This window comes from Oncorhynchus nerka, linkage group LG4 (assembly GCF_034236695.1).
Source record: "Oncorhynchus nerka isolate Pitt River linkage group LG4, Oner_Uvic_2.0, whole genome shotgun sequence".
NCBI classification, from domain to species: domain Eukaryota; kingdom Metazoa; phylum Chordata; class Actinopteri; order Salmoniformes; family Salmonidae; genus Oncorhynchus; species Oncorhynchus nerka.
In genome coordinates, this window is record NC_088399.1 from 87155241 (window position 1) to 87417661 (window position 262421).

A 262421-nucleotide genomic window follows, 5' to 3' on the forward strand; every position below is an offset into this window, starting at 1 on the left:
TATGCCTCGCTCTGTAACATGTCAACATGTCTCATCTTAGATGTAAGCCGCACAAGTGTAGAAGTTGGACAAGATGGTGAGTTTACGTCGTTCTGTATTCACAATAAAACTACTGAATGAATATTGGTAAACAAAAATGAAGAATGAAGCAATAAACCTAATTGTGTGGATATCTAAAGTATCAGTTTATAATTTGTTTCCCGACAGCTTCTAAACCTAACGGGGTGACTGGACCTGGTAGGTGTCTTTTTGATATGTGTTGGTATATAACACCTATATCGGATTCATTTAGTAAACATGTACGGCTATGAGAAGAAACAAATCAAATATGAATGTGATTAAATTCCTTGACGTGATTGTTTCTTTTTCCAATAGGTGGCACGACAAACAGTGTTGAGGACCGTGAAGGTAAAAGACTAAAATCCAAAACACACACATGCACACACCTTGTCAATACAAAGCACAAATATCTCAGTTGTATCATTCTAGATATTAAAAGTGGATTTAAAAAAAAAACGGTGCATGACAAACCAGTCAAATGTGTGTAAAGTTCCACAATGAAGTTTCACATGACCTATTTTTCAGAGGATGAGAGCTCCGATGAAGGTGTGAGAATCGTTCCTCCACCTCCTCCTCCTGCTGCTCCACAACAGAAGTCACAAAAGTTAGTTGGGCCAGCAGGTGGTAACCGAAGAAAGGCAGCAGCACCAAAACAGAAGAGGAGATCACGGCCCTCTCGTCGTCAACCCTGAAACGCCACAAACACACACAAAGGCAAACATTCCATTTAGTGATTACGTAGAAAAAAAACATGTTGTATCTTATTACTGTGTATGCCATAACATGGACGTGTACAGAACCGTTCACACATGATGAAGCTGTTTTCTGTATCTTGGGCTGTAAAACAAAGTCAGCATGACATGGCATATTGTTTACTTTAACACCTGTGGAACAACTCAGTGGTAGGTTCAACACAAACTTATGGGGCCTTTCTCTGTGAATAAAATGTACCATTGCATTTACCATTTAATGTGATGACATGACAACAGGCCCAAAAACACCAGTCTGAGACCAGTTCACGCATCCATTGAAATCCAGGATGAGGCTTTTTGCAGCATCGTGACTTGACACTGACCTTGAGAGCCAATGAAATTGCTCTAAATTCACCAACCTGTTTCAAAATAGAAAGGATGTCCCTCACATGAAAATAAACTCAGCAACAAAAAAAACATCCTCTCACTGTCAACTGCGTTTATTTTCAGCAAACTTAACATGTGTAAATATGTGCATGAACATAACAAGATTCAATAACTGAGACATGAACTGAACAAGTTCCACAGACATGTGACTAACATAAATGGAATAATGTGTCCCTGGACATAGGGGGGTCAAAAACAAAAGTAACAGTCAGTATCTGGTGTGGACACCAGCTGCATTAAGTACTGAAGTGCATCTCCTCCTCATGGACTGCACCAGATTTGCCAGTTCTTGCTGTGAGATGTTACCCTACTCTTCCACCAAGGCACCTGCAAGTTCCCAGACATTTCTGGGGGGAAGGGCCCTAGCCCTCACCCTCTGATCCAACAGGTCCCAGACCTGCTCAATGGAATTGAGATCTTGGCTCTTCGCTGGCCATGGCAGAACACTGACATTCCTGTCTTGCAGGAAATCACGCACAGAACGAGCAGTATGGCTGGTGGCATTGTCATGCTGGAGGGTCATGTCAGGATGAGCTTGCAGGAAGGGTACCACATGAGGGAGGAGGATGTCTTCCCTGTAAGGCACAGCGTTGTCATGCTGGAGGGTCATGTCAGGATGAGCCTGCAGGAAGGGTACCACATGAGGGAGGAGGATGTCTTCCCTGTAACGCACAGCATTGAGATTGCCTGCAATGACAACAAGCTCAGTCCGATGATGCTGTGACACACTACCCCAGACCATGACGGACCCTCCACCTCCAAATCAATCCTGCTCCAGAGTACAGGCCTTGGTGTAACGCTCATTCCTTCGACGATAAACGCGAACCCGACCATCACCCCTGGTGAGACAAAACCGCGACTCGTCAGTGAAGAGCACTTTTTGCCAGTCCTGTCTGGTCCAGTGACGGTGGGTTTGTGCCCATGGGTGACGTTGTTGACGGTGATGTCTGGTCAAGACCTGACTTACAACATGACTACAAGCCCTCAGTCCAGCTTCTCTCAACCTATTGTGGACAGTCTGAGCACTGATGGAGGGATTGTGCGTTCCTGGTATAACTCGGGTAGTTGTTGTCATCCTGTACCTGTCCCTCAGGTGTGATGTTCGGATGTATTGATCCTGTGCAGGTGTTGTTACATGTGGTCTGCCACTGCGAGGACGATCAGCTGTCCGCCCTGTCTCGCTGTCTTAGGCATCTCACAGTACAGACATTGCAATGTATTTCCCTTGCCACATCTGCAGTTCTCATTTCTCCTTGCAGCATGCCTAAGCCACGTTCACGCAGATGAGCAGGGACCCTGGGCATCTTTATTTTTGTGTTTTTCAGTGTCAGTAGAAAGGCCTCTTTAGTGTCCTAAGTGTTCATAACTGTGACCTTAGTTGCCTACCGTCTGTAAGCTGTTTGTGTCTTAACGACCGTTCCACAGGTGCATTTTCATTAATTGTTTATGGTTCATTGAACAAGCTTGGGAAACAGTTTTTAAACCCTTTACAATGAAGATCTGTGAAGTTATTTGGATTTTTACAAATTATCTTCCAAAGACTGGGTCCTGAAAAAGGCATGTTTCTTTTTTTGCTGAGTTTACCTCCATTTCTAAGGGAGCGCACACACTGCACTGAATGTCATGTGCCATTCATCTGCTGTTCGTTTACTGCTCGTTCACCGCGCGTTTGACTGCCAACATTTCTACATGTAGAATCGGTTTGCACTCGGTTAGCAAATTACGGCTGGTGGTCAGAGGTGCTAAGTACTCTCGGCGGTCAAACGCTACCGGTCTGTCTATACTAGACTCTTGCTATTTTGATTATTAGCCAGTTGGTGGAAATATGGAGTTACGAACTAAGACAAATAACTGTACTTAGCTAAGGTGAAAAGACTAGATATAATTTATGAACTATATTTTTCATCATCCTTTACAGAAAAGTGTTAAAGAAATCACAGAATCTCTCTCAGAGTTGAGGACAATACAGTACATTTGACTGATGCCGCCTACCAGAAGGCTGTTAAACTGTACTCAGTCTTGGCATAGATTTAGTGGATAGCCTAAAAAATAACCCTGCTCTCCAACACAAAGCCAGTGTTTCAATCCAAAGTGTTTCTTAGTTTTATACACACAGTATTTGACACATTTTGTATTAAACATGTTTGATGAATATACATAGCAAAACATGTTTGAGTGTAAAAATAAACTTCTTTTTCTGTGATTTCCATTCTTCAACCATGTCTGATTGTTCAAAATCTCTAAATAAACAGGATTAAAAATTTTTTGTATTTCTAACAAACAGGATTAAAAATGAATCAAATGATTTCCATTCTTCAACCATGTCTGATTGTTAAAAATGAATCAAATTGAGATTGTATTCCTACATAACAAACAGGATTAAAAAATGAATCAAATTGAGATTGTATTCCTACATAACAAACAGGATTAAAAATGAATCAAATTGAGATTGTATTCCTACATAACAAACAGGATTAAAAAATGAATCAAATTGAGATTGTATTCCTACATAACAAACAGGATTAAAAAATGGTGCTCTATTTACAGTAAATGTCCTTGATTGCATTTCAAAATGCTCTTCTTATTCTGGTTAACATGTAACATCTTGATAGAACACCCCCATGTTCTACTTTAAACCATTTCTAACTGTTTCAAGGCAGGGTATCTGGAAATGGAAATTAGACATGCAAATATGAGGATGAAAGTAGACCCAAGTACAATGCTAATAATATTTAATTAATTTTATTACCATTTTCCATCTTATTATATACTGTAAGTGGTCTTTTTGGTACAGTTCATACAATTAAGTGCAACCATATTTTGTTTACAATGGGGGTGTGCACACTGCTCTCTGTTTCTGACCTGAAGCTTCCTGTGTTCTGAATACCAATCCTGGAGTCACTGCTCTGTTTCTGACCTGAAGCTTCCTGTGTTCTGAATACCAATCCTGGAGTCACTGCTCTGTTTCTGACCTGAAGCTTCCTGTGTTCTGAATACCAATCCTGGAGTCACTGCTCTGTTTCTGACCTGAAGCTTCCTGTGTTCTGAATACCAATCCTGGAGTCTGCCAATATGAGCCTTGTGCTTTTCTCCAGCGTAGTATTACTCTGGCATGCACTGTTTTAACATTTCTAAACTACCTAGTGTATATATTTGACATTAGTGACCCCATTACCTGTGTGACTGCACAGAAAGTGGGTAACCCTACTCGAGGTTGCTTCTAGTGTAATGGGATTTTTCAGCAACCTGAAATATAGTCCGACTTTTAATCCCCACACTGAGCCATCAGAGTTATGAACCACCAATACAACAACAGCATTACCTGTTCTATTTCCTCCATAAAGGTCAAGCCATTCTCAGTCACACACTGAAGCTGATACTCACCCGCTACTGGACACCCCTGACTGTTTCCCTGTGACGTCTGCAGTCCGATACGTTCAACTTCTGGTGCCGGCATGAGCCCTTTTCGGATGGATAAGCCCCTGGATCCGGCCCCTCCTCAGAGAGGGGCAACCAGGGTCTACTTTCTCTCTCAGCCGAATCCCACACCACCATGCAAGAAGGTTTAAGAGGACAAGCCTCCAAGCCTATCTTATGAGACATTAAGACTACCTCCACTCCCCATCCTTCACTCCATCCTCCCAGATCTTATATTTTCTTTGAGGGGTTTGACTTCTAAAGTGACACACAAACACACACCGGCAGGACAAAACAACACTCAGCCCGGTTCCTCCAGATTCTGTCGACCTTTTATGGGTCACTGGTCTCCGGTGTCACCTTCCTTTGCTGGGTTTCCCCCCGCTTCGCTGCGTCCACAAAACGGCCTGTGTTGCAGGTATATCTCAGTGAGGAGAAGGCTCTATGTTTATCTCTCTGTACCACCTCAGTGTGCTTCTTGGTTGTGTTAGAATGTTTCATGAAAGGTTGTAAAGGTTTGCAATATTTGAAAGAGGTTAACGACAAACCTATCCTGCCTTATACAGTGCATTTGGAAAATATTCAGACCCCTTGGTTTTTTCCCACATTTTGTTATGTTACATCCTTATTCTAAAATGGATTAAATAAAAAATGTTCGTCATCAATCTAAACATAATACCCCATAATGGCACAGCGAAAACAGTATTTTTGAAATTCTTGCAAATGTATTAAAAATTTAAAACAGAAGTAATTAATTTACCTAAGTATTCAGACCCTTTAGCTATGAGACTCGAAATTGAGCTCAGGTGCATCCTGTTTCCATTGATCGTCCTTGAGATGTTTCTACAACTTCATTTGAGTCCACCTGTGGTAAATTAAACTGATTGGACATGATTTGGAAAGGCACACACACCTGTCTATATAAGTTCCCACGTTTGACAGTGCATGTCAGAGCAAAAACCAAGCCATGAGGTCGAAGGAATTGTCCGCAGAGTGAGACAGGATTGTGTTGAAGTACAGGTCTAGGGAAGGGTACCAACACATTTCTGCAGCATTGAAGGTCCCCAAGAACACAGTGGCCTCCATAATTCTTAAATGGAAGAAGTTTGGAACCACCAAGACTCTTCCAAAGCTGGCCACCCTGCCAAACGAAGCAATCGTCGGAGAAGGGCCTTGGTCAGGGAGGTAACCAAGAACCCGATGGTCACTCTGACAGAGCTCCAGAGTACCTCTGTGGAGATGGGAGAACTTTTCAGAAGGACAACCATCTCCGCAGCACTCCACCAATCAGGCCTTTATGGTAGAGTGGCCAGAAGCCACTCCTCAGTAAAAGGCACATGATAGCCCGCTTGGAGTTTGCCAAAAGGCACCTAAAGGACTCAGACCATGAGAAACAAGATTCTCTGGTCTGATGAAACCAAGATTAAACTCTTTCGCCTGAATGCCAAGCGTCACTTCTGGAGGAAATCTGGCACCATCTTGTTTTTCAGCCGCAGGGACTGGGAGACTAGTCAGGATCAAGAGAAAGAAGAAATGAGCAAAGAACAGAGGGATCCTTGATGAAAACCTGCTCCAGTGCTCAGGACCTCAGACTGGGGCGAAGATTCACCTTCCAACAGGACAAAGCACACAGCCAAGAAAATGCAGGAGTGGCTTCTCGACAAGTCTCTGAATGGCCTTGAGTGGCCCAGACAGAGCCCGGACTTGAACCCGATCGAACATCTCTGGAGAGACCTGAAAATAGCTGTGCAGCGACGTTCCCAATCCAACCTGACAGAGCTTGATCGGATCTGCAGAGAAGATTAGGAGAAACTCCTCAAATACAGGTGTGCCAAACTTGTACCAAAGAAGACTTGAGGCTGTAATTTCTGCCAAAGGTGCATCAACAAAGTATTTATTTCGCAAAAAAACAAACACCAAAAAAATATTTGGCTTTATTATTATGGGGTATTGTGTGTAGGTTGATGAGGAAAAACAACATTTTAATCAATTTTAGAACAAGGCTGTAACGTAACAAAATGTGGAAAAAGTCACAGGGTCTGAATACTTTCAGAATGCACTGTACACTCCCTTAGAGTTGTGCAAAGGAGCTCTAGCCCAACAGCAGCCTGTGTGGAATGGTATAGCGGTTTTAAAAAATGGTGGGTAAACTCTAATCGCCGGTCTCTGTGAAAAAAGTAACGCTTCCTCTACTTTCAATGCATTTTTCTGCAAAAGGTGGGTAAACTGTTGGGCAAAACAAAAAGTGGGTAAACTGTGTTTACTTGCATTTACCCTCCACGACACCCCTGCCTGTGTTCCCTTTGTGCCCATTGACAAACTCCTCACGTCGGCCGTTTAGATTGGCGGTCCTTCATAGAATCTCTTCCTCTGTACATACAGTTTATGTGACAAAGGAAATCTGAGAAGAGCTCCCAAATCAATATAGGAAACAATTCAACTTTCTATTGTTGCTATGACTTGGATTAATACGTTACATCCTAAAACAGCTTTAAAGGTGAACTGACTAGCTAAAGTTACAGCAGCATCAATTAAACTCAGCACAGACTCTGAACACAACAACTTTAAAGCAGTTTAAAGCTCCATCTCTCCTTTCTCTGATGTGCTGTCATTCAAAAACCTTCCTAACATGCACTAGGTGGTAGAAAGACAAATATGCTCTGTTGCTCTAGTCTTTCACTTAACTCACATGAAAAAGGATCAAATGAAAAAGTATATGTTAAACATGAACATGCTCCCTGAAGTATCACATGTCAAACTGACACAGGATCATAGAAATATCTCCTGCATGTTTGTATTTTGTCCAGGTCTTTGTAGGGACCCAATTCTGAACTGAATTCAGAAAAGGATGTAGCTACTATAAAGTTCAGCTAGTATGTCCCATATGAAGTTTGAGTAAGCCCATCCGTGCACAGTTCATCAGGTGGGGGCATCACTGCTGCCCCCTGCTGCTCCTGGGAAGTATTGCTGACAAGTAAGATAAAGTGATTCCATTGATTCTTTCCACTGAATTTAGTAAGACGGCATTTGTTGTCCTAACTTTTCACAAGACAAACCACAGTGAATACAAATTAAACAAGGGTGAAGAACTAATATCATAATCACACATAATAAATCAAATGAAGAACTACTGTTTTTATTTTTGTATTAGGCCTTCTTAGAGACCAGGCCAAACACAAACTTCAGAAAAGTTTATTGCTCACTGAGGGCTGTAAAATATGAAAAGGCAAACCAGTTTCTCTCTGCGTGACTTCACCATCATTAAACACGGACACTGAGGTAGTTACGATTAGTGCCTGGGAGGGGGGCATTAGTCAGAACTAACTGGTAACTTATTTTCTCTCAGGCTGGAGGCATACCTCAACCACCCAACACGGTTGCTATGGACACCCAACAACAAGAACAGGGGTAAGGTGTAGTATAGTAGTGGGATTTCGACCATGTCCCAGTCAGTTAGGCCTATAGAGAAAGAGGTGGGACTCTTGTTAACCAATACCATTTATTATGTTAACTCTTCTGCGGGATCTGGGGTTTCCAAGTCCTGAGTAATCTCTCTTACTCTCATTAAGAGCAGTTTGCATGCATACCACTGGCTTCCAACTGTGAAGAAAACAGTTGAGGAAACCGAGCAATGAAAAGAGTTTGGCTGGCTAGCTTGTGCTTTCACTGAATGTTCTCCATCTTCTAACAGAGGTGTCTGTCTTCGAGATTTACCTTTCTCTTTTTTAGTGGATCTCTCATTTAACCTCACTTTGTTGTTGTCTATTTCCAGGCCTGTGACTGTAGCTTTATAGGGCATGGCTACTGAAGGGTATGGCGTGCAAGCAGTCAGCTAAAGGAACAAGCCTTTCCTTATGACACTGCACATTCACAGGCAAGGACTCTGTTTCCCAAGAGGGATTAGCTATACAGGACTGGTTTTCAAAAGAGGGATTTCAACAGCTCACGTATATATGTACATTTATCATTTGTTCCTGGTCTCAGCCATGATTACAGAGAGAACCATGACAATACATAATGAATTCCATAAAAACAGCCACCCTCCATAGGCCACAGTGTTATTTTTAAATGTGATCAAATATTTGGTATGGCCCTTCCAAATGGGCACAAACAATGTTCTTTCCAAGTCTTTTCAACAAAGAAAAAAATGTATGTTTTTCATTCTTAGGACATTGAAACAACATGGAAAATATCATAATTATCGTAAAGGATGTTTTTGCATTTTTGTTTTTTATTCACCCAACTTTGAACCGAAATCCAATGACATGGTTCACATGTTGGTCGATTTCACTTTGAATATACTTTAGTTGACAACTCAATCAAATTGACGTCTGTCAATACATTATTAATACAAAGTAAATATATTGAATTCAATGCAAAAAGGTATGCTTCAACAGTATTGATGCTTAAGTAAATACACTGCATTCATTGCAAAGAGCTATACTTCAAGAGTGCTGACTCATACGTCAATACTTTGCATTCAATGCAAAATAGGTGGTGATAAAGCTGCAATGAGTAAATGCGTTTCCTTTTTGATGACATTACAACAATATATTTGAAAATGTCACAAAATAGATACAATCTGGCATGTTCCTCTCTATTTCCAGTCAACACTTGCCTAACCAGGAAGTCCCTTGACATAGTCAATTATTGTCTGACAGAGATGTGGCAAACACAGCCGCTAACATTACAATGGCTTGCGAAAGTATTCACCCCCCTTGTCATTTTTCCTATTTTGTTGCTTTATCAGTATGCTTAGGGTCATTGTCCTGCTGGAAGGTGAACCTCCGTCCCAGTCTCAAATCTCTTGAAGACTGAAACAGGTTTCCCTCAAGAATTTCCCTGTATTTAGCGCCATCCATCACTCCTTCAATTCTGACCAGTTTTCCAGTCCCTGCCGATGAAAAACATACCTACAGCATGATGCTGCCACCAAGCTTTTCTCAGGGTGATGAGAGGTGTTGGGTTTGCGCCAGACATAGAGTTTTACTTGATGGCCAAAAAGCTCCATTTTAGTCTCATCTAACCAGAGTACCTTCTTCCATATGTTTGGGGAGTCTCCCACAAGCTTTCTGGTGAATACCAAACGTGTTTGCTTATTTTTTTCTTTAAGCAATGGCTTTTTTTCTGGCCACTCTTCTGTGAAGCCCAACTCTGTGGAGTGTACTGCTTAAAGTGATCCTATGGACAGATACTCCAATCTCCGCTGTGGAGCTTTGCAGCTCCTTCAGGGTTATCGTTGGTCTCTTTGTTGCCTCTGATTAAGGGGGCTGAGAAAGCACCCTTGTGAGGCCCCAGTGTTGAGGATCAGCGGGGTGATGTTGTTTCCTACCCTCACCACCTGGTGGCGGCCCGTCAGGAAGTCCAGGACCCAGTTGCACAGAGCGGGGTCGAGACCCAGGGTCTCGAGATTAATGACGAGTTTGGAAGGTACTATGGTGTTGAATGCTGAGCTGTAGTCGATGAACAGCATTCTTACATATGTATTCCTCTTGTCCAGATGGGTTAGGGCAGTGTGCAGTGTTATTGCGTCGTCTGTCGACCTACTGGGGTGGTAAGCAAATTGGAGTGTGTCTAGGGTGTCAGGTAGGGTGGGGGTGTCATAATGTTCCTTGACTAGTCTCTAAAAGCACTTCATGATGACAAAAGTGAGTGCTACGGGGTGATAGTCATTTAGCTCAGTTACCTTAGCTTTCTTGGGAACAAGAACAATGATGGCCCTCTTGAAGCATGTGGGAACAGCAGACTGGGATAAGGATTAATTGAATATGTACGTAAACACACCAGCCAGCTGGTCTGCGCATGCTCTGAGGACGCGGCTGAGGATGCCGTCTGGGCCCGGCAGCCTTGCTAGGGTTAACACGTTTAAATGTTTTACTCACGTTAGCTGCAGTGAAGGAGAGCCCGCAGGTTTTGGTAGCGGGGCGTGTCAGTGGCACTGTATTGTCCTCAAAGTGAGCAAAGAAGTTGTTTAGTTTGTCTGGGAGCAAGACATCGTGGTCCGCGACGGGGCTGGTTTTCTTTTTGTAGTCCGTAATTGAATGTAGACCCTGCCACATACCTCTCATGTCTGAGCCGTAGAATTGTGACTCTACTTTGTCTCTATACTGACGCTTAGCTTGTTTGATTGCCTTGCGGAGGGAATAGCTACTGTTTGTTTTCGGTCATGATTCCGGTCACCTTGCCCTGATTAAAAGCAGTGGTTTGCACTTTCAGTTTTGCCCAAATGCTGCCATCAATCAACGGTTTCTGGTTGGGGAAGGTTTTAATAGAGGCTGTGGGTACAACATCACCGATGCACTTGCTAATAAACTCGCTCACCGAATCAGCGTATTCATCAATGTCTGACGCTATCCGGAACATATCCCAGTCCACGTGATAGAAGCAATCTTGAAGCGTGGAATCTGATTGGTCGGACCAGCGTTGAACAGACCTGAGCACGGGCGCTTCCTGTTTCAGTTTCTGGGAGCAACAAATTGGAGTCGTGGTCAGATTTTCCGAAAGGAGGGTGGGGGAGGGCTTTGTATGCGTTGCGGAAGTTAGAATAACAATGATCCAGGGTTTTGCCAGCCCGGGTCGCGCATTCGATATGCTGATACAATTTAGGGAGCCTTGTTTTCAGATTAGCCTTGTTAAAATCCCCAGATACAATAAATGCACCTTCAGGATATATGGTTTCCAGTTTAGATAGAGTCAAATGAAGTTCTTTCAGGGCCGTCGAGGTGTTTGCTTGGGGGGGGATATACACGACTGTGATTATGATCGAAGAGAAGTCTCTTGGCAGATAATGCGGTCGGCATTTGATTGTAAGGAATTCTAGGTCAGGTGAACAAAAGGACTTGAGATCCTGTATGTTGTTATGATCACACCATGTCTCGTTAATCATAAGGCATACACCCCCATAACTATAGGACTGACAAGATCAGGGTCAAAGATCAAGCACTGATCTCTATCTCTCTAGCCAAGTTGAAAAACTTGGATCTTGAATCTGCATTAACACATTTGTCAGTATGTTTAAACTGGAAGGTTGTTGAAATCGTGTAAGGTCATACCTCACACTTGATAGTCCACACCCATGTTGGGAAGTTATCTGTTATTTCAAATTGTATTGTTGAGGACCTTTCAAAAGCCAACTAGTGAACTACTGAATATGGATAAATATGTCATCTGACACCATTGATATTGAAACCCAATTTAATCCATTCTACCACAATATCTTCATTGCTCTGTTTTGTCTAATCACAAGAGTCCAACAGACTCTATGTCGTCATTATACAACAGCATCCCTCCTCAACAGATCAGCTTGTTCTATCAAAACTGAACATTAAACAAAGACGTTTCACTGGGTCTGCTACCTCCCTTATTTACAGTTAAGCTTTGTTCCCGAGAGATTTCAATAGATTGAATTGTAATACGATGCAATTCGTTTGAAATGCCAAGCAAGCAACCTGGTAAGCAAAAACCTGAGTTCACTCCCATGTTCATTCACTGAAATGTTGTGTGACTGAAAATAACAAGGAATGAGGACTATTGAGCTGTTCTGAGAAATCTCCCGGGGGTTTCCAGGCATCGAGAATCAGGAAGAAGCAAAGGAGAAAGAGAAAGATATCAAATGCTTATTTGTTACACAGGCTAACTAATTGACTGTGTCGAAAAGCTTAGTCCTACCGCCCATTATAAGGTGGAAAAGCCCCTTCTGAAAGATAGCATCTGTACCAAGCTTATTAATGGTACTGAGTCATTACTGAGACAACCTGACTATAGCTCTTTTGAATTGTCTGCAATTTAGGCCCACTAGTATAGGATGGAAAGACCCTTCTTAGTCAGATATGGAGGACTCATTGTGGGCCGTTGCCAACACAATGCTAAACTGAAGACCCAATGAAGCTAACAGCAGGGGTTTAATATCAGTGGAAGCTAGCTAATAATCTATTATTCTGTTAAACCAGTAATCTATTATCTTTATCTCAGTGATCACCTATTCACCTATTTACCATACAAACGGTTAGCATTAGCATCAGATTAGCATCTGAAACAGTCAATCCCCAATCCTCAAAAGAGTTTAATCTGACTAGACAAGACCCATTATAATCCTGCCAGTGTCTCTTGCATGTGAAAATGTCTTATTAGACTGTTTTCATCAGGTTAGTAGAAGAGTTTTTTAGTTGTAACAAATAAACGTTCTGACAAGAATGCAAGAACAGTTTCGGTTGGTTCGTTCTCTTCAAATGCGGCTTATAAAAGTTGCCTCAGAGTGTGAGTGTAAGTCTCTGATGCAACTTGTTTGGTGTGAAATGATTAGGTTGATAATGTAACAACTGTTTGTCCATAAGGATAATACTAAAGCGCTCCGTGTTTATCTTTATATCAAAGTCTTAAAACGTAGCACGCTGAATCATAATCATCACCATCTATCTTCAGAGCTCGTGCTGCTAGGCGACCTAAACTGGAACATGCTTAACACCCCAGCCATCCTACAATCTAAACTTGATGCCCTCAATCTCACACAAATTATCAATGAACCTACCAGGTACCCCCCCAAAGCCTTAAACACGGGCACCCTCATAGATATCATCCTAACCAACTTCCCCTCTAAATACACCTCTGCTGTCTTCAACCAAGATCTCAGCGATCACTGCCTCATTGCCTGCATCCGTAATGGGTCAGCGGTCAAACGACCTCCACTCATCACTGTAAAACGCTCCCTGAAACACTTCAGCGAGCAGGCCTTTCTAATCGACCTGGCCGGGGTGTCCTGGAAGGATATTGATCTCATCCCGTCAGTAGAGGATGCCTGGATATTTTTAAAAATGCCTTCCTAACAATCTTAAATAAACATGCCCCATTCAAGAAAATTAGAACCAGGAACAGATATAGCCCTTGGTTCTCCCCAGACCTGACTGCCCTTAACCAACACAAAAACATCCTATGGCGTTCTGCATTAGCATCGAACAGCCCCGTGATATGCAGCTGTTCAGGGAAGCTAGAAACCGTTATACACAGGCAGTTAGAAAAGCCAAGGCTAGCTTTTTCAAGCAGAAATTTGCTTCCTGCAACACTAACTCAAAAAAGTTCTGGGACACTGTAAAGTCCATGGAGAATAAGAACACCTCCTCCCAGCTGCCCACTGCACTGAAGATAGGAAACACTGTCACCACTGATAAATCCACCATAATTGAGAATTTCAATAAGCATTTTTCTACGGCTGGCCATGCTTTCCACCTGGCAACTCCTACCCCGGTCAACAGCACTGCACCCCCAACAGCAACTCGCCCAAGCCTTCCCCATTTCTCCTTCTCCCAAATCCATTCAGCTGAAGTTCTGAAAGAGCTGAAAAATCTGGACCCCTACAAATCAGCCGGGCTAGACAATCTGGACCCTTTCTTTCTAAAATTATCTGCCGAAATTGTTGCCACCCCTATTACTAGCCTGTTCAACCTCTCTTTCGTGTCATCTGAGATTCCCAAAGATTGGAAAGCAGCTGCGGTCATCCCCCTCTTCAAGGGGGGACACTCTTGACCCAAACTGTTACAGACCTATATCTATCCTACCATGCCTTTCTAAGGTCTTGAAAGCCAAGTCAACAAACAGATTACCGACCATTTCGAATCTCACCATACCTTCTCTGCTATGCAATCTGGTTTCAGAGCTGGTCATGGGTGCACCTCAGCCACGCTCAAGGTCTAAACGATATCTTAACCGCCATCGATAAGAAACATTACTGTGCAGCCGTATTCATTGATCTGGCCAAGGCTTTCGACTCTGTCAACCACCGCATCTTCATCGGCAGACTCGACAGCCTTGGTTTCTCAAATGATTGCCTCGCCTGGTTCACCAACTACTTCTCTGATAGAGTTCAGTGTGTCAAATCGGAGGGTCTGCTGTCCGGACCTCTGGCAGTCTCTATGGGGGTGCCACAGGGTTCAATTCTTGGACCGACTCTCTTCTCTGTATACATCAATGAGGTCGCTCTTGCTGCTGGTGAGTCTCTGATCCACCTCTACGCAGACGACACCATTCTGTATACTTCCGGCCCTTCTTTGGACACTGTGTTAACAACCCTCCAGGCAAGCTTCAATGCCATACAACTCTCCTTCCGTGGCCTCCAATTGCTCTTAAATACAAGTAAAACTAAATGCATGCTCTTCAACCGATCGCTACCTGCACCTACCTGCCTGTCCAACATCACTACTCTGGACGGCTCTGACTTAGAATACGTGGACAACTACAAATACTTAGGTGTCTGGTTAGACTGTAAACTCTCCTTCCAGACCCATATCAAACATCTCAATCCAAAGTTAAATCTAGAATTGGCTTCCTATTTCGCAACAAAGCATCCTTCACTCATGCTGCCAAACATACCCTTGTAAAATTGACCATCCTACCAATCCTCGACTTTGGCGATGTCATTTACAAAATAGCCTCCAATACCCTACTCAACAAATTGGATGCAGTCTATCACAGTGCAATCCGTTTTGTCACCAAATCCCCATATACTACCCACCATTGCGACCTGTACGCTCTCGTTGGCTGGCCCTCGCTTCATACTCGTCGCCAAACCCACTGGCTCCATGTCATCTACAAGACCCTGCTAGGTAAAGTCCCCCTTATCTCAGCTCGCTGGTCACCATAGCATCTCCCACCTGTAGCACACGCTCCAGCAGGTATATCTCTCTAGTCACCCCCAAAACCAATTCTTTCTTTGGCCGCCTCTCCTTCCAGTTCTCTGCTGCCAATGACTGGAACGAACTACAAAAATCTCTTAAATTGGAAACACTTATCTCCCTCACTAGCTTTAAGCACCAACTGTCAGAGCATCTTACAGATTACTGCACCTGTACATAGCCCACCTATAATTTAGCCCAAACAACTACCTCTTTCCCAACTGTATTTAATTTATTTATTTATTTTGCTCCTTTGCACCCCATTATTTTTATTTCTACTTTGCACATTCTTCCATTGCAAAACTACCATTCCAGTGTTTTACTTGCTATATTGTATTTACTTTGCCACCATGGCCTTTTTTGCCTTTACCTCCCTTCTCACCTAATTTGCTCACATTGTATATAGACTTGTTTTTTTTTACTGTATTATTGACTGTATGTTTGTTTTACTCCATGTGTAACTCTGTGTCGTTGTATGTGTCGAACTGCTTTGCTTTATCTTGGCCAGGTCGCAATTGTAAATGAGAACTTGTTCTCAACTTGCTTACCTGGTTAAATAAAGGTGAAATAAAAAAAAAAAATAAAAAATGAAGTGAGATTTGAGTGGGGGGAATAAAGTCACTATCACAGAGGAGCATAACGACTGTTAGAAGTCTTCATTAAAACCTTACAAAGCTTTAAATATGTTACAAAGCTCGTAAACATGGAAACATCAAGGCACACTATATGCCTTGATGTCTGTGTCATGTTCTCTGTTTCAACCATTATAAACCTCATGAACAGATTCTCTCTACTGCTTTAGGAAAACGAAGAAAGACTGAAGGTTTCTCAACAATATCATTTTCCCAACACAGGATTTGAGGAAGTCTTTTTTGTTGTTGTTGAAGCAACCCGTTCAACACAAACACTGAGTATACAAACATTAAGAACACATGTTCTTTCCATGACATAGACTGACCAGGTAAATCCAGGTGAAAGCTATGATCCCTTATTGATGTCACTTGTTAAATCCACTTCAATCAGTGTAGATGAAGGGGAGGAGACAAGTTAAAGAAGGATTTTTAATTCTTTAAACAATTGAGAATTGGATTGTAACTTCCGTGACGCATATAAGGCCCTGCCCCGCCCTCCTTTCGGAAAAGCTGACCACGACTCCATTTTGTTGATCCCTGCCTACAGACAGAAACTAAAACAAGAAGCTCCCGCGCTGAGGTCTGTTCAACGCTGGTCCGACCAATCTGATTCCACACTCCAAGACTGCTTCCATCACGTGGACTGGGATATGTTTCGTATTGCGTCAGACAACAACATTGACGAATACGCTGATTCGGTGAGCGAGTTCATTAGAACATGCGTTGAAGATGTCGTTCCCATAGCAACGATTAAAACATTCCCCAACCAGAAACCGTGGATTGATGGCAGCATTCGCTTGAAACTGAAAGCCCGAACCACTGCTTTTAATCAGGGCAAGGTGACCGGTAACATGACCGAATACAAACAGTGTAACTATTCCCTCCGCAAGGCAATCAAACAAGCTAAGCGTCAGTATAGAGACAAAGTAGAATCTCAATTCAACGGCTCAGACACAAGAGGTATGTGGCAGGGTCTACAGTCAATCACTGATTACAAAAAGAAAACCAGCCCAGTCACGGACCAGGATGTCTTGCTCCCAGGCAGACTAAATAACTTTTTTGCCCGCTTTGAGGACAATACAGTGCCACTGACACGGCCCGCAACTAAAACATGCGGACTCTCCTTCACTGCAGCCGACGTGAGGAAAACATTTAAACGTGTCAACCCTCGCAAGGCTGCAGGCCCAGACGGCATCCCCAGCCACGCCCTCAAAGCATGCGCAGACCAGCTGGCTGGTGTGTTTACGGACATATTCAATCAATCCCTATCCCAGTCTGTTGTTCCCACATGCTTCAAGAGGGCCACCATTGTTCCTGTTCCCAAGAAAGCTAAGGTAACTGAGCTAAACGACTACCGCCCCGTAGCACTCACTTCCGTCATCATGAAGTGCTTTGAGAGACTAGTCAAGGACCATATCACCTCCACCCTACCTGACACCCCAGACCCACTCCAATTTGCTTACCGCCCAAATAGGTCCACAGACGATGCAATCTCAACCACACTGCACACTGCCCTAACCCATCTGGACAAGAGGAATACCTATGTGAGAATGCTGTTCATCGACTACAGCTCGGCATTTAACACCATAGTGCCCTCCAAGCTCGTCTTCAAGCTCGAGACCCTGGGTCTCGACCCCGCCCTGTGCAACTGGGTACTGGACTTCCTGACGGGCCGCCCCCAGGTGGTGAGGGTAGGCAACAACATTTCCACCCCGCTGATCCTCAACACTGGGGCCCCACAAGCGTGCGTTCTGAGCCCTCTCCTGTACTCCCTGTTCACCCACGACTGCGTGGCCACGCACGCCCCCAACTCAATCATCAAGTTTGCGGACGACACAACAGTGGTAGGCTTGATTACCAACAGCGACGAGACTGCCTACAGGGAGGAGGTGAGGGCCCTCGGAGTTTGGTGTCAGGAAAATAACCTCACACTCAACGTCAACAAAACTAAGGAGATGATTGTGGACTTCAGGAAACAGCAGAGGGAACACCCCCCTATCCACATTGATGGGACAGTAGTGGAGAGGGTAGTAAGTTTTAAGTTCCTCGGCGTACACATCACAGACAAACTGAATTGGTCCACCCACACAGACAGCATCATGAAGAAGGCGCAGCAGCGCCTCTTCAACCTCAGGAGGCTGAAGAAATTCGGCTTGTCACCAAAAGCACTCACAAACTTCTACAGATGCACAATCGAGAGCATCCTGTCGGGCTGTATCGCCGCCTGGTACGGCAACTGCTCCGCCCACAACCGTAAGGCTCTCCAGAGGGTAGTGAGGTCTGCACAACGCATCACCGGGGGCAAACTACCTGCCCTCCAGGACACCTACACCAACCGATGTCACAGGAAGGCCATAAAGATCATCAAGGACAACAACCACCCGAGCCACTGCCTGTTCACCCCGCTATCATCCAGAAGGCGAGGTCAGTACAGGTGCATCAAAGCTGGGACCGAGAGACTGAAAAACAGCTTCTATCTCAAGGCCATTAGACTGTTAAACAGCCACCACTAACATTGAGTGGCTGCTGCCAACACACTGACTCAACTCCAGCCACTTTAATAATGGGAATTGATGGGAAATGATGTAAAATATATCACTAGCCACTTTAAACAATGCTACCTAATATAATGTTTACATACCCTACATTATTCATCTCATATGTATATACTGTACTCTATATCATCTACTGCATCTTTATGTAATACATGTATCACTAGCCACTTTAACTATGCCACTTTGTTTACATACTCATCTCATATGTATATACTGCACTCAATACCATCTACTGTATCTTGCCTATGCCGCTCTGTACCATCACTCACTCATATATCTTTATGTACATATTCTTATCCCATTACACTTGTGTCTATAAGGTAGTAGTTTTGGAATTGTTAGCTAGATTACTTGTTGGTTATTACTGCATTGTCGGAACTAGAAGCACAAGCATTTCGCTACACTCGCATTAACATCTGCTAACCATGTGTATGTGACAAATAAAATTAGATTTGATTTGATTTGTGTATGTGTGCCATTTAGAGGGCGAATGGGCAAGACCAAACATGTAAGAGCATTTGAATGGGGTATTGTAGTAGGTGCCAGGCGCACCGGCTTGTATCAAGAACTTCACGCTCAATAGTTTTCCATGTGTATCAAGAATGGTCCACTACCCAATGGACATCCAGCCAACTTGACACAACTGTGGGATGCATTGGAGTCAACATGGGCCAGTAACCCTTTGGAACACTTTCGACACCTTGTTGAGTCCATGCCCCAACGAATTGAGGCTGTTCTGAGGGCAAAAGGAGGTGCAACTCAATATTAGGAAGGTGTTCCTAATGTTTGGTATTCTCCATGTATATTAAATTAAAGTCATGAATCCTGTGCCATTGTTCGTTCCATAAACTTCATAAATAGCCTGTTCCTCTACTGCTATGAACTCTCAGATCAGAGGGGGACAGGGTTAGTGTGTAAGCTATGAGTGTGTGTGAGGGGCTGTTATAACGATGTGCAAATAGTTTGAAAGATAAAATAAATAAACATAAATATGGGTTGTATTTACATTGGTGTTTGTTCTTCACTTCTTGCTCTTTTCTTGTGGCAACAGATCACAAATCTGCTGCCGTGATGCACACTGGTATTTCACCCAGTAGATATGAGAGTTTATCAATATTTTATTTAATTTGTATTATTCTTCTTTGTGGGTCTGTGTAATCTGGGTGAAATATGTGTGTCACGGCTGGCTGAAGGACGGGACCAAGGTGCAGCATGGTAAGCGTACATTTCCTCTTTATTAAAAATGACGCCGACAAAACAAAGAACAAAACCAAACCTTGAAGCTTTGGGCTATGTGCCCTGAACAAAGTTAAAGTTAACTTCCCACAAAACAGGTGGGGGAAAAGGGTACCTAAGTATGGTTCTCAATCAGAGACAACGATAGACAGCTGTCCCTGATTGAGAACTACACCCGGCCAAACACATAGAAATAGAAAATCATATAACATAGAACATAGACTGCCCACCCAAATCACACCCTGACCAAATGAAAATAGAGACATAAAATGCTCTCTACGGTCAGGGTGTGACAATGTGTCTCTAATATGGTCGTACATTTTCCAGGAGGTTAGAAAGTGCAGCTTGGTTTCCATCTCATTTTGTGGGCAGTGTGCACATGGCCTGTCTTCTCTTGAGAGCCAGGTCTGCCTACGGCGACCTCTCTCAATAGCAAGGCCACACTCACTGAGTCTGTAAATAGTCAAAGCTTTTCCTAATTTTGGGTCAGTCACAGTGGTCAGGTATTCTGCTACTGTGTACTTTCTGTTTAGGGCCAACTAGCATTCCAGTGTGTTCTCTGTCTGTCAGTGTGTATCTGTGGCTCACAGGCTCTGCCCCCTAGGAGCAGAGGGGGTCGTGAAAGTATAAAACCTCTTGGGCTCCCTCCAGCCAGACTGTAGACCTACTGGAAACTATAGAGACACCTGAGTTTCGCCCCACTGGCTAAACTATCCCGTCACAATGCTGTCACGGTAAGTGAGCACTAACACAAGGGTGGCTTGCATTGGGTATTTGGTTTTGACTTACGTGTGTGTACTGGAACTTTTAAAATGACACAATCTATTTGGCATATTTGGACAGCTGTATTCTTGGGGGAAGTGTATTTGTTAGTCTACCTGTAGAAGGAAACTTGAGACGTTTAGACCTGCTGAGGGTATTTCAATGAGAGAGAGAGGCGAACCGTTTAATTCATTGTTTTTGTGGGATCCCAATAGCTTGGCAATGTGTGTGTCATTTTTGTTATTTCAGACTTCCTTTTTTCTTGTTCAATCCTAATCTTCAATAACAATAACTTTACAACTTTACAACTGATATCAATGATGAGAATTTACCTTTAAAGTCAAAATAGTTCACAATAATCCTTTATTTGACTTTTCATGATATTAAAAGATGAAAAGTATATCATGTACCAACATATCATTGATTCCTTTATGAACTTTTCATTGATAATTCATTATCCATAATATATAGTGAACATAAGAACATCCATAAGATACTTGTCATTGCTGCAAGTTACACATATTCTTATTATAATGTAATGAGCAGGAAAAACACAGTTCCTCCTACCTGCTTCCATTCAAATACTCTTTTTCCTTTTCCACTGCCACTATGACCTTAAGATGGCTTCTGGGAGAAGTCATTACATCTGTTTCACTAAAGTATTGTTTTAAAAGTGTACTGACCAGTTCTATCTCTGTGTTCTTCATTCTAACAGAACGTTGTTTGTTACTTTGATCTTTGCTTTGGCTGGTCTTGCTCTCTCAGCCCCCATTACTGGTAAGAAAACATGAAATTAAACCTTCTGTTAAATCTTATAAATGTTGGGGAATTTAGAATATTTCCATCAGTAACTACAGCTTAATAATAATGTACATTTTTTATAATAGGTGAACAAGATGTCTAGAGACGACAGTTTCCATTTTAGTTTAATTTCAGTTTCAACGCAATGACAAAACATGCTTCACCTTTCCAGTTATCCAGTCTGTAAACTACTATAAGCTAATCTAAGCTACACTGCAAACATCAAGTGAGCAAACATATCAACCAAAATGACCATTATGTTTAAGGAGGCCTTTGCAATGTATACGACAACCTCCATCCATCCCATTGAATCACAATGGGAGTCCTCTGCTTCTCCACAACGGTAGTGTAATCAGAACCCAGGTCACTCTGTGGAGACACAAAAGAGGTCTGTTCTCTTGTGCCTGATGTGGGATAGAGAGAGAAGTAGGGTGGGCCTTACATATGGTCTATTCAAATGGAGATAAATCCCCAAACCACTAATCATGCTCCCCTATGCATCTTTCATTTGAAGATGGAACAGAGGGAGATAATGATGGTAACGTGTAATTTGTGTTTTATCATGACGTTCATAATTACCACAACAGTTAGAAAATTACAGGCTAATAATCTTTGTTAATTATAAGTAGTGTATACACATGAATGTATTTGTATTTAGTCAGAAGTAATGTTTATGATGGAACAATGACACCATTCATTGTGCTGTGTTTCAGAGAGAGCTGCTGCTCTGCTAGAGCACCTTAATGTTAAGCACACTGACAAGCCCTCCAGTCAAAGCCTACACACATAGGTCACATATGGATCGCTTCCGATATGTGCTTTGTCTTCTGATTTCATTTACATTCATTTTCAAAACACTGGACTGAAACCAGTGTTGCATGATTGGATACATGAAGATATTGAGTTTTATAGTTTGGTATTGGCTTAGCTGGGTGATCATTGGCAACTGACAAAATGGGTGCTATGATACTTTTCTGGTCTCAGGTGCCAAAGATGGCGAAGGCCCCACTGGCAGCCCGGTAGTTGCAGCAGCAGCTGGAGACTCTGTAGGTTTGTATTGACTCCAATGTATCTCCTACCCAATACCTAGTTAAACACACCCGGTATGTACCATTTCATACCGACGGAAACTAAACAGAAAACCTCTGTTGTTCACAGGGACCACAGATGGGACTGACTCTAGTAAAGAGCTGGCTGGAGGTATGAGTGGCTGGGTTTGGGGACTGGGGGAATCTGTCTTTCTATCAAGGAAGAAGTGTATGACGTAGAATCAACTCAACTCTCAAGGAAACCAACTCTGTAGATTAGAACAATAATTAGGATGGTGATTCCCCCTGAAAGTAAAAACGTTAACTTCACAGTACCAGTGAAGGACGTTCAACATGAGAGAATTAAAAACTGAGCTGTTGATCGTGACACTAATTTGTTTTTAGGTAGCAGACAACATGGGCCTGCTTTGAGACTATCATGGAGACACTTAACTATCCTCTATAGAGGAACTGTAATATTGGACACTCACATAAACCTGTATGTATACACTATAACAACAGTACCCATGAAACATATCTAGACAAATGCTTTCTAGACCAGACATGAGTAAATTGTCATAGTTTCACCTGTCCACGGAGAGCGGCAGAGACCGCCCTAGAGACTATTATGACACTCAGGTGTTTTCTGTTAATAATTATGATTCCCTTTTAAGTGAGGTGTGTTTTCTGTTACCCTTTGCAGAAGCTTGATTTGTTTTCTGTGTGCTTTGTCTCCTTAGTAGTTATCGAGTCTTAGTGTTTGTTGTTTTCCCAGTTACATGGTACCTACTGTTGAATGTTTCCCAGTAAAGTATTTACATTTCTTCTAAACCAAGGGTTCCTCGATTGGTTCTCTTCTCTGCTCCTGGGTCCTACCTCATCATGCCCCATAAATGTGTCAGTCTGACTATTTGCTGTGGGGTCATGCTGAAGGTTTAGACAGATGACAGAATAAACCAAAGGGTTCTCAAATCCAAGCCAAAGTTATATCAATTCCCCAAACCTTTTCATGCCATAAAACATTTTACTTACTGCCTTCTTCAAACACACATTCTATAACATCCACTATAAACACTATTTGAAAGACAGTAAGTCCAATCAAAACCATTTACCAATTAAAAAATATAGTAATATTGATCTTGTCCAGACCACTTTTATTACTGAAGAGTCCATGGCTAAAACAAGTTCAATGGCCAGACGACAAACTCCAACTCACCCAATGTTTTCTTCTTCATTTATCAGATGTGAGTAGCAGTGATACATCCACAGACACAAGCAGTGAGTCACAAATTGATTTGAATGGAAATTAAGCACACTGACTACTGGGGATTTCCTGATAATTACAGTAATGGTGACTTCAATAACAGCATCAAAGTCACCCGTCCTTGTCTTCTAGATGGAGATACCAGCGTGGAAACCACAGGCAGTCCTGATGCCCCTGATGCCCCAGGTGAGGCCTAGGAGTAAAATACACAAAGGTCAAATGTCAAGATAAGGGTTATGGCCAAAGGTCGAAATCATTCAATAAGAATGAGCCGGTTGACGTTTATTGTCATGAGTCTTGTCCTGGAGGAACTGAGAAATTGCCCCTTAGATTGGCAAGCTGCAAAGTCAAAATTGGCTATATTGTAAAAATGAATGGTCTTAATTTCAGGTTAGGGTTATGCATCAGAGTTTTCATTGTGGTTAAGGTTAGGGTTAGAGTTCAAATCAGATTTTATGACTTTGTTGCTGTGCCAGCTAGTGACTATTCTGCAGAGCTGCCTCCAGAACAAGAGTCATCACGAAAAATGCTAACCAGCTGGTCAAAATCTGTGAAAGTCCCTGTTGATGATGATTTGTTATTTCAATTCATGCAGTAAAATATTTTTTGCCCAGGCGAGTGCGGCATGCTGTCACGTGCTGTGCCTTGAAGGGCACATAAAATATATACATTACCGTTCAAAAGTTTGGGGTCACTTAGAAATGTTCTTGTTTTTGGAAGAAAAGCAACAAATGTTGTCCATTAAAATAACATCGAACAAGGACATTTCTAAGTGACCCCAAACTTTTGAACGGTAGTGTATATACTGTATACTTCATCTGCATGTCCACTTTAAAGTCACTCCGAATTAGACAAAGCTGTGAGACACAAACTTTAGCCTCATATCTACTGTCAACAAAAACAATGGCCAAAATGTTGTATAGTTGTATAATCAATAACAAGGTAAGAAATTACACAGTATTTTCAAGCCTTCCAATAACACTAATGTTATTATGTAAAGATGCAGCTGAAGCAGCAGGCAGCCAAGATACAACTGATGCAGCTGGTGAGTGAAGCGATAATGTCATTATGTTAAGATGCAGTTGGTGAGTGAAGCGATAATGTCATTATGTTAAGATGCAGCTGGTGAGTGAAGCGATAATGTCATTATGTTAAGATGCAGCTGGTGAGTGAAGCGATAATGTCATTATGTTAAGATGCAGTTGGTGAGTGAAGCGATAATGTCATTATGTTAAGATGCAGCTGGTGAGGGAAGCGATAATGTCATTATGTTAAGATGCAGCTGATGCAGCTGGTGAGTGAAGCGATAATGTCATTATGTTAAGATGCAGCTGATGCAGCTGGTGAGTGAAGCGATAATGTCATTATGTTAAGATGCAGCTGGTGAGGGAAGCGATAATGTCATTATGTTAAGATGCAGCTGGTGAGGGAAGCGATAATGTCATTATGTTAAGCTGCAGCTGAAGCAGCAGGCAGCCAAGATACAACTGATGCAGCCGGTGAGTGAAGCGATAATGTCATTATGTTAAGATGCAGCTGGTGAGTGTAGCGATAATGTCATTATGTTAACATGCAGCTGGTGAGTGAAGCGATAATGTCATTATGTTAAGATGCAGTTGGTGAGTGAAGCGATAATGTCATTATGTTAAGATGCAGCTGATGCAGCTGGTGAGTGAAGCAATAATGTCATTATGTTAAGATGCAGCTGGTGAGTGAAGCGATAATGGCATTATGTTAAGATGCAGCTGATGCAGCTGGTGAGTGAAGCGATAATGGCATTATGTTAAGATGCAACTGGTGAGGGAAGCGATAATGTCATTATGTTAAGATGCAGCTGGTGAGGAAAGCGATAATGACATTATGTTAAGATGCAGCTGGTGAGTGAAGCGATAATGTCATTATGTTAAGATGCAGCTGGTGAGGGAAGCGATAATGTTGTTATGTTAAGATGCAGCTGGTGAGGGAAGCGATAATGTCATTATGTTAAGATGCAGCTGGTGAGTGAAGCGATAATGTCATTGTGTTAAGATGCAGTTGGTGAGTGAAGCGATAATGTCATTATGTTAAGATGCAGCTGGTGAGTGAAGCGATAATGTCATTATGTTAAGATGCAGCTGGTGAGTGAAGCGATAATGTCATTATGTTAAGATGCAGCTGATGCAGCTGGTGAGTGAAGCGATAATGTCATTATGGTAAGATGCAGCTGGCGAGTGAAGGGATAATGTCATTATGTTAAGATGCAGCTGGTGAGTGAAGCAATAATGTCATTATGTTAAGATGCAGCTGGTGAGGGAAGCGATAATGTCATTATGTTAAGATGCAGCTGATGCAGCTGGTGAGTGAAGCGATAATGTCATTATGTTAAGACGCAGCTGGTGAGGGAAGCGATAATGTCATTATGTTAAGATGCAGCTGGTGAGGGAAGCGATAATGTCATTATGTTAAGATGCAGCTGGTGAGGGAAGCGATACGTTTTGAGAGATGTTCTTGCCACCCAAGGCCACAGCTTCCTCGTTCTTTTGTGTACAACAGCTACTTTTACCCCCAGAAAGTCTAAGCACAGCTGGGTACAACAGCTACTTTAGTCAAAACAAAGATACAAAGTGAAACACAAATTCTTCTAGAGTTATTATACATTGTACAAAATGGTAGTTAGAGGTGACGCTTGGATCCCCAATTCCCCGTTCCCTGATACATGTGTAAATATTGTACTATAAATTGTGCCTTTCAGTATTATACTTAGTGTCTTCAGAAAGTTGTCATACTTATTCCAAATGTTGTTGTGTTACAGCCTGAATTCAAAATTGATTTGTTTTTTGTTTTCTCATCCAGCTACACATAATGACAAAAGTGAAAACATGTTTTTAGAAAATGTAAATTTATTGAAAATGTAATACAGAAATATCTAACTTACATAAGTACTCATACCGAGTCAATACTTTGTAGAAGCTCACCGATTACACCTGTGAGTCTTTTTGGATAAGTCTTTAACCTCTACGGGACGGTTGAGCTAATGTAGACTAATGTGATTAGCATGAGGTTGTAAGTAACAAACAAAAAATCCCGGGACATAGACATGATGACAGTGAGAAGGTGTCAGCAGAGGTTTTGGGTAAGAAATTTTCTCTCTGAATTCCTTGTTCAATAACCAAGCTCTGATTTCACTGATCATCAGAACATAGTATCATTCTAACTGTAACAAACATCATCAGTGTAATAAACATGGCTATAAACATCAACAGGCAGACTTCAAATATATAATAAATCTATGTTGCTTTAAATTATGATTTCAGAATCAGCAGATGTGGATAAGTCTCCAGAAGATGACTCCACAGAGTCTCCAGAAAGTGATTCCACAGAGTCTCCTGACAGTGACTCCACAGAGTCTCCTGACAGTGACTCCACAGGTAAGTGTTAAAAACAGACTGATTCAAAACCAAAATCTGTAAGTTAAAGTACATGGCAGCTGGTGAAGATAAAGACAGATGAAAAACATGCCAAAAATATGAGGACAGTATGATGTGGAAAAGGGCACAGTACCCAACATTAACGTTGGAGATACAAATCTAAGAGTATTTTTCTTTGTCCATCAGATCAGTGTTTCCCAACTCCAGTCCTCAAGTACCCCCAACAGTACACGTTGATTCAACTCATTGAGGTCTTGATGAAACACAAGTTGACATGTTGAATCAGGTGGGCTTGTCTGGGGCTACACCAAAATTGTGTGCTTTGGGGTACTAGAGGACTGGAGTTGGGAAACTGCATTAGATGGCAATAAAGAAGAAAAACAGTCAGATGATGCCTCTGAGGATAAGGGACTAAAGACTTGGATTATGTATCTACAAAAATAAATACTTGGATTCTGACATTAACTAATCATAACATGAGGCAGGTAAACTCCTTGCTGAGAAAGACAAAACATAGTTATCTTCACAGTATTTTCAATAGGAAGCGCTGGCAGTAAAAAAGTTCCTTTGTTTTGGTGGTGAAGAACTAGAATGGTCACAGTGCAGTAGGTCATCCTCTGTCATTCCACAGACAAGGACGACATGGACGATGCAGTAAATACCGCCGTTAATACTGTACGCCCCCACCACCCCTCAAAGCATTGATAAATAGACAATACATGACCCTGTCTAATGAAAACATGATTAGGTGCTCATAATAAAACACACAATGAACTTGGTGTTTCTTTTTAAGATGAAGTGTTGACAGATGTGCAAGCTGACTCTGGTAAGTATGAAGAACAACGTCAAGGTTTTCATCATAATGTTGTACTAGACAGGTTCATTGGCAATACAACGACATCAAATAATAGGTTGCGAAAGTTTGATTACATAAATCATGTGTGATTGTAGACGTGACCAGTGATGACACGGAGCAGGCCATGGAGACAGACAAAGATGACGACAAGAGTGACTCAGGTGTGCTAAATTGACATTTCTGAACTGGATATTCATTGTCTGGGAAACTGTCATTTGAGCCATTCTACCCATCAGTTGGTAATAAACCTGTTATTTTCTTCAGCTCAAGAGGATGCAGATGGGAAGGATACTGCAGGTGAAGAAGAAATGTTAGATAATGACTCTGCAGGTGAGTCTTCTCATTGAAGGTTGTGCATCTCTCACCCACAAAGGGTCATTATAGGGAAGGTCTCTCTACTGTTGTCCCCAAGGGCTCAGTACTATGACCTATTTTGTTCTCACTACTGGTGTCCCCCATGACCTCTCTTGTTCTCAATTGGTTCAGAACTACATATTCTACGTCATATACCATAATAATTCATTACCAGAATGTCTAAACACTGTCACTTTTCTGCAGATGCTGCCACAGACAAAGACGATAGTGATGAAGATAAGGACATTGAACTAGATGGTAAGGCTCCTGCAGAAGAGAAGGACAGCGCAGAAGACACAGAGACAGAGGAAGCGACGGACAGCGACAGCAAACAAGACGACGCAGACTCAGACACTAAGGATGACAAGCCAGACAAAGACGACAAGAAAGACAGCACAGATGACAGCAAAGACAGCGACAGCTCAGACGACCGCAAAGACAGCAGCGAAGAAGAGGCCCAGGTTCCGGAGGAGGAACCAGAGCACCAGGAAATAGAAGAAATGGACAGAGAGAGCCAACAGGACACCTCAGAAGAAAACGACAAGCCAGACAAAGAAGATGAGAAAGACAGCGACAGCTCAGACGAAAACGACAAGCCAGACAAAGAAGATGAGAAAGACAGCGACAGCTCAGACGAAAAAGACAAGCCAGACAAAGAAGATGAGAAAGACAGCGACAGCTCAGATGAAAACGACAAGCCAGACAAAGAAGATGAGAAAGACAGCGACAGCTCAAACGAAAACGACAAGCCAGACAAAGAAGATGAGAAAGACAGCGACAGCTCAGATGAAAACGACAAGCCAGACAAAGAAGATGAGAAAGACAGCGACAGCTCAGACGAAAACGACAGCGACAGCTCAGACGAAAACGACAAGCCAGACAAAGAAGATGAGAAAGACAGCGACAGCTCAGACGAAAACGACAAGCCAGACAAAGAAGATGAGAAAGACAGCGACAGCTCAGATGACAGCAAAGACAGCAGCGAAGCGGATGTCCAGGTCTCGGAGGAGGAACCAAAGCAGCAGGAAATGGACATGAAGGAGAGAGGTGACGTGGGGGAAGAGCAGGCCAGCCCTGAAGACAACATCAAGGAGGGAAGCCCTGTAGGGAGCCAAGACTTTGAGCCTCTACAGGATTCGGAGGAGGAGGCGGAGATGGAGTCAAAGGAGGAGGGGAAGCTGGAGGAGGCGGAGAAGGAGGAGGAGGAGCTGGATGCGGAGATGAACCTAGACACAACACAGTCCGACAGTAAGGAGGACAGTAAGGATGACAGTAAGAATGAGATTAAGGAAGCGAGTGAGGATAAGACTGAGGCTGATGCAGACTCCAACAGTGAAGAGGACACTGATAATAGCATGATGAAGGAGCCCAAAGGTGCGGTTACCACTACTAAACCATAGAAATGTAGCTAATAATTAGGCCATAATGAAATGTACATATGTGATTCCCTGTAAAATGGGCTCCCTAGTGGCCCAGCGGTCTAAGGCACTGCATCTCAGTGCTAGAGATGTCACTACAGACCCTGGTTAGATTCCAGACTGTATCACAACCAGCCGCGATTGGGAGTCCCATAGGACGGCGCACAATTGGCTCAGCGTCGTCCGGGTTTGGCCGGGGTAGGCCATCATTGTAAATAACAATTTGTTCTTAACTGACTTGCCTAGTTAAATAAAGGTTAAATAAAAAAATATAAAAGCACTAAGTACGATATTGTGAGTGGTAATGGTACCATATTGTGATAACTGAAACACCGCTTTCTGATACAGATTCTGATGATGCTGACAAAGATGACAAGGATGCCTCTGGTATGTCAATCTATCTTGCATGTCACTTGATCCCCTTGCTTGTTAATCAGCTGATCCATGCAGCACTGAATCAAAGAGCCTGGAGTAATTTGTATCAAACGTTCCATCATTTCATACTATTTCACGATGTTATGCACATTTTCTTTTCATAGACTCAGAGGATGACAAATCTGAATCTGATGCAGAGCCAGGCACAGATTCACACAAAGGTTTGTTTCCTCTTATCCTGAATCATATCACCTGTGCTTTCAAATGGCTTGGTCTTTAGCTGTTGTAACGTTCTAATTAATTATTGTGGGTCAACATCATGTATATTAATCTGGTCTTTAGATGAGGATGAGACCGACGAGGATTCCCATGATGTGTCAGAGTCCATGGCGAAAGGTTAGTCAAAGCCATACAAACAAACGTTCACATTTGAATAATTGAAATAGTAAAATAAAGTCTGTTTCGTGTTTTTCCCCTCAGATGATGATATGGATGATGATGACATGGATGGGGCAGAAACAATGGCTCCAGATTCAGAAGGTAAGGACCAAAACTGACTTACATCTTTGGGTAGTTACCAATGAAAGGCCCTATCATTCTAAGGCTTCCTCGACCAGGGGAGGAAACAGTGCATGTGTGTGCACCAACCAACTCAGTCAATGTGCCATGAAGTAAACATATCTTTTGTCCCTGTGACTTCTCTGATCAGATGTCTGTTTGTTTGAACAGAGATAATGAAGTCTGATGAGATGGCTGTTTGTTTGAACAGAGATAATGAAGTCTGATGACATGGCTGTTCGTTTGAACAGAGATAATGAAGTCTGATGACATGGCTGTTCGTTTGAACAGAGATAATGAAGTCTGATGAGATGTTTGTTTGTATGAACATAGATGACATCTCACAACATTATGCAGACACAAACACACATGCACACACACACACACACACACACCCACACCACACCACTCTTAGCACTGTGCAGGGAGTTATCTGACTCATTTATCCAAACACATGAGGTACAATGACAAGTATGAGGAAGAGAACAACACAAGAATGAAAGAACGTTAAAAAAATACATATAAACCTGCATACTGGGAGCACTTAACAAAGCTTTACTGGGAACAGTGTGGATTGGAATAAACATCCTTTTCTCCCTCAGCTGTTCCAGCTGACATCCTGGACCAACCAGACCAACAAGATTACATGACACAGGGTGCCTCTCACGGTAATGTCAGCAGAACACTATGACACACCAAGCCACATCAGCACATTAACATATCATATATGCAATTTAGCAGACACTTATTTTCCTCAAATAATCTGTACCCACACACATTGACTCAGTACCCGTACCTCCAGTATTTTTATTTATTTAACTAGGCAAGTCAGTTAAGAACAAATTCTTATTTACAATGACGGCCTACCGGGGAACAGTGGGTTAACTGCCTTGTTCAGGGGCAGAACGGCAGATTTTTACCTTGTCAGCTCTGCGATTCAATCTAGCAACGTTTCGTTACTGGCCCAACGCTCTAACCACTAGGCTACCCTGCCACCCTGTATATAGCCTGGTTATTGTTATTTTATTAGTGTTCTATTAATTTTTACTTTAGTTTATTTAGTAAATATTTTTCTTAACTCTTATTTTTCTTCAAACTGCATTGTTAGTTAAGGGCGTGTAAGTCAGCATTTCACAGAAAGGTCTACACCTGTTGTATTCGGCGCAAATACAATTTGATTTGACTTACAGTCATGTGTGCTAACATTTGACTTGTGTACATGTTGCATCCGTTTCAGGCATATTTAACCCGTCTGTCACTCTCTGACATAGAGAGAGATGGAGGTGATCCATTATACTGTATGATGCTTTCAGATTGTATTCACTTCTATGTACTGTATATCTCATTTTGTTTACAGGCGCTGATGCACCGGCAGCCCAGTCTTAGCCCTGTGGGTTGAGGCCACATAACGCTGTGAATGGAATCAGACAGTTTGATAGGTAGCTAAAGCCATATCCATTGATTTGTACTTACTATAAGAGGAGATGTACATTGTACATTGAATACTTTTTTGACTTCATTCCATCTCTTTTCATTGCAGTCCCATCATGGTGAATCCCACTTAAAACCAACAAGTCCTCCTGTAGTCATGACAACAAACAGCGTAAACGAAACTTACGTTCCTTACGTTCCTTAACCCTCTCTTGCCACTCAAAATGGTGAAGGTGTCTACGGGGATACAATTAAATTATTCTACTGTTTTGGTGTACATTACATTTTTACCCCACTTTTTGACTGCATTGTTGTTTTTTTGGCATCTCAAGGGTAATTTAATATTTGATCATGGAGAATATATATTTTTTCAACTTTGTTTTTTGTTAAAGACAGTTTATTTAAGTTGTGACATCATCATTATACAAGTTACACCCCTGTCTTATCAACTAGCGTGTTGATAAAATGGTCAACATGTTCCCTTACAATGCCCTTGAAAAAAACAGAAGCCTGTTTTTTTAAGATAGCATTCAGTCATTGTAGGTTTGCTAGGTTTCTGCAGGTTGTGGGTTACTACAGTTTTCCTCTTGCTTTCATGTGATGCATTGCTGTCTCAGTCCTTGACAGAAAGCTCAATTGGCACTTTTTCCTTAACCGATAACGGCTGCTACATTTGAAAAATAACTCCTACTGGCTCAGTTCAACATTCATTTTAAAGTTATGAGTAACATAAGGTTCTTTATAAAAAAAAAAAAAGAAGTGTACATACAATGTCTTTGATTAAGTATAATCTACATTGGTTGGACAAATGGTAAAATAACAATTGCATAGACATAATGAGAATTTAATTTCATAAATGTATGCACACAGGGGGAAAATCTAATAAATATTGAGTTGTCAGATCATTTTGGAGGGGCGAGTTTGTTGGGATAAAAAGCAGTATGTGTGTGTTTTTGTGAATGTGTAAAGGATGTGCTGATGAAACAAGAAGCAAGTAAGAAGCCTACTCACTGACTACCAGGACATTACAATAATATCAACTATAAATAATATGATAATACAATGAACAAACAAAATATAATGTCATAATAATAATCATTGGAGTTACATTGTGATACATTGACAATTGAAATACAGACACATGTCAAGTTCAATACTAGCATACAAAGTCCTACATCCAGGGTCTGGGATAATATACCACATTAGTAACCAACACAGCAGATAACCTTTTCAGACATTGTAACACTACAACAACACTGAATAACAACACTGTAATAAAAGAGATTATGCCAATGATGACATGAAGAAGAGGTGTTAAGTACACTGGCCTGGTAGCAAACACTGTATAGCTACAGGTAAGTCAGGGCCTGGTGCCACACATTTCTCCTAAATGGTATCTTGAGATACCACAATCCATCAATTGTTTTTCATGTCTTCCAGTATATGCTGTTCAACACTCCTATTTCTGACAAACCTTTCATTGTGGATGGATGAGTATTTCCAGGTAATGATATTCCTTTGGCCTTCTTTTCTTTCAATCCAACAGTGTCACTGTGACTTTTGTCTTATAAGAAAGCATCATGGCATTGCTTATTTCCTCTTTCTTTGGCCCTGTTGACAAAGCGAGCCCCTTTGTGGTGGTTTCTGAAAGTGGCGCAACTGTCCCAGCATCCCGGTAAGAGGATGGAAATGACCAGTAAGAGACAGATGTACAGAACGCACGTTTATTGCAACACTCAAGACATGCACACACACACACAGCAAACAGGATGTGGACTAGGTGGAAGTGAAAGTGTTGTAGTGTAAGAGATTTACGGTCAAATATGCCCTAAATACCAGTCAGGGAATCCAGAAGAAGCATTGTACATGTGGATGTGAGTTGAGGTAGAGGACAGGAATTTCTTGAGGTTATTTCAACCTGTCCTTGAGACAACAAAAGAGTTCAGGGACCAGGTCAGCTCTGGCAACCTGTTCTCTGGCAACCTGGTCCCTAACACATACTGTAGTTGTGAAGTCGCCTTTCGGCAGCAGGACAATAGACTCAAGGCATCTGCATGCTTCCCAACCGAAGCAATTCGTAGGAGTTTGTGCATATATTACTGATGTCCCCTTTAAGGATGGAGCACCCTTGGTCATGCGCAGTATTGTTCTATGTTATTCTGGTACTAACTAGTTTGAGTAAATGTGAAGCTCCAGTTCAATTGCTTGTATTCAGAGTCTTTCTTTGGACTGAAAATGGAAAGCAACGGCTGGTGATCTGTAACCAGTGTGAAACGCTTGCCATATAGGTATGCGTGGAATTTCTTGACGCCCCACACTAGTGCCAGTGCTTCTTTGTCGATTTGTGAGTAGTTTTTCTCTGCATCATTCAATGTTCGTGACACGGATGCAACTGGCCTCTCTGACCCATCTTTCAGTGTGTGTGAAAGGACGGCCCCTAATCCATAAGGGGACGCATCACAAGCCCACTTCACTGGCATTTCAGGGTCGTAATGCATCAGGACCTGTTCAGATGTTATGAGCCGTTTTGCCTCCAGAAATGCATTTTCACACTGCTCTGTCCACCGCCATGTCCTATTCTTTTCCAGGAGCTGATTTAGAGGCTGGAGTACTGCTGAAAGGTTTGGGAGGAATCTTCTGTAGTAATTGATCAGTCCCGTGAAAGATCTCACTTCTGTGATATTTTGTGGTCGTGGTGCCTGTACCACTGCCTCGATTTTGTCCTGTGTTTTGTGTAATCCATTGCAGTCAATCTCAGGTCCACAGAAGACAATCTTGTCTTTGAAGAACTCACACTTCTTTAAGTTTGCCTGTAGACCATACTCTTTCAGTCCAAAGAAAGGCATTCCGGCAATGACAGCAGCCAGGTTACAGCCATATGCCCTGTTCCTTGCCAGTCATATGTATGACATTGAGTTTAAGCCGTCATCCCTCCACACAAATGCAGATGGATTATCCAGACTGCCGTATACAAGAGAAAGACAAAGGAGGGTGGATGCAGTGGACATGTTCCATACCGCTCAGCTTGAGGCACTACCGCTCACAAGCACAGTTATCAAACATGAGACAAGGAAAGATGTGACCTTGTCAAAAGTGTACACCTACACCATGTCAGGATGGCCAGCTACTGGCAGAAAGGAGCTGACTCCGTATTTCCAGCGGAGAAACGAAATTACAACGTACCAAGGATGCTTGATGTGGGGAATGAGAGTCATGATACCCCAGAAATGCCAACATCTAGTCTTGCAGCAACTACATGAAGGTCATGTTGGAATTGTCAAAATGAAGCTGCTCGCAAGGAGCCACTTCTGGTGGCCAGGTCTGGACCAACAGATAGAAAATATGGCAAAGAACTGTAGTGGATGTTTGGAAACCCTTCACATGCCTGCTCCTGTCCCAGTCCACCCATGGGAATGGCCCGCAGAGCCATGGCAGAGAATTCATGTGGACTACGCTGGTCCCTTTGAAAAGCACATGTTTCTGGTTATAGTTGATGCCCATTCCAAATGGCCAGAGGTGTTTTGCACTGACTCCTCCACCTCAGCTCAGACGATAGAGTGTCTCAGAACAACGTTTGCACGCTTCGGTTTGCCACTGCAGCTGGTAAGTGACAACGCGCAAGCTTTTTGTAAGTGACGAGTTTACAAGATTCATGTCAGTAAATGGAATCAAACACTCAACCTCAGCTCCGTACCACCCTGCCACCAATGGGCTGGCAGAACGCTTTGTGCAAACCCTAAAGCAAGGACTCTGTGCAGCAAAACGAGACGAAGGGACTTTGCAAACAAAACTGGCCAAGTTCCTGGCCTCCTACCGAAACACCCCACATGCCACGACAAATGAAAGCCCAGCCGCACTGATGTTCGGGAGGCCTCTCCGCACACAGCTGGACATCATGAAGCCAAACAGGCGTAATGAAGTGCTGAACAAACAAGCCAAGATGCTCTCCGGTGGCCGGGAGCGTCATCTCCAAACAGGACAGGAAGTGATGGTGCGAGACTACAGAAGAGGAGGGAAATGGACAAGAGGGACCGTACACACACAAACGGGACCCAGAACTTACCAGGTTCAAGTGAGCCCAGACATAATGTGGCGGCGTCACATTAACCAAATGCATTCCACGGAAAACAGCACAACAATCGAGAGAGAACAGGCACAGAGAGCTCCTGAGAGTGACACACAGGGAACTGTAGAGGACGGTGGGGCAGTAGAGAGACCCCAGGCTGAAAGAAGGGAACGTGTTGATGAAGGTGCTGCTATAGCAGACGCTATAATGGAACAAGCACACACTGAGGATGTTCCGGAGCCTCCAGACAATCTGAGGCGCTACCCAGAACGAAGGCACCGTCCACCAGACAGACTAGACTTATAAACAAACAAACAAAAATGAACTGTTCAAGTTCAAATTAAAAGATGCAAAATAACTACAACAAGTTCTGGGAAATGTTTCAGTTGTGGTTTGGTAAAAGTAACTCTGATTGTATAAGAGAAGGAATGTTATGTTCTGTTAATTACTGATGTCCCCTTTAAGGATGGAGCACCCTTGGTCATGCGCAGTATTGTTCTATGTTATTCTGGTACTAACTAGTTTGAGTAAATGTGAAGCTCCAGTTCAATTGCTTGTATTCAGAGTCTTTCTTATTACATAAATAAGTACGAAGTGTTAAGACACGACAAGGACAGTAGACTCAAGGCATCTGCATGCTTCCCAACTGAAGCAATTCGTAGGAGTTTGTGCATATATTATGACGAAGTTGATTTATATTTTTATGATCCCTTTTTTCTCCCCAATTCATAGTTACAGTCTTGTCCCATCACTGCAACTCCCGTGGGGAGTCGGGAGAGCTGAAGGTCGAGAGCCATGCGTCCTCTGAAACACGACCCTGCCAAGCTGCACTGCTTCTTGGCACACTGCTCACTTAACCCAACCGCACCAACGTGTTGCAGGAAACACCGTACAACTGGTGAGCATGTCAGCATGCATGTGCCCGGCCTGCCACAGGAGTCGCTAGAGCACGATGGGACAAGGACATCCAAACCGTTCCCTAACCCGGATGACGCTGGGCCACTTGTGCGCCGCCTCATGGGTCTCCCGGTTGCGGCCGGCTGCGACACAGCCCGGGATCGAATTTGGATCTGTAGTGACACTACAAGTACTGCGATGCAGTACCTTAGACCACTGCGCCAGTCGGGAGGCCCCTATTTTGTGATGTTTTGTCAGTGTTGGACTTCGGTGAGGCTTTTTCAGATGTTTGGGCCCCTGAAACCTGGGGGTCTTCTCACATTACAAATAAACCAAACCTGGTGGTCCAGACAGGACCCAGCCTGCATGGAGACGGAGGAAGAGGAGGAGAAAGAGGAGGTGTCACACACTGATCTGTTTCACCTGTCTTTGTGATTGTCTCCACCCCTCTCCAGGTGTGACCCATCTTCCCCATTACCCCCTGTGTATTTATACCTGTGTTCTCTGTTTGTCTGTTTCCAGTTCATCTTGTTTGTCAAGCTAACCAGCATTTTTGTGTCAGCGCCCGCTTTCCCAAAATCTCTCTTTTCTCATCCTCCTGGTTTTTTACCCTTGCCTGTCCTGACCCTGTACCCACCCACCTGACCACTCTGTCTGCCCCTGACCCTGAGCCTGCCTGCCTTCCTGGACTTTGCCCCACCTCTGGATTACCAACCTCTGCCTGACCTGACCCTGAGCCTGCCTGCCGTCCTGTACCTTTACCCCTGTTGCTTTAATAAACATTGTTACTCTGACACGGTCTGCATCTGGGTCTTACCTTGATACCTGATAGGAAGAGATGGAAGAGGAGGTGAGGGGAAGTGAACCAAAGACAAAAGCCTCCAAACAGCTCAGAACAAAGGGTCTGTTCCCTGCCAGAAGACGAAGTAGAAGGCTACATATTTTCCTCTGTGTGAATGGCTGGTCACCTCTAACCTGAGTGATGGTCTGGTTGATGAAACAGAGAGTGGTGGTGGTACTCGAGCGTACAATGGGGACTACACCTGTAAAGACAGACTACATCTCCACTGGTTAACCTTTGAGGGTGATGCTGGATCAATCCACCAGCCCGTCAGGCCTCTAATCTCGGCCGTTACCCAAGCTTGGCTCCAAGGCCACTTTCAGCCCACAACAGGAACCCATTGTCCCAGCCCAAGGAGCCTAGCGGTCACATGATGTGGGGAGGTGGGACATGGATCTAGCTAAGAGGAATCTTGGCAAAAGGCTGACAGGGTCCATAACATGCTGACCACACCACCTACGTTGCGTGTGTGAACATGGCAAAATAAATGTACACATAGATGTTATTCAATCATTGCATCCACACTCCTTGTGCACGTCAATGAGCGTCTGCGTAGCCAGGCACTAAAATATAACTTTTTTCTGTTTGTGACACATGATGCACTGCAAGATCCGCCTCTCCCATCTACTCATTAGGTTTTAGGAGCATATACCCACGTGGGTGATTGAAAGACAAACTGAGGTCCACACTCCAATCCAGTTTGTGGTGGTAATGCACCTTAAAGTTGGTTTCTAACCGACATATAAAGTCAAAAGAAGAAGAAGAACAGTGAAGGAGAAGAGATTACTAGAAACTAACTCGGTTAACCCTTTTATCTGTGAATTAATTGTTGGATTAGATGATCTTGTGCATTTCAGGTAAAATAACTACCTAATGTTTATATCCCAGGACAAATTAGCTAGCAACAGCAAGCTAGCTAGCTAAATTGCCATAAATGTTTAATGCTTTTCGACCTGTCCACAAATTAATATAGTTGGTTCAGGGTTCGTTTTGATATTTCAACCTGTATGTTCTGATGGTGTCTGGTGCGGTTGGACAAAATCAACATGCACTCGATGGCACACACCCGGTACAGTCAGCATGTAACACTATAATACGGCAGCCTTTCTATATGTTCCCCATCAACCCTGTTATTTTGATATCCAAAGGGAGGAAGGGTCGCATGTCCTGCAGACACACTTCCTCCCAGTACCAGTCAGTCCCAAACGTTCTAAAGAGAATTAGGCCATAGTGCTGGTTCTGTTCAGTTAAATTAGAAAATAGGGTGGCTATTAGGGTGGCTAATAGGGTGGCTGTGCCTTCCACTGTCAGAATTAGAAAAAGTAAAGTCACGGTTGTTGCTAAATCAACATTTCAAGTAACGGGGCGATTGATTTAGAAACGTGTAAAAAAGATATGAATCAATGTATACAGATGAAGTTTCTCTGTGCCACTGAAGTCTATAGAGTTAAAGTTATTGGGTTGATCAAGGGAACATTTGGTCTTATATTTCAGTGGACAACAACAGCGGTCTGTTTTAATGGCAGAGGTAATTACTTTTGTTATGAAAGATATATTTATCCGGTTTATCAGGAAGAATTTATTAAACCAATAAGTCTCTGAGCCTCGAGATATTAATGACAGTGTAAAACAGTCTGTCGGCTGGCGTTGACCTGGGCTGGGACTGATGTGAATTAGCAAGCTCAGCAGGAATGCAATCACCCAATACTGGAGAAGAGGGATGAATTAACAGTGGCTCTCTGGACAACATTGGGTGTAATGTACTATTCTAGTTGGCAGACAGATGAGGGGCTAAACAGCAGTGTGCCCCACCTAAGAACAACCCTTAGCCGTGGTATATTGGCCATATACCGCACCCAATGTGCCTCAGGCTCCCGAGTGGCACAGCGGTCTAAGGCACTGCATCTCTGTGCAAGAGGCGACACTGCAGTCCTTGGTTCAAATCCAGGCGGAATCACTTCCGGTCGTGACTGGGAGTCCCATAGGGCGGTGCACAATTGGCCCAGTGTCGTCCAGGTTTGGCTGTGGTAGACCGCCATTGTAAATAAGAATTTGTTCCTGACTAGTTAAATAAAGGTTAAATAAAAATTGCTTCATTATAAACTGGGTGGTTTGAGCCCTGAATGTTGATTGGCTGAAAGCCCTGGTATATCAGACCATATACCAAGGTCATGACCACAACATTTCTTTTACTGTTCTATTTACGTTGGTAACCATTTTATAATAGCAAAAGGCACATCAGGGGGTTGTGTTATATGGCCAATATACCACGGCTAAGGACTGTTCTTAATAATCCCGTCCTCAGAAACACCACTGCTGCGCTTTTCACCTCTCCTATCTGTCAGCGAACAGGAAATGAGAACAGAATGCAGAAGGCTGCTCTTTTTCATTTCATAAGAAGGGTGGCTGTGCCCTCCACTGTCAGAAGGGCGGCTGTGGTCTCCACTGTCAGAAGGGTGGCTGTGGCCTCCACTGTCAGAAGGGTGGCTGTGGCCTCCACTGTCAGAAGGGTGGCTGTGGCCTCCACTGTCAGAAGGGTGGCTGTGGCCTCCACTGTCAGAAGGGTGGCAGCGCACTCTACTGTCAGAAGGGCGGCTGTGGCCTCCACTGTCAGAAGGGTGGCTGTGGCCTCCACTGTCAGAAGGGCGGCTATGGTCTCCACTGTCAGAAGGGTGGCTGTGGCCTCCACTGTCAGAAGGGTGGCTGTGGCCTCCACTGTCAGAAGGGTGGCTGTGGCCTCCACTGTCAGAAGGGTGGCAGCGCCCTCTACTGTCAGAAGGGCGGCTGTGGCCTCCACTGTCAGAAGGGTGGCAGCGCCCTCTACTGTCAGAAGGGTGGCAGCGCCCTCTACTGTCAGAAGGGTGGCTGTGGCCTCCACTGTCAGAAGGGTGGCAGCGCCCTCTACTGTCAGAAGGGTGGCTGTGGCCTCCACTGTCAGAAGGGTGGCTGTGACCTCCACTGTCAGAAGGGCGGCTGTGGTCTCCACTGTCAGAAGGGTGGCTGTGGCCTCCACTGTCAGAAGGGTGGCAGCGCCCTCTACTGTCAGAAGGGTGGCAGCGCCCTCTACTGTCAGAAGGGCGGCTGTGGCCTCCACTGTCAGAAGGGTGGCAGCGCCCTCTACTGTCAGAAGGGTGGCTGTGGCCTCCACTGTCAGAAGGGTGGCAGCGCCCTCTACTGTCAGAAGGGTGGCTGTGGCTTCCACTGGCAGAAGGGTGGCTGTGGCTTCCACTGGCAGAAGGGTGGCTGTGGCTTCCACTGGCAGAAGGGTGGCTGTGACCTCTACTGTCAGAAGGGTACTCTTAATGTTGATCTCAGTGCTGAGAGGTTAGAGGTATAGAGGTTCCAGCTAATGTCAGGGGGATTCAAGGAAGGCAAGATGGTTGAGCAACCTGGCCTGTTCTCTCCCCTAACTAGGCTTAATCTAGAATATCTGGATGCATATTGAACTTTAAGATTGCTGAAATGCCAATATCTTTTTTTTCCTTCTTTTTTTAACCTTTATAGAACTAGGCAAGTCAGTTAAGAACAAATTCTTATTTTCAATGACGGCATAGGAACAGTGGGTTAACTGCCTGTTCAGGGGCAGAACGACAGATTTGTACCTTGTCAGCTCGGGGATTTGAACTTGCAACCTTTCGGTTACTAGTCCAACACTCTAACCACTAGGCTACCCTGCCGCCCTGTTGGCAATGACAAGGAGTGACAAGGAGTGAAATGTTATCCACAGAGACTGGTACTCAGGATTACTCTTCATCACTGTCCAGATCTGTCCACAGTCTCACTCTCAGCAAGATCCATCAGTTAGAGACTGGTACTCAGGATTACTCTTCATCACTGTCCAGATCTGTCCACAGTCTCACTCTCAGCAAGATCCATCAGTTAGAGACTGGTACTCAGGATTACTCTTCATCACTGTCCAGATCTGTCCACAGTCTCACTCTCAGCAAGATCCATCAGTTAGAGACTGGTACTCAGGATTACTCTTCATCACTGTCCAGATCTGTCCACAGTCTCACTCTCAGCAAGATCCATCAGTTAGAGACTGGTACTCAGGATTACTCTTCATCACTGTCCAGATCTGTCCACAGTCTCACTCTCAGCAAGATCCATCAGTTAGAGACTGGTACTCAGGATTACTCTTCATCACTGTCCAGATCTGTCCACAGTCTCACTCTCAGCAAGATCCATCAGTTAGAGACTGGTACTCAGGATTACTCTTCATCACTGTCCAGATCTGTCCACAGTCTCACTCTCAGCAAGATCCATCAGTTAGAGACTGGTACTCAGGATTACTCTTCATCACTGTCCAGATCTGTCCACAGTCTCACTCTCAGCAAGATCCATCAGTTAGAGACTGGTACTCAGGATTACTCTTCATCACTGTCCAGATCTGTCCACAGTCTCACTCTCAGCAAGATCCATCAGTTAGAGACTGGTACTCAGGATTACTCTTCATCACTGTCCAGATCTGTCCACAGTCTCACTCTCAGCAAGATCCATCAGTTAGAGACTGGTACTCAGGATTACTCTTCATCACTGTCCAGATCTGTCCAGTCTCAGTCCATCAGTTAGAGACTGGTACTCAGGATTACTCTTCATCACTGAGATCCATCAGTTAGTTAGACTGGTACTCAGGATTACTCTTCATCACTGTCCAGATCTGTCCACAGTCTCACTCTCAGCCAGATCCATCAGTTAGAGACTGGTACTCAGGATTACTCTTCATCACTGTCCAGATCTGTCCACAGTCTCACTCTCAGCAAGATCCATCAGTTAGAGACTGGTACTCAGGATTACTCTTCATCACTGTCCAGATCTGGTACAGTCTCACTTACTCTCCATCAGTTAGAGACTGGTACTAGAGACTGGTACTCAGGATTACTCTTCATCACTGTTCTGTCCAGTCTCACTCTCAGCCAGATCCATCAGTTAGTACTCAGGATTACTCTTCATCACTGTTCTGTCCACAGTCTCAGACTGGAGACTGGTACTCACTCTTCATCACTGTCCAGATTACAGTCTTCAGTTAGTTAGAGACTGGTACTCAGGATTACTCTTCATCACTGTTCTGTCCAGTCTCACTCTCAGACCATCAGTTAGTGGTACTCAGGATTACTCTTCATCACTGTTCTGTCCACAGACTCTCAGAGATCCATGTTAGAGACTGGTACTCAGGATTACTCTTCATCACTGTTAGACTCTCAGACCATCAGTTAGAGACTGGTACTCAGGATTACTCTTCATCACTGTTCTGTCCAGTCTCACTCTCAGACCATCAGTTAGAGACTGGTACTCTCTTCATCACTGGATTGTCCACAGTCTCACTCAGTCCATAGTTAGACTGGTACTCAGGATTACTCTTCAGATCTGTCCAGTCTCAGACCATGTTAGTGGTACTCAGGATTACTCTTCATCACTGTTCTGTCCACAGTCTCACTCTCAGATCCATCAGTTAGAGACTGGTACTCAGGATTACTCTTCATCACTGTTCTGTCCAGAGACCATCAGTTAGAGACTGGTACTCAGGTCCAGATTACTCTTCAGTTAGAGACTGGTACTCAGGATTACTCTTCAGTTAGAGACTGGTACTCAGTTACTCTTCATCACTGGATTACAGTCTTCAGTCCATCAGTTAGAGACTGGTACTCAGGATTACTCTTCATCACTGTAGAGACTGGTTACTCATCACTGATTACTCTTCCATCAGTTAGAGACTGGTACTCAGGATTACTCTTCACTGTCCAGATCTGTCCACAGTTAGAGACTGGTACTCAGGATTACTCTTCAGTTAGAGACTGGTACTCAGGATTACTCTCATCCATCAGTTAGAGACTGGTACTCAGGATTACTCTTCAGTTAGAGACTGGTACTCAGGATTACTCTTCCATCAGTTAGAGACTGGTACTCAGGATTACTCTTCAGTTAGAGACTGGTTACTCTTCATCACTGGATTACTCTTCAGTTAGAGACTGGTACTCAGGATTACTCTTCAGTTAGAGACTGGTACTCAGGATTACTCTTCAGTTAGAGACTGGTACTCAGGATTACTCTTCAGTTAGAGACTGGTACTCAGGATTACTCTTCAGTTAGAGACTGGTACTCAGGATTACTCTTCAGTTAGAGACTGGTACAGTTAGAGACTGGTACTCAGGATTACTCTTCAGTTAGAGACTGGTACTCAGGATTACTCTTCAGTTAGAGACTGGTACTCAGGATTACTCTTCAGTTAGAGACTGGTACTCAGGATTACTCTTCAGTTAGAGACTGGTACTCAGGATTACTCTTCAGTTAGAGACTGGTACTCAGGATTACTCTTCAGTTAGAGACTGGTACTCAGGATTACTCTTCAGTTAGAGACTGGTACTCAGGATTACTCTTCAGTTAGAGACTGCCTACTCAGGGTTTGTTTGAATGAATTGAATGCTCATATTGGAATTACCTTTCTTTTTTATTATTCCTGTTTGTATCTCTATATCTAATATTAATGTGTTTTAGTAGTATGTTCACCTGTAAGGAAAGAAACCTAGCTAGGGAGAAGCTGAGCTCAATTGGCAGGGGGTTATCCCACAAGTCCTGCCCCTTGCCAAGAAGGGGGGATGAGAGGGTTTAAAACATATAGCGGTGCCCAGTCAAGCTTAAAGAACTCTAAAACCCCACGTGCTACAGTTACCTGCCATGGTGGTTAATTTCTTTACTATGGAATGAGGAGAGACAAACTTATCACACAAGTCAGAGTTATACTAAACAAAATATTTAATCACTCATTAATAAGGGAGCAGGTCAATACAACTCACACATTTAAAGTGAATCGATTGAGTGCTCTACGATAATGATGGCTGGTCATGGCTGGTCGACAATTCACGCTCAGATGATTCGTTGAGAGCCCCGAGACAAAAGTACAAATGTATTTTATGGCCAAGATACACCCCTTTCAACCGACATGATGAACAACAGATATATAGAATGGGTCACAAGGTCAAGATTTATATGAAAGATACCTATAATCCATAGCAGACAGTATCTGCTGTGTCAACAGTTTTCATTGTGTAGAGACCAGTGTCTGGCCCTGTATAGAACAAAAACATTAACTCATGCTCTGGAATGCTCTTTAGGTTTTATCACCCAAAAATACATCAAATCTCCTGTCAGTGTTATCTCCCAGAGGCCCATCCTCAGTAGAACACACACACAATAGTTAAGAATAGTCTATTCTGTTGCTTAAAACAACCACTTGATGCTTCTGTGTTTCCCACATAGACCATTACAAAACATGTTGCCACGGTGAGTAAACAATGAATAGCTGCAAATGTTGCATATAATGAATCCTGTAATTGGTCATATTGGTAATGAAAGATTGCATATTGATCCAGGCTTATTGTTTTGTTTTGTTCAAAGCATGAGATTAGGCCTTGAATATGATTATTGTTCTGTAATGCTGATGTAATTGATCAATGTATGATTTGCCTCTCTGGGTTGGTATCCATCCACACAATGAACAATTTATAGTAATGCATTGACATTTCATATGATTGAGGTAGTTGGTTTTCAAGCGCTTGAGAAATAATTGATAAAACCTAAATCCATTTTTGCTGTTGGTATTGTTGTTGAAGATGACATCATATCTGATCAAATAGATGACTCTGATTCTCAGTTCTAGTCTTGGCTTTAATGGCTTGATTTGGCCCTCTTTCTTGATTCTTCCTCTTAATGTCATACAATTGATATGATTGCTTTGGAATACTGCGCCCTAGTGACATCTCATATGTATGCAGTGAGGACATAAATATGACATGGATGTACTGTAGGTTTATGGCAAATTTATCAATCCACAATGAAACTTCACTTCCATCTGCAAAACTGTATTTCAATTTAAATCATACACTTCAGATTGGAGAAGGAATATAATTGATCCTTGATATTAAATTGTTGATATACACGTATACATCTCTCCATCTTTTGATATACATCTTCTTTATCTGCAGAAATATTTTAATTACTTCTGTGGTTGTCTTTTTGGCAACAACAATTTCAACTGCTCCCGTGGAAGGTATGGAAGAAGCTCATTGAATTAAAGTTGTATTAGTATTCATTGTGATATTTGAACAGATAATCAACTTAATACCTTCTTTCTTTAGAGAAAAAGCCGGAGAAGATAGAGATTGAGGTAGAGGAGGGTGAAGTGGAACTCTCAGAAGAAGGGGTATGAGATGGGAAGGGAGGGAGGGAGAAGGAGGAGAAGGCAGATAGTTGTGTCAGGATACCACAGGACCAGCCAGTGCTGGTGAGACGAGGATAATGCTATGCTAAATGTGACATTTTAATGCTATTAACAAACTAAAATGGTGTCCTCAATAATCCCAACAACAAACAAAATATAAAAGTTAAAACCTGAATATGATAAAGTTACTAAACAGGACATAAGAGTATATTTAAAGTAAATTATCACATATTCTTGGTAAAAACTGTCATTAATCACATTCCTCTCCAGTAGAGTTTTTTGTTTGTTTTTTAAATTGATAAAGATGTAATCATATGAGTCCCTATGTGGTGAAGGGCTAGCTATGAGTTGTGTTCCCTCATGTACTTTCTGTATTGATTTGTTGTTAATAATAATTTAAAAATATAATAAAAGGGATAATTATGAGCATCTGACCAATCAGAGAATGCGTGATCAGTGCATGGACAGAGTCTGGTTGGCTGAAGCCACGAGCGTGTGGGTGATCGATATCGCTCAGTAAGGAGGGAGGACGTGTAACCGCCTGGTCTCAGTCGCAGCGGTGCCCGACAAGGGTGCAGGGGCTGGAGTATGGACCGTGGTTTGAGTCTTTGACGTGCTATTTGACGTGTCAGATAAGCTTGTTGACCAATCAGAACCTACAAACATTTTTAGTTATTACACATTGATTACACGATCACTCGTATGTCATATGTCACAACGATTAATCGATAGGCATGCTATGATGCTGGTAAAGTTTTGTTTCGCGCACCTGCCCTTCCCCAAGCTCTGGACAGTGCTGGTCATAAACAAAAGCTAGCTAGCTCATGTATGCAAACAATGTTCTTCCCCAAAAACATAGCAAAACGACAATATGTATCAGTAGCTGTAGTTAACTAGCTAGCTAGCTGTCATCATCTAAAACAGTTCTTATTTGATTAATGGTGGTCGGACCCATCTATGTGAAGCTAGCTACAATAAGGATTAGTGGAATTTACCGTTAGCCTTCAGAATAAAAGTCTGTAATTGACAGTGATTCAAATTAATACAAAACATGGAATTATGCCATAATTTAATAGATCATGCTAAATGAGGCTGGAATGTTGTTATATAAAAATACAATAATTTGTTAATTTGACAAAAATTGGTTGAAATCACACTGGATGTACAACACTTAAGAATTGCATTGGTGGCATACTTATTTCACTGTACAGCCTCACCTACGGATTTTGGATCAATGACATGGGGTATCAGTCTACTCAGTGATACCCAGAGAACATTAGCATCGTAGCTCTTATTGCGGGACTCTGAAACCACTGTGAATTGAGCCACATTTATTGTACCAGTCAACCTACTGTATTGAACACTATTCCAGAGGAAAAACAATACAACATGAATGTTTTGGAGACTGATAACTCTGAGGAGGACTTTGGGAAAAAAGTACTTGGGGACTGAGTAGACTGATACCCCATTTAATTCATCCCCAATCCTTAGGTAAAGCTGTGTATTGCAATATGAATGTCAATACGCACAATAGGCTGACTGGGGAGGGGATTTCACACAGTCACAGTCCCGCGATAAGAGCTACAACGATAATACTTGTGTAAACTCTTCACAGTTGTGTTCTATGGGTGTCACCGAGTAGATAGATAAACCATTTCATTGCTCCACATTCCAACCTTGTTTAACATTATCTAGTCTAAATATGGCATGATTACACCAATTGTAACCTTCTGCGTCACTTTCAAATAGGGTCTTTTATTTTGAATGCGAACCGAAAATTCCACCATTGTGGCTAATCCTTATTGTGGCTAGCTTCACAATACATAACCTGGTCCAGTCAAGCTGAACTAGCCAGTTGAAGTTAATTGGCTGATTATAACGTTAGTTTTGATCAACAGCTTTGAGTAGATGACTGGCATAGTTATTTTCATGAATTGAAGTTCAATTTCAATAGGCGAACAGCAAGTGGCTACCTTAGCGAATACTTACTCACATTGATTCCTAAATCATTGCTAAGAATATTCAAAATAACTGCAGTTTATACTGATCATTGTTTTCAGGGTGTTTGCATTGGTGCTAGCTAGGTACCAAGCTAAAGCTAGCTAGCTACCCCAGAAATTGCTAATAACATCAGTATGAAATATATTTTTTTATCCTGCTTGTTTGATCCTGATCTTATATCAAAAGCTTACACCGACGTTTTCCCATTCGGTCGAACAAATAATGGCTTATTACCAACGCGGTATTGTAAACGCATCGTTCGTGGCCGGCGTATGCTTGTTTGCAGACTTTGTACAACTTTGACAGTGCTCCTGATAGTAATGATAGCGCTTAGCTTGCAAGTGCAAATTCAGCACACACAACATTCTATAATAGAATTGTGTTATTTGACGTGCCAAATTAAAAGCGTATTTGACGTGTATCTTTTTTGACACGCAAAGACCCAAAAGGCGTTCCATACTGGAGGCAATGTAGTCACACCCGATGGTCACAGTCACACCTGGCAACGGTGCCAAGCCGAAGACAACCTGATGGAGAGGGCTCCCCTGACAGGAGGAAGACCGGGATCTGGTCTTCTGTTGCATACGTCCAAGAAGACTGTATATTCTGCTCAATATGGGCAACATGAGCTTCCTGTACTCCGTATGACATCTGCGGCAATGTCCACTGCGCAGCAACTCCCTGGTATCCAAACGTATAAGAACAATCCACATGCTGGGTTGTTGGGGATGCAGCCCCATCTGGTGCCGAGTAATATCCCACAGATGGAGGAGAGGGGCCACAGGGTCCATGCTGCATCGTAGGCAGGCGTGGCTCCAGAGAGGGGGTATAATCCACATCGTAGTAGTTCACTGGATACCCCAGAGCCATACTCCACTGCACTGCAGGGGGCAGTGTGGAAAATACCTTGTGTGGTCTCTGTGGGCCTCCATACTGAAGTGGTGTCAGCAAAGTCACAAATGTGTCTCTAAGGACCATGAAAGAGAGCAACCTGGCTCTATGTATTTTCCTGGTTTGTGACTCACTGACACCTAATAATTCCCACCTCAAAGTTGTGTCTCAAACAGACCGTTTCCTCATTGAACATGTTATCATGTTGGCTCATTGGCTGAGCTGGCCAATCAGCAGTCAACTCACATGAATATTTTTACTGACCGGTATGCACCCACACCATTCTATTGTTGGGGAGCGTACGCCCACACTGTTCCAGCACAGAAGAGCTGCTTTTTAACATACTTAATTCAAACAATTTGGAAGGGAAACTATTTCACTTTAAGACATTTTATTTGAGTCTTCCATCAAAAACAGTTCTTACATTGTGAGTTAAACTCACTGCAAAAGTCTGTAATATGTTTCAGTCTTACAATACAGGATATATATTTGTAAGTGAATGTATTGAAATGTTTTTAATGGACTGTTAAATAAGGTTGTCTAGACTTAAAGGCTGGTTTCCCTGTAGGTATAAGCGCTCAGCCTGACACCTCGTTAAGGTGCTAAGGGAGGATTTCCTTTATAACACTCAATCCAAATACAATTTGTACATTTAAAAAAATATTTTCTAGGAACCCATTCACTTCCTTTCCTGGTTTGGTAATAGTATTGGCTGTAAATTGGTAGTGTATCAGGTTACATATGGACATTATGTGTAGGCTGAATCTTTATTTGATTTATTTCACCTTTATTTAACCAGGTAGGCTAGTTGAGAACAAGTTCTCATTTGCAACTGCAACCTGGCCAAGAAAAAGCAAAGCAGTTCGACACATACAACAACACAGAGTTACACATGGAATAAACAAACATACAATCAATAATGCAATAGAAAATCTATACACAGCATGTGCAAATGAGGTAGGATACGAGAGGTAAGGTAATAAATAGGCTATGGTGGCAAATTAATTACAATATAGCAATTCAACACTGGAATGGTAGGATGTGCAGAAGATGAATGTGCAAGTTGAGATACTGGGGTGCAAAGGAGCAAGATAAATAAATACAGTATGGGGATGAGTTAGATTGGATGGGCTATTTACAGATGAGCTATGTACAGGTGCAGTGATCTGTGAGCTGCTCTGACAGCTGGTGCTTAAAGCTAGTGAGGGAGATATCAGTCTCCAGCTTTAGTGATTTTTGCAGTTCGTTCCAGTCATTGGCAGCAGAGAACTAGAAGGAAAGTCGGCCAAGAAAGAATTGGCTATGGGGGTGACCAGTGAAATATACCTGCTGGAGCGCGTGCTACGGGTGGGTGCTGAGATAAGGTGGAGCTTTACCTAGCAAAGACTTATAGATGACCTGGAGCCAGTGGGTTTGGCAACGGCTATGAAGCAAGGGCCAGCCAATGAGAGCATACAGGTCGCAGTGGTGGGTAGTATATGGGGCTTTGGTGACAAAACAGATGGCACTTAGTTAATTAAAGCTCAAATTTAAAAAAGCATAACTTCAATATCAGAAGGAAGTAATGGCATTAGGCCATACCATTGCATTCTCATATTAAATATACAATACATAATATAGATCTGGCAGATGGGCTGCGTTAGCACAATAGAAAAACAAATCTCACTAATTATTCTTTTGGCTGATCAGATCAGTTCTTTTGACAATAATTGGATCAGAATTGGGCTTCCTGTGTAAACGTAGCCATGGTGGCACTGAATGGCCTGAGGTGTTTCTGTCTGCTTGAGGTGGTGAAGGACATGGTGGTGGAGGAGGATGTGGTAGTGGAGGACTTGATGGAGGATGATGTGGTGTAAGAGGAAGTGGTGAAGGTGGTGTAAGAGAAGGTGATGGAAGAGGTGGAGGAGATTCACATGCTTCACCCTCTGACCCCAACTCCCATGGTAAAGCCTTGTTCTGTCATCTACTGACTATCACCATGTTATTACCACTTTATTCTAGGCTGTCATGTTAAGTGCTACGAGGAGTTTCATTTAAACAGTCTGTTTTTACTGACCTCTTAACCTCCCCTGTCTATCAGATGCCTGAAAGTGGTTGTCTAGCAATGCTCAACAACCATTTTGACAGAGCTTGACATTTTTGGAAAAGATTAATAGGCAAATGTTGCTCAATCCAGGTGTGTAAACTTCTAATCGCTGCCAAAGGTGCTTCTACAAAGTATTTACTCAGGGCTGTGAATACTTATATAAATGAAATATTTCTGCATTTAATTTTCAATAAATTTGCAAAGATTTCTAGAAACATGTTTTCACTTTGTCATTATGGTATATTGTGTGTAGATGGGTGAAATGTAAAAAATATATATATTTTGAATTCAGGCTGTAACGCAACAAAATGTGTAATAAGTTAGCTGTGTGTACGGCTGCATTCACATAGGCTTTGTAATAGGTGAATTACCTTATCTATCTTGTAGCCTATATTCATTACCAAAACAGCCTTGCTTTAGTGTATAGGGCACTGTCCATTGTGCTGATACAGCACAGTGAAGATATGGAAAAAAAGATTGCACCAACTTGTCACTTCAAAAGCACAGTCAATGGTCTCGGAGTCTCGGCATTTGAACTTGAACTAGGTCTGTTGTGGTATAGCATAAAATAAGCATAATTAAATATAAATCCAAAGCAAGAACCCCTCAAAATTGTGCTGCATCACTGATTTCAACTGCCCCCTTAGTCACTTTATCCTGGCGGCGGATCTGCTATGGATCCCCTTGGTGTAAGTTCTCACCTGGACTATACAGATGAGTGTTCTCACCTGGACTATACAGGTGAGTGTTCTCACCTGGACTATACAGGTGAGTGTTCTGACCTGGACTATACAGGTGAGTGTTCTGACCTGGACTATACAGGTGAGTGTTCTCACCTGGACTATACAGGTGAGTGTTCTCACCTGGACTATACAGGTGAGTGTTCTCACCTGGACTATACAGGTGAGTGTTCTGACCTGGACTATACAGGTGAGTGTTCTGACCTGGACTATACAGGTGAGTGTTCTCACCTGGACTATACAGGTGAGTGTTCTGACCTGGACTATACAGGTGAGTGTTCTCACCTGGACTATACAGGTGAGTGTTCTCACCTGGACTATACAGGTGAGTGTTCTCACCTGGACTATACAGGTGAGTGTTCTCACCTGGACTATACAGGTGAGTGTTCTCACCTGGACTATACAGGTGAGTGTTCTCACCTGGACTATACAGGTGAGTGTTCTCACCTGGACTATACAGGTGAGTGTTCTCACCTGGACTATACAGGTGAGTGTTCTGACCTGGACTATACAGGTGAGTGTTCTGACCTGGACTATACAGGTGAGTGTTCTGACCTGGACTATACAGGTGAGTGTTCTCACCTGGACTATACAGGTGAGTGTTCTCACCTGGACTATACAGGTGAGTGTTCTCACCTGGACTATACAGGTGAGTGTTCTCACCTGGACTATACAGGTGAGTGTTCTGACCTGGACTATACAGGTGAGTGTTCTCACCTGGACTATACAGGTGAGTGTTCTGACCTGGAATATACAGGTGACCTGTTCTCACCTGGACTATACAGGTGAGTGTTCTCACCTGGACTATACAGGTGACCTGTTCTCACCTGGACTATACAGATGAGTGTTCTCACCTGGACTATACAGGTGAGTGTTCTGACCTGGACTATACAGGTGGGTGTTCTCACCTGGACTATACAGGTGAGTGTTCTGACCTGGACTATACAGGTGAGTGTTCTCACCTGGACTATACAGGTGAGTGTTCTCACCTGGACTATACAGGTGGGTGTTCTCACCTGGACTATACAGGTGGGTGTTCTCACCTGGACTATACAGGTGAGTGTTCTCACCTGGACTATACAGGTGGGTGTTCTCACCTGGACTATACAGGTGAGTGTTCTCACCTGGACTATACAGGTGAGTGTTCTCACCTGGACTATACAGGTGAGTGTCCAGGTGAGGGTGCCATGTTTCACACCTGTCTGGTATATTCACTTGCTTCTCCATAATTTCTTGACTTAATTGCGTATTCTCATTCAAGTATTATCGAGGCACAACTTCATCATTGGTGTAATAGGTGAGTGTTTGTGTTAACTTCTTGTTGACTTTTCTTTTAAGGTGCTTAAAGTTGGTTCTTCATCAACTGTCTGTCGTTTCAGGTAGTTTGGAGGATCTTTATGGTCCTGACATCCATATTGACATCTCAGGTGGGTTTGTCATAATAGCCTTTCTGTGTCTGCTTTCTCTTGAGTCTTTGCTGACCACCCATAAGTAACACTGATGGTGTTACTATAAAGAATCTATTTTTCTTTGTTCAATCAGAAACATCTAACCAACTCTGTTCTATTAATAGATGACACTGGAATGACTTCTCAATTAGATTCAACAGGTACAGTTGAAATTACATGGAAACAATGTTGATTCAACCAGTTTTTGCCCAATGGGATTTCAGTAACGGGTGCAAAAAAATCTAACTAACTGATTGGATTAGTTTAGAAAAATATATGTCATGTATCTTTGTGTTGCATAATATTAATCAATCAACCAATATACATGCAAAAACACAGGTATTATTATTATTTATTTATATAAACAACCTGCAGTAGAGCATGCTGGGAAATATGATGATGATGATATGGTACAAATTTGCCACACCAGTGACAAAGCCGTTAGTTCCTTTTAAGTGGCAGAAATGTTTCCCTTTTTTGAAAGTGTGATGAAATAGTCAAACAGTTTAGTATTTTCCTGTTTAAAAACATATTTTTGTCAGTGTCATATCAGACAGGTCAGAGGCAGTAGTGATGACAAAGCATTATATTGAAAGGTGTGTGAATCAGACCGTATTGTTGTCCTTCCTGAGCATTCTAAATGGAACTACTACTTGTGTGTCAGAAATTGAATGGAGTAAAAAGTACAGATTTTCTATAGGAATCTATTGGAGTAAAAGTAAAATTAGTCTAAAATATAAATACCCCAAAAAATGACTTAAGTATTTTTACCTAGTTACTTTACATCACTGGGAATTTGTTAGTTAACTTATAACAAATGTTTCTGTCTAATTAGTTGGCTGTTTTCTATAAGAAGTATTAGATTGGACCTGTTCTGGTCTTATCTTGAGCACAATTGTCTTATTGAACTAATGCCCATGTAACGGTTTTCTTGAGTTGAAGGAGAGGCGGACCAAAATGCAGCGTGGTTACTTGTATACATCTTTAATAAAGCTGAACCACGAACAGTATACAAAATCGTGAAAAAACCTAAACAGCCTATCTGGAGCAAACAAACAGAGACAGGAACAATCACCCACAAAACCCAACACCAAACAGGCTACCTAAATATGGTTCCCAATCAGAGACAATGACTAACACCTGCCTCTGATTGAGAACCATATCAGGCCAAACATAGAAATAGACAAACTAGACATGTAACATAGAATGCCCACTCAGATCACACCCTGACCAAACAAAACATAGAAACATACAAAGCAAACTATGGTCAGGGTGTGACAGACTATAACTAATCAATAACAAAACAATTGAAATACATATGTAGCTTCCAGACAATGTCTACACACCAAGTCTAGAGTCTCATCTTTCAGAACTGAGTTGATCACCCATAGCGCCTAAATCAGGTATGTAAGATTAGCTCACACATTTCTCAGCTTCTGAGTATCACAGAAACGCAACCCTTTGATTGAATAACAGACAAATGTTCATAACAAGTGGCTATGGAGGAAATGTATCAAAATATTTGTTAACATTCAACAACAATTTGTTTGAAACATCAAATTTGACTATAATTGTGTGAGATTTTTAGAATATATGATATTTTGAGGAATTTAAACAATTTACCATTAATTTAGGGTCTAAAATTACCCTGTTGGTGCTTTTAGGGTTTAAAAAAACGTCTAGGGATGAAAATGGCCAGAATGTCTATCTGTCAGAGTAGGCATAATGTGTATAGTATTTCCTAGTATTTCCAAAATGTTAGCCATCACCACTCACCGGTCAGTTTTTCTTCGTCCCTTTCCTGCTGGTGAACATGGCCTCGTCTTTCATCACGACAACATGACAGGTGGGTCCTACCTACAGGTGTAGGATCTTCATTTTGCCTATATTGTCACAGCAAAAATAATCCTGCAGCGACAGGATATTAATTTTTAGTCCATAGTGTTACTTGATCGGTGGTTAGGCTATTAGCTGGCCAAAAGTAGGCTACATTAAAAGTGAAATACTGTTAATATAACCGTGTTTTAGTGTGTTTATGTAAAACACAAAGCTCATTGGGATTTCCCGCGGTGTAGGAAAATGATCAGCAACATTTAACATTTAAGTCATGATCAAATTAAGATCTGTAGGGTTGCAAAATTACGGCAAATTGACCAAAATCCCCTGGTCTTCCTGATTCTGGGAATCTTCGAATAGGGGTTTCTGGATAAACTGAATTTGGGGAATGTTACCGGAATTTTGTAACCCTAGTCCTACAATAATGGAATCAATGATGCAAGGTGTCCTAGGGATTAGAGGGATCACTTTTTACAATGTACTGTAGTTGGACTAGATTTTGCAAAATACAAAATTGTTTAGGCTATATTTAATTTGCCACGATGTTCATTTCACGACTGAATGTGTGAAGCGACGATGATGCGCCACAGTTTGGGGGGTTCGCGCAGTAGGCTACGCTAATTTTGCAGTATATCAGCTTTTAGAGCATAATTATGACTTTCACACTATCGGCCCTTTTTTAGCAAAGCCCGAGACTGTGGATCCGTCGCCCCCCCCCCGGTTTAATACAATTAAATCAATGTGGTTTATTACAAGTTGCAACGTCCAGCATGAGAAAATGTCTAACTCGCCCTCTCTAAGCAGGCCCTTATATTTTAATATTCCATAAACACCCACCGAGAGTCTTGTAGGAAGTCACAACATCAGCTGCTACAGAATTACACAGGGTCACAGAATATAATAACAATCAGTGTCCTTGGTTCTTGTTCCTGGAGTCTGGCGTCAACCACTATCAACAGACATGAGAACAATCCATAACATTCAGTATCAAGTCTAGTGACCATCAACCCATACACAAATGAGTGTCTCAAAGTAAACTGGAAATCATGTGTATTACAGAAAGGGGAATCTATTAAACTAAATAAAGTGAGTATTGCACTCTATATATAAACTCCCAGTAATTTATTGGGTAAACCTGAAGGCACAGTGATGCCGAAACGTTGGTGTTTTACCCAATAAATTACTGGGAGTTTATATATAGAGAGAGTGTTTGACTCTCTTTATTTATTTTTATAGCTTCCAGTTTATTAGATTCAGGGGGTAGATTCAGATCAGAGGGGGACAGGGTTAGTGTGTAAGCTATGAGTGTGTGTGAGGGGCTGAGGGTTTTTAAAGGGAGATATGGGGATAGATTCAGATCAGAGGGGGACAGGGTTAGTGTGTAAGCTATGAGTGTGTGTGAGGGGCTGAGGGTTTTTAAAGGGAGATATGGGGATAGATTCAGATCAGAGGGGGACAGGGTTAGTGTGTAAGCTATGAGTGTGTGTGAGGGGCTGAGGGTTTTTAAAGGGAGATATGGGTGATAGATTCAGATAGATTCAGATCAGAGGGGGACAGGGTTAGTGTGTAAGCTATGAGTGTGTGTGAGGGGCTGAGGGTTTTTAAAGGGAGATATGGGGGTAGATTCAGATCAGAGGGGACTTTAGAACATGAGCTGTTTGAAAACACAAAGGTGTGAGAGCCTCACGCTCAACCCTGTTTTAAACTAATTTAATGCTAGCTGTTCCTCTGCAGTGCCTCTGTCTATCTTTCTGTCTCTCAGTGTGTCTCTGTGCCCCCCTAGGAGCAGAGGGAGTGGTGAAAGTATAAAACCTCTTGGGCTCCCTCCAGCCAGACTGTAGACCTGCTGGAAACTATAGAGACACCTGAGTTTCGCCCCACTGGCTAAACTATCCCGTCACAATGCTGTCGCGGTAAGTGAGCACTAACACAAGGGTGGCTTGCATTGGGTATTTGGTTTTGACTTACGTGTGTGTACTGGAACTTTTAAAAGGACACAATCTAGTTGACATATTTGGACACCTGTATTCTTGGAGGAAGTTTATTAGTCAGTCTACCTATAGAATGAAACTAAAGATGTTTACAGCTGCTGGGGGTACTTCAATGATAGAGAGTGGTGAACAGTTGAATTCATTGTTTTTGTGTGGGTTTTTGTGTGTGATCACAATAGGTTGGCAATGTGTGTGTCATTTTTGTTATTTCAGACTTCCTTTTTTCTTGTTCAATCCTAAACTTCAATAACAATAGATTTACAACTGATATCAATGATGATACTGGTACAAGATAAAGTGACGGGACTCTAAATAGTCTTTAAAAAGATTTTGGGGAATTTGGAAAAATGCTCAACTCTTAGTCAAAATGTTTAATAAACATCCTTTGTTTTTGACTTTTCATTATATTACAAAGATGAATTGTATAATGTACCAACATTTCATTGATAATTCATTATCCATAATATATCTTGAACATAAGAACATCCATAAGATACTTGGCATTGCTGCAAGTTACACATATTCTTATTATAATGTAAAACGATTGTCTTTTTGCTTAGTCCTATTTGCTTTGCATTTTCCACTACCACTAACTACCCTAAGATGCTTTCTAGGAGAAGTCATTATCTCTGTTTGACAAAATTACGGTTCTCTTTCAAGTAATCGTTTGGTGTCTCACAACGGGAATTTGCTGAATAAGCTATTCACTACGGAAGATCCAATCACACGACATCTGGAGTAGACAGACAAGTCGCGTGGCCAATGAGGAGTGGAGCCTCCTCAACAAAAGGTGCCACAGTAAAAGTATAAAAAATAAAGTCAAAATAAAACATAACAAAAAGTATGTTTGAATGACACCGAGGGGCAGTGTTTTTACAGCTAATGCCGGTTTGCCTGAGGCAGATGCCTTGCAGGTGTTTGTGCACATACACAGGTAAATAGTGCCATACATGCACTCAAACATATTCAATTGGCCTTGCTGTTATGATTTTTGTTGTCCTTGATGTTTTTTGCATTGTTTTCTGTTTTCCTTCGTCTTTTTTCCCTCTTTTGTTCATTTTCTTGGTTATTGGGGGCTGGGAATCTTATTTTCTCGGATGGTTGAGGGGCAGCTCTTGGGGAACTGTGGGGGGGATCTGGGAGGGCTGGTGGCCTGGCGGTTGTGAGCTTGGGCCGGTGGCCGATGGATCGCTGGTCCGTGTCCCCGTTTTTTACCTTGTGGGAGATCTGTCAACGTGCCCTTGAGCAGGGCGTTGACCCTGGTTGCCTCTGTGTGTCGCTCTGAATCGGAGTCTGTTAGATGACTAATATAATGTAGTTGTTGAGCGGCTTCACAGCAAGTATATTGTATGTTTTAGCCTATAGACAGAAACTAAAACAGGAAACCCCAGTGCTCAGGTCTGTCAGCTTCTATGTCAAGGCCATCAGACTGTTAAACAGCCATCACTAACATTGAGTAGCTGCTGCCACAAATCTCTAGCCACTTGAATAATAAAAAATTGGATGTAATAAATGTATCACTAGTCACTTTAAACAATGCCACTTTATATAATGTTTACATACTTTACATTACTCATCTCATATGTATATACTGTATTCTATACCATCTACTGCATCTTGCCAATGCCGTTCACAGCCATCGCTCATCCATATATTTATATGTACATATTCTTATTAATTCCTTTACACTTGTGTGTAAAAGGTAGTTGTTGTGAAATTGTTAGATTATCTGTTAGATATTAGTGCATGGTCGGAACTAGAAGCACAAGCATTTCGCTACACTCGCATTAACATCTGTTAACTATGTGTATGTGACCAATAACATTTGATTTGATGTTTTAAATATAAAAAGGTGCCACGGTATTTGTCTCTTTCTAGCAAAGATCATTACACACTAAGCTCTCCTCAGCATGACTTGGTCCCTGTCTTCACCACGAGGTTAATGCTACCGAACGTAGGACCTCAACCTCTATATATACAGTGGGGCAAAAAAGTATTTAGTCAGCCACCAATTGTGCAAGTTCTCCTACTTAAAAAGATGAGGGAGGCCTGTAATTTTCATCATAGGTAAAATCTGCCGTTCTGCCCCTGAACAAGGTAGTTAACCCACCGTTCCTAGACCATCATTGAAAATAAGAATGTGTTCTTAACTGATTTGCCTAGTTAAATAAAGGTATATAAAAAATATAAAAAATCGGCGCCCAAAAATACAGATTTCCGATTGTTATGAAAACTTGAAATCAGCCCTAATTATTTGGCCATTCCGATTAATCGGTCGACCTCTATTTCAGACACTGGTTTTCTATGGCTTTATATACCCCTGATTTTCACAGAAGGTCTGGGCCTCTGAGGGATGAATCTGTCCGATTATCCTGGCTTTGGAGAGCATATGGGAGTTGGCTACATCCCATTGTGAGGTGGCAAACTATTATTACTTATGTAACCCCGGTTCTCTGAGTGAGTATCTCACTGCAGTTCCCTGCTTGCAAGAGCGCAAGGAAGAGGGACATGCTTTAGAATGACCAGAGAGCATCTCCGTGGCACTTTTTATTGAGGAGGATCCCCTCCTCATTGGCCACGTGACTTATCTGTCCACGACAGACGCTGTGTGATTGGATCTTCCGTAGTGAATTGCTTATTGAACTAATTCCCATTGTGAGACACCTCTATTATCAGAGAACTGGGGTTACGCAAGTAACCTTAAGTTTTAAAAGTGGTGTGACCAGTTCTATCTCTGTGTTCTTTATTCTAACAGAAAGCTGACTGTTCATTTGATCTTTGCTTTGGCTGGTCTTGCTCTCTCAGGCCACGTTACTGGTAAGAAAACATTAAATTAAACCTTATACATCTTATAAATGTGGGTGAATGTAGAACACTTCCATCAGTAACTACAGTTTAACAATCATGTCAATTTTTATCATATGTGCACAATATGTTGTCTAGAGACGATGGTTTCCATTTTAGTTTGATTTCAGGTTCAACGCAATGACAAAACAATGCATTACGGATTTCCTGCTTCACCTTTCTAGTTATCCAGTCTCTAAACTACACTACAAACATTAAGAGAGGGAATATGAGACTGCCATGGAGACACTTAACTAACCCATATAGAAGAACTGCAATGTCGGATACTCACATAAACCTGTATATACACACCTTTACTTTTTCCACATTTTGTTGTCTAACAGACTGGATTTAAAATGGATTCGATGGATTTTTTTTGTCACACCCCATAATGTCAGTGAAATTATATGTTCATTTTGTTTGACTAATTAATACAAAATGAAAAGCTGAAATGTCTTGATTCAATAAGTATTCAACCCCTTTGTTATGGCAACTGTAAATAAGTTTAGGAGTAAGACTTTACGGAACAAGTCACATAATAAGATGCATGTGTGAAAGAATAGTGTTTAACATGATTTTTTTTAATGAACACCTCATCTCTGTACCCCACACAATGCAAAATAAATGTGGCAAAGCAGTTAACTTTTTGTCTTGAATACAAAGTGTTATGTTTGGGGCAAATCCAATACCACACGTTACTGAGTACCACTCTCCATATTTTCAAGCATAGTGGTGGCTGCACCATGTTATTAGTGTGCTTGCAATCGTTAAGGACTGGGGAGTTTTTCAAGATAAAAAAATAAACAGAATGGAGCCAAGCACAGGCAAAATTCTACCTGCTTTCCACCAGACACCGGGAGATGAATTCACCTTTCTGCAGGACAATAACCTAAAACACAAGGCCAAATCTACACCGCAGTTGCTTACCAAGAGACAGTGAATGTTCCTGAGTGGCCGAGTTACAGTTTTGACTTAGAATTACCTGAAAATAGTTGTCTGGCAATGATCAACAACCAACTTGACAGACCTGAAAATAGTTGTCTAGCAATGATCAACAACCAACTTGACAGAGCTTGAAGAATGTTGCACAATTCAGGTGTGGACTTGCCCACAAAGACTCACAGCTGTAATCACTGCCAAAGGTTCTTCCACAAAATATTGACTCAGGGGTGTGAGATATTTCTGTATTTAATTTTCAATAAATTTGCTAACATTTCTAAAGACATGTTTTCCCTTTGTCATTATGGTGTATTGTGTGTAAATATACAGTACCAGTCAAACGTTTGGACACACCTACTCATTCAAGGGTTTTTCTTTATTTGTACTATTTTCTACATTGTAGAAAAAAGAAGAGTGAAGACGTCAAAACTATTAAATAACATATGGAATCATGTAGTAAACAAAAAAGTGTTAAACAAATCAAAATATATTTTAGATTTTACATTCTTCAAAGTAGCCACCCTTTGCCTAGATGACAGCTTTGCAGACTCTTGCCATTCTCTCAACCAGTTTCATAAGGAATGATTTTCCAACAGTCTTGAAGGAGTTCACACATATGCTGAGCACTTGTTGGCTGCTTTTTCTTCACTCTGTGGTCCAACTCATCCCAAACCATCTCAATTGGTGTGAGGTCGAGTGATTGTGGAGGCCAGGTCATCTGATGCAGCACTCCATCACTCTCCTTCTTGGTCAAATAGCCCTTACACAGCCTGGAGGTGTGTTGGGTCATTGTCCTGTTGAAAAACAAATGATAGTCCCACTAAGCGCAAAACAGATGGGATGGAGTATCTCTGCATAATGATGTGGTAGCCATGCTGGTTACGTGTGCCTTGAATTCTAAATAAATCACAGACAGTGTCACCAGCAAAGCACCCCCACACCATCACTCCTCCATGCTTCACGGTGGGAACCACACATGCAGAGATCATCCGTTCACCTACTCTGCGTATTACAAAGACACGGCGGTTGGAACCAAAAATCTCAAATTTGGACTCATCAGAACCAAAGGACAGATTTCCACCAGTCTAATATCCATTGCTCGTGTTTCTTGGCCCAGGCAAGTCTCTTCTTATTATTGGTGTCCTTTAGTAGTAGTTTCTTTGCAGCAATTTGAAGACCATGACGGCCTGATTCACGCAGTCTCCTCTGAACAGTTGATGTTGAGATGTGTCTGTCACTTGAACTCTGTGTAGAATTTATTTGGGCTGCGATCTGAGGTGGAGTTATCTCTAATGAACTTATCCTCTGCAGCAGAGGTAACTCTGGATCTTCCTTTCCTGTGACGGTCCTCATGAGAGCCAGGTGTCATAGCGCTTGATGTGTTTTGCGACTGCAATTGAAGAAATGTTCAAAGTTCTTGAGATTTTCCGCATTGACTGGCCTTCATGTCTTAAAGTAATGATGGACTGTCGTTTCTCTTTGCTTATTTGAGCTATTCTTGCCATAATATGGACTTGGTCTTTTACCAAATAGGGCTATCTTCTGTATACCACCCCTACCATGTCACAACACAACTGATTGACTCAAACACATTAGGATGAAAATAAATTCCACAAATGAACTTTTAACAAGGCACACCTGTTAATTGAAAAGCATTCCAGGTGAATACCTCATGAAGCTGGTTGAGAGAATGCCAAGTGTGTGCAAAGCTGTCATCAAGGCGAAGGGTGGCTACTTTGAAGAACTTTGAAGAATATAAAATATAAAATCTATTTTGATTTGTTTAACACTTTTTTGTTTACGACATGATTACATATGAGTTATTTCACAGTTTTGATGTCCTCACTATTATTCTACAATGTAGAAAATGGTAAAAATAAAGAGTAAATGAGTAAATGTGTCAACTTTTGACTGTATATATATATATATACACACAGTTGAAGTCGGAAGTTTACATACACCTTAGCCAAATATATTTAAACTCAGTTTTTCACAATTTCTGACATTTAATCCTAGTAAAAATGCCCTGTCTTAGGTCAGTTAGGATTACAGAATAATAGTAGAGAAAATTATTTGTTTCAGCTTTTATTTCTTTCGTCACATTCCAAGTGGGTCAGAAGTTTACATATACTCAATTCGTATTTGGTAGCATTGCCTTTAAATTGTTTAACTTGGGTCAAATGTTTCGGGTAGCCTTCCCACAATAAGTTGCGTGAATTTTGGCCCATTCCTCCTGACAGAGCTGGTGTAACTCAGTCAGCATTGTAGGCCTCCTTGCTCGCACATGCTTTTTCAGTTCTGCCCACAGATTTTCTATAGGATTGAGGTCAGGGCTTTGTGATGGCCACTCCAATACCTTGACTTTGTTATCCTTAAGCCATTTTGCCACAACTTTGGAAGTATGCTTGGGGTCATTGTCCATTTGGAAGACCCATTTGCGACCAAGCTTTAACTCCCATATTGATGTCTTGAGATGTTGCTTCAATATATCCATATAATTTTCCTTCCTCATGAGGCCATGTATTTTGTGAAGTGCACCAGTCCCTCCTGCAGCAAAGCACCCCCACACCATGATGCTGCCACCCCTGTGCTTCACGGTTGGGATGGTGTTCTTCAGCTTGCAAGCCTCCCCATTTTTCCTCCAAACATAACGATGGTCATTATGGCCAAACAGTTCTATTTTTGTTTCATCAGAGGACATGTATCCAAAAAGTACAATCTTTGTCCCCATGTGCAGTTGCAAACCGTTCTCTGGCTTTTTTATGGTGGTTTTGGAGCAGTGGCTTCTTCCTTGCTGAACGGCCTTTCAGGTTATGTCGATACAGGACTCGTTTTACTGTGGATATAGATACTTTTGTACCTGTTTCCTCCAGCATCTTCACAAGGTCCTTTGCTGTTGTTCTGGGATTGATTTGCATTTTTCGCACCAAAGTACGTTCATCTTTAGGAGACAGAATGCGTCTCCTTCCTGAGCGTTATGACGGCTGCGTGGTCCCATGGTGTTTATACTTTGTACTATTGTTTGTACAGATGAACGTGGTACCTTCAGGCGTTTCGAAATTGCTCCCAAGGCTGAACCAGACTTGTGGAGGTCTAAAAACAAAAATTTGATGTCTTGGCTGATTTCTTTTGATTTTCCCATGATGTCAAGCAAAGAGGCACCAAGTTTGAAAGTAGGCCTTGAAATAGATCCACAGGTACACCTCCAATTGACTCAAATGATGTCAATTAGCATATCAGAAGCTTCTAAAGCAATGACATCATTTTCTGGAATCTTTCAACCTGTTTAAAGGCACAGTCAATTTAGTGTATGTGAACTTCTGACCCCCTGGAATTGTGATACAGTGAAATAATCTGCCTGTAAACAATTGTTGGAAAAATTACTTGATGTTCTAACCAACTTGCCAAAACTATAGTTTGTTAACAAGAAATTTGTGGAGTGAGTGTATGTAAACTTACAACTTCAACTGTGTATATATATATTTTTATAATCAATTTTGAATTTAGTCTTTAACACAACAAAATGTGGAATAAGTCAAGGGGTTTGGATACTTTCTGATGGCACTATATGAATACACTATAACAACAGCACCCCTGAAGCATAGTTAGGCAAATGCTTTCTAGACCAGACATGAGTAAATGTGTCAGCCTGACTATTTGCTGTGGGGCCATGCTGAAGGTTTAGACAGATGACAGAATAAACCAAAGGGTTCTCAAATCCAAGCCAAAGTTATATCAATTCCCCAAACCTTTTCATGCCATAAAACATTTTACTTACCAGCTTCTTCAAACACACATTCTATAACATCCACTATAAACACTATTTGAAAGACAGTAAGCCCAATCAAAACCATTTACCAATTAAAAAATATAGTAATATTGATCTTGTCCAGACCACTTTTATTACTGAAGAGTCCATGGCTAAAACAAGTTCAATGGCCAGACGACAAACTCCAACTCACCCAATGTTTTCTTCTTCATTTATCAGATGTGAGTAGCAGTGATACATCCACAGACACAAGCAGTGAGTCACCAATTGATTTGAATGGAAATGAAGCACACTGACTACTGGGGATTTCCAGATAATTACAGTAATGGTGACTTCAATAACAGCATCAAAGTCACCCGTCCTTGTCTTCTAGATGGAGATACCAGCGTGGAAACCACAGGCAGTCCTGATGCCCCTGATGCCCCAGGTGAGGCCTAGGAGTAAAATACACAAAGGTCAAAGATAAGGGTTAAGGCCAAAGGTCGAAATCATTAGAGTGCAGGATGTAGTTATTACGATTAGTTATGAGGATGCATGGCAATTTGTATTTCAATTTAATGCAGTAGAATATTTTCTCACAGGCAAGTTCTGCATGCTGTGCTGTACTGAAGACTGCATCGAGGAAAGCAGCCATGTCGGGAGCCAAGGTTGTTGGGTGCCCTGTATGGAGGCATGTTGGAAGGAATGTATGGAGCCCTATATGGATCTCTGTATGGAGCCCTGTACACAGGATTCGTCAAAGGTGTGCAACAGTAAGGGGGACATTAAAGAGGACGGTAAGGGGGACATTAATGAGGACGGTAAGGGAGACAGTAAGGAGGACAGTAAGGGAGACAGTAAGGGAGACACTGAGGACAGTACGAGGGACAGACGGTTTGAGGGGCGGCAAGGGAGACGGTAAGGGAGACGGTAAGGGAGACAGTAAGGGGGACATTAATGGGGACGGTAAGGGAGACAATAAGGAGGACAGTAAGAGGGATGGTAAGGGAAGCAGTAAGGAGGACAGTAAGAGGGACATTAAGGAGTACAGTAAGGGAGACGGTAAGGGAGACGGTAAGGGAGACGGTAAGGGAGACGGTAAGGGAGACAGTAAGAGGGATGGTAAGGGAAGCAGTAAGGAGGACAGTAAGGAGGACGGTAAGGGAGGCAGTAAGGGAGACGGTAAGGGGGACGGTAAGGGAGACACTGAGGACAGTACGAGGGACGGTAAGGGAGACGGTACGAGGGACGGTAAGGGAGACAGTACGAGGGACGGTAAGGGAGACAGTAAGAGGGACGGTAAGGGAGACAGTAAGAGGGACGGTAAGGGAGACAGTACGAGGAACAGTAAGGGAGACGGTAAGGAGGACAGTAAGGAGGACAGTAAGAGGGATGGTAAGGGAGGCAGTAAGGAGGACAGTAAGGAGGACAGTAAGAGGGATGGTAAGGGAGGCAGTAAGGAGGACAGTAAGGAGGACGGTAAGGGAGGCAGTAAGGAGGGCACAGAGGGATGGTAAGGGAGGCAGTAAGGAGGACAGTAAGGAGGACAGTAAGAGGGATGGTAAGGGAGGCAGTAAGGAGGACAGTAAGGAGGACGGTAAGGGAGGCAGTAAGGAGGACGGTAAGGAGGACAGTAAGGAGGACAGTAAGAGGGATGGTAAGGGAGGCAGTAAGGAGGGCAGTAAGGAGGACGGTACGAGGGATGGTAAGGGAGGCAGTAAGGAGGACGGTAAGAGGGATGGTAAGGGAGGCAGTAAGGAGGACAGTAAGGAGGACGGCAGAGGGATGGTAAGGAGGCAGACAGTAAGAGGGATGACAGTAAGGAGGACGGTAGTAAGGAGGACCGTAAGGAGGACAGTAAGAGGGATGGTAAGGGAGGCAGTAAGGAGGACAGTAAGAGGGACGGTAAGGGAGACAGTAAGGAGGACAGTAAGAGGGACGGTAAGGAAGTCGATAAGGGGGACAGTAAGAGGGACGGTAAGGAAGTCGATAAGGGAGACAATAAGGGGGACAGTAAGGAAGTCGATAAGGGGGACAGTAAGAGGGACGGTAAGGAAGTCGATAAGGGAGATAATAAGGGGGACAGTAAGAGGGACAGTAAGGAAGTCGATAAGGGAAACAATAAGGGGGACAGTAAGAGGGACAATAAGGGGGACAGTAAGAGGGACAGTAAGGGAGACGGTAAGAGGGAAAGTAAAAGACAGTAAGTGTGAGTGTAGTCTAACATTTCTCTTAAGTTCCTTAGCCCTCCCTTGGCCCTCAAAATGGGGAAGGTGTCTACAGAGATACAATTGAATTATTATGCTGTTTTGATGTGCATAACATTTTTCCCCACTTTTTGACTGTATTGTTGTTGTTTTTAACTTCCTGATGTTTTGAGATCCTCTCTAGTGTTTACAGGACATAAGGGTCTGATTGGTGAAATCAATGCTAGCAGTAATATACAGAATGACAATGTATGAGAAGTAATGTGTCGCTGCAATACTGACAAGAAATGTATCCAATTCCAATGATAATGAGTACATGATGCGTGAGATGTTCAATAAAGAATCATTTCTGTGATGTGGATTTTTGCCACTATGCACAACCTCCAGGGCTAAGCCTCTACCCTTCAGAAGAAGGCCTCTGTCAGGGTTATTATGGGTTTTATGGTATAAAATCACATTTTATAATGAAGTTCACTGCTTTACTTTGAGTTTATTTTAATTTTATTATTTTCTCGGTTCTCTTTGTTTTGAGATACTTAGTATGTTGCATTTATTCAATATAATCACTTGTGACAATCAAAGTTGTAACACTTAAGATAAGAACGACTGACAGGTAACATGTTTTTTTGTTTATGGTTGTTTATTGATTGTTTATGCTGTTCAGGATTTCCCCTTCTGCTATACAGATAATGTTATGCCTGTTCAGTGCATTTTGGTTCATGGAAGACTGTTTGCTCTCCCACTGCAAGATGTGCCCCGTTACAGTGATGGATGAAAAGGCACGTCTGTCAATCCACTAAAGAAGAGTATGGGATGTTGGATTCAAAATTCTTGGTGCCCCTTAAATTTGGTTAACCTCTCTTAGGTCAGGAGTCTTCTTCTCAAAAACCCATTGGAGGATTAGCTCAGAGGGGAGGTGCCTCTGGCTTTCTTATCCAATGGGCTTTGTGAAGGAGACGACGAAAGAGAGGAGAGGACATGAGGAGTGTGCAATTGAGATCTCCCCAATGTATCCTAGGTGACCCACCTGAGTTCAAAGGCTGTAATTCAGCTATAGGTAGTTTCAAGTGATAGATATATCTAATATACGGTATTTTCTGACCAAGAGGGTGGACAACATTGACTAAATGTTTTGACCAGGGTCTAGGTACTTGGAGAGCAAACAGTGATAGGATGACTTTGTAATTATGATTTTTTTCCCCATACGTATATTTGTCTAGTAAACAGTTAAAACTATAGAATCTGTTTGCCTTATTCTTGTATCCGGCATTTTCCAAACCTTGAACAAATAAATTATTCTCAACAATCTCAAAGGTATTTTAATATTTGATCATGGAGAATCAAACTTTGTTTTTGTTAAAGACAGTTTATTTAAGTTGTGACATCAACATTATACAAGTTACACCCCTGTCCTTTTAATTAGCGTGTTGATGGTCAAATCAAATCAAATTTATTTATATAGCCCTTCGTACATCAGCTGATATCTCAAAGTGCTGTACAGAAACCCAGCCTAAAACCCCAAACAGCAAGCAATGCAGGTGTAGAAGCACGGTGGCTAGGAAAAACTCCCTAGAAAGGCTGTAGGAAGAAACCTATTTATGGCCAGTCCTCTTCTGGCTGTGCCGGGTGGAGATTATAACAGAACATCCAAGATGTTCAAATGTTCAAAATGACCAGCATGGTCGAATAATAATAAGGCAGAACAGTTGAAACTGGAGCAGCAGCATGGCCAGGTGGACTGGGGACAGCAAGGAGTCATCATGTCAGGTAGTCCTAGGGCTCAGGTCAGTTGAAACTGGAACAGCAGCATGGCCAGGTGGACTGGGGACAGCAAGGAGTCATCATGTCAGGTAGTCCTGGGGCATGGTCCTAGGGCTCAGGTCCTCCGAGAGAGAAAAGAAAGAAAGAAAGAGAGAAGGAGAGAATTAGAGAACGCACACTTAGATTCACACAGGACACCGAATAGGACAGGAGAAGTACTCTATAACAAACTGACCCCAGCCCCCCACATAAACTACTGCAGCATAAATACTGAGGCTTAGACAGGAGGGGTCAGGAGACACTGTGGCCCCATCCGAGGACACCCCGGAAGGGCCCAACAGAAGGATATAACCCCACCCACTTTGCCAAACAACACCACTAGAGGGATATCTTCAACCACCAACTTACCATCCTGAGACAAGGCTGAGTATAGCCCACAAAGATCTCCTTGCCCATTCACAACCCAAGGGGGGCGCCAATGACAGCATGACCACAACAGTGAATCAACCCACTCAGGTGACGCACCACCCTCCAGGGACGGCATGAGAGAGCCCCAGTAAGCCAGTGACTCAGCCCCTGTAATAGGGTTAGAGGCAGAGATGGTCACTCTTTTCCATTACAATGCCCATAAGAAAACCAGCTGGCCTAGTGAAATTACTGTGTTTTATTTATACAGAGAGTATATCAAATCATTTAGGAACCCCTCCCCCTTGCTTTTCCCCTCAGAACAACCTAAATTGGGCATGGACTCTACAAGGCGTTGAAAGCTTTCGACAAGGATGCTGGCCCATGTTGACTCCAAGGCTTCCCACAGTTGTGTCAAGTAGGCTGGATGTCCTTCGGGTGATGAACCACTCTTGATACACACGGGAAACTGTTGAGTGTGAAAAACCCAGCAGAGTTACAGTTCTTGAAACAAACCGGTGCGCCTGGCACCTACTACCATACCCGGTTCAAAGGCAATTAATTAATTTGTCTTGCCCATTCACCCTCTGAATGGCACACTTACACAATTCATGTCTCAATTGTCTCAAGGCTTAAAAATCCTTCTTTAACATGTCTCCTTCCCTTCATCTACACTGATTGAAGTGGATTTAACAAGTGATAAGGGATCATAGCTGGATTCACCTGGTCAGTCTAAGTCATGGAAAGAGCAGGTGTTTTGTATTCTCAGTGTATTTCCACACTACGAAGTTGGAATAATACTGTATTAATAATACTGAATAATACTGTATTAATAATACTGAATTAAAAATACTGAATTAATAATACTGAATAATACTGTATTAATAATACTGAATAATACTGTATTAATAACACTGAATAATACTGTATTAATAACAATGAATAATACTGTATTAATAATACTGAATAATACTGTATTAATAACACTGAATAATACTGTAGTAATATGTCACGCCCTGACCTTAGTTCTCTGTTTTCATTATTATTTTGGTTAGGTCAGGGTGTGACGAGGGTGGGTATGCTTGATTTGTCTTGTCTAGGGTTTTTGTATATCTAGGTGTTTTGTAAGTCTAGGTAATTGTTTGTCTATGGTGGCCTGAATTGGTTCCCAATCAGAGGCAGCTGTTTATCGTTGTCTCTGATTGGGGATCCTATTTTGGTTGCCATTTTCCCTTTGGTTTCGTGGGTTCTATTCTATGTTTAGTTGCCTGTCTGCACTCGCTATATTAGCGTCACGGTTCGTTTTGTTATTTTGTTAGTTTTGTTCAGTATTCTTTCGTTAAATAAAGAAGAATGTACGCTTACTACGCTGCACCTTGGTCTACTCCATACAACGAACGTGACATAATAATACTGAATAATACTGTATTAATAATACTGAATAATACTGTGAAATTGTGAAAATAATAATGTCGCCTGAAATTTCAGCCTGTTTTGGCCTGCTTGGGGACATCACTAGGTGGTAAATGAGTTAATAGTTTTCAGTTTTCTCCTCCCTGTCACGTTCATCATAATGATTGGACCAAGGCGCAGCCTGCGTAGAGTTCCACATATTTTTTATAAATCGAAACTCATCAAACAGAACAATAAAGCACAAACAAAATGTGAAGCTACTGGTGTGCACACAGGCAACTAACTGTAGACAAGATCCAACAAATAACCATGGAGAAATGGATACTTAAATATTATCCCCAATCAGAGACAACGATAAACAGCTGCCTCTGATTGGGAACCATATCAGGTCACCATTGACATACAAATTCACCTAGATGACCCAACCAAGTCACTATCATGACCCAACCAACACAGAGAATAAACAGCTTACTATGGTCAGGGCATGACACTCCCAGACAGTCCTACACTCTCAGAAAAATGGCTCCCAAAAGGGTTCTTCGGCTGTCCCCATAGGAGAACCTGGGGGTTCCAGGAAGAACAGTTTTTGGTTCCACGTAGAACCCTTTTTGGTTCCATATAGAAACATGTAGAAATGGTCCAACATGGAACCCAAATGGGTTCTACCTGGAATCAAAATGGTTCTACCTGGAACCAAAAAGTGTTCTTCAAAGATTTATCCTATGAGGACAGCCGAAGAACCCTTTTAGGTTCTAGATAGTACTTTTTTCCCAAGAGTGTAGCAAAATTCTTGCTTGAGAAATTGCTCTTTGCTAAGAAACTATTTTTGATTCTTTTGACCATTTAAATTGAAAACAACAACCAACAGTAAGGTACTTTATTGTTGCCCAGAAATGATTTGATAATGAGATAAAAACGTTACCATTGGACCGTTAAGATAGCAAACCTTCAACAACTGAATTTGCTAAGTTTCTGAAGGTTGTGGGTTACTTCAGTTTTCCTCTCGCTTTCATATGATGCATTGCTATCTCAGTCCTTGACAGAAAGCTCAATTGGCATTTTGTTCTTCTAACCGATCACGCCTGCTACATTTGAAAAATAACTCTACTGGCTCAGTTCAACATTAATTTTAAGTTATGTTTCTCATAAGGTCCTTAATACAAAATTAAGTGTACAGTCGTGGCCAAAAGTTTTGAGAACGACACAAATATTAATTTTCACAAAGTTTGCTGCTTCAGTGTCTAGATAATTTTGTCAGATGTTACTATGGAATACTGAAGTATAATTACAAGCATTTCATAAGTGTCAAAGGCTTTTATTGACAATTACATGAAGTTGATGCAAAGAGTCAATATTTACAGTGTTGACCCTTCTTTTTCAAGACCTCTGCAATCTGCCCTGGCATGCTGTCAATTAACTTCTGGGCCACATCCTGACTGATGGCAGCCCATTCTAGCCTAATCAATGCTTGGAGTTTGTCAGAATTTGTGGGTTTTAGTTTGTCCACCCGCCTCTTGAGGATTGACCACAAGTTCTCAATGGGATTAAGGTCTGGGGAGTTTCCTGGCCATGGACCCAAAATATAGATGTTTTGTTCCCCGAGCCACTTAGTTATCACTTTTGCCTTATGGAAAGGAACTCCATCATGCTGGAAAAGGCATTGTTCATCACCAAACTGTTCCTAGGTGGTTGGGAGAAGTTGCTCTCAGAGGATGTGTTGGTACCATGAACCCACTCCCTTGTCTGAGAAGCAACCCCGCACATGAATGGTCTCAGGATGCTTTACTGTTGGCATGACACAGAACTGATGGTAGCGCTCACCTTTCTTCTCTGGACAAGCTTTTTTCCAGATGCCCCAAACAATCGGAAAGGGGATTCATCAGAGAAAATGACTTTACCCCAGTCCTCAGCAGTCCAATCCCTGTACCTTTTGGAGAATAGCAGTCTGTCCCTGATGTTTTTCCTGGAGAGAAGTAGCTTCTTTGCTGCCCTTCTTGACACCAGGCCATCCTCCAAAAGTCTTCGCCTCACTGTGCGTGCAGATGCACTCACACCTGCCTGCAGCCATTCCTGAGCAAGCTCTGTACTGGTGGTGCCCCGATCCCACAGCTGAATCAACTTTAGGAGACGGTCCCGGCGCTTGCTGGACTTTCTTGGGCACCCTGAAGCCTTCTTCACAACAATTGAACCGCTCTCCTTGAAGTTCTTGATGATCCGATAAATGGTTGATTTAGGTGCAATCTTACTGGCAGCAATATTCTTGCCTGTGAAGCCCTTTTTGTGCAAAGCAATGATGACGGCATGTGTTTCCTTGTAGGTAACCATAATTGACAGAGGAAGAACAATGATTCCAAGTGCCACCCTCCTTTTGAAGCTTCCAGTCTGTTATTCGAACTCAATCAGCATGACAGAGTGATCTCCAGCCTTGTCCTCGTTAACACTCACACCTGTGTTAACGAGTGAATCGCTGACATGATGTCAGCTGGTCCTTTTGTGGCAGTGCTGAAATGCAGTGGAAATATTTTTAGGGGATTCAGTTCATTTGCATGGCAAAGAGGGAATTCATCTGATCACTCTTCATAACATTCTGGAGTATATCAGTCTTACAAACTGAGGCAGCAGACTTTGTGAAAATTAATATTTGTGTCATTCTCAAAACTTAGGTATAATCTACATAGTTTGGAAGAATGGTAAAACAACAATTATATAGACATAATGAAAATGTCATTTCAATATGTACACAGGGGAAATCTAATAAAGATTGAGTTGTCAGAATTTTTGGGGGGCAACTTTGTTGGGATAAAAAGCAGTATGTGTGTGTTTTTGTGAATGTGTAAAGGATGTGCTGATGAAACAAGAAGCAAGTAAGAAGCCTACTCACTGACTACCAGGACATTACAATAATATCAACTATAAATAATATGATAATACAATGAACAAACAAAATATAATGTCATAATAATAATCAATAATCATTGGAGTTACATTGTGATACATTGACAATTGAAATACAGACACATGTCAAGTTGAATAGTAAGCATACAGCCAAGACAACGCAGGAGTGGCTTCAGAGAAGTCTCTAAATGTCATTGAGTGGCCCAGCCAGAGCCCGGACTTGAACCCGATTAAAAATCTCTGGAGAGACCTGAAAATAGCTGTGCAGTGATGCTCCCTATCCAACCTGACAGAGCTTGAGAGGATCTGCAGAGAAGAATGGAAGAAACTCCCCAAATACAGTTGTGCCAAGCTTGTTGCGTCATACCCAAGAAGACTCAAGGCTGTAATCGCTGCCAAAGGTGCTTCAACAAAGTACTGCGTAAAGGGTCTGAATACTTCTGTAAATGTACATTTTTATTTGAAATAAATTTGCAAAAATGTCAAAAACCTGTTTTTGCTTTGTCATTATGGGGTATTGTGTGTAGATTGATCAGGGAACATTTTAGAATAAGGCTGTAACCTAACAAAATGTGGAAAAAGTGAAGGGGTCTGAGTACTTTCTGAAGGCACTGTATAAGAACAATACTAAAGAGTCTGCAGCCTAGAGATGTTAAGGTCAGAATGTTGTGAGGTGGTTCTACTAAGATTATCTGAAAAGAAAGCTACCGTGGGAGTGTTTGTTTGAGTTAGTTTGTCCCTAGCTGTTCTTTGTATTATTTTAGATGCCGTTTTTGTGTTATGTTCTTTTATTTAAATCTCTTTTATCGCTTTCTGATCTACTTTATTTTAATACTTTAATTAAAGTTTGATTTTAATTTCATTCCTCCTATTGAGATGAATTACAGACTGATATATGACCAAGTGAGAGCAACTCCACTCCACCTCAAGTCATTTTCAAAACATCTCATCAATATCCCATTACTACAGAGAATGACTCCTTAAGGAGGATCAGAGGTGGCTCGTGATCACCAGGACAAAAAGCCTTCACAGGATTTGAGATCAATTTGAAATGGCATGGCATTGTAACACGAGGTGTGTGTGTGTGTGTGTGTGTGTGTGTGTGTGTGTGTGTGTGTGTGTGTGCGTGCGTGCGCGTGTGTGTGTGTATTGCAATCACCCAATACTGGAGAAGAGGGATGAATTAACAACTCTGGACACCATTGGGTTTAATGTAGTATTCTAGTTGGCAGACAGAGGGACTAAACAGTGCAATAACTAATATTCTGTAGTTTAATAGGAAGAAAGTTTATTATAATTATTATTTTTTTAATCATGACTATCCACTGACCATGGAAAACCTGGGAGAAATGGATCAAAGGGCTTTGAGTTCTCTTTATGTGGGTTGGAGGTAGGCTATATTTTCTGGGGGGAAAAGTATCATAGCAAGTTTCACTCAAATCGAAGGTATTTTTGGGCCTTGAAACATAGCACAACTAATGGGAACGGAGCATAAAGTATTACCAACATCAACTAGCCTAGCGCATAATCAAAGAGGGGAGGAGGATAGATGTGGAGGAGAAGAGAGATGGGGTGGGGAGGCAGAGAGGAGAGATGGGGAGGGGAGAGGATGGGGGTGGTGGGGAGGCTGAGAGGAGACGAGGGGAGAAGAGGAGAGGTGGGGAGGGGAAGGGAGAGGAAGGGAAGGAGAGGGAAGTGGAGGAGAGGGGACAGGAGGCCACAGAAAACCCCATCTGAGTGTCTGTCTCTCAGTGGCTCAGGAGAACCAGTTTCTACAGATGAGTATCACCAGCTCAGGCCCATTTTCAGCAGGGGAGACACTAGTTCTAACTGCAAACAATCCACAATCCTATCCTCACACCACTGCTGCACTGTTCACCTTTCCTGTCTGTCAACAAACAGGAAATGAGAATATAATGCAGAAGGCCACCCTTTTTAATTCCACTGTCAGAAGGGTGGCTGTGGCCTCCACTGTCAGAAGGGTGGCTGTGGCCTCCACTGTCAGAAGGGTGGCTGTGGCCTCCACTGGCATAAGGGTGGCTGTGGCCTCCACTGGCATAAGGGTGGCTGTGACCTCCACTGTCAGAAGGGTGGCTGTGGCCTCCACTGGCAGAAGGGTGGCTGTGGGCTCCACTGTCAGAAGGGTGGCTGTGGGCTCCACTGTCAGAAGGGTGGCTGTGGCCTCCACTGGCAGAAGGGTGGCTGTGGCCTCCACTGTCAGAAGGGTGGCTGTGGCCTCCACTGGCATAAGGGTGGCTGTGGCCTCCACTGGCATAAGGGTGGCTGTGACCTCCACTGTCAGAAGGGTGGCTGTGGCCTCCACTGGCAGAAGGGTGGCTGTGGGCTCCACTGTCAGAAGGGTGGCTGTGGCCTCCACTGGCAGAAGGGTGGCTGTGCCCTCCACTGTCAGAAGGGTGGCTGTACTCTTAATGTTGATCTCAGTGCTGAGAGGTTAGACTAGAGGTATAGAGGTTACAGCTCATGTCAGGGGGATTCAAGGAAGGCAAGATGGTTGAGCAACCTGGCCTGTTCTCTCCCCTAACTAGGCTTACTCTTCTCCACTGTCCAGATCTGTCCACATCAGGTCTCTCTCTCAGCAAGATAGAGACTGCCAGACTCAGGGTTTGAATAAATTGAATGCTCATATTGGAATGAACTATTTTTCTCTCTGTTAATGTGTTTTATTAGTATGTTCACCTGTAAGGAAAGACACCTAGTGTTAAGCAGAGTGACACAAGGGAACCCAAGAACAGACTCAGATGAGGAAACAGGGATGAATGAACCAAAATATGTATTGTTACACAGGGAGATATGGAGTGCAGATCCGGGGAAGCTTGGATGAGTTGTAGAAAAACCAGATGTGGAGACTGAGGTTGGAGTTGGCTGAGTAGAACAGGGTAAACAGGTCCTGAGGGGAATCCAAGGTAGGGGTGGCGAGTAAAATCCAGAGCAAGGTAGTTGGGTGGTGTAATATGGAATATGAGCCAGTTGCAGAGCGATAACTCCCCCTGTACACTCTCTCTCTCTCCCTCATATGTATGCACTGAGGAGAGGATAAACGGTGTCAGGCAGGGAAACATGCACAGCAGAGTAACAGGATCTTGAGTAATCATAACTGGCTAGAATCATGAACTGACTGAGCAGAGATTACAATCTGGCTGAGTGGAATTGACAGGACTGAGTATTTGTAGAGGTCTTGATTATGGAACGAGTTGCAGCTGGTAGGGATCTGCTCTGACTCCAGCACACCTGTCTCCAACCACACAGAGAGGGAGAGGGAGAGAGAGAGAGAGTACAGGGGGAGTAACTGCAGGTCAAGAAGACACCGGATGAGCACCAGAGGGCGTAGCAGGAGCAGATGTGACACCTAGCTAAGGAGTAGCTGAGCTCAATTGGTAGGGGCTGGGGTTATCCCACAAGTCCTGCCCCTTCCCAAGAAGAGGGGATGAGAGGGTTTAAAACATATAGCGGTGCCCAGTCAAGCTTAAGGAACTTTAAAAACCCGTGTGCTACAGTTACCTGCTCTATATTTCTGCTCCTATGTTTCCCACATTGACCTTTACAAAACATGTTGCCACGGTGAGTAAACAATGAATAGCTGCAAATGTTGCTTATAATGAATCCTGTAATTGGTCATATTGGTAATGAAAGATTGCATATTGGTCCAGGCTTATTGTTTTGTTTTGTTCAAAGCATGAGATTAGGCCTTGAATATGATTATTGTTCTGTAATGCTGATGTAATTGATCAATGTATGATTTGCCTCTCTGGGTTGGTATCCATCCACACAGTGAACAATTTTATAGTAATGCATTGACATTTCATATGATTGAGGTAGTTGGTTTTCAAGCGCTTGAGAAATAGTTGCTAAAACCTAAATCCATTTTTGCTGTTGGTATTGTTGTTGAAGATGACATCATATCTGATCAAATAGATGACTCTGATTCTCAGTTCTAGTCTTGGCTTTATTGGCTTGATTTGGCCCTCTTTCTTGATTCTTCCTCTTAATGTCATACAATTGATATGATTGCTTTGGAATACTGCGCCCTAGTGACATCTCATATGTATGCAGTGAGGACATAAATATGACATGGATGTACTGTAGGTTAATGGCAAATTTATCAATCCACAATGAAACTTCACTTCCATCTGAAAAACTTTATTTCAATTTAAATCATACATTTCAGATTGGAGAAGGAATATAATTGATCCTTGATATTAAACGGTTGATATACACTTATACATCCCTCCATCTTTTGATATATATCTTTATCTGCAGAGATATTTAATTACTTCTGTGGTTGTCTTTTTGTCAACAACAATTTAAATTTCGATATTTGAACAGATAATCAACTAAATACCTTCTTTCTTTAGAGAAAAAGCCGGAGAAGACAGAGATTGAGATAGAGGACGGTGAAGAGGAACTCTCAGAAGAAGAGGAGGAGATGGGATGGAGGGAAGGGAGTGAGGGAGGGGGGGAGGGAGGAAGGAAAAAAAACTAAAATGGTGCCTTTCGCCCCCATGACTAACAGAGGTCAAAATAAAGATAAATGCCGGACTTTTCTGAATAAAATGAGGTAAAGAATACACAGAGCGTAGAAATCTCTAATATAACTAAATAAATTATATGCAACTAATAAAAAATGACTAACCTTCTTTAAAAAAACTATAAAGTTATTTTTAAAGGGCACCACTCAGACCTATAACGTTAGAACCAATTTCCACCACTCAGACCTATAACGTTAGAACCAATTTCCACCGCTCAGACCTATAACGTTAGAACCAATTTCCACCACTCAGACCTATAACGTTAGGACCAATTTCCACCACTCAGACCTATAACGTTAGGACCAATTTCCATCGCTCAGACCTATAACGTTAGGACCAATTTCCACCACTCAGACCTATAACGTTAGGACCAATTTCCATCGCTCAGACCTATAACGTTAGGACCAATTTCCATCGCTCAGACCTTTAACGTTAGGACCAATTTCCACCACTCAGACCTATAACGTTAAAACCAATTTCCATCGCTCAGACCTATAACGTTAGGACCAATTTCCATCGCTCAGACCTTTAACGTTAGGACCAATTTCCACCACTCAGACCTATAACGTTAAAACCAATTTCCATCGCTCAGACCTATAACGTTAGGACCAATTTCCATCGCTCAGACCTTTAACGTTAGGACCAATTTCCACCACTCAGACCTATAACGTTAAAACCAATTTCCATCGCTCAGACCTATAACGTTAGAACCAATTTCCATCGCTCAGACCTATAACGTTAAAACCAATTTCCACCACTCAGACCTATAACGTTAGGACCAATTTCCATCGCTCAGACCTTTAACGTTAGGACCAATTTCCACCACTCAGACCTATAACGTTAAAACCAATTTCCATCGCTCAGACCTATAACGTTAAAACCAATTTCCATCGCTCAGACCTATAACGTTAAAACCAATTTCCACCACTCAGACCTATAACGTTAGGACCAATTTCCATCGCTCAGACCTTTAACGTTAGGACCAATTTCCACCACTCAGACCTATAACGTTAAAACCAATTTCCATCGCTCAGACCTATAACGTTAGGACCAATTTCCATCGCTCAGACCTATAACGTTAGAACCAATTTCCATCGCTCAGACCTATAACGTTAGAACCAATTTCCATCGCTCAAACCTATAACGTTAGGACTAATTTCCATCGCTCAAACCTATAACGTTAGGACTAATTTCCACCGCTCAGGCCTATAACATTAGAACCAATTTCCACCACTCAGACCTATAACATTTGGACCTATTTCCACCGCTCAGGCCTATTACGTTAGAACCAATTTCCACCACTCAGGCCTATAATGTTAGAACCAATTTCCACCACTCAGACCTATAACGTTAAAACCAATTTCCATCGCTCAGGCCTATTACGTTAGAACCAATTTCCACCACTCAGGCCTATAATGTTAGAACCAATTTCCACCACTCAGGCCTATAACGTTAGAACCCATTTCCATCGCTCAGACCTATAACGTTAGGACCAATTTCCACCGCCCAGACCTATAACATTAGGACAAATTTCCACCGCTCAGGCCTATAACGTTAGAACCAATTTACACCACTTAGGCCTATAACGTTAGAACCAATTTACACCACTCAGGCCTATAAAGTTAGAACCAAGGAGGATGAGGAAGTGGAGGAGGAGGTGGTGGTGGGTGATGTGGTGTAAGAGGAAGTGGTGATGGTGGTGTAAGAGAAGGTGATGGTGGAGGAAGAGGAGGTGGTGGAGGAGATTCACATGCTTCACCCTCTGACCCCAACTCCCATGGTAAAGCCTTGTTCTGTCATCTACTGACTATCACCATGTTATTACCACTTTATTCTAGGCTGTCATGTTAAGTTCTACGAGGAGTTTCATTTAGACAGTCTGTTTTTACTGACCTCTTAACCTCCCCTGTCTATCAGATGATTCTTTGCCTGCACATGCAGGTTCCTCTTTAGATACCAGTATTGCAGGTAAAATGACTTATTATTAACTGTTAGGGCTGTCAGAGTTTATCAGTTACCTCTAGTTAACTTTTTGTAAAATATTTTCTTTTAATTTGCATAATCTATACAGTTAAAAGCAACAATTCTATGTTAAAACAAGGTCAAAGAAAGTGTGTCTTATCAATTTAATAGATGTTACTAAATATTACTTAAAAAAAAAAAATCAGGATGTCAATATTGTTGTAATGCTTTTGGTATAAAAAAAACATCTTTAATTACAGAATTTGCGTTTAATTGTTATTTTTAGCATTTCAAATCTCTATTAATGGTTAATTATCACACAATTACCTTAATTAATCAAGTCCTATAATGATGAGTGATTTCTCTATAGAAACACCAGGTTGTTATACAAGCTCTGTCTGAATGGCTGTGGTTTGCCTCTATTCAAGAGATTGAACTAACAATCTCTTAGTAGGTGCAGGGAGTCATGCCAGTTCAGTGTCACACGTGCAAGCCCTAGGAAATCTCTCTGCCTTGCCTTGGTTAAATTAGATCTGCTCAGCATTACACCTCTATAACAATATTCCAATAATGCATTACATAAATCCTGGATAAATTGTATTGACAGTAGACCAAAAGGAATCAGAAACTTATTTTAGGAACAGTGGTTGTCCACCCAAGAACAGTGGTTGTCCTCTCAGGAACAGGGGTTGTCCACCCAAGAACAGGGGTTGTCCACCCAAGAACAGTGGTTGTCCACCCAAGAACAGTGGTTGTCCACCCAAGAACAGTGGTTGTCCATCCAGGAACATCGGTTGTCCACCCAGAAACAGGGGTTGTCCACCCAGAAACAGGAGTTTTCCACCCAGAAACAGGGGTTTTCCACTCAGAAACAGGGGTTGTCCACACAGGAATAAGTCATATCTGTCTAAATGCAACACTAAAATAACACATCCTAGATCTGAATGAATGAAATATTCTTATTAAATACTTTTTTCTTTACATAGTTGAATGTGCTGACAACAAAATCACACAAAAATTATCAATGGAAATCAAATCAAATTTATCAACCCATGGAGGTCTGGATTTGGAGTCACACTCAAAATTAAAGTGGAATACCACACTACAGGCTGATCCAACTTTGATGTAATGTCCTTAAAACAAGTCAAATGAGGCCCAGTAGTGTGTCTGGCCTCCATGTGCCTGTATGACCTCCCTACAATGCCTGGACATGCTCCTGATGAGGTGGTGGATGGTCTCCTGAGGGATCTCCTCCCAGACCTGGACTAAAGCATCCGCCAACTCCTGGACAGTCTGTGGTGCAACGTGGCGTTGGTGGATGGAGCGAGACATGATGTCCCAGATGTGCTCAATTGGATTCAGGTCTGGGGAACGGGCGGGCCAGTCCATAGCATCAATGACTTCCTCTTGCAGGAACTGCTGACACACTCCAGCCACATGAGCATTGTCTTGCATTAGGAGGAACCCAGGGCCAACCGCACCAGCATATGGTCTCACAAGGGGTCTGAGGATCTCATCTCGGTACCTAATGGCAGTCAGGCTACCTCTGGCGAGCACATGGAGGGCTGTGCAGCCCCCCAAAGAAATGCCACCCCACACCATGACTGACCCACCGCAAAACCATTCATGCTGGAGGATGTTGCAGGCAGCAGAACGTTCTCCACGGCGTCTCCAGACTCTGTCTCATCTGTCACGTGCTCAGTGTGAACCTGCATTCATCTGTGAAGAGCACAGGGCGCCAGTGGCGAATTTGCCAATCTTAGTGTTCTCTGGCAAATGCCAAACGTCCTGCACGGTGTTGGGCTGTAAGCACAACCCCCACCTGTGGACATCGGGCCCTCATGGAATCTGTTTCTGACCGTTTGAGCAGACACATGCACATTTGTGGCCTGCTGGAGGTCATTTTGCAGGGCTCTGGCAGTGCTCCTTCTTGCACAAAGGCGGAGGTAGCGGTCCTGCTGCTGGGTTGTTGCCCTCCTACGGCCTCCTCCACGTCTCCTGATGTACTGGCCTGTCTCCTGGTAGCGCCTCCATGCTCTGGACACTACGCTGACAGACACAGCAAACCGTCTTGCCACAGCTCACATTGATGTGCCATCCTGGATGAGCTGCACTACCTGAGCCACTTGTGTGGGTTGTAGACTCCGTCTCATGCTACCACTTTAGTGAAAGCACCGCCAGCATTCAAAAGTGACCAAAACATCAGCCAGGAAGCATAAAAACTGAGAAATGGTCTGTGGTCACCACCTGCAGAACCACTCCTTTATTGGGGGTGTCTTGCTAATTACCTATCATTTCCACCTGTTGTCAATTCCATTTGCACAACAGCATGTGAAATGTATTGTCATTCAGTGTTGCTTCCTAAGCGGACAGTTTGATTTCACAGAAGTGTGATTGACTTGGAGTTACATTGTGTTGTTTAAGTGTTCCCTTTATTTTTTGGAGCAGTGTATTTGTATAAGCATATCTCAATGGTCCCTTGCAGATTAACTTCATATCATATTCAATGTGTTTACCTTATAGGCTCAATGGAACAAGCAGGAGGGAGCTCCACTCTCTTCATCATATATGAGACTCATCCACTACATACAGCCTGCAGGTATCATTCACTACATACAGCCTGCAGTTATCATTCACTACATACAGCCTCACAGCTTCACCTCGTGGCTATGACCACATCACAGCCATGATAAAAAATGCCATAACACATGGACATGAGTGTATTATTGGTTTTATACAACAGGTTACCAGCATTAAAAATCAATATTATTTTCAAAACCATCCATTTTTCAACAAAACGTGATACTACATTCACTAAGACTTGTTGTCAAGTGACATTTAGGCATTCTATTGTCGTTAGCGCTATTCGTATTAACTGCCATGTAAAGCAAAACTACCCCAGAGCTGGTTGATAGTTCCAGAACCTTGGTTTCTAGGAACGCTGTCCATGGTTCTGAAAACAGCGCTGAAACATTGTAGCAAAGACATTGATACAACAGATCAGAATAGAAACCACAATGTCACATCAGTGACTGCTATGTATTTTTGATACTGAATTGCACATTTCCACGGGGCAGAGCTCCTTCCGTAGGGACTCATACACACAGCCACAACGATTCTCTCTGTCTCTTTCCATTGGATTTTTGTGGTTCTTAATTTCTTAAAACAATTTTTTATTACAAATGAGTCTGGCTGCAGTTTGCGATTTCCTTCTTTGCCACTTCGGCCAAAGCGCAACTGCAAATGAAACCACACCTTATTTAGTAGGTGGCTAGACATTCCGGAGAATATTACCCTTCTCCTGTTTTGAAACAGTTGCCAGATTGATGTTTATCCCCGTTTCTAACAGCCATTCCAGAAAGCACTTCACTGCCCAGTTGGTTTGTCTTGATGTAGCTAGCTTCTTCATTTTCTCCTTTTCTTTCAAAGTTGTCTATAGCAAAAGTCCTCCTCCTCCTCTTCTTGTTGGAACCATTCATTAAACGTTAGTGGATAAAACAAATCAAAAGTAACATTAAAATCATCTATGACGAGTTAGGTGGTAAGACTAGTAGTTGTAGTAGTGCGTTGCTTGGTAACAATGTAAACAATGCCAATTTATATGAAAGTGGCCAATGTGTTTGCTGTCTCATATACAGTTGAAGTCGGAAGTTTACATACACCTTAGCCAAATACATTTAAACTCTGTTTTTCACAATTCCTGACATTTAATCCTAGTACAAATTACCTGTCTTAGGTCAGTTAGGATCATCACTTTATTTTAAGAATGTGAAATGTCAGAATAATAGTAGAGAGAATGATTTATTTAAGCTTTTATTTCTTTCATCACATTCCCAGTGGGTCAGATGATTACATACACTCAATTAGTATTTGGAAGCACTGCCTTGAATTGTTTAAAACTTGGGTCAAATGTTTTGGGTAGCCTTCCACAAGCTTCCCACAATAAGTTGGGTGAAATTTAGCCCATTCCTCCTGAACGAACTGGTGTAACTGAGTCAGGTTTGTAGGCCTCCTTGCTCGCTTTTTCAGTTCTGCCCACAAATTTTCTATAGGGTTGAGGTCAGGGCTTTGTGATGGCCACTCCAATACCTTGACTTTGTTGTCCTTAAGCCATTTTGCCACAACTTTGGAAGTATGCTTGGGGACATTGTCCATTTGGAAGACCCATTTGCGACCAAGCTTTAACTTCCTGACTGATATTGCTTCAATATATCCACATAATTTTCCCTCCTCATGATGCCATCTATTTTTTGTTAAGTGCACCAGTCCCTCCTGCAGCAAAACACCCCCACAACATGATGCTGCCACCCCTGTACTTCACGGTTGGGATGGTGTTCTTTGGCTTGCAAACCTCCCCCTTTTTACTCCAAACGTAACGATGGTCATTATGGCCAAACAGTTCTATTTTTGTGTCATCAGACCAGAAGACATTTCTCCAAAAAGTATGATCTTTGTCCCCATGTGCAGTTGCAAACCGTAGTCTGGCTTTTTTATGGTGGTTTTTGAGCAATGGCTTCATCCTTTGCTGAGCGGCCTTTCAGGTTATGTCGATTTAGGACTCGTTTTACTGTGGATATAGACACTTTTGTACCTGTTTCCTCCAGCATTTTCACAAGGTCCTTTGCTGTTATTCTGAGATTGATTTGCACTTTTCGCAACCAAAGTACGTTCATCTCTAGGAGACAGAACGCTTCTCCTTCCTGAGCGGTATGACGGCTGCGTGGTCCCATGGTGTTTATACGTGTGTACTATTGTTTGTACAGGTGAACATGGTACCTTCAGGTTTTTGGAAATTGCTCCCAAGGCTGAACCAGACTTGTGGAGGTCTACATTTTTTTGTGGAGGTCTTGGCTGATTTCTTTTGATTTTCCCATGATGTGAAGCGAAGAGGCACTGAGTGTGAAGGTAAGCCTTGAAATACATCCACAGGTACACCTCCAATTGACTCAAATGATGTTACTTAGGCTATCAGAAGCTTCTAAAGCCATGACATAATTTTCTGGAATTTTCCAAGCTGTTTAAAAGGTACAGTCAACTTAGTGTATGTAAACTTCTGACCTACTGGAATTGTGATACAGTTAATTATACGTGAAACAATCTGTCTGTAAACAATTATGTAAACAAAAATGACAAACCAACTTGCCAAAACTAGTTTGTTAAATCTTCTTATGGCTGGGGGGCAGTATTGAGTAGCTTGGATTAATAAATTGCCAAAAGTAAATGGGCTGCTCCTCAGTCTCAGTTTCTAATATATGCATATTATTAAGCTCAGTTACCTTAGCTTTCTTGGGAACAGGAACAATGGTGGCCCTCTTGAAGCATGTGGGGACAGCAGACTGGGATAAGGATTGATTGAATATGTCTATAAACACACCAGTCAGCTGGTCTGCGCATGCTCTCTGAGGACGCGGCCGGAGATGCCGTCTGGGCCTGCAGCCTTGCGAGGGTTAACACATTTAAATGTTTTACTCACACCGGCTGCAGTGAAGGAGAGTCCGCAGATTTTGGTGGCGGGCCCTGATAGTTTGCTGTCTTGTCCATAGACTGCTTACAGGGTAATGAAAGAAATATGTGATTTTGTTGTTTGGTTGAATTATTCCTTTAATCAGCATTTGAAGGTAGTTGAATTGCAGGTGTTAGACTAAAATGTATCTTCACTTCTGAAGGTGCAGAAAATGTGGAACTGGAGGACACCTGCTGACTTCCGTATGAAACCTTGTGTCAAGTTTCTACGCTACAGATTTCAGTGTACTGACCAGTCGGCAGGGCAGAGAGACAGTGATCAAGCCCACTAGCAAATCTAGTTGTTTGTGTTGGTCTATTTAAACTTAAAGATTACACTGTATGTAAACTTTTTGCGCAATTATATACAAGTTATCCTGTACGTTGTATTTTATTCGTTGCATAAACGAGAAAGACAAGAGGCTACCAAAAACTGATTCAGATGAATACGGATCATCAGTGTTTTAATCCCTGTGAAAATTGTACAAAAGCTCAAACAATATACTCAATCTTTATGAAGGTTTGTTATTTTGGAATTTCAGCAAGTACTGTACTTCCGATTATAGAAAATGTGAGAAATATTCATCTCCACTGTCAGAAACGGTACATTGCTAAATGTATGTTACTTGAAAGTAAACTCTACATTAAAAGTAACATCTATTTTTGACCATTAAACTGTCTCCATATTTTTCATGTTCTGAAGGGGGAGCACTGTTTGTTCTCCAATTGCCTGTTCAACAGATTACTCAATCAATTGCAACTACAATATCACCTTAAATGCAGCAGATAATGTACAACTCATTTATTTTATTTGAAACATACCATATACAAAATATTGTTCTCATGCGTAATTTGGGATTCTCCGGCTGTGACATTGTGCTACGGTAAAATTGGTAAAAGTTCTTAACACAAAATTCCGCACATCAATACACTCCAATAATTCCCCCTTCTCCGTCTCAATGGCCATTAATAAAAAAAAAAAAACTAGTTTGAACAAACTCAATGACCTCCGGGGGCAGTAAAAGTAACATTTCACAAAGTTCCTCACACTTGAACCAAGATTTAATTGTTTTCCTAGAAAAGGATTTGACAAAAAAAAAGAAGAAAGCCTGAAGGAAACAGGCTTCCAAATGAGGACCATACGACTGAGTAGACATTGAGGGAGGATAAACATGTAATCCTGCTTTAAGTTCAACTATTTTCCAAAAAGCAACTCATAATGGGATGTGCTGGCTCGCAAATAATTCACTCGGGGATATTATGTCCGTCTCTTGTCATAGACAGAAAGCATCCTAAAAGCAGTCTTAATTCGAGCCAGTCTTAATTCGATGGATTTGATTTCAAGACATGAATACTTGCTGTGAACAAAAGGGTTATCCACTAAAAGAGGGTTCAAACGCATTCCTGACCCCCCCCCCGTTTTGGTATTTGCCCTAGAACTGCACTGCTGATTCCCTGCACTAGAACAGTGTTCCCCAACTCCAGTACCACCAACAGCACACGTTTGCTCCAGAGAATCTCACCTGATTCAACACAGAGGACTTGATGGTTAGTTGGCAAGTTGAATCAGGTGTGCTGTTGGGGCTCGCATGGTCCAACCCAGGTATTAGATGGATGTACCTAAAACTGGCCAGTGGGTGTATATACACTTTAAAGCTAGAGTCCTTAATCAAAACAAGCCCCCCCCCAGATTCTGTATTGGTAAAATGCTGAGGTATAGGCCTAGAGAAATGTAACCTCTCAACTTCATAGAGCTGAAGATGCAAGGACCCCAATTAGAGATCCCAATTAAATTATTCCCCCCAATTTCGTGGTATCCAATTGGTAATTACAGTCTCATTGCTGTGACTCCCGTACGGACTCGGGAGTCGAAGGTCGAGAGCCATGCATCCCCCGAAACACAACCCAACCATGTTTTGAGGCTATATAGTGTTTGTTTACATTTACACTGAACAACAATATAAACACAATATGTAAAGAGTTGGTCCCATGTTGAATGAGATTACATTTCCCAGAAATGTTCCATATACACAAAAAGCTTATTTTTCTCATTTTCTGCACAAATTGGTTTACATCCCTGTATTTCTCCATTGCCAAGATATTCCATCCACCTGACAGGTGTTGAATATCAAGAAGCTGCTTAAACAGCATGAACATTATACATGTCCAACTTGTGCTGGTGATAAAATGCCACTTTAACATGGGCAGTTTTGTCACAACACAATGCCACAAGTGTATCAAGTTTTAAGGGAGTCTGCAATTGGCATGCTGAATGCAAGAATGTCCACCAGAGCTTTTGCAAGATAATTTAATGTTCATTTCTGTACCATAAGCCACCTCCAAAGTAATTTTAGAGAATTTGGCAGTACATCCAACCGGCCTCACTAAATCAGACCACGTGTAACCAGGCTAGCCCAGGACCTCCACGTCTGGCTTCTTGTCTGAGACCAGTCCCCCAGACAGCCGATGAAACTGAGGAGTATTTCTGTCTAATAAAGCCCTTTTGGGGGAAAAACTTATTCTGGTGGGCCTCTACACGTTCCAAGGCCCATTCATGGCTACACCCCTGCCCAGTCATGTGAAATCCTTAGATTAAGGCCTAATTAATTCCAATTGAGTGGCTCCCTTATATGAACTGTAACCAATAAAATCTTTGAAACGGTTGCATTTATATTTTGGTTCAGTATACATTGTTTACAAACAAAACAATATTTGAATTTGGGGTTCTGATGGGGAACGGCAGTTGAACTAAGCTCATGAGGCATTTCTAAGTTACATTCCTCTAGAATGCTTAGATGTAGCAACTAAAGGATTCTATCATTAAAACATCAATAACTTTAAAGGTGCTGAAATACCAACAGCATTCCATTATGAATTATGCAATGAAAACATGTCAAAGAAAACACTTTCTGCATCTAATGTGAAAAATAAATCAAGATAATGGTGCAGTACAAATATTTAAAAACACTTAAAATTATAAAGGTACTACCATTATATCAATAGGTAAAAGAAAATAACCCCCCCCTCCCCAGAAAAAAATTTAAACAAAAAGATTAAGTGTTTTTTCCCTAGAAACAGTAATGTACTGGATCTATGCACTGTGTTACAACAATTATTCTGAATACTTCCACTTTTATTCATTAAAGGAACTTGGTGATCAATGCTTAACTTGACCTGGTAATGATGAAGCTTTTAGGGAGTTTTATTTTAAGGCCCGCCAATAAGACCACAGATAATTCAACCCTGGAAGTCATTTCCAAGAGCTGAACAAACCATTGCAGTAATTTAAATCGAACTTCTGTTTCGATTAATCTAAAGCAAAATTCTTTCACTAGGAAGTTTAAGACTTGAACTGAATGAAGCTCAATAGCTCAGAATAGTGAAAAACCATCATTTGGAGTCAACCGGGTTGATTTGTCATTATCTGCACATGAACACGACAAAATAAAATTAAACATACTAGTACATCCCTTTTTATAACGTTTCTTCAGGATAATTTGGGCTTATCTGGTGCTGCTATGTCAGAGGTGAGTGAGATGGTAGGTTCCTCTTCAGGGTCCTGGCTGAAATACAAGTCCCCCTCCAGCAGAGTGGGGAGGTCCGCCCCCCCGTTCTCATTGGTCAATGGGTCAGTCAGTAGCATTGGCTGGTTGGTGTACTGGACAAGCTGCTTCCCTGCTTTAATCAACATATGAAAACACATGAGATCATCATTATTTTTTTGCATAGGAAAAGAAGCATAATTAAATAAAATGGCTGAGCATTGTATAATATAAATCAAGGAAAATTGGAAGCACAGTGTAGTTTATTTTATTGACTACTGGAGTTAATGTAATCCCTTGACAGTGATACGCTTGCTGAAGTTAGTGTTGATAATTGGAGTTGATTGAGAGGAGTATGTTTAACTCCATAAGAGTAACCAGAGACAGGGAGAGATATCCATGGGGTGAGTATCCACAGCCCCTTTACACATCTTTGGAGAATACAGCAAGAAGTTTAAGCTGCACATTTTCAGAGTTGATTCAACCGTGTGAATTTTGGCAGTATGTAGTATGTGCGGAGTACGTTGCTTTTTGGGCGACCTGACCAAATTCAGATAGAAATGTGAGTTATACATCAGTCACTCATTTAAAGCAACTCGGAGAAGCGGCAGCTCCATTCTACATGCCCCATTTGCCTGCTTCCCATTCTTAAGTTTCATTTTTCACAGCTGAAGGGTTTTTCCTCGGCTTCAAACATCTGATAACACGATATTTTTGGTTCTCGAAAAAATATTTCACAGTGGTTTAAATTATAATGATTCTCTGCACTGCTTGTTCTGTCACAAACTTAAATTAGGCGAACAGTTGAGAATTTTTAGCAACCAGGAAATGTTGGGAGCAAATTCCCAGCATGCTCTTTTGCAGGTAGATAAAAAAAAAAAAAAAGGTTTGTTTTTGTTCATTGTATACCATAAGGTTAATAATGATCAAAGATATATATACACATTTTTCTAAACTAACCCAATTTTTAAGTGGTTGGAATTATTGCAGCCTTTAGTATACCTGTTCTAGGTAGTCATTTAAAATGACACCTTTCAGTCTGGCAATCACTGACAGCCGCTTGTGGTGGATGTAAAGTTACGATTGTTGGATGTCCTTCTGGCTGGATTCCATAAGGAATTAGATGTCACAGTAATTGGTGGTAACCTGATCATTCATTCATTCAAATAGCAGTGGGAAATATGCTAATTAGGCTTTACTCCCTACAGTGTTAAAAAAGGCAATCTACTAAAGTGGAAATGTACTCCAATTGAGTTGATTATTAAAAACACAGAAAAATCTAAAATGACATGAGTTTATTAAAAACACAAAACTGAAACAAGAGTAGTTTTGACTCTAAAATGGGGGTGGGATCAAATGGTGTTGAATTTGACTCCATGATGGTAGCAGCAGCGGCGGTACTAGCAGCAGCAGTAGAAGTGGCAGCAGCAGTAGAAGTGGCAGCAGCAGTAGAAGTGGCAGCAGCAGTAGAAGTGGCAGCAGCAGTAGAAGTGGCAGCAGCAGTAGAAGTGGCAGTACTAGCAGCAGCAGAAGTGGCAGCGGCGGTACTATCAGCAGCAGCAGAAGTGGCAGCAGCAGTACTAGTAGCAGCAGTAGAAGTGGCGGTACTAGTAGCAGCAGTAGAAGTGGCAGCGGCGGTACTAGCAACAGCAGTAGAAGTGGCGCTACTAGCAGTAGAAGTGGCGCTACTAGTAGCAGCAGTAGAAGTGGCAGCGGCAGTACTATCAGCAGCAGCAGCAGTAGAAGTGGCGGTACTAGCAGTAGCAGTGGCGGTACTAGGAGCAGCAGTAGAAGTGGCGGTACTAGCAGCAGCAGTAGAAGTGGCGGTACTAGCAGCAGCAGTAGAAGTGGCGGTACTAGCAGCAGCAGTAGAACTAGTGGCGCTACTAGCAGCGCAGTAGAAGTGGCGCTACTAGCAGCGGCAGTAGAACTAGCAGTGAAGTGGCGCTACTAGCAGTAGAAGTGGCGCTACTAGCAGCAGCAGTAAGTGGCGGTACTAGCAGCAGCAGTAGTGGCGGTACTAGCAGCAGCAGTAGTGGCGCTACTAGCAGTAAAGTGGCGCTACTAGCAGCGGCAGTAGAAGTGGCGCTACTAGCAGCAGCAGTAGAAGTGGCGCTACTAGCAGCAGCAGTAGAAGTGGCGGTACTAGCAGCAGCAGTAGAAGTGGCGGTACTAGCAGCAGCAGTAGAAGTGGCGCTACTAGCAGTAGAAGTGGCGCTACTAGCAGCGGCAGTAGAAGTGGCGCTACTAGCAGCGGCAGTAGAAGTGGCGCTACTAGCAGCAGCAGTAAAGTGGCGCTACTAGCAGCAGCAGTAAAGTGGCGCTACTAGCAGCAGCAGTAGAAGTGGCGCTACTAGCAGCAGCAGTAGAAGTAGTGCTACTAGCAGCAGCAGTAGTGGCAGTACTATCAGCAGCAGTAGAAGTGGCAGCGGCGGTACTAGCAGTAGCAGTAGAAGTGGCAGCGGCGGTACTAGCAGTAGCAGTAGAAGTGGCAGCGGCGGTACTAGCAGTAGCAGTAGAAGTGGCAGCGGCGGTACCATCAGCAGCAGTAGAAGTGGCAGCGGCAGTATCATCAGCAGCAGTAGAAGTGGCTGCGGCGGTACTATCAGCAGCAGTATAAGTGGCAGCGGCGGTACCATCAGCAGCAGTAGTGGCGGTATTATCAGCAGCAGTAGAAGTGGCAGCGGCGGTACTATCAGCAGCAGTAGAAGTGGCAGCGGCGGTACTATCAGCAGCAGTAGAAGTGGCGGTACCATCAGCAGCAGTAGAAGTGGCAGCGGCGGTACCATCAGCAGCAGTAGAAGTGGCGGTACTAGCAGCAGCAGTAGAAGTGGCAGTACTATCAGCAGCAGTAGAAGTGGCGACACCATCAGCAGCAGTAGAAGTGGCAGCGGCGGTACCATCAGCAGCAGTAGAAGTGGCAGCGGCGGTACCATCAGCAGCAATAGAAGTGGCAGCGGCGGTACTATCAGCAGCAGTAGAAGTGGCGGTACCATCAGCAGCAGTAGAAGTGGCGGTACCATCAGCAGCAGTAGAAGTGGCGGCGGCGGTACCATCAGCAGCAGTAGAAGTGGCAGCGGCGGTACTAGCAGCAGCAGTAGAAGTGGCAGCGGCGGTACTAGCAGCAGCAGTAGAAGTGGCGCTACTAGCAGTAGAAGTGGCGGTACTAGTAGCAGCAGTAGAAGTGGCAGCGGCAGTACTATCAGCAGCAGAAGTGGCAGGGGCGGTACTAGCAGCAGAAGTGGCGGTACTAGCAGCAGCAGTAGAAGTGGCGGTACTAGCAGCAGCAGTAGAAGTGGCGGTACTAGCAACAGCAGTAGAAGTGGCGGTACTAGCAGCAGCAGTAGAAGTGGCGCTACTAGCAGTAGAAGTGGCAGTAGAAGTGGCGCTACTAGCAGCGGCAGTAGAAGTGGCGCTACTAGCAGCGGCAGTAGAAGTGGCGCTACTAGCAGCAGCAGTAGAAGTGGCGCTACTAGCAGTAGAAGTGGCGCTACTAGCAGTAGAAGTATTGCAACTAGCAGTAGAAGTATTGCTACTAGCAGTAGAAGTGGCGCTACTAGCAGCAGCAGTAGAAATGGCGCTACTAGCAGCAGCAGAAGTGGCGGTACTAGCAGCAGCAGTAGAAGTGGCGCTACTAGCAGCAGCAGTAAAGTGGCGCTACTAGCAGCAGCAGTAGAAGTGGCGCTACTAGCAGCAGCAGTAGAAGTAGTGCTACTAGCAGCAGCAGTAGAAGTAGTGCTACTAGCAGCAGCAGTAGAAGTGGCAGTACTATCAGCAGCAGTAGAAGTGGCAGCGGCGGTACTAGCAGTAGCAGTAGAAGTGGCAGCGGCGGTACTAGCAGCAGCAGCAGAAGTGGCAGTGGCGGTACCATCAGCAGCAGTAGAAGTGGCAGCGGCAGTATCATCAGCAGCAGTAGAAGTGGCTGCGGCGGTACTATCAGCAGCAGTATAAGTGGCAGCGGCGGTACCATCAGCAGCAGCAGAAGTGGCAGCGGCGGTACCATCAGCAGCAGCAGAAGTGGCAGCGGCGGTACTATCAGCAGCAGTAGAAGGGGCGCTACTAGCAGCAGCAGTAGAAGTGGCGCTACTAGCAGTAGAAGTGGCGCTACTAGCAGTAGAAGTATTGCTACTAGCAGTAGAAGTGGCGCTACTAGCAGCAGCAGTAGAAATGGCGCTACTAGCAGCAGCAGAAGTGGCGGTACTAGCAGCAGCAGTAGAAGTGGCGCTACTAGCAGCAGCAGTAGAAGTGGCGCTACTAGCAGCAGCAGTAAAGTGGCGCTACTAGCAGCAGCAGTAGAAGTGGCGCTACTAGCAGCAGCAGTAGAAGTAGTGCTACTAGCAGCAGCAGTAGAAGTAGTGCTACTATCAGCAGCAGTAGAAGTGGCAGCGGCGGTACTAGCAGTAGCAGTAGAAGTGGCAGCGGCGGTACTAGCAGCAGCAGCAGAAGTGGCAGCGGCGGTACCATCAGCAGCAGTAGAAGTGGCAGCGGCAGTATCATCAGCAGCAGTAGAAGTGGCTGCGGCGGTACTATCAGCAGCAGTATAAGTGGCAGCGGCGGTACCATCAGCAGCAGCAGAAGTGGCAGCGGCGGTACCATCAGCAGCAGAGAGTGGCAGCGGCGGTACTATCAGCAGCAGTAGTGGCGGTACTATCAGCAGCAGTAGAAGTGGCAGCGGCTGTACTATCAGCAGCAGTAGAAGTGGCAGCGGCGGTACTATCAGCAGCAGTAGAAGTGGCGGTACCATCAGCAGCAGTAGAAGTGGCAGTACCATCAGCAGCAGTAGAAGTGGCGGTACTAGCAGCAGCAGTAGAAGGGGCAGCGGCGGTACTATCAGCAGCAGTAGAAGTGGCGACACCATCAGCAGCAGTAGAAGTGGCAGCGGCGGTACCATCAGCAGCAGTAGAAGTGGCAGCGGCGGTACCATCAGCAGCAGTAGAAGTGGCGGTACCATCAGCAGCAGTAGAAGTGGCGGTACTAGCAGCAGCAGTAGAAGGGGCAGCGGCGGTACTATCAGCAGCAGTAGAAGTGGCGACACCATCAGCAGCAGTAGAAGTGGCAGCGGCGGTACCATCAGCAGCAGTAGAAGTGGCAGTACCATCAGCAGCAGTAGAAGTGGCGGTACTAGCAGCAGCAGTAGAAGGGGCAGCGGCGGTACTATCAGCAGCAGTAGAAGTGGCGACACCATCAGCAGCAGTAGAAGTGGCAGCGGCGGTACCATCAGCAGCAGTAGAAGTGGCAGCGGCGGTACCATCAGCAGCAGTAGAAGTGGCGGTACCATCAGCAGCAGTATAAGTGGCAGCGGCGGTACCATCAGCAGCAGTAGTGGCGGTACTATAAGCAGCAGTAGAAGTGGCAGCGGCGGTACCATCAGCAGCAGTAGAAGTGGCGGCGGCGGTACCATCAGCAGCAGTAGAAGTGGCAGCGGCGGTACTAGCAGCAGCAGTAGAAGTGGCAGTGGCGGTACCATCAGAAGCAGTAGAAGTGGCAGCGGCGGTACTATCAGCAGCAGTAGAAGTGGCAGCGGCGGTACCATCAGCAGCAGTAGAAGTGGCAGCGGCGGTACTATCAGCAGCAGTAGAAGTGGCAGCAGCAGCAGCAGCAGAAGTGGCAGCAGCAGTACTAGTAGCAGCAGCAGAAGTGGCAGCAGCAGTACTAGTAGCAGCAGTAGAAGTGGCGGTACTAGTAGCAGCAGTAGAAGTGGCAGCGGCGGTACTAGCAGCAGCAGTGGCGGTACTAGCAGCAGCAGTAGAAGTGGCGGTACTAGCAGCAGCAATAGAAGTGGCAGCGGCGGTACAAGTGGCGGTACTAGCAGCAGCAGTAGAAATGGCGGAGTAGCAGCAGCAGTAGAAGTGGCGCTACTAGCAGTAGAAGTGGCGCTACTAGCAGCAGCAGTAGAAGTGGCGCTACTAGCAGCAGCAGAAGTGGCGGTACTAGCAGCAGCAGTAGAAGTGGCGCTACTAGCAGCAGCAGTAGAAGTGGCGCTACTAGCAGTAGCAGTAGTAGAAGTGGCGCTACTAGCAGTAGAAGTGGCGCTACTAGCAGTAGAAGTGGCGCTACTAGCAGTAGAAGTGGCGCTACTAGCAGTAGAAGTGGCGCTACTAGCAGCAGCAGTAAAAGTGGCGCTACTAGCAGCAGCAGTAAAAGTGGCGCTACTAGCAGCAGCAGTAGAAGTGGCGCTACTAGCAGCAGCAGTAGAAGTGGCGCTACTAGCAGCAGCAGTAGAAGTGGCGCTACTAGCAGCAGCAGTAGAGGTGGCGCTACTAGCAGCAGCAGTAAAGTGGCGCTACTAGCAGCAGCAGTAGAAGTGGCGGTACTAGTAGCAGCAGTAGAAGTGGCGGTACTAGCAGCAGCAGTAGAAGTGGCGGTACTAGCAGCAGCAGTAGAAGTGGCGGTACTAGCAGCAGCAGTAGAAGTGGCGGTACTAGCAGCAGCAGTAGAAATGGCGGAGTAGCAGCAGCAGTAGAAGTGGCGCTACTAGCAGTAGAAGTGGCGCTACTAGCAGCAGCAGTAGAAGTGGCACTACTAGCAGCAGCAGAAGTGGCGGTACTAGCAGCAGCAGAAGTGGCGCTACTAGCAGCAGCAGTAGTGGCGCTACTAGCAGCAGCAGTAGAAGTGGCGCTACTAGCAGCAGCAGTAGAAGTGGCGCTACTAGCAGCAGCAGTAGGGTGGCGCTACTAGCAGTAGAAGTGGCGCTACAGCAGCAGTGTGGCGCTACTAGCAGCAGCAGTAGTAGAAGTGGCGCTACTAGCAGCAGCAGTAGAAGTGGCGCTACAGCAGCAGAAGTGGCGCTACTAGCAGTAGCAGTAGAAGTGGCATTGCTACAGCAGCAGTAGAAGTGGCGCTACTAGCAGTAGCAGTATTGCTACTAGCAGCAGCAGTAGAAGTATTGCTACCATCAGCAGCAGCAGAAGTGGCGGTACTAGCAGCAGCAGTAGAAGTGGCAGCTACTAGCAGCAGCAGTAGAAGTGGCGCTACTAGCAGCAGCAGTAAGTGGCGCTACTATCAGCAGCAGTAGAAGTGGCAGCCAGTAGCAGCAGTAGAAGTGGCAGCTACCATCAGCAGCAGTAGAAGTGGCAGCGCTACTAGCAGCAGCAGTAGAAGTGGCAGCTACTATCAGCAGCAGCAGCGGCGGTACCATCAGCAGCAGTAGAAGTGGCAGCGTACTATCAGCAGCAGTAGAAGTGGCAGCGGTACTATCAGCAGCAGTAGAAGTGGCAGCGCGGTACCATCAGCAGCAGTACAGCACTATCAGCAGCAGTAGAAGTGGCAGCGTAGTGCTACTCAGCAGCAGCAGCAGCAGCAGCAGTAGAAGTGGCAGCGGCGGTACTATCAGCAGCAGTAGAAGTGGCAGCGGCGGTACTAGCAGTAGCAGTAGAAGTGGCAGCGGCGGTACTAGCAGCAGCAGTAGAAGTGGCAGCGGCGGTACCATCAGCAGCAGCAGAAGTGGCAGCGGTGGTACTAGCAGCAGCAGCAGAAGTGGCAGCGGCGGTACCATCAGCAGCAGCAGACGTGGCAGCGGCGGTACCATCAGCAGCAGCAGAAGTGGCAGCGGTGGTATCATCAGCAGCAGTAGAAGTGGCAGCGGCGGTACTATCAGCAGCAGTAGAAGTGGCAGCGGCGGTACCATCAGCAGCAGTAGAAGTGGCAGCGGCGGTACCATCAGCAGCAGTAGAAGTGGCAGCGGCAGTACTAGCAGCAGCAGTAGAAGTGGCAGCGGCGGTACTATCAGCAGCAGTAGAAGTGGCAGCGGCGGTACTATCAGCAGCAGTAGTGGCGGTACCATCAGCAGCAGTAGAAGTGGCGGCGGCGGTACCATCAGCAGCAGTAGAAGTGGCAGCGGCGGTACCATCAGCAGCAGTAGAAGTGGCAGCGGCAGTACTAGCAGCAGCAGTAGAAGTGGCAGTGGCGGTACCATCAGCAGCAGTAGAAGTGGCAGCGGCAGTACTAGCAGCAGCAGTAGAAGTGGCAGTGGCGGTACCATCAGCAGCAGTAGAAGTGGCAGCGGCGGTACTATCAGCAGCAGTAGAAGTGGCAGCGGCAGTACTAGCAGCAGCAATAGAAGTGGCAGCAGCGGTACTAGCAGCAAAAGGTCACTACCGTAAAACATCACATAAAAATGTAATGGATATTCAGCATGATATACAGTATATTAGGAGTTCTTACCGGTGTAGTTGTCACTTCTCTCAGCCCCTTTAGGTGGATCTGATGAAAGCAAGTCCTGGATCTAGAACAACGGGGGCCACAGTGAGCCTAACTTCTTTCATGAACAAAACAAAAGCAGTAAACAGCTAGAGAGACAATCATCTTACCCTGCCAAGGCAGAGGGTCTATATCCATACCTCTTCCACCCCCTCAGGTCAATCACAACCAAAACCTCCCACCACCTGAACAGGTTCTTCCCTTGTATAGTGGCCCTTACCAACCGGGCCACAGTGATCTTCTCATTCATGGAGTACAGTTTACTATTCATCCACTGACTATGCATCCTGAGTAGCGCAGTGGTCTAAGGCACTGCATCTCAGTGCTAGAGGTGTCACTACAGACCCTGGTTCGATCCCGGGCTGTATCACAACCGGTTGTGATCGGGAGTCCCATAAGGCGGCGCACAATTGGCCCAGGGTTTGGCTGGGGTAACCAATCATTGTAAATAAGAATTTGTTCTCAACTGACTTGTCTAGTTAAATAAAAAGGTCAATAAAAAAATTCAAGCACATTGCTCTTTGCGCTTAGAATTGATCCAATCCAGATTGTACGTACACAATGAACACCAAGCTATCATGCCATTTGCCCTGAACCCGTAAAGTGCTTTATTTACACAGTCAAATTTGAAGAACCTTGCTAATATTGAGTTGCACCCCCCGTTTTTCCCCTCAGAAAAGTTTAAATTTGTCAGGGCATGGACTCCACAAGGCGTCTAAAGCATTCCACAGGGATGCTGGCTCATGTTGACTCCAATGCTTCTCATAGTTGTGTCAAGATGGCTGGAAGTCTTTTGGGTGGTGGACCATTTTTGATACACACAGGAAACTGTTGAGCGTGAAAAACCCAGCAGCATTGCAATTCTAAACACAAATCAGTGTGCCTGGCACCTACTACCATACCCCGTTCAAAGGCACGTAATGTGTCTTGCCCATTCACCCTCTCAATGGCACACATACACAATCCATGTCTCAGTTGTCTCAAGGCTTAAAAATCCATCTTCAACCTGTCTCCTCCCCTTCATCTACACTGATTGAAGTGACATCAATAAGGGATCATAGCTTTCACCTGGTCAGTCTGACATGGAAAGAGCAGGTGGTCATAATGTTTTGTACACTATGTATACATCTGTATGCGCAACTCATAATGCAGCTTATAGTGTTGTCTGTAGATTTTAGCCTGATGTTCATTGTGTACATAAAGTGGATTGTGTAAATTCTGTCTGTATATTCTGTTCATTGTCGCAGCACCATTTCACAGAGTCAAATTCCTGTACATGCAAATGTATTTGTCGAATAAAGGTGATTTTGATTCTAACTTACACTGTCAAGGCTCTCCAGGTCGAATTCAGAGCCAGGGAGGGAAGAACTGAAGAACTGAAAGACAAGTAGTGGTAGAAAACATTATCCCATGGGGTTCAGATGAAGCAGATTAACAAAAACAAGACACCGGAAGAATTAGAAAATAGACATGAAACCATAACTAACTCTTGTTGGTTTCATCTAGTCATTGTGCTCACTCACACCAGGTTGACCACCTAGCATCATCCTTCACAAAGCCACCGTCCCTTTAAAAACACACCTAGAATTGCCCAGCAGCGACAAATCTCTAATCTGACCAGTTAGTGTTCCACATAGGAAACGCCCCAGCATACTGTTGTTGGGACAGAATATAGAAGCCCGATGTCGATCTGGTCCCACAAACAGATCCGGGATCAGGCTAAGGCTGTTGTCTGTAGCTTGTGAGGTGTGGAAACACTTTGTTGCTTTTATGAATTTTGTCTTGCTGCTTTTTGTTCTATGTTGCTCTGTCTGTATGCTACGTCTTGCTTGTCCTATGTTGCTCTGTCTGTATGCTACGTCTTGCTTGTCCTATGTTGCTCTGTCTGTATGCTATGTCTTGCTTGTCCTATGTTGCCATGTCTTGCTTGTTCTATGTTGCTATTGTCTATATTGTAATTGTTTTTAATAACCTGCCCAGGGACTGCGGTTGAAAATTAGCCGGCTGGCTAAAACCGGCACTTTTACTGAAACGTTGATTAATGTGCACTGTCCCTGTAAAAATAAAAATAAACTCAACTCAAACTCAAGAAAAAGGCAAAACTTACTTCAAAGAAGGGTGAGGACTCAAAATTGATGGACTGTGCATTCAGGATAGTCTGGAGGTTTTCCAGGCCATTGTCGATGTTGTCCAAATGGTCACTGAGCTCACTCCTACACCAAAAAGAGAAATCAACATGGTTCATATTCATCATTGAACATCTCCCTGACTAAGCACACGCATTAAAGCAAATTAGCTGCTTAAAACGAATGGTAGTTAAATCAACCAACAACTCGTTTCATTTGAGCTGCAGAAGCCATTGGAAAAGCAATGAGTGGGCCACACAATCACTGAGTTGTGAACCTGATGCCCAGAAAGTGGAATGGTTTGCCTATAGTTCACTGGGCCTGTCACATTAAAACCACTCACAGAATGATTGCCGTTTGACCTAAATGGAGGGTCGCCTATGGGGTTGAGTCGTATGTAGTTAGATTAACATTTGGACAAACCATGCTAAAATCAGCCATTTTTTTCAAGCCCATGTGTGTTCAAAACATTGTTAATAAATCAACAATGACACAAGTTGGTGCCAAATACTGAGAAGCACGATCCACGTGTAGACCCAGGGAAAAGGTTGTTACATCCAGGGATATGGTAAACTATTAGAAATGATACAAGCCTCAATATTGATTCAATATATATTTGCTCAATAGATACACAAATCACTTTGTTTATTTATCTTACTACAGACCACACAGGTTTGACAGTTCGTTTTCTGGGCTTGTTGCTGGTGGCAATGCCAGGTACAGCAGCGTCAATCAAACATTCTGGGAGATGACAACAACAGTGTTTGTGGGCCAACTGAAATGCTAACCCTGGGATAGGTCTGAGGTGTAGAGACGAGGAGGGGCAGGGGAAGAGGCGGGAGACCTCTGACTTCTGTGTAGAACTGAAAAGATAAAAGAACAACAGCTGGAAAGAGGAGAGCAGACTACTACACACAACACCCCATAGGTTGACTAAAGCCCAGGGGTGGGGATTACATAGGCTACGCGGCTTCTCATTGGCTGAAAATTAAAATGTACGGACAGCCTAGGATACATGTACGTACGGACAGCCTAGGATACATGTACGTACGGTCAGCCTAGGATACATGTACGTACGGTCAGCCTAGGATACATGTACGTACGGTCAGCCTAGGATACATGTACGTACGGTCAGCCTAGGATACATGTACGTACGGTCAGCCTAGGATACATGTACGTACGGTCAGCCTAGGATACATGTACGTACGGACAGCCTAGGATACATGTACGTACGGACAGCCTAGGATACATGTACGTACGGACAGCCTAGGATACATGTACGTACGGACAGCCTAGGATACATGTACGTACGGACAGCCTAGGATACATGTACGACGGACAGCCTAGGATACATGTACGTACAGACAGCCTAGGATACATGTACGTACAGACAGCCTAGGATACATGTACGTACAGACAGCCTAGGATACATGTACGTACGGACAGCCTAGGATACATGTACGTACGGACAGCCTAGGATACATGTACGTACGGACAGCCTAGGATACATGTACGTACGGACAGCCTAGGATACATGTACGTACAGACAGCCTAGGATACATGTACGTACAGACAGCCTAGGATACATGTACGTACAGACAGCCTAGGATACATGTATGTACAGACAGTCTAGGATACATGTACGTACAGACAGCCTAGGATACATGTACGTACGGACAGCCTAGGATACATGTACGTACGGACAGCCTAGGATACATGTACGTACGGACAGTCTAGGATACATGTATGTACAGACAGTCTAGGATACATGTATTTTATCCGAGTACGATTCCAATAAAACAAACACTTTCATTTCAGCAGCAACACCGAAACTGTACAAGTCATTGACAGACAACAACCCCCCCCCAAAGAGGTAAAAAGAGAATGAGGATGTTTGAGTGAGAGATGAACAGCATCGCTAATATATCATAAACCCATCTACATAAAGATAGAGTAGATTAAGATATCCAGTATGCATTAGTTTAAACATTGAGCAGTTTATTATGTACCGTTAGTAGCAACAGCCAGGATCCTACAACTAAAAAGCCAAGATGAAATGCAACAAATCAACAGAACTATGACTGAAATGCCAAATAATCCATGTTTGGTTTGAAAGAATTAGCGAAGTCTTTGAAGTGTATACTTAGCAACACTCGGGACAAGCCAGTGGGTTTGTTTATGTAGAGCTTGTTGAACGACGGCGCTTATTAAACTAGCATAAAGTGCTAACAGCTGCCCTATTTATCAGTGGAGGAGCTGCTTTGCGTCGCTAGCACATCCTCCTGATGCAATGTGACGTGATACACACAGAGATGGTGGCGCATGGGGAGAAACCTAGGGCATTAGGCTGGCTGCAGACGTCGACTGGCATGGGACAACAGAATATAAAAGATAAAAGGCTAGTGTGATGCAAGTGGATCGTAAGCGATGGACACACCCCGCGACGACCAACGGTTAAAAGAGCCGGGTGGAGTTCCTATCACTTGCTGTTGCCGCAGTGTGTTGAGCAAAAATAAAAACTTTTTAGGGTAGAGAACTAGGCTCGTTGTGGTAATCTGTTGCTAGGTGTTCGGTAGGAGGGGCTGAGGGACAGACTGGCAGTGGAACCTGGACACGGTGACATAATCTGGGGATTACTCACTTGTCTAGACAGGCAAGGCTGAGACACTTCTGCTCCGTAGGGGTCGTGGGGGCGGGGGCCGCATTAGGCTCGTTGCTCTCCTGCAGGATGGAGTTGATGAAGTTGATGGGGGACAGAGGCGTGTCAACCTGGATCCCTGCCCCCCCGATCACAACCTCAGCAGGACACACCTCCTCCAACATGTGACTGGACGGCTCCTCCTTTATGTGGACCAATGGGCTCGTGCTGAAGACAGGAAGAGAAATTGACATTTTTTTAATTAGTGTATATTTGGTATAGGGTCAGGAGTTCCTGAATTTTAACAGTCACTAACCTTTCCTCCATCCACTCATTGGTGACCTCCACATGGCTGGCCTGAGCCAGGTCAGTGACATCTGAGATAATGGGGCCGTTGTTAAGTGACGACTCCGCCGTGAAGAGACCTGTACTGGTGAATGGGGAGCCCGAGGGCTGGGAGTAGGACACACGTTCACAAGAATACTAAAGCTGCCCTGACATCCTAACAAGATCAGTTATGTAACACAGGCTTAAATAACATTACACCTTAGTGGAGCTCCAGCAACCACACCTCTCGGAATGCATTACCTCTGGCTGGTTAAGAGCCTGAAAAAAAAAGTGACTTACAGTAGCTACATTCTCATGTCTGAGATATGAGTTGTTTATCTTTCCTGGGGAGCGTCACACTTCTTGGTAACTTCACTAGCCTACATCAAAACATGCCTTACAAATCCCTCAAATTGTAAAGTACAGCTGTATCAATAGCATAATTTGGCCTAAATATATTACTGTGAATTCAAATCAGCCTGACCCCCCCCCCCCCCCCTCCTCCAAACTCACAATACAAGAAGAGTGCTTTCTATCTGATATTACTACAGTATTTCAAGAGTGCAGGCCTGTTCCATTTCTACCACCGGAAGGTGCCAATCTAGGCTAGGTTCCAGGAGAAGGTGAACTCACAGAGATAGAGGACGAGGCCTGAAGGTGTTCCAGAGAGTACTGCCTGCTGTACTTGGGCATGGAGTGGGCGGAGCTGCTGTCGTTCAGCATCAGGGGACTGTAGTACCATAGAGAGACCAGACAAGAGTCAGACAAATAAAAAAAATAAACAGACCACTATTTGAGTGAATGAGAGGTTGCTATTCTAAATGACTTGCATTTTTCTCTTCATCCCCAGGACTCTGTTGGACTGCACCAGGGTCACTAGGAACTGGATGAGCTGGGGGAGACATTAGCACAGTAAGCAGTTGAACAGGGTGATATGGACAAAAAAACAATACATTTACTGGATTATCACAATAATGATAAATAGAATGTTAGGTTTATAACATGAATGTGAACTGAGTAGGCTACTTGTGTATATTACTGTAACCATAGTACAACCACCACCTTTGAATATGGTTGTTAAAACCTCTTTAGGCTAGCGGGCAGTATTTTGATGTTTGGATAAAAAACGTGCCCAAAGTAAACTGCCTATTTCTCAGGCCCAGAAGCTAGAATATGCATATAATTGGCAGATTAGGATAGAAAACTCTAAAGTTTACAAAACTGTCAAAATATTGTCTCTGAGTATAACAGAACTGATATGGCAGGCGAAAACCTGAGAAATCCATCCAGGAACTACTCTTTTCCATTGCAAGCCTATCCTCAATTTAAAAGGGATATCAACCAGATTCCTTTCCCTATGGCTTCCACAAGGTGTGAACAGTCTTTAGACAGTTTCAGGCCTTTATTCTGAAAAATGAGCGAGAATGATCACATCGCGTCAGTGGATAGTCAGATGTCCTCAGATTTGTGCATGCGTGCGCACCTGGAGCGAGGCCTTTTCTTTCTCTTCTGTTGAAAAGGCTACCGTCCGGTTGAAATATGATCGATTATTTATTGTAAAAACAACCTGAGGATTGATTATAAAAAACATTTGACATGTTTCTACGAACTTTACGGATAGTATTTGGAATTTTCGTCTGCCCGTCGTGACCGCACAAGCCTGTGGATTACTGAACAAAACTCACCAACCAAATGGAGGTTTTTGGACATAAAGAGAATCTTTATCGAATAAAACAAACATTTATTGTGCAACAGGGAGTCTAGTGAGTGAAAACATACGAAGATCAAAGGTAAGTGATTAATTTTATTGCTTTTCTGACCAATCTACTTTGCTGCTAGCTGTTTGTAATGTTTTGTCTGCTGAGAGCTGTCCTCACATAATCACATGGTTTGCTATCACCGTAAAGCCTTTTTTAAATCTGACACGCCGGCTGGATTAACAACAAGTTAAACTGTGTTTTGGTATATTGCACTTGTGATTTCCTGAACATTAAATATTTTTAATTTTCTATTATTCAAGCTGCAACTTTCCATTATTACATGCCTTTAGAAACACAAGACCGGCTGCTCGCTTTTCAGTCAGACAGCCACCAAGCTGTTCCTTTGTGTCTGACCACAGAATCTGTTTGATTCTCTGTGTTTGAATTAGTTCATCGATGGTGCTAATCTCAAGACGAAGTCGTTTGTCTGTGACAGACTTGGTTGACTTGACAGCATCAACTAGTGAGAGTAGTAAGTTGCCAGTGACAAACTACAGTTGAGAACAGATGTGTCAAAAAGATGGCATAGCCAATTCCATCCGCAAGAACAAGGGTTTTTCCAGCAAGTGTGCTTCGGACAACCCTTCTGTTGACTGCTAACAGATAGGTGAGAAACTTCCTCCATTAACACGAATATATGTCCACCTTGTGTGCCTCCATCTGTAAGGTTCCCTAGGGAAGCATCACTAAAGACAACTAGTTTCAGAGTCATCTTTTCCAACATGCTGAAACTTCAGTCACTTGTTGTGATTTCAGTTTATGAACAACTTTGTTTGCCCCATGGATAGTTTGTACAGTGGCGTGTTGTGTTGGCTGCCAAGTTGCAGTCAATCATTACATGAGATCTACTCTGTCTAGCAACCCATAGAATTTGACCTCAATTGATCAGCTTCAATTCCACAGAGAGGGGAATTCCTTTGTACGGCTCTTGAAGTATCCATGTGGATGGGTTGAAGATTCTTGACATAGCTTTCCTGTTGCATCAGTATAGTTTAGTCAACTGTAATAAACTCTATGCCAACATAAAAACTATGATGATCCTCACAGCCGACCTAGAAAACAGCTTTGAGGTGTGGAATCACAGTTGTGGCAAAGGTCTGTTGCGCCACCCCAGATGAAGTCATCAGCATGACAGGCAAATACTTCAGTCACATTGCAGTCTTGATCAAGCCAATAGAAGACTGCAGGATCCACCTGTGGCATTTTCCCACCTGTACTCAGCCTTGTTGCCTCGACTTTGTTGTACCCGTAGAGTGATTCATCTGCCAGGCCCCACACACACACTTTTTTCGTTTCCACAGTGTTCCTCCGCGCTTAGCTTTAGGCGGAAGTTAATGCGAATTTCCCTTGACAGATCTGTTCCCTGCAAAACTGCAGATTTGATGTCTGTGGAATGAAGTTTCCATTTATTCTGGCAGATCATCGTCGGCAGCAATTGGAGTGATTCTGAGGCGCATGTCAGTGAGTCTTTTGGGAGTCCATTAGCAACCAGAGCATCAAAAAAACCTCTAGCCACTGGACATGTTTTTGGCACAATTCCAGTCAAGGATTCTTTAAGGGTGCAAGCCCATCTTGAGGAGTCACATTTTTGGCCAATGCCTGACTTCCACAAACACTAAATTTTCCCTCCAATTACTCAGCTCATCTAGTTTAGCGGAGTCAAATGACACGTCCTTGGTTTCAAGTATATCATTTTGAATGTCATTCTACTTTTCTCGATTTTCCATTGGTTCAATTCTGAGATGGTCTACAAGTGACAGGTCAGCTGACCCCGTTGTACCAGAAAGTGTAGCTGGTTCAGAGTACTGCAAGCTGTACCAGTTCCGGTGTTTTCCTTTGGATTTTCCTGCTCGTCCAATGACAATACCACTTTCTCTGTCCATGTATTTAACAGTTTGTCCAGTTTTTAGATTGGAAGTTTCCATATCATTGGATGCGAAATCTGATCTGAGAAATCTGAGGTTTGTGTCTGATAATGTGTCGTCATTTTCAGTAGGAGGCGGATTCTCAGCAACAGCAATCGTGAGTGATCCACCAGGACACTGGTGCCTCACAAATATCACCACACCATCTTGGCCAATGACTACTCTGGGTCCTTCCCACTCTTGACAGTCAACTCGTTTGTAGTACACTTTGTTTCCAGTCTCGTACTTTTTATCTGTGGATCGAAGCAGTTGACGCAGAGCCCTGCACTCTGAACACACTGCTTCAGTGAATGCTTTTGTCACTGCATGTAGTTCTGAAAAGGTGCTGTCCCATCCATGCACTCACACTGGTCCCTTCTAGTGGTGGTAGCTTGTCAACCAGTACAGAGGGAAGATTAGGGTTCTGCCCGAACACTAGTTGGTATGAGCTGTAACTATGAACATTGAGTTTATGGCCATCAAAGCCCAATCTAGGACGGTTTTCCAGTCACACCCATTGTCTTGCTTAATTTTCAGCATGATCTCTGTGAGTGTTTGATTGTGTCTCTCCACAAGTCCATTGCTCCATAGACTGTATGCAGCAGTTGTCTTTACTTCCATGTTGAATTTCTCAGCCATTTCTCTTATTTCATTATTATTGAATTCTCCATTGTCACTGTACAATTTCTGGGGTGGGCCATGCACACATATCCAGGAATGAATGAAGTGCTTGAAGATTTCACTGGGTTTCTTTTTATTCACAATACTTCCAGCGCTGAAGCGTGTGAAGTGGTTTATTCACAATGCTCCCAGTGCTGAAGCGTGTGAAGTGGTTTATTCACAATGCTCCCAGTGCTGAAGCGTGTGAAGTGGTTGATTATGTGAAGGTTCCACACACTTGGTCCCAACTCATGTAGATCTACAGCCACTGGTTCATTGTATTTGGAAGCCAGTGGCAAACCAACAGCTGGTCTGGGCTTAGGTTTGCTGTATTTCTGGCATGTCTCAAAACTGTTAACTATTTGCCATAGAATGGAAGTACTCTCATCATCATTATTCCCAAAACTGCTGAGTAACTTCTGAAGTCTGTCAACTGTAGCATGTCCAAAATGTTTGTGAAGTTAACAATACTTTGTTTTTCTTCTGTGGCCATGTGCTCCGTGTCCCTCAGAATCTCCATGTGCTCCGTGTCCCTCAGAATCTCCATGTGCTCCGTGTCCCTCAGAATCTCCATGTGCTCCGTGTCCCTCAGAATCTCCATGTGCTCCGTGTCCCTCAGAATCTCCATGTGCTCAGTGTCCCTCAGAATCTCCATGTGCTCAGTGTCCCTCAGAATCTCCATGTGCTCAGTGTCCCTCAGAATCTCCATGTGCTCAGTGTCCCTCAAATCTCCATGTGCTCAGTGTCCCTCAGAATCTCCATGTGCTCAGTGTCCCTCAGAATCTCCATGTGCTCAGTGTCCCTCAGAATCTCCATGTGCCCAGTGTCCCTCAGAATCTCCATGTGCCCAGTCAGAATCTTATTCTTACACGGACTCCCCCATCTCCAAATATGAAAGCTCTGTTGTGTCAATTATATTTTGTACTTCATATTTAGTTCACTGACATAACTATCAAGACATTTTGCACCACACACTGTGTGTACATACAGTATCAATAACAGCAGATCAGAAGGATTCAACTATAAAGATCTCAGTATCAGAAGCAGATTCATTTGAAAACAGTGTAATGTTCCACTGCGCCATCTGTGTTCACATTTCCTGTTAGTTTAACCTGTTCATTTGTATAAGGACAGTCTTTAACCCAATGGTAAATGCTTTGACAAATACCACATTTTGATCTCCTTCCATACCTGTCCAGTGGATTTGTGTTGGGCAATGGCGTGCTCGTCTGGTTGTCTTGTGAACGTTTTAATGCCTTTTCTCTGCTGCTCAGTGTAATATGCCGTGTCACTCAATTGCATTCCATCAGTTAATGGCGTGACAGAAATCTTCTCACCAAAAATAGTTTTTAGTGCTGACTTGAATGACGCAAGTCAGCACAGTACAAGCAGTCAAAGACAACTGTTTCTCGCTCCCATCCAGACAGGCAGAATATAGCAACTTGAAAGGTAACACGGCATCCGGGAGAACCATGTCGTACTTGCGCATCCTATTGCTCAAGTACAAAATAAATGATGTAGTCCATTCGAAATCAATTATGTAGTCTGTCATTGCAAACACAGAATCCAGTGCCTTGATCAAAGTTCTCATACCGGCATCCTTGTTCAAATCCTCCACCGATATTTCCAGTGCTGTGTGTTTCACTCTTCCCTCAAGTGATAATACCACTGCAAGTGCTTGCTTTCGGTCATCCAGATTCAGACCTGTGTCCAGATTCCAAGTTAATTTTTCTAACTTTCATACGACCTCTTCTCATCGAAGCGAGGTGGCACATTGTAGTTATTAGCCATCCTCTGCTACCAATGTTAACTCAAAATGACACAACAACTAGGTTCCAGTTTAACAATGTTTACTTCACCCTAGTACATAGTTGCCATCACACTCAGGCCAGGTCCATCTAGTCAGACTACTGGGCAGGCGTACTAATATCAGAGTGATAGCACCATAATAACAGAACTATAGGGATACTTAAAACATGAACTTAACAGTTGTTATTATCACATTTCTCTAGTACAGGCTACTTATCTTGATTTCCGATATCAATAAAATGGCCTCAATAATTGGCTGGTATGGTCTGTGTTGATAATGTTCAGTTTATGGTCCCAGCTCTAGTTAACAGGAAAATATTTGTTGATTTACACTGAACAAAAATATAGTGTTGGTCCCATGTTTTATGAGAAGAAATAAATAAATTGAACGTCATTCCAAGAGTTATCACATGAACTACTATGTTAAACATAGAAGAGCCTACTTGTTCTGGGTGGTCAGAGAAGAGGCAGGTAACGCAACTATCTTTTACCTTGTTGACGACTTTCTGTTGCTGGACGTGTTTCTGTCGGAGGCTGGCCACCTCTCTCCACAGAGTTTCATTCTCACTGGAAAGACAAAGGGGATACTCATTTACAGATAAATAAACCACACATAACAAATCCATTGAACTTTAAATGGAATACAGGGACAGTACATTTCCCTTCCATTCCCAATCCCATGACATCCTCTAAGACATCCTGCTTGCTGTAATGACAGCAGTCCTTGACATTGTGATGTTGTTTCCTACGTCAAAGTTGAATAGCCTAATAACCCATGGCAAAGCATATTTGAAATAAATCAGAAAGTAAAAATCTCAGAACAGCAAGTCATCCCTAACAGACCTAAATCTCCACAGTACATGTAGCCAAGATTGGGGGCTTAGGCTCTCATCTTTAAGACCCACCCATACTGTGGAACACTGTTAAGTTAATGGCTATTGAAAGATCTTAGCGCGATGTGTTTATTCAGCTTTTTTAGTGCAGTCTATAAAGACCCTGCCCCTCCACCTGGCTCTTAAAGCCTGGCTCCTCAGACTCTGGTACAGATACTTTGTAGGTGTGCTCATGGGCCTGATTCATCCATACACATGTCTCACATTAAATTACATGCCCTGGACAACACCTAGCCCAGTCCCACATCTATTTGTACTGTCCTGCAATCTCCTATGGTCTCAGTCCCACTGGAGTTATCAAACAGAGTAAGCAGTTCTAGAACCAGGCTAGATAATACCTTGGTGAAATATGTCAGATCGAGTCTTCATCATAAAATATTTAAGAATCAAAATCTTTATTTGCAAAGTACATCAACATGTACCAAAAATTTGACCTGGTGAAATGGTGCTGCCACAATAAACATTTGAGATATTTCAGAGTTTAGTCTTATGTCTTTACTAAGGTTACTCTCAGATTCTGCAAATGAAACTATTCTAGACCCCCCCCCCCCAAAAAAAAAACATTAGGCCTAGCTTCGAGGACAAAATGAAAAATAAATTTGCTGATAATCAAAGCTTAGGCCTTACATCCTGGCATTGTTACAGAGTAACGCAAGTTAACCTTAAGAACCTCCAGCACACTGATGTGATATTAAAACCGCGACCAAACCAGGGTTGAAGGACATGAGTACTGGGGTGCCATCGGAGTGCTACAGGGCCCCCATACTTCCAGTGTGGGAAAGAGAGGTCCTTTATCAGCGGTCTCTGTTGCCTTGTAAACCCACTCTGCCCTGTAAAAGCCCACCATCTGTGCTGACCTCCCTGTGGGGCAGACGAACAGGGATTTATAGGGTCAGGTGTGGATTCCTCACCATAGGCCCCAACCCAGAACACCATTCTAACCAATACTGAGGGATTATTTGACATGTGAACGGGATCAGATAATTGGAAACATACCTATTACTTTTTGGCGCGTCAGATTTGTTCAAGGGTCAGAGGGGAGTGGAATGTGGTAATAGAGAACAATACAGGTTTTTTTTCTCCCTAAGAAAGCGTGAGAGCCACCCACCTCGGGTGATGGACAGCCATCATTCTTGAGTAACATATCTTAATCAAATAGGCAAATTGGATAAAACAAGGTAAATAACCCCATCTATTCTAAGACATGGTGAGAGACTGTCATGCTGTGCCGATGGACACGATGAATGAGGTCACAATCAAATCTGCTGTGCGTATTGCATCATGGTACCATGCAGAAAAAGTCTGGTTTATTAACCTGTTTGGGACAGGAGAGAAAGCCCTCGGTGGCAATGAAGAGTCCAAGGGTGAGGTCCAGCTGGAGAACCCAAGCGCGCCTGTGTGCGCGTGTAGGAAGGATTGTAATAATGATGTGGGTTCTGACATGCACCCGGACGGGCTACAGGCAGCTGGTGAACAGCACACCCACATCATCCCAGCTGCATGAGAAGAACCTCATGCTTTTAGAATGGCAACGTGGTGTCCTGAAAGATGAGCCACCATTATATTGTCCCAGAGTGGGGCACACTGACACAACCCAATGGGTTATCCCACATAACTGCTACAAAATGGGAACTCTCCACTTTGAAACCACATCTGATGAAGACATTATAACCAATAACTAACCAGGCTGAGTTATGTCAGTATCCACATCATTACTGCTACAAAACATGGAACTCAGTCTGATCAAGTCATCCAGAAAAAGACCACACAAAACAAACCCTGAACCTAATTCAAACCAAACCTGGACACACACTTGATCACAACATGGAAACAGACCAGGTCCAACTCTCAATTGAATGTTTTTTGTTTTGTAGATTAAATAAGTAATTTAGCATTTTTAAATATTGGTTTTATGTTCTACCACCATAAGAATGTATATCAATAGACATACTCTATTAATAATTGTTTAAAGCTGGTGAAAAATGTTTTGAAAGCTATAATTTATGATAGCTCTGTAGATTTAAACAGCACACGGACATAGTCAGGTGCCAGCATTAGTGGATTCGGCTATTACAGCAGAAAACCGAGGACATAGCCATGCAATCTCTATAGACAAACATTGGCAGTAGAATGGCCTTACTGAAGAGCTCAATGACTTTGTGATGTAGAAGTCCGTCACTGGCCGCGGACAGCATTTGGTTTTTTAACGCACACACACATTCATCCCTCCTCCCTGCTCCGTTATCAGATAAGTTAACAATGTGGGTCGACACACAACTTAAGTTCTGTCTTCGTACATACATTTCACACTTATGTCAGTGTTCATAGTTAATATAAGCAATATGTATTATACTTATCTATGTTGTGGATGAGCACTTTGTTTGTTCCTCTCTATCTCTGTATCTTCCAGGGTATGCTGGGTAAGGACCCGAGCTAAGGGAATTGGGCTGACTTTGTAGTGCCTGTCCCAAATGGCTCATTAATGTAAATGTGCATATTGAAAGACACTGTCAGTAGTAATGTAATTTTATAACTGTTATGTTGTGATATTTTTTGATAAACATGTTGCAATTTATATACTTTAGTATGTTTAGTTAATGGCAAATGTAGGTTTGACGAGTTAATTGCTTAATTAATTGGTGTTAATTGTTCTGAGGGGAGGGGCTAGCCCTACAAAAGGAGTCTCTCTTTCAGTTCATGGAGAGGCCATTTTGGATTGAGCTGTGAATGGGGCAGCATTGTGTTTAGCTGTCCCATAAGGTATACGTTTGATGGCAGTACTGTTGTTTTTGTTCCAGAATCACTTTGTAAATAAACACCCTGAAGCACAGAAGAACATTTGGGGCGCCGCCATCTTTTTATTTTGACAGAGGTTAGGTTTTCCAGTATATCCTTCTGGCCTACTCTACGTGACAGAGGTTAGGTTTTCCAGTACAGCCTTCTGGCCTACTCTACGTGACAGAGGTTAGGTGTTCCAGTATATCCTTCTGGCCTACTCTACGTGAGACATTCAATGTGGCATTATCAGATGCAAGTCAGTTCATCAAATTTCTTCCCTGGTTAACTAAGTGCTGTTATTGTCAAGTGGAACCGTTTAGGAGCAACAACAGCTCAGCCGTGAAGCGGTAGGCCACACAAGCTCACAGAACCGGACCGCCGAGTGCTGAAATGCTTAGCGCATAAAATTGTCTGTCCTCGGTTGCAACACTCACCACCGAGTTCCAACCTGCATCTGGAAGCAACGTCAGCACAAGAACTGTTCTGCAACTCCACATTAATGCCCATGATTTTGTAATGAGATGTTAGACGAGCAGGTGTCCACATACTTTTTGTAACGTAGTGTGTGTATACAGTACTTCAGCCTATGACAGGCCTTTCGGAATCCTGCCTCATGCAGCCTAATCATCAGCTTTAAATAAACTGGCTTACACCGCCTTAATGCAGCATGGTAGGCTACTGCAGCACTATAGGGACACACAGTATGCATACTTGCTAATATAGCAACACGGCAGCAAGGGGGTGGGGGGGATGGGAAAATATCTAATTGTGTGGAACTTAAAGGGTAAGCTGGTGAAGAGCGGTTTTTGCATCATTCAAGGGGCAGTCAATTCTGAAACTTTTTTTGAATCTTGCATTTATGTGGTGTTGTGGACTTGGGGGTTTGTACTTTGTACTATGGTTTGTTAGACATTCTGTTTGATTTGGTTCCCTTCAATGTATTAGTTAAGCTGAGTCGACCGTCTAATATGCATGAGATTGAATCAGAATATACCTCTCAACGTTTCACTTACTGCTTCATGGCGATGATTTGGGAGTCTATGGTCTCCTGCTTGCCTTTTATGTTCTGCACGTTGGTCAGGATTTTCGAGACATCGTCTGAGCTCATCTTGAGGTCTTCATGTTTAACATTGGACACCTGAAAGGGAGAGAGAAAATTACAAAATGGTTAAAGCAAAGAAAACTGCTAAAGCAAAAGAAAAGTATTAAAGTGAGGAGGGAAAGAGATAAAAACGAGCCTTCAGTGTAGGCCTTGGCCCCGACTGGAACCCTGAGGGATAGACAATGGAAACACAATGAAAAGAGTATGATTTGGTTATCAGTTTTTAGCCTGAACTGATCAGTTGGCCCGAGGCAGACTATATCAAGGTGCAGATGGAAGCGGCTGTAAATAAACAGACTGAGCAGAGTAGAAAGTGGCTGTGTCAGGCAACATCAGATTACCATCTCCCTGGCCTGCCTTCTCTAATCCTCCCATCCTCAGCTGTCTGGCTCCAGAGGCCCCTAGATCAGCTCAATCTGGCCTGGGAGGAGAGCAGAAGAGCAGGCCAAGAACTTGGAGCACATGCTGTCTGACATGCGGTCTTGTCTGAGGAACCTGACTATACATTTTATATATTGGTAATACTGTCTAGGCTATGTCAAGCCCAGTATGAAGAAAGGTTTGATAGGCGATTCCAGACACGTCACACGATGCCATCTCATCGTTTTGCACTTACATTGGTAACTTTCCGTTTTATATTTTCAAGTAGAGGCTCCTGTCCGCGGATGAAGTAGGGATGCTGGAATTCCATGTCGTCCTTCTCAGGCTTCACCAGACCGCCCTGCTCAATGTGGACTACTTTGCGGAAGCCGTCTGTAGAAAGTTATAACAACAACTTACAGTTGACTATGGCACTACCATTCAATTTCTAGATACGTGGCAATTACCTTGCCTGTATTTACAGTTTCTAAAATGTGCCTGGTTTCTAGGTCATTGCATGCAATTATATCTTCCAAGTCTTCTCAGTCTTAATAAATAACGTAAGTGGATTATATAACCAATTATAAATTAGGTGGTTCGAGCCTTGAATGCTGATTGGCTGAAAGCCGTGATATACCCGGGGTATACGGTCTGATATGACAAAACATTTATTTTTATTGCTCTAATTACGTTGGTAACCAGTTTATAATAGCAATAAGGCACAAGGGGGTGTGGTATAGGGCAAATATATCACGGCTAAATGCTGCATATACCACACCCCCCGAGCCTTCTTGCTTAAAGACACAAACAAAAAGCACAAGGCTTTCACAGTATAAGAAATACATTTGAACATCTACCTCAACTTCAGAGAAATAGCATCTATTAAAAAAAGGTCCTCCGTTGAGTCTAATTAAAGCAGGGACCAGCGGGCCGGATACCGCCCAAGAAGGGGTCTAATCTGGCCGATGGGAAGTTTGAGTAAAAACAAACTCAATATACATTAAAATTACTTAAACCAAATGGAAACTGTGGAGTAAGGATAATGGACCTATAGTCATATAGTTTTTAAATCACTACAGTTAGGGAGCATCGGAAATTAAAACAATTACGGATAGAGGACTTTCCCCCCCAACTTTGACTGCAAAGAAACATAACCAATTTTTGGTGCGGACCTCGTTGAAGACCGAATGCAGCCCCTGGGGAAACATTGGTTTGACACCGCTGGTTTAAAGGCTCATCATAATAGAAGCAAATAATTAGGTAGAATCTACCAAAACACCCAGAACCAATCACTGTAGATGCTGGAGGCAAATGTAAAAGTATAAGTGTGGATTTACATTAGTAAAATCTCTCTTCAACATAAGATTTTCTACTTTTCGGGTTTACACTATACTTACTTTAGCCTTGTGTGGGATGTGGCAATTACTACGTCATGTGTCATACCATAAATACCATAGTATATAGACAAACAAAATAAGGACAGCAATTCAAACTATACAGGAGCCTCTCATCTAAACGATATTGCATATAAATAACGTAGCACACATGATTATGACGGCACGTTTTAATACATAAATGACAACTCACACATATTGAGCTGGCGTACAAAGCTGGTCATGTTATTGTGTTTGAAATACTTGGGAAGCACGTCCTTGGAGAATTGGCCCTGATCAAACACATGGAAGCTGTTGCCATTCTGTAAAGGAAGAGAAACACAGTAAATTATTTTGGCATAAAGAGCTTTATCTACTGTATCCCTTTAAATAAATAGTGCACAACCCGTTTACCTTGGCTAGGCCTATAATTATAACCACTGCTCATTTGTAAAAGAGACATTGGTCTCAACATGACTCCCTGGCAAAATAAAAATGGACTAAAGTAAGAATCAAGTTAAGCTGCTTTGGCTGGCCTACGACAAAGCTAAACTAATTCACTACTTTGGGTCTGATAAAGGCTCTACTTACACTGATTATGGAAGGTAGAATGGTGTGAAGTCTAAGGCAATGGACAAGTTGGATCATGACGCAAGAACTTACTGATTATGTAGGTTAAAGAGAAAACAATGACGCTGGCCGCTAATAGCAATGCATCCTAAAAACTTCATCAAATCAGTTAAAGAAAATGTCCTAATTAGTATATTTGCTTGTACATAATCTCAATATTCTGGGGTTAGTTCACACACACACACACAAAAACCTCCTACAACTTCACCATTGTGAAGCAATTCCTGTGCAATGACGGCTGAAATGATCCAGTGCCAAAGCGCAATAGAAGTGTTTTGTCTGAATGTTTGTCAGTTATTTAGCTATTTATTCACTTTCAGGGAAAAGGATGCACAGATAGAAGTCCGCTGTTTGGACCAGAGTCCATAAACAGGATGCCCTTGGATAGACAGGGTATCAACACACGCAGGATTGTCTCCTACCCAGTAGTAAGAGAAAACATCATTATGACTGTCTATGCTTTCACCCTCAGGGTCAATGAGTGCAAAAGGTAGAGGCCAGATCATTCCTTATTAGTCAGCAACATCATTTGACATTTAATAAAATAAGAATAATAAATTGGCAGGTAGCCTAGCTGTTTGAGCGTTGGGCCATTAACCAACAAGGTAAAACAACATTTGTCAATGTGTCCTTGAGCAAGGCACTTAATCCTAATTTGTTCCACAAAACAACACATTTCACAACACCTATCCGGTGTATGACAAACCCTCCTTTGACAGGATTGTCAAATCACAGATCTGGGGAAGGGTAAACAAAAATGTCTGCACCATTGAAGATCCCCAAGAACACAGTGGCCGCCATCATTCTTAAAATGGCAGAAGTTTGGAACCACCAAGACTCTCTTCCTAGAGCTGGCTGCCTGGGCCAAACCGAGCAATCAGGAGAGAAGTGCCTTGGTCAGGGAGGTGACCAAAAACCTAACGGTCACTCTGACAGAGCTCCAGAGTTCCTCTATGGAGATGGGAGAACCTTTCAGAAGGACAACCATCTCTGCAGTACTCCACCGATCACTCTCAGACCATGAGAAACAAGACTCTCATGTCTGATGAAACCAAGATGGAACTCTTTGGCCTGAATGCCAAGCGTCACATCTGGAAAAAACCTGGCACCATCTCTATGGTGAAGCATGGTGGTGGCAGCATCATGCTGTGGGGATGTTTTTCAGCGGCAGGGAGTGGGAGACTTGTCAGGATCGAGGGAAAGAGGAGCTGAGCAAAATACAGAGAGATCCTTGATGAAAACATGCTCCTGAGTGCTCAGAACCTCAGACTGGGGCGAATGTTCACCTTCCAACAGGACACTGACCCTAAGCACACAACCAAGACAACACAGGAGTGGATTCGGGACAAGACTGAATGTCCTCGAGTTTCCCAGCCAGCGCACCGACTCGAACCCAATCAAAAATCTCTGGAGAGACCTGTTAATAGTTGTGCAGCAACCCATCCAACCTGACAGAGAATGGGACAAGCTCCCCAAATAGACATGTCAAGCTTGTAGCATCATACCCAAGACTCAAGGCTGTAATCACTGCCAAAGGTGCTTTAACAAAGTCCTGAGTAAAGGGTCTGAATACTTATGTAAATTTGATATTTCCATTTATTTTTTAAACTGGCAAATTTCAAACCTTTCATTTATCAACTATGTTGTTTTAGATTAAGGCTTCAACACAACCAAATGTGGAAAAAGTCAAGGGGTCTGAATTATTTCCAAATGCACTGTACATACATGTCTACCTCAATTACCTCGTACTCCTGCACATCGACTCGATACTGGTACCAAGTTATCTTTACTCATTGTGTATTTATTCCTCGTGTTATCCATATTTTTTCTATTCATTGTTGGGAAGAGCCGGAAAGTATTTAACTGTTAGTCTACAGCTGTGGTTTATGAAGAAAAAAATGGATTTGTGAACATAAATTATAAGATTTGTTTTTAGACATAATGACCCGGCGTTAGCTGTACAACTTAGAGTAACATCAATTTATTGGCTACTGAGAATTCCAACATTGCGGCTAGCTAAGGGAAAAGGCTGTCAAATTGTTTACACAGCCACACACCCCTTTTCACACACCCCCTTTTCTCATTACAATGCTGTAGCTAACGTTAGCGAGTTTCAATTAGGTTTTTTTTCATGGCTTTTTGGACACACATACAGCTACATACTGTCTACACTCACAGTTAACCAAATTAAGAAGTTAGCTGCAGACAAGTGGCTTGCTAACATAGCTAGAAAATGATCATTGACACCCAGGAACAGCTGACGCGTGGACTAACAAAACCTTCCGCTACGAAGCTCCCCGGCCCTTGGCCTAGTATTTTTTTCGCTGATTAATTGCAGGTGAATAAATGTATCACCTTCACGATTGACCAAATTAGCTAAATTGTCTAGTTAGCTAGCTGGATAGCTAACCTAGCTACATCTTTCGGACTCAAGAGTTCGTTACTTGTATAATCTGGTTAGGAAGTTAGCTAACGCTAGATAATCTAGTTAACGTTAGTTCACTGTAGGTTTTATCATATAACTAACGTTAACTATATAAGTGATGCCCCGCTAACATCACATATGAAATGTGAAACCATCTTGATTGACAAACTGTCTATAAAGCGAACCAAATCTATGTTAATTTACTTAGATGTCCAGCAGCTAGCTATTAGATAACTAGTTTGCTAGCTACTAATGCTAACTCACTGGGCTCCAGCAGATCAGAGGATCGGTGTCCGGATCCTCAATAAGAGTCCAAAGTTTCGTAAGAAAAGCAGGTACGTTACTGCCACTGACCACGACCCCACCAGACCCACCACCGTGGAACTCCATATCAACGAAAAATAATAACTTCAAAAGTTGATCAACTTCAAAAAATAGCACAAGGGAAAGACGTCCAGTGCTCTTGACAGTTCGATATTTGCTGTAACAATTCTATAATTCCGTTTGGCAATGACGGAAACGAGTGAATATATGACTTATAATTCAGAAACTATTATGAACGGAAATTTCCATCAACAAGACACAGCTACAAAAGTGCGTAGAAAAAGGCCATTGCACAGGCGCATGGTGGTCGCCATTGTGTGACATCATCAAGAGGAAGCACGATATTAATATATCCACAAGTCACAACTAAAATGTCATGAATTAAATGCCAAAATATTATATAGTTAACTTATAGTATTTATAAAATAATATAACACAAGATGCAACGATAAAATATAAAATACACCAAAACTATTTTTTAAATGTTTTACTTTGACCTCAATTAACAATTTGCAACGTATTTAGGCTGAATCACTTTCGGTATACAATTATGTTGTTATGTACAAAAAAAATCATATCATCTATATTTTTATAATCGTTCTAGGAAACCGCAGTTTTAAAACAGACGTTCAACTTTCAACTTTGACCTCTTACCGGAGTCCCACATGGTCGACTGTTGACGTTCAAGAAGCATGCGTACGGTGAATCTTGAATCACAGAAAAACAGCACCATGAGTAAAGCTAAAGAAAAGAGTGCGAAGAAAAGAGTTGTGGAAGAGGACGATGACCAGGTACGAAAGTATTTTTGAAATGTATATGCGGTAAAAGGGTAACGTTAGCTAAAACATGTAATTCGGAGCTAACCAGCTAGCTAGGCTAACACGTTGGCTATGCAGGAAAATATGTATGTGCAGGCTAAAACACTGCCGTTTTTTTCCTAACTAACTTTTGTGTGTTAATCACAGCCCCCTGATGTATTTGGTAATAAAATAAGCACGGATGTTTTTGTATAGATAGTAACTAGCTAATTGTCTGTCACCTTGATCAGCTAGCAAGCATCCCTGTGCTATTGCCAATGTATCACTTCGGTCAGGTAACTAGCTAACGTTCGAAGATTCTATATTCATTTTGTGTCCGTTAAAGTGCTTACTCATTCATGTTTCGCCCATCAAATCTGTATGTGTCTGTTTTTCTGTCTCTGATATTTCAGCTTCCCATATTTGACAAAGATGTCACTGAGAAGAAGGCTGGGGAGGAGGACGATGCCGACCTCTCAGATAGCGAGGAGAGTGTGTTCTCTGGACTGGAAGACTCTGGGAGTGACAGCCACGATGAAGAAGAGGATGCTGAAGAAGGGGATGATGAAGAAGATGATGATGATGCTGTAATTCTTGATGAGATTCTGATGAAGAGTAGTGGTGTTGAAACAGCTACTGAACCGCCTGCAACAGATAAGAATACACCTACGGTGAATATGGGAGTCTTATTTCTTTTACAGAAGCAATACAGTAGGGCCCAGAGTTTTTCCTGCCCACGTGACCTCGCCAGGAAAAACGTTAGGCTAGTTAAAGGCAGTTTGATTGAGTGCAAACGTTTTGACCTAAAGGTCTTGACTTTATCAGACCTTGCACTTAATAAACTGTGATAGCATTCAACAGTGTGCAGGAATCTATTTAATTTTGTGACTTTACTTTTTGTACCTTGGCTGCTCTGGACTCAACAAGGTGACATATTTGTGTGCTTGCAAAATACATCTAGACTGAACAAAAATATAAACGCAACAAGTGTTGGTCCCATGTTTCATGAGCTGAAATAAAAGATCCCAGAAATTTTACATATGCATAAAAAGCTTTTCTTAAATATTGTGCTCAAATTTGTCTACATCTCAGTGAGCATTTCTCCTTTGCCAAGATAATCCATCCACCTGACCGGTGTGGCATATCAAGAAGTGTGATCATTACACAGGTCAAAAGGCCACTCTAAAATGTGCTGTTTTGTCACACAACAATGCCGCAGGTGTCTCAAGTTTTGAGGGAACGTGCATTTGCCATGCTGACTCCAGGAATGTCCACCAGAGCTTTTGCTTGTCAATGTAATGTTAATTTCTCTCCCATAAGCCACCTCCAATGTCGTTTTAGAGAATTTGGCAGTATATCCACAGACCATGTGTAATCACGTGTGTAATCACGCCAGCCCAGGACCTCCAAATCAGTCTTCTTCACCTGCGGGATTGTCTGAGACCAGCCACCCGGACAGCTGATCAAACTGTGGGTTTGTACAACCGAAGAGTTCCTGCACAAACTGTCAGAAACCATCTCAGGGAAGCTCATCTGCGTGCTTGTCGTCCTCACCAGGGTTGTAACTGACTTCAGTGGGCAAATGCTCACCGTCGATGGCCGCTGGCACGCTGGAGAAGTGGGCTGGTTTCAACTGTACCGGGCAGATGGCAGACAGTGTGTATGGTGGGTGAGCGAGTGGTTTGCTGAGGTCGACGTTGTGAACAGTGCGCCATTGGGGGGGGGTTATGGTATGGGCAGGCATAAACTACGGACAACAAACACAGTTGCATTTTTATCAATGGAAATGTGAATGCACAGAAATACCCTGATGAGATCCTGAGGCCCATTGTTGTGCCATTTATCCGCCACCATCACATCATGTTTCAGCATAATAATGCATGGCCCCATGTTGCAAGAATCTGTACACAATTCCTAGAAGCTGAAAATGTCCCACTTCCATGGCCTGCATACTGACTAGGCATGTTTGGGATGCTCTGGATCGACGTGTAAGACAGCATGTTCCAGTTCCTGCCAATATCCAGCAGTTTCGCACAGCCATTGAGGAGGAGTGGGACACCATTCCAAAGACAACAATCAACAGCTTGGTCAACTCTGTGAAGGAGATGTCGCGCTGCATGAGGCAAATGGTGGTCACACCAGATACTGACTGATTTTCTTATATTTGACCCTACTTTTTTATTTATTTAAGGTATCTCTGACCAACCAATGCATATCTGTATTCCCAGTCATGAAATCCATAGATTAGGGGTAAATAATTTATTTAAATAGACTGATTTCCTTACATGAACTAACCTGGTAAAATCTTTGAAATTGTTATGTTGTGTTTTTATTTTTGTTCAGTGTATACATTCTTTATTACAGCAGTAAATGGATATTCATTAATTGCAGTGTTGGTGGATGGGTGAAGTGAGTTGTGTGATTACAAGCTGGGTAATATCAGACTGCTGGTTTGCAAATTTGTTTTCTCTCCGAGTGCTCAGAGCACAATGGACATTCTGGCCGAAAAGGTGGATTTCGGAGTGTTTTGATTTCTCCAATGTAAGGAAGAAGCACTATTCTTACATGCTAAAGTATGCTACTTCCATAAATCAGCTTTTCGTAAAGTATGGGTCGTGGACATGTCAGAGTAAAATTGTAATATTGTTTTCTTGGAAATCCATCGGGGTCTTAACTCACTGTTGAGAGTTAAAATAGTAGAATACACAAGGTGCAATATAGTAATGTGGTTCTTTATCAGCAGTTTTTCTTATGTCAGTCGTTGATAGTCACTCAATTAGCCATGTCAGCCAAACATTTTAGATTGGTAAGTTAGGCTTGCCAGCTATCTAAACTTGCCAGTTGTCTAAACTATCTAATACTGACCTGGCCCATGCCCAGGGGCCCTGACTTTCAGGGGGTCCCCATTTGATTTTGTTAGTCACTCTCACTCAGATATCATATTAACATGGCAGAAGTTAGCTTGAAAACTGCAAAGATTTCTCTCCACCCCATAGCAAGATGTGTAGGATTGCAGGAAATGTACTGTACACAGTCAACCACCCCTCGGGGGAGGGGACGTGTGTCACTTAATTTTGAGCTGACAGACGATCAGCTGCAGAAGTAGAGCTCGTCATATGCTCGAGCTACTGACATCCCTGAGAATTATTATTTGCCAGGTATAACGATATGAAAAATCTAAATGACCTTATATTTGTTAATAGATCTTTTTAAAGTGGTATTTATAACACATTATGCTAGGTGGATGGGGGCAATCTGTCTTAAAGCTAAAACATTTACCTTCATCTTGAGTTCCACTCTTCAAGGTAAATTTGGGTGACGCCAATGTTTTATTTTCAGTTAAAAATGTCGGCAGGAACACTCAGGAAAATTCAGGGAGTGGTTTCGATCATATTTCAGAGACTTCTGAGTATAGTGACACTGACGTTGCACCCTTGCAGGCTCGCTCTGAATGGGCGCGAGAAGAGTGGGGGGCCTGGGTCAAAGGCCATGGTAGCAATAAAGGCTTGCGGCTGAGAAGCATGGTGATGAAACACCATATCTCAACAGAAATGACACAGTGTGGAGGACAAAGGTGTGCAGCAGCAGAGGACTGTCTAAATCAACCAGATATTACAAAGCAGTTGAAGAATTTGTTTCTGACCTTAGAGATGATTGACACGATTGCGCTTGAAACAAACAGAAGCTAAATAAAGAATACATGAACTGAATAAGTGCCATCCCTGAAAAAAATCTACATCTACATTTTATTTAACTAGGCAAGTCCGTTAAGAACATTGCTATTTACAATGACAGCCTATTGGTCTTTTGATTATAGCAGGATTGTTCATAAATGAGACTCAAACTTCAGACTCAAGAACTATACATCTGTACCATTATCTGACAAGCTTCTTAACTTCTTGATGCACCCATCCCGTTAGCGGGATCATTTTCGTCAACCACCGCTGAATTGCAGAGCACCAAATTCAAATTCAAATACAAAAAATGTTATTTTTATGAAATCACAAGTGCAGTATAGTAAAACACAGCATAGCTTGTTGTTAATCCACCTGGCGTGTCAGATTTCAATAAAGCTTTTCGGCGAAAGCATACCAAGTGTTTATGTAAGAACATCTCTCTCAGTAGACAAAATATTACAAACAGCTAGCAGCCAAGTAGATTGGTCACGAAAGTCAGAAAAGCAATAAAAGAAATCGCTTACCTTTGATCTTCAGCTGTTTGCACTCACGAGACTCCCAGTTACACAAATGTTCCTGTTGTTCCATAAAGATTATTTTTCTATCCAAAATACCTCCATTTGGTTGGCGCGTTATGTTCAGAAATCCACAGTCACGACATCGCAGACAAATTCCAAATAGTATCCGTAATGTTCGTAGAAACAGTTTTTTTTATAATCAATCCTCAGGTTGTTTTTACAATATATAATCGATGATATATCAACCGGGAACTTGACTTCTTCAATAGGAGAGAGAAAACGGCTGATCCAAGCTGTTGTGCATACAAAACGCTGCTGGCACCCAGCCATACAATCACGCGATGTGATCTTTCTCGCAAATTTTTCAAAATAAAAGCCTGAAACTATGTCTAAAGACTGTTCACACCATGGGGAAGCCATAGGAAAAGGAATCTGGTTGATATCCCTTTAAATCAAATCAAATGTATTTATATAGCCCTTCGTACATCAGCTGATATCTCAAAGTGCTGTACAGAAACCCAGCCTAAAACCCCAAACAGCAAGCAATGCAGGTGTAGAAGCACGGTGGCTAGGAGAAACTCCCTAGAAAGGCTGAAACCTAGAGAGGAACCAGGCTATGAGGGGTGGCCAGTCCTCTTCTGGCTGTACCGGGTGGAGATTATAACAGAACATGGCCAAGATGTTCAAATGTTCATAAATGACCAGCATGGTCAAATAATAATAATCACAATAGTTGTCGAGGATGCAACAGGTCAGCACATCAGGAGTAAATGTCAGTTGGCTTTTCATAGCCGATCATTAAGAGTATCTCTACCACTCCTGCTCTCTCTTGAGAGTTGAAAACAGCAGGTCTGGGACAGGTAGCACGTCCGGTGAACAGGTCAGGGTTCCATAGCCGCAGGCAGAACAGTTGAAACCGGAGCAGCAGCACGGCCAGGTGCTGCTGAGGACTGCAAGGAGTCATCTTGCCAGGTAGTCCTGAGGCATGGTCCTAGGGCTCAGGTCCTCCTCCTCCTCAGAGAGAGAGCATACTTAAATTCACACAGGACACCGGATAGGACAGGAGAAGTACTCCAGATATAACAAACTGACCCTAGCCCCCCCGACACATAAACTACTGCAGCATAAATACTGGAGGCTGAGACAGGAGGGGTCAGGAGACACTGTGGCCCCATCCGATGACACCCCCGGACAGGGCCAAACAGGAAGGATATAACCCCGCCCACTTTGCCAAAGCACAGCCCCCACACCACTAGAGGGATATCTTCAACCACCAACTTACTATCCTGAGACAAGGCCGAGTATAGCCCACATAGATCTCCGCCACGGTACAACCCAAGGGGGGGCACAACCCAGACAGGAAGATCACATCAGTGACTCAACCCACTCAAGTGACGCACCCCTCCTAGGGACGGCATGGAAGAGCACCAGTAAGCCAGTGACTCAGCCCCTGTAATAGGGTTAGAGGCAGAGAATCCCAGTGGAGAAGGGAGGAACCGGCCAGGCAGAGACAGCAAGGACGGTTCGTTGCTCCAGAGTTTTTCCATTCACCTTCACACTCCTGGGCCAGACTACACTCAATCATATGACCCACTGAAGAGATGAGTCTTCAGTAAAGGTTGAGACCGAGTTTGCGTCTCTCACATGGGTAGGCAGACCATTCCATAAAAATGGAGCTCTATAGGAGAAAGCCCTGCCTCCAGCTGTTTGCTTAAATTCTAGGGACAATTAGGAGGCCTGCATCTAGCGTACGTGTAGGTATGTATGGCAGGACCAAATCAGAACGATAGGTAATGTAATGCTTTGTAGGTTAGCAGTAAAACCTTGAAATCAGCCCTTGCCTTGACAGGAATCCATATGATCAAGCATTTTTTGGGTTCTAGTCAGGATTCTAGCAGCCGTATTTAGCACTAACTGAAGTTTATTTGGTGCTTTATCTGGGTAGCCGGAAAGTAGAGCATTGCAGTAGTCTAACCTAGAAGTAACAAAAGCATGGATACATTTTTCTGCATTTTTGGACAATTTTTCTGATTTTTGCAATGTTACGTAGATGGAAAAAAGCTGTCCTTGAAACAGTGATATGTGCGTCAAAAGAGAGATCAGGGTCCAGAGTAACGCCGAGGTCCTTCACAGTTTTATTTGAGACGACTGTACAACCATTAAGATTAATTGTCAGATTCAACAGAAGATCTCTTTGTTTCTTGGGACCTAGAACAAGCATCCCTGTTTTGTCCGAATTTAAAAGTAGAAAGTTTGCAGCCATCCACTTCCTTTTGTCTGAAACACAGGCATCTAGCGAGGGCAATTTTAGGGCTTCACCATGTTTCATTGAAATGTACAGCTGTGTGTCATCCTCATAGCAGTGAAAGTTAACATTATGTTTTTGAATGACATCCCCAAGAGTTAAAATATATAGTGAAAACAATAGTGGTCCTAAAACGGAACCTTGAGGAACACCGAAATTTACAGTTGATTTGTCAGAGGACAAACCATTCACAGAGACAAACTGATATCTTTCCGACAGATAAGATCTAAACCAGGCCAGAACTTGTCCGTGTAGACCAATTTGTGTTTCCAATCTCTCCAAAAGAATGTGGTGATCGATGGTATCAAAAGCAGCACTAAGGTCTAGGAGCACGAGGACCGATGCAGAGCCTCGGTCTGATGCCAGTAAAAGGTCATTTACCACCTTCACAAGTGCAGTCTCAGTGCTATGATGGGGTCGAAAACCAGACTGAAGCAGTTTGTATACATTGTTTGTCTTCAGGAAGGCAGTGAGTTGCTGCGCAAGCAGGTGTCCACATACTTTTGGTCATGTAATGTGTATGTGTACAGATCTCTCTACCGTGGGGCAAAACAGTATTTAGTCAGCCACCAATTGTGCAAGTTCTCCCACTTAAAAAGATGAGGCCTGTAATTTTCATCAGGTACACTTCAACTATGACAGACAAAATGAGAGAAAGAAAATCACATTGTAGTATTTTTAATGAATTTTTTTAATGATTTTTTTTGCAAATTATGGTGGAAAATAAGTATTTGGTCACCTGTGGGAGCAATTATTAGTAAATGGAAGACATACAAGACCACTGATAATCTCCCTCGATCTGGGGCTCCACGCAAGATCTCACCCTGTGGGGTCAAAATGATCACAAGAACGGTGAGCAAAAATCCCAGAACCACACGGGGGTGACCTAGTGAATGACCTGCAGAGAGCTGGGATCAAAGTAACAAAGCCTACCATCAGTAACACACTACGCCGCCAGGGACTCATCCTGCAGTGCCAGACGTGTCCCCCTGCTTAAGCCAGTACATGTCCAGGCCCGTCTGAAGTTTGCTAGAGAGCATTTGGAATATCCAGAAGAAGATTGGGAGAATGTCATATGGTCAGATGAAACCAAAATAGAACTTTTTGGTAAAAACTCAACTCGTCGTGTTTGGAGGACAAAGAATGCCATACCTACTGTGAAGCATGGGGGTGGAAACATCATGCTTTGGGGCTGTTTTTCTGCAAAGGGACCAGGACGACTGATCCGTGTAAAGGAAAGAATGAATGGGGCCATGTTCGTGAGATTTTGAGTGAAAACCTCCCATCAGCAAGGGCATTGAAGATGAAACGTGGCTGGGTCTTTCAGCATGAGAATGATCCCAAACACACCGCCCGGGCAACGAAGGAGTGGCTTCATAAGAAGCACTTCAAGGTCCTGGAGTGGCCTAGCCAGTCTCCAGATCTCAACCCCATAGAAAATCTTTGGAGGGAGTTGAAAGTCCGTGTTGCCCAGCAACAGCCCCAAAACATCACTGCTCTAGAGAAGATCTGCATGGAGGAATCGGCCAAAATACCAGCAACAGTGTGTGAACCTTGTGAAAACTTACAGAAAACGTTTGACCTCTGTCATTGCCAACAAAGGGTATGTAACAAAGTATTGAGAAACTTTTCTTATTGACCAAATACTTATTTTCCACCATACTTTGCAAATAAATTCATTAAATATCTTACAATGTGATTTTCTGGGTTTTTTTTGTCTGTCATAGTTGAAGTGCACCTATGATGAAAATTACAGGCCTCTCTCATCTTTTTAAGTGGGCGAACTTGCACAATTGGTGACTGACTAAATACTTTTTTGCCCCATTGTATGTATGTATGTATGTGTGTGTGTGTATGTATGTATGTATGTATGTATGTATATACATACATACATACATACATACATACATACATACATACATACATACATACAGTGGGGCAAAAAAGTATTTAGTCAGTCACCAATTGCAAGTTCTCCCACTTAAAAAGATGAGAGAGGCCTGTAATTTTCATCATAGGTGCACTTCAACTATTGGTAAAATAAAGTTTTTTTGTTTGTTTGTTTTTTAAAGGAATGTATATATTCTGAAGATCCTAGGATCTTCAGAATATATACATTCCTGTAAAAAAAATGAATAAACTTTATTTTGACCAAAATGTGACTAATGTGTTTTACTTTGGTTATTTGAAGTAGAATCCATTTTCTTGTCTTAATAAAGAACTTGTGCTCTTGCAATAATATCAAATTATTTTTTTCAACGCTTTTCATGATCATCAACTCACACATTTGTCTACAACTCTAGGTTAGTCTAGATAATAATATCCATCATCCAGTTATACACTGGATGAAAGATCTGTTTGTGTGGATTTAATAGATATTACTCTTTACTACCCCGTAGTGGAAGTTGTATTTATTACATTCTTTGGAATCAGGAACAGGCAAGTGTCTATTGGTCTCTATTCTCTTGCCAGTCTACAGTAAAGCCTACATCTGCCATAGTACCATCAACCCTCCTTCTGACTCCATTTTCAAATGCAGAAAGTCCTCTGTCAGAAGTGGTTTGCAAATTGAGATGTAGCCACTCCAACTATGGGAGGGGAAATGGATAGGATTAATAGGTAGGGGGCAGGTGTCTGGTACTTCCTGGGATAGTTGCTATATTTATCAGCCAATGTTAAGCTCATTGTTCTGTCTGGTGGTGTGTTCAAAAATCTCCAACTGTCATGCAAACGGCTGGGAATGACTTAATTGTATTACGTCAGCTTATCCTCCCCAACACCTTCATTGTATTACGTCAGCTTGTCCTCCCCAACACCTTCATTGTATTACGTCAGCTTATCCTCCCCAACACCTTCATTGTATTACGTCAGCTTATCCTCCCCGACACCTTCATTGTATTACGTCAGCTTATCCTCCCAGACACCTTCATTGTATTACGTCAGCTTATCCTCCCCGACACCTTCATTGTATTACGTCAGCTTATCCTCCCAGACACCTTCATTGTATTACGTCAGCTTATCCTCCCCGACACCTTCATTGTATTACGTCAGCTTATCCTCCCAACACCTTCATTGTATTACGTCAGCTTATCCTCCCAGACACCTTCATTGTATTACGTCAGCTTGTCCTCCCCAACACCTTCATTGTATTACGTCAGCTTATCCTCCCAGACACCTTCATTGTATTACGTCAGCTTGTCCTCCCCGACACCTTCATTGTATTACGCCTTGCAAAAGAGAGCCGTCATTTTACAAAATAACAATGATTGGTACGAGGGGCCTTGCATCATTCATCAGGGACAACATGTTTTACTGTTGACTTTTATTTTATTACTGTCATGTGGATTTTAGCATAACTCAAATCAAACACTGGTCTTGGCTGTTTTTAAGTGGGCAGTCCTTCAAGTAAGTTTGGCAATGCCAAGAGATGCAAACAAAGGACAAAGTTTAAGCAAAAAAATAATTGTATTATGTTATTGCAAAGGCAATTTTGCAAATTTGAAACCTTGAAATCATCATGTGCTGTTGTCTGGTAGCGGGAGGCACATCTGTTCCCCGCTGCAGCCTTCTAATCCATCCTGACTCATTGTTTTTTCTCTTTTCTCCTCCCTGTTCTTGTGAATAAAGAATCTGGGCCTTCAACACACCAGGCAGAAGTTAATGTGGCTGCTGGAGGCTTTATGGTCCCTGGGAGAGTCCCCTGGTGCAACGGCCGGCTGCGGCCAGCTCACTTCGATCGGGCCAGCCAACTCTGCCGTTGGCCGGCCAGCCGATCCGCGCTCTCGGCGTGTGAGTGGGTGGGAGATGCCGATTAGAGTGGGGGAGGAAAGGGTAGACTTTGACTGGGGGGGCTCATCTTACAGTAACCAGGAAGGCTTTGCTCCTAATGCACCCACGCAGGAGCTCTGGTCTTCAGACGTGTCTGGGCCACTTCCACCGTGGGTTACACATGTCTCCTCCATCCACCAGCCGTTAAAGTTTTGGAGAGGTGGAGGGATGTGAGGACAGGGGTCAAAATGATGGTGGACATGGGGGAATGGTATCCCAGACAACAAGTCAAAGTGCATACCCTTTGTTTACTCGATTTTAGTCCCTTAAAACGCTTAACTCCCACCCCACTAATACAACTCCCACCCCCACTAATACAACTCCCACCCCCACTAATACAACTCCCACCCCCGCTAATACAACTCCCACCCCCGCTAATACAACTCCCACCCCCGCTAATACAACTCCCACCCCGCTATGTTTTTAAATTTTTCCCTGGGCCCTGTGTGAGGGTTGTGTAGCAGAGTTCACCCCAGGATGACCCCTCTCTCTAGATGGAGGTGCTGCAGCCGGCCAAACCAGGGACCGGGAGCCTAGGTGGGCTTATCGTTTGGGTTTTGCTCCCAATTAAGTGGAAGTGTGAATGCAACGTGAAGTCCTTCTGATAGATCCATTCAGGCTTCACCCTGTAACTCAAAGGATGCAGCATGGTATTGGGGAACCTGGGGCCTGCTTGAGTCCGCTTTGGAGCATTAAAAACAAGTTGTTGGCCAATGTGTGGAGAGGAGAGTGTGTGTGTTTGAACCACTGTGTGTTGGCTGACACGTGAGTGTGTGTGAATGTGCTCGGAACCAAAAGGCCTGCAGGCGGTTCAAGCCAGAAATTATTAATTTCACAGATTTTGTACATTACCAGCTATAACCCTGGTAATGGCTGTATATTTGGCTCTATACGCCAATATATTTTGAGTATCAAGACGTTCATTTGAATGTCCCTACTAAGAGCATTAATTATGGGGGAAAATAATGGCCTTTGCATTTGTCTTCTCCTAAATGACTCTGTGCAGTGCCTTCTAGTCCTCAGCCTCTCTCTCTCCTGACTGGCTGTGCAGTGCCTTCCAGTCCTCAGCCTCTCTCTCTCCTGACTGACTCTGTGCAGTGCCTTCCCAGCCTCTCTCTCTCCTGACTGACTCTGTGCAGTGCCTTCCCAGCCTCTCTCTCGTCTGACTGACTCTGTGCCGTGCCTTCCAGTCCTCAGCCTCTCTCTCTCCTGACTGACTCTGTGCGGTGCCTTCCAGTCCTCAGCCTCTCTCTCTCTCCTGACTGACTCTGTGCAGTGCCTTCCCAGCCTCTCTCTCTCTCCTGACTGACTCTGTGCAGTGTCTTACAGTACTCAGTCTCTCTCTCTCCTGACTGACTCTGTGCAGTGCCTTCCCAGCCTCTCTCTCTCCTGACTCTGTGCAGTGCCTTCCCAGCCTCTCTCTCTTCTGACTGACTCTGTGCCGTGCCTTCCAGTCCTCAGCCTCTCTCTCTCCTGACTGACTCTGTGCAGTGCCTTCCAGTCCTCAGCCTCTCTCTCTCCTGACTGACTCTGTGCGGTGCCTTCCAGTCCTCAGCCTCTCTCTCTCTCCTGACTGACTCTGTGCAGTGCCTTCCAGTCCTCAGCCTCTCTCTCTCTCCTGACTGACTCTGTGCAGTGCCTTCCCAGCCGCTCTCTCTTCTGACTGACTCTGTGCAGTGCCTTCCAGTCCTCAGCCTCTCTCTCTCCTGACTGACTCTGTGCAGTGCCTTCCAGTCCTCAGCCTCTCTCTCTCTCCTGACTGACTCTGTGCAGTGCCTTCCAGTCCTCAGCCTCTCTCTCTCTCCTGACTGACTCTGTGCAGTGCCTTTCAGTCCTCAGCCTCTCTCTCTCTCCTGACTGACTCTGTGCAGTGCCTTCCAGTCCTCAGCCTCTCTCTCTCTCCTGACTGACTCTGTGCATTGCCTTCCAGTCCTCAGCCTCTCTCTCTCTCCTGACTGACTCTGTGCAGTGCCTTCCAGTCCTCAGCCTCTCTCTCTCTCCTGACTGACTCTGTGCAGTGCCTTCCAGTCCTCAGCCTCTCTCTCTCTCCTGACTGACTCTGTGCAGTGCCTTCCAGTCCTCAACCTCTCTCTCTCCTGACTGACTCTGTGCAGTGCCTTCCAGTCCTCAGCCTCTCTCTCTCTCCTGACTGACTCTGTGCAGTGCCTTCCAGTCCTCGGCCTCTCTCTCTCTCCTGACTGACTCTGTGCAGTGCCTTCCAGTCCTCGGCCTCTCTCTCTCTCCTGACTGACTCTGTGCAGTGCCTTCCAGTCCTCGGCCTCTCTCTCTCTCTCTCCTGACTGACTCTGTGCAGTGCCTTCCAGTCCTCGGCCTCTCTCTCTCTCCTGACTGACTCTGTGCAGTGCCTTCCAGTCCTCGGCCTCTCTCTCTCTCCTGACTGACTCTGTGCAGTGCCTTCCAGTCCTCGGCCTCTCTCTCTCTCCTGACTGACTCTGTGCAGTGCCTTCCAGTCCTCGGCCTCTCTCTCTCTCTGACTGACTCTGTGCAGTGCCTTCCAGTCCTCGGCCTCTCTCTCTCTCCTGACTGACTCTGTGCAGTGCCTTCCAGTCCTCGGCCTCTCTCTCTCTCCTGACTGAATCTGTGCAGTGCCTTCCAGTCCTCAGCCCCTCTCTCTCTCTCTCCCGACTGACTCTGTGCAGTGCCTTCCAGTCCTCAGCCCCTCTCTCTCTCTCCCGACTGACTCTGTGCAGTGCCTTCCAGTCCTCAGCCCCCCTCTCTCTCTCCCGACTGACTCTGTGCAGTGCCTTCCCAGCCTCTCTCTCCCGACTGACTCTGTGCAGTGCCTTCCCAGCCTCTCTCTCCCGACTGACTCTGTGCAGTGCCTTCCAGTCCTCAGCCTCTCTCTCTCTCCTGACTGACTCTGTGCAGTGCCTTCCAGTCCTCAGCCTCTCTCTCTCTCCTGACTGACTCTGTGCAGTGCCTTCCAGTCCTCAACCTCTCTCTCTCCTGACTGACTCTGTGCAGTGCCTTCCAGTCCTCAGCCTCTCTCTCTCTCCTGACTGACTCTGTGCAGTGCCTTCCAGTCCTCGGCCTCTCTCTCTCTCCTGACTGACTCTGTGCAGTGCCTTCCAGTCCTCGGCCTCTCTCTCTCCTGACTGACTCTGTGCAGTGCCTTCCAGTCCTCGGCCTCTCTCTCTCTGACTGACTCTGTGCAGTGCCTTCCAGTCCTCGGCCTCTCTCTCTCTGACTGACTCTGACTGACTCTGTGCAGTGCCTTCCAGTCCTCGGCCTCTCTCTCTCTCTGACTGACTCTGTGCAGTGCCTTCCAGTCCTCGGCCTCTCTCTCTCTCCTGACTGACTCTGTGCAGTGCCTTCCAGTCCTCGGCCTCTCTCTCTCTCCTGACTGACTCTGTGCAGTGCCTTCCAGTCCTCGGCCTCTCTCTCTCTCTCTCCTGACTGACTCTGTGCAGTGCCTTCCAGTCCTCAGCCCCTCTCTCTCTCCCCGACTGACTCTGTGCAGTGCCTTCCAGTCCTCAGCCCCCTCTCTCTCTGACTCTGTGCAGTGCCTTCCCAGCCTGACTGACTCTGTGCAGTGCCTTCCAGCCTCTCTCTCCCGACTGACTCTGTGCAGTGCCTTCCAGTCCTCAGCCTCTCTCTCTCCTGACTGACTCTGTGCAGTGCCTTCCAGTCCTCAGCCTCTCTCTCTCTCCCTGACTGACTCTGTGCAGTGCCTTCCAGTCCTCAGCCTCTCTCTCTCTCCTGACTGACTCTGTGCAGTGCCTTCCAGCACTGACTCTGTGCCCTTCCCAGTCCTCACTGACTCTGTGCAGTGCCTTCCCGTCCTCAGCCCTCTCTCTCCCGACTGACTCTGTGCAGTGCCTTCCAGTCCTCAGCCCCCCTCTCTCTCTCCCGACTGACTCTGTGCAGTGCCTTCCCAGCCTCTCTCTCCCGACTGACTCTGTGCAGTGCCTTCCCAGCCTCTCTCTCCCGACTGACTCTGTGCAGTGCCTTCCAGTCCTCAGCCTCTCTCTCTCTCCTGACTGACTCTGTGCAGTGCCTTCCAGTCCTCAGCCTCTCTCTCTCTCCTGACTGACTCTGTGCAGTGCCTTCCAGTCCTCAGCCCCTCTCTCTCTCTCCCGACTGACTCTGTGCAGTGCCTTCCCAGCCTCTCTCTCCTGACTGACTCTGTGCAGTGCCTTCCCAGCCTCTCTCTCCCGACTGACTCTGTGCAGTGCCTTCCCGTCCACAGCCTCTCTCTGACATTCTATCCTCGTCGGTGGTTGTGGTCACATGGGCTTCGGGCCAAGCTCAGCTGGAAGTCCAGCCCACTGCTTGTTTTCAAGCTGTATGATCCACTCTGCTCTTTTGGCTGATCTGTCGCACATCATCTGGACAAGTCATCTGTCGTGGTCTCACTCTCTCCCTCCACCCCTGCCCCGCAATCTCCTCATCCCTGTAACAGTAAACAGATTAGCTTGGCCATCCTCCATCAGACTTGTAGCGTAGCCAGGAAGACCCACTCTTCTATCTGGTCTGCTATTTTACAAGCGTTGGCTTCTGTGTTGTGAAGTAAACAAGGTTCCCTCTTGGCTTTCTTAAACAGCCTCCTACTCAAACCCCACTTCACCTTGTTTGTTCAGTTCAAGAGGAGGCTACAGCAGAGCGAAACTCAGGTCTGACTGAAATCCCCTGGGTGTAAAAATGCATTTTGTATTAAAACTGGGCCCAGGCAGCTCTGTCTTGATGGGGATTTAACTAGGCATCAGGGAGGAAGTGTTTCACTTAGAGCTGCAGGCCAAAAGATACCGGGACCCATAGGAGGCATAAATCATAGCAGGTTACTCACCTGCCTGTCACTGCCTCTAGGGAAATGAGACTGCAACCTCAAAGAACTTCTCTCTCTCCCTCCCTCTATACCTCTATCTCCTTGTCTCAAACAGTTCATTCCCCCTTCCTCCATGCATCCATCCCCCCTCCATCCACCCCCCCCCCTTCCTCCATGCATCCATCCCGCCCTCCCTTACATCCCTCTATCCCTTCATTCCTGTTAAGAGAGCCTTTGACGGCTCTGCGTCTGTGTGACTGATGGCTCACAGTAAAGCACGTCTAGTGGTGGGTCCTTGGATCCTTTCATCCTCGCTGGCCTTCCACTCACACAGGATGTGCCTTTCTGGTGACTGCTCCTCGTGTGTGTGTGTGAGAGAATCATGCAAAGGAAGCTGTGTAAATAAACGGGAATCCTAAAACATGGAAACTGTCATTGAGCCATTTAAGGGCATCAAATAATCAGTTGTCTCTTCAAGCCTGCAGGAAGTTTTATTTCCTAAAACTGCTTCTATTTTACTTACAGGTCTGACAGAGTTGATTGGCTGTCACGCATAACTTTTTTTATTCTTCGATAATTAGACAAAAATGCCTTTAACAGCACCAAGCAGGGAAGTAATTCCCCCCCCAAACTTAAAAAATGTACCAGAACTTGTTCGCATAGCAACCGGTTGCTATGAACTCTAAATGTCAATCCTTGGTGTCTTGTTTTCATAGCAGCCAGACGTTAAAACTGCACCAAAGCAGAAGAGGAAGATGAAAAAAGGCGAGGGAGTCGCCATGGACGACGGAGGAGAGAAGGGCCTGATCACCACCCGGCATGGGGACGAGTATGAACACGACACCTCCGATGAAGAGGTAAGGTCATTGTTTTAACATCAGTCAACTTGATACCCAATCATGAAAATGCTGCTGAGACAAACCCTGCATTCGTCACTCAATTTGTTTTCTTCCACTGGGCCTCCTTTGTATTTGAGTAGTCATTTGACTATCATTTCTGGATGTATTTGGATGCCTAACATGTTGGGGATTTGGTGTACAAATAAGTGGATAATTTACACTGAAGGCCATGAACTGCTGTTCTTTACCTACCCAGTACAGAGTTCGTTGGAGTAATGTGCTTTTTTCAGAACCATCGCATATTAATTGTCCTCAAAGTTTGTATGGATATTTGGTCCATGGAATGTCCACCAGTGAGAACACACACACACACATATTTTCTAATGTCCTATACTCTAGAAATAAGATGCATTCTGTCTGCGGCTCAAACAGAATAGAAAAGAACAAGGGACAATTTCATTGATTTGAATGAATAGATTGAGCAGATTGTAGTGAAACGCACTAACCACCATGCATTGTTGTAGCTATAGTACAAGGTGATGAAACATCTCATGTGTTCCTGCTGTAGTGCTTCCTAATACACTGCTGTTCTGATCCCTGCAGTCTGGTGAACATGTCCTCCAGTCTGTCTGTAGTCAGAGACTCAACAGATTGGCTTCCACTCGTTTCTCATTATTGGGTTAAACAGACACAGTACTTTTTCTGGTGTTGCTTTTCAAGTGAGCTCAGAAGCAGCGTATGATGATGTAGTCGTGTGCTTCATGCCACCGCAACCAAGCAGGAGATCTGCAGGACGGAGATGTTTTTTCCTTATTTGCATGTTGGCCTATTAAAGCCTTATTTTTGTACTCTGCTATTTAATTTACAGGGTCCGTTGAGAAGCGTTGAACCCTGTGGTTTAGATCATTTGCCAGGCCATACAACCTTGAAACTGTCAGCCATCCAACACTGTTTCTGGCACTTGGCTCTGGGATGAGGAATGTGTTGTAGCTAGTGAAGGGGCCATATTGTTCTTGGGAAGGGCTTTGCTTTTAAAAGAGAGTGAGGTGGGTTTAATGCCCTGTGAAATAATATAGGACACAACTGGAATCAAAACTGCTTACTTGATTTAGTTTCTAAAGAGACTTCAGCAGAGCTTTTGAAAGCTGAGGGCTTTTTAAGAGACCCGGGGCTTGTTTAAACAGAGGTGTTTCAGATTCAAGTCACTTTGTCCATAGTGGGGGGGCATCATGTGTGCGAGCCGGAGCCCACAGGTGTCTGTGGTACTATGACTCAGGGGTCGGGGGTAGGGCGGTGTGTGTGGAGAGGAAGGGGGGCTCGGGGGTGAAGAGGATGGAGAGAGAGTGTGTAATGGGTGAGGGAGTCAAGAAGAGGTGTTCCAGAGGGGCAGAAACTCATCCCACCCTAAACCTGATCCTTCCACTGATGGCATTATCCTCCCCTACACAGTCTAACAGTGTCAGAATAGTCCTCTATGGCGAGATGGAATGAGTCTCTTATTTCATTAAAACAGATGTTCCTTGTGTGTTCCCCTCCCTCAACTTAAGTTCCCCTTATTTAAGGATCTACTGTCTTCAACCCTTGTTAGAGTTTAGGGTTTACGGACCGTCCGACGAGAGGACGGAGAAAATGGAAAACATCACTGGTTCCATCTTGGTCATTCTGATCATTTCCTCCAGTAGCCGACCTGACCCTAGACTGGCCGACCTGACCCTAGACTCTCCGGCCTGACCCTAGTCGGTGTGGTCACTGTGTTTCTGCTGCCCCACATGAGTGGAACCACGGTGGTCCTGGCCCATTTGGCCTGCGTTAAGTTAGTCCCCTGCCTGGGAACAGGAGATTGCAGGCAGCCTGTTGCAGGCAGCCTGTTGCAGGCAGCCTGTTGCAGGCAGCCTGTCGGCACACAAGTTGTCTACAAACAAACCGGTGGATGGTCAAAAATGTTGCTAGTTTATTCTTCTTCTCCTTCCTTTTGTAATAAAGGGCTATTTCCTGTTTCGCGGAGTGAAGGGGGAATACGTGAGACTGCAGCAGGGCCTGTCCGAGGCCTCCTCGCCCGGCAGGAAGGGGCTTTTCTCCCGCAATTGCTTTTCCATGTGCTCTTTGAGATGAATGAAGACACATTGTGGAATGGAGGGGGGGAAAGAGAGGGAGAGAGAACCCTGGATCCCCACTACGCCTCCTTCTTCCTGCCTCTGCATAGCTACTGCTCAACGGGACCTGTGCACAATGCAGGAGAACTCAATTCGGTAGCACACTAGACCGGGAAGGGTGTGCATGTGCGAGTGAGTGAGGGACGGGGAGCTCAGGGGGAAATGCTCAATTGGGAGATTGGCAAACAGGGTTGGCAGGGCTGCCAAAGCTCTTAACAGGCTGGGAGTGTTAGTGAGTGCATGTGTGCCCCCTGCCTTGTGCATGTGGCTGTGCTCACTGTGTAGTAGGCTTGTGGCTGTGCTCACTGTGTAGTAGGCTTGTGGATGTGCTCACTGTGTAGTAGGCTTGTGGATGTGCTCACTGTGTAGTTGGCTTGTGGAGGCTCACTGTGGATGTGCTCACTGTGTAGTAGGCTTGTGGATGTGCTCACTGTGTTGGCTTGTGGATGTGCTCACTGTGTAGTAGGCTTGTGGATGTGCTCACTGTGTAGTAGGCTTGTGGATGTGCTCACTGTGTAGTAGGCTTGTGGATGTGCTCACTGTGTAGTAGGCTTGTGGATGTGCTCACTGTGTAGTAGGCTTGTGGATGTGCTCACTGTGTAGTAGGCTTGTGGATGTGCTCACTGTGTAGTAGGCTTGTGGATGTGCTCACTGTGTAGTAGGCTTGTGGATGTGCTCACTGTGTAGTAGGCTTGTGGATGTGCTCACTGTGTAGTAGGCTTGTGGATGTGCTCACTGTGTAGTAGGCTTGTAGGCTCACTGTGGTAGGCTTGTGGATGTGCTCACTGTGTAGTAGGCTTGTGGATGTGCTCACTGTGTAGTAGGCTTGTGGATGTGCTCACTGTGTAGTAGGCTTGTGGATGTGCTCACTGTGTAGTAGGCTTGTGGATGTGCTCACTGTGTAGTTGGCTTGTGGATGTGCTCACTGTGTAGTAGGCTTGTGGATGTGCTCACTGTGTAGTTGGCTTGTGGATGTGCTCACTGTGTAGTAGGCTTGTGGCTGTGCTCACTGTGTAGTAGGCTTGTGGATGTGCTCACTGTGTAGTAGGCTTGTGGATGTGCTCACTGTGTAGTAGGCTTGTGGATGTGCTCACTGTGTAGTTGGCTTGTGGATGTGCTCACTGTGTAGTAGGCTTGTGGATGTGCTCACTGTGTAGTAGGCTTGTGGATGTGCTCACTGTGTAGTAGGCTTGTGGCTGTGCTCACTGTGTAGTAGGCTTGTGGATGTGCTCACTGTGTAGTAGGCTTGTGGATGTGCTCACTGTGTAGTAGGCTTGTGGATGTGCTCACTGTGTAGTAGGCTTGTGGATGTGCTCACTGTGTAGTTGTGGAGGCTCACTGTGGATGTGCTCTCACTGTGTAGTAGGCTTGTGGATGTGCTCACTGTGTAGTAGTGTAGTAGGCTTGTGGATGTGCTCACTGTGTAGTAGGCTTGTGGATGTGCTCACTGTGTAGTAGGCTTGTGGATGTGCTCACTGTGTAGTAGGCTTGTGGATGTGCTCACTGTGTAGTAGGCTTGTGGATGTGCTCACTGTGTAGTTGGCTTGTGGATGTGCTCACTGTGTAGTAGGCTTGTGGCTGTGCTCACTGTGTAGTAGGCTTGTGGATGGACTGTGCTCACTGTGTAGGCTTGTGGAGGCTTGTGGTAGGCTGTGCTCACTGTGTAGTAGGCTTGTGGATGTGCTCACTGTGTAGTAGGCTTGTGGATGTGCTCACTGTGTAGTTGGCTTGTGGATGTGCTCACTGTGTAGTTGGCTTGTGGATGTGCTCACTGTGTAGTTGGCTTGTGGATGTGCTCACTGTGTAGTAGGCTTGTGGATGTGCTCACTGTGTAGTAGGCTTGTGACTGTGTAGTAGGCTTGTGGATGTGCTCACTGTGTAGTAGGCTTGTGCGGTATCCAGATAGTCATACCATCATACCGACCTTGTGCCATACCGGGATATTCAGTAATACCGGCACTGAACACAAGGGACGCTGTTTTCAAACCCCACTAATACTCAGTAAATCGAAGGTTGGCAGTCCTAATAAGTACATGTAAAATCCGATAAAGAATGCTAACTAAATGCTAAAGAGCGCATTGCGAACATATTTTAAACAGTCTCGGACCTAAACTATACAAGTCCCAGTTTGCTACACACACAAACCAAATATCAAACAGCAAGGCTCTTGATCCAGGAGGGAATTCTCTACTGTTATCAAGTGAATGGTTGATTTTGGAAGAAGTAACTTGCTATTAAATTAGCGAACCAAATGCACAGCTGCAGAGCATTTATCACACTTTAGACTGGTACCTTTTAATAGTTAGAACATATCTAGCAGGCCAACATTTAATTGTTAATTCCATACTGTAACTAGGTCACTTGGTGAATGCTGCATGACATTGAGTGACTCACAAGGCTCTCGTCTGTCTGCTTGTAAACAAACACCATGTGACTGAGGACTACCAGTAAGCTTCATAATGACAAATTGTGAAAGTTGAAATGAAGAACGCCATCTTCTTTATCTCCTAACCTATTGAATAAGTTGACTGCAGGTCTTCACTACAAATATTGACATTTGATTAAAAATGGTATTGTTTTGATGGTATTGAAAAACCATCCTGTGTCTTTTTCTAAATACCCATAACCGCTCAAGCCTACTGCGTAGCCACCTGGTTGGTTGTTCTTGTGGCTGTACTCACAGCGTAGCCTCCTGGTTGGTTGTTCTTGTGGCTGTGCTCACAGCGTAGCCACCTGGTTGGTTGTTCTTGTGGCTGTGCTCACAGCGTAGCCACCTGGTTGGTTGTTCTTGTGGCTGTGCTCACAGCGTAGCCTCCTGGTTGGTTGTTCTTGTGGCTGTGCTCACAGCGTAGCCACCTGGTTGGTTGTTCTTGTGGCTGTGCTCACAGCGTAGCCTCCTGGTTGGTTGTTCTTGTGGCTGTGCTCACAGCGTAGCCACCTGGTTGGTTGTTCTTGTGGCTGTGCTCACAGCGTAGCCACCTGGTTGGTTGTTCTTGTGGCTGTGCTCACAGCGTAGCCACCTGGTTGGTTGTTCTTGTGGCTGTCACCCGGGAATTTGGTGGACCACAGACAAACCTAAAATGTGTGGGTCCTTAGGCAGACACTTTAACGGCTCTCTTGAAGGCTGCATTGATATTTAGGACATCCATGATGTAGGCCCCCACCTCTACACTCCCCATCCCAGATCCTGTCTACTTAGTTTGGGTACCCCTGCCAAGCTTCCCCTATGATGAAAACTCCATCATGGTGGGCCTCTTGCATACCTGAGCTCTTGTGGTGCTAGTAGTAGACTGTAGACATGATGAAATCAGTATTATTATTTTTGGTTTCTCTCTGTAAAGCTGTTTTTGTGAGACTACGGCTCAAGGGTACATTTACATCACAACATTTCCGTGTTTGGTGCACTCAACTCTTTGACATGGCATAATATCAATTTTAGTGTGCGCATTACTGACGGAGCGGACAGGGGAGATGGAGATGCATACTTGGCAGCCATTTAAACTCTCCGCCTGACAACCTTCGATTACCCTGCAAGGCTGTGCTGCCTGACTTACCAGCAGGTCCACAGGAACAGAACACCGTTCAGCCAGGCTTTTGAGTGCACCATTCGGTGTAGAAGCAACATCCATGCCAAGACGTGAGTTTCCTGAGAGTGAATTCGTATCAACACGCACGGCACACCATCACGTGTGCTGGGAATAAATAAATAAATAATACTTCATCGTTGCTGAAAAGTTTCCTCACCATGTTCTGGTCAAATCAAACCTTTTTTCACAACCTCAAGATAGAAGTTCCTTGAATCGCCAGCCTACGTCTAACGTCTAGGATATGTTAGTTATCTTCCTCTGGCTTCTCCGGCATGTGCTGAGACGGTCTACCTTTTAAAAAATGTTTTCCTGAAGCCCTTGACCCCCCCCCCCCCCCCCCCCCCCCTGTTATTTCAGCCTAATCAACGATAGGATGATTCAGATGTGGACTGGCTTTAATTGTGTGATCCTATCTGTTTCAGGAAGGCTGTTCCTCTGTCAGAACTCTCAGGTGCTCAGTAGCAAGCAGCCTGTAGGAGGAGGCTTATTTTCATTTCATTACCAACCATAACAAATAGGCTCTCTACGTTGTGACGTGTTGGGTGTCCCGTTTAACCATGAGCTAAGAGACCCGACTCATATTCTCCTCCACGTCCTCCTCCACCCTCCTCTCGAAAATCTGATGAAACCAGATTTTGAAAAGGGGGTTGGAAATAGAGGTACTCATGTCTGGAAGTGAGGTTTTTTTCTTCCGCAAAATGTTAGTAATCCCAAAGTTTAATTTTGTGATTGGGATGTCTCCAGGTGGTGGTTTCTAATGCCTTCCAGATGGTATCCACCACAATCCCAGTCCAATTCGTGATGGCAGTTAATTTCTTTTAAAGCAGGGATTTTCAGACTTTCTTTCGGACTGGGACTGGCGGCTCTCTGACTGGATGAGGGAGACCAGACCACAGCGTCCTCCTCTCTGTTTTTATTAGCACCTCTGATTGACAGCAGACAGGGAGAGAGTGGTTCTATTTCCAGTGTTGACATCTGGGCCCAGCTCGCGAGGACAGGACACGGTGTGATCTGGACCCAGTGTCCCTTTGACTGAGGAGGTCAAACTCTCTCCTTTGTCTCTCTCCGCTTTTCCCTCTCTGTCACTCTGTCTCCATCTCTCCTCCCTCTCACTTTATCACTCCCTCGCTCTTTTCTTCCCTCCCTCTGTCCTCCGTGCTCAGCCACAATGCGCTGATTGAGCCAGAGTCTCATTGGGAACAGCTTGTTACCTAAAGCAGTCAAAATAAATGTATTCAGGTTCCTCCTGGGTGTAGTAGCTGTGGTAAAACGTAACAAAAACCTGCCTGTGTGGATTAGGAAAAAGAGAACCGGATATCAACTCTGATTTCAGGAGAGGCTCAGAGGCATGTTTAGCTATCAGTGCTTCAGCAGAGTTTGCTGGCTGTTTGTATTGGCTAAACTGAGGCCATGGGCATTGGTCTTAGTCCCTCCATAGCTTCTCCCAGGTCCGTCTTCCCCATTATTGAGTTAAAAGCTGTCATGGAGGGCGGTCCATGGTTTCCTCTGGTCGTGTCGCTGCGTTCCAGCCATGAAATTGAATCGATTAAGGGAACGTGGACTAGGGGGGTCTATTTCAACACAACCTTAGCCCAGGAAAGGGCCTGAGGAGCGGGCCCCTCCTCCAGTACATCTACTGGGAGTCTACTTCTATTATCTGTCCTAAATGTTCCTGAAGACCAGCACCTATAGCCTGGGTGTGAGTGTGGCCTTTTTAATTGGGGAAAGCAGAGGGCCCATACATGTGTGAGACTGGAGAACATGTTTCATCTATGTATGCATGTATGGAGAGGTTGTTTCAACGCTGGTCTGGTCGTGCCGTGGTTAAACGGATAGCCCCATGCCCTGTACAGACTTCTAGTCTACAGCGTTGAACTATGATTCTTTACCCCCACTCCTGTTCATTCAATTAATTTCACTCCAACCAACCTCCCTCCCCCCCAAATATTAAGTATTTTTATATTTTTACAAGCAGTAATGTCCATGTTGCCGCAAAGGAGTTATGGCCATACACCGCCAGCCAGGTACATCAGCAGCGGTCGGAGAATGGGGCCTTGCGTTCGACGGCTGAAATGAAATAACCATTGCCAGCCCTCAGCGGCCACTAAAACTTCCTTTATGGAAGTCGATGTAGCCGACAGGAATGGTGGAAGTGCCGTTGGTTGGTTACGCCTTAACCCAAAGACATAATCAACCCTACTTTTCCAATATCTGCGTCTGATTTCAACTGAAACCCACCGCTTATTCGCTTAGTGGACTATTCCCTTGTTTTTTCTTCTCATTTTATTAGAGGAACAACCAGACCTGACATTTAAATAGAGTATAGGATCTTTTGTTTCGCTTTTTTGTCCCTCAGCCATTTGGAAGACATTTTCGTGGGAGAGAAACAAATGAGGAGTGTATTTTGTGCTTCGGGAGACACGGCCATGGTTTTTATGAAATGTCTGCTGCGGCGCTAGAGGGGTTTTGTTCTAGAATCCATTCTTAACGATTGATCCAATGTAACCTAATAGAACGGTGATCTGTTGACCAGCATTAGACAGTAGGATATTGATAAGGAGCCATATAGACCCCTCTGACTACCTCTCTCATACTGTTGCCATCCAGATGGCTGTCATAACCAATATTTCTCTCTTTTTGAGGGTGTTAATCTTAATATATTATGAAGCCAACTATACTGAAGTAGAGTAGATTTTCCAATCCAACCCATTTGAGGATTGTTACCCTTGTAAAGAATCTTCCATACCTATCTGTGACCGAGATATTCCCACTTGGTACAACTCATTTTTGACACAAATTTTTGTCATTGACTCAAATGGCTTCCCGTCCATAGACTTGTTGGAAATGATCTGAAGTCTAGACCTCCTCCCAGCCACTTGGTCTCATTTTACCTCCTACAATAGTTAGCCCATACCCAGCCAGTATGGAATTTATGTCCAGCCACTTTTTTATTTTTTAAGTAGTCAAGTCAGTTGACTGCCTAACCCGGACGACGCTGGACCAATTGTGCGCCACCCTATGAGATACCCAATCACGGCCGGTTGTGATACAGCCTGGAATCAAACCAGGGTCTGTAGTGATGCCTCTAGCACTGAGATGCAGTGCCTTAGACCACCTTGCCACTCGGGAGACTATGTGTGGTCATCTGAATGCAGCTAGCCCTACGGTTGGTGCTGACGTGTTTTGATATGGACCCTGAAACAATGTCATGATTGATGGAGTCACCGTAGCAGGTTACCTAGAAGATGCATTCGGTGTCTCCTCAAACAGTCTAATATTGTTCTGTGAACGCTGTGCTGCCCCCGGGCCAAACAAAGGGCCGTGAGAGGTCTCTGAGGAGAGGACCAGGTCTGCCATTTGTATTGACCCAGGATAAACTACTTAACAAACCGTTCCTGTCCTAGGGACACAAAGATTTGCATTCAAGCTCCACTACACTGCTGAAATCAATATGGTGATAAAATGAACAGACAGGTAGTAAATGATGTGTAATCTTGGCCTGTCACTGCACTGTCAGCAGGAAATCTCTTTTTAATAGTCTATTTAAGGAGACGCTGGTTGTGTTTTTCTAAGTCAAAGGCGGGGATGTTGATCCAGAGTCTGGGGGGGGGGGGTGTCTTGAGAAGTGGCTGGGTGAATCGCGTGCTGCTCCGAGTCTAAACCTGGGCCGTGGCGTGTCGGGCCCTTGCAGGTGCGCGGAGGTGGGGGGTGTGTGAATGTGGGGCTGCCAGAGCAGCCACCTGTCGTTCCGTAGTTTTTAGGACTTCCTTTTCATCCGGTCTTCAGCACGGCTCCCAGTTGGCCCAGTGTGTGTCCTGTTGCCAGAAGGCCTGATTGAAACCAACTGCCAGCGGGGGCTGCCATGTGTTTCAGTTAGAAGAGGGAAGTTCTGAGATGGAGGGGTGGGATTGTGAGGCGAAACCCTGGAGTGGGAAGCGGGGGACAGGGTTTGAGTGAAGAGGGGAGGGGGGGGCAAGCTGTAAGCTTGAAGCTCTCATCTTCTGCACAGCTGAGAGATGAGCTGTCTAGACTGCTTTATTTTTCATTTACACCATGTTTGCTCCCCCCCTCTCAGAGCTGCAGAGTTTCTACACAGAGACTGGGGTTGTAAAAATCTATTACGGCGGCTCTGGGTGAGGAAGAGCGTAGTGTGGCTGAAAAGCTGTCCTCACCTCGACTCCCTTCTGTCTTAATCCCATCTCCCTCTTTTCCTCTCGTAAGAAGTCTTCCCTCTATCTATGTACTCTGGCAACGGCCCTCATTTTCACCTGAAAATATGCGTTTGTGCCATTGAAACCTATGGTGATGGCTGCCGTGGCGAAAGTGAATGGAATTGACATCACTGGGATATTGGAGTTTATGGTTAGTTTGGAAATCTGCGTTCTCAGAGGCAAGCAAGCGAGGGATCGCCTGGTTCTCTTTTTACCCAATGTTTTTCTCTTCTGTCATAACGGCAAGCTTTAACAGAGTGGAGGGGAAAGGGAAGCTTCAGGGCATCATTAGATATTTAATTCCCAATAAATAACTACTTTCTCTGAATGATGTACCGGACGCTTTCCCCCAGGTGGAAAAACCATTTTCAAATCAACCTGGACGGGCTCAGTCGGACTGCGAAGTTTCCACATGCCGTACACACTCCAAGGTTAAACGGCGTGTACGAGGATCCTCCAGAGTGTTTATCAAGTCAGCGTGTCGTGTGGTCCTCACAGTGGCCTGGCTCAACAGCCTTGGCAAGCAGCGACTAGACTCAGCCTCACTATGAATAATGAGTGCCTGACCTCGCCGTGACCTCTGAAATTGTGGTTTTGCTATTTTGCGAAATAATGAACAGATACATTTTTATAGGCCCCGGTTCCTACAGTACGACAGTATAGTATAAGACGTTGGAAATGAAAAGTGGGAGGAGGAGGTTGGGACTCCTGGTCTCCAGCTGCAGTGTCAGATGAGGGATTCGTCTGGTGGAGCTAAGGGCCTTCTGCGTCGCTAAGTCTGGGTTCCTACAACCCCCTGTGGTTATCCCTAGCCCTGTGTAGGGTAAGTCTGGGTTCCTACACCCCCCTGTGGTTATCCCTAGCCCTGTGTAGGGTAAGTCTGGGTTCCTACACCCCCCTGTGGTTATCCCTAGCCCTGTGTAGGGTAAGTCTGGGTTCCTACACCCCCCTGTGGTTTGTGGTTATCCATAGCCCTGTGTAGGGTAAGTCTGGGTTCCTACACCCCCCTGTGGTTATCCATAGCCCTGTGTAGGGTAAGTCTGGTTTCCTACACCCCCCTGTGGTTATCCCTAGCCCTGTGTAGGGTAAGTCTGGTTTCCTACACCCCCCTGTGGTTATCCCTAGCCCTGTGTAGGGTAAGTCTGGGTTCCTACACCCCGCTGTGGTTATCCATAGCCCTGTGTAGGGTAAGTCTGGGTTCCTACACCCCCCTGTGGTTATCCCTAGCCCTGTGTAGGGTAAGTCTGGGTTCCTACACCCCCTGTGGTTATCCTAGCCCTGTGTAGGGTAAGTCTGGGTTCCTACACCCCCCTGTGGTTATCCATAGCCCTGTGTAGGGTAAGCCTCCACCCCTGGCCTCTCTCACGGTCATCCTCTCAGTGGGCTTTGGCTGGAGAGGAGCCGGCTGATGTTGAACAGAGCTTCTACAGTCTTTAGACATGAGTCTCAATGGGCTGGCTGCTAACTGCTAACCATTCCCTATGCCAGATTGGGACGCATCGGGACTTAGAAGAGACAGACCAACCAACGGCACCATTTCCAACCCCATATGTTGAATCAGAGTAAGCTTCCTAACTGTCATCAACACCATGCAGAGACAGTACTCTCTGGTGTTCATCTGTCTGGGGGGCTTCACTTGTTGTCTGATTACTCCTGTCCTGTACTCCGTCTCTTTGAAGTGTCTCTGCACCAGGAGGCAGAGGAACAGGAGAACAGACAGTATTTTACCACAGATTATTTTGTCTTTCTGTCTCTATAACAGGAGACTGCGGAACAGGAGTAGCGTGTGTTTTACTTGGAAGTGTAACAGGTGAAACCCATGTACTTTAAACTTGAAGTAGTAAATTCCGCCACCCAGTACATTCGCAATGGCTTCCCAGTGTTGGTGCCACAACGTGGGCTGAAGTGATCTCTAGATTGCTCTACACAAAGGAACAGTAGCTAGGTTTCCATCCAATTGGCAACAGATTTGAATGCAAATATGAAAAAATATGCATCAAGAAAATGTGTGCATTTCCCACCAAACGGACTTGTTGTGGATAAAAACCAGTGCGTGATGATATGGTCCACACACAATGTACCATTCACTTCATTTTAGCATGTACCGAATGAAAATTCAAAGTTCATTGTGTTCGAAATGATGGTTAGTATATCAATATTTGCAAATCACGTCGTTTCCACCACCATTTCTTGCATAAATCATTTTACAGACGCAAAGAGAGCCCACCATGGAAACGTGGTTAGTGTCATGTTCTTAATGTCAATTTCAGCTTTTAACGCAAATCCTGTATGCATCTTGGCAGCAGGTAGCCTAGCGATTAGAGAGGCGTGCCAGGAGCTGAAGGGTTGCCAGTTCGAATCCCGGGTCAACAGGAACAATTTGTTGGGAATTGAGCTGGCTAAGGGGGGGGGGTTGCTGGTATCAAATCCTAGATGCCTTTGCCTTCCGTTGTGCCCTTGAGCAAGGCACTTAACCCCCTACAACAACAACTCCCTGGGCGCCCAGAGTGGCAGCCCCCCCCGCCCGCATCTCTCCAATACCCGTATATGTGGTTGGACGTTGTGTTAAGTTGACTAATAAAGTGAGAGGGCGAGGGAGAATTTTTGCAAAGATAAAAGAACTGAGAGATTTTGTTTTTCTTCCTTTCCAACATAACATTTGAATCTATGGTCATAGTGTGCCTTTTAAACATTACTTTGCAAATATTTATTTTAGTTGCCATTAGAAAATGTGCACACGTACACAGAAGGTTAGTGGGCTCGTCCAGATTGTCATGAATGAACGGAAAAAGAGCAGCTAACCTGGCTCCCAGCGGTCGTGAACATTTCCACATTTAGTTTCCACCGCTGACTGTGACAGGGCTGATGGGTGAGAGTGACAGCAGGGGTCAACCAAGAGGCCAGGCCCCAGCGGGTGGCAGCCCTGGTGGGGGAGAAAGACAGGAGGGAGCAGAGGGTGGCCTTGAGGTCAGGGAGTAGGGGACACACAGCTTTTTCTGGCGAGACCGACAGACTGAGAGAGACAGATTGGGAGACAAACCTTTTGGATTAGCTGGGGAGAAGGGTTTTTTTTTTTTAGGGGCGTGGAGAAAAGGGGAAGGAATTCCAGACGTGTGCAGGCTTCCTTTACAGACAGATGGCATGGTCTGTGCTGGGGGACAGTGTGGATGCCAGTGTTAATTTCGTCAACAAAAATAGCGACTCAAAATAGCGACTCAATTCGTTTTTTTTTAAATTGATGAGACGATAAGTGACTAAATAGACCCATAAAAAAACGAACTCAATTAAATATTTTTTATTTCATTTTACTAAAATGAGACGAGACAAAATGATCTCTGTGACTAAAATCTGACTACTAAATGGACTAGACATTTTTGCAGAGATTGAGAGCTTTTCAGCGGCACAGATGCACAACGCAGTTCTGTTCTGCAGTGGCAAGGATGTGTCCGGAGAACAGCCTACTCAGCTGGTGAGCTGTGAAGAAGCCATGAGTGGAGGCAGACCTGCTCTGCCTCCAATTCACCACCAGCCTTCTAGTTATCAACCCTGGGCCTGGTTAAGAAACACGAGCTGCTTTACAAAAGTAAAAAACAATAGCAGCATTGAGTTTAATAGTAAAACAACTGTCTAGCTATGTTTTTGTCTCCCTTGAGTAGGCCATAGAAAAGTAAACTGGACTACCTGACATGATGACTCCTTGCTGTCCCCAGTCCACCTGACTGTGCTGCTGCTCCAGTTTCAACTGTTCTGCCTTATTATTATTCGACCATGCTGGTCATTTATGAACATTTGAACATCTTGGTCATGTTCTGTTATAATCTCTACCCGGCACAGCCAGAAGAGGACTGGCCACCCCACATAGCCTGGTTCCTCTCTAGGTTTCTTCCTAGGTTTTGGCCTTTCTAGGGAGTTTTTCCTAGCCACCGTGCTTTTACACCTGCATTGTTTGCTGTTTGGGGTTTTAGGCTGGGTTTCTGTACAGCACTTTGAGATATCAGCTGATGTACGAAGGGCTATATAAATCAATTTGATTTGATTTGATTTAAATCAAAAGTCTACTTGTGGACCGGATCGGTAACCTTCAATCATGTTACCTCATTATCTAGCTATAACTAACAACCAGGGGGCGCGTTCAGCAGGATGCATCGTTTTGGATCGTTCAGACCGGATCGGTAACCTTCAATCATGTTACCTCATTATCTAGCTATAACTAACAACCAGGGGGCGCGTTCAGCAGGATGCATCGTTTTGGATCGTTCAGATAGGCATGTTTGTTCTACATAGAATATTTCTGTCTGAAATGGTGAGTATGGAATAAATTCATAGAAATTCTATCTGCAACGTTCAATAATGTTTCGTAACTGAGCGTGGCCTGGTAACATTACCAGTAGCCTATGTGCAAACACATGGTGGCGCAGAAAGAAAGGAAAATGTATAGCCAACAATTTGACTAAATTCCCCTTGCCTCTACACTATATCTGACTCGGAAAATAACTTTATTTTCAGTTCATGTGGAACCAGTGACTCAGAGTTGAGCACTTGGACCAGGATTCCAGCAGAGTGACTCAGTCTTCAGCCATAGGGACTCAGGCGCAGGGACTTGGGACTCGATTTAAGTTTTAGTGACTTGACTAAATCAATGGGCAAAGCAGCCTTTAGCTCCTGATGAGCCATTAGCTCCTGATGAGCCATTAGCTCCTGTTGAGCCATTAGCTCCTGTTGAGCCATTAGCTCCTGTTGAGCCATTAGCTCCTGATGAGCCATTAGCTCCTGATGAGCCATTTAGCTCCTGGGCCTACTTGTGGATGTAAATGTGGCTGCAGAGTCTGGGTAACGTAGGTAACAATGGCAATGACGCAACCGAGTGCTGGAGGTGCAACCCATTCTACTTAGCCAGTACTTTGCTGGTGATTGCTCTCTCGCATGCCCTCGCTCTGTATGTTTGTTTTTTTATGTGATGTGGGCCAAAATGAGGAATTCACATGGCCAGATAATTCTCCTATAATATTCTTCCTACATGTTTCTGCTATTGGGAAGAATAGGATCTTATTCAGGAAAATATGTTGGTAGGGCATATGTTTGTGCACATAAAAGTCTGTGATTTTATGTTTACTATAGGTTCATGAGGCAATACAAATGTGATGTGAGTAAAATGAAAGGACATTAAGTTGACACACATGGCCCACTGTCTTCATCATTTTGCCAATAACTAGACTATCATTGTTGAAATAGCAAAAATGTGACCTAAGACTTAATTGCATTTCAGTCAAAATTATTTAGACTAGAGTAAATCTTTTTTTTAAAGAGTGCCATAATGAACACTGGTGGGTGCAAGGGAGGAATGGGCTGGGGGACAGTGTGGGGGCTGTGGCAAGCAGCCAGGACCCTGTACCTGCAGATCCAATCATCCCCCGCTAACCCACACAACTGACCCTTAAAAGGCCCGAGCAACCGGGGCTGCAGCACCTCGTAGCCCTCCCTCCTTACTGTGTTAGTCTGTAGAGACAGTAGCTTACTCCTGTCTCCACGGACTAAGAGAAGGCTGCACAAATCACCTGGCTGATTCGAAAAACTAAAGTTCTGTTTGTTTCAGTTGTTGGCGCCTTTACTGGCCAGTCTAGTTTTCAATATTTGCAATATGATATTTTTGTTGAAGAAGCTAGATGTGGTCTTTAAAAAATCCCAGTCCCATTTCAGGTCTCTCTCCAGTATAATAAGGGCTTGAGTGAACAGCTGTGTGCGTGAGTAGTGAGGTGTGGGAAAGACGGTAATCTAGCTGGAGAGAGAGAGCGAGAGAAGAGAAGGTTGTGGTTCCTTCCTTATCACGTCACTGTTTTTATAGCTGTTTGTAGTGCTATAAGATCCTCTTGACCTGATTGGTGTTTGTTTTGACCCTTACTAGTGTTCCATACAGTATGTCGTCAAACCCATCGGCAAAAAATATTTATCACCTTAAGGGCCAGACTTCAAATATCTAGAAATGTAATTTTGGGTTTTGCAAAATAACAATCAAATAAAGGAAACTTACATGTCTGAAATAAACGTGATTAATTCACAAGCATATTTATTTATTAACATGAATTTTAACAAACATCATTGAACAGCATATGAAATAGCATCAAGCCGCTGCATGTTGTCCTATCTTCTTCAGGAGAAAGGCAGTTGTCCATGGGTGTAGAAACTCACTGTCCAGAACAAATATCAAGTGAAAGCTGTTATATATTTGGCTTGTTGGAACAGTTTGGCTATCAGGTTACTTTCTGAAAAATTACCAATCATCAGTTCCTGTTTGGCCTGCCCTTGTCCTTGAAGTCCCTCCTTACCACACCTCTAAGTAACTGTGGCGCTTCTCAGAGTCCGTCTCGTGCAGAGGCTGTTGTGGTTCTAAAGTTTCAGCATTATCAGTCTGCGTATGCAGACGTTCTCAGGTAAAGAAAAAACAAGACCTCTTTTTGGTGTTCTCTTCAGGTCTTTGTGAGGTCATGGAATCAGAAGTGTAGAACGTTTTTTTTAGAGGAAAAATTATTCTTCATACTTCCTTTGAGTCAGGGCATGCTTCCACCGTCCAAGAAGTCCCACCGTCTCTTTCAATCAAACATGATTACCTCTTCAGAAACTAAACTTAGCAGTCCTGAATTATAATTTTTTTCTGTTTTTTGGGGGGCATATAATTAAATACCGATTTTGATATTTATGTACACCTTAAGTGTGTCAAGTTTTTTGTCCACTGTTCTGGTCCATATTCTGTCGTCCTCCAGATATTAACTTCTTAGAGCATTTTTTTGCCTGTCTTTGCTCTGAAAGGAAGAAGACAAACGGTTACAATTTCTCGTCGGCTCTTTATAGTCAACAATGCAAACACTGATGTGAAGAATACATTTCCTGGATTGATTCTAACTCCTAACAATTTTACAATGCACTTATTGTTGAGGTAAGTAAAGAAAATAAATTGTTTAATTTATTTTGTATAAAGTCTGATGGTCCTTTGAGTGAGTGCACGGCTCGCTACTGTCAGTCTGGCCTAGTTCTAGTCTAACCCCCAATGTGTTTTTTAAAATGTTTTTATTTATTTGACCTTTTATTTAACTAGGCATGTCCATGAAGAACAAATTCTTATTTACAATGACGGCCAAACCCGGACGACCCTGGGCCAATTATGTGCCGCCCTATGTGACTCCCAATCACAACCGGATGTGATACAGCCTGGATAATGCCCACTGGTCCAGGCTGCTGTGGAGGCTGCCTGTGGGGCTGTGTGAACTGGGGATATTTGCTGGTCTGGGGCTGTAGCATTGCCTTGGTTCATATTTTCCTCCTCTCACCATATACTGAGTGGCAGCATTAGCACACCTGGCTCACGGAGACCATGGAATGCAACCGTTTCCACGGCTACATCTGACGTAGGCGGCCCCGGGCACTCGCAGTCAACTATCGGATTGATGAGGTCAGGCATTTGAAAACAAACGAACCAGGAGCTTTTTTTTTCAATTTTATTTTTTAGTGCCACTTTAAAGTCGCAATTTCTTCAGCTCCAGGGATCACTTACACCCAACTAATAGGATTTTTGTTTAACATTTGTTTTTCATATCCTGTGTAACACATTGTAAAGATGTATAAGGGTTAATTCTGCCGCAGCAGCTGAAGCGTGAGGCTTTGTTGATTGAACTTGCAGCTTTTTCTCTCCTATTTTTAAAAGGCTTCCACTTTGTTTATACAGTATCTAATGGCATGGGAAGGTTTTGTTGTTTTCACGAATACAAGCAACACAACATATTACATTTCCACAGACACAGAAGCCGATCTGTTTTTTTCTCTCCTCAGTTGTCACCTCAGGCTTCATTCTTTAGGCAAATATTTGGTTTGGTCTCGGCCTGACGGGTAACGTTGGCAGATTGGTTCAAGATTACAATGGAGGCACTTGTCAGCTGCTCTCACTGCTGGCCTGCGTGTGGGTGTGTAGATTTTCAGACATGTAACTCAAGCCCTAACAGACGATTCATCTGTTTGGGTTATTAAACGCAGCCCCCTTCTGTTCATCCTAACTATTCTGAGTGTGGGTTCTTTACACCCTCTGTTTTGTCTTTGGACAAAAGTTGGACGTGATATTGCGTGTTATTGAACAACTTGTTGGACAGGTGTTTGTGGGTGTGTGTGTGTGACAGAGTGAAAGTGGTGTGTGTGACAGAGTGAAAGTGGTGTGTGTGACAGAGTGAAAGTGGTGTGTGTGACAGAGTGAAAGTGGTGTGTGTGACAGAGTGAAAGTGGTGTGTGTGACAGAGTGAAAGTGGTGTGTGTGACAGAGTGAAAGTGTCCATTTTTATTATCACATGGGATTATTTTACAGTTGGACCGGTAGATTGAAGATGAAATATTTAGTTTACACACTATTCATCTTCAAGTGCTCTTTTTGTTCTGGCTTGCTCCTCAGTCCGCTGTTTGGTTCACACTGGATCATTTCATAATGTGTTACATGTTCACACTGATTGGCTCCTGTTGCAGGGACAAACGCTGCTCTAATAACTTCCATATGGCTGTAATGAAGGAACTCGAGATAATTACAGTACATATGAGCCTTGGGCTGCTAGGCTAGCGCATCGCTTTGGGAGTGGACTCTGAGGCTGACTGACTATGCTCAATTAGTAATCCATTGGGTTACCCCCAGTCCCAGTACACAGAGAGAACTCGCCAAGTCCTTTCCCCTGCACTCCTCGAAACCGTTCCTGCGCACGTACCGTCCATTTGACTAGGGTTTGTCTGCCCCTGTGTGTCCCGTTATGCAATCCCCTCGTCGTCCTTCATAACCCCTGTCTTCACCTGCTACAGCTATTAGGGAGAAGGAATGCTCCCTTTTTCTAACGGACTGTGCTTTGCAGCCCCCAAAGAAAGAGGGGGTGGGGGAGAAACACGGCCTCAATTTTGGTGAATTTCTGACTGTCTACTTATGGGGGCTGTAGTTGAAATGTGCTTTTACACAATTAATTAGCTGTCAATAGACATGGAAGATGTAAAATGTTTTGATGGTCTGACTCATATTGTGTGTGTGTGTGTAAGCATAAGATATTTAGCTCATCTATGTTACATAAATTATATATTCCACTCAGTCCAAGTAAGTCAAATCTGTGCCAGATGGATAACATTTTGGACTGGAAAACATTGTATCTGATCACAAACACACACATCTGTTAGCCACTAATTGATAACTCTGTGTGTGTGTTTTTTTATACAAATTTGCCTTTGACTTCAGGGGCAGGAAAAAGCTTCTGTCATTCAGTGTGAACGTATGACTTTGTGTCTCTCTGTTGATATAAAATGTTTGATATGACGGCTGATCCGAGGAGTAGATTATAAAAGACCACATTGGGAGCACGTTGAGTCCAAAACACTAACAGGTGAAATCTGAACAGTATGCTCATTTATTAACTTAATGAAGCATTTTAGCATCTTCTAGATCAGACAACAACTCTGGAGTGGTGTACTTTTTCACCATCCTGTCCCTAATTTGTTCTGTCAGAATTGAGAAACTGTTTTGGCAACATATCGTTCCGTCCATTTTAACGTGTTCTACAGTACCTCAATGGGTTCCTCTTTATTTTATTTTCATCTTTCTTTAGAAACTATAAAGAAATGTGTTGGCCGAGAAATGCCTTTCAGAGTAATGAGCGCATAGTACAGGTAAAGAGCCATGTGTTTCACCGGGTAATGAGCGCTAAGTACGGGTAAAGAGCCATGCCTTTCACCGGGTAATGAGCGCTAAGTACGGGTAAAGAGCCATGCCTTTCACCGGGTAATGAGCGCTAAGTACGGGTAAAGAGCCATGCCTTTCACCGGGTAATGAGCGCTAAGTACGGGTAAAGAGCCATGCCTTTCACCGGGTAATGGTAATGAAAGCAATGCCTTTCACCGGTAATGAGCGCTAAGTACGGGTAAAGAGCCATGCCTTTCACCGGGTAATGAGCGCTAAGTACGGGTAAAGAGCCATGCCTTTCACCGGGTAATGAGCGCTAAGTACGGGTAAAGAGCAAAGCCTTTCATCGGGTAATGAGCGCTGAGTACGGGTAAAGAGCAATGCCTTTCACCGGGTAATGAGCGCTAAGTACGGGTAAAGAGCAATGCCTTTCACCGGGTAATGAGCGCTAAGTACGGGTAAAGAGCCATGTGTTTCACCGGGTAATGAGCGCTAAGTACGGGTAAAGAGCCATGCCTTTCACCGGGTAATGAGCACTAAGTACGGGTAAAGAGCCATGCCTTTCATCGGGTAATGAGCACTAAGTACGGGTAAAGAGCAATGCCTTTCACCGGGTAATGAGCGCTAAGTACGGGTAAAGAGCAATGCCTTTCACCGTGTAATGAGCGCTAAGTACGGGTAAAGAGCAATGCCTTTCACCGTGTAATGAGCGCTAAGTACGGGTAAAGAGCCATGCCTTTCACCGGGTAATGAGCGCTAAGTACGGGTAAAGAGCAATGCCTTTCACCGGGTAATGAGCGCTAAGTACGGGTAAAGAGAGCAGTGCGGTTTGGAGCAGGTCGCTTCGATTCTTAAGCCTCAACTACAAAGCTGAGGCTCAATCTGTTTCAAATATCGTCCCGGCTCAGCCCTCCTATAGACAGGCCTTTAATTCAGAAAACTCTTAAACTGCCATTATCTCATGTGCTGCTTTGTTCTGCCTCACTGAAATCAATGAAATGGAGGAATAGAATTGCTTCCAGTCAAGGCGAATGTTGTCCATTAGTTTTGATTTTATTAATTGTGTGACTCTTGCATCTCTGCTTCCATGCTCTTTTTAAAGGCCTTTTATAGCAGTGAATCAACTGGAAGGAGTCTGCAGAGCATTACATTAATAGTTGGCTTTAACTTGAATTAGTTTGGATTGATTTATTATTCACTCCTTGGTGACACTGTAACTAGGTTGATCCAGATATGGTTCACGGTGGAGCGGGCTTGTGCTATTACACTTGTGATATACACTAGTGCTATTACACTTGTGATATTACATTTGTGCTATTACACTTGTGATATTACATTTGTGCTATTACACTTGTGATATACACTAGTGCTATTACACTTGTGATATACACTAGTGCTATTACACTTGTGATATACACTAGTGCTATTACACTTGTGATATACACTAGTGCTATTACACTTGTGATATTACATTTGTGCTATTACACTTGTGATATTACATTTGTGCTATTACACTCGTGATATTACATTTGTGCTATTACACTCGTGATATTACATTTGTGCTATTACACTTGTGATATACACTAGTGCTATTACACTTGTGATATACACTAGTGCTATTACACTAGTGCATAGTTTTTCTATTAGATTTGTCTGGGGTCAGGAGTTGTGACTTATCACTTTTTTTCATCATAAAATAAATCGCTAATTTCCAGTACATTTCAATACATGAATCAGTGAAGAATACTGTAGGGTTCTGTGGATGTGCAAATGAACATCTCTAGTGAGTTGGTGGTGTAGTCCAGAATGACAAGCCATTTTAGTCTTCATCATTATTTATTTAGGAAGCCGGAGGGGGGGTTGTTAACATTGTTATTAATTGGACACCTAAGAAGAGCCTTAGGTCAAAACAGGATGTGTGTATAAATCGCTCAGGATGGCTCACTAGCAGATTTGGGAATACAGCAGATGTTCCCAGAATGCTTTGGACTGGCGATCTACCTCTTGGTAAGCGCTTAACCATAATCTTATGTTGTGACTTTGCTCCACCAGGAGCCAAAAGGAATGTCAAGTGTCTTCTTTTTTAAGTTTAGGCTATTTGTCATTTTAGAGGCCTAACAAATCACTCAAACCACATTCAGCTCTAAATACATTGTACACTCCAGGCATTTTCCTCTGTGCTTTTTTCAATGAAATGGGTTTTGGACCTGCTTCAAGTTTGAGGGTAGAATACATATTGTGGTGGTTATATACCTAACCAAAAATGTTCCAGTGTCATGGTTGACTCTAATTATTTTGGGCGTATGGTGTATTTCAAGTTTTGAAAGCTGCTTTGCTCTTGTGAGTTGAAATGACAGTTTCCCCCTCTGTTTTTGGTTTTGGTTATTGCGTTTCCCATGCTGTGATTTAGGGTTTGATTTTGAATTCGGCGTGGTGTTGGCTTTATGAGCCAGAGTCTGCCCAGGCGAATGCTGAGGAAGAGAGATGGATGTGTTTGTGTTCGCTGTGACAGTTCCTTGTTTTCCGTTGGCCTTGGTTCAGTCGGTCTCTCGCTACTCAGACCAAAGAGACAATGGGAAGTGCTACTGAATGCCGGCACCAAATTGAGATGTCTGGGAGAATTGTCTCGGAGTTGGGGATTAGGGTCTTACTGTTAGGAGGTTTAGTTGAAGCTTGTCTACTGAGCCTCCTCATCTCACTGTCTCTGAGTATTGAGGGGCTGTTCTCTTACACTTTGGGACAGTAGAGACCATATGATACTCTATAAATTCACATTTTGAAAAGGTTTATTTTTTGTGGGTGGAATTTTCTAAAGGTTGTCTTCGAGTAAGTTTGAAAGCCATTTTCTAGTCTGATATGTTTTTAAAGAATCAAATAGGAACAGCCATTCACTAAACCATGAAGTGTCATAAGTAAGAGTCCCACTTGCTGGATATTACTGCCCTGAAGAGATTGGAGTTGTGTGGTGTTTTGTTGTCCTAGTTGTGACACGATGGCAAATGCATGGTGAGGACAGATGGGACATCTACAGCCAAACTCAACTCACCATTTTCCTCTGGTTGCTGAGGCAGAAGGTGCAGATCTGTTTGGGCTGGGAGTTCTCTGCGTCGCGGCCTGGCGATCCATGGTGATTTAGGTAGTGAGCAGAGGAGGTTGCTCCACCGTGGCAGGGCTGCCCATCCCCACACATCTCCCCAACCAGCAGCACATTGCCCAGGTGGGAGATGTAGCTGGACGCCAGCCGCAGTGTCTCGATCTTGGACAGCTTCCTGTCGGCCGGTTCAGTGGGGATAAGGGTCCTCAGGGCGGTGAAGGCTGTGTTCACACTGTTGGTGCGGTCCCGCTCCCGAGCGTTAGCTGCGTTGCGTTGCCGTGGCAGCCCGCTCGTCGGAGAGATGGATCCGTCTGAGACCTGGAGGTGTGACATCTGGGGCGGGAGCTGGCCCCCTCCCAGACGGCCCCCTCCGACGCTTCCAGGCTTCCTTTTGCGCCCCCCGACCTTTATGTCATAACCTCTGGCGTCCAGCCGGAAGGAGCGTTCGTCGGAGCCCGAGCTCTCGTTGCCGTTCTCTTCGTCCTCGGACAGCATGGAGATGTCGGAGTACAGGTACCGGTTGGGCGCCGGCCGCACCATGGCGAAGGACATCGTCAACGTTACCGTGCTCTGCTGTTACACCAATTAGCTAACTCTGCTCTGGGCTTTGTTTACTACTGTGACACCTGGACTCCCCACTGCTGCTCACACATGCATGGATATTTAAATGATAACACAGTTTTACCTCAGTATACTTTTCTAAGTCCTTAGCTGCCAGTGCACTACAGTCCAGTATCACAGGCTCCTCTGTCATTAAAGTCCCATGTAGAGTTTGGACTTTTCCTTTGGTGGGAAAAACGAAACCAAATGGCTGAATGGCAGGTTCCACTGTGTCTTTCTCGGGTCCTCTTAGGATATGGTTGGTCTTTATTTCTCTCTTGCTCTCTCCTCTCAGATCGTCTGTCTCCCTCAACTCAGTTCCACATCTGTCCCTCGCGCTTTCTCTTACCCTCCCTCCTGCTCTCTCTCCCTCTCTCCCAGTGCTCAGATCCACGTGTGGTTTCTGTCTGAGCGTTTCAGTATGGTTGGGCTTTATAGCCAGTGGGAGTGTCTGGTGCAACCTCCCCCTTCCCTCTTTCTCTCCCTCCTTCACTCCGTATGCAAATGTCCCAGCTGGCTGTGGGAGCTTTGGGAGGGAGTCCAGCACAGTGTGGATCTACTATCTGCAACTTTCTGCTTCCTTATTTAACCCTTCCAATACTGGATCTTCCATATTTAAAGGCGCAATATGCAGAAATCGCTCCATCAAATTCAAAATTTTTGCCTAATTTCAGTTTGTGACAATACAAGAAATGTAGAGAATTGTTTTACCACTGAGATATCATTTCAATAACCAAAAATATTGTATTTTCAGCTGTTTGAAGCTGGTGTACAACACTGAATGGAAAAGACATAAAAATGAAACTTAAGAATGGGAAGCATAGAAATAGCACACACACAAAATATTTACCACTTCTTAGACTTGATTTCAATGACAGATACAATAGGTATTCAACCCCTTTGTTGTGGCAAGCCTAAATAATTCAGGAGTAAAAGCTATTTGCATGGACTCTCACTCGGTGTTGATTTTTGTATTACTACCTCATCTCTGTACCCCAGACATGCAATTATCTGTAAGGTCCCTCAGTTGAGCAGTATATTTTAAACAAAGATTTGACCACAAAGACCAGGGAGGTTTCCAATGCCTCACAAAGGGCACTTATTGGTAGATGTGTAAAAATGACACTTTGATGTATCAATACACCAAGTTACTACAAAGATACAGGCATCCTTCTTAACTCCATTGCTGGAGATGAAAGGAAACTGCACAGGAATTTCACCATGTTACCAATGGTGACTTTAAAACCTGTGATAGGAGAAAACTGAGGATGGATCAACAACATTGTAGTTACTCCACAATACTAATCTAAATGACAGCGTGAAAAGAAGGAAGCCTGTACAGAATAAAAAATATTCTAAAACATGCATCTTGTTTGCAATAAGGCAAAAAGTAAAACTGAAAAAAATGTCTCAAAGTAATTTACTATGTCCTGAATACAAAGCATTATGTTTGGGGCAAATCCAACACATCACGAAGTACCACTCTTCATATTTTTAAGCACGGTTGTTGCTGCATCATGTTATGTGTGTGCTTATCATCGGCAAGAACTAGGTATGGCAAGGATAAAAAAATAAACGTAATACAGCTAAGAACAGGCAAAATCAGGAAAACCTGGTTGTCTGCTTTCCAACAGACACTGGGAGACATTCACCTTTCATCAGGACAATAACTTAAAACACAAGGCCAAATATACACTGGAGTTGCTTACCAAGGCAACATTGAATGTCCCTGAGTGGCCTAGTTACAGTTTTGACTTAAATCGCCTTGAAAATCTATGGCAAGACTTGAACATGGCTGCCTAGCAATAATGTGCAAATACTGTCTAATCCTGGTGTGGAAAGCTCTTAGAGCCTTACCCAAAAAGGCTCACAGCTGTAATCGCTTCCAAAGGTGATTCTAACATGTATTGACTCCGGGTTGTGAATACTTAAGTAAATGAGATATTTATGCATTTCATTTTCAATACATTTTCTTAAATTTAGAAAAACAAGTTTTCACTTTGTCGTTATGGGTATAGATGGGTGAGAGCGAGAAATCAAATGAATCCATTTTGAATTCATACTGTAACACAACAATGTGGAATAAGTCGAGGGGTATGGATACTTCCTAATATCACATTTCTATGTGAATTTGGTCAGGTTGCCCAAAATGTTACATAATGCAGCTTTAGCCATTCCAATACTGGATCTTCCTGATTGAACCCTTCCAATACTGGATCTTCCTGATTGAACCCTTCCAATACTGGATCTTCCTGATTGAACCCTTCCAATACTGGATCTTCCTGATTGAACCCTTCCAATACTGGATCTTCCTGATTGAACCCTTCCAATACTGGATCTTCCTGATTGAACCCTTCCAATACTGGATCTTCCTGATTGAACCCTTCCATTACTGGATCTTCCTGATTGAACCCTTCCAATACTGGATCTTCCTGATTGGATTTTCTTGGGAAACGCCCTGTTAAAAAAAAAGAAATGAATACAAATAAATCTTCCTGAAACCAGTGCTTGAGCGAGGGCGTCAGGTTGTTTCGTTGAGGAACGGCTGCTCTGGGCTTTCTCTGTTACTGACAGATTGTGTGTGAGAGCTGGACACACACCGGGTGTCTCATAAGAAGCCCATAAAAATCCTGCAAAGTTCAAGATGGATTAAATGTCAGCGGTTCAAAGTGGGAACCCCTTTCCTCATCTTTTTTTCTTTCCCTAAATTTGGGGCATAGCCCCTAAATTACCCCCAATGCAGTCAAGCCGGGAGTTGAAACCTCTTACTTAGCTAGACAATGTGTCATCATTCAACTCCATCTCTCTTCCTCCATCAATGTTTTCCTCCCTATGACAGAGTGATTTGTTTTGGTGTTTTATTTAGGTAGTGAAAGGACTTTACTCCCACTGTAAAGACCTGATGCTGTCACCGTGTCTACACAGCTCCTCTAGTTTAGGTCCAACCCCCACAAGACTGATGCTGTTACTGTGTCTATACTGGTTCCACCACACTGGGGTGGGAGTGAGTTGTTTCTCATTTATGAGTTCCTCCGTTAACTCGGACTGGATCCATTTAGTCATGCTGCTTGAAGCAAAAATATACAATCTGGTCCAGAGGGACTATAGGTCAGGTAGTTTGTCTAGCACACCTGTTTGTCACTGAATCATCCCGTGGCAGAAAGACTAATGGAAGAACCGTTTTAAAGAGGTTTGCACAAATACTGTGCATTCGGAAAGTATTCAGACCCCTTGACTTTCAATACTTTGTTACATTACAGCTGTAATCTAAAATTGATTATTTTTTATATATATTGTTTTTAGACAGGTTTTTAGACATATTTTTTTGCAAATGTAAATGTGATTTCAGGTTTTTATTTTAAATACAGTATTCAGACCCTTTACTCTGTACTTTGTTGAAGCACCTTTGACAGCGATTACAGCCTTGAGTCTTGTTGGGTATGACGCTACAAACTTGGCACACCAGTAATTGAGGAGTTTCCCATTATTCTCTGCAGATCCTTTCAAGCTCTGTCAGGTTGGATGGGGAGCGTCGCTGCACAGCTATTTTCAGGTCTCCCCAGAGTTGTTCGATCGGATTCAAGTCCGAGCTTGGGCTAGGCCACTCAAGGACATTCAGAGACTTGACAGTGCACGCTCTGACATATTGTCAACTGTGGGACCTTATATAGACAGGTGTGATTTTATTTAACAAGGCTGTAACAATTTTAGAATAAGACTATAACATAACAAAATGTGGAAGAAGTTGAGGGGTCTTGAATACTTTCCGAATCTACTGTATATGACAGATGTCGACCCTGCTGTTTGTGATTGGACGTTGAAACATTGAGGATGGTTATGTTTCCTCATTACTGAAAGCAATTTGAACTCATGTAGACTAAGTCTTAATGTTCCAGAAGCCCCAGAAATATTTTCCTGTTGCCTGACACCAGACGGGCATTAAACAGATTGTTCTTGTAGTGTGAAAATTCTCAATTACTCACAGTACTATACGTAATGTTTACACACAGACTGGGACAGATTGTAAGGGTTGACGGGGTCATTCTCATAGGGTTACGAAATGTTTGGTAACAAACATTAACTTCGGATGTGCCCAGTACTTTCTAACTCTTTCACAGGGGTATCATCCAACTGCTTTCAATTGTGTCAGTTGAAAGAATATAAAATTAATTTCACTGGTCAAATTATTAAGGAAGTCCTTCAAGTGACAAAACCAAACATTCTAATCTTGTCTGAATATTCTAAAGTTTGTGACCAGCCCTCTCCCCTCTTTGTCCTTATAATTCATATCCTTTATTCCGGTCCGTCGGTTCAGGGCTAGACGGCTAGTCTGACTAGTCCTTTTTAATGATGTGGTGTCTCTTCGTCTGTCTCAACAATTCTTCACAAATTGATGGCTTTGATATTCAATTTAATAATGGTGATTAAAAAAAAAACTTAGACCCAAAGCCATTCTGGTTTTGGGATTGCCGTAAATCCACTTAAATGGCAAGTCTGGTTCCCCCCTGGTCTGAGCCGACCGAGCCTGTGCCGTCAGCCTGGCCTATAGAGGACAGGTCATTTCCAGGAAGGATGGTGACGCTCCTTTTGTCTAATTCTTTGTATTAATCTAGTTCTACCAGGGACAACCGGAGGACATGTTTGGAACAAGGTGGGCTAACCGGAGGACATGTTTGGAACCAGATGGGCTAACCGGAGGACATGTTTGGAACCAGATGGGCTAACCGGAGGACATGTTTGGAACAAGATGGGCTAACCGGAGGACATGTTTGGAACAAGATGGGCTAACCGGAGGACATGTTTGGAACAAGATGGGCTAACCGGAGGACATGTTTGGAACAAGGTGGGCTAACCGGAGGACATGTTTGGAACAAGGTGGGCTAACCGGAGGACATGTTTGGAACAAGATGGGCTAACTGGAGGACATGTTTGGAACAAGATGGGCTAACCGGAGGACATGTTTGGAACAAGATGGGCTAACCGGAGGACATGTTTGGAACCAGATGGGCTAACCGGAGGACATGTTTGGAACAAGATGGGCTAACCGGAGGACATGTTTGGAACCAGGTGGGCTAACCGGAGGACATGTTTGGAACCAGATGGGCTAACCGGAGGACATGTTTGGAACAAGATGGGCTAACCGGAGGACATGTTTGGAACCAGGTGGGCTAACCGGAGGACATGTTTGGAACAAGATGGGCTAACCGGAGGACATGTTTGGAACAAGATGGGCTAACCGGAGGACATGTTTGGAACAAGATGGGCTAACCGGAGGACATGTTTGGAACAAGATGGGCTAACCGGAGGACATGTTTTGAAACAGATGGGCTAACCGGAGGACATGTTTTGAAACAGATGGGCTAACCGGAGGACATGTTTGGAACAAGATGGGCTAACCGGAGGACATGTTTTGAAACAGATGGGCTAACCGGAGGACATGTTTAGAACAAGGTGGGCTAACCGGAGGACATGTTTGGAACAAGGTGGGCTAACCGGAGGACATGTTTGGAACAAGGTGGGCTAACCGGAGGACATGTTTGGAATAAGATGGACTAACCGGAGGACATGTTTGGAACCAGATGGGCTAACCGGAGGACATGTTTTGAAACAGATCGGGCTAACCGGAGGACATGTTTGGAACAAGGTGGGCTAACCGGAGGACATGTTTGGAATAAGATGGGCTAACCGGAGGACTTGTTTGGAACCAGATGGGCTAACCGGAGGACATGTTTGGAACAAGATGGGCTAACCGGAGGACATGTTTGGAACAAGATGGGCTAACCGGAGGACATGTTTGGAACAAGATGGGCTAACCGGAGGACATGTTTGGAACAAGATGGGCTAACCGGAGGACATCTTGTTCCAAATACACTTTTTTTTTTTTGAGTCAAAGCAATTGGAATAGAATCTTGAGTTGTCTGATTTCGTTTTTTTATTTCCCTGTGAAACCAATTTTGAAATAGAATGGATTTAACAGTCAATGTTTTATAATGCTCTCTGCAGACTAAAAAGTATCAATTTGCCCTCATAGGCTGAAATACAGTATTAGTCTTATTCCATGAAGTTAAGTAGGCTATAAGTCAATGACAATTGAGGTATTTTTATATACTTATTTGTCCCTTGTTCGTTGCAATTTATTTTGACAGAGATATGTCTAACAGTGGGTCCCCAAACAAGCAAGGTCGTAAATCGTGAATGTTTTTCACTCCAAATTTTCAGCACTAAATATTTATGATCGTTTTTACAGTAAAGAGAAATGGGCACCATTTATTGAGAATGCTGAATGCATCTTTTAATCCTCTTGATGGATTCATAGTGCTTGAAATTGGCAATCGATGACCAACATCAGATCAAATGCATGTGGTCTGACTGCAGTCATATGTAGCATATGATTCAGTTCGAGTAACTAAGTTCAGAAGTTTCTCATTTGACCAATACAATCCATGATCTCTTTTTAGGGTTGAGCTAATGCTCCCCCCCCCCGTCTTGCTGTCACAGACAGAGGGCCATTTATCTGGCAGCACTCAATTAACAAGGGAAGGAATCGTCTCATAACGTGACGGCATTCATTGAGGCTCTGCAGCCCTACTTAAGTCCTCTTCTTCAGATGTCTCGTTTTGTTACCTCATAAATGCTGACATGCGGAGTAACAAATGACAATGCTTATTATCTCCCTGTCACAGAGCGGCCCTCCCACTCTTTCCTTCCCCCTTAAAGGGGAAATGCAGTCAGTCTGCCATCTGACAGTCATTAGCTCCATAACCTCCTCTTCCACGGTGCGACATCTAATCCAGTCCCCCATCTGTTGAAAGCACTCTCAACCTCCTCCATTCCCCCTGCCACAGACCCCCCTTCCTCCCTCCCTCTAGCCAGACACCAGCCCCCTCGCGTGGGTTTGTCTCAGGCCAGAGTCCTGTCAGGAGTCGGATACGACTCCCACTCTCCCCCGTGCCTGACCACAGCTGGCCCCAAACGGCCCATCAGAGAGGAGGCTTAGGCTGCTGCCCGGTGCGACGTGCTGTCTCTTTCCTCTATCGCTCTCTTGTGGGCTGCTGGACCTGTGGGTGTCTGTCTGGTCTGGACGGGCCAGAGCCGAGTAAAGGGCCTGTATCACATTCAGCCTCAGTACTGCTCCTAATGTAACCCAGACGACATAGCGGCGAGAGCAGCTGCGCTTATAAAATAAAGTACAGAGTGGGACGGCAGAGGACCTGTTAGGCTCACAACAAACCATGACTTCAATTCATTTATTCAATGGGGACGAGGTAAGTTCAAACCCCTGGAAAAAAAAATTGCTTAAAAAATGCAATTAGGTCGGACCTTTTGTTCTCGAGTTTGAAATGGTTCTTACTCCTGCTTTTCCGTCGTTAAAGTGTTCTCTTCTGACCCTTTTTCTTTTATGGCGTGTTTTCTCTCGGGTACATTTACAATCCATTAAGCATATAAACAGGCTGGAAATACAAGGGAACCAGAGCAATACTGCTCAGTTCTGTTGGTCCAAAGGTCTAGTAATAATGAGAGATGGAGAGCTGGAGAAGAGGGGACCACATTTGGACCTAATCGTCTTGATGTGTTCTGTCCAGTCACCCATGGATCAATCTACCCTGTTACAGTTTAATGATCAAGAGTGTCTTTTTAAGTGTAGGTTGGCTTTATTTAGTTGTATTTATGAGATATCATACCGATGAATTACATTTATTCAATTAAGATAAGCGCCTTTTCAAGGACCCAAAGTCAAAATTCATTCATTTTCCTCTGCAAAATATATTGTGGAGATCTCAAGAGTAAATTGAAACAAACTCTCAAAGCACAGTTGAATGTCTCAGTCGTTGAGATGAATTATGGTGGAGGTTTTCATATTTCAGTGATGCATGTAGATAGCATCACTGTTCTTCTGTCTAAACTGCAGCAGCATATCTCTTACCAGAAGGATCTTGCTTGCTGCAAGCACCAGACCCTTAAATGGACCTGAAGTAGTTGTAATGTGAATCTTTTCCCCCTGGAGTGTTCTAGGCCCGTGTTGATTTTCACGTATTATTCATGCATACTTCTTGGGTTTTGGATATTATTCTATGGTCATTTTCCAGTTTCATTTTTCCAGAGGCTGTTAGTGGTGGCTGTAAGCGACAACTCTAATGGGCTGCGTGCTGCTGCCACTCACAGAAGCCACACACACACGCTCGCTCACATGCAACACACACACTCGCACTCTATAACACACATCGCACAGGCGCACTCCACACACATTATAATACACACAGCCACATCGTACACACCAGTAACACACACACACAGTAACACGCGTTTGCACATGTTCTTTCAGCAGGCGCATCCTCCTGTTCTGGATGGGCTGAGTGGAAAGTGTAGGGGTGGTTAGATTCCTTTAGTAGAGATTACTGGGATTATAAATGATCCCATTAGAGGGAAATGCAAACCTACATTTGTGGAGGGAGGAGGAGGCTGAGGCAGGCTGCTGTGTCTGCACATGCCTGTTCCCAGTGACTAGATCTAGCTATACTCTGAAGAATGGGCTTCAGAAAGCGCTCATCTAAAGTAGCCAGGCTTCAACTGCTACCCATTTTTAAGTGAACTTTTTAATGGAGCTTTTCCATTTGCTTTTCAGTCCAAGACTAGGCTCAATCTGCGTCCAGGCAGAAAACCAGCCATATCTTCGAGTAGCTAAACCAAGTAACCATGAATGTACATAATCTTCAGCTTCAATGCATTTCCATAGATGGCTACTGTATATGTGTGACGTCAATTGAACTGACCAAAGAGGACCTGCCCAAACCAACCAGCCTGGCAGTGCCCGTATAATTAGGCCCATTTCAGCAACTGGGAAGGGAAAAAAACATGGAGGCCGCAGACACAATTATAAATCATATCTGAAAATGTCAGGACTTTAAGTTTTCTAACACTTTGCAAACTTTAAAGGTCTGTACTCTCATATTGCTTATACAATATAATTTGCCACAATAAATCATTAAATGTAGTTCCTTTCATTTACCTCTTTTTTTTTGTGTGTGTGTGAACAAGATGGCCAACCGCTCCAAGCAAGCAGAGCAATTTTTCGAAGTTCAAACCCCCTCACTAGTTATGCTCTAATCCATCCAATCTCAATTTAAAGTTGCTCATACAGGGCTTTCTTTATATTACAGACACCTCAGTCAGAGAAAACTGTTGCATGTGACTGTGCAGCCTAGCCTACTGGCTGTTATTCACAATAGGCAATACAAGTTTAAATGTGTCATGGTCATGACAGCCTCAAGTCTTGGTTGTTTAAGAAGCAAAAGCATATTAATGACAGAACGTACAGGCAGATCAGGAGACTAAAAATGCATAGAGACCATATTCAAGGTCATTCCGGTTAATCCTGAATGCTTGGATAACATGGTCACAGGTGCAGTCGAGGTGGAGACGGATGGTCATGGTTCTCATCAAAAGGCCACAGGAGCGTGATCGGAAGACTAAAGAGGAATGCATGCGATGATGTCCCTTTTTAACTGATGTCCCAGTTAAAATACAAATAAAAGGGGACATTTGTGACCATTTGAAACAGTGGCTTTGAATAAACAAATCCTCCCCAATAAAGTTGTCTCAGTCATTGAAAAGAAAATGAGCAGAAATGTGTGGTTGGTTTTATATCAGGCCAGCGTAGCGGGGACTTTCATTATTGTTTGATCAGTTGGAGATGGGGGGGGCAAGGAACTTTATTTTAAGGGTCCTTAATATACCATTTTATATGACATTTATAAATTGTTTTCACCATTTATTAATCATCATTCCCATGTTTATGAACCATTTACTAATCATTAATGTATTTTTGCTGTCCCTAATCTTTAGCGAGCGTTTGTTGTTTATTAATACTTTATACGTGTTTTCAGTGTAATTCCTCACAAAAAGATTTCCTCGCTGATTTTTACAGGTTTAGGGCTTAATGTAACATTCCTACAGTACTAGACCAGTCGTTTCTTCTAAATTATTGCTTTTTGTCTTTAAAAATAATGTGGATATGATTTAATGCTGTTGACTTGCTTTTCTCTATGGTTGTCTGTCTTCTATAGTAACTGTCTGTCACTTGACAACCAGTAAGACAGCAGCTCTGTCTGTTCCCCGGAGGGTCTGTTCTCCTCTGTTCCCCGGAGGGTCTCGTTCTCCTCAGCCTCAGAGACCGACATAAACGTCCGAAATATCAAACACACTTTGCTAATAGACTTCTGTGGTTGTGCAGGGCCCAGGGAACCCGGACCACAAAACCTGCAACACAAACCGGCACATCCACCCTCTCGTCAGCTGGTGAAAGCATTAGCCAGCTAGGGGCCTGGTCTTGATTCCTGTTGTCTTTCATATGGGCCCCCTCCACCCTATCTGTCGCTTTTTTAAACTTTTTTTACGTGTTAAATCAGGAAAGCAGCTTAGTTTTACAAACTGTCATGGGATAAGATGGATGTTCTGCGAAATTATCTGGGTTATCATGATGTGCCCCTGTCGTTATTGGGGAACCTTGAAGTCAGTTGGTCCAGAACCACGACGTCAGTTGGTCCAGAACCACGACGTCAGTTGGTCCAGAACCACGACGTCAGTTGGTCCAGAACCACGACGCCAGTTGGTCCAGAACCACGACGCCAGTTGGTCCAGAACTTTTTTCTAGTGCAGAAACACTGACCAGTGGGTTGGACTTGAGAAACTGTCTGCAGGATCAGTGAGTTCCATGGTAGTTCAAGTCGGCATAACAAGAACGAAGTTTTGTCAATTTAATGTTTTATGAATGGATCCCCTAGACTAATGGATCATCAACTAAATTCAGCTGCAGGACCATTTTTTAAATTGAGAGAATGGTATATTTATCTATACTTGCCAATTGATGTTAGTTTTTTTATTGTGCAGGGCTCGCTTGCAAAATAGACCGACTTTAGTCTCTGACATCCCTGTTGAAATAAAGGTTTTTAAAAAATGATGTCCAAAAAAACAAACTAAAAACTTGGGGAACCAATGGATCCACTTGCTGAGTGGTGTTTTTATTGCGAATAAGTAATCTGGGCAGTGTCACTGGGTTGCAAAATGACTTTGAGGCGGGTCTGAAATCACTTAGTGGAGAGAGAAATCAAACAGACCTGTTGCAGTGGGCGGCCATGTTCAGACGTGTTTCTGACTGCGGCGGACAGACAGCGGTCCAGAGGGCTGTGACAATAGCAGAGCAAAGCGTATGGCTAAACCTGCTTCGGCTACACAGCTACATCATCTTAGGGGAGAGACTTGGGAAGGTGTGGAGGGAGGGGATGGGACACCCCCGGGAGAATCCTTAGACTTTTCTCTAGGGACCAGCAGAAGCATCTCTAATATGCAGAGCCACTCGTCTAAAATCCAGGCTCCTCTACTCTGCTATACTCAGCAGGTCTGGCTACAGCCTACAGGATCCAAAAGGAGAAATGGACTTTTACTTGGGTGAGTTGTTGGGAAGAAGTGATGTCAAGCGGGAACTATTGTGCCCATCCAGAGTTTGTTCACCAGTTTGTCTCAGTTACCTACAGTCCAGTCACTTTATTTTTAGGGAAGCTATTTTCGAGAATTCTCAACCAAAAAAATTCAGCTTCCAGGATTTAGCCTTGCCGGGAATGCTGCACGTGTTCCAGGAATGTGGCTCCTGGTCCAAAAACAACTTCCAGACTAGTGGTCCCAAGTGACAGCAGCCTGGCGAGGGAGGGAGAGGAGGGTAGCTAAAGAGGTTTGTTGGTTTCGGGTCATACGGTAAAGGGAATTTTCTTCTGTCTAGTGATGTGGCTCTGTTGCAGACAGAAACACTATCCCTCTGACCTCCGTCTCATTGATAGACATAGACCTTTGTTCTTCACTAGACATAGTATGTAGGCTAGAGGTAGTTCAACATTTATTCCAAAATTACAAGATTTTCATGAAATCCTGGCCTTAGGATTCCTGGAATCAGGGGGGATTCAGTGTGAAATCAGGAAACCTCTAGCCAGAATTGTGCAACCCGAGCTAGACTGAACAGTAATGTTGAATGAGTCTTCAGACTGAGATATTTCTAACGGACAGTCACATACATGTGTTGATGATTTGCTGGTTCCACTGAGTCATTGGGTACGGGGCTGATTCATTCCCTATGACACACAGTGAACTGACTGGACGGAGACATCAGCCATCCCTGTGACCTTAGATTGTCATTCCTTCTTTCAGACGAGTGATAAGCTAGTGTCTTTCCATCGCAGAGAGAGAACCAGAGAAGGTGAGAGTAATAGGCTAGTATTTTTGTATTTATTAGGGTTCGCCATTGGCTGCGGCCAAGGCAGAAGTTACTCTTCCTGGGGCCCTAACACATGAAGGCACTTAGATTACACATAAAACAGTACATCATATAACATGCATTACACCACAACATATCTACAATACAAAATGTATAATATCACCATACAACAATATTAGTGGGTGTGTGTGGAGTTTCTTACCATTGCAGAGATAAATGAGAGCCTAAAGGTCATGACCCCCTCTGACATCAAATTCACCTCTGTCTGATTCAGGATGGCACCACAGACCACTTAATTTCCCACTAAGGATCAATACAGTTAAATGTAATTGTTTACACGATAGAACAGATAATCATGTTGGTCTACTAGTCTGTATCTGCTCTACTAGCCAGAAGGTTGATGCTTTTGACTGTGATAACACTATAAACTACTACACTGAACAAAAATATAAACACAACATGTGTAGTGTTGGTCCTGTGTTTTCATGAGCTGAAATTTAAAAAAATCCCAGAAATGTTACATATGCACAAAAAGGTTATTTCTCTAAAATGTTGTGCACAACTGTGTTTACTTCCCTGTTAGTGAGCATTTCTCCTTTGCCAAGATAATCCATCCACCTGACTGGTGTGGCATATCAAAAAGCTGATTAAACAGCATGATCATTACACAGGTGCACCTTGTGCTGGGGGACAATAAAAGGCCACTCTAAAATGTGCAGTTTTGTCACACAACAGAATGCTACAGCGGTCTAAAGTTTTGAGAGAGCGTGCAATTGGCATGCTGACTGCAGGTATGTCCACCAGAGAATTGAATGTTCATTTCTTTTCCACAAGCCGCCTCCAAAAGTTGTTTTAGAGAATTTGGCAGTGCGTCCAACCAGGCTTGTAACCGCAGACCACGTGTGTGGTGTCATGTGGGCAAGTGGTTTACTGATGTCAACATTGTGAACAGAGTACCCTATGGTGGTGATGGGGTTATTGTATGGGCAGGCATAAGCTACGGGCAATGAACACAATTGCATTTTATTGACTTCAATTTCAGATACCGTGATGAGATCCTGGCCCATTTTCCTGCCATTCATCTGCCGCCATCGCCTCATGTTTCAGCATAATACTGCACTGCCCCATCTCGAAAGGATATGTACACAATTCCTGGAAGCTGAAAAATGGCCCAGTTCTTCCATGGCCTGCATACTCACCAGACATGTCACCCATTGAGCGTGTTTGGCAATGCTTTGGATCGACTGCGTGTTCCATTTCCCGCCAAAATCCAGCAACTTCACACAGCCATTGAAGAGTGGGACAACATTCCACAAGCCAAAATAAACAGCCTGATCAGCTCTATGCAAAGGAGATGTCACGCTGCATGAGGCAAATGGTGGTCACACCAGATACTGACTGATTTTCTGATCCACACCCATACTTTAAAAAAATTACAAATGTATCTGTGACCAACAGATACATATCTGTATTCCCTGTCATGTGAAATCCATAGATGAGGTCCTTTTTGAATTTATTTCAATTTCCTTATATGAACTGTAACTCGGTAAAAACTTAAATTGTTGCAGTTATGCTTTTGTTCAGTATATGTAAAAGTTGCTATAGCTGTTTTTGTTTTTCAAAGGGCCCTTCAGCTTCACTCTGGCTTGGAGCTGTGCTCACTCTGGAAAGCACTAGTAGGCGTGAAGAGAGAGGCTCATTGGAGCACTTTGATGCATTTGGTAGCAGTGAGCCAGTCTGCTTCCCCCCTCTGTCTAGACAGACTCAGGTTATAGTCCATTTAAATAAGTGGTTGTGAGTGAGCAATATGGAGTTTTTTTCTCCCTCTGCCTTGTGGAATAATGGGTACATTAGTGATGTCATTTCTGTCTGACTAGAGGAAAGGAACCCTGGGATTTAGTCAAGAATGCACAGAAAAGTCTCCTCGTCATCTGGTGTAATCTAAATCTCACACACACACACACTCTGCTTCTCTAGTGTCTAAATCAGACACACGCATCTTCTCCTACTGTAAATCCTAAATCAATCACCCCACACCCACTCTCCTTAGCAAATATGATTGACATTTTAACTCTGCGTTATAGGGAAGGGGCATGTAAGTAAGCATTTTATGTTAGTCTACACCTGTTGTATTCGGTGACCAATAAAATGTGATTTGATTCTCTAGTGTTAATCTATACTGAACAACAATATAAACGCAACATGTAGTGTTGGTCCCGTGTTTCATGAGCTGAAATAAAAGACCCCAGAAATGTTTCGTATGCACAAAAAGCATATTTCTCTCAAATTCTGTGCAAACATTTGTTTCCATCCCTGTTAGTGAGCATTTCTCCTTTGCCAAGATAATCCATCCACTTTACAGGTGTGGCATATCAAGAAGCTGATCATTATGATCATTACACAGCTGCACCTTGTGCTAGGGACAATAAAAGGCCACTCTAAAATGTGCAGTTTTGTCACACAACACAATTCCACAGATGTCTTAAGTTTTGACGGAGCATGCAATTGGCATGCTGACTGCAGGAATGTCCACCAGAACTGTTGATAGAGAATTGCATGTTCATTTGTCTACCATACGCTGCCACCAACGACATTTTAGTGAATTTGGCAGTATGTCCAACCAGCCTCACAACAGCAGACCACATGTAACCAGACCAGCCCAGGACCTCCATGTCTGGCTTCTTCACCTGCAGGATTGTCTGAGACCAGTCCCCCGGACAGCTGAGAAATACTCCTCAGTTTCATGTCTGTAATAAAGCCCCTTTGTGGAGGAAACCCATTCTGATTGGCTGGGCCTGGCTCCCCAGTGGGTGGGCCTATGCCCACCCATGGCTGCGCCCCTGCCCAGTCATGTGAAATCCATGGATGAGGGCCTAATGAATTTATTTCAATTGACCTATTTCCTTATATGAAATGTAACTCAGTAACACAGTTGAAATTGTTTCATGTTGCATTTGATATTTTTGTTCAGTATAAGTAAGTCATCTTTTTGTTTTAGACCAACAGGAAAATGGCGACGGTGGGAATGAGCCCTCGTTAAGTCATCAAAAACGGATACAAACCAAATGTGTTCTTGTTTATCAGCAAGACAGACTGGGAGGAAGCCTGGGTACTGTTATATAAATTGTCCCATCATGTTGGTCCTCATACTTTGTATTCTGTTTGTTCAGATGCCTCATTTCTCATTTTTCTAAGAACTCCCTAGGCCCCTGTTCCATCCACACCCCTTCTAAAATGGTAGCTCTATGTGCCCACCTTTTTATTTGTGACTCACCTACTGGATTCGGTCCTATGTAGCAAAATGTGAAATGTTATTTTCTATGTTGTATAAAAGTAGAGACTCTGAGCTATAGATGGTATATCATACACTGCAGGTGAGGAACAATTGGAAAGTAATTATTGCCCCCTTGAATGTTTTGGTATACCTACTAAAGAGCACTTTGTCTACACCCATTCCGTGTAGTTCACCCCCTCTTAAGCCCCACCCATCTTTTTAAGGATTCACATGTGAGACCTTGTGGTAAACCGAGTGAACAGAGTGTAGTAAACAACCAAAGGTTTCAAGACAAAGTGGTAAAAGTAGTAGTCTATAATAAAAATACACTGTATCTAGTCCTTGGCCTATATCCTAATCTGACTTTGGTGCAGGTCATGTTGTTGTTCACATTACCATCTCTGGTAAACACACACTAGAGGGGCGGGGGGATATGCCTTATGATTAACGAGACGCGGTGTGATCATAACATACAGGAACTCAAGTACTTCTGTTCACCTGACTTAGAATTCCTCACAATCAAATGTTGACCGCATTATCTACCAAGGGAATTCTCTTCGATTTTAATCACAGCCGCATATATTCCCCCCCAAGCAGACACATTGATGGCCCTGAACGAACTTTATTTGACTCTATGTAAACTGGAAACCACATATCCTGAGGCTGCATTCATTGTAGCTGGGGATTTTAACAAGGCTAATCTGAAGACAAGACTCCCTAAATTCTATCTGTATATCAATTGTACAGTACAGTGAAATGTTTACTTGCATAGTAGCCAGTGGTGGAGAAGTACCCAACTGTCATACTTGAGTAAAAGTAAAGATGCCTTAATAGAAAATGACTCAAGGAAAAGTCACTCATTAAAGTACTGCTTGAGTAAAAGTCAAAGTATTTGGTTTAATATATACTTTATCAAAAGTTAGTGTAAATAATTTCAAATTCCTTTTATATTAAGCAAACCATATTTTTATTTACGGAAAGCCAGGGACTTTTGATTTGACACACTCGTAATTTACAAACCAAGTGTGTTTAGTGAGCCCGGCAGATCGGCGGCAGTAGAGATGACCAGGGATGGTCGATTGATACGTGTGTGACTTTGCTAATCATTCAAAATTTAACGAGTACTTTTGGGTGTTAAGGAAAGTATATGGAGTAAAAAAGTAAAATATTTTCTTAAGGAATGTTGTGTAGTAAAAATAGTCAAAAATATATAAATAGGTAAGTACAGATACCCCAAAATACTACTTAAGTAAAAAATACTTTCAAGTACTACTTAAGTACTTTACACCACTGATGGTAGCAATATATAAAATTGAATGTGTTCAGATCAAAATATTTATTATTATTAGATGATGCTTACCCAGACACTTGTTTTTAAATTGATGGGTTATGTTAAATAAATGTTATAATCAACCCCTAGCCACATCACTATTGTCTCTGACAACCCCTAACCACATCACTATTGTCTCTGACAACCCCTAGCCACATCTAGCTAAATGGATGGGTCACTATTGTCTCTAGACAACCCCTAACCACATCTAGCTAAATGGATGGGTCACTATTGTCTCTAGACAACCCCTAGCCACATCTAGCTAAATGGATGGGTCACTATTGTCTCTAGACAACCCCTAGCCACATCTAGCTAAATGGATGTACTAATTGGACAACCCCTAACCACATCTAGCTCACTATTGTCTCTAGACAACCCCTAACCACATCTAGCTAAATGGATGGGTCACTATTGTCTCTAGACAACCCCTAACCACATCTAGCTAAATGGATGGGTCACTATTGTCTCTAGACAACCCCTAGCCACATCTAGCTAAATGGATGGGTCACTATTGTCTCTAGACAACCCCTAGCTAAATGGATGGGTCACTATTGTCTCTAGACAACCCCTAGCCACATCTAGCTAAATGGATGGGTCACTATTGTCTCTAGACAACCCCTAGCCACATCTAGCTAAGTGTATGGGTCACTATTGTCTCTAGACATTCATGTTTATGAAATAAAATCAATGGCTGTAATCACCTCCAGACACACCTCACTAACTTGATGTAATCATCCGGTGAAGTTGAGTCTCTTGTTTAGACATGTAGCTATCTAGCTAAACAATGAACCAGAATAATCCCTACTACTACCAATACAAACATTGTCATACCTGCAGATTCGGACTACAGCTATCTAAAAATAAGCACCTACATTCAATGTTATCTAGTGAACATTAGGCTATAACTAGCAATGCAAATGGCTGTCTGATTCAAATCATATCACAACATGGCTCATACATGTAACCTTAGTTAGCAAGCCAGAAAGCTAACGTTCGCTAGCTAGGTAACAGTACGCTTTAACTTACCATGAAAACAACTTTCTGACAAAATTAGAAACTTTTACTATCTGAAAATGTAGCTAGCCTCTTACCCGTTTTCATGGATGAACGCTTCACGGCAGACTGGAACCATTTAACACTGCGTTGTTTGTAGCTGCATCTGGTTGGGCCAGTGTTGTCATTCCAGTTCACACTGAACTGGAATGTGTGGAGAAAGTAGCCCATCACAACTTCTCCAACTGATCTGTTGATAGCACCTGCTAAATTCAGAGCATTAATGTTTTTGAGAAAAGTAGCTTTAGTAGTTCTCAATGGCTAACGTTATATCTTTTTTAAAAACGCTGCAGTAGAATGGACTATCAACACGTACTGAGCAGCTCACATGATAGACAGAAGCATGCTACATGGCAGTCTAATCCAAACTCCTCTCCCGGCATTTCCAGCCCAGCCATTATCTCAATCATGGCTAACAGGAAGGTTCCTGTCTTTTTCTGTGGCTAAACCAACTAGGCTCGTAATTTAACATATCATTTGTATTTACAGATGGAATACAAGTTTTTTTAATAAGGCACATCAAAGTGTGCATGTTCCAGAAGACATTTCTGAAATTTTGATTTAAAAAATTTAAAAATCAAATGCCTCCTGTGAAGTAGTGACATGTGACATACACCTAGCTTCCTGAAATGGGTCATATTAGACTATTCCAAAATTGGTGGACTGTATAGTGATTTTACTTTGCCTTCCAGCTTTCACTTTGTTGCTTTTTGGCCATCCTCTGTGTCCACATTTGTGTTGATCTGTAGAGCACTGTCCATCAGTGACCTTCAAATGCACACTGACTGCGCTACACTATGTCACCACTGGGATAACAAGCAACAGTGAGGGGAGATCATTTATCTTAGGTACCTTGACCATCAAAAAATACCTGAAGGCATATCTTTCTATTTGTAATGAAGGATGAAGTCATGCTCTTACCCACATTGAATGCTGCAATCCCCCTGTTATTCCTGCAGCCAAGGAATTCCAGCCACTGTGAGGAGGAAGAGGTCAGCGGCACAGAGGAGTGGAAAAAGTGAGACTTGCTCCCTCCTTAGAGAGAGAGAGAGAGATTTTCCTCCACCAACTGCAGCTGGTCTGCTCTCTGACAGCAGCACCAGCTTACCCCTCCAAAGCTGGGGGCCCTAACCAAAGCTGCAGGCTGGGGGCCCTAACCAAAGCTGCAGGCTGGGGGCCCTAACCAAAGCTGCAGGCTGGGGGCCCTAACCAAAGCAGGCTGGGGGCCCTAACCAAAGCTGCAGGCTGGGGGCCCTAACCAAAGCTGCAGGCTGGGGGCCCTAACCAAAGCTGCAGGCTGGGGGGAACAGATTAGGGGACTCGGTGTATGATTATCATTTCTTTCTCTTTCATTCTCTCCCTCTTTCAGTGTCTTCTCTTTCTTTGTTTCAGTCTCTTTCCCTCTATCTTTATTTCTCTCTTCCTTTTTCTCTCTTTATTTGATGGTTGAGGTTTTGGGACCTAGTAGTAGAGGTCGACGATAATGATTTTTCAACGTTTAAATAATGCAAAAACAAAGTGTTGAAGAAGAAAGTAAAAGTCCAATATGTGCCATGTAAGAAAGCTAACATTTCAGTTCCTTGCTCAGAACATGAGAACATATGAAAGCTGGTGGTTCCTTTTAAACGTGAGTCTTCAATATTCCCAGGTAAGAAATTTTAGGTTGTAGTTATTATAGGAATATTTGTCTCTCATTAACCTTTGACTATTGGATGTTCTTATAGGCACTTTAGTATTGCCAGTGTAACAGTATAGCTTCCGTCCCTCTCCTCGCTCCTACCTGGGCTCGAATCAGGAACACATCGACAACAGCCACCCTCGAAGCAGCGTTACCCATGCAGAGCAAGGGGAACAACTACTCCAAGTCTCAGAGCGAGTGACGTTTGAAACGCTATTAGCGCGTACCCCGCTAACTTGCTAGCCATTTCACATCAATTACACCAGACTAATCTCGGGAGTTGATAGGCTTGAAGTCATAAACAGCTCAATGCTTGAAGCATTGCGAAGAGCTGCTGGCAAAACGCACAAAAGTGCTGTTTTGAATGAATGCTTACGAGCCTGCTGGTGCCTACCACCGCTCAGTCAGACTGCTCTATCAAATCATAGACTTAGTTATAACATAATAACACACAGAAATATGAGCCTTTGGTTTAATATGGTCGAATCCTGAAACTATCATTATTTCAGTGAAATACGGAACTGTTCCGTATTTTATCTAACGGATGTCATCCCTAAGTCTAAATATTGCTGTTACATTACACAACCTTCAATGTTATGTCATAATTACGTAACATTCTGGCAAATTAGTTCGCAATGAGCCAGGCGGCCCAAACTGTTGCATATACCCTGACTGCATGCAATGAACGCGAGAGAAGTGACACAATTTCACCTGGTTAATATTCTCTGCTAACCTTTCTTCTAGCTAAATATGCAGGTTTAAAAATATATACTTCTGTGTATTGATTTTAAGAAAGGCATTGATGTTTATGGTTAGGTACACGTTGGAGCAATGACAGTTCTTTTTCGCGAATGCGCACCACATTGATTATATGCAACGCAGGATACGCTAGATAAAGTAGTAACATCATCAACCATGTGTAGTTAACTAGTGATTATGATTTATTGTTTTTTATAAGATAAGTTTAACGCGTAACAGGCAGGCTCCTCATGAGGCAGATGGTTAGAGCGTTGGGCTAGTTAACTGTAAGGTTGCAAGATTGAATCCCTGAGCTGACAATGTAAAAATCTTGTCTTTCTGCCCCTGAAAAAGGCAGTTAACCCACCTTTCCTAGGCCTTCATTGAAAATAAGAATGTGTTCTTAACTGACTTGCCTCGTTAAATAAAGTTGTAAAGAAATATATGTTTAAATCGGCTTCCAAAAATAACGATTTCCGATTTGTTATGAAAAATTGAAATCGGCCCTAATTAATCGGCTATTCCGATTAATCGGTCGACCTCTACCTAGTAGAGTCTGTTGGCCTGTCTATGGCAGGCTTTGTCCCACCATGTCACCCATGAGCCCTGGCGGCCTGGCATCATGGTCAGCATAATGGGCGCTGTGGATGAAGGCACGCCTACAATGCTTTTCTTATGGGAAATGCTGTCCCATTCAAGTTCTTGGCCGTTGTTATTCTAAACCCAGAATGGGTTAAGTTGGATGTTTGTTTGTTTCACGATTTTCCTTTACTTCCTGAGACAAGTTTCAAACCAAAACACAACAAGTACACTGCTGGATGGTAGTGCTGCATTCCTCAGACATATTGCTGTCATTGAAAACCATTGGTTTAGCTGAGTTTTGGCTCAGTTTTGGATGCATCAGTTTGCCTGGAAGCACCCTATACCATTACTGGGAGCTGAACCAAGTACCATAGAAGTCATGATTCAGTTATGATTGGCCCGTTGGGTCCTATCTTATTTCAAGTTGTCATCACCCGTCCTCATGTTGTGTCTCTCCCCATAGGCCTGTGAGAAGTGTTGGCATCATGTTTTTATAGATAGAGGTGGCTAAACATTCTCTGTTCTCGTTTGGTAGATGACTTGATAATAGTCATGATTGTACAGTGATCAGGCTGGGTGACTTAACCAGTGTTGTGGTAGAAATGGTGTGGCCCCAGTCTTGAGGGAGGTGGTCACACAAATGCGCATACACACACACGGATACACCCTGGAAGGGGGTCAGAAGGACCTCTTTAAGAGCAGGTCTTACTGAAAACAAGGGGTGTCAAGTTGCACTCAATTGTAAGATCTGTGAGAACGCTGAGGTGTCTGTTTTGATGTTGTCATCTCATTAAATCGGCAAAATCGGCTTCCAAAAATAACGATTTCCGATTTGTCGGGGCGGCAGGGTAGCCTAGTGGTTAGTGGTTAGAGCGTTGGACTCGTAACCGGAAGGTTGCAAGTTCAAACCCCCGAGCTGACAAGGTACAAATCTGTCGTTCTGCCCCTGAACAGGCAGTTAACCCACTGTTCCTAGGCCGTCATTGAAAATAAGTTAAATAAAGGTAAAAAATTAAGACACTGGTTTGGCTGGGCTGGCTATGACACACTAGCTGAAACATTGTAAAGAATAAATCAACCTGAGAGGAAATTTGTAAAGTTTTAATACAGTGAGCTCCAACAGTATTGGGACAGTGACACGTTTGTGGTTTTGGCTCCGTACTCCAGCACTTTGGATTTGAAATGATACAATGAATAGGTAAAGTGCCAACTGTCGGGTGAACCGTTTTGAAATTAGTGTGTGTATGCATGTATACATGCATACACACATACATACAGTTGAAGTCAGAAGTTTACATACACCTTAGCCAAATACATTTAAACTCTTTTTTATTTTTTATTCTTTTTTTTTTTTTACAATTCCTGACATTTAATCCTAGTAAACATTCCCTGTATTGGGTCAGTTAGGATCACCACTTTATTTTAAGAATGTGAAATGTCAGAATACAAGTAGAGAGTGATTTATTTAAGCTTTTATTTCTTTCATCACATTCCCAGTGGGTCAGAAGTTTACATACACTCAATTAGTATTTGGTAGCATTGCTTTTAAATTGGGTGAATTTGGCCCATTCCTCCTGACAGAGCTGGTGTAACTGAGTCGGGTTTGTAGGCCTCCTTGCTCCATGTGCTTTTTCAGTTCTGCCCACAAATATTCTGTAGGATTGAGGTCAGGGCTTTGTGATGGCCACTCCAACACCTTGACTTTGTTGTCCTTAAGTCATTTGGAAGTATGGTGGGTGGAGTAAAGGACCTGGCCTGGTGGGTGGTATACAGAGCCTGTCCTTAAGTCAACTTTGGAAGTATACTTGGGTTCATTGTATGTTTGGAAGACCATTTGCGACCAAGCTTTAACTTCCTGACTGATGTCTTGAGATGTTGCTTCAATATATCCACATACTTTAAATTCCTCATGATGCAATCTATTTTGTGAAGTGCACCAGTCCCTCCTGCAGCAAAGCACCCCCACAACATGATGCTGCCACCCCCGTGCTTCACGGTTGGGATGGTGTTCTTCGGCTTGCAAGCCTGCCCCTTTTTCCTCCAAACAACAATGGTCGATATGGCCAAACTGTTCTATTGTTGTTTCATCAGACTAGAGGACATTCTCAAAAAGTACGGTCTTTGTCCCCATGTGCAGTTGCAAACTGGAGTCTGGCTTTTTATGGTGGTTTTGGAGCAGTGGCTTCTTCGTTGCTGAGTGGCCTTTCAGGTTCTGTCGATATAGATACTTTTGTACCTGTTTCCTCCAGCATCTTCAAGGTCCTCTGCTGTTGTTCTGGGATTGATTTGCACTTTTTGCATCAAAGTACGTTCATCTCTAGGAGACAGAAGGCGACTCCTTCCTGAGCGGTATGACGGCTGCGTGGTCCCATGGTGTTTATACTTGCATACTATTGTTTGTACAGATTAACGTGGTACCTTCTAGCGTTTGGAAATTACTCCCAAGGATGAACCAGACTTGTGGAGGTTTACAACTTTTTTCTGAGGTCTTGGCTGATTTCTTTTGATTTTCCCATGATGTCAAGCAAAGAGGCACTGCGTTTGAAGGTAGGCCTTGAAATACATCCACAAGTACACCTCCAATTGACTCAAAGGATGTCAATTAGCCTATCAGAAGCTTCTAAAGCCATGACATCATTTTCTGGAATTTTCCAAGCTGTTTAAAGGCACAGTCAATTAGTACATTTCTGACCCACTGGAATTGTGACACAGTGAATTATAAGTAAAATAATCTGTCTCTAAACAATTGTTGGAAAAATTCCTTGTGTCATGCACAAAGTAGATGTCCTAATCGACTTGCCAAAACTGTAGTTTGTTAACAAGAAATTTGTGGAATGGTTGAAAAATGAGTTTTAATGACTCCAACTTAAGTGTGGGTAAACTTCCGACTTCAACTGTACATACATACACACACACACACACTGTCCAGCTGTGACAGTCAAAGTCCTCTCTGGCCCACAGCAGTGACCAGTCCAGCAGTTACTCCCATCAGCACAGTCTGACACTCGGTCCTGAAATCCCGTCCTAACAGCAGCCAGCCAGGCAACAACCGGCAGCCTTTTGTAAGTGCTAAAAAAACAACATTGAGTCAAGCCAGCTAATAACCTGGACGGTCAATATAAGAATAGTTATTGGCGACATGACTGTGTGAGGGTAGAGTGTGCAATCTCAGTTCTTCTGTGTTTTTTGTTGATTCTCGTTGCTTGTTGGCGTACTAACTCCTTGTCTCTTGTCAACCCCGGGATCAAATCATTTTGTTCTAAGTCTATTTACAATCTATTATTTCCAGCTGAATCCTATTGGGTTGTCATGTTTGCTTTTCTTTGTCCCTGTAGTGTTATATCAATGTATTGGAGTCATCCTTACCATAGTAAAATAAACGGTTGCGTTTGAAAGTTGAGGTTAAGAAAACAGGAGTTAACATTCTGGCAACACGTCGGAAACAATGATGCATAAATCACAGATCTAACCCATCTTGTTGAATCTCATTTGCTTCGCTGGCTTCCTCTCGGTGCATTGGAGGAGGTGAGAGCCCACTCTTTGGCGAAACTCGATCCCCCGGACCGAAACACTGTCTCTCTTGCCCAGAAGTCATGTGTGATTCTGGAGCTCGTCAAATGGAACATTTTGTCTGTCGTTGACCCCGTTACACTCTCTCTTTCCTCCAGTCTTCCAGGCCCCAGTGAAGCAGGGAGGCATTGGTGACAGTGACACAGGCCAGGGGGACTGGGGTTGGTTGGAGTTGACCATCGGGCTGTGTCGTGGTGGGGTGGCTTGCTGACTGGACCTTCTCATTCGCTTCTCCTCAGTTTAGTAGCTGAAAGTGGAGGGTCTGGGCCTCGTACAGTTTAGCAGTTGACTGTAGCTTAAAGTGGAGGGTCTGGGCCTCGTACAGTTTAGCAATTGACTGTAGCTTAAAGTGGAGGGTCTGGGCCTCGTGCAGTTTAGCATGTTGTGAATGGTCCACTAACTTAGTACTACAAGTTCAGGTTAAGTGCTAACCAGGCTACATCAATGTGAGGGATGCAGTTAGATGTGGATGTTCGACCGGCAGTTTTGAAAGTTATGGTTAGGCATAGAGATTGAAACTGATCCAGGCTAGGGTTGTGGAGATAGACAGGGAATATACAAAACATTAGGAACAACTTCCTAATATTGAGAAGCTGTTGCACGTGACAAACCCAGCAGCGTTGTTGCAGTTGTAGACACAGATCCAGTGCACCTGGCCTCTACTACCATACCCTGTTCAAAGACACTTCACTCTATAAATAGCAGACATACGGGCCTCCCGGGTGGCGCAGTAGGCTAGGGCACTGCATCGCAGTGCTAGCTCTGCCACCAGAGACTCTGGGTTCACGCCCAGGCTCTGTCGCAGCCGGCCGCGACCGGTAGGTCCTAAAGATCCTTCTTTAATGTGTCTCCTCCCTTTCATCTGCACTGATTTGAAGTGGGTTTAACAAGTGACATCAATAAGGGATCATAGCTTTCACCTGGTCAGTCTGTCATGGAAAGAGCAGGTGTACCTAATGTTTTGTGCACACAGTATATCAAATCAGTGTATTTATCAGATGCACAGGACACGGCAGGTGTAAACAGTACAGTGAAATGCTGACTTGCAAGCTCTTTCCCAACAATGCAGTATTTCATATCAAAGACTGTCAGCAGGGTAAATAATACACATTTTTTTTTAATATAAAAAATGTTTGACCTATATTTAACTAGGCAAGTCAGTTATGAACAAATTCTTATTTAAAATGACGACCTACCCCGGCCAAACTCTCTAACCCGGACGACACTGGGCCAATTGTGTGCTGCCCTATGGAACTCCCAATCACGGCCGGTTGTGATACAGCCTGGAATTGAACCAGGGTCTGTAGTGATGCCTTTAGCACTGACATGCATCACCTTAGACCGCTGCGCCCCTCGGGAGCCCATACGAAGTGCAGCAGTGTATATGGAGAATGTGTGTGCATGTTTGAGTGTGGAGTTTTGTGTGTGTGAGACAAGGCTAGGTGAAAGGCTAAGGTCAGGCATACAGTCAGTGAACCACCACACGGAATCATTCTACATGTTTTGTTTTTGCAGTAGCATGTAGTTCTGTCTCCAGAGGTGGCGTGATAGCTCTCTAGAGGTCTGGACTTAGCAAGGCAGGGTGACCTTTTATAGAGGTCACCCATTAACAACCAGCCAGTTAGATTGTGTTTCCAGACAGGAAGTATCACAATAGTATTTATTCTGTTTCTGCTTCCTGACTGTCACGTTTCTGTAGTCGCAACAACACAACCTTCTCAACCTCTCAAGGGTCACCTGGAGCTAGAGTTGGTGCCAATGCCCATTCTCTATGTGTGTGTGTGTGTGTTGAGTGGGGCTTTGAGGATGGACAGTGTGTGTGGGAGGGTCTCCCCAGCTGGCTGTGAGAAAAAGTGGCCACCTCTGCCCAATCCCTTCTAATTGGATCTGGTGTTTTTATTGAAATCACTCACAGGTGCAGGCTCCGCATTAAAGAGTGGCTCACTACTTCTGAGAGCTTTCAGCTGTGTGTGTGTGTGCGAGCGTGTGTGTGTGCGAGCGTGTGTGTGTGTGTGTGCGAGCATGTGGGTGTGTAATGTGTGTGTCATTCCTCATACAAAGGAATCTCTATTTTCAGACTGTACTCATTTGGTTTAATAACTCCGATCGTCGTATAATGAGGTTGTGGAATGAGTTATTTTACCTGCTGGATTTCTCACCAGGCCAGGCTCTGTACTCCACCCACCAGGCCAGGCTCTGTACTCCACCCACCAGGCCAGGCTTGGTACTCCACCCACCAGGCCAGGCTCTGTACTCCACTCACCAGGCCAGGCCCTGCTCTGTACTCCACCCACCAGGCCAGGCCCTGCTCTGTACTCCACCCACCAGGCCAGGCCCTGCTCTGTACTCCACCCACCAGGCCCTGCTCTGTACTCCACCCGCCAGGCCAGGCTCTGTACTCCACCCACCAGGCCAGGCTCTGTACTCCACCCACCAGGCCAGGCTCTGTACTCCACCCACCAGGCCAGGCTCTGTACTCCACCCACCAGGCCAGGCTCTGCTCTGTACTCCACCCACCAGGCCAGGCTCTGCTCTGTACTCCACCCACCAGGCCAGGCCCTGCCCTGTACTCCACCCACCAGGCCAGGCCCTGCTCTGTACTCCACCCACCAGGCCAGGCACTGCTCTGTACTCCACCCACCAGGCCAGGCTCTGTACTCCACCCACCAGGCCAGGCCCTGTACTCCACCCACCTTACCGTCCCAGGCCTCATCCAGCCAATAGCATTCATAGAATGGAGGAAAAGGATGATGAGGGTGAGAGTGTTTGCAGGCCAGTCCAGCCTGAGGGTCTATTCATGAGGGTAAAGAAAAACTCTATTCCCAGAGTACAAATATCCACTCTGTATTCCACTATGCCAGAGGGGGTTCTATGAAAAGTGATATGAAGGACTGTAACAGCCCTTGTGCAAGCTTGTCTAATGCTAAGACAAACATTTAGTCCTCGAGTATTTTTCGACACGGTTATTGACACGGTTCTCTCTGTCTCCCTCCTTTCTCTCCCAGGACATTCGTAACACGGTGGGCAACATTCCCATGGAGTGGTACCAGGACTACCCTCACATCGGCTATAACCTGGACGGGAAGAAGATCTTTAAGCCCATCAGGAACAAAGACGAGCTGGATGAGTTCCTGGACAAGATGGAGAACCCAGACTACTGGTGAGATGAGGAGGAGGAGAGGATGAAGATGAGCTCTCTCTCTCGTATGTGTATACCTGTTTTCTGACCTGGCTTCTCTCTCTTTCTCCCTCGCTCCCTCCCTCCGTCCCTCTCTCCATCCCTCTCTCCCTCCCTCCATCTCCGCCAGGCGTACGGTCCATGACAAGACGACAGCCTCAGACATCCGTCTGTCAGACGAGCAGGTGGACCTGGTGCACCGTCTTCAGAAGGGCCAGTTCGGCGACGTCAACTTCAATGAGTACGAGGTAAAGACTCGGGTCATGTTATGACTGCTCTCAAGTCTGCTCGGCACCAAGGTCCTATTCATCAGGGCCAAACGTAGCAAAATGTTTTGCAACGGCAAACGTTTCTTATTGGATAACGTTTTAAGTATTCCCTCCCTGTTTCAGTTCGTCCGTCCCCTGTTTGGTGTGTAGGGAATATGACCCAGTTTTGACTTGACGCGTCAGCGGCTGGTGGCTCTGTTCAATGACTGAGCAGATAATGACTACAGCATACCCGCCATTAGAGAGGGAAAACTAGACCTCGGTCCATTAACCACTTATGTTCCTAACGTAACCCAAACCTCGTCTGCACTCCCTGCTCTCTTCACCACTTAGAACAAGTCCTTCGAAAGCAGACATGGGTTCAAATACAATTTGAATACATTTCAGGTACTTTAGCTGTGCCTGAATGAGCTTGCTTGTTGCAATGGAACCAATTCAAGTGTCCCACAATTGTAAACCCTTTCCACCTGGCACTGCAGGCAGACTGGCGCAAATGCTTGAGTCTGTTAAAGAATTTAAGTAGTATTTGAACCCACAACTGGAGAGGGAAGAGTTGTCCTTTACTGCAATAAGCAGGGTTTGCTGGAGAGGTTTTAATTGGGTTACACGCATGCACACATACACACACTGAATTGTGAAGGCCCTGCTGTAGTGTCTGGAACCTAGATGGTGTCAGGGATGTAATGCCTCAGCTCTCTGTCTCGTGTTAATGCCAGTGGGATTACAGAAGCATGTAAACTAAACCGATCACTGCAAAGCAAGCGACAGATGAGTCACTTGGTCCCGTGTGTCTGTTGGTAGAGCGTGGCACTTCGGGAGACCTGTACAAACATATATGAAAATGTATGCACTCAGTACTGTAAGTCGCTCTGTATAAAAGTGTTTGCAAAATAACTCAAATGTTATAAAATAAAATAGAAAATGTGTCAGTAGCAAAAACAAGTGTTTTTAAACTTTTAACACCAGAACTGTAAAATAAAGAAAAATCCCAGGCTGTCAGTCAGTCATGTCGTCATCAGCTGCTACCTGTCTTGAACCTTTGGTGGTCCAATGATTCTAGTTGGGTCAATTGGGCTGTCTATTAAACTTCCCACAGCTTGTGATATACACTGGTCCAAAAACATAAAGGGAACACTAAAATAACACATCCTAGATCTGAATGAATGAAATATTCTTATTAAATACTTTTTTCTTTACATAGTTGAATGTGCTGACAACAAAATCACACAAAAATGATCAATGGAAATCAAATTGATCAACCCATGGAGGTCTGGATTTGGAGTCACACTCAAAATGTAAAGTGGAAAACCACACTACAGGCTGATCCAACTTTGATGTAATGTCCTTAAAACAAGTCAAAATGAGGCTCAGTAGTGTGTGTGGCCTCCACGTGCCTGTATGACCTCCCTACAACGCCTGGGCATGCTCCTGATGAGGTGGCGGATGGTCTCCTGAGGGATCTCCTCCCAGACCTGGACTAAAGCATCCGCCAACTCCTGGACAGTTTGTGGTGCAACGTGGCGTTGGTGGATGGAGCGAGACATGATGTCCCAGATGTGCTCAATTGGATTCAGGTCTGGGGAACGGGCGGGCCAGTCCATAGCATCAATGCCTTCCTCTTGCAGGAACTGCTGACACACTCCAGCCACATGAGCATTGTCTTGCATTAGGAGGAACCGCACCAGCATATGGTCTCACAAGGGGTCTGAGGATCTCATCTCGGTACCTAATGGCAGTCAGGCTACCTCTGGCGAGCACATGGTGGGCTGTGCGGCCCCCCCAAAGAAATGCCACCCCACACCATGACTGACCCACCGCCAAACCGGTCAGCTGGAGGATGTTGCAGGCAGCAGAACGTTCTCCACGGCGTCTCCAGACTCTGTCACGTGCTCAATGTGAACCTGCTTTCATCTGTGAAGATCACAGGGCGCCAGTGGCGAATTTGCCAATCTTGGTGTGCTCTGGCAAATGCCAAACATCCTGCACGGTGTTGGGCTGTAAGCACAACCCCCACCTGTGGACGTCAGGCCCTCATACCACCCTCATGGAGTCTGTTTCTGACCGTTTGAGCAGACACATGCACATTTGTGGCCTGCTGGAGGTCATTTTGCAGTGCTCCTCCTGCTCCTCCTTGCACAAAGGCGGAGGTAGCGGTCCTGCTGCTGGGTTGTTGCCCTCCTACGGCCTCCTCCACGTCTCCTGATGTACTGGCCTGTCTCCTGGTAGCGCCTCCATGCTCTGGACACTACGCTGACAGACACAGCAAACCTTCTTGCCACAGCTCGCATTGATGTGCCATCCTGGATGAGCTGCACTACCTGAGCCACTTGTGTGGGTTGTAAGACTCTCATGCTACCACTAGAGTGAAAGCACCGCCAGCATTCAAAAGTGACCAAAACATCAGCCAGGAAGCACAGGAACTGAGAAGTGGTCTGTGGTCACCACCTGCAGAACCACTCCTTTATTGGGGGTGTCTTGCTAATTGCCTATAATTTCCAACTGTTGTCTATTCCATTTGAAAACAGCATGTGAAATTTATTGTCATTCAGTGTTGCTTCCTAAGTGGACAGTTTGATTTCACAGAAGTGTGATTGACTTGGAGTTACATTGTGTTGTTTAAGTGTTCCCTTTATTTTTTGAGCAGTGTATATCTCTCTCCTTTTCGCTCTCATAAACTCTGTTTTTCTTTTAGCCGTCAGTGGACTTCTTCACCAACGAGGTCATGGTCCATCCGGTGACCAACAGGCCCCAGGACAAACGGAGCTTCATCCCCTCGCTCATAGAGAAGGAGAAGGTTCTCTCTCGCTCTCTCTTGTTCTCTCTCTCTCTCGTTCTCTTTCTCTCCTCTCCCTCATTCTCTCTCTCTCGCTCTCTTGTTCTCTCTCTCTCTGTGTCTCTGTCTATCTGTGCCCCCTCTCTCCCCCCCTCAATACCCCTCTGTTCTTCTCTCTCTGCTCACTCAACATCTTTGTTTTATGCTGTAAATCTGTATTTATATTAACAGTAAATAGTGGGAGTAAAATGAAAATGCTCACATTACTCCTAACTGCACCCACATGTGGCATTGTAATGTAATGATCCCCTCATAGTTGAAGTGCAAGCAAAGGTGACATTTAGTTAAAATGGGGATTCTGAAATTGGAGGCTTACAGACCCCGCGCTTGCATTATAAACCGTAGCATTATTAACCCACCAATACCATTAGAGACTCCCCTTGCATTATAAACCGTATCATTATTAACCCACCAATACCATTAGAGACTCCCCTTGCATTATAAACCGTAGCATTATTAACCCACCAGTACCATTAGAGACTCCCCTTGCATTATAAACCCACCAATACCATTAGACTCCCCTTGCATTATAAACCGTAGCATTATTAACCCACCAGTACATTAGAGACTCCTTTATTAACCCACCAATACCATTAGAGACTCCTAATTAACCCACCAATACCATTAGAGACTCCTTTATTAACCCACCAATACCATTAGAGACTCCCCTTGCATTATAAACCGTAGCATTATTAACCCACCAATACCATTAGAGACTCCCCTTGCATTATAAACCGTAGCATTATTAACCCACCAGTACCATTAGAGACTCCCCTTGCATTATTAACCCACCAATACCATTAGAGACTCCCCTTGCATTATTAACCCACCAATACCATTAGAGACTCCCCTTGCATTATAAACCGTAGCATTATTAACCCACCAATACCATTAGAGACTCCCCTTGCATTATAAACCGTAGCATTATTAACCCACCAGTACATTAGAGACTCCCCTTGCATTATAAACCGTAGCATTATTAACCCACCAATACCATTAGAGACTCCCCTTGCATTATAAACCGTAGCATTATTAACCCACCAATACATTAGAGACTCCCCTTGCATTATAAACCGTATTAACATTATTAACCCCCTTGCAATACCATTAACCCACCAGAGACTCCTTGCATTATAAACCGTTAGCATTATTAACCCACCAATACCATTAGAGACTCCTTGCATTATAAACCGTAGCATTATTAACCCACCAATACCATTAGAGACTCCCCTTGCATTATAAACCAATACCATTAGCATTATTAAACCCACCAGTACATTATACCATTATTAACCCACCAATACCAGACTCCCCTTAAACATTATTAACTCCCATAAACCAATTATTAACCATTAGAGACTCCCCTTGCATTATAAACTGTCTCTTTATTAACCCAATAATACCATTAACTTGCATGCCGTATAAACCGTAGCATTATTAACCCACCAATATAAACCGTTATAAACCAATACCATTAGAGCATTATTAAAACCACCAATACCATTAGAGACTCCCCTTGCATTATTAACCCACCAATACCATTAGACTCCCCTTGCATTATAAACCGTAGCATTACCATTAGACTCCCTTGCATTATAAACCGTAGCATTATTAACCCATACCATTAGAGACTCCCCTTGCATTATTAACCCACCAATACCATTAGAGACTCCCCTTGCATTATTAACCCACCAATTGCATTATAAACCGTAGCATTATTAACCCACCAATACCATTAGAGACTCCCCTTGCATTATAAACCGTAGCATTATTAACCCACCAATACCATTAGAGACTCCCCTTGCATTATTAACCCACCAATACCATTAGAGACTCCCCTTGCATTATTAACCCACCAATACCATTAGACCCCCCTTGCATTATAAACTCTCTTTGTTAACCCACCAGTGCATTAGAGACTCCCCTTGCATTATAAACCGTAGCATTATTAACCCACCAGTACATTAGAGACTCCCCTTGCATTATAAACCCACCAATACCATTAGAGACTCCCCTTGCATTATAAACTGTCTCTTTATTAACCCACCAATACCATTAGAGACTCCCCTTGCATTATAAACCGTAGCATTATTAACCCACCAATACCATTAGAGACTCCCCTTGCATTATAAACCGTATCATTATTAACCCACCAATACCATTAGAGACTCCCCTTGCATTATAAACCGTATCATTATTAACCCACCAATACCATTAGAGACTCCCCTTGCATTATAAACCGTATCATTATTAACCCACCAATACCATTAGAGACTCCCCTTGCATTATAAACTGTCCCACCAGTACATTAGAGACTCCCCTTGCATTATTAACCCACCAGTACCATTTAGACTCCCCACCAGTTGCATTATAAACCGTAGCATTATTAACCCACCAATACCATTAGAGACTCCCCTTGCATTAACCCACCAATACCATTAGAGACTCCTTGCATTATAAACTACCATTAGTCTCTTATATTAAACCAAATACCATTAGAGACTCCCCTTGCATTATAAACCTTTATTAACTATTCATTTTTTTATTAACCAAATACCTTCGATACCTTCTATTCATTTTTTGACATTATTATTATTATTTGTGGGAACACACACACTTAGGTTTCACCACTACTGTTGTCCTCTCTCTCTGTCCCAGGTTTCGAAGCTGGTCCATGCCATAAAGATGGGTTGGATCAAGCCCCGTAAGCCCAAAGAGACCACCCCTCAGTACTACGACCTGTGGGCCAAGGAGGACCCCAACGCCATCCTGGGGCGCCACAAGATGCACGTCCCTGCCCCCAAGATGAGGCTGCCCGGACACGAGGAGTCCTACAACCCTCCACCTGAGTACCTGCTCACAGAGGAAGAGGTAAATAGTTCATTATGCCTAATTATGAAACTATTTGCTGCACACACATACTTGGACAGATGTTTTTTTTTGCAACATCATGAATGACCTCATTCTCTTAGTAATTTGGCTAAAATTGTACTGCAGCAGATCAATTGGTAGCATAGAACAACTAGCATTTTGGTCCCGAGTTCCCTCCTTGTAACTATAGTCACAGTACACAGACCAATCATTAACCAGTGTACAAGCCAGTCATTAGTATACTCACATTTACATTTACATTTAAGTCATTTAGCAGACGCTCTTATCCAGAGCGACTTACAAATTGGTGCATTCACCTTATGACATCCAGTGGAGCAGCCACCATACTCACCCACCATTGGTTCTTTATCCCCATGTCAGAGAATGGCGTGGGAACAGCAGGATGCAGAGGACAGGAAGCTCCCGTTCCTCCCCCAGAAACACTCCTGTCTGAGGGCCGTGCCCGCCTTCTCCCGCTTCATCCACGAGCGATTTGAACGCTGCCTCGACCTCTACCTGTGTCCCCGCCAACGCAAGATGAGGGTGAGACTACAGACCCTGCCTGAATGTCTGGATAAATAGGACATTGGTTTGAAGATGCTCATAAAGAAAAGCAGCTAATTTTGAAGGACCCATCAGGTGGTTCTCAACACGTTCCTCAACTCTATTCACCTCACTTGGTCTCCACAGGTGAATGTGAATCCAGAAGATCTGATCCCCAAGCTGCCCAAACCCAAGGACCTGCAGCCCTTCCCCACCACCATGTCCCTGGTAGGTCAACCACTGGAACTGCTGGGAATATATTTTGTCCTGTATTTTGCGCAATCATGTGACATGCCTGGATTTGAACCTTTTTTGTTTAAAGCATTTTCATCAACTTGTCCCTTCTTTATGTCAAATGATCCAGCACCATTCTCAGAAAATTACTTTACATGTTTGGTTTAATTGTCATTTCTGGATAAGCCTTAAAATACAGGATAATTTATTATTTTATTAGAATCCCCATTAGCTGTTGCCAAGGCCGCAGCTCCTCTTCCTGGGACCCAAACAGGAAACTACATTACATCAAACAAAACAATGTGCATTATACAAATGTACATTTCTCCACTATTACATTACGCAATTACAATACTACATTACTAAGAGTAGTGTGTGTGTGTCTTTTCACAGTCCTCTTTGAGATGTTGTTTTATGTTTTTTAAATCTGATTTTACTGCTAGCTTGAGTTACCTGAGATGGAAGACTTCCATGTATTTGTTAGAAAATCTTGCTATGTCACACGGTGGGGTGATGATCCGAAATAAGTAAGTTAAGTCAGTACCAATCATAATGATGTGTCCTCTCAACAGGTGTACATTGGCCACAGCAGTCTGGTGCGTTCCATCAGTGCATCTCCCACTGGCCAATGGCTGGTCTCAGGTCAGTGTTAACTCCCTATTCATCTTTCATGTGATGTAGTAACATCTCTGACTCAGCTGCTGCTTGGCTAGCTCATCAGTTTGCCTTTTTCTTAGTCAGTAGCAAACTGTCTTGCTGGCACTCTATTTCTTTATTGTGCCTGTTTCTGAGTCAGTAGTTAACTGACCGCTTAAATCGTCCTGAAAGTGTGAGCCATGATGTCATAATGACTGTGTGTTCCAGGAAGTGTCAGTGAGTGAGGGAGGGAGGGAGAGAGAGAGGGAGGGGCAGGCCATACTTACTTTCTGGCACACATCTAGAAGGATAAATCAATCACAGATAGCTTCCTATAGCCTGTCTCCTTTTCCCCTCATCCATCTTAGATTTAAATAGTCTTTGTCTTTTCTAACTTCTGGCTAGCTGGCTGTTCTCCACGGTCAGTCAGAGAACAGTAGGCTAAGACTTTACTTGGGTTGTGAATGTTAGTACTATGTAGAACAGGGATCATCAACTAGATTCAGCCGCGGGACGATTTTTTTTCTTGAGCGGATGGTCGGGGGTGTTGGGGCTGGAACATAATTACAAATCATTAATAGAAAGCAAATTGACTGCAAGAAGCCCAAACGGATATAATAAAACATCATCTTTTGTCATACCTTGGTTACATTTGTTTACGATCACTTCTCTCTATTATCCGTGGGATTACTTGGGAAGTGTTCCTAAATTAAAATCACTTACAGCTGATTTCACAGTCTCTTATGTATTGTCTCTGAAAACCAGTTTGGCCCACGGGCCGCCAGTTGAGGATCCCTGATGTAGAAAGTCATCCCTAATTGTTCTCCTTTTGGTGATGAAGAGTAGCCGTTAGAAGTAGATGTAATTATACACATTGACTACAGATTCTTAACAGGAAAACAACGTATGATTTCAAAGCAGTAACACTTGATAGACATGGATGTGAATTTAATAACATGGAGGTGAGGGAACGAGGGTCTGTAGATTACTCACTCAGTGTTGGCTAGTTTCCCTCAGTTTAATATGTTCTGAGCCTGGGGGACACTGTCAGATATGAAGTAAGGGCCCCAGCCATATAAAATGAGGATGGCTTTGTCTTTCCACAGTCATGAGGTATTGCTGACTGGAGATTTGAACTCTTTACTCAGCACCAGGACAAAGGCCAGTGTAACTTGGTCTGAATAGGTAAATTGTTGTAGTAACTGTACAGTATGAAAAGTTCAGGACGTATTGAGAAAAATATACATTTATGAAATACACTGAACAAATATATAAACGCAACAATTTCAAAGATTTTACTGAGTTACAGTTGTGTGTGTGTGTAAATATATATACACGTATGTAAATATATATATGTGTATATATGGATTTCACATGACTTGGAATACAGATATGCATCTGTTGGTCACAGATACCTTTAAAAAAGAAAAGGTAGGCGTGTGGATCAGAAAACCAGTCAGTATCTGATGTGACCAATACCCTCCTGCAGCGCAACACATCTCCTTCGCGGATAAATGGCACGACAATGGGCCTCAGGATCTCGTCACAGTATCTCTGTGCATTCAAATTGCCAACAATAAAATACAATTGTGTTCCTTGTCAGCTTATGCCTGCCCATAACATAACCCCACCCGCCACCATGGGGCACTCTGTTCACAACATTGACATCAGAAAACCGCTCACCCATACAACGCCATACACGTGGTCTGTGGTTGTGAGGCCGGTTGGACGTACTGCCGAATTCTCTAAAATGACGGAGGCGGCTTATGGTAGAGAAATTAACATTCAATTCTCTGTCAACAGCTCTGGTGGACATTCCTGCACTCAGCATTCCAATTGCACGCTCCTTCAACTTGAGACATCTGTGGCATTGTGCAATTTTGTCACACCACACATTTTAGTGGCCTTTTATTGTCCCCGTCACAAGGTGCAGCTGTGTAATGATCATGGTGTTGAATCAGCTTCTTGATATGCCACACGTGTCAGGTGGATGGATTATCTTGGCAAAGGAGAAATGCTCACTAACAGAGAGGTAAACAAATGTGTGCACAGAATGAGAGAAATACGCTTTTTGTGCATATGAAACATTTCTGGGATCTTTTATTTCTGCTCATGAAACAAGGGACCAACCCTACATGTTGTTTAAGAACTTTATTCCCTGGCCTTACTCTTCTATGACAGCCATGGAAATCTCTATTCCCCAAGCCATTGTCATACTGTAGGGATTTACTGTATGGTATATAGTTTAATATCAGCACTGAATTGACTGGTCAGTCGCCTACAGGGACGACTACATAATGGTGGCAATAGCACCTGTTTTGATTACGTTTCCGTTCACACTAGTACCAGGCCCTCCAAGTCGAGGAAGGAGTGGGAGAGGGGTGACGTGGGCTAGTCAGAGAGACTGGAGAGGGAGGTGAAGAAGGAAGGATAGAGTGAGTGAGTGAGGCTGCCTGGCAGCAATTTAGTGGCAATATCTGTTAAGCCGTCCATAATAAAGGATTCATAAAGACCCATATGCAAAACCACTACAGTCAGCGGCACTCTTTTGTATTGCTGTAAAATATATTAAACCAGTCGTAAAACCCTCTTTCCCACAGTAAAAATGGCAGTTGACAACCTCCCAGGAATTGCAGCTCCCCCCTTCTTCAATTTGTTTTCCTATTGTGTGAGGGTTGACAGATAATTCATTCCATATCTGTGTGTGGTGCTTTTTAATGATGGCTGTTTCTTCGACCCACCCTGTCTCCAAATAGGGGACTGTCTGGCGTAGTGCTAGCTAGCGCAGGGGGCTAACGCCAACCCCACCAAGCCCGTACTCACTGCTCACTAACTCAACCACGATAAAGTTGGAAAATGCTATTACGAAGAAGCTACCTAGGCCAACAGCAGTAAAAACACAGCCAGACAATGTCCCCATGTAAAAAAATATATATAAAAAATCAACAACAAAAAACCCCACTTGTAACAGGAAACCAAAGTAATGCTGTGAAATCATTTGTCGGTTGTGTCATACATTCTTCTGGAGACGTCCAAAACTGTAAAACATGACTATGACCTACCCCACACCCAGCATGCCCTCTCTTCTTTCAGGACTGGAGTGACTTTTATACACTTTATAAGTATGCCAATTGTTTTTTAACTGTTGTTAGAGGCATTCCGAACCTCTTACAACCGTTATAGTCTCAGTCCCAAGTGGAATCCTCTTCCCTATATAGTGTACTACATTTCACCAGGGCCCATAGGTACCAACCACAGGGCTTTGGTCAAAAGTAGTGCACTGTGTAGTTTCCCAACACTGGTCCTTGAGTACCCTCAACAGTACACATTTTTATTGTAACCCTGGACAAGCACACTTGATTGAACTTGTCAACTAATTATCAAGCCTTCAGTGAGTTGAATGAGGTGTGTTTGTCAAGGGGTACAACGAAACTGTGCAGTGTTGGGGGTACTGGAGGACCAGGGTTGGGAAACACTGATGGAGGGAATAGAGTGTTATGAGACACAGACGTGGGACATTGTACTGATCATCCTGGGTTGGACTCGGGCTTGACTCTGTGTACTGTATATTCACACCCACACTCCCAGCAGTAAACAAACTGGGGTTCTGGTGTTCCCAGCTCCACATTCCATACTAATGATGTGGCCACAATGGGTAACTTGGTGTGGTGGCAGCTCCTCCAGCTCCAGCCCTGCGGGTGGTGTTCCCTCTGAACTCTGGATAGGGCTGAACACTCAACCTTCAACCCTTCCCTGGTGGTTATGACCGGGAAGGACGGAATGCCTTCCTCCACACGCTGGTCGGGTTGGGATTAGAATGTCACTGGCTTTTTATGGAACTACGGAATCCTATGTATGGAACAGGTTTGTCTCATAGAAATGTAGCCTGCCTTTTACTAACCACATCTGGTTGGGCCAGAGCTGGCCCCTCACATTTTGTTTTGAAGGACCTGTGCCATCATAGACACTAAGGTTGGGTTAACTCCCCTAGTTAATCCCCTTCTCTCTCTTTCTCCTATCCACAACATCAAACCCAGCTGAATATAGCTAGTCATTCTTGTAAAAGAACACACAAGTGTTGCTTTGGAACACAACTGCAAATTATCTGGGCTGGTTGTGGACATGTGAGTGGTCCGTCCCAGGCGGGCAGCCCAGGGACAGAGGCCTCTGTGAGGTCACAACAGGAAGAACACAGCCCTAAGAACCAGTTGGAAATGACACCCACCAGCGGCATCACTACCAAGATGGTACTATAACGAACTGATTGTCATGTTTTTGTGAGGGTCCTTGTCAGATATGTACAAAACATTAAGAACACTTGCGCTTTCTATGACAGACTGACCACGTGAATGCTATGATCCCTTATGTCACTTGATAAATCCACTCAAATCAGTGTAGATGAAGGGGAGGAGAGAGGTTAAGAAAATATTTTTATGCCTTGAGACATGAAGGGTGAATGGGCAAGACAAATGTATTTAAGTGCCTTTGAATGGGGTATGGTAGTAGGTGCCAGGCGAACCGGTTTGTGTCAAGAACTGCAACGCTACTGTTTTTTTTTTATGTCTATCAAGAATGGTCCACCACCCAGAGGAACCTGCCTACACATGGTTGGAAGTACAATATACCAACATGGCTACTGTGGGTCAAAGCTGTGTCTTTGAAAACTTTTCGTAGCACATGGGTGGTGCTCATGTAAAATGTCCTTTTATTTTTCAGCTTCGGACCAATGCCTACTTCTGTTTTTAATGTCCATGGTTTTTACATTGGAAGGTGATGATACCAGGGATTTGTCTGCCATATAAACCATTGGGCTGCCCGCTTAAGCCGACATTGTTATGGAAAAACACTTTCAGTGTAAACTTAAGACAAAAAAACAAATAAAAGTATGTAGAAAAGCAAATGGACCTATATATTGTTTTATAAGATTCACCAAAATAAAAGTATGTAGAAAAGCAAATGGACCTATATATTGTTTTATAAGATTCACCAAAATAAAAGTATGTAGAAAAGCAAATGGACCTATATATTGTTTTATAAGATTCACCAAAATAAAAGTATGTAGAAAAGCAAATGGACCTATATATTGTTTTATAAGATTCACCAAAATAAAAGTATGTAGAAAAGCAAATGGACCTATATATTGTTTTATAAGATTCACCAAAATAAAAGCTTAACAATCAGGGTAATTCAATTAAAAAAACAATGAATTTAACCGTGTTGATTTTTACGTTTCAGCAAAAGAACATCACATTAGCCATGGGGAAAAGCATAGAATTGCAGCTACGTGGTAGAATGTGTAGAATTTCAGGAAATGTACTATACAACTGATAAAGGCTTCTTTTTTTTAAATATGGGTGGCCTCTAACATGTTGGAAAAGTTCTGCTGCCCCCACTGCCACCGCCCACCACCGAAGGCCCTTTTTGATCCAGAAACAAACTGGATTATACAACAAATGGCAACGGAAATAATGTAGTTATATGTATTTATTTCATTAACTACTGATTTTAAAGGTAAACAAAAAAAAAATGTAAGCCACTCAGTAAATGACAAAGCGAAAACAGATTTTAGCAAATTTATTAAAAACAAGAAAAATACCTTATTTACATAAGTATTCAGGCCCTTTGCTATGAGACTTGAAATTGTGCTCAGGTGCATCCTATTTCCATTGATCATCCTTGATGTTTCTACAACTTGATTGGAGTCCACCTGTGGTAAATTCAATTGATTGGACATGATTTGGAAAGGCACACACCTGTCTATATAAAGATCCCTCAGTTGACAGTGCATGTCAGAGCAAAAACCAAGACATGAGGTCGAAGGAATTCTCCGTAGAGCTCCGAGACAGGATTGTGTCAAGGCACAGATCTGGGGAAAGGTACCAAGCACATTTCTGCAGCATTGAAGGTCCCCAAGCACACAGTGGCCTCCATCATTCTTAAATGGAAGAAGTTTGGAATCACCAAGACACTTCTTAGAGCTGGCCAAACTGAGCAATCGGGGGAGAAGAGCCTTGGTCGGGGAGGTGACCAAGAACCCGATGGTCACTCTGACAGAGCTCCAGAGTTCCTCTGTGGAGATAGGAGAACCTTCCAGAAGGACAAGAATCTCTGCAGCACTTCACCGATTAGGCCTTTATTGTAGAGTGGCCAGACGGAAGCCACTCATCAGTAAAAGGCACATGACAGCACACTGAGTTTGCCAAAAGGCACCTAAAGGGTCTCTGACCATGAGAAACAAGATTCTCTGGTCTGATGAAACCAAGATTGAACTCTTTGGCCTGAACGCACAGCATCACGTCTGGAGGAAACCTGGCACCATCCCTACGGTGAAACATGGCGATGGCAGCATCATGCTGTGGGGATGTTTTTCTGCAGCAGGGACTGGGAGACTACTCAGGATCAGGGGAAAGATGAACGGAGCAAAGTATAGTGACATCCTTGATGAAAACCCGCTCCAAATTTCTCAGGACCTCAGACTGGGGCGAAGGTTCACCTTCCAACAGAACAACGACCCTAAGCACACAGCCAACACAACAACGCAGGAATGGCTTCGGGGCAAGTCTCTGAATGTCCTTGAGTGGCTCAGCCAGAACCCTGACTTAAACCCGATCGAACATCTCTGAAGAGACCTGAAACTAGCTGTGCAGAGATGCTCCCCATCCAACCTGAGAGTTTGAGAGGATCTGCAGAGAAGAATGGGAGAAACTCCCCAAATACAGCTTTACAAGCTCGTAAAGTCATACCCAAGAAGACTTAAGGTTGTAATCGCTGCCAAGGTACTGAGTAAAGGGTCTGAATACTAATGTAAGTGTGAGACTTCAGTGCTACATTTTTTTTACTGTTTTTATGGGGTATTGTGAAGATTTGAGGGGTAAAAACCGATGTAATACATTTTAGAATAAAGCTGTAATGTCACAATGTGGAAAAAGGTCAAAGGGTCTGAATACTTTCCGACGGCACTGTACAATTCAGGGATGGTCTCGGTGAACACAGCCGAGGTCTCGGTGAACCGCCGAGGTCTCGGTGAACCGCCGAGTAGTAGAATAAGGTGTGGTAGCGCACTGGGCTTGAACAAAAAAATCCTGCATAAACCTGTGGCTCATCAATAGCAAATAGTAACTCCTGACACACTAATAAAGTCATTAGACAAGTACAAAACAATACATATTTACAAAACTGACAATGGATAGGTGTTGTAAATCCTTTATCTGCAAACGTGCTTAGTAATGCTGTACACAGTGGCAGGTAGCCTGGCGGGTAGGAGCATAGGGTCAGTAACAGTACAGATATGTTATGTCCCTGAGCAAGGCAGATAACCCAGTGTTCCCTGGGCGTCGATGGCGTGGATGTTGATTAAGGCAGCTCCCCGCACCTCTCTGATTCAGAGGGGTTGGGTTAAATGAGGAAGACACATTTCAGTTGAATGCATTCAGTTGTACAACTGACTAGGTCTCCCCCTTTCCACAGCTGTCCAACTCCACTAAAACAGCACAAATTCCCAAATGGCATTACAAATATGAAAACAGATGGGTGTACTCACAGATTTGGAACAGAACATACATACATACTGATAGTGTGCAACGTACTGTGTGCTTATTAATAAGCATAGGTCGTTCGTCAGCTCCACTTGGGCCAACTTGACACGTTTCTTAGCTTCTCAAATGACAGAAAGTGGCGCCTGAAAAGGATTGTTTACAACCTGTGCAATTTATCTCGTGCATTTGTACTGTAGGGATGGTGTGTATCTGACGGATGAGGACAACGTCTTCCTTGAGAGTTTGAGAGCTGGTGTCCACCTTTCTGTCCTCCGTAGTAGCAAGACGTGCGTACTAGTATGTGCGCGCCTGTGTGTGTCGGGAACGGGGGTCAAAATAGCCAGGTTAACGGGGGGGGGCTACAGGTCGCGCAAGCAAGCAATTATCATTGATGTTTTACCTGGATGCTTCTTGTGCAAACATCTTTCTGGTAAGAAGAGTGGCGGGGGCGTATGCCTCATGACTAACGAGACATGGTGTGATGAAGGAAACATACAGGAACTCAAATCCTTCTGTTCACCTGATTTAGAATTCCTCACAATCAAATGTAGACCGCATTATCTTCCAAGAGAATTCTCCTCGATTATAATCACAGCCGTATATATCCCCCCCCAAGCAGACACATCGATGGCTCTGAACGAACTTTATTTAACTCTTTGCAAACTGGAAACCATTTATCCGGAGGCTGCATTCATTGTAGCTGGGGATTTTAACAAAGCTAATCTGAAAACAAGACTCCCTAAATTTTACCAGCATATCGATTGCGCAACCAGGGGTGGTAAAACCTTGGATAATTGTTACTCTAACTTCCGCGACGCATATAAGGCCCTGCCCCGCCCCCCTTTCGGAAAAGCTGACCACGACTCCATTTTGCTGATCCCTGCCTACAGGCAGAAACTTAAACAAGAGGCTCCCACGCTGAGGTCTGTCCAACGCTGGTCAGACCAAGCTGACTCCACACTCCAAGACTGCTTCCATCACGTGGACTGGGACATGTTTCGTATTGCGTCAGATGGAAATATTGACGAATACGCTGATTCGGTGTGCGAGTTCATTAGAACGTGCGTCGAAGATGTCGTTCCCATAGCAACGATAAAAACATTCCCAAACCAGAAACCGTGGATTGATGGCAGCATCCGCGTGAAACTGAAAGCGCGAACCACTGCTTTTAATCAGGGCAAGGTGTCTGGTAATATGTCCGAATATAAACAATGCAGCTATTCCCTCCGCAAGGCTATTAAACAAGCTAAGCGTCAGTACAGAGACAAAGTGGAATCTCAATTCAATGGCTCAGACACAAGAGGCATGTGGCAGGGTCTACAGTCAATCACGGACTACAAGAAGAAACCCAGCCCAGTCACGGACCAGGATGTCTTGCTCCCAGGCAGACTAAATCACTTTTTTGCCCGCTTTGAGGACAATACAGTGCCACTGACACTGCCTGCAACGAAAACATGCAGTCTCTCCTTCACTGCAGCCGAGGTGAGTAAGACATTTAAACGTGTTAACCCTCGCAAGGCTGCAGGCCCAGACGGCATCCCCAGCCGCGCCCTCAGAGCATGCGCAGACCAGCTGGCCGGTGTGTTTACGGACATATTCAATCAATCCCTATACCAGTCTGCTGTTCCCACATGCTTCAAGAGGGCCACCATTGTTCCTGTTCCCAAGAAAGCTAAGGTAACTGAGCTAAACGACTACCGCCCCGTAGCACTCACTTCCGTCATCATGAAGTGCTTTGAGAGACTAGTCAAGGACCATATCACCTCCACCCTACCTGACACCCTAGACCCACTCCAATTTGCTTACCGCCCAAATAGGTCCACAGACGATGCAATCTCAACCACACTGCACACTGCCCTAACCCACCTGGACAAGAGGAATACCTATGTGAGAATGCTGTTCATCGACTACAGCTCGGCATTCAATACCATAGTACCCTCCAAGCTCGTCATCAAGCTCGAGACCCTGGGTCTCGACCCCGCCCTGTGCAACTGGGTACTGGAATTCCTGACGGGCCGCCCACAGGTGGTGAGGGTAGGCAACAACATCTCCTCCCGCTGATCCTCAACACGGGGCCCCACAAGGGTGCGTTCTGAGCCCTCTCCTGTACTCCCTGTTCACCCACGACTGCGTGGCCATGCACGCCTCCAACTCAATCATCAAGTTTGCGGACGACACAACAGTGGTAGGCTTGATTACCAACAACGACGAGACGGCCTACAGGGAGGAGGTGAGGGCCCTCGGAGTGTGGTGTCAGGAAAATAACCTCACACTCAACGTCAACAAAACTAAGGAGATGATTGTGGACTTCAGGAAACAGCAGAGGGAACACCCCCTATCCACATCGATGGATCAGTAGTGGAGAGGGTAGCAAGTTTTAAGTTCCTCGGCATACACATCACAGACAAACTGAATTGGTCCACTCACACTGACAGCGTCGTGAAGAAGGCGCAGCAGCGCCTCTTCAACCTCAGGAGGCTGAAGAAATTCGGCTTGTCACCAAAAGCACTCACAAACTTCTACAGATGCACAATCGAGAGCATCCTGGCGGGCTGTATCACCGCCTGGTACGGCAACTGCTCCGCCCTCAACCGTAAGGCTCTCCAGAGGGTAGTGAGGTCTGCACAACGCATCACCGGGGCAAACTACCTGCCCTCCAGGACACCTACACCACCCGATGTTACAGGAAGGCCATAAAGATCATCAAGGACATCAACCACCCAAACCACTGCCTGTTCACCCCGCTATCATCCAGAAGGCGAGGTCAGTACAGGTGCATCAAAGCTGGGACCGAGAGACTGAAAAACAGCTTCTATCTCAAGGCCATCAGACTGTTAAACAGCAATCACTAACATTGAGTGGCTGCTGCCAACACACTGTCATTGACACTGACCCAACTCCAGCCACTTTAATAATGGGAGTTGATGGGAAATGATGTAAATATATCACTAGCCACTTTAAACAATGCTACCTTATATAATGTTACTTACCCTACACTATTCATCTCATATGCATATGTATATACTGTACTCTAGATCATCGACTGCATTCTTATGTCACTAGCCACTTTAACTATGCCACTTTGTTTACTTTGTCTACATACTCATCTCATATGTATATACTGTACTCGATACCATCTACTGTATGCTGCTCTGTACCATCACTCATTCATATATCCTTATGTACATATTCCTTATCCCCTTACACTGTGTATAAGACAGTAGTTTTGGAATTGTTAGTTAGATTACTTGTTGGTTATCACTGCATTGTCGGAACTAGAAGCACAAGCATTTCGCTACACTCGCATTAACATCTGCTAACCATGTGTATGTGACAAATCAAATTTGATTTGATTTGATTTGCAACCTGCTAATTTTTACTTGTGGAAAGCGACTAAGTTACAGGTTTTCATGGAACACATTGAAAGGTAACTTGACACTGTGTTGGTAAGTCTGCTAATTTGAAATATAGTGACAACAAGAAAATGTAATTGACAGAGGGAGCATACTGAATCAATGGATCTTCATACAGCGACACGTCTGTTCTGGTGTGTAAATGTATTATAAATTAGCAGCATGTCAGTTTTCCAAACGTTTGGTGTTTCTTACTGGCTATAATGTCAGCCAATGACGTTCACTAGCTTATTTGTTTGTGCTTTGATTTAAACCTACTATAGCCATATAATGTTATATATAACTACTACTAGCCTTCTAACGTATTACTGCCTAGCTGCTACTGTTGCGCTTAAGATTCGTCTGTGAAGATGTTAGCATTGTCAGCACATCGTATAGTGAGAGTGATGCATTGTGAATTGAATACATTTTTGCCCCTACAAATGCATTCAGTCCAAATGAGCCTAATTGTCACACTGTAGCCTCGTTTTAATCTGATATCAATAATTTGAGTTAGGTTTGGGCAACAACAAAAAATCTGACGCCCCAATGCTAACGACCCTGTCAAAAATCCGCTATATTGATTCTCGGTAGAAGAATAATGCTGTTGCTACATGGCTTTCAAACCAAGGTGCCCTAGAAAGTCCTCCGTCCATCATTCCCTCCGCCTGGAGTCAGTTGATCGTCTCCTGTCTGTTGACTTACATTGTGGTTTGCACTCGTCCACTGTGCCTTGAACTGTGCTCTGATGTTTTAGTTTTATTATCTAATTTTGCTAAATGTTCTTAACCTGCCCAGTGACACAGCCTTGTATTTATGTCAGATTGATGTCCATAGCCCCCCCCCAAAGAAAAAATATCCTTGTCGTATTCTCAAGTAGGTGAGTAAGCACACTCCAAACTCTTGGATCTGCCCCAGTTATGTTTTTCAAAGTAAACCATTGACATTGATCTATAATTGAAGGAAGTCCCCTCAATAGAAAAGAAGAGGAGCCTTCTTAACCCAGTTTTACAGCCTTAGACCTCTCCCTCTCCTCAAACACAAGTGTTGAGTTTCCAATGTGTCCACATGCGACTCCCTCAACCCTTCGGCCAATCCACCGGCTGAACCACAGCTATGCGCTGCCAGACGACTGGTCTCGCGCTCATACTCTCTCTCTCTAAACCGCAAGCTGGACACAACCTCACCGTCGGGCCGGGTCGGGCCTGTCCCTCCAGTTCTATATCTGTCGCTGCCGCAGGGCTCAGTACTTAAAAAGTGATTATGGTTTTTCGAGTTATTACACTCCACCCTCCGGTCTGGAGCCCCCCCTTGTTTATGGAGCATGCAGGTATAAAAGTAAAAATAAGACATTTAATGTGACTTCTACTGCCTCCTGCTCATATGTTGAAGTAGCATAGCGTCTGTGGTGTTATCGAAGGTGGTTGGTTTGCGTAGTGCCTGTGGGTTCACAGTTTTCCTTATTGTGTGCCAGCAGTAAGGAGAGATGTGGTATTGATTGGGACCTCTCTTTTTTCACTCTTTCTCAACAAACCCCCTAACAGGAAAAGGGAGACAAACATAAGCAGGGGTTCATTCATGCCAAAGTATTGTCCAAAGAAAAACTATATTAGAAATGTCAGTGCTCCGTTGGCTCCTAACAGAGGTGTGGTGGCAAACCAAACAGCAAAAGCAGACCAGTACAGGAGGTTGCCAAAGATTCTAGAAATATCTATTTGAATATGACTGCTCCATGGCTAGTAGACACATTATGACAAAGAAAAACATGTCAACCTGAATGCAAATTATCTTTTGGCAGTGCTCTCCAGTGATACTGCATACACTCCCAGAAGGCATTAGTCCGAAATGGCATCCTATTCCCTACATAGTGCACTACTTTTTACCAGAGCAGCCCATACGGTCGTACGATGTAGGGAATTGGAGCGCGGCCTTAGTGGGTCCAGATCGGCCAATGATGTGTCAGGCAGCGGCGGTAGTTTCACAGGCAGTTGGAGAGGAGAGGCAGAGCGAGGGAGCGAGAGCTGCGTTCAGGAAGAGCGTCTGTTTTCACTCTGATGAGCAGCGGGCAGCCCAGGAAATGTGTACCGTCCCTCTGTATGGCTGCTTATAAACACAGACACACACACACACACACACACGGATCACTTTTGAACGCATGTGAACCACACACAAACATACAACTTTACAGACACACACAGTTAATTGATAATGTATTTAAGAGGTGTACGTTCTATTTTTACCCTGAGGTAATGTCTGAACTTCTCCTACTATTACTGTGTATCACATTATTATTATTATTAATCAACACAGGCTGCTTCCCAAATGGCACCCTATTCTCTATATAGGGAACTATTGTTGACCAGGGCCCATAGGGTCTGAAGTAGTACCCTACGTATGGAATAGTATACCAGTTAGTCTCCCATAAACTAACACCTGTCTAAGCTGTGACACAAACCAGGCCCAATCCCCCTCTACCCCTGTGCCATTAGTTTGTGATCCCCTCTCATATAGGTTAGTCAGCCTGCTAGCCTCTGAGCTCTCCCCATTTATTTATAGGCTACTTTAACACTTTCACGCTGTGGTAACTCAACGAGGCCTGGTGTCCAGAGACCACGCTTTCTGCCAGGGCACACACAGTCACACGCACTGCTGTTATGGGCCCCCTGTTGTCTGACCTTTGACCCCTCTCTCTCCCTCCAGGCTCAGACGACTGTACGGTGCGCTTCTGGGAGGTCAACACGGGGCGATGCATGAAGACGCTGGAAGTGGGCGGAGCTGTGAAGAGCGTGGCGTGGAACCCCAACCCGGCCGTCTGCCTGGTGGCTGTGTGCTTGTAAGTCTCCTCCTCCAACAGTCTCTTTCCTCCTAATGGTTGCTCCACTCTTTCCTATGTCACGAGTTCTCCTCTGTGTCTTCATCACTGAACATACAGTATACTTTGTATGTGTTCACAGACCGAATGATTTCATAGTGTAGTTTCAGAGGTTAACCAATAACCACTGCAACCAGTTTATAATTGTTAGTATGTGGTACTCCTGATGCCCCTGTCAACAAACATTGAGAGAACTTTTCCTCTTTACTGCTGTGACATTATCGTGACTTTAGCAACCTAACTTCTAGATAACCCTGTAGGGTCCTATAGTCCACTGTCACTCTGACTCTTTCTCTCTTGGTCTCTTTCTCCCTATCACTCCCTCCCCCCTTTCTCCCTCAGTGAGAGTACAGTGCTGCTGTTGAACCCAGGTCTGGGAGACAGGCTGGTGGTGAGCTCTACAGACCAGCTGATTACCTCCTATGAGCCCCCAGAGGAGGACAAGGAGCAGGCTGTTACGTGGGCTCTGTCTGAGGGCCCGGAGCACGACAATGGCCACCGCCTCACCCTCACCCACCCCAAGGTAAGAGTCCTGAACCTACCCTCACAGACTAACCCTCACCCACCCCAAGGTAAGAGTCCTGAACCTACCCTCACAGACTAACCCTCACCCACCCCAATGTAAGAGTCCTGAACATACCCTCAGACTAACCCTCACCCCACCCCAATGTAAGAGTCCTGAACATACCCTCAGACTAACCCTCACCCCACCCCAATGTAAGAGTCCTGAACCTACCCTCACAGACTAAGCCTCACCCCACCCCAATGTAAGAGTCCTGAACCTACCCTCACAGACTAACCCTCACCCCACCCCAATGTAAGAGTCCTGAACCTACCCTCACAGACTAACCCTCACCCCACCCCAAGGTAAGAGTCCTGAACCTACCCTCACAGACTAACCCCCACCCCACATTTCCTATGTGCAGTGGTTGTATGAATTTTGGATCTGAGTCAGTTTTTTCCCGTAGACCCCAAAAAAGGATGACTGGACACCATTCATTCTGAGCCCAGGAGGGAATTATGTTATAAAGATATTAAAATAATTTTGGTTGTAAATGTTTCAATATTTTATAGGCTGCCCAACCATCCTCCAGGAGAGCCTTATTAAAGGGGCAGTGTTGTATTTTGAGGCAGGCTTGAATATGCAAAGATCCTGAAGGCAGAGTTTAGCCTACATTTTGTCTTATTCTTTATGTTATAAAATATAGTAATGCATTTTAAGGGGTTCATTGCATCATACAATGATGTGAAAATGGTGTTACTTGAGCTTTTGGGGACAAGTAAAAAGTCTGCCCTCATTGTCTGAAGGAAGGCCCTGCCTCACCCACCCCAAAGTAAGGCCCCGAAACACTCCCAATCCATGTTAAGTCCCTACCTAACCCAACTCACCCTCACTCATTCACTCCCACCCAACCCTTATCACTTTAAAGTTAGTACCCTTCCCTAACCTTCCTCAAGGTAAAGGCTATCCTTAGCACCTCCCTAGGAACCTGCCCAAGGTTTATCTAGTACCTCCCTAGGAACCTGCCCAAGGTTTATCCTTAGTACCTCCCTAGGAACCTGCCCAAGGTTTATCCTTAGTACCTCCCTAGTAACCTGCCCAAGGTTTATCCTTAGTACCTCCCTAGGAACCTGCCCAAGGTTTATCCTTAGTACCTCCCTAGGAACCTGCCCAAGGTTTATCCTTAGTACCTCCGTAGGAACTTGCCCAAGGTTTATCTAGTACCTCCCTAGGAACCTGCCCAAGGTGTATTCTTAGTACCTCCCTAGTAACCTGCCCAAGGTTTATCTAGTACCTCCCTAGGAACCTGCCCAAGGTTTATCCTCAGTACCTCCCTAGGAACCTGACCAAGGTTTATCCTTAGTACCTCCCTAGGAACCTGACCACGGTTTATCTAGTACCTCCCTAGGAACCTGCCCAAGGTTTATCCTTAGTACCTCCCTAGGAACCTGACCACGGTTTATCCTTAGTACCTCCCTAGGAACCTGACCGAGGTTTATCCTTAGTACCTCCCTAGGAACCTGACCAAGGTTTATCTAGTACCTCCCTAGGAACCTGCCCAAGGTTTATCCTTAGTACCTCCCTAGGAACCTGCCCAAGGTTTATCCTTAGTACCTCCCTAGGAACCTGACCAAGGTTTATCCTTAGTACCTCCCTAGGAACCTGCCCAAGGTTTACCCTTAGTACCTCCCTAGGAACCTGACCGAGGTTTATCTAGTACCTCCCTAGGAACCTGACCAAGGTTTATCCTTAGTACCTCCCTAGGAACCTGACCAAGGTTTATCCTTAGTACCTCCCTAGGAACCTGACCAAGGTTTATCCTTAGTACCTCCCTAGGAACCTGACCAAGGTTTATCCTTAGTACCTCCCTAGGAACCTGACCGAGGTTTATCTAGTACCTCCCTAGGAACCTGCCCAAGGTTTATCCTTAGTACCTCCCTAGGAACCTGACCAAGGTTTATCCTTAGTACCTCCCTAGGAACCTGACCAAGGTTTATCCTTAGTACCTCCCTAGGAACCTGACCACGGTTTATCCTTAGTACCTCCCTAGGAACCTGCCCAAGGTTTATCCTTAGTACCTCCCTAGGAACCTGACCAAGGTTTATCCTTAGTACCTCCCTAGGAACCTGACCGAGGTTTATCCTTAGTACCTCCCTAGGAACCTGACCAAGGTTTATCCTTAGTACCTCCCTAGGAACCTGACCGAGGTTTATCTAGTACCTCCCTAGGAACCTGCCCAAGGTTTATCCTTAGTACCTCCCTAGGAACCTGACCAAGGTTTATCCTTAGTACCTCCCTAGGAACCTGACCAAGGTTTATCCTTAGTACCTCCCTAGGAACCTGACCACGGTTTATCCTTAGTACCTCCCTAGGAACCTGCCCAAGGTTTATCTAGTACCTCCCTAGTACCTCCCTCCCTAGGAACCTGACCAAGGTTTATCCTTAGTACCTCCCTAGGAACCTGACCAAGGTTTATCCTTAGTACCTCCCTAGGAACCTGACCACGGTTTAAGTCACAGGGACCTCCGAATACCAGATAGAAACATATTCCAATGGAGATACTGGGAACCCCTGTGATGACGATCAAACATAGGTTTACTGGGGGTAAAGACACAAACGTTCTAACATGTGAGCTGTAGCTTGGATGCCTTTCAGGATTGGCAAAACCGTAGTAGATTGTGGTTAACCTTTTTCCTCAAGTAAATGGAAAGAAATATAAGAGTTCTCTATTTTTTTCCCCCCAATTAAAACAAATATATATTTTATTGTCACAGAATGCTTATGGCATTTGGAAAGCCTACAATACTAATAGAAGCTAAAATAACTGCAGGGAGATTTTCAAGTGTCTGGAGAGGTTATCATTGGATTAATGTACCTTAGCTGTAGTCCTAGATGCACTATAAAACATGTATTATAATGTGTTACTATAATAGTGTATAGTAAGTAGTAATATCTCCTCCTGCTTTCTCTTTTTATCCCTCTCCCTCCCTGCTTCCTTCCTTTTCTCTCCTTCTCTCCTCTCTCCTTCTCCCTCTCCTCTCTCCTTCTCCCTCTCCTCTCTCTCCTTCTCCCTCTCTCTCTCTCCTTCTCCCTCCTCTCTCTCCTTCTCTCTCTCCTCCTCTCTCTCCTTCTCCCTCTCCTCTCTCCTTCTCCCTCTCCTCTCTCTCTCTCCTTCTCCCTCTCCTCTCTCTCTCTCCTTCTCCCTCTCCTCTCTCTCTCGCTCGCTCCTCCCTCGCTCCTCCCTCCCTCTCGCTCTCCTTTTCCCTCTCTCGCTCTCTCATTTTTCCTCTCTCCTCCAGGCAGTGAAGCAGGTAGTTTGGCACGGTAAGGGTGACTACCTGGCCAGCGTCATGCCTGACAACAGCAGCAACCTGCAGGTGCTCATCCACCAGGTGAGCAAGCGGCGGACGCAGAACCCCTTCCGAAAGAACAAGGGCCTGGTGCAGTGCGTCTCCTTCCACCCACTGCGGCCCTACTTCTTCGTGGCCACGCAGCGCTACGTGCGCGTCTACAACCTCATCAAGCAAGAGCTGACCAAGAAGCTGATGACCAACTGCAAGTGGATCTCCAGCATGGCCATTCACCCTGGAGGTTAGTGCTGCGCCAGAGGTCACAGGTCACCCTCAGAGAAGAATTATGTTGTACTGTAAAGGGTGTGGAGTGAAGGTGAAATGCACTTTCAATAAAGTTTGATTTGAAGTTCAAAGTGTTAATATTGATCGATAGAGAAGTCTGAGATGAGTGGAATATCTGGACCAATTTGGATCAAATTGTTTAAATACGTTTTGATCTACGGCCAGTTAGAGAATCCAGGATATTGAGTTGTTCTGACCCATCTCTACATTTCCCTCCTTAATCTTCCTGGTCAGGTGATAACCTGATCTGTGGCAGCTATGACTGCAGACTGGCCTGGTTTGATCTGGACCTCTCCACCAAACCCTACAAGATGCTGCGGTGAGTGAACACCATCCATTCACTTATTCATTTGGAATTATTGACAATGAATCATATTTTCTGATCATGGGTTTTTGTTAAATGATGGTTATTCGTAAGATCTGTGTTTTAGTGGTTCTGAAGTTTTTTTTGTCTGTTTTGTCCCAGGCACCACAAGAAGGCTTTGAGGGGCGTGGCCTATCACAAACATTACCCCCTATTCGCCTCTGGTGCTGATGATGGCAGTGTGATCGTCTGTCACGGCATGGTCTACAAGTGAGTCATCACACCTACAATACAATATTACCTCTTCTCTCTCTCTCTAATCTTCCTCACTTCTCTCTTCTGTCTGTCTCTCAAGTCTCGCTCTCTCTCAATGTCTCTGAACCCATTTTTTACTGTCCTCCATCACATATCCACAACCATAGAGCCAGTTAGGTCATAAACATCTATTTTAGTAAGGGAAATGAAGCGTGTACCGTAAGGGCAACACATCTCTCGATCCAACCCCTTCACCAGTCTCCCTCTAATTAGTTCTCTTTAAATTACAACCAAAGATGGAATGTTTTTTTTTTGGCCCGTTTCCAACTCGCCGAAATGTCGATGCCTTTTGTACAGACTGTTTCCTGTATTCTACCTTTTTATTTAGACAATATAACCCACAACGGCTGTGTTCCATCTTCTGCAGTGTTCTGATGTCATAACTCATCTCTATCCATCTATCTTTCTTTCGTTATCTCTCCCTCTTCCCCTACCTCTCTCTTTCTCTCACAGTGACCTGCTCCAGAACCCTCTCATTGTTCCAGTCAAAGTACTCAAGGGTCACCAGATCACCCACGACCTGGGGGTCCTAGACGTGACCTTCCACCCCACCCAGCCCTGGGTGTTCTCCTCAGGGGCTGACGCCACCATCCGCCTCTTCACCTAAACCATCTCTACTGTCACCTTGGTTACGTCAAATTACTCCATATTCCCTATATAGTGACAAAAGCTGTGCACTATGTAGCAAATAGGGATACCTCCGGTTACATCTCAAATGGCACCCTATTCCCGAGACGGTGCACTACTTTTGAACAGGGCCCCTATGTGGGTGGAGCACTATGTAGGGAACATGGTGTGACTTGAGCCAGACCACATTGAAGTACCTGACCGCAACTTGTTTTAACCTGCAGCCTCACCTGAAAACAAATGACCAACAGAGGCTGATTTTGAGATATGTGTGTATTTAAGATGCTTCCCAGACTCCTCCCCTGTCCTCTGATAGCTATCCCTGAGGGAAGAATCAATCAAGTGCCTGATTTCATGCATATTATCCACATGTTTAGTAGCCATGTTAGTATTTGTCCAAGCTAAGAGAACACCAACCACACAGCCATAATCTCTCTCTCTCTCAGTGAAACTGAGACCGTAAAATCATGTCATCTGGACTGGGCAGGAAAGCCCATTTCCGTCTCTGTAGCTGTTCTGTACAGCTGCCTCATAGCAGCGCATAAGAGTGGAACCACTAATGCTTGGACACTTCAGACATCCCATGTGACAAAATATACTGTATATCCAGAGAAGGAACTTGCCAATAGAAACAACTATGGAGAACAAAGCTGTTGTGGGCCCCCAGAAGGACCCTGTCCTATAAGTATATGTGTAAATCTCTCTGAGTGTTTGCGGTGAATGTCCTGTTGAGGTTCCGGAGGACTACTGTCAATGACATCAGACTAGTGTTACGATATATGAGACCTTTTTTTAACCTCGTTTGAATTGTAAAACCTTCTGACTGCTTTTCACAACAACTTTGTCTGCTACAAGTATTTCTTTATAATTAAAACTGGTGTTTCTTGAGGCGTCTGAAGTGTGTTTTGTTTGAGTCTCGCTCTTCATTCTCTTTTGCGTCGCCGGGTCAGGGAGGGTGAACTCAAAACCTCTGAAATAAATGCAACCTTGGATGTGGGTTTTCCTGCTCATCTCGGCCCCAGACGAGAGCCATCACAAAGTGGTGGATTATAGATCAGTCTCTGTCAGGGCCGTGCTGTGCTACACTGCACGCCTGTGTTTCTATCACACACTCTCACACAGCGCTCTATCATAGCCTTTGCCTGAAATTACACCCTATTCCCTATGTAGTGCACTACTTTTGGCCAGGGCCCATAGGCATCTGAAGCACTACATTTGACAAATGGGCTCTGGTCAAAAGTATTGCACTTATATAGGGAATAGGGTGCCATTTGGGTCTCAACCCAGTCCAGTGGATACAGTGTACTCCACTGCTGTCTGAGCTGGTTAAACATTCATGGCTTCACTGTACATGGTCACAGAAGGTTTCTGGCTCAGAAACGGTCAATGTTTTAGCTATGGTTGGACTCTGAACGCATTGTGAATTAAATGTGATTTGAGAAGTGTTGACATTGTCTTCAAAGCAATGCTGTATGCGATGTTCTAGATTACAATACGAACAATGACAACCGTGACTGTGGGGGAACAGAAGTAGACGGTACAGCTGAGTGATACGCATGTTCTAGATAATGTCTGTATGTTCTAGCCTGATACGCATGTTCTAGATAATGTCTGTATGTTCTAGCCTGATACGCATGTTCTAGATAATGTCTGTGTATGTTCTAGCCTGATACGCATGTTCTAGATAATGTCTGTGTATGTTCTAGCCTGATACGCATGTTCTAGATAATGTCTGTATGTTCTAGCCTGATACGCATGTTCTAGATCATGTCTGTGTATGTTCTAGCCTGATACGCATGTTCTAGATAATGTCTGTGTATGTTCTAGCCTGATACGCATGTTCTAGATAATGTCTGTATGTTCTAGCCTGATACACATGTTCTAGATAATGTCTGTGTATGTTCTAGCCTGATACGCATGCTCTAGATAATGTCTGTGTATGTTCTAGCCTGATACGCATGTTCTAGATAATGTCTGTATGTTCTAGCCTGATATGCATGTTCTAGATAATGTCTGTGTATGTTCTAGCCTGATACGCATGTTCTAGATAATGTCTGTGTATGTTCTAGCCTGATACGCATGTTCTAGATAATGTCTGTATGTTCTAGCCTGATACACATGTTCTAGATAATGTCTGTGTATGTTCTAGCCTGATACGCATGCTCTAGATAATGTCTGTGTATGTTCTAGCCTGATACGCATGTTCTAGATAATGTCTGTATGTTCTAGCCTGATATGCATGTTCTAGATAATGTCTGTGTATGTTCTAGCCTGATACGCATGTTCTAGATAATGTCTGTGTATGTTCTAGCCTGGGCCCTAGATATTTGTACCTCAGCTGTTGGAGTCATCTCAGCTGTTGGAGTGTTATGTTGTTTATCACAATGTATGGCCATGAATCAAATACCAGGTCTTTTTATAAACCGTCTAGCATTTCTAGCCGTTAACCCTACATTTCCTCTTACACCTAATCAGTTGGTTTTTGGAATATCCTCTCTTCCTGGTTTGTGGATTAGGTTTGCTCTCGTGGATTGATTTGGCCAATATTGTGCCAGGATTTGTATTGAAATCACTCATACTAGTCATTGGGCAATATTATGCTAATATTCAAAGAGTTGATTGATCCATAAGGCTTTTTTAACACACTTGGCATGTTCACAATGGGGAGGAGGCTTTTAATGGATTTGGGGAATACAATGCAATTGGTTCACTTCAAACCACTTGTCTACAGCAGCTCTGACAGATGGCAGTTTGTTTCTTCACTGAACACCATATATACATGTAGAATGACTCGGGTGGTCTTCAAATCAACTCTCAAATAGGGTCCAAATGGAAATAAATAAAAGCCAACTACTTTAAACCACAAAACTGTTTGACAGGACAAATATAAGGTTGTTTTTCTAGTGTTAGTTTAGATGAAGTTTCTTCATTCCCTTTGTCCTGGAAAGCATGCTAGAGCTAAAGAGATGGAAAGCTTTAGCTGTTGCCACGAAAGGCCATTCAGAGGGCAGTGACATTAGTTTCCCCCTGAAGCTTCTTGTTGCTGACGGGGAACAAACAATGAGCAGATCCATTTAAGGAGCAGTCCGAGTAAGTATGGAAGGGCTTTGATATTGCACACATGCATGAGATTGGTGAACAACTCCAATGCCTCAAAGTGTATTTCAGTCTCTCCCTCACCATTTAATCTGTTTCCACTCTTGAATTTCCACTTTCAAAAAAAGCAAAGCAGGAAAATGTTGGCCTGGGTTGTTTTACCACATTTATCAATTAACACTGGCAGTAGCCTGGGAAACCATCATATTGATTGCAGCTGCCCCCGTTTTGAAGTCCTGTTTTTCCCAGGTCTCCCAAGTCGTACCGGGACAGAGGAAATGGACACGCATAAAAATAAATATCAACGCAAAGGGATTGGTTCCATTCATGGCATAAGAAAATCAGAGGGTTTCACAAGGCCATGTGGGCTCAGTCAGAGCATGTTATTAGCTGACGGGTAGGGCCTCCTGAGTGGCACAGCGGTCTAAGGCACTGTAGGCGGTGCACATTTAGCCCAGCGTCATCCAGGTTAGGGGAGGCTTTGACCGGCCAGGATTTCCTTATCCCATCGCGCTCTAGCGACTCCTTGTGGTGGGCAGGGGGCCTGCAAGCTGACTCGGTCGCCTGCTGGATGGTGTTCCCTCCAACACTTTGGTGCGGCTGGCTTCCGGGTTAAGCCGAGCAGTATGTCAAGAAGCAGTGAGGCTTGGCTCTCGACCTTCGCCTATCCCGAGTCCATAGGGAGTTGCTGCGATGGGACAAGACTGTAACTACCAATTGGATACCATGAAATTGGGGAGAAAATGAAATAATAATTTGCTGGTCGGTTGCCAGTACCCGGAGAGACAGGTGGAACTCTGTAAGAACATCAGCCCAGGCAGGGCCTCAAGGCTGAGACTGGGTTCGGCGGGAGGCACCTCCTCGACCTACATCAAAACTGAAAATGGCACGAGACAAATTCCAAAGGGAAAACCTCTGTCTGAAACGCTGAGATGACGTCAGACTTAAGACTTGATGACCTTTTAATGACTTTCTGCTCTGTTCCTCTGACTCACCACTGCCACACCACTTTGAGCCCTGCCCAGAGTCCCCACCGTTACACTCACACATACTCTGAGCAGGGGCCCCACTGCCACGGAGCTTTGAACCTAGCCCTGCCTGCATGGGGGCCCCACCAAGAGATTCCATTGTAAATGTTTTGTCATGGCCCATTATTATGTGTGTATGTTTTGTGTTGTATGTGGGTTCCTATGTAAGATAAATGCCCCTCTGTGTCTCTGTAGTTCTGTCATTACGGTTCTCCTCCGTTTCTGTGGAAGACTAGACGGTGGCACTGAAGCAGTCTGAAAAGCACAGACTCTTTGGATAGGCCTTGGATGTCTGTTACTGTGTGTCTCACCCACAACACTGAGCTGTGTGTGTGTGTACCTGTGGTTTTCCTGTCAGTGAAACCCAATAACACTCCCATTGCATCACTCTGAATAGTTTTAAAATAAATTGCTGCAGTTCTGGCAGACGGCAAGTGTTTCCATCGCTCTTTCTTGCCTTCTCTTCCTCCTTTTCAGTTTCTTTTCACCCTAAGGGAGCGTGATCAAAACAAACAGCAACTATGCGGTCGGTGTAGAGAAACTGGGCTTGGGGAAGGTCACATTCCAGGATAAGTGGAAAAAATTTGAGCCCCATTCTCTCCTGTCTGTGTTCTGAGGCTCCTTGAGATCTCGCTTCCACAAAGTTAATTTGGGAACCTAGTAGCTCTGGGGATTGGTTGCCCCAATGGGCTCTCTGGGTTTTCTGTGATTGTCAGCAGCTTTGGACGAGGCTGCCCATGTGGGTATTCCATTGCTGGCTACCATTCAGACTAACTATGGAACACTGGTGTGTTATTACAGTGTCATAATGAACTCGTTTTGGAATTCACGTCTTCACTACAAAGTGGTCGACACTGAACAGGCAAGATCTGAACCGTCTGTGTAATGATGTTGAACAATGTGGTGATTTGTAGTTATTGGGGTGTTTTTAGTGGCTTCGTCCTCTCTCTGAGGTAGCCAGCAACGATGAGGGATGAACGTACATGACAGGAAGAAAAATATGAGCTAAAGATGCAGAAAAGAGAGAGAGAATGCAAAAAGAGGGTTGAAATCCAGATTTTTAAGAGCCTTTGCTATTCAAACATTGAGTCACTCCAAACGGTAGCAGCCAAACAAATTACTGACATTATGAGGGCACATTAATATTTTCCTCGCATTTGATGTTTGTGGCCCTGTCTTTTCCTTCATTGTTTTTACTTCATCAAGACCACCGCTAAGAGATGAGGTTTTCCTTTTGGAATCTCTAGGATTGGAACTATGAGCCACTTTTGGTTTTGAATGGTTTTTGGTGAGCCTCACATTTCTTCCTCTCTGAGTAAATTTTTTATCATAGGTCTGCGATGACATACACCACACTCAGCTAGCCCTATTGGTACAATATGTATGAACAATACAGGGTCCTGCAGAGTCCTTTAATTATAGCACCCACTCACCTCAATAAAATAAGTCTTTAGCTACTATAGCAGCGACTAAGTTTTGTTACCTTCGACGGGCACATTTGATCACAGATTCTGCCCCAAAATGGACCTCATCTATCATGTGTCCCTGGACCAGGAATAGACTCCCTCATAAACAAAGCTCTCATAGAGGGATGGGACACACGCATGCGCACACACACACACACACACAGGTTGATCTGGTCTTTCCCAGAGGCTTGGTGACACAATAGTCAACAGACAGACAGACAGTGAGAGGCACACAGAGCTCTGAGGCCCAGGCCAGTGTACAGTAGGCCAGGCCAAGGCGTTCTCTTTCACAGGTCTTCAATCTTGTTTCGTCTGTCTGCTTTCCCTCGCTGACAATGGAGCCCTTCTTCCACTTTGAAGACTTTGGCAGATGTAGCGTGAAAAACATTCCTGTGCTATTTTCTTTCTCTCTCCTTAGGGCGGGAGGGGTTACTAAAAAACATGCGAGGAACCAAAGCCCCCACAGGCAGTTGAAACGGGTTATCTTTCATCGAAAGACAGAGAGTGGCCAGATTTGATACTCCTTGACCCCAATTTGCGCCACCTGCAAAATCCAAACTTTTGGGAGTTTACAGTCTTTAATTGGAGGGAAAACAGCTCTGTGAATTCTTGGCAGTCAGCTTAATTTAGATCTGTTATAAATTACCCCTAAATAGGGCTAACCTTTTTTCTGTGCTCTGCCTGCCTGCACATGTCCTTACTACAGCCCAGGCCCGATGACATCATGGTGCTCCAGCCCTGCAGACGGTGGTGGAAGTAAACCACAGTGAAATTTAGTTGCCTGAGCTCATCTAAAGAAAAGTAAAAGGCCACTCTCTGGTTACTTTAAGCACCACATTTGATATGGAGGAAGGGCAGGTCAGGCCCAAGCTGATGCAGCAGTCTCCTGCCCTCCGCGTGCGAGTAACGAGGGCTGGCGGCACCCAGCAGCAGTCTCCTGCCCTCCGGGTGCCAGTAACGAGGGCTGGCGCTGGCACCCAGCAGCAGTCTCCTGCCCTCCGTGTGCGAGTAACGAGGGCTGGCGGCACCCAGCAGCAGTCTCCTGCCCTCCGCGTGCCAGTAATGAGGGCTGGCGGCACCCAGCAGCAGTCTCCTTGCCCTCCGCGTGCCAGTAACGAGGGCTGGCGTCACCCAAAAGCAGTCTCCTGCCCTCCGTGTGCCAGTAACGAGGGCTGGCGGCACCCAGCAGCAGCCTCCTGCCCTCCGTGTGCCAGTAACGAGGACTGGCTGCACCCAGCAGCAGTCTCCTGCCCTCCGTGTGCCAGTAACGAGGGCTGGCTGCACCCAGCAGCAGTCTCCTGCCCTCCACGTGCCAGTAACGAGGACTGGCGGCACCCAACAGCAGTCTCCTGCCCTCCGTGTGCCAGTAACGAGGACTGGCTGCACCCAGCAGCAGTCTCCTGCCCTCCGTGTGCCAGTAACGAGGGCTGGCGGCACCCAGCAGCAGTCTCCTGCCCTCCGTGTGCCAGTAACGAGGGCTGGCGGCACCCAGCAGCAGTCTCCTGCCCTCCGTGTGCCAGTAACGAGGGCTGGCGGCACCCAGCAGCAGTCTCCTGCCCTCCGTGTGCCAGTAACGAGGGCTGGCGGCACCCAGCAGCAGTCTCCTGCCCTCCGTGTGCCAGTAACGAGGGCTGGCGGCACCCAGCAGCAGTCTCCTGCCCTCCGTGTGCCAGTAACGAGGGCTGGCGGCACCCAAAAGCAGTCTCCTGCCCTCCGTGTGCCAGTAACGAGGGCTGGCGGCACCCAGCAGCAGCCTCCTGCCCTCCGTGTGCCAGTAACGAGGACTGGCTGCACCCAGCAGCAGTCTCCTGCACTCCACGTGCCAGTAACGAGGGCTGGCGGCACCCAGCAGCAGTCTCCTGCCCTCCGTGTGCCAGTAACGAGGGCTGGCTGCACCCAGCAGCAGTCTCCTGCACTGGCTGCACCCAGCAGTCTCCTGCCCTCCAGTGCCAACGAGGGCTGGCGGCACCCAGCAGCAGTCTCCTGCCCTCCGCGTGCCAGTAACGAGGGCTGGCTGCACCCAGCAGCAGTCTCCTGCCCTCCGCGTGCCAGTAACGAGGACTGGCTGCACCCAGCAGCAGTCTCCTGCACTCCGCGTGCCAGTAACGAGGGCTGGCGGCACCCAGCAGCAGTCTCCTGCCCTCCGTGTGCCAGTAACGAGGGCTGGCTGCACCCAGCAGCAGTCTCCTGCCCTCCGTGTGCCAGTAACGAGGGCTGGCTGCACCCAGCAGCAGTCTCCTGCCTCCGTGTGCCAGTAACGAGGCTGGCGGCACCCAGCAGCAGTCTCCTGCCCTCCGTGTGCCAGTAACCAGCAGCAGTCTCCTGCCCTCCATGTGCCAGTAACGAGGACTGGCGGCACCCAACAGCAGTCTCCTGCCCTCCGTGTGCCAGTAAGTCTCCTGCCCTCCGCGTGCCAGGACTGGCTGCACCCAGCAGCAGTCTCCTGCCCTCCGTGTGCCAGTAACGAGGGCTGGCGGCACCCAGCAGCAGTCTCCTGCCCTCCGTGTGCCAGTAACGAGGGCTGGCGGCACCCAGCAGCAGTCTCCTGCCCTCCGTGTGCCAGTAACGAGGCTGGCGAGGACTGGCTGGCACCCAGCAGCAGTCTCCTGCCCTCCGTGTGCTGGCGTAGCAGCGTCTCCTGCCCTCCGCGTGCCAGGGGGCTGGCTGCTGGCCCTCCGGTGCCACCTGGCAGCAGTCTCCTGCCCTCCGCGTGCCAGTAACGAGGGCTGGCGGCACCCAGCAGCAGTCGCCTGCCCTCTGCGTCCCAGTAACGAGGGCTGGCGGCATCCAGCAGCAGTCTCCTGCCCTCCGTGTGCCAGTAACGAGGACTGGCGGCACCCAGCAGCAGTCTCCTGCCCTCCGAGTGCCAGTAACGGGGGCTGGCTGCACCCAGCAGCAGTCTCCTGCCCTCCGAGTGCCAGTAACGAGGACTGGCGGCACCCAGCAGCAGTCTCCTGCCCTCCGTGTGCCAGTAACGAGGGCTGGCGGCACCCAACAGCAGTCTCCTGCCCTCCGCGTGCCAGTAACGAGGGCTGGCGGCACCCAGCAGCAGTCTCCTGCCCTCCGCGTGCCAGTAACGAGGGCTGGCGGCACCCAGCAGCAGTCTCCTGCCCTCCGTCCCAGTAACGTGCCAGTCCAACGAGGGCTGGCTGCACCAGTAACGAGGACTGGCGGCAACAGCAGTCTCCTGCCCTCCGCGTGCCAGTAACGAGGGCTGGCTGCACCCAACAGCAGTCTCCTGCCCTCCGCGTGCCAGTAACGAGGGCTGGCTGCACCCAACAGCAGTCTCCTGCCCTCCGCGTGCCAGTAACGAGGGCTGGCGGCACCCAGCAGCAGTCTCCTGCCCTCCACGTGCCAGTCTCCTGCCCTCCGCGTGCCAGTAACGAACGAGGGCTGGCTGCACCCTGGCTGCAACAGCAGTCTCCTGCCCTCCGCGTGCCAGTAACAAGGGCTGGCGGCACCCAGCAGCAGTCTCCTGCCCTCCGCGTGCCAGTAACGAGGGCTGGCGGCACCCAGCAGCAGTCTCCTGCCCTCCGTGTGCCAGTAACGAGGACTGGCTGCACCCAGCAGCAGTCTCCTGCCCTCCGTCTCCTGCCCTCTCGCCCTGTGCCAGTAACGAGGGCTGGCGGCACCCAGCAGCAGTCTCCTGCCCTCCGTGTGCCAGTAACTGGCTGCACCCAGGCTGGCGGCACCCAGCAGCAGTCTCCTGCCCTCCGTGTGCCAGTAACGAGGACTGGCTGCACCCAGCAGCAGTCTCCTGCCCTCCGCGTGCCAGTAACGAGGGCTGGCGGCACCCAGCAGCAGTCTCCTGCCCTCCGCGTGCCAGTAACGAGGGCTGGCGGCACCCAGCAGCAGTCGCCTGCCCTCTGCGTCCCAGTAACGAGGGCTGGCGGCATCCAGCAGCAGTCTAACGAGGGCTGCCCTCTCCTGCCCTGTGCCAGTAACGAGGACTGGCGGCACCCAGCAGCAGTCTCCTGCCCTCCGAGTGCCAGTAACGGGGGCTGGCTGCACCCAGCAGCAGTCTCCTGCCCTCCGAGTGCCAGTAACGAGGACTGGCGGCACCCAGCAGCAGTCTCCTGCCCTCCGTGTGCCAGTAACGAGGACTGGCGGCACCAGCAACAGCAGTCTGGCCTCTCCTGCCCTCCGTGCCAGTGCCAGTAACAGCAGTCTCCTGCCCTCCGTGGCGGCACCCAACAGCAGTCTCCTGCCCTCCGCGTGCCAGTAACGAGGGCTGGCGGCACCCAGCAGCAGTCTCCTGCCCTCCGCGTGCCAGTAACGAGGGCTGGCGGCACCCAGCAGCAGTCTCCTGCCCTCCGTGCGTGCCAGTAACTCCTGCCCTCCGTGTGCCAGGGCTGGCTGCACCCAACAGCAGTCTCCTGCCCTCCGCGTGCCAGTAACGAGGTCTCCTGCTGGCGGCACCCAGCAGCAGTCTCCTGCCCTCCGCGTGCCAGTAACGAGGGCTGGCGGCACCCAGCAGCAGTCGCCTGCCCTCTGCGTCCCAGTAACGAGGGCTGGCGGCATCCAGCAGCAGTCTCCTGCCCTCCGCGTGCCAGTAACGAGGACTGGCGGCACCCAGCAGCAGTCTCCTGCCCTCCGTGTGCCAGTAACGAGGGCTGGCGGCACCCAACAGTCTCCTGCCCTCCGCGTGCCAGTCTCCTCTCCTGCCCTCCGTGCGTGCCAGTCTCCTGCCCTCCGCGTGCCAGTAACGAGGGCTGGCGGCACCCAGCAGCAGTCTCCTGCCCTCCGCGTGCCAGTAACGAGGGCTGGCGGCACCCAGCAGCAGTCTCCTGCCCTCCGCGTGCCAGTAACGAGGGCTGGCGGCACCCAGCAGCAGTCTCCTGCCCTCCGCGTGCCTCTGGCGGCACCCAGCAGCAGTCTCCAGTAACGAGGGCTGGCGGCATCCAGCAGCAGTCTCTCCTGCCCTCCGCGTGCCAGTAACGAGTCTCCTGCTGGCGGCACCCAGCAGCAGTCTCCTGCCCTCCGAGTGCCAGTAACGGGGGCTGGCTGCACCCAGCAGCAGTCTCCTGCCCTCCCAGTAACGAGGGCTGGCCAGTAAGTCTCCTGCCCTCCCGGACTGGCGGCACCCAGCAGCAGTCTCCTGCCCTCCGTGTGCCAGTAACGAGGGCTGGCGGCACCCAGCCAACAGTCTCCTGCCCTCCGCGTGCCAGCAGTCTCCTGCCCTCCGCGTGCCAGTAACGAGGGCTGGCGGCACCTCAGCAGCAGTCTCCTGCCCTCCGCGTGCCAGTAACGAGGGCTGGCGGCACCCAGCAGCAGTCTCCTGCCCTCCGCGTGCCAGTAACGCCCTCAGCGTGCCAGGGCTGGCTGCACCCAACAGCAGTCTCCTGCCCTCCGCGTGCCAGTAACGAGGGCTGGCGGCACCCAGCTGCAGTCTCCTGCCCTCCGCGTGCCAGTAACGAGGGCTGGCTGCACCCAACAGCAGTCTCCTGCCCTCCGCGTGCCAGTGGCGGCACCCACAGAGGCCCTCCGCTGGCGGCACCCAGCAGCAGTCTCCTGCCCTCCGTGCGTGCCAGTCTCCTGCCCTCCAACGAGGGCTGGCTGCACCCAACAGCAGTCTCCTGCCCTCCGCGTGCCAGTAACGAGGGCTGGCGGCACCCAGCAGCAGTCTCCTGCCCTCCACGTGCCAGTAACGAGGGCTGGCTGCACCCAACAGCAGTCTCCTGCCCTCCGCGTGCCAGTAACAAGGGCTGGCGGCACCCAGCAGCAGTCTCCTGCCCTCCGCGTGCCAGTAACGAGGGCTGGCGGCACCCAGCAGCAGTCTCCTGCCCTCCGCGTGCCAGTAACGGGCTGGCGGCAGGGCTGGCGGCTGGCGGCACCCAGCAGCAGTCTCCTGCCCTCCGCGTGCCAGTAACGAGGGCTGGCTGCACCCAACAGCAGTCTCCTGCCCTCCGCGTGCCAGTAACGAGGGCTGGCGGCACCCAGCAGCAGTCTCCTGCCAGTAACTCCGCAGCAGTCTCCTGCCCTCCGCGTGCCAGTAACGAGGGCTGGCGGCACCCAGCAGCAGTCTCCTGCCCTCCGCGTGCCAGTAACGAGGGCTGGCTGCACCCAACAGCAGTCTCCTGCCCTCCGCGTGCCAGTAACGAGGGCTGGCGGCACCCAGCAGCAGTCTCCTGCCCTCCACGTGCCAGTAACGAGGGCTGGCTGCACCCAACAGCAGTCTCCTGCCCTCCGCGTGCCAGTAACAAGGGCTGGCGGCACCCAGCAGCAGTCTCCTGCCCTCCGCGTGCCAGTAACGAGGGCTGGCGGCACCCAGCAGCAGTCTCCTGCCCTCCGCGTGCCAGTAACGAGGGCTGGCTGCACCCAACAGCAGTCTCCTGCCCTCCGCGTGCCAGTAACGAGGGCTGGCGGCACCCAGCAGCAGTCTCCTGCCCTCCACGTGCCAGTAACGAGGGCTGGCGGCACCCAGCAGCAGTCTTTTATTATCTGGACACAGAGGACTTCCTCCAGGGAGTTGAGGGGGAGTGCAGCCGAGGTGAACAGAAAGAGAGGGAGAAATGGGGAGGCAGCTTGGGAGACATTCACACCTACACTGGCATCCGTCAGGCTGGTTTTGTGTGTGTGTGTGTGTGTGTGTGTGTATAACTCAACGGGGTTTCAGATCGCTTTTAAGTGTTTCCTATATGGTAGCAAATCTGTTATTGTACTGTAGGCCTATACTGTACCATATGTACATACTGTATCAAAAGTGTATTTTGTTAATTTAAAAAAAGATGGAACCACACTTTAACTTTCATTTTTACAATGTCAAATTGTCTCCCCCTTAACCAAAATATGGAACTGTCACTAGTTCCTTTCTATGGTGTTGTTTTGAAACCATGATTGTATTTATCTCATACCAGTGAAATTATGTAACTTAGAGGGATAACCTGATTGTCACAGATTGATAATACATGTGGACTAGCTAGTCAAATTAAAAAAGGTAGAGTACAGTTCACCTCTTCTAGGTCTTTCATCATATCATGAAGGCAGGAACAGGGAGGGCTGTTACAGTCTGGGTTGTGGCTTTAGGGGAGTATTAGGAGTTAGCTGGAGTATTAGCCAACCGACAACCATAAAAATACCTCGGTACCCACTACTGGGCACGATCCCTCTATGACGGCCATGATTCTTCCGTAAATTGACATCGGCATCTCTCTCAAAACAGGATGTGGGTAACTAGCTTAGCTATAGCACTCATGAATCCAGCAGATGACCAGTTTTCACCAGGCAGCTCTTATATGGCTCTGTGTATATCAGAAGCCTGCAGCCTGTTTGGGTCCCATTCATGTTGTCCCAGGCTGCGTCCTAATTCTCCACCCTTCACCCTTCTCTCCTCTCTTAGATGTCAAAGCATTGGATTAGTGTAATAATTGTCTGGAAGGGGTTTCAAATCCACAAGAAGTGCACAAGTGCACACGTTGGGAAGAAGGTGGAAAATCAGGACGAAGCCCCAAATTACATCCCAAATGGCTCCCTATTCCCTATATAGTGCACTACTTTAGACCAGAGCCCTATTCCCTATATAGTGCACTACTTTGGACCATTTGGGGCCGCCACATCAAATCAAATTGTATTAGTCACATGCTCCGAATACAACAGGTGCAGACCTTACAGTGAGCCGACTGTGCAGTTTCTAAAATACAGATAAGAATAAAAGATCAAAGTAACAAGTAATTAAAATAACAATATATACAGGGGGGTGCTGGTACAGAGTCAATGTGCGGGGGCACCGGTTATTGAGGTAGTATGTACATGTAGATGTAGGTAGAGTTAATTAAAGTGACTATGCATAGATGACAACAGAGAGTGGCAGTGGTGTGGAGAGGGGAAGGGGAAGGGGGGGTCAATGTGAATAGTCTGGGTAGCAATTTGATGAGCTGTTCAGAGGTCTTATGGCTTGGGGGTAGAAGCTGTTTAGAAGCCTCTAGGGGGCCTCCTGGGTGGCGCAGTGATTAAGGGCGCTGTACTGCAGCGGTTACGACAGAGCCTGGGCGCGAACCCAGAGTCTCTGGTGGCGCAGCTGGCGATGCAGTAGAGCGCCCTTAACCACTGCGCCACCAGAGACTCTGGGTTCGCGCCCAGGCTCTGTCGTAACCGGCCGTGACCGGGAGGTCCGTGGGGCGACGCACAATTGGCCTAGCGTCGTCCGGGTTAGGGAGGGTTTGGCTGATAGGGAAATCCTTGTCTCATCGCGCACCAGCGACTCCTGTGGCGGGCCGGGCGCAGTGCGCGCTAACCAAGGTTGCCAGGTGCACAGTGTTTCCTCAGACACATTGGTGCGGTTCGCTTCCGGGTTGGATGGCGCTGTGTTAAGAAGCAGTGCTGCTTGGTTGGGTTGTGTATCGGAGGACGCATGTCTTTCAACCTTCGTCTCTCCCGAGCCCGTACGGGAGTTGTAGCGATGAGACAAGATAGTAGCTACTAAACAATTGGATACCACGAAATTGGGGAGAAAAAGGGGTAAAATTCACAAAAAAAAACAAAAAAAAGATGCCTCTAGGACCTAGACTTGGCGCGCCGGTACCGCTTGCCGTGTGGTAGCAGAGAGAACAGTCTATGACAAGGGTGGCTGGAGTCTTTGACAATTTTCAGGGCCTTCCTCTGACACCGCCTGGTATAGAGGTCCTGGATGGCAGGAAGCTTGGCCCCAGTGATGTACTGGGCTGTTCACACTACCCTCTGTAGTGCCTTGCGGTTGGAGGCTGAGCAGTTACCAAACCAGGCAGTGATGCAACCATGCTCTCGATGGTACAACTGTAGAACCTTTTGAGGATATGAGGACCCATCTTTTCAGTCTCTTGAGGGGGAATAGGTTTTGTTGTGCCTGCTTCATGACTGTCATGGTGTGCTGGACCATGTTAGTCTATTGGTGATGTGGACACCAAGGATCTTGAAGCTCTCGACCTGCTCCACTGCAGCCCCGTCGATGAGAATGGGGGTGTGCTCGGTCCTGTTTTTCCTCTAGTCCACAATCATCTCCTTTGTCTTGATCACATCGGGGGAGAGGTTGTTGTCCTGGCACCACACGGCCAAGTCTCTGACCTCCTCCCTATAGGCTGTTTCGTTGTTGTCGGTGATCATCTGCAAATTGAATGATGGTGTTGGAGTCGTGCCTGGCCATGCAGTCATGAGTGAACATTTCAGACCAGACCTGGGCAGAAAGTAGTTGTATTTTGTAGTTTATTTGAAAATAACAACTTTTCCAATACTCAAGGTAGTCTAATATGGTATGTAGAGCTTCAATTAAAAGGCAACTATTTTCTTTGATATTGAAATACAGGTCTCAGAGAAGGGTATTTTGAATACCTCTCAGACACCCATATAATATTTGAAGGTAATAGATCAGGTGGACCTTCACGCTTCAGGAGGAATGCACAACAACAATGACAAAAAAATCATGAGAAGGGCTTACCAAGAAAAAAACTTCCAAGAGGACTAATTCGAGGCAGAAAGGAGTTGGAGCCCTCCACAAAAAAAAGTCAGAGATTGATTTATTTTAGCTCGCTTTAATCCATTGTACAGGATGAGAACAGATGTCTGACGTTTCGATGTCAATCTGACTCCTTTCTGCCTCGAATTTGTACTTTTTAAAGTTTATCTTGGAAAGCCATTCTCAATATTTGAAGGTGTTTTCAGAAAGTATTCATACCCCTTGACTTATTCCACATTTTGTTGTGCTACAGTCTGAATTCAAAATGTATAAAAAAATTTAAAAATCTCACCAATTTACACACAATGACAAACTGAAAACGTTAGATTTTTTTTGTGCACATTTATTGAAAATGAAATACATATATAATTTACATAAGTATTCAAAGCCCTAAGTCAATACTTTGTAGGAGCACTTTTGACAGTGATTACAACTGTGAGTCTTTCTGGGTAAGTCTCTAAGAGCTTTCTACACCTGGATTGAGCAACATTTGCCCATTATTCTTATAAAAATGTCAAGCTCTGTCAAATTGGTTGTTGATCGTTGCTAGACAACCATTTTCAGGTCTTGCCATTGATTTTCAAGTAGATTTAACTCGGCCACTCAGGAACATTCACTGTCTTCTTGGTAAGCAACTCCAGTGATAGATTTGGCCTTGTGTTTTATGTTATGGTCCTGTTGAAAGGTGAATTCATCTCCCAGTGACTGTTGGAAATCAGACTGAACCAGGTTTTCCTCTAGGATTTTGCCTGTGCTTAACTCTATTCCGTTTCTTTTTATCCTTGCCATCCCTAGTTCTTGCCAATGACAAGCATACCCATAACATGATGCGGCAACCACCATGCTTGAAAATTTAAAGAGTGTTACTTCGTGATGGGTTGTATTGGATTTGCCCCAAACATAATATCAAATAAAAGTTTATTTGTCACGTGCGCCGACAACAACAGGGAAATGCTTACTTACAGGCTCTAACCAATAGTTCAAAAAAAGGTATTAGGTATTAAATGAACAATAGGTAAGTAAAGAAATAAAACAACAGTAAAAAGACAGGCTATATACAGTAGCGAGGCTATAAAAGTAGTGAGGCTACATACAGACACCGGTTAGTCAGGCTGATCGAGGTAGTTCAGTGAGGGGAAAAAGTATTTGATCCCCTGATGATTTCGTATGTTTGCCAACTGACAAAGAAATGATCAGTATATATACTTTTTTTATAATATAATTCTATAATTTTAATGGTAGGTTTATTTGAACAGTAAGAGACAGAATAACAACAAAAAAATTCAGAAAAACGCATGTCAAAAATTTTAGAAATGGATTTGCATTTTAATGAGGAAAATAAGTATTTGACCCCTCTGCAAAACATCACTTAGTACTTGGTGGCAAAACCCTTGTTGGCAATCACAGACATCAGACGTTTCTTGTAGTTGGCCACCAGGTTTGCATACATCTCAGGAGGGATTTTGTTCCACTCCTCTTTGCAGATCTTCTCCAAGTCATTAAGGTTTCGAGGCTGACGTTTGGCAACTCGAACCTTCAGCTCCCTCCACAGATTTTCTATGGGATTAAGGTCTGGAGACAGGCTAGGCCACTCCAGGACCTTAATGTGCTTCTTCTTGAGCCACTCCTTTGTTGCCTTGGCCGTGTGTTTTGGGTCATTGTCATGCTGGAATACCCATCCACGACCTATTTTCAATGCCCTGGCTGAGGGAAGGAGGTTCTCACCCAAGATTTGACGGTACATGGCCCCGTCCATCGTCCCTTTGATGCGGTCCTGTCCCCTTAGCAGAAAAACACCCCCAAACCATAATGTTTCCACCTCCATGTTTGACGGTGGGGATGGTGTTCTTGGGGTCATAGGCAGCATTCCTCCTCCTCCAAACACGGCAAGTTGAGTTGATGCCAAAGAGCTCCATTTTGGTCTCATCTGACCACCAACACTTTCACCCAGTTGTCCTCTGAATCATTCAGATGTTCATTGGCAAACTTCAGACGGGCATGTATATGTGCTTTCTTGAGCAGGGGGACATTGCGGGACGCTGCAGGATTTCAGTCCTTCACCAATTGTTTTCTTTGTGACTATGGTCCCAGCTGCCTTGAGATCATTGACAAGATCCTCCCATGTATTTCTGGGCTGATTCCTCACCGTTCTCATGATCATTGCAACTCCACGAGGTGAGATCTTGCATGGATCCCCAGGCCGAGGGAGATTGACAGTTCTTTTGTCTTTCTTCCATTTGCAAATAATCGCACCAACTGTTGTCACCTTCTCACCAAGCTGCTTGGCGATGGTCTTGTAGCCCGTTCCAGCCTTGTGTAGGTCTAATCTTGTCCCTGACATCCTTGGAGAGCTCTTTGGTCTTGGCCATGGTGGAGAGTTTGGAATCTGATTGAATGATTGCTTCTGTGGACAGGTGTCTTTTATACAGGTAACAAACTGAGATTAGGAGCACTCCCTTTAAGAGTGTGTATAAAATACACCTAGGAGCCAGAAATCTTTCTGATTGAGAGGGGTCAAATAAGTATTTCCCTCATTAAAATGCAAATCAATTTATAACCTTTTTGACATGCGTTTTTCTTGATTTTTGTTGTTGTTATTCTGTCTCTCACTGTTCAAATAAATCTACCATTAAAATTATAGACTGATCATTTCTTTGTCAGTGGGCAAACGTACAAAATCAGCAGGGGATCAAATACTTTTTTCCCTCACTGTATGTACATGTAGGTATCATTAAAGTGACTATGCATATATGATGAACAGAGAGTGGCAGTAGCGTAAAAGAGGGGTTGGTGGTGGGTGGCGGGACACAATGCAGATAGCCCGGTTAGCCAATGTGCGGGAGCACTGGTTGGTCGGCCCAATTGAGGTAGTATGTACATGAATGTATAGTTAAAGTGACTATGCATATATGAGAAACAGAGAGTAGCAGCAGTGTAAAAATAAGGGTTGGGGGGGTTGGGAGGGGCACACGATGCAAATAGTCCGGATAGCCATTTGATTACCTGTTCGGGAGTCTTATGGCTTGGGAGTAAAAACTGTTGAGAAGCCTTTTTGTCCTAGACTTGGCACTCCGGTACCGCTTGCCATGCGGTAGTAGAGAGAACAGTCTATGACTGGGGTGGCTGGGGTCTTTGACAATTTTTAGGGCCTTCCTCTGACACCGCCTGGTGTAGAGGTCCTGGATGGCAGGCAGCTTAGCCCCAGTGATGTACTGGGCCGTACGCACTACCCTCTGCCGTACCAGGCAGTGATGCAACCGGTCAGGATGCTCTCGATGTTGCAGCTGTAGAACCTTTTGAGGATCTCAGGACCCATGCCAAATCTTTTTAGGTTCCTGAGGGGGAATAGGCTTTGTCGTGCCCTCTTCACGACTGTCTTGGTGTGTTTGGACCATTCTAATTTGTTGTTGATGTGAGCAGCCAATACAATAGTTTCACTTCCTTGTTTTTAAGTTGTTGCTTTCTCAGATCTGTATTCAAATAGTTTTAAAAAATAGTTACTTTATGAGATCTGTATTCAAAAGGTTTTGAAAAGTAGTCATTTTTTCACCATCAAAATAACAATTTGTTCCCCTGGAAGTAGCATAGTTAAAACTATCATTATGTATCTCTGTTTGTAAAGCAGTTGTAGTCATATTGTCCCTGGGCCTGCGGCTGGTTTGGGGATCAGCCTTCCCTCCCCGCGGTGTCTCTCCAGCCCTCCAGGGGCGGTGTGCAACATCACTCACTCTCTGTCGGAGACTCAACACGTTTAAGTACTTGGGTGTGTGTGTGTGTGTGTGTGTGTGTGTGTGTGTGTGTGTGTGTGTGTGTGTGAGAGAGAGAGCGTGTGTGTGTGTGGCTCTAGGCCGCAACCACAGTTTTGGTTTGAAACCCTGACCTTGACTGTTTGAGTTTGTTGTCTTTTTACACAAAAAAAAGATGAATGAACAAGGGGTTCGAAATAACTAATACAGAGAAAACCCCTGTAGGGCTTTATTCAACACTCTGATTGTAGGTTTTAACCCTGGTCAATTCTCTCTTACTCTCTTGTCCTCTCATCCCTTCCCTTCCTCTCATCATCCCCTCCTTGAGTTTTGAACAAAAGTCCCTGATTTATCCCCCCCCACCATTCCCAAACCTTCCTTCCCCAGCCCTGGGTCTAATCCCCAACCCAGCTGTGGGGTCCCCCCAGGGCCTTAAATCAGAGACCCTAAATCCTTACCTGGACAGCCCCCTGAAAGTGCTCTCCCCTCAGGCAGGATTCAGGAAGACTGGGGGTGGCTGGGTGGAAGTGGGAGATGGAGCCTGAGCTAGCCCTTTGAATGAATCACACCATCAGAGAGCGAGAGAGAGAGAGAGAGCTAGTTCCCCTGTCCTCTTAAACACACAATGCATCTTTCATACCCAGGAAAGCAGACAGACTCAGTCTGTCTGAACTCTTTTAAGGTGTCTTCTTTGTGGAGCTGTGTTCTCAGTTAGGTGATGCTAGCTAACTGCACTCTGCACTGGACTAGCCGGTCCAAGTCCCTGCAGGGTAAGTGAGCTCCCTATTGCTCTGCTGGTCTAGATTCTTAATGTTTTGTGAGGAGATGCTTACAGGAACAGGAAGCAGGTTCTCTGTTTGTTTGTTTTTGTTTGTCCAGCGCTCCCTCCCGCTGCTCATCCTGGGATCAGGGCCCAGGGTTGGTGCACAGGGAGGAGAGAGAGGGGGGCGGGAAGAGGGAGGTCTGGAGCTGGGTGTCAATTACCGGTGAGTGCCCACGCGACCTGTAGCGGATCACTGAAAATGAAGCATGTGTTTGTTGGACAGCAGCTCTTTCGCTGGTATGAAATTAAGTGAATGTGAGCATGGAGCAGGACAATTCCCCTGTTTAGCTAGCTAGCACCAGACTAAGTCACACAGTACTGAACTGTCCCATACCAGGGCAGGTGTTACACTTGTAGCCAGCGCAAGACTGAGGATGTGTCTGAAATGGCACCCTATTCGCTATATATAGCACTTCTTCTGCAAAAGTAGTGCACTATATAGGGTGCCATTTCAGACACAACTTTAGGTGGGCTCTACTTTAGGTGAGGCAGAAGGATCATGCCTACCGTTGGTTCTTCTATCCTTGTGGGGATCTGAAATCCCTCAAAGCACCCACAAGGATAGTAAAACAAGGACCATTATATTTTAAGCTAGGTATGGGTAAGGTTACAATTAGGGTTAGGGGTTAGTGTGACCCCACACAGCTTTAGAGGACTCAGGCTGATCCCTCCAATAAAGAGGGACGGGATAACAGGGTAATGATGGGATACTCTTACATCCAATAACCCCTCATTTCTTCATTACTAGACTTCTCAATTACCTAGGATTCTCATGAGAAAGCACTCTCCAGGGATTGTGTTACTGCATTTGTCATAAGATTTTTTTATTTTTTTTTATTTCACCTTTATTTAACCAGGTAGGCTAGTTGAGAACAAGTTCTCATTTGCAACTGCGACCTGGCCAAGATAAAGCATAGCAGTGTGAACAGACAACACAGAGTTACACATGGAGTAAACAATTAACAAGTCAATAACACAGTAGAAAAAAAAGGGGGGAGTCTATATACAATGTGTGCAAAAGGCAGGCGAATAATTACAATTTTGCAGATGAACACTGGAGTGATAAATGATCAGATGGTCATGTACAGGTAGAGATATTGGTGTGCAAAAGAGCAGAAAAGTAAATAAATAAAACAGTATGGGGATGAGGTAGGTGAAAATGGGTGGGCTATTTACCAATAGACTATGTACAGCTGCAGCGATCGGTTAGCTGCTCAGATATCTGATGTTTGAAGTTGGTGAGGGAGATAAAAGTCTCCAACTTCAGCGATTTTTGCAATTCGTTCCAGTCACAGGCAGCAGAGTACTGGAACGAAAGGCGGCCGAATGAGGTGTTGGCTTTAGGGATGATCAATGAGATACACCTGCTGGAGCGCGTGCTACGGATGGGTGTTGCCATCGTGACCAGTGAACTGAGATAAGGCGGAGCTTTACCTAGCATGGACTTGTAGATGACCTGGAGCCAGTGGGTCTGGCGACGAATATGTAGCGAGGGCCAGCCGACTAGAGCATACAAGTCGCAGTGGTGGGTGGTATAAGGTGCTTTAGTGACAAAACGGATGGCACTGTGATAGACTGCATCCAGTTTGCTGAGTAGAGTGTTGGAAGCCATTTTGTAGATGACATCGCCGAAGTCGAGGATCGGTAGGATAGTCAGTTTTACTAGGGTAAGCTTGGCGGCGTGAGTGAAGGAGGCTTTGTTGCGGAATAGAAAGCCGACTCTTGATTTGATTTTCGATTGGAGATGTTTGATATGAGTCTGGAAGGAGAGTTTGCAGTCTAGCCAGACACCTAGGTACTTATAGATGTCCACATATTCAAGGTCGGAACCATCCAGGGTGGTGATGCTAGTCGGGCATGCGGGTGCAGGCAGCGATCGGTTGAAAAGCATGCATTTGGTTTTACTAGCGTTTAAGAGCAGTTGGAGGCCACGGAAGGAGTGTTGTATGGCATTGAAGCTCGTTTGGAGGTTAGATAGCACAGTGTCCAATGACGGACCGAAAGTATATAGAATGGTGTCGTCTGCGTAGAGGTGGATCAGGGAATCACCCGCAGCAAGAGCAACATCATTGATATATACAGAGAAAAGAGTCGGCCCGAGAATTGAACCCTGTGGCACCCCCATAGAGACTGCCAGAGGACCAGACAGCATGCCCTCCGATTTGACACACTGAACTCTGTCTGCAAAGTAATTGGTGAACCAGGCAAGGCAGTCATCCGAAAAACCGAGGCTACTGAGTCTGCCGATAAGAATATGGTGGTTGACAGAGTCGAAGGCCTTTGCAAGGTCGATGAAGACGGCTGCACAGTACTGTCTTTTATCGATGGCGGTTATGATATCGTTTAGTACCTTGAGTGTGGCTGAGGTGCACCCGTGACCGGCTCGGAAACCAGATTGCACAGCGGAGAAGGTACGGTGGGATTCGAGATGGTCAGTGACCTGTTTGTTGACTTGGCTTTCGAAGACCTTAGATAGGCAGGGCAGGATGGATATAGGTCTGTAACAGTTTGGGTCCAGGGTGTCTCCCCCTTTGAAGAGGGGGATGACTGCGGCAGCTTTCCCAATCCTTGGGGATCTCGGACGATATGAAAGAGAGGTTGAACAGGCTGGTAATAGGGGTTGCGACAATGGCGGCGGATAGTTTCAGAAATAGAGGGTCCAGATTGTCAAGCCCAGCTGATTTGTACGGGTCCAGGTTTTGGAGCTCTTTCAGAACATCTGCTATCTGGATTTGGGTAAAGGAGAACCTGGAGAGGCTTGGGCGAGGAGCTGCGGGGGCGGAGCTGTTGGCCGAGGTTGGAGAAGCCAGGCGGAAGGCATGGCCAGCCGTTGAGAAATGCTTATTGAAGTTTTCGATAATCATGGATTTATCGGTGGTGACCGTGTTACCTAGCCTCAGTGCAGTGGGCAGCTGGGAGGAGGTGCTCTTGTTCTCCATGGACTTCACAGTGTCCCAGAACCTTTTGGAGTTGGAGCTACAGGATGCAAACTTCTGCCTGAAGAAGCTGGCCTTAGCTTTCCTGACTGACTGCGTGTATTGGTTCCTGACTTCCCTGAACAGTTGCATATCACGGGGACTCTTCGATGCTATTGCAGTCCGCCACAGGATGTTTTTGTGCTGGTCGAGGGCAGTCAGGTCTGGAGTGAACCAAGGGCTGTATCTGTTCTTGGTTCTGCATTTTTGAACGGAGCATGCTTATCTAAAATGGAGAGGAAGTTGCTTTTAAAGAATGACCAGGCATCCTCAACTGACGGGATGAGGTCAATGTCCTTCCAGGATACCCGGGCCAGGTCGATTAGGAAGGCCTGCTCACAGAAGTGTTTTAGGGAGCGTTTGACAGTGATGAGGGGTGGTTGTTTGACTGCGGCTCCGTAGCGGATACAGGCAATGAGGCAGTGATCGCTGAGATCCTGGTTGAAGACAGCGGAGGTGTATTTGGAGGGCCAGTTGGTCAGGATGACGTCTATGAGGGTGCCCTTGTTTACAGAGTTAGGGTTGTACCTGGTGGGTTCCTTGATGATTTGTGTGAGATTGAGGGCATCTAGCTTAGATTGTAGGACTGCCGGGGTGTTAAGCATATCCCAGTTTAGGTCACCTAACAGAACAAACTCTGAAGCTAGATGGGGGGCGATCAATTCACAAATGGTGTCCAGGGCACAGCTGGGAGCTGAGGGGGGTCGGTAGCAGGCGGCAACAGTGAGAGACTTATTTCTGGAGAGAGTAATTTTCAAAATTAGTAGGTCGAACTGTTTGGGTATGGACCTGGAAAGTATGACATTACTTTGCAGGCTATCTCTGCAGTAGACTGCAACTCCTCCCCCTTTGGCAGTTCTATCTTGACGGAAGATGTTATAGTTGGGTATGGAAATTTCTGAATTTTTGGTGGCCTTCCTGAGCCAGGATTCAGACACAGCAAGGACATCAGGGTTAGCAGAGTGTGCTAAAGCAGTGAGTAAAACAAACTTAGGGAGGAGGCTTCTGATGTTGACATGCATGAAACCAAGGCTTTTTCGATCACAGAAGTCAACAAATGAGGGTACCTGGGGACTTGCAGGGCCTGGGTTTACCTCCACATCACCCGCGGAACAGAAAAGGAGTAGTATGAGGGTGCGGCTAAAGGCTATCAAAACTGGTCGCCTAGAGCGTTGGGGACAGAGAATAAGAGGAGCAGGTTTCTGGGCATGGTAGAATATATTCAGGGCATAATGCGCAGACAGGGGTATGGTGGGGTGCGGGTACAGCGGAGGTAAGCCCAGGCCCCGGGTGATGATGAGAGATGTTGTATCTCTGGACATGCTGGTTGTAATGGGTGAGGTCACCGCATGTGTGGGAGGTGGGACAAAGGAGTTATCAGGGGTATGAAGAGTGGAACTAGGGGGTCCATTGTGAACTAAAACAATGATAACTAACCTGAACAACAGTATACAAGGCATATTGACATTCGAGAGAGACATACAGCGAGGCATACAGTAATCACAGGTGTTGAATTGGGAAAGCTAGCTAAAACAGTAGGTTAGACAACAACAGCTAATCAGCTGGCACGACAACAGCAGGTAAAATGGCGTTGACTAGGCAACGGGGCCAACAGATAAAACAAACAAGCAGAATGGAGTACCGTGATTAATGGACAGTCCAGAGTGCATCAGCTATGTGGCCAAGAGATCAGTGTCCAGGGGGCAGCGGTGGATGGGGCAGGGAAGCTGGACTGGCGAGTGTTATCCAGGTTAAGAAAAACGAACAATGACTAAATAGCTTGTAGCTAGTTAGCTGGTTAGCTTCTGGAGGTTCTTGAGTGTGTTCTAAAAAAATTAAAAAAATAATAGCGATTCCGTATCACATTGGGTGAGGCAGGTTTCTGGAAGGTATAAACAAATAAAAAATCAAAAAGAGATAGAAAGTAAATATGGGTGTTTGGGACGCGGTGATGCAGACGGTTAGCAGGCCTGTGCTAGCAAGCTAACAGTTCGTAGATAGCTAGATAGCTAGATAGCTAGTTGTGAAGACCCAGCTGAAAAATGTTCCATTTGCGGTGGGAATCCGGGGAAGAAATCGGTGGATGAAAAAAATAAATAGGTCCGTTATGCTCTGGTTAGAGTCGCGTTGTTCGAACTGGCGAGAGCTTTCCGGGCTGGCGAGAGCTTTCCGGGCTGAAGGTTAGCTGATGACCGGTTAGCTGAAGACCGCTAGCATGGCTAGTGGTTTGCTGGCTAGCTAGCTTCAGTTGAGCTTCAGTTGAGGGGTTCCGGTTCCGAAGTAAATATAAATATAAATACTTTAGGAAAAATAGCTACATTGGGTGAGGCGGGTTGCAAGAGAGTATTTGGAAGCTTAGGTTTAGCAAAAAGTTTTTAAAGAGATATGCGAAGAAAAATATGTAAAAAACGAAGGAGATATATACAGGGGACACGACACGACAGGACTTACTGCTTTGCCATCTTGGAAACTCGAGATGATATTTCTTCAGTATGATTGAGTTTTACTGTCTTATCATGTTGAATGTTTATTCCATAAGAGGTTTGGCTGATTTACACTGAACAAAAATATAAACACAACATGTAAAGTGTTGGTCCCATGTTTCATGAGCTGAAATAAAAGATCCCAAAACGCTTCTTTCTCTCAAATTTTGTGCACAAATTTGTTTACATCCCTGTTTGTGAGTATTTTTACTTTGTCAAGATACTCCAGTCACCTCACACGTGTGGCATATCAAGAAGCTGATTAAACAGCATGATCATTACACAGGTACACATCGTGCTGGGGACAATAAAAGGCCACTCTAAAATGTGCAATTTTGTCACACAACACAATGCCACAGATATCTCAAGTTTTTAGGGAGCGTGCAATTGGCATGCTGACCGCAGGAATGTCCACCAGAGCTGTTGCCAGAGAATTGAACGTTCATTTCTCTACCATAAGCCGCCTCCAACGCAATTATTCAATCAGATTCCAACCGGCCTCATAACCGAAGACCATGTGTAACCACGCCAGCCCAGGACCTCCACATCCTGCTTCTTCACCTGTGGGATCGTCTGAGACCAGCTACCCGGACAGCTGATGAAACTGTGGAGTATTTCTGTCTGTAATCAAGCCCTTTTGTGGGGATAAAATCATTATGATTGACACCCATGGCTGTTCCACTGCCCAGTCAAGTGAAATCCATGGATTAGGGCCTCATTATTTAAATTTCAATTGACTGATTTACTGTAACTCAGTAACATTGTTGAAATTGTTGCATGTTGCGCTTATATTTTTGTTCAGTATAAAAGATACCTCAACGGCTGTGTTTGAAGAAAAAACGAATCTCAACAATTATATGCATTTACAATGGCTGTAAATCGAACACTTGATGTAGGGGCTAAGTGAAATACAATTCATATCGAATGCAATCAATCTGGCCACCATAAGATGTGGGCGCGATGGTGCCGAAGCGTGCCTGGCTCTGGGGGGGGGGGGGGGGATTCCAGAGGGGCTGTTAAGGGCCTGTATCTTACTGGAGGAGGGAGACAGATGCTAAATGGGAGACAGATGCTGTCTTCCTCAGACTGGCCCTCTGAGTAGTCTACACAGTTATAGCAGGACCACAGGACATCATGAAGAGAGGGCCCGCTCTGACAACATCAATATTGTCACTGGTATTGGTATTGTCACTGTTTCACTAATGTGAAATGGCCTGTCATGAGAGAAAGTGCAGTTTGCTGAGTTTGAGTCTGTCATTGTGTATTTACGGTAAGAGAAAGTGCAGGACACATGTCTGGGATTGCCTTCAACAAGATCTGACGGTAACATGTTGCTTTACAGCAGTGGTTCCCAAACTAGAGGGGGTCGCGGAACACGTCGATATTACTGGTCGCAATTGATATGGTGAAAACAAAGAGCCGAGCACAGAACTCAGAGATACACTGCAGCAGGTAACTTTGATTGTAAACCACATCAAATCACATCTACTGCGTGCGCCTGTTCACAAAACTATGTGGAGATACGGGATCAGAGCGTGCGCCTGTTCACAAAACTATGTGGAGATACGGGATCAGAGCGTGCACCTGTTCACAAAACTATGTGGAGATACGGGATCAGAGCGTGCGCCTGTTCACTAAACTATGTGGAGATACGGGATCAGAGCGTGCGCCTGTTCACTAAACTATGTGGAGATACGGGATCAGAGCGTGCGCCTGTTCACTAAACTATGTGGAGATACGGGATCAGAGCGTGCGCCTGTTCACTAAACTATGTGGAGATACGGGATCAGTGCGTGCGCCTGTTCACTAAACTATGTGGAGATACGGGATCAGAGCGTGCGCCTGTTCACTAAACTATGTGGAGATACGGGATCAGAGCGTGCGCCTGTTCACTAAACTATGTGGAGATACGGGATCAGAGCGTGCGCCTGTTCACTAAACTATGTGGAGATACGGGATCAGAGCGTGCGCCTGTTCTATTTCACACTGAGGCTTGGAGGTTATCGATGGGGAGTGTTGGAAAGATTATTCACATTGATAGAGGAACTGTTGTCATTCACAATGGATGTAAAATGTGTGTCCTTGCCTACGTAACAGACATATTTGGAAAACTGAACGAACACAAGCATACAGGGGAAATACAAAAACAATCTACAGATGAGTGACCAAATCAGTGGATTCTGAGGAAATAATTCTTATTGGAGAGAGAGTCATTCAAAAGCCAACCCCGCCCCCTTCCCTCGGCTGTGCATGTTTCTAACAGAAAACAGCATCAGTAAGTGTCCCACACGAGTGATGACTGCTCACCTCCAACGCTTGGAAGAGCACTTTGGGACCTACTTCCAATCCGTTTGAATGTGATCCTGGCTCAGTTGACATGCCTGTAAGTGAAATCGAACAGCTGATCGAGCTGTCATGTGACCGAATACATTCATGCGTCACTACGGAGGAGTTTTGGTTCCTGACTCAAAGGGAATAAATACCATTCCCTCTCCCTATGGGCATTAATGCCATGTTCAAGACAACTGGGAACTGGAAACTCAAAAATCTCAGTCTTCCGACATCAGTGTGTTCAAGACAACTGGGAACTCTCAGAAAAAAAAATCCAAGTCGGGACCTCGGGATCTCTTTCTAGAGCTCTGACTTTTTCTCCCTAGGCCCAGCCTCTCCCTAGGCCCATCCTCTTTCCAGTCTCTCCCCAGGCCCAGTCTCTACCTAGGCCCATCCTCTCCCAAGGCCCAACATCTCCCAAGGCCCATCCTCTCCCTAGGCCCATCCTCTCCCAAGGCCCATCCTCTCCCTAGGCCCATCCTCTCCCAAGGCCCATCCTCTCCCTAGGCCCATCCTCTCTCCAGTCTCTCCCCAGGCCCATCCTCTCCCTAGGCCCATCCTCTCCCTAGGCCCATCCTCTCCCAAGGCCCATCCTCTCCCAAGGCCCATCCTCTCCCAAGGCCCAGTCTCTCCCAAGGCCCATCCTCTCTCCAGTCTCTCCCCAGGCCCAGTCTCTCCCTAGGCCCAGCCTCTCCCAAGGCCCATCCTCTCTCCAGCCTCTCTCAAGGCCCATCCTCTCCCAAGGCCCATCCTCTCCCAAGGCCTAGTCTCTCCCAAGGCCCATCCTCTCTCCAGTCTCTCCCCAGGCCCAGTCTCTCCCAAGGCCCATCCTCTCTCCAGCCTCTCTCAAGGCCCATCCTCTCTCCAGTCTCTCCCCAAGCCCAGCCTCTCCCTAGGCCCAGCTTCTCCCAAGGCCCATCCTCTCTCCAGCCTCTCCCCAGGCCCAGGCTCTCCCCAGCCTCTCCCCGGGCCCTGCCTCTCCCCAGGCTCTCTCCAGCCTCTCCCCAGGCCCAGGCCCTCCCCAGCCTCTCCCCGGACCCAGCCTCTCCCCAGGCTTTCCCCAGCCTCTCCCCTTGCCAAGCCCCTCCCCAGCTTCCCTCCAGCCTCTCCTTGAAGTAATCAGATGGTGTTTGGAGCGGAAAACCAAAGCCACAGAGTCAAAGCTGCAGAACACTGTGTATCTTAATGTGTCATAGAGGGAGCGTGCAGCGGAGTGCAGTACACAGACCCTTCTAATCTAGAGCACTTTGGGCCATAATAATGAGGGAATAACCCTGGCGCTGACCCTCCCTCCACTGTGGACCTTCTATCCATCTTGATCAGCCCTCTGTGACACAGTCCGTTCACAGCTCTACAGGATGTCGAACCTGAGACCTCGCCAAGCCAGGTAGCGGACCCCTCAGCTGTGTCACTGTCATTTACCCCTGGCGAAAGGCCAGCGAGAGCAGGCAGATCAGGAAGTGAACCTCGACAGAGCAGAGTGACTCAGGACTCAGACCTAATATGATGCTAATACGCTACACATGTGGCTTTCATATGGCTCACCGTTTCAGGCAGCAACAATAGGAATAACTTAGTGATAGGTAAATAAATAATGAATAAATAGATAAACGACCTGTCTGTCCAAACAACTGGATGGACGCAGGCCTCCTATGGCGTTTTCCAAATATTATTTTATGTTTAACAATGAAATCTAACTCCATCCAATGTTTTCTAATGCAGTGATAGGTAAATAAATAATTCATATATAAACATCCTGTCTGCCCATACAGCTGGATAGACGCGGGCCGAAGTAGCCTCTTATGGAGTTTGCCAGATATCATTTTATGTAAAACAATGAAATTAAAGACAAAGGTATCAGTAACAGTACATTTTAAGGGCCTTTAGTAACCAATATAAATATACTATTTTCCTCAAGTTAGGGGGAAGAATGAGTTATTGCTTTTGGAGATTCAACCTCTTAGATGTTAAGTCCCCTATATGAAGGACTTTGAGTGTTTCTGGACTGGTTCCGACAGACATTTTGGTGTACAAAGAACTCTGTGAACGTCGTAGGGTCCATGCCTTTTAGTGCCACAAAGACCCATTTTGACCTGGCAATTAAGGGCTTGGTTATCCAAACACTATTACTCATCACAGCATGTTTCATTCAGACTTTAGACAGGCCAGGATCAGACATCACTGGCGGATTGTGTTATTTATGGTTATAGTTTAGTTGACACATTTAACCAGAGTGGGAACAGTGGCTCATTTGCAGCATAACAGATATTTAAGATGAAATTCAGTGGTTTGGGAACTGTCAGGGATCACTTAGCGAGGCAACTGGGAGAGAACTGGGTCTGGGTGGGACCCCCATTTTTCACAAAGTGTTGACGGTACTCCAGAGATAGCGAATTGTAGTTAACAGCTGTTTAAACACAAAGATACATTCTCTGTGGTCAATAAGAGAAAGCCCAATTAGGTAGTAAAATAGTGCAGTAAAAAAGGGTATCTAAGTCCCCGAACTAGTGGTGCAATGCACAGTGAGTTGGCCAGAAAGTAGCCTTGAGTCAGTCTGGAGCCATTTGGCAAGGAAAGACACTGCCTGAGTTTCTAGGAGAAACAGGAGCTCTATAGGCAAGGCCCAAACACTGGTGTTCCTCAGATTTATGGAAGGACAGGGTTTATGATATGTCAAATTTAGTTCACAACTCATGAGAAGGTGAAGGATAATTTCAGAAGTATATCACTCGTTGCCTCTGCTCAGTGTACGTTCACAGTTAGGGTGCTCAAATTGGACGGCACAGTTTTCCAAAGCATAACAATCAGTATTTGGGTCTTGGAGTCAATCAGACTTCGTTCAAACAGACCTGATGTAACCTTGCTGCTTGCTACTTTGTCAATGAGTTTTTTCTCTATTGCATACACCCTGTTTGCAGTGACGTGCGGTGAGGTCTGAGGCCTGGTGGGCCCTTTCTATGAGCCCTCCCGGTTCCCGTCTCTCACTCACACACACTCAAACATAAAGTGGATTTTTGTTACGCTGTTTATCGGTTTGTTTATCATGAAGTAGAAATATTTTGAGAGCGTCCCCTGAGCCATCCCCTGAGCTATGTTCTCCAGAGAAGCAATCTGGGTCACCCCCTCAGGGATGGTCCTGTGGCTGCAGCTGAAATGGCAATCCTATTCCCTATATAGTGCACTACTTTTGAAATGACAACTTTTGACCATACTCTGAAATGGAACTGAAAATGCATTTCTGAAATGAAAATGGTACTGAAATGGCATTTCAGAGGCAGCCCAGGTCTCTCAGGGGAGGCAGCATCTCTTCCTGTGTGAGTGACTGATACCACCCGTCTTCAGGGAGGGAGGGAGGGAGGGACAGGGTGGAGGGGGTACATACCAAAGGAAAACAGAAGTATCACAACCTACACCTCCATAACCCTCCTGAAAAAAATAAAGAAGCTAAAAAAGCTAAACCTATCAGATGTTTACTTCAGCAGCTACCCGATTTGACTTACTTTGTGTCATTTGTCATTCTTCCTCGTTTACCCTGCCGCATGAATCGGAGGAGATTGTTTTTGGTGGCGTGTGTCCATCTGGTTTCCGACTTCTTTTTGGATAATACTCTTACCACCTGTTCCATCTCCACATTTGTTTGGTCTACGGCGCTACTCTTTGCCATAGCCCTATGTTGAGGAGAGTTGATCAAACTGCAATTTCACTGTAAAATATGGGGACTGCTCAAAATGGGTCCCTAGAAAAACCTAATAGTAAGGATGATTTATATGCGAAACAAAGTTGTTGTTTTTTATCAGGGTGGAATGACAAATAAGGGCAGGAATTTCTCCTGACTATGTGACTTGTCTTGACCCAGAAACACTCTGGGCCCCAGTTGTACACTGTTACTGAAAAACTCTGTGCCCTAGGTGTAGCACAGTGGATCTGGCCGATTCCGGCTGGGAGTCGGGGCACTTGACCGAGAGTCAGACTCGCCCGACGTCATGTGGCCGGAGTCTGGCCCGCCTTCGGCACTATTACTTATGAGTAGGATGCGGGGATTGAGCTCGGGCTGATTCTGGTGTGAGTTATCTGGCCCAAATGTATTAATAACCCTCTCTATAATCTGTCCAGTGATATTAGGCCAACCCCTCTCCATAATATGTCAACTGATGTTAAGGCGACCTGTCTCTAAAATCTGCCCAGTAATATTAGGCCTACCCCATTCTATAATCTGTCCAGTGATGTTAGGCCTATCCCTCTATAATCTGCCCAGTGATGTTATACCTACCCCTCTCTATAATCTGTCCAGTGATGTTATACCTACCCCTCTCTATAATCTGTCCAGTGATGTTATACCTACCCCTCTCTATAATCTGTCCAGTGATTTTAGGCCTACCCCTCTCTATAATCTGTCCAGTGATTTTAGGCCTACCCCTCTCTATAATCTGTCCAGTGATTTTAGGCCTACCCCTCTCAGTAATCTGTCCAGTAATGTTAGGTTTACCCCTCTCTATAATCTGTCCAGTGATGATAGGCCTACCCCTCTATAATCTGTCCAGTAATGTTAGTCCTACCCCTCTCTATAATCTGTCCAGTGATGTTATACCTACCCCTCTCTATAATCTGTCCAGTGATTTTAGGCCTACTCCTCTCTATAATCTGTCCAGTTATTTTAGGCCTACCCCTCTCTATAATCTGTCCAGTGATGTTATACCTACTCCTCTCTATAATCAGTGATGTTATACCTACCCCTCTCTATAATCTGTCCAGTGATTTTAGGCCTACCCCTCTCTATAATCTGTCCAGTGATTTTAGGCCTACCCCTCTCAATAATCTGTCCAGTGATGTTATACCTACCCCTCTCTATAAACTGTCCAGTGATGTTATACCTACCCCTCTCTATAATCTGTCCAGTGATGTTATACCTACCCCTCTCTATAATCAGTGATGTTATACCTACCCCTCTCTATAATCTGTCCAGTGATGTTATACCTACCCCTCTCTATAATCTGTCCAGTGATGTTATACCTACCCCTCTCTATAATCTGTCCTGTGATGTTATACCTACCCCTCTCTATAATCTGTCCAGTGATGTTATACCTACCCCTCTCTATAATCTGTCCAGTGATGTTATACCTACCCCTCTCTATAATCAGTGATGTTATACCTACTCCTCTCTATAATCAGTGATGTTATACCTACCCCTCTCTATAATCTGTCCAGTGATGTTATACCTACCCCTCTCTATAATCTGTCCAGTGATTTTAGGCCTACCCCTCTCTATAATCTGTCCAGTGATTTTAGGCCTACCCCTCTCTATAATCTGTCCAGTGATTTTAGGCCTACCCCTCTCAGTAATCTGTCCAGTAATGTTAGGTTTACCCCTCTCTATAATCTGTCCAGTGATGATAGGCCTACCCCTCTATAATCTGTCCAGTAATGTTAGTCCTACCCCTCTCTATAATCTGTCCAGTGATGTTATACCTACCCCTCTCTATAATCTGTCCAGTGATTTTAGGCCTACTCCTCTCTATAATCTGTCCAGTTATTTTAGGCCTACCCCTCTCTATAATCTGTCCAGTGATGTTATACCTACTCCTCTCTATAATCAGTGATGTTATACCTACCCCTCTCTATAATCTGTCCAGTGATTTTAGGCCTACCCCTCTCTATAATCTGTCCAGTGATTTTAGGCCTACCCCTCTCAATAATCTGTCCAGTGATGTTATACCTACCCCTCTCTATAAACTGTCCAGTGATGTTATACCTACCCCTCTCTATAATCTGTCCAGTGATGTTATACCTACCCCTCTCTATAATCAGTGATGTTATACCTACCCCTCTCTATAATCTGTCCAGTGATGTTATACCTACCCCTCTCTATAATCTGTCCAGTGATGTTATACCTACCCCTCTCTATAATCTGTCCTGTGATGTTATACCTACCCCTCTCTATAATCTGTCCAGTGATGTTATACCTACCCCTCTCTATAATCTGTCCAGTGATGTTATACCTACCCCTCTCTATAATCAGTGATGTTATACCTACTCCTCTCTATAATCAGTGATGTTATACCTACCCCTCTCTATAATCTGTCCAGTGATGTTATACCTACCCCTCTCTATAATCTGTCCAGTGATGTTATACCTACCCCTCTCTATAATCTGTCCTGTGATGTTATACCTACCCCTCTCTATAATCTGTCCAGTGATGTTATACCTACCCCTCTCTATAAACTGTCCAGTGATGTTATACCTACCCCTCTCTATAATCTGTCCAGTGATGTTATACCTACCCCTCTCTATAATCTGTCCAGTGATGTTATACCTACCCCTCTCTATAAACTGTCCAGTGATGTTATACCTACCCCTCTCTATAATCTGTCCAGTGATGTTATACCTACCCCTCTCTATAATCTGTCCAGTGATGTTATACCTACCCCTCTCTATAATCAGTGATGTTATACCTCCCCCTCTCTATAATCAGTGATGTTATACCTACCCCTCTCTATAATCTGTCCAGTGATGTTATACCTACCCCTCTCTATAATCTGTCCTGTGATGTTATACCTACCCCTCTCTATAATCTGTCCAGTGATGTTATACCTACCCCTCTCTATAATCTGTCCAGTGATGTTATACCTACCCCTCTCTATAATCTTTCCAGTGATTTTAGGCCTACCCCTCTCTATAGCCTGTCCAGTATTTGGAGTTTCAAATTACTACTTGACAGTTTATTTTCAAATTATTACTTTCAAATGATTCTATACACGGGACTTGTTGGCTGTAACACCAGATAGGCCCACAGACTGCTGTTTAGCACAGATAAGTCTATCATTCCCAAACCAGCTACACCTTTTTCTTCTATAAGGACATTAGCATGATACATATAGACTCAGGGCGCTCCATCCATACTACATACACGTAGTCACCAATAAAATGTCACCCCGCTTTCTGTTCACATGATGAACTCTTATGCCATCAAAACCAAACTCTCCAAATAGTCTCTCCCCTGGAATCCAGCCTCTCAAGGTTTCAAGTTCCTTCTGAGAGCATTAATGTTCAGGTCATGGTAAATCTGCAGCTACTGATCAAAACCCGCCGTCGAACACAAACACCAAGATTTACTTCCTGGTCATCGGTTTCAACAATTAAGGCTCCAAGGTAAACCAGGGTATTATTAAGTACCGTAGAAAGTTTAATTTCCAGCTCCTGAAGGAGCCAAGAGAAATAGGATGTGTGGAGAGCAATAGTAGAGTGAAAGTAGAGTAATGTGACGCAGACGCAACTTTCACTGGGGACCCCAACCCACATTCTGAAATTGCATTTTTGACCCCCCCCCCCACACACAGTATTAACATTGGAATGTGATACAAAACGAGGCAACTGTGTGCTTTAGGACCACGCGGATGTCTCCAAGCGGTCAGGTAGGCTGTTTGGAGTGTTTATCCGACTGGATAGAAAATACAATATTCATAATAATTACACCCCCCCCCCCCCCACACTTCTAAAACCAAAGTTGCGGTACTGATGTGACGTGTTGCGGCTCTACTTCCTTGTCCACTGGTACGTCTCAAATGGCACCCTATTCTCTATATAGTGCACCTCTTTTGACCAGGGTGCGTAAAATGTATATAGTATGTATAAGGTGGAAGTAGAAGCCTAAGAGTTGGTGTTCATGAGTTTTCTCCAATTAGGGTAGGGGTGGGTAGGGTTAATGGAAAAGAATAAAGAAAAATATATTTAAAAAATATTTGTATATTTATATATACAGTACCAGTCAAAAGTTTGGACACACCTACTCATTCAAGGGTTTTTCTTTATTTTTACTATTTTCTATATTGTAGAATAATAGTGAAGACATCAAAACTATGAAATAACACATATGGAATCATGTAGTAACCAAAAAGGTGTTAACTTTAAAAAATCGTTTTTCAAAGCAGCCACCCTTTGCCTTGATGACGGCTTTGCACACTCTTGGCATTCCCTCAACCAGCTTCAAATAGTAAAATATATATATATACACAGTTGAAGTCGGAAGTTTACATACACCTTAGCCAAATACATTTAAACTCAGTTTTCACAATTTCTGACATTTAATCCTTGTAAAAATTCCCTCTTAGGTCAGTTTGGATCACCACTTTATTTTAAGAATGTGAAATGTCAGAATAATAGTAGAGAGAATGATTTATTTCAGCTTTTATTTCTTTCATCACATTCCCAGTGGGTCAGAAGTTTACATAAACTCAATTAGTATTTGGTAGCATTGCCTTTAAATTGTTTAACTTGGGTCAAACGTTTCGGGTAGCCTCCCACAAGCTTCCCACAATAAGTTGGGTGAATTTTGTGCCATTCCTCCTGACAGAGCTGGTGTAACTGAGTCAGGTTTGTAGGCCTCCTTGCTCGCACACTCTTTTTCAGTTCTGCTCACAAATGTTCTATTTTAGTTTTATTTTTCCTTTATTTTACTAGGCAAGTCAGTTAAGAACAAATTCTTATTTTCAATGATGGCCTAGGAAGAGTGGGTTAACTGCCTGTTCAGGGGCAGAATGACAGACCTTCCTTCCGGTTACTAGTCCAACGCTCTAACCACTAGGCTACCCTGCCGCCCCTATAGGATTGAGGTCAGGGCTTTGTGACGGCCACTCCAATACCTTGACTTTGTTGTCCTTAAGCCATTTTGCCACAACTTTGGAAGTATGCTTGGGGTCATTGTCAATTTGGAAGACCATTTGCGACCAAGCTTTAACTTCCTGACTGATGTCTTGAGATGTTGCCTCAATATATCCACATAATTGTCCTGCCTCATGATGCCATCTATTTTGTGAAGTACACCAGTCCCTCCTGCAGCAAAACACCCCCACAACCCCCGTGCTTCACAGTTGTGAAGGTGTTCTTCTGCTTGCAAGCCTCCCCCTTTTTCCTCCAAACATAACGATGGCCATTAAGGCCAAACACTTTCAACTGACCGGAGGACATTTCACCAAAAAGTACAATCTTTGTCCCCATGTGCAGTTGCAAACCGTAGTCTGGCTTTTTTATGGCGGTTTTGGAGCAGTGGCTTCTTCCTTTGCTGAGCAGCCTTTCAGATTCTGTCGATATAGGACTCGTTTTACTGTGGATATAGATACTTTTGTACCTGTTTCCTCTAGCATCTTCACAAGGTCCTTTGCTGTTGTTCTGGGATTGATTTGCCCTTTTCGCATCAAAGTACGTTCATCTCTAGGAGACAGAACGCGTCTCCTTCCTGAGGGCTGCGTGGTCCCATGGTGTTTATACTTGCGTACTATTGTTTGTACAGATGAACGTGGTACCTTCAGGCGTTGGCTGATTTCTTTTGATTTTAAGCAAAGAGGCAATGAGTTTGAAGGTAGGGCTTGAAATATATCCACAGGTACACCTCCAATTGACTCAAATGATGTCAATTAGCCTATCAGAAGCTTCTAAAGCCATGACATAATTTTCTGGAATTTTCCAAGCTGTTTAAAGGCTAATTCATATTTTTATTTTTTTACAAATGTTAAACATTTTCTTCCACTTTGACATTACAGTGTAGTTTGTGTAGATCATTGACAATAATGACAATACATCCATTTGAATCCCACTTTGTTACACAACAAAATGTGTAAAAAGTCAAGGGGTGTGAATACTTTCAGAATGCACTGTCCATGCCGGTAAGATAAAATCACTTCATAGTTGTCCACAAGAGGGTGATATACCACAAGCTATGGCGATATACACTTGTCAGTATACACTTGTCAGTACAGCCCTGAATGCTGATTGGCTGACAGCTGTGGTATATCAGACCGTATATCAGGATTATGACAAAATATGTATTTTTACTGCCCTAATTACGTTGGTAATCTGTTTATAATAGCAATAAGGTACCTCTGGGGTTTGTGGTATATGGCCAATATACCACGGCTAATGGTGGTATCCAGGCACTCCACATTGCGTCGTGCATTAGAACAGCCCTTATCCATGGTATATTAGCCATATACCACACCCCCTTGTGCCTTATTGCTTAAATATACTTGTATATATATACACTTGTCAGCATACTTGGACGGCAGGTAGACTAGCGGTTAGAGCGTTGGGCCAATAGCCCAAAATATCTTGTTTTGATTACGCGAGCCGACAAGGTATACAAATCTGTCGATGTGCCCTTGAGCAAGGCACTTAACTCTAATTTGCTCCAGGGGCGCTGTACTACTATGGCTGACTCTGTAAAACATCACATTTCACTGCACGTGACAATATAAAATGTTTTGTAAGTCTGTGAATGTTATTGTGAGCAAGAGCATTAAAAACCCTGTACATTGAATATATCATAGATCAATATATCATGGCATCAGAACCTTACATAAACACAATCTGAGAAAGTAGTTGGCATCAGAACCTTAAATAAACACAATCTGAGAAAGTAGTTGGCATCAGAACCTTAAATAAACACAATCTGAGAAAGTAGTTGGCATCAGAACCTTAAATAAACACAATTTGAGAAAGTAGTTAGCTCACCTCATTTTCTATTCCATATGACTTGACAATTTTCTCTTCTATTGGCCAGGCCATATGCACATCAGTATTCGTCTAAGCAGTTATACAAATGAAAATGCTAATGCATTATGGCCACAACATCACATAGGCCAGAACAGCATTCACCTCCGAGGCTAACTTCAACTGGCCCAAGTATGTAGTGCTGAAACTAAATTGGCTTGGATGGTGAACCATGAGCTATTGATATATAACTTACACTTTGATGTGTCTCTTCCTCAAACTGGCCTCTCCAGCGGGAATAACTAAGTCAATGTCATACTCTTAATTGTTTTCAGCCCTGTATATTAATGTGGGCCTATATAGTGCACTACTTTTGACCAAAGCCCTATGTGCCCTGGATAAAAGTAGTGCTCTATAAAGGGAATATGTTGCCATTTGGGATGTGACCCATGTTTTCCTTGTCATGCATTCCTAATGAGCTGGTCTCACGAGTCGTCCGTCACTCCTGTTGGCCAGACATTTTGATTCATCACATTTTAAATCATCACTCTATTTGGCTATTTTTGGCTAGGAGAATGAAATCATTAGTGGAAGGAAAATATGTTGAGTTGTGAATACACTGAATGCACTGTAAAAGCCTTAATTACGGTACTGTAGCTAGAGAGCAAATATTGATAAGCTAATAAATATTACACTCCAGCCTGTAACAATGGATTATCAGCAAATGGTTCCATTCCATTCATGTTGAAGCAAAGAGAACCACCTCAACATTCTATTGTAGAATTAGTTTGTACAATGTCATTCATGTTGCCATGGAGAATGTTCCAAATATATTGTCATCATTTCAGCAAGTTCACACCTTGAGTGTGGGCATGCTTACAGCTAAATATTACATGGATATATATCAAATACCTGCACAGGAAAAGAGATGTGGCCACTAGGAGATAGTAGACAAGTAACATTTCACTGTCTCTCATAACAACCACATAGTAGACAGGTAACACCTCACTGTCTGTCATAACAACCACATAGTAGACAAGTAACACCTCACTGTCTATCACAACAACCACATAGTAGACAGGTAACACCTCACTGTCTGTCATAACAACCACATAGTAGACAGGTAACACCTCACTGTCTGTTATAACAACCACATAGTAGACAGGTAACACCTCACTGTCTGTCATAACAACCACATAGTAGACAAGTAACACCTCACTGTCTGTCATAACAACCACATAGTAGACAGGTAACACCTCACTGTCTGTTATAACAACCACATAGTAGACAGGTAACACCTCACTGTCTCTCACAACAACCACATAGTAGACAGGTAACACCTCACTGTCTGTCACAACAACCACAGAGTAGACAGGTAACACCTCACTGTCTGTCACAACAACCACATAGTAGACAGGTAACACCTCACTGTCTGTCACAACAACCACATAGTAGACAGGTAACACCTCACTGTCTGTCACAACAACCACAGAGTAGACAGGTAACACCTCACTGTCTCTCACAACAACCACATAGTAGACAGGTAACACCTCACTGTCTGTCATAACAACCACATAGTAGACAGGTAACACCTCACTGTCTCACAACAACCACATAGTAGACAGGTAACACCTCACTGTCTGTCATAACAACCACATAGTAGACAGGTAACACCTCACTGTCTGTCATAACAACCACATAGTAGACAGGTAACACCTCACTGTCTGTCACAACAACCACATAGTAGACAGGTAACACCTCACTGTCTGTCATAACAACCACATAGTAGACAGGTAACACCTCACTGTCTGTTATAACAACCACATAGTAGACAGGTAACACCTCACTGTCTGTCATAACAACCACATAGTAGACAAGTAACACCTCACTGTCTGTCATAACAACCACATAGTAGACAGGTAACACCTCACTGTCTGTTATAACAACCACATAGTAGACAGGTAACACCTCACTGTCTCTCACAACAACCACATAGTAGACAGGTAACACCTCACTGTCTGTCACAACAACCACAGAGTAGACAGGTAACACCTCACTGTCTGTCACAACAACCACATAGTAGACAGGTAACACCTCACTGTCTGTCACAACAACCACATAGTAGACAGGTAACACCTCACTGTCTGTCACAACAACCACAGAGTAGACAGGTAACACCTCACTGTCTCTCACAACAACCACATAGTAGACAGGTAACACCTCACTGTCTGTCATAACAACCACATAGTAGACAGGTAACACCTCACTGTCTGTCATAACAACCACATAGTAGACAGGTAACACCTCACTGTCTGTCATAACAACCACATAGTAGACAGGTAACACCTCACTGTCTGTCACAACAACCACATAGTAGACAGGTAACACCTCACTGTCTGTCACAACAACCACATAGTAGACAGGTAACACCTCACTGTCTCACAACAACCACATAGTAGACAGGTAACACCTCACTGTCTGTCATAACAACCACATAGTAGACAGGTAACACCTCACTGTCTGTCATAACAACCACATAGTAGACAGGTAACACCTCACTGTCTGTCACAACAACCACATAGTAGACAGGTAACACCTCACTGTCTGTCACAACAACCACATAGTAGACAGGTAACACCTCACTGTCTGTCACAACAACCACAGAGTAGACAGGTAACACCTCACTGTCTCTCACAACAACCACATAGTAGACAGGTAACACCTCACTGTCTGTCACAACAACCACATAGTAGACAGGTAACACCTCACTGTCTGTCACAACAACCACATAGTAGACAGGTAACACCTCACTGTCTGTCACAACAACCACATAGTAGACAGGTAACACCTCACTGTCTGTCACAACAACCACATAGTAGACAGGTAACACCTCACTGTCTGTCACAACAACCACATAGTAGACAGGTAACACCTCACTGTCTGTCACAACAACCACAGAGTAGACAGGTAACACCTCACTGTCTCTCACAACAACCACATAGTAGACAGGTAACACCTCACTGTCTGTCACAACAACCACAGAGTAGACAGGTAACACCTCACTGTCTGTCACAACAACCACATAGTAGACAGGTAACACCTCACTGTCTGTCACAACAACCACATAGTAGACAGGTAACACCTCACTGTCTGTCACAACAACCACAGAGTAGACAGGTAACACCTCACTGTCTCTCACAACAACCACATAGTAGACAGGTAACACCTCACTGTCTGTCATAACAACCACATAGTAGACAGGTAACACCTCACTGTCTCACAACAACCACATAGTAGACAGGTAACACCTCACTGTCTGTCATAACAACCACATAGTAGACAGGTAACACCTCACTGTCTGTCATAACAACCACATAGTAGACAGGTAACACCTCACTGTCTGTCATAACAACCACATAGTAGACAGGTAACACCTCACTGTCTGTCATAACAACCACATAGTAGACAGGTAACACCTCACTGTCTGTCATAACAACCACATAGTAGACAGGTAACACCTCACTGTCTGTCATAACAACCACATAGTAGACAGGTAACACCTCACTGTCTCTTACAACAACCACATAGTAGACAGGTAACACCTCACTGTCTCACAACAACCACATAGTAGACAGGTAACACCTCACTGTCTCACAACAACCACATAGTAGGCAGGTAACACCTCACTGTCTCACAACAACCACATAGTAGACAGGTAACACCTCACTGTCTGTCACAACAACCACAGAGTAGACAGGTAACACCTCACTGTCTAACACCTCACTGTCTGTCATAACAACCACATAGTAGACAGGTAACACCTCACTGTCTCACAACAACCACATAGTAGACAGGTAACACCTCACTGTCTGTCATAACAACCACATAGTAGACAGGTAACACCTCACTGTCTGTCATAACAACCACATAGTAGACAGGTAACACCTCACTGTCTGTCACAACAACCACATAGTAGACAGGTAACACCTCACTGTCTGTCATAACAACCACATAGTAGACAGGTAACACCTCACTGTCTGTCATAACAACCACATAGTAGACAGGTAACACCTCACTGTCTGTCATAACAACCACATAGTAGACAGGTAACACCTCACTGTCTGTCATAACAACCACATAGTAGACAGGTAACACCTCACTGTCTGTTATAACAACCACATAGTAGACAGGTAACACCTCACTGTCTGTCATAACAACCACATAGTAGACAGGTAACACCTCACTGTCTGTCACAACAACCACAGAGTAGACAGGTAACACCTCACTGTCTCTCACAACAACCACATAGTAGACAGGTAACACCTCACTGTCTGTCACAACAACCACATAGTAGACAGGTAACACCTCACTGTCTGTCATAACAACCACAGAGTAGACAGGTAACACCTCACTGTCTCTCATAACAACCACATAGTAGACAGGTAACACCTCACTGTCTGTCATAACAACCACATAGTAGACAGGTAACACCTCACTGTCTGTCATAACAACCACATAGTAGACAGGTAACACCTCACTGTCTGTCATAACAACCACATAGTAGACAGGTAACACCTCACTGTCTGTCATAACAACCACATAGTAGACAGGTAACACCTCACTGTCTGTCATAACAACCACATAGTAGACAGGTAACACCTCACTGTCTCACAACAACCACATAGTAGACAGGTAACACCTCACTGTCTGTCATAACAACCACATAGTAGACAGGTAACACCTCACTGTCTGTCATAACAACCACATAGTAGACAGGTAACACCTCACTGTCTGTCACAACAACCACATAGTAGACAGGTAACACCTCACTGTCTGTCATAACAACCACATAGTAGACAGGTAACACCTCACTGTCTGTCACAACAACCACATAGTAGACAGGTAACACCTCACTGTCTCTCACAACAACCACATAGTAGACAGGTAACACCTCACTGTCTGTCACAACAACCACAGAGTAGACAGGTAACACCTCACTGTCTGTCACAACAACCACATAGTAGACAGGTAACACCTCACTGTCTGTCACAACAACCACATAGTAGACAGGTAACACCTCACTGTCTGTCACAACAACCACAGAGTAGACAGGTAACACCTCACTGTCTCTCACAACAACCACATAGTAGACAGGTAACACCTCACTGTCTGTCACAACAACCACAGAGTAGACAGGTAACACCTCACTGTCTGTCACAACAACCACATAGTAGACAGGTAACACCTCACTGTCTGTCACAACAACCACAGAGTAGACAGGTAACACCTCACTGTCTGTCATAACAACCACATAGTAGACAGGTAACACCTCACTGTCTGTCACAACAACCACAGAGTAGACAGGTAACACCTCACTGTCTGTCACAACAACCACATAGTAGACAGGTAACACCTCACTGTCTGTCACAACAACCACATAGTAGACAGGTAACACCTCACTGTCTGTCACAACAACCACAGAGTAGACAGGTAACACCTCACTGTCTCTCACAACAACCACATAGTAGACAGGTAACACCTCACTGTCTGTCATAACAACCACATAGTAGACAGGTAACACCTCACTGTCTCACAACAACCACATAGTAGACAGGTAACACCTCACTGTCTGTCATAACAACCACATAGTAGACAGGTAACACCTCACTGTCTGTCATAACAACCACATAGTAGACAGGTAACACCTCACTGTCTGTCACAACAACCACATAGTAGACAGGTAACACCTCACTGTCTGTCATAACAACCACATAGTAGACAGGTAACACCTCACTGTCTGTTATAACAACCACATAGTAGACAGGTAACAAACTCACTGTCTGTCATAACAACCACATAGTAGACAAGTAACACCTCACTGTCTGTCATAACAACCACATAGTAGACAGGTAACACCTCACTGTCTGTTATAACAACCACATAGTAGACAGGTAACACCTCACTGTCTCTCACAACAACCACATAGTAGACAGGTAACACCTCACTGTCTGTTATAACAACCACATAGTAGACAGGTAACACCTCACTGTCTGTCACAACAACCACAGAGTAGACAGGTAACACCTCACTGTCTGTCACAACAACCACATAGTAGACAGGTAACACCTCACTGTCTGTCACAACAACCACATAGTAGACAGGTAACACCTCACTGTCTGTCACAACAACCACAGAGTAGACAGGTAACACCTCACTGTCTCTCACAACAACCACATAGTAGACAGGTAACACCTCACTGTCTGTCATAACAACCACATAGTAGACAGGTAACACCTCACTGTCTGTCATAACAACCACATAGTAGACAGGTAACACCTCACTGTCTGTCATAACAACCACATAGTAGACAGGTAACACCTCACTGTCTGTCATAACAACCACATAGTAGACAGGTAACACCTCACTGTCTGTCACAACAACCACATAGTAGACAGGTAACACCTCACTGTCTCACAACAACCACATAGTAGACAGGTAACACCTCACTGTCTGTCATAACAACCACATAGTAGACAGGTAACACCTCACTGTCTGTCATAACAACCACATAGTAGACAGGTAACACCTCACTGTCTGTCACAACAACCACATAGTAGACAGGTAACACCTCACTGTCTGTCATAACAACCACATAGTAGACAGGTAACACCTCACTGTCTGTCACAACAACCACAGAGTAGACAGGTAACACCTCACTGTCTCTCACAACAACCACATAGTAGACAGGTAACACCTCACTGTCTGTCATAACAACCACATAGTAGACAGGTAACACCTCACTGTCTGTCATAACAACCATATAGTACACAAGTAACACCTCACTGTCTCTCACAACAACCACATAGTAGACAGGTAACACCTCACTGTCTGTCACAACAACCACATAGTAGACAGGTAACACCTCACTGTCTGTCATAACAACCATATAGTACACAAGTAACACCTCACTGTCTGTCACAACAACCACATAGTAGACAGGTAACACCTCACTGTCTGTCATAACAACCATATAGTACACAAGTAACACCTCACTGTCTGTCACAACAACCACATAGTAGACAGGTAACACCTCACTGTCTGTCACAACAACCATACAGTACACAAGTAACACCTCACTGTCTCTCACAACAACCACATAGTAGACAGGTAACACCTCACTGTCTGTCACAACAACCACATAGTAGACAGGTAACACCTCACTGTCTCTCACAACAACCACATAGTAGACAGGTAACACCTCACTGTCTGTCACAACAACCACATAGTAGACAGGTAACACCTCACTGTCTGTCATAACAACCATATAGTACACAAGTAACACCTCACTGTCTCTCACAACAACCACATAGTAGACAGGTAACACCTCACTGTCTGTCACAACAACCACATAGTAGACAGGTAACACCTCACTGTCTGTCATAACAACCACATAGTAGACAGGTAACACCTCACTGTCTGTCATTACAACCACATAGTAGACAGGTAACACCTCACTGTCTGTCATAACAACCACATAGTAGTTAGGTAACACCTCACTGTCTGTCATTACAACCACATAGTAGACAGGTAACACCTCACTGTCTGTCATAACAACCACATAGTAGACAGGTAACACCTCACTGTCTGTTATAACAACCACATAGTAGACAGGTAACACCTCACTGTCTGTCATAACAACCACATAGTAGACAAGTAACACCTCACTGTCTGTCATAACAACCACATAGTAGACAGGTAACACCTCACTGTCTGTTATAACAACCACATAGTAGACAGGTAACACCTCACTGTCTGTCACAACAACCACATAGTAGACAGGTAACACCTCACTGTCTGTCATAACAACCACATAGTAGACAGGTAACACCTCACTGTCTGTTACAACAACCACATAGTAGACAGGTAACACCTCACTGTCTGTCATAACAACCACATAGTAGACAGGTAACACCTCACTGTCTGTCACAACAACCACAGAGTAGACAGGTAACACCTCACTGTCTCTCACAACAACCACATAGTAGACAGGGAACACCTCACTGTCTGTCATAACAACCACATAGTAGACAGGTAACACCTCACTGTCTCACAACAACCACATAGTAGACAGGTAACACCTCACTGTCTCACAACAACCACATAGTAGACAGGTAACACCTCACTGTCTGTCATAACAACCACATAGTAGACAGGTAACACCTCACTGTCTGTCATAACAACCATATAGTACACAAGTAACACCTCACTGTCTGTCACAACAACCACATAGTAGACAGGTAACACCTCACTGTCTGTTACAACAACCACATAGTAGACAGGTAACACCTCACTGTCTGTCATAACAACCATACAGTACACAAGTAACACCTCACTGTCTCTCACAACAACCACATAGTAGACAGGTAACACCTCACTGTCTGTCACAACAACCACATAGTAGACAGGTAACACCTCACTGTCTCTCACAACAACCACATAGTAGACAGGTAACACCTCACTGTCTGTCATAACAACCATATAGTACACAAGTAACACCTCACTGTCTCTCACAACAACCACATAGTAGAAAGGTAACCCCTCACTGTCTGTCACAACAACCACATAGTAGACAGGTAACACCTCACTGTCTGTCATAACAACCACATAGTAGACAGGTAACACCTCACTGTCTGTCATAACAACCACATAGTAGACAGGTAACACCTCACTGTCTGTCATAACAACCACATAGTAGACAGGTAACACCTCACTGTCTGTCATAACAACCACATAGTAGACAGGTAACACCTCACTGCTGTTGCTGCAACAATCTGATTCTATATCTGTAAAATCACAGGTAATGCCAACAGCATCATATGTTGTTGAGTAAAACCACAACAATCATTGTAGTGTGCAGGTAATACAACAGCAACCAAACACAGGTAATACCATAGCAACCAAACACTGGTAATACCACAGCAACCAAACACAGGTAATACTATAGCAACCAAACACAGGTAATACCACAGCAACAAAACACAGGTAATACCATAGCAACCAAACACAGGTAATACCGCAGCAACCAAACACAGGTAATACCATAGCAACCAAACACAGATAATACCACAGCAAGCAAACACAGGTAATACCATAGCAACCAAACACAGATAATACCACAGCAACCAAACACAGGTAATACCACAGCAACAAAACACAGGTAATACCACAGCAACCAAACACAGGTAATACCATAGCAACCAAACACAGGTAATACCACAGCAAGCAAACACAGGTAATACCATAGCAACCAAACACAGATAATACCACAGCAACCAAACACAGGTAATACCACAGCAACAAAACACAGGTAATACCACAGCAACCAAACACAGGTAATACCATAGCAACCAAACACAGGTAATACCACAGCAACAAAACACAGGTAATACCATAGCAACCAAACACAGGTAATACCACAGCAACCAAACACAGGTAATACCATAGCAACCAAACACAGGTAATACCACAGCAACAAAACACAGGTAATACCACAGCCAAATACAAGTAATACCATAGCAACCAAACACAGGTAATACCACAGCAACAAAACACAGGTAATACCATAGCAACCAAACACAGGTAATACCACAGCAACCAAACACAGGTAATACCATAGCAACCAAACACAGGTAATACCACAGCAACAAAACACAGGTAATACCACAGCCAAATACAAGTAATACCATAGCAACCAAACACAGGTAATACCACATCAATCAAGCACTGTTGCTGCCAGCCTCACCCAGATTAGTCACAGAGGTAATGTCAATATTTCTCCACCATGGCTTGCAACACCTGTCTTTTTTAATGTATTTCCTATTCCTTTCCAGAGACTTAAAATGTGAAAACATACTGTTGGATGAGCAAGGATTTGTGAAATTGACTGATAAAATAACTATGCACTCCACTACCCACCTCATCAGTGTTTTTTAATAAATGTTATAGTAAACCCTGTGCATCACTGACTCTGTGTGTGCGTGTATGTGTATGCTGTTTGTGCTGTGCCTGGTAGACTTTGGCTTTGCCAACCACGACACAGACAGGAGTGCTTGATGAACACATTCTGTGGCCCGGTGGCCAACACTGCCCCAGAGATCCTGCTGTCTCACAAATACAACGAAGAACAAGCTGACCTGTGGAGCCTGTGAGTCATCAGAGATTTGGGTCTCAAATGGCTCCCTATTCCCTATATAGTGCACTACTTTTGACCTGGGCCTATAGGGCTCTAGTAAAAAGTGGTGCACTTTATAAGGAATAGGAGGGGCATTTGGGACACACCCTAGAACAAGTCTCACACTTCATTAAATAGCTAAATGAGTATCATCCAATGACTTCTACAGAACTAGCCTACTTATTGGTCCCAGTGTACCAGTATAATAGTTACCTACTGTGTATGTTGACAGTCATGTTACCAATAAATAACACAGCAAAGGGGCATCACATATCACTGTCATAGTTTTGAACACAACCATTTTCTGCTTACTGGAAGTTAGTTGGTCCCATGTCTCTTCTATTCATAGGGGTGTTTCTGTATGCCATGGTCACAGGGAAGCTGCCCTACCATGAGAAGCATCCCCGCAAACTGGTCCAACTCATCAGGAAAGAGCTGCCGTTCCACCACCCAGTTTCCCTAGGTATTCTGCCAGTGATCAACAGGGGTCATATTCATAAAGCATCTTGGCGTAGGAGTGCGGATCTACGATCAGGTCCGTCTCGTCTAAGTAATCGTATTCCTTGAGAAAGATTTAGAAAAGCAAAACTGATCCTAGAACAGCACCCCTACTTTGAGATACTTTTTGGATACGGGCCCTGGTCTGTAAAATGTGTTTAAAAAAACAACAACACTTCTCTGGCCCTTAAGCCCACTTCTTCAATCCAACACTACAGTCGTGGCCTAATGCTTTTGAGAATGACACAAATTTTAATTTTGACAAAGTCTGCTGCCTCAGTTTATATGATGGCAATTTGCATATACTCCAGAATGTTATGAAGAGTGATCAGATGAATTGCAATGAATTGCAAAGTCCCTCTTTGCCATGCAAATGAACTGAATCCCCAAAAAACATTTCCACTGCATTTCAGCCCTGCCACAAAAGGACTAGCTGACATCATGTCAGCGATTCTCTCGTTAACACAGGTGTGAGTGTTAACGAGGACAAGGCTGGAGATCACTCTGTCATGCTGATTGAGTTTGAATAACAGACTGGAAGCTTCAAAAGGAGGGTGGTGCTTGGAATCATTGTTCTTCCTCTGTCAACCATGGTTACCTGCAAGGAAACACGTGCCATCATTGCTTTGCACAAAAAGGGCTTCACAGGCAAGGATATTGCTGCCAGTAAGATTGCACCTAAATAAACCATTTATCGGATCATCAAGAACTTCAAGGAGAGCGGTTCAATTGTTGTGAAGAAGGCTTCAGGGTGCCCAAGAAAGTCCAACAAGCGCCAGGACCGTCTCCTAAAGTTGATTCAGCTGTAATCGCAGCAAAAGGTGGCGCTACAAAGTATTAACTTAAGGGGGCTGAATAATTTTGCACGCCCAATTTTTCAGTTTTTGATTTGTTAAACAAGTTTGAAATATCCAATAAATGTCGTTCCACTTCATGATTGTGTCCCACTTGTTGTTGATTCTTCACAAAAAAATACAGTTTTATATCTTTATGTTTGAAGCCTGAAATGTGGCAAAAGGTCACAAAGTTCAAGGGGGCCGAATACTTTCGCAAGGCACTGTATTTTGGGTCCATGGCCAGGAAACTCCCCAGACATGAATCCCATTGAGAACATGTGGTCAATCCTAAAGAGGCAGGTTGACAAACAAAAACCCACAAATTCTGACAAACTCCAAGCATTGACTATGCAAGAATGGGCTGCCACCAGTCAGGATGTGGCTCAGAAGTTAATTGACAGCATGACAGGGCGGATTGCAGAGTTCTTGAAAAAGGTCAACACTGCAAATATTGACTCTGCATCAACTTCATGTAATTGTCAATAAAAGCCTTTGACACTTATGAAATGCTTGTAATTATGCTTCAGTATTCCATAGTAACATCTAACAAAATTATCTAAAGACACTGAAGCAGAAAACTGTGGAAATTAATATTTATGTAATTCAAAACTTTTGGCCACGACTGTACATGTCTTAGAAAGAAA

The 262421-nt window shown here is 44.5% G+C and overlaps 4 protein-coding genes across 12 annotated transcripts; 2 read left to right on the forward strand and 2 right to left on the reverse strand.

Annotated features, from left to right (window-relative positions):
- The first annotated feature begins 20330 nt into the window (after positions 1-20330).
- LOC115128716 (otolith matrix protein OMM-64-like) lies at positions 20331-32862 on the forward strand. 4 transcript variants are annotated; one of them, XM_065017998.1, is made up of 20 exons: positions 20331-20437; positions 21181-21242; positions 22251-22316; positions 22425-22466; positions 23537-23572; positions 23691-23744; positions 24559-24603; positions 26852-26965; positions 27759-27791; positions 27917-27982; positions 28086-28151; positions 28380-28596; positions 28702-29549; positions 29942-29980; positions 30133-30189; positions 30311-30364; positions 30449-30508; positions 31129-31194; positions 31884-31965; positions 32067-32862. In XM_065017998.1, exons 1-19 carry the CDS (start codon positions 20427-20429, stop codon positions 31910-31912), a joined length of 1965 nt encoding a protein of 654 aa, XP_064874070.1. In that variant the 5' UTR covers positions 20331-20426; the 3' UTR covers positions 31913-31965; positions 32067-32862. The 4 variants fall into 4 exon arrangements, with proteins under 4 accessions (XP_064874070.1, XP_029514677.2, XP_029514678.2 ...); XM_029658817.2 differs by having other exon boundaries at positions 28380-29549; XM_029658818.2 differs by having other exon boundaries at positions 24565-24603; positions 28380-29549.
- Positions 32863-85626: 52764 nt separating this feature from the next.
- Positions 85627-118368, reverse strand: LOC115128717 (heat shock factor protein 1-like). 5 transcript variants are annotated; one of them, XR_003863544.2, is made up of 15 exons: positions 117986-118368; positions 114881-114989; positions 113550-113686; positions 112845-112969; positions 108652-108727; positions 102858-102919; positions 102661-102757; positions 102017-102153; positions 101704-101928; positions 99851-99925; positions 99044-99149; positions 98259-98312; positions 96901-96961; positions 89740-89883; positions 88797-88873 (listed from the first exon to the last, which is right to left on the reverse strand). XR_003863544.2 is itself a non-coding variant. In XM_029658822.2 (14 exons), exons 1-14 carry the CDS (start codon positions 118109-118111, stop codon positions 88683-88685), a joined length of 1578 nt encoding a protein of 525 aa, XP_029514682.1. In that variant the 5' UTR covers positions 118112-118368; the 3' UTR covers positions 85627-88682. The 5 variants fall into 5 exon arrangements, 4 of the variants coding, with proteins under 4 accessions (XP_029514682.1, XP_029514681.1, XP_029514683.1 ...); XM_029658822.2 differs by lacking the exon at positions 89740-89883 and having other exon boundaries at positions 85627-88870; XM_029658821.2 differs by lacking the exon at positions 89740-89883 and having other exon boundaries at positions 85627-88873.
- Positions 118369-118675: 307 nt separating this feature from the next.
- On the forward strand, positions 118676-213246 carry LOC115128721 (ribosome biogenesis protein bop1). 2 transcript variants are annotated; one of them, XM_029658833.2, is made up of 16 exons: positions 118676-118836; positions 119256-119513; positions 134676-134813; positions 185618-185772; positions 185921-186038; positions 188752-188853; positions 191551-191763; positions 192145-192306; positions 192454-192534; positions 193113-193182; positions 206804-206936; positions 207318-207498; positions 210777-211068; positions 211347-211431; positions 211579-211686; positions 212185-213246. In XM_029658833.2, exons 1-16 carry the CDS (start codon positions 118738-118740, stop codon positions 212336-212338), a joined length of 2349 nt encoding a protein of 782 aa, XP_029514693.2. In that variant the 5' UTR covers positions 118676-118737; the 3' UTR covers positions 212339-213246. The 2 variants fall into 2 exon arrangements, with proteins under 2 accessions (XP_029514693.2, XP_029514692.2); XM_029658832.2 differs by having other exon boundaries at positions 118677-118836; positions 134673-134813.
- LOC115128722 (basic helix-loop-helix transcription factor scleraxis-like) lies at positions 150786-158514 on the reverse strand. Its single transcript, XM_029658834.2, has 2 exons — positions 157478-158514; positions 150786-151543 (listed from the first exon to the last, which is right to left on the reverse strand). Exons 1-2 carry the CDS (start codon positions 158075-158077, stop codon positions 151508-151510), a joined length of 636 nt encoding a protein of 211 aa, XP_029514694.1. The 5' UTR covers positions 158078-158514; the 3' UTR covers positions 150786-151507.
- Positions 213247-262421: the final 49175 nt, after the last annotated feature.

Coding starts and splice junctions, on each gene's coding strand:
- LOC115128716 (XM_029658817.2), top strand. Junction 28,152..28,379: donor GTTAGATAATGACTCTGCAG/GTGAGTCTTCTC, acceptor ACTTTTCTGCAG/ATGCTGCCACAGACAAAGAC. Junction 30,365..30,448: donor GTCAGAGTCCATGGCGAAAG/GTTAGTCAAAGC, acceptor TTTTCCCCTCAG/ATGATGATATGGATGATGAT.
- LOC115128721 (XM_029658832.2), top strand. CDS start 118,738: ATGCGTACGGTGAATCTTGAATCACAGAAAAACAGCACCATGAGTAAA. Junction 118,837..119,255: donor TGGAAGAGGACGATGACCAG/GTACGAAAGTAT, acceptor CTGATATTTCAG/CTTCCCATATTTGACAAAGA. Junction 193,183..206,803: donor TGGCCAATGGCTGGTCTCAG/GTCAGTGTTAAC, acceptor CTCTCCCTCCAG/GCTCAGACGACTGTACGGTG.
- LOC115128722 (XM_029658834.2), bottom strand. CDS start 158,077: ATGTCCTTCGCCATGGTGCGGCCGGCGCCCAACCGGTACCTGTACTCC. Junction 151,544..157,477: donor TCAGCAACCAGAGGAAAATG/GTGAGTTGAGTT, acceptor TCTTCCTTTCAG/AGCAAAGACAGGCAAAAAAA.
- LOC115128717 (XM_029658821.2), bottom strand. CDS start 118,111: ATGGAGTTCCACGGTGGTGGGTCTGGTGGGGTCGTGGTCAGTGGCAGT. Junction 112,970..113,549: donor TAAAACGGAAAGTTACCAAT/GTAAGTGCAAAA, acceptor TCTCCCTTTCAG/GTGTCCAATGTTAAACATGA. Junction 99,150..99,850: donor CACCTCAGACCTATCCCAGG/GTTAGCATTTCA, acceptor TTTTTGGTGTAG/GAGTGAGCTCAGTGACCATT.